The sequence below is a fragment of the Eptatretus burgeri genome, chromosome 8 (assembly GCF_056783735.1).
Source record: "Eptatretus burgeri isolate ZD-2024b chromosome 8, Ebu_testis_v1, whole genome shotgun sequence".
NCBI lineage: Eukaryota > Metazoa > Chordata > Myxini > Myxiniformes > Myxinidae > Eptatretus > Eptatretus burgeri.
Genome location: NC_140968.1, coordinates 65544635 through 65819634, shown reverse-complemented (window position 1 = coordinate 65819634; position 275000 = coordinate 65544635). Strand labels below are relative to the sequence as shown.

The 275000-nt window shown below is 44.5% G+C and overlaps 6 protein-coding genes and 1 long non-coding RNA gene across 19 annotated transcripts in view; 2 read left to right on the top strand and 5 right to left on the bottom strand.

The window, feature by feature from the left end:
* Positions 1-21189, bottom strand: part of LOC147021925 (calcitonin gene-related peptide type 1 receptor-like) — a 71749-nt gene extending 50560 nt beyond the window's left edge. The window contains exons 1-9 of the mRNA XM_085892353.1: positions 21075-21189; positions 18653-18797; positions 18328-18388; positions 10743-10830; positions 10508-10621; positions 8442-8554; positions 8091-8182; positions 3407-3533; positions 584-737 (exon numbers count right to left, since the gene is read on the bottom strand). Coding sequence (XP_085748479.1) covers positions 584-737; positions 3407-3533; positions 8091-8182; positions 8442-8554; positions 10508-10621; positions 10743-10830; positions 18328-18387 — 748 coding nt within the window. The 5' untranslated portion in view covers position 18388; positions 18653-18797; positions 21075-21189. The remainder of the gene's footprint in view (positions 1-583; positions 738-3406; positions 3534-8090; positions 8183-8441; positions 8555-10507; positions 10622-10742; positions 10831-18327; positions 18389-18652; positions 18798-21074) is intronic.
* Positions 21190-31877: 10688 nt separating this feature from the next.
* On the top strand, positions 31878-73186 carry STX17 (syntaxin 17). Its single transcript, XM_085892349.1, has 8 exons — positions 31878-31929; positions 45551-45677; positions 46470-46535; positions 50285-50516; positions 64736-64860; positions 67349-67399; positions 67616-67702; positions 72369-73186. The coding sequence occupies exons 2-8, from the start codon at positions 45555-45557 to the stop codon at positions 72606-72608; spliced, it is 924 nt and encodes a 307-aa protein (XP_085748475.1). The 5' UTR covers positions 31878-31929; positions 45551-45554; the 3' UTR covers positions 72609-73186.
* Positions 73187-81228: 8042 nt separating this feature from the next.
* Positions 81229-95127, bottom strand: SEC61B (SEC61 translocon subunit beta). Its single transcript, XM_085892348.1, has 4 exons — positions 94972-95127; positions 91843-91937; positions 83368-83460; positions 81229-82131 (listed from the first exon to the last, which is right to left on the bottom strand). The coding sequence occupies exons 1-4, from the start codon at positions 94972-94974 to the stop codon at positions 82041-82043; spliced, it is 282 nt and encodes a 93-aa protein (XP_085748474.1). The 5' UTR covers positions 94975-95127; the 3' UTR covers positions 81229-82040.
* Positions 95128-95159: 32 nt separating this feature from the next.
* Positions 95160-173325, top strand: LMLN (leishmanolysin like peptidase). 7 transcript variants are annotated; one of them, XM_085892347.1, is made up of 20 exons: positions 109958-110095; positions 113404-113512; positions 113960-114063; positions 122091-122121; positions 122583-122677; positions 126381-126463; positions 127202-127319; positions 145067-145242; positions 145367-145466; positions 145572-145666; positions 151617-151731; positions 151934-152041; positions 153575-153651; positions 165698-165808; positions 165919-166051; positions 166437-166590; positions 170260-170384; positions 170539-170761; positions 171333-171456; positions 172668-173325. In XM_085892347.1, exons 6-20 carry the CDS (start codon positions 126402-126404, stop codon positions 172807-172809), a joined length of 1863 nt encoding a protein of 620 aa, XP_085748473.1. In that variant the 5' UTR covers positions 109958-110095; positions 113404-113512; positions 113960-114063; positions 122091-122121; positions 122583-122677; positions 126381-126401; the 3' UTR covers positions 172810-173325. The 7 variants fall into 7 exon arrangements, with proteins under 7 accessions (XP_085748466.1, XP_085748469.1, XP_085748468.1 ...); XM_085892340.1 differs by lacking the exons at positions 113404-113512; positions 122583-122677 and adding an exon at positions 95160-95261 and having other exon boundaries at positions 109956-110095; XM_085892342.1 differs by lacking the exons at positions 113404-113512; positions 122583-122677 and adding an exon at positions 95161-95220 and having other exon boundaries at positions 109956-110095.
* On the bottom strand, positions 172946-248281 carry STT3B (STT3 oligosaccharyltransferase complex catalytic subunit B). 5 transcript variants are annotated; one of them, XM_085892336.1, is made up of 17 exons: positions 247958-248275; positions 210207-210279; positions 205075-205183; positions 197605-197892; positions 195174-195239; positions 192623-192722; positions 192339-192437; positions 187313-187459; positions 187153-187201; positions 186703-186857; positions 185623-185837; positions 185151-185338; positions 184676-184847; positions 184137-184310; positions 180655-180768; positions 174133-174336; positions 172946-174001 (listed from the first exon to the last, which is right to left on the bottom strand). In XM_085892336.1, the coding sequence occupies exons 2-17, from the start codon at positions 210254-210256 to the stop codon at positions 173927-173929; spliced, it is 2205 nt and encodes a 734-aa protein (XP_085748462.1). In that variant the 5' UTR covers positions 210257-210279; positions 247958-248275; the 3' UTR covers positions 172946-173926. The 5 variants fall into 5 exon arrangements, with proteins under 5 accessions (XP_085748462.1, XP_085748464.1, XP_085748461.1 ...); XM_085892338.1 differs by lacking the exons at positions 210207-210279; positions 247958-248275 and adding exons at positions 201151-201264; positions 234809-234946; XM_085892335.1 differs by lacking the exon at positions 210207-210279 and having other exon boundaries at positions 247958-248281.
* Positions 248282-252890: 4609 nt separating this feature from the next.
* MRPL32 (mitochondrial ribosomal protein L32) lies at positions 252891-260976 on the bottom strand. Its single transcript, XM_085892334.1, has 3 exons — positions 260698-260976; positions 258127-258308; positions 252891-253610 (listed from the first exon to the last, which is right to left on the bottom strand). The coding sequence occupies exons 1-3, from the start codon at positions 260792-260794 to the stop codon at positions 253359-253361; spliced, it is 531 nt and encodes a 176-aa protein (XP_085748460.1). The 5' UTR covers positions 260795-260976; the 3' UTR covers positions 252891-253358.
* A 7634-nt stretch (positions 260977-268610) lies between these two features.
* LOC147021919 (uncharacterized) lies at positions 268611-273355 on the bottom strand. Of its 3 annotated transcripts, none has more exons than XR_015060992.1 (3): positions 272905-273355; positions 271894-272126; positions 268611-268754 (listed from the first exon to the last, which is right to left on the bottom strand). It is a non-coding gene; the product is annotated as an uncharacterized LOC147021919 (long non-coding RNA). The 3 variants fall into 3 exon arrangements; XR_015060991.1 differs by lacking the exon at positions 268611-268754 and adding an exon at positions 269280-269423 and having other exon boundaries at positions 272905-273352; XR_015060990.1 differs by lacking the exon at positions 268611-268754 and adding an exon at positions 269456-271533 and having other exon boundaries at positions 272905-273349.
* Between the last annotated feature and the right edge of the window lie 1645 nt (positions 273356-275000).

Sequence of the window (275000 nt, the reverse complement as noted above, 5' to 3'; positions counted from 1 at the left end):
TGTTTGGGACGAATTCAGACAAAGTACTGTTAAACAGCAACTATGTTTTCCTATTCATATTCAAAATATAACGTTCAATTTAAATATGTTATTCCTCAATCATAAACTGACTTTTGCAGATAGATAGACAGACAGGCCGACAGATGGACGGACATGAACTATTGCTTTACCACACTTTTCGCTTTGCGTGTGCGGGCTCATAACCACAAAAATCTATATTATAAAAAGAGCATCTGTCTGTCTGTTTGTTTGTCGTGTTATAACGTGAGAACAGATTAACAGATTTCAATAAATCCAACAACGGTGGATTTAGGGAACTCCCTGAAAGGTTTGTGATGAATTTTTTTTTTATGGCTACATGGGCACACCTGGTGAAACTGTAAACACCAACTTGTGACGTTGGTTATCCCCACACTCCCAGGAATCCTTTTTCTTCTTTCCCAATTAATTAGCCATCAGAGCAAAGATTGGTATTTCCTTCAGTGAAGTGACGGGTCTTATACTCTAATAAACCCCAAAATAAGAAAGCTCGGAGGGATACAAATACAATGTGCGGCAGTAAATAGCGAACAGTGAGACTTACCCCAACCGAGGAGATAATACCAGAGGAGCTGTTGCTCTTCCGCAAAAACGGCAACAACAATGAGTGTGTGCAGGTGTATCCCCTCACACAGCATCCAAAAATAGTTACTACCCCGAAGGTAGTGCAGCGCAAACTGGAGGACTTTGCAGCCCACCTGGGATTGAGGCAAGGTGGGAGATTCAGGCAAAGCATGCAGCATCAGCAACAGCCATTAGGCATACATCTCACTCGTGAAAGAAAAGTGTGAAGACCTTTAAGAGTTTCGATGAGGAGCATGTTTAAAAGGCAACTTCAGTTTTGTGTCGAATTAAATTGCCTTCATAAAATGTTACTTATTTTAAAGACTGGCTCAGTGAGATGGTGGTCATGGCCAAACTCCATTTTCCTTGTGTCGAAGAAGTACAACACGACCACCCTGCCTCATTAAAAAAAATTCTGTCCTTTCATTACCGAGTCCTCTTACTGATTGATGGCCACTACTTTCGGTCTCAATATTTTCATAGCACGCTAAGGCTTAAATATCACATTCTCATGAATTCCCGACAAGACTGCAAGAGGTTGGTTTAATCATTACTCATTGTGATGAAACAACACCCCAAAACAATGCATTGTCGTAGTCGTGTCACATGACTTTGCAAGGCTTTTATGACCACAACTTTGGACTGAATGGTTTATTATCCCGGTGTACACAAATGTCATACGACGTCCTGCGTGACAAGTTAATGTGCAAACGAAAAAGTAAACAGAAACTTTAATGAACTATTTTCAATATGTGGGATTCTTATTAAAAGGGTTTAATTTTCAAAGAACATTCACCTTATAAATTATTTCAAGTGTTTGCACGTTTCTTTGTTCCTCTTTCACGGCCGAACTGTAGCACCTTGTGGCCCCAAATTTGATTGTAGGTACTTCAGTATCTGGCCAAGGTTTTAAGCTTCCCCTTGTTGGCCTTGATGTCCGTTTTGAGGCCACCAAAGAAAGGCCGCTATGAAGTGAATATTTGGATGTGGGGTCAGGCAGTGCTGCCGCCAGTCCCCATTGCTTTTCAATGTCCAACACGCCCCGAAACCACCGCTGGGAAAAGCTCACCCAGCCGGGCAGCGCCAGCTACACCCTCACCCCCACCACCAGTACTTTAATATATAAAAGGATCTTCATGATCTTCATGGATATGCCTGTTTTAATTTAAGATTGTAATTTTCTTTCTTACCTTTTTCCTTTAATGGAACATATCTACTCGGTAAATGATTGGGAATCAAATGTCATCAATGTGCTCATTTTCATCAGTGGCTATCTGGCGACTTTTGGAATACCCCGTGTCATTATCCACATTGAACTGAAGTCACTTCGCAACAAATTCATAAAGAATATCAACCAAATAAACTCCAACTTTATGGACCTTTCTTAAAGGTGCCTGCCGAGTCTTCAGAAATCATGTCTGTGGCAAAACACGTTTCTTTCACAGAATGACACGTTACTCTTCCTCTCTTGATTCAGCCAATACTCCTTTGATCGGCCCAATGTTTTTGGTAGTGGTAACACCTTTGCCCAACGCTACCTTCCAAATGACATGAAGTACCTGTGGTGAAAACTTCCTTTTTTGTGCAATGTTGAATATTCGAGTGGTGACCATGACGTCTGGGTTTATTTTCTGCCAACATGAACCCTCTGCTTTCCATTCATCCAATCTTCCTGTTTATTATCTGTGATGACTTTGACTGTCATCAAATTGGCTGCCCAGGGGTTGGGACTCCGTCAAATAACATACTGTATTATTTTTCTCGTGGAAATTTCTGACCATCTGCTAATGAAGTCATCCATCTTTCTAGCTGATGTCTGCTTGTCTCTTTTGTGATGAAGAGTGTGGCAGTTATTTAACGGGACTGGGCTGTGTTCTTCCTCGTCTCACGTAAGTTGGTCAAACTTGTTTTCAATATCCAGACATTGATGGCACTTGCAGATTCTTCCAATCTGAGCTTTTCGATCTGTACCAATCACTGAACACCCAGTGGCACATGGTCAAGAGCTTTGTCCTCATCTCTTCTTTCCTTCACATATGATGGTATGGTTGGGATTCAGCCAATGATAAAACAAAGTGCCGAAACTCTATATTCATATCTAAAGCCAACTTTCTAATCCCGTCTCTCGATCTCTTGCCTCTTCTATGGGCTCTTATCTGAACAGTGTGAGCTTCAAAGTCTCTAAAGTGGTTGAGGTCTCATCGAGGCTTGACCTCGTCTGCAACAGCACCTGAGGTCATCAACACATCATCCTAAAATCTTTCTCCATGGAACTGGCCTCTCTATCTACAATTTTAAACAAATCATTCTTCTCACGTCATATCACCTCCACAATAAAGGTTGCCAAAGTCACACTGATTCACAAAGAGAAGAACAAAAATGACAAACTCATTTACAGACCATTCCATACTGCACATCCTCAGCAAAGTTTTGGAATCTGTCATTGCTGCAGATCTGCATGCCTTTTTGCAAATACCCTTTTTCTTCCACCCTCTTCTGCCATCACCCGCTCTCTGAGGGTATCTAACAACGAGCACACATGTCCCATACACTCCCAGATGAAGACCACTCGTGGTCGGAAAGTAAGAGCTGAGCCTTACCCGAGCAATTGCTCTTGTTAAGTCTTGCTTTTACTCAAATATGACATGACTCATTATCACACATCACAAAATGGCCACGGGTTGCTTCTCACTGCTTTCCAGCAGCTACAACGTATGTCAGCATTGGTGTCAACTTGAGCCGATGGCCTCGACAATATGATAAAGTATATTTACAATGCAGTGGGGGTGTGGAGAGCACTCACCGGATTGGAGGAAACGAGGGCCTCGTTATGTGCAACAGCGATGAGCTCCACAATGGTGGAAATGGAGGTTAGCAGGAAGGAAGAGAAAAGGTTCTTGTGCAGTGTGATTCTTTGGCAGCTCAAGTTCCTGCAACCATGATGGAGAGCATCTCAATTTGTAGGTGCCATGTATAACAATTCATACATGACAATCGACAATGATGTTGATGACCTGTAGCATTCATAATATTACTTTCTGTATGAATCAATGAGTGTATTACTGTAAATGTGTAATGGAGTTTTAGGAAGTCATAACAACCGTCTGGGTTTTGGAGTTTCGTTGTGGATTTGGTTGCTAACCTGATTGTTGATGCTTGATTTAGATCATTCCTTCATTCTGTAGAACTGTCATATTTATGTGAATGGCTGTTGGTTTAAGCTTTGATCATCACACCTGATTAATAAACAATCTTTTACATTTCCTCTCATTATGCAAGGTTGTAAAATACATTTATCCTTCCTGGACTTTTGTTTTTTTTGATCTTCTTTTTGTTGCTTCTTCTGCCTTTACTCAATTTGTCACTTTCTCTTTCTACTTTTTCTACCTTTGCTTCTTTCAAACTCTGTGAGAACGGTTTTGTAAATCCAGCAACCTTGTGTGTGTGTGTGTGTGTGTGTGTGTGTGTGTGTGTGTGTGTGTGTGTGTGTGTGTGTGTGTGTGTGTGTGTGTGTGTGTGTGTGTGTGTGTGTGTGTGTGTGTGTGTGTGTGTGTGTGTGTGTGTGTTTTGCATGTGTGCATTATCTGAACCATTCCAGCCAAAACTCCAGGGATTACATTTTTCAAAAATTACCCGATTTTTTGTCCTACAAGTCAATGAGGAGTAAAAGTGAAATTGGCTAATTTTCCCATTTTTCTTTCCTTCATTTATAAATAAGTCAATTTGGAGTACAAGATGAAGCTAAATCAACTGTGGTAGTTGGCAAAAACTGTCAGTCAGAACAATAGAGGTGTTAATTCCTCCCTGATGCTCACAATGCATCGCAAACTACGATACTTCCAGGGTCATGAATTTTAGTACAAGTTGTTTTGTGCATATTATTTGATTTACTTTGTGGATACATTAGTAATGTAAATAATTTTTCAATACGTTTGTTATCATATGGAGGTACAGTATTTAAAACAAGCTGCAGAATCATTATCAGCAATGGCTCAGAGCACATTACATTTTGTCATAGTTCACTACTAAAATCATAAAAATGAGCACCTGACACAGTGTAATACAAGCACTCAATGTTTGTCCACCTAGTTTTACAGCCGCCATGAGTTGCCTGTGTTTTCTCAACACAAAATTCATCTTCGCAAAAATATTAGTATTTCCCGCATTCTGATCGCACCATCTCACGACAACTCGGTGACGATTCTCCATTCCGGATTTGCCGTACAGTCCGCTCAGTCGTTCGATCGGAGATTTCTCGATTCCAGATTCACCGCGAGACTCACTCGAAATCCCGATCATGGCGAGGGAGCGCTGTATCACTCCAGGCTTACCTCCCTTTGGCTTCCCAGCCCACAAATTATCTGACTAGTCAATCCAAGACATGAAGGCAAGCCTCTCCTTCCCTATAACCCCTCAACTCTACACCAACACCTCTCCCATCCCACCAAACAATATTTGGCCTGACATTTTGCTGAGTACCCTTCCAACTGTTCAATTAATTGTCCATTTGTGTATTTTATTTTGTTCTTTTATAATTTGTTTATTTTTTGTCTCAAATATGCAGTTACGTGAGGCTAAAATTATGTTAGGGTGACCGAAAATGTGCCCTGGGAACGCAGCCCTCATTATAGCACGACGTCCATGGGAATATCTCGTCTGATTAACCTCGTTTTTGGTGATTAACCTGGTGGTTCCTTCCAGGAACGCATCCACAACGTTCAGTGGAAATTTGCTGTAGTGTGTTTTAAATTAACAATTATACAATTTATTTCAGAAAATATCACACTGCAAAAAAAATTTCATTTATGCAATTCAATGTCTTAAAACGTAGATAAGCCGATTCTGAGTACAAGTCGAGGCCTGGATTTCCGAGGGAAAAATGATACTGCTTTCGTAACTTCTTGCCATGTGGTGATCATAACTACAGACTTTGGTGAATTTCTATCCAACTGTTTATGAGGAGATAGTGTGACAGGTGGATGGACGGAGGGATGGACAGACAAAGCTGATTACAATCTCCCCCCCATTACAATATATATATATATATATATATATATATATATATATATATATATATATATATATATATATATATATATATATATATATATATATATATATATATATTGTTACGAATTTCGGTCCGCCCGGCGTGCGATCGGCCATGTAACTCAAATCGCGACCGCGTCGCCCACCGGAATGGACAATTCAGTCGTGACCCTCTTTGGAACTACCGCCAGGAGCTAGTCACGGGTGGGACTTTCGACCACACCACAATCGTGCCAATCGGCCACCCGCGCAGGATGGAGTTGTTCGCCAAACTCAACCTACCTAAGTACCTGCGCGAGTAGTTAACCAGGCGATCGTACCTCGCCGCTGGCTGGCCGAGGACACGAACCGCTTAAGCGGTCCGTTCCGTGCTTCAGTGATAACCGAGCGGTGTTATCGCCGGCCCCGACGGACGTGATTATTTATCGGGTGCTTACACCCTTCTACCAATTCCTTCCGTGATGCAAGATGGAACTTTCAAACAAGGGAAAGGACGCAACGAAACGGGGAACAGTTCAACAAGCACATTTATTGCACACTCAGAAAAGCACGTATTTTACAGCCATACAGTAAATCATGCACATACACAGTGAAAGCAAGCAAAGGCAGAGTTAATTCCGAATAAAGTGTCTTTATTTCACACGCAATTACTTAAACAGTTTTACTTACAAGACGGCGCCACTACATGCATTTACACAAAAAGCAAAGAAAAAGCCACCCTCCAAGACAAGGGTGGCAGACAGGTTCGTGGACCAAATGTGTGTGGAACCTGGATGAGCGGCCAGGTCCACGAGACTGAAGGGTCTTATCCCCGCCCTCGTGGTGCGATAGTGGGCAAGCCGCGATGTCAGCGTAGCTGCGCCTGGCTTCATGCCCCTGGCGTGGCCGGTGAGCTCTCTCCGGCGTTTTCCGCACAGGCACGTGTTTCACCATCAGCACCACGGTTGGGGAGGAGAACGGACGGGGTTACCGGTGCTTTCTTAGCGCGGAGCTCAGTAAGGGAGAGGGGAATTGCTGACGCTCCGAGCTCCTTGCTCTCCGTCGATCGGCCCCCGTCTGCCTTAAGACCAGCTCCGAGCTCCGTCTCCCGACTCTGCCCCACTGACACTGCCGCACCGACACTGCCGCCGTCTGCCTCTTCGAGCTCCGTCCTGTTCTCCGACTCCTCCAGACTGCCACTCTCCAGACCCGACTTGACTGCCTCGAGCTGCGCCGTGCTCGCGCTTATATAGGCTGGGGGAGCGCATATGCAAATTTGTGGATCCAGTGGGTTCGGAGGCGGGGCTACACCACCTGATGCTCAGCCATTGGATGGATGAAAAGTGGGCGTGAATCATTCCTGATCCGATTTCTCCTTCGAAAGGATCCCATTCACAACCCATGGCATGACGTTCGGTAGAAAGGCGAAGGTGGTGGGAGTTTGCTGTGGTGGTTTGGGAAGGGTGTTGGTGGTGGCGATTTGGTTGTTGGCGGGCATCGTTTGAGAGTGGGGGTGAGGCGATGTTTGCGGGGTGGGGTTGTGGAGGTGAAGGGGCCGAAGGTGGTGGTGGTTTGGTGTAGTTGTTTGGGGGCGTTGTTGGTGGTGGCAATTTGGTTGTTGGGGGATGATTGGTCCAAAATAACGACAGCAAAAGAAAAACGGCTATCTCAAAGGATCGTAGCCCTGTGAACACGGAAATCCCTCTAAACAACGGTGGGGAAATCTAACTACACATATACTTATCGTCATAACTGATCTAAGGTCCTTTATGGTGTATTGCGAATTTCCACAGCCGTAACTATATATATATATATATATATATATATATATATATATATATATATATATATATATATATATATATATATATATATATATATATATATATATATATATATATGGATAATCATGACATTCCTGGAAAGGGAACTCATGTTAATACAGGAGGTCATAACCCATTTAAAGCCTGTGCTATGGTGACCAACCTATGGTTGTTTATCCATGCTCTATCCTTTTTCAATGCTGCACAACAAGCAAGTAATTAACACTTCCCATTTTTTAAGTCTTTTGAATGACTTGGCCAGGATTTGAAGCATCAACGTCCCAGACTCGGAGCAAATGCTTTAACCATTACACCACCAAATCGGGTTAAGAATTTTATAAATGAAAAGTTGAAAACAAAAAAAAAGCAGTCATATGAATATATTTAATTGAAAAATGAAATAAACGTTGGTGCATCTTGGGTTATGTTGTTATATGTCTCTAGTTTGTATCCATTTGAAAGCTCCATATCGATATCATACATATGTGTTTATCTGTGTCCATCATCCCCTTCCTCGTATGCAAATCACAGGTATTCATGCTTGCAGAAGCCAAGCAGTTTGTCTACCTGTAATTATTTGTCCAAATTATCTATTCGTGTTTGTGTTGCATCTGGAATGCAAATGACAAAACTTACTTGAAGTAAAAAAATATGATGAGTGACAGAGTCAGGGATACAATGGAGATGCTGTTTCCAGCTATTGCCAGATAGTACATATTCAGGGTCATCTGTTGTGAGAATATGGGAATGGGGGGGGGGGGAAGCGGAGGGGGATGTGGATGTAATTGGACAAAAGCAATGAAACAAACATCTTTAATTTGTCTAATACACCTCAATAGTCATGCTGTGGAATGCTTTTTGAATACAACGGATCTAAAGGATTACAAATAGTCCAAGGCATGTATGCCTGCAGTCTGTGCTACGAGCAGCTATCATTTGTCTGCAGTTCCTTTACTATGCCATCGGCATAATGTAGGTCTGTGGTACCTGTTTCCTCTGTGCTGTAAAGTTGTTGCAGAATGTGTAGTTGGACCAAGTGCGGTTGCTCTCAGGGTGTCTGAACCAATGTCCATCTTTGTGACAGATCTTAGTCACCTTTTCTACAACGCCACAAGCAATAGATATGCATGGAGTTCAACAACAACAATAATGCTCATAGCCATTTAGCCTGGTAAATCTACAGCCAAACCATGGTACTTTGAAAACAAACTAGGATTTGAAGGTAATTAAGTAAAACTCGAGCGTTGGCCCTAACTCGGCCCTAAAGATGTTTGGAAGTAGGACGAATGTTTCCCAATTGTGTCACGTAACGTTTGCAACTTTGATTTGATTTGTTCAGCTCGTATTTCCAACGAAAATATATATACTTTGTCAGTGACTAGAATCTTAGGACTAACTTGGCTCGCATTTGATAATCTCAATGGCATCGTGTTTATACTTGAATGATAACACATAAGGAATATATACATTTAGCCCATCATGCTGCGCTGCACCAACACCACAAACCATCACCCATCCACACACAAGGTACCTACAAGTTATCAATATCTGCATAACATTCACGTACCTATATCCAATTCCAATTTAAACCTATCTACCCCTTCTACTACCACTACTTATCTATGGAGACCATTCCATGCATCAACTACTGTCTGACTGAAAGACTCTTGCCTTCTTACTGTCCTCACTCATCTACTTTACCCTCAAGCCTTGGCCCCTGGGCCAAACACTGTCCATTCTACTGAAAACTGCACTGCACCTATCCTGTCCACACCTTTCACTATCTTAAACATCTCTATCAGATCTCCTCTTAACCACCTTCTTTCCAATGTATAAAGTCCTGTCTCCTTCAGCCACTCCTCATAGTAGTCTCGCTAGCCCTGGAATCGATCTCATAGCTCGACGCTGTACATCAATAAACTTGGTGATGAACAACAATATAAAAAAATGGTGCACAAAAGCTTTTGTGTTAAATGTCCAAGTAAAGGACAAAGGTTTCAAAATCTCCTTCATACATTGTGCTATATTTGAAATGAAGAGCAACAGCAGTACATCTGAAAACGTCAACCATGAAGAAAAACATCGCTCAGAACTGGCTAGGCCAAGCGCTTTCATGACAAGCAAACTGTGCGTCGCCTTTAATGCTCCAATAAAGCAATCACACAAGCTGAATCAAACCAGCCTGAAAGCGTTTCCATGTGAAACAGTCTTTTGATTCTGGGAACTCTCTATTTCAAATCCCACACACTATATGTATGTCCATTGTCTCCTAATGTCCTTGGAATTCATGTTAAAGTACACTGATGCCTCATACCGTCTTTGTTCTGCATGTGATCGATGTACAAAAGAGTGTAAGATCAATGTAAAATGTATGTGAATGTGAAAAAGTCGAATTATAATGTGACCCACCAAACACGGTTTGGAGACGCAAACTGTAAGGCAATCCAAATTGACTGAGAAACATATGACAGAGCTACAATGAAGACACATGAACATAAACCTAAGATCTCTCTATCTCTCTGATTCCCCTCTCGTGCTGTCAGGCAATTGGGCTGCCGAGGCAGTTCCATTGGCTCGTGAGCACGCTCCTAGCTGGGTAGCCACTCAAACGCAGGAAGTCAGAGCAGGAATTTGGAATTTGTTCAGAGTGCTGGCAATAGCTCATCGACACTTTGCGAAGGACACCGTGGGACCTTTAATATCCACCAACTGATGCAGAGAGACGGAACGCCCGTTTGACGTCCATCCTAGGGACGGCACATACGTTGATGAATCGCCCTGCCTGTGAACCCCAGGGTGGCAGTTTATAACTGGGCTGAGATTCAAACCCAGGCGAGACAGCTTAGAGGTGAGTAGCATACCTCCAAGCTATCCTGCCAGCCCAAACCTAAGATGGAGAACAAAATATTAGCTAGACTTTGGTCAAGGTTGTAATATTATATTAGACGTTCCATTTAAACGAACCTGCAAAATTCTTATTTGCATTGTTATTAACCAAGGCATGAAGAGCAGAATTTTAAGGTTATATTAAATAATTTTGTTTTAAGACCGACCAGCAGTATCAAAGTCCACAAAGTAGTCTGGGCAGTTTTGCGAGGCAATCACACCAGCCTCTGTATCTCCCCAGCACATCCACCCATCCCAGGTGCGTTTGCAAAAAGTATCACCTGCGGCGACGAAACAAAAGCTTCCCATAGAGCACGTGAAATCAAAACAGCTATTCACACTCTGATGAATTATGTAAATGAGGGTTTAAGAAAAAAAAGCATAAATATTAAAAATACTGACTGTTATTGCTGTGAGAAGACATCTGCATGATGTTCATGTAGCAGTCATATTGGGCCAGCAAGATCTTCATATTGGATGTTTGTCCTCCCTGCACAGGGTTAGGAGTCTTTATCAGGACAACCGAATGAATTACAAACAGATCTTCCTTGAACCTTTCATGAATCCTCATTCAAGAGAGAAAGACTTGTCCAGCAACAAAAGGTTTTAAGCTATTCCAAAAGCCTTTGCACTCAAACGTAATTCTCAGGTAGTTTTCCATTACTACATCCTTAATGGGCCCAATTATTCCCATCTTCTCTAGGGGTTGGCCGCAAAACGTTTTTGGTTTAAGTATTTAATGGACCGTCTGGCCAGACCTGACGTTCGACATAAGGTGAAGATTTGCAGTGGGTAATAGGCGAGTTATCATCAGCACTGAACAAATTACAAATTCAGGGTGCCGATGATAACTCACCGACTCTTTCATATCCACCAATGGCCAGTGCTTGCAGAAAGGATGAACCCTTTTAAGATGCTAAACATCCTTCTGATGGACAGCACCTCACCCTTGTTGCCTTTCCCTGCATGCACAACACGAGGGCAGAAATTTATAGCTGGGTCAAGATTCAAACCCAGGCCAGACAGCTGAAAGGTGAGTGCGCATATCTCCAGGTTATCCTGCCAGCATGGTTTTCAACTCTGCTTTTGAAATTCGTCCAAACTCATTACCAAGTGAACCATTTTCGTAAACGATGAGTTAATGTTGCTGCCCTTCCTTGCTTTCAAACTATAATGTTCTCGTATTGTTCAAGTAGATATACTGGATATCATATACTATGGATACTGTGAGCCCGGTGTGGCTTAGTGGTTAAGGCGGTGGTTTTGGGATCCTCGGGGTTCTGAGTTTGAGCCCCGCTGGCCACTGAGTTAGCATCAAGGGGGTTGACTCAGCCTGTCATCCTTCCGAAGGTTGGCGAAATGAGCACCAGTATACTGGTAATTATCCCTGCGTGTCGAAGGCGACGAAAGGGTTAGCGTCAGGAAGGGCATCTGGCCGTAAAAACATTGCCACAAGAAAGGGTACCATGATTGGAGCCCACAAAAAGCTGATCCCTGCTCAGGGATAAAGGCTTTCAAATGGTGTGATGATGATATACCATGGATGCTGTCTGAAAATTCTTCAGTAAACACCTCAAACACAGAGTTTTTTTTTCCTGAAGCTTTAGAGGGAGACAAATGCCCATTGCAAGGGATGGAAAGGAAGGGGTGTGGGTGGTGAGTTGCTTCGGAAGAGGAAATAAGTTTGGCAAAGACAAGATCAAGAACAATGGCATCGATTCCCATTAGCCTGAGGAATACGGATCCTCTGTAAGTGTTTCACTTTGTAACACACTTAGTCTGGGACAAATTTCCTCTTCAGTATTTAAGGTCACATGATGACACACTGACTACACCAAACATGGACTGTTGAGAAAGTTGCTGTCAACTCCACCACCATGGCTATCTAACCAAAGAAAGGTGATGAGATAAAAGGAAAAAAGAAAACAAGCAAAAAAGGAGAAGAGTAAACAAACAGTAAAGATGAAAACAAAACAAGCAATGGGAAGTATTACAAAGAAAAATGCTCAAGGCTGAAATAACAGGAGAAATTTAAAAACTGGGAAAGTCCTTGATACTGAGCTGGACCCTCGACAGGTTTGGAAATGGGATTTATTTTCATCAATCTCGTGGGGCTTCGGACGTAACCCTCACTGTCGTCAGTGAGCCATGTCAAGACTCCTTTGAAAAAAAAAACATGAGGATTGCATTAGATAATTATCGGTCCGCTTGGTTTAAAGCTTGGTGTTAGCTTCATGGTTAAGATGGCCGGCTTAACATCATAAGGTCCTGAGTCTCAAAGCTCCTGTTGTGCCATAAACATAATACCAGGTTGGTTCACTCAGCCCGTCATCCTTCTGAGGTCGGAAAAATCAATACCAGCTTACTCGGAGGAGTGAGCCATTCAAGTATCCCATGTCGGAGTGGTGACTTATTTGGGATTGTTCCCCTCAGACAATGAAAAACTGCTTTGGCAGCTCTATGTGTCTGAAGATGTGAAAGGATTGCTTCTTCTTCCTCTTCTTCTTCTTCTTGCTTTCTTTTCATGGCCAGAATTTGTTATCAAAATTTCTCGAAGGATCAGGTCACTAATTTCAACCAGACCACTGCAAACTGTCATTCGATGAAGCGGTCCTTTCGCTCATTGTTGGATCACCAGATAGGTATAGTGATGGGTGATGTCATGACAAATTTTGCCAATCATGTCAGCAGTCGTCGACTTTCAATCGTTGTTCTGACGGCTCGGATGAGCTTCTGCTGCCTGAGATCTGCCTGTACAACACCAAGATAGTGCCACTTAAGCAATTCAATTTGCAGCTGACCTCAAAGGGAAAGAAGTTATGACACGATATTTCTTCGGCTTCTGTGAACAATGAGGTTCAGGTCATGGTCCACAAGGGCAAGCATTGCTTGGGCATGCCTGGACCAAACTGTCTGGAGTCAATAACATGTTCCTTCAAACACCAAATGTAAGTTGTATTTATTTATTTATTGATAATTAAAAGCTCCCGGTGTGTACCCCGGTCAGAATAGGTACACCGTATCCCTGCGTGTCGTAAAAGGCGACTAAAAGGGTTGGCGTCAGGAAGGGCATCCGGCCATAAAAACATCGCCTCAAAAGGAAACCATGATGAGTACAACTGATGGGCAGGGTACAGCCCGAAGTACCACGTGGGGGTCCCCACCCCCTCTCGTTAAAACTCAAGGTGGGGAACCCGATCGAAGCAAGGGAGGAAATTTTTCCATTTATGATGACCAATCGTCTGATGCCCCACGTGGAGATCGGTTTCTGAGGTTTGGTACATGGAATGTAGGGACAATGACAGGGAGATCTGGAGAAGTGGTTGAAACATTGGTCAGAAGAAGAGTGGACATATGTTGTGTGCAGGAGACACGGTGGAAGGGAAGTGGTGTGAGAATGGTGAAGGGAAGTGGTGTGAGAATGGTGAAGGGAAGGCAGGGGCAGAAGTTCAAGTTTATGTGGCAAGGGTGCCCGGAAGGCATGCATGGTGTTGGTGTAATGTTTTCTGAGGAGTTTGTAGACAGTGTAGTGAGTGTGACGAGAGTGAGTGAAAGGTTGATGATGGTGAGAATTGTGATCGGAAATCTCTTGGTGAACGTCATCTCGGGATATGCCCCGCAGGTCGGTCGAAGCGATGAAGAGAAGAACATGTTCTGGTGTGCGATGGAGAAGTTGATGGAAAATGTGAAAGATGAGGAAGTTGTAGACAGTGTAGTGAGTGTGACTAGAGTGAGTGAAAGGTTGATGATGGTGAGAATTGTGATCGGAAATCTCTTGGTGAACGTCATCTCGGGATATGCCCCGCAGGTCGGTCGAAGCGATGAAGAGAAGAACATGTTCTGGTGTGCGATGGAGAAGTTGATGGAAAATGTGAAAGATGAGGAAGTTGTTGTGGTTGGAGGGGACTTGAATGGACATGTGGGAAGGAGTCCAGACGGTTTTGAGGAAGTCCATGGGGGTTATGGATATGGTGTGAGAAATGGAGAAGGTGAAAGGATCTTGAGTTTGCTGATGGAGCTGATTTGTTGCTCTGTAATACTCAATTCCAGAAAGCGAATAATAAGCTTATTACATACACGTCAGGTGGGTTGACGACAACCATTGACTACCTGATGGTGCGTCGGCGAGATAGGGGAAACCTTCGGGACACAAAGGTGATCCCAGGGGAGGAGACTGTTTCGCAGCACCACCTGGTTGTCTGCGATATAAGGGTGAAAGGTGCGCGGAGAATTCGGCGGGTGAAGTACCAACCGAGGATGAAGGTGTGGAGGTTGAAAGAGGCGACAGTGAAGGAAGCATTAAGAGAGAGGCTGAGTATGGTTGAAGATGATGTGGTTGAGCTTGAAAGTGGTTGGATGTCAATGAAAGCTAGTCTATTGGGAGCCATTGGTGAGGTATGTGGATGGACAAAAGGACCACTGAGGCACTCGGAAACATGGTGGTGGGATGATGAAGTTGGAAAGACGATTGAAGAGAAGAGGAAGAAGTTCAAGGAATGGCAAAAGGCAAAGGATACGGTGGAAGAAGAGGCTGCACATGAAAGTTATAAGGAAGCCAAGAAGGCTGCAAAGAAAGAGGTTGCAAAGGTGCAGGAGGCCCATTGGAAAATGTTTGGAGAACGCTTGGATTCGGAGGAGGGTAAGAGAGCGGTATTCAGGATTGCAAAGCAGATAGCGAGAGAGAGATTTGATGTGATGGGGTGAGTTGCTTGAAGGATGAAGTGGGACAAATTGTTGTGGATTCAGATGGAATTAAAGGAAGATGGAAGAGATATATGGAAAGGCTGTTGAATGTAGAAAATGAATGGGATAGAAACATCGAGAGTAACCCGGTTTTAGGAACATCAGAGAAGATAACTGAGAAGGAAGTTGAGGAAGCTATAAGAGCAATGAAGAGTAGAAAAGCAGGAGGGCCGACGGGAGTTGTGGGAGATATGTTGAAGGCAGCGGGAAGTTGGGGTGTGAAGAGAATGACAGAGATCTGTAATCTGGTGGTGAAAGAAGGCCGCATTCCAGTGGATTGGGAACTGAGTACCCTCGTCCCTCTGTACAAGGGGAAAGGTGACCCTCTGGACTGTGGCTCCTATAGAGCAATAAAGTTATTGGAGCATGGAATGAAGGTATTGGAAAGGGTGTTGGAGAAGAGGATAAGGAAGAAGGTAAAGATTGACGAAATGCAGTTTGGATTTATGCCAGGAAAAGGAACGACAGATGCAATTTTTATTGTAAGGCAGTTGCAGGAGAAGTACATGGAGAAGAGGAAGAAGTTGTTTTTTGGGTTTGTTGATCTGGAGAAAACATTTGATAGGGTCCCACACGAAGTAATGGCATGGGCATTGAGGAAGTTAGGAGTGGAGGAATGGTTGATCAGAGTAGTGATGGCCATGTACGAGAGAGCACGCACAGCTGTAAGGACGAAGGATGGGAACAGTGGTGAGTTTGAGGTGAGGGTAGGAGTGCACCAGGGGTCGGTACTAAGTCCACTTCTATTTGTAGTTGTGATGGAGGTGCTGGCTCGGAGGGTAAAGGAGGGTTTACCGTGGGAGCTGCTGTATGCAGATGATCTGGTGTTGATTGTAGAGAGTCTGGATGGACTGAAGGAGAAGATGAACAAGTGGAAGGAATGTATGGAGGCAAAAGGTTTGAAGGTGAATATCGGAAAGTCGAAGGTGATGGCAAGTGGTAAAGCATGTGGTGAGGTGGAAAGGACTGGGAAGTGGCCGTGTGCTGTGTGCAGGAAGGGTGTCGGAGTGAACTCCATTCAGTGTACAATGTGTGCTGAATGGGTTCATCGAAAATGTAGTGGGGTGAGAGGGTCATTAACCAGTGTGGCAGCTACATTCAAGTGTAAGGTGTGCATCGAGGGAGCAGCAGATGAAGGAATTGTTGAGTTGGATCTTGGAGATGGTGTGAAGCTGGAAGGGGTGAAAACATTGTGCTATCTCGGAGACATGCTGAATGGAGAAGGTGGATCAGACTCTTCGACGGTTGCTGGAGTGAGATGTGCATGGAAGAAGTTTCGGGAACTGAGTGGCGTGCTGACGAAGAGGGGAGTGTCGTTGAAGCTGAAGGGAAAGGTGTATGCTTCATGTGTGAGGAGTACGATGATTTATGGGTATTGAACATGGAGCAGCAACAAAGGCTGGAAAGGGTGGAAATGCGAATGGTTCGGTGGATGTATGGAGTATCGTTGAGAGAGAGGAAGACAAATGATGACTTGCGGAAGATGATGGGAATAGAGTCTGTGATGGAGGTTGTGAAGAGAAACAGGTTGAGATGGTTGGGTCATGTGTTGAGGAAGGATGAAAGTGACTGGGTGAGAGGAGTGTTGGAAATGAGTGTAGTCGGAAGTAGAGGATGGGGAAGACCGAGAAAAACTTGGCTAAATGTGGTGGAAGAGGAAATGTAGGCAAGGGGATTAAGAAGGGGAGATGCAGAAAACAGGGTAAAGTGGAGAAGATTGTCATGGGGCCCGCAAGGCTAACCCCCGCTTTAGCGGGGAAAATGGCCTTTAAATGCTTGTGTGTGTGTGTGTGTGTGTGTGATAATTAAAAGCAAAACAATCGATTTTATCAGCAGGAAGGCGATAAGAGGTTGTTAACCACCGTAGAAAAATGAGGTACGGCTGAAGTTTTGAGCGTAAGCCGACAAACCCTTCATTGCAGCAAAATGGCTTCCACAGACATGATTCCGTTGTTTTTAATTCTTGCCTCCTATAAAAGAGTATAATGATCGAATGAAAAATTCCTTGTAACTCTAAAGTTACCGGATGTGGTCAATTGATCAGTTACTCTTGGGATGCCTGGACCTGCACATTGGTTTGGATGCCTTGGGATGCCTGGACCTGCACATTGGTTTGGATGCCTTGGGATGCCTGGACCTGCACATTGGTTTGGATGCCTTGGGATGCCTGGACCTGCACATTGGTTTGGATGCCTTGGGATGCCTGGACCTGCACATTGGTTTGGATTCCTCGGGATGCCTGGACCTGCACATTGGTTTGGATGCCTTGGGATGCCTGGACCTGCACATTGGTTTGGATGCCTTGGGATGCCTGGACCTGCACATTGGTTTGGATGCCTTGGGATGCCTGGACCTGCACATTAGTTTGGATGCCTTGGGATGCCTGGACCTGCACATTGGTTTGGATGCCTTGGGATGCCTGGACCTGCACATTGGTTTGGATGCCTTGGGATGCCTGGACCTGCACATTAGTTTGGATGCCTTGGGATGCCTGAACCTGCACATTGGTTTGGATGCCTTGGGATGCCTGGACCTGCACATTGGTTTGGATGCCTTGGGATGCCTGGACCTGCGCATTAGTTTGGATGCCTTGGGATGCCTGGACCTGCACATTGGTTTGGATGCCTTGGGATGCCTGGACCTGCACATTGGCTTGGATGTCTTTGGATGCCTGGACCTGCACATTGGTTTGGATGCCTTGGGATGCCTGGACCTGCACATTAACTGAGATGTCTGGATGCCTTGGGATGCCTGGACGTGTACATTGGCTTGGATGCCTTGGGATGCCTGGACCTGCACATTGGCTTGGATGCCTTGGGATGCCTGGACCTGCACATTGGCTTGGATGTCTGGATGCCTTGGGATGCTTGGATGTGTACATATTTTCGCTGCTCTGTTACAATGATCAATGTACAGGACAGTACTTTCTGCCTCTGTGCTTGTTTTTTGTTTAGTCCTCCACGTTGATCCAGCTTTATTTTAAAAATGAATGTAATACGTTTTGAGAAACAAAGATCCTGACAGCATAAAAGGTAGCGAGTTCAGGGTGTGTTAAGAGAGGTGAGTACTGTTGGCTTTACACAGGGATGTGACTCAACAGAGGGAACTACCAATACCAAATGTGTGCTCGTCATGTCGGGTTAGGGAGGGCTTGTCATGACATGGACTACACCACTGAATACCAAACTGGCTATTGTGTGAGACTTTATGAGCTGTTGTTGAATAAGGGCATGGAAGTTCTCACCTGTATACAAACTATTTGCAGCATGGCGAAAAGAGAGGCAAACAAGAGCAAAGGCGCCATTCTGTAAAAAGATCACACAGTTCTTACAACGGTGCACATTCCATGTTCGGAACAAAACCTCCCATCGAAATAAAGAAAGCAGAGTCCTTAATTCACAAGCAGGGCAAGTGGAAAATACATATTTTAATAAAGACTTAAAAGCAGAATGAAACATGAAAAACACACACACACACACACACACACACACACACACACACACACACACACACACACACACACACACACACACACACACACACACACACACACACACACACACACACACCTCGTGGGAGAATCTTGTTGGTTGTGTGGCGTCGACCTCTTGTTCTTTAACGGCCAAAATTACTTGCACGTTCTTGTGCAGTTGGCTGGGGTAAGCTTGGTCCAAGACTTTCACGAACCGGCTGATCAGGTGTATGCCGTCGACCCTAAACGTGGAAATGTTAAATGGTCCACAATGATTCGCTCACATTGCTGGAGGAATTCCAAAGAAGTTTGAGTACTGCGCCTCCCGTTCACAGCCTTCACTCAACGATTCAAGTCATTCGGTGCCAGTTTCATGCTGCCAAGTTAAGTGTCCGTTCCGTCCAGCACGGGCTCAAACTGATCAATACTATTGATTTTAAGGCAATCATGTATTCACAAGAACATGACAAAGAAACGCTATTCCTGGAACAGGATGTGGATAACACGCATGTTTACGGTGCAACAATCCGATACAACCGCATTGGTGTGCACCAAGGATAGTACAACCGCATTGGTGTGCACCAAGGATGATACAACCGCATTGGTGTGCACCAAGGATGGTACAACCGCATTGGTGTGCACCAATGATGGTACAACATCATTGGTGTGCACCAAGGATTATACAACCGCATTGGTGTGCACCAAGGATTATACAACCGCATTGGTGTGCACCAAGGATGGTACAACCGCATTGGTGTGCACCAAGGATGGTACAACCGCATTGGTGTGCACCAAGGATGGTACAACCGCATTGGTGTGCACCAAGGATGATGCAACCGCATTCGTGTGCACCAAGGATTATACAACTGCATTGGTGTGCACCAAGGATGGTACAACCGCATTGGTGTGCACCAAGGATGATACAACCGTATTGGTGTGCACCAAGCATGATAAAACCGTATTGGTGTCCACCTAGGATGGTACAACCGCATTGGTGTGCACCAATGATGGTACAACAGCATTGGTGTGCACCAAGGATGATACAACCGCATTGGTGTGCACCAAGGATGGTACAACCGCATTGGTGTGCACCAAGGATAGTACAACCGCATTGGTGTGCACCAAGGATATTACAACCGCATTGGTGTGCACCAAGGATGGTACAACCGCATTGGTGTGCACCAAGGATGGTACAACCGCATTGGTGTGCACCAATGATGGTACAACAGCATTGGTGTGCACCGAGGATGATACAACTGCATTGGTGTGCACCAAGGATGGTACAACCGCATTGGTGTGCACCAAGGATAGTACAACCGCATTGGTGTGCACCAAGGATAGTACAACCGCATTGGTGTGCACCAAGGATAGTACAACCGCATTGGTGTGCACCAAGGATGGTACAACCGCATTGGTGTGCATCAAGGATGGTACAACAGCATTTGTGTGCACCAAGGATGATACAACCGCATTGGTGTGCACCAAGGATGATACAACCGCATTGGTGTGCACCAAGGATGATACAACCGCATTGGTGTGCACCAAGGATGGTACAACCGCATTGGTGTGCACCAAGGATGGTACAACAGCATTTGTGTGCACCAAGGATGATACAACCGCATTGGTGTGCACCAAGGATGATACAACCGTATTGGTGTGCAGCAAGGATGGTACAACCGCATTGGTGTGCACCAAGGATAGTACAACCGCATTGGTGTGCACCAAGGATAGTACAACCGCATTGGTGTGCACCAAGGATAGTACAACCGCATTGGTGTGCACCAAGGATGGTACAACCGCATTGGTGTGCACCAAGGATGGTACAACAGCATTTGTGTGCACCAAGGATGATACAACCGCATTGGTGTGCACCAAGGATGATACAACCGCATTGGTGTGCACCAAGGATGGTACAACCGCATTGGTGTGCACCAAGGATGGTACAACAGCATTTGTGTGCACCAAGGATGATACAACCGCATTGGTGTGCACCAAGGATGATACAACCGCATTGGTGTGCAGCAAGGATGGTACAACCGCATTGGTGTGCACCAAGGATAGTACAACTGCATTGGTGTGCACCAAGGATAGTACAACCGCATTGGTGTGCACCAAGGATAGTACAACCAGATTGTTCTCATATTATTTGAAGACATCCGACTGCACCGTATCACGACATCGTGCGATGTGTGTTCACCATGTTTGAATCTCTTTAATAACACAAACTCGGTCATTACAAGATACGTTCAAGTTAATGAATAACAAAGTAATTATGTCGATGAATGAAAAAGCTTATAATTTACATCCTTTTTAAACACTTTAATCACAAATACCACGAGAACTCCTAAAAATGACTGTTTCCAAATATCGCGCCTTGCACGAGGGATGTTCATGTTCAGAAAGATACAAAATGATTAAAGTTCTCAAGAAAATGCCGAAACGAGTACATGTAATTACTCATCCATCAAACTCTAAATTCTCCTCAGATGTCGCGTCCCAGTTAATACGTTTGTACTTACGGTGCGCGGCTTCACTCTGGGAGAACTGTGGTTCTTTCCCGCGTGAGTCGCGCTTTACACACTCTGCCCTCATCGCACCCGCCGTCGCTCCGCCCCATCCCGCCGTCGCTCCTCCCATTCGCATCCCGCCGTCGCTCCGCCCCATCCCGCCGTCACTCCGCCCCATCCCGCCGTCACTCCGCCCCATCCCGTGGACGCTCCGCCCCATCCCGCCGTCGCTCCGCCCCATTCCACCGTCGCTCCGCCCCATCCCGCCGTCACTCCGCCCCATCCCGTGGACGCTCCGCCCCATTCCACCGTCGCTCCGCCCCATCCCGCCGTCACTCCGCCCCATCCCGTGGACGCTCCGCCCCATCCCGCCGTCGCTCCGCCCCATTCCGCCGTCATCAGAAGCCAATAAAAATCCACACTCACTGCAGTCAAACGCCACCATCCCACTTCTGAATGAATTTACGAATCAAACAAAACGGATCCACTTCACAATAATTTGGCGCCACACTGTAAAAAATCGCGCTTGTACTGTATTGTAAATATAATGTTTCATCACATCGAAAGTTATCCAAGAATCTAACGCCGTCCGATCAACTGAAGAAGAAACCAATGAACATTCTGAAAGGTTATCCGTTACGCCCTTTTAACCCTTCATCATGAACGTTGGCTTTCCCCCAACATTTGCAGGATCGTTTAATTCAAATTTGTCCCGTTCGTCATGACTCGAACTTTGTTGGAGGCTCAGATCAGCAGATGGTAAAACAAATTGCTCTCAAGTCATTAAATGTGGATGAAAGCCAAATCATAAATTATTAACATGACAAGAAAATCTGATTCCTTATTCCTGGGAATACATGTCCTCTTGGCTCACACACAACTACCCATTGAGGAAGATGCAAACATCCCTTAAAACTGGTGTTCCTGTTGGAAATCGAATTGGAGAAATCTAACCACGAACAATAGAACACACGTGAACCTTCGTGGTTGGTTTATTCGTTACTAACAGGAGAGCCCAGGGAGTGGTCGAGTTTGTATTTGATTATTATTATTACAAAGCAATGATATGGTAACACTGATCACATGCTTGTGAAAATTTGACATTTCACTCAAGCAGATTGGCAGGGACTGCAAGCAGCCATCTCTCTTCAGGACTTGTCTTCCATATCTACTGCCTCTGATGTTGACTCACCCTGGGAAATTCTTCCACAGAAACCTGCTCCATATCATCCATAGATTCATCCCACCTCGTCTTCAATTATCCAACTCTTCTTCCCACCCATGGTGCACTGAATCCTTTGGTGAGGCAGTTGCTCTGTTACAACTTACCTTCTCTTCCAGGAAGGCAAATCCGACCAAAGGCAATCTCAGCGCATTCCAAAACGTCCGCAACAAGTGCGTGTCCACTCTCAGGAGAGCCAGGAAACAACATCTGTCCAACCTCAAGTTTGAACTTTCAAACCAGTCTCCCTCCTTTAAAACCTGCTGGAGCCCAGTTAAGTCTGTCTCTGGTGCATCCATCCATCCATCGGGACCATACTCTATGCAGAGCGTTGGTGCTGCCCAAGCAGTCTCCTTGGCTATTGGGTACAATCCTGGACGGGTCGCCACTCCGACACAGGATACCAGCAAGCTAGCACTCATTTTGCCAACCTCAGAAGGATGACAGGCTGAGTCAACCCCACCTGGTATTGATTCAACATCCGACGAGGATTCGAACTCATGATCCTCGGATCCCAAGCCTAACTGGTGTATGCTCCCTTTTCATTACTTTCCTCTCTTAAAATGGCACCACAGCCGACTTCGCTCGTGGGAAGGCCGAATGCCTCACTTCTGTTTGTTTTAAAATCTTGTGTCCCCAACCCCTCACTTTCAGTACCCATCCTTCCCTGTCAGGATTAAGAGTTTGTGGGACCCATAGCTATTTTAAATGTTCAAGGCCATATCCGACGATATATTTGTCTATTCAAATTCAGTCAAGTAGAAATTGGCAAAGGCTTCATCCCGAAGTCTGGGGTGTGGGGCCTTTTCAAGTGTGGAGTCCTGGGCGATGGTGTCGGGAGTATACACACCTTGGGGGTTTCTTTCCCTCTGGTGTATGTCCATGAATGCTATGTCCAACAACGTTTGCGTTGTTTCCGCCCAGTGTCTCTGACCTGCCAGCTCAACGAACGCGTGTTCAACTTGTCCACCAGGGCTGTTGAACGATTGAGTCTTGTTGCATCGTTCTCTCTCGTGTGCTGTCCCATCCAGGATGATTGAAGAGCTCAAAGGAATTCTTTCAAAGGAACGGGGAGCCTGGAGGTAGTGTTGTAGGGCGTCCCAAGTCCTGTAACCAGGGACCTGTTAGCATGAAGTTGTCCTTTTCTCATGTATGCCATGAGAGTCGGTAAAATTGACATAGGGATTACACAGGAAGGTGTAATACGTACTTACCCTATCTGTAAATCAGGCAACGCACCAGGCAAGGTGAGGACAGGGTGGGACTAGAATGGATTTGGCTATATCTGCATCCTGTGTGTGGTTTTAAAAATGGCCTGCAATAGTTCAAGGGGCGCCATGACGCCACCCTGCCGGCGTAGTTGCACCGCAGTGGCAACTGCTTGCCACTTGATTGGCAATCTGTGAGCAAGGGATGGTTGGTTGCTGTGGGCAAGGCCATTGGAGAGGTGATAAAATCGTCTACACACGGGGGCAGTGAGGCAGTTGGAGAAATATAAGGCAGTCCGTTGGAGTTGGGACAGTAATCTGGGGGCTTGCTCTCTCTTTGAAAGTCCAGGCAGCTGTGGTGTTTCTTTGGTGCTGTGGGACTGGCCCATGCCTTCAGTGCTGCTAGTTCTGGAGACCTGCCCACCTGTATCCTCTGGAAGACCTTGCCTGCCTCCTCCCTCTCCCTCTCCCGCTGTGAGATTACTGAGTGTATTTATTTATTTATATTAATTTGTGTCAGTTTATCTTTCATCCTGGGATTCTCCATCCGTGTTGTCTCATATCTATACATAACTAAAACTCTCATCTTGATATATGTTTGTATGTATGTATGTATGTATGTATGTATGTATGTATGTATGTATGTATTGTTATGGTTCTAGGAACTGTATGCATACAAGACATACAGTTCTCCCGAAGTTAGTTATGCCATTAAGTATATGTGCAGATAGAACCCCTCCTTGTGTGTAGTGGGAAAGCAAAAGGGGATGCATTGCGATTTTTTTAGTTAGATTAATAAATCTTTATATCCCCTCCATCACGATCCACGGTCTACCTGCACCTCCGGAGCCTCGTTTTTCCGAGGCAGAATCGTCATGTCCGCAGTTCCTTTTCGGCTTCCCCAAACGTCCCAATTCAATCTTGGTAGTACCACCGTCCACCTTCCTCAAACACGCGTGGAGTGGGCGGGCTTTCCCGTCCTGGCCGAAATCCCGCCCAGAAAGGGAGGACCCCATGAAGGCCCTGTCCAATCGGGGTGGACGGTGACGTCAGCTTCGCCAAGGCCCCTCCCCGACCTTGGGGATCTATAAATTAAGACACCATCCTCAGGGTAGAGTGAGAGAGTTCGATGGGTTCGTTGGCTGGTTGCAAAGAAAGAAGGAAGATTGTTGGTTGAGTTGGTCCCTTGGTTGTTGGTTGAAGAAGGAAGGTCGTGATCACGGAGGGCCTGCCCACGTCTCGCCTCGGCGGCCCGTCTGTTGTGTTGGTCCGAGTACACCTGACCTTGACCGGGTCTCTCGTTGGGTCCTGTCTGCTGCCCCGTTCTATCTTGGACTCCGCGCTCTCCAGCCGGGCTCCTTCGCAGACACTGTCTCCACACATGCGGCTGTGGGCCGAACTGCACGACCTTTGTCGGGTGCCGCACCACGGAGCATCCCTTCCCTCGGAATGTTCGGGTGCAATAGAACTGTGACCTCAGCTCCCTCCCTCCCTGGCTGCAAAAGTCCTTTGCCATTCAACTTGGTTTATTTTGTCTCAGTGTGCGTCTGAGCGTGTGGTGCCTGTCCTTAAAGTAGAATTGTATGTTTTTTTGATCATTGTAATTCTTGCCTGTATTATTCTCGTGACAAGCCTGCTCCGTGTCCTCTTTTGTGAGTTGTTGTAAAATTGTCGCACTACATCTCTCTTCTGTCCCCTGCATAATACACCAATTAACCTGTTCCTGTACCACATGAATTTCCCCGCTTAGTGTAAATAAATTATTGTAGAAATGTTCCCAGCTCGTTTTTGTCTTTTCCTTCATTGGTCCAGCATGTTTCGGATCTAAGTTTAGCTGGGTCTTTATCCCCGATAATCTGTTCATTCTAGCTGGTACGTCCTTGGCAGTTCTGCTCGGCTGCAGCCGATCCCGAGTTGGTAGTTGGTACTCTACCGTAGTTAGTAGCGTAACCTGGTTCGGGCAAGGCATACTGAGGGCGTGGTTCCCCGGTAGTCGAAACCACGTGGTTAATTAGGTAAACTGATTACACCTGGCAGGAAGACCCTACGCTACGCGGTGGAGGTATTGGCATCCACAGTCGGTTAAGCGACTCGCCGTGTTACGGAATTATCCATGAGCGACGGCCTACAATTCCGGTAGTCTGATGGGAGACGACGTAACTTCCCCCACCTAGTGGTCGTTCTCGCCACCGGACCCCGGCCCACTACAGTATGTATGTATGTATGTATGTATGTATGTATGTATGTATGTGTGTATATATATATATATATATATATATATATATATATATATATATATATATGTATATATATATATATATATATATATATATATATATATATATGTTCCCGAAATACAGCCAAAACGGTACACGATAGCATAAAAATTTTAGGGCCACTTTACTCACCATTATCCTGCGGTGTGCAGTATCAAGTTTCATTCAAATCGGGCAATGAAAAAAAATATTAAAAAATCAATTCCCGATTCAGTCAAGTACTCTTCTGGAGAATTTGATCAATGCATACAACCTCAGCGGTATACTTCGCTGGAGCTATCTTTTTTCTTTTTTTTTCTTGAAATGATTGGTTTCATCAACCGCTGTCACAACGGGAACCCAACAGATTCATGGGTCGTCTAGTATCAAATAAACCTCTTATTACCTCTGCCACCGAAGGTGAAGGAGGTGATGTTTTTACTCCTTTCTGTCTGTTTGTTAATTGCCGGAATCCTTCGGATATCGGTGGCGAGCACGACCGTCAGAGGGAGCAGTAGAGTCGGCTCCACCGAACATACTGGAATTGAGGTCGTGCCTTTTGGATAAGTTTGAAAGGCACGGGTCCCTTACTGGATCATGAATCGCCAATAATTTGACCGTGTGGGGTAGGGTCAATTGCCAAACTTCAATATACCTAATTACCCATGTGGACAAAGCTACCGGGGAATTCACACCCTCGACGGACCTCGAGCGGAACGAGCTGTTACCGAGCCCAAACCGTGTGTAACCCGAGTGGAGATTACTAAGGCCCGTCGGACCAAATGAACAATTTACCGGCCTGAACGGCCTCGCTATTTCTCAATACACACCATGCCAAGTCAATGAAAGAAACACAGAAACGAGCTGGAACATTTAAGAAAAGGGATATTTATTTATAATGGGGCAGGGGAGCATGCAAGATGGCAGAGTTAACTGAATAATGAAGAATAGCAATTTATGTACAAGCACTTATGCAGCTTTACTTAATAGACTGGTGCCACAAACACACACACAGGTACACGCAAAAAGAAACGGACCCATCAGGTCTTTATCGGAGGCCCCCGACTCGAGGAAAGGCGAGCTGGAGGTCAGAGCCTATTCTTGGACCTTTCCGCCTCGTGCGGTCTTCGCGGATCAGGTGTGGCAGGACTCGAACCCGCCACACAATGCCGCTCCAAGCCCAGGCAGGCGATCCTCATGGGACAGGCTCACAGGCACACAGGCCACAATAGATGACGCTCTGTTGGCGGGTCCCCAGGAAGGCGACGACTGGCTTCAGAAGACCACCAGATGTCCGAAGACCAGAAGACAATTCCTCCGAAGACCAGAAGACAACTCCTTTTTGAAGACCAGAAGACAACCACTCTACCTTTGGCCCATGCGCGCTTCTCTTATACCACGCTCACACTCCCTCATTGGGCAGAGAGGGAACGCTCTATTCCCATATTTAGAGCCAAGGCAGAACGAAACGCTTGTGCCCATATTTGGGGCAAAGCCAGAGTGCAATGTTTGTGCCCATATTTGGGGCGAAGCCAGGGCGTGACGCTTGTGCCCATATTTGGGGCGAAGCCAGCACACCAACGTCCAGAGAAACCCTGCCTAGCACACTGGACTCCGCCATGTGCGTGCTGACACGCACGTGTGCAATGGTGCCGGTGGATGATGGTGGAAGGAAGCGAGGACAGGTGTCGTTGTTGTTGTTGGTAATTTAAATCCTAACTATCAAAATAACTCACAGCGCACGTATTAATCACCCATTAAACATAGGACTGGAGCCTAACTAGAAACATATACTTACCGATATAGCTGATCTATAGGACCTGACTTTTGTGTGCAGTAAGCTTCCAAATTCGCAACAGTATCATCCTTGGTGCGCACTAATGTGGTTGTATCATCCTTGGTGCACACCAATGAGGTTGTATCATCCTTGGTGCGTACCAATGCGGTTGTATCATCCTTGGTGTGCACCAATGTAGTTGTATCATCCTTGATCCAAACTAATGTGGTTGTATCATCCTTGATCCAAACCAATGTAGTTGTATCATCCTTGATCCAAACCAATGTGGTTGTATCATCCTTGATCCAAACCAATGTGGTTGTATCATCCTTGGTGCACACCAATGTGGTTGTATCATCCTTGATCCAAACCAATGTGGTTGTATCATCCTTGGTGCGCACCAATGTGGTTGTATCATCCTTGGTGCGCACCAATGCGGTTGTATCATCCTTGGTGCGTACCAATGCGGTTGTATCATCCTTGGTGTGCACCAATGTAGTTGTATCATCCTTGATCCAAACCAATGTGGTTGTATCATCCTTGATCCAAACCAATGTAGTTGTATCATCCTTGATCCAAACCAATGTGGTTGTATCATCCTTGATCCAAACCAATGTGGTTGTATCATCCTTGGTGCACACCAATGTGGTTGTATCATCCTTGATCCAAACCAATGTGGTTGTATCATCCTTGGTGCACACCAATGTGGTTGTATCATCCTTGATCCAAACCAATGTGGTTGTATCATCCTTGGTGTGCACCAATGTGGTTGTATCATCCTTGGTGTGCACCAATGTGGTTGTATCATCCTTGATCCAAACCAATGTCGTTGAAGAGAGAGATACTATTCCAAGTCATACCTACTCATAGAAAGCATCCTAAAATGCAAAGCCCATCTGCATCCGCTGTGTACTCGAACTAAACTTGACGAAAACCACACCAAAAAAAAACCATGAAAAATTTATTAATTGGTGTTCTCCATATTATTCTTATGAAATAGGTTTGTTGAAAATTTTATGACAAAAGCTCAAACGGTTGTAGTCTGGACAGAGAGACAGACGCACGCACACACTGCACAACCCCGTCTCCCACTGCAAGGGTGGATGGGCTAATAAAATATACCAGTTATTTTCATCAGTCATAGACCTCAGACAAGTGGGTGAATAGAAGGAACATGAACACACAAAACACACACACACACACACACACACACACACACACACACACACACACACACACACACACACACACACACACACACACACACACACACACACACACACACACACACACACACACACATCTCTGATCATCAGAAGTGGAGAACATTGTTCTGTGAATTCACAGCTCGACTTTTGATCGCACCGACTTTTGACATCAGGGTCTTTTGGGTGTTTTCAACCCCAATGATCCAAAAGACCCAAAAGTCCCTGAGAACCCAAAAGACCCAGAGGACCCAAAAGTCCCACAAGACACCTAAGACCCTGTAGATCCTGTAGACCCTTTAAGACTCAACTATAAATGGATGAGGTGTGTGAGTGAGTGCTTGTGCGTGTGTGTGTGCGTGTGCATGTGAGTTGTGAGTGTGTGTGTGTGTGTGTGTGTGTGTGTGTGTGTGTGTGTGTGTGTGTGTGTGTGTGTGTATGTGTGTGTGTGTGTGTGAGGCATGTTTTTTTTGTGACGCTCTACAAAAACGTTTTGATGTGGAATGTGATACACCACAAATGATCACCATGACCTCCTGAGTTGAATAAGCTAATTAAGCTAATTAACAATAAATTCAACACACTTTATATTAAGGTATATAAAGCAGCTTAATATGTCCTTCTACCATGGTATGGCATTCTAATTACAAAATAAATAACAAAAACAATTATAACATTGTAACAAAGCATATATTAATAATAATAATAATTATAATAATATTTATAAAAATAATAAAAAATAGTTGTATCACATGGCAATAATAATAACGAACATATATACAAGCCAGGAGGCGGCCATGGGTCGCCAAGCATCCGATGACCTTTGACCCCTGATCTGAGTTAATCAAGTACTAAGTACTTACGAAATTGCAATCGAATCGGTTAACCCGTGTCTGAGCAAGGGGGCTTTGAATGGACATTTTGCCTGAACCATGCACTCATTGACCTTTGACCCCTGACTTAGCCGAGATAGGTCAATATGTCCTGAAGCAAAGTTGTAGTACCCATTGAGTACTATGGACCTATGAACTTTCATTCGTATCGGTTAACCCGTGTAAGAGCAAGGGGGATTTGAATGGTCATTTTGCCTGAAAATGCACTCATTGACCTTTGACCCCTGACCTAGCCGAGATAGGACAATATGTCCTGATGCAAAGTTGTAGTACCCATTGAGTTACTCTGTACCTATGAACTTTCATTCGTATCGGTTAACCCGTGTAGGAGCAAGGGGGTTTTGAATGGTCATTTTGCCTGAAAAATGCACTCATTGACCTTTGACCCCTGACCTAGCCGAGATAGGACAATATGTCCTGATGCAAAGTTGTAGTACCCATTAAGTTACTCTGTACCTATGAACTTTCATTCGTATCGGTTAACCCGTGTAGGAGCAAGGAGGTTTTGAATGGTCATTTTGCCTGAAAAATGCACTCATTGACCTTTGACCCCTGACTGAGCCGAGATAGGACAATATGTCCTGAAGCAAAGTTGTAGTACTAATTGAGTACTATGTACCTATAAACTTTCATTCGTATCGGTTAATCAGTGTAGGAGCAAGGGTGCCTTGAATGGTAATTTCACCGGAAAAATGCACTTATTGACCTGACCGACTCGAGATAGGTCATTATGCAAATGAGCAAAGTTGTAGTACTTATGACGGTCTATAAGCATGTAAATATTCATTCGATTCGGTTCAACCATCTTGGAGCTAGTGTACTTTGAATTTTCAGCGGGAGTGCTCAATGGCCCTCGGACACCCAAGTTGAGAGGGTTGCCATTTGGAAAATATAAGATATAGAAAAAAAATGGATGTCATATAGTGGATAGAGAATCACCTTAAGATTATGCATACCAAATGTCATGGAGTTCCATCTACTGATAACTACTCGGTATCAATTTGAATGAAAAGTACCGAAAATGCAGTTTGAAATCGGAAATCCCCAAAGTTCGAGGGGGTGCTGTGAGTGAACAAAGATCTAAATCGAAAATCTGGCTCCATCGTTTGTGCACAATGTATTCCAGACGATTAGTGTGAATTTTCATGACCATCCGACCATAACCCTAGGAGGAGTAGCATTTGGCACGAAGGCACCTCCAGCTCTCGCATATTATCGATTTTTGCACTAATTGACCTTTGACCCCTGACCTAAGCGAAATCGGTCAATGTCATGAGGCAAAGTTGAGTACTCTTTGAGTACCATGAACCTGCAAAGTTTCATCCGTATCGATGCACTCACCTGGTCGCTAGGGGGCCTTCAATTGTCGCGCATACCCGAATTGTCGGGGGCGCTGCGGGTAAAGCTTTCCATATATCACAAAAACCGGAATATATTTGATAGAGCATCACCTGGAGATCATTCGTGCCAAATTTCATAACCCTACGTGGGATAATGGATTTCGGAATTGATTTCGCGTGAACGGTACCGATTTTGAAGGTTGCTAGGGAACCAAAGCGTCCCTAGCAACCATCACAATTTCCAAAGCACGAGGTCATAAGATGTACCTACCACCCGAGTTTGGTCAAAATCCGCCCACGTTTACTACCAATTATGCTGATGACAAACGAACAAACATCCAAACAAACAGCCAAACAAACGGACAGAATTACTGACAATGAGGGTCACCTATTTCGGCGACCCAACACCTATTTCGGCGACCCAATAATGCACGTCTGGGTTTGGTGAAAGGCAAGCTAATGCTCAAGCAGTCTAGTCGGCGGGTATGCAGAAAAGACCATGAAGACCAATGAAAACTTGGTCCATCGGACCAACGGGCCCACTCGTGTGTGGAAAACGCTTCCGTGTGATCGAGGCACACAAGACCGTTTTGTATGAATGTTTCTTGAGTAAAATGTGTTTTATTGAGTACACACGCTAAAACAGACACTATTTGATGAAAAGCACGTGTTTCTGAATTGGAATGGTGATTTTGAACAAAAAACGGCGTCAGGAACGAGCTATATTATTAAAATAAGTGTGTTAAAAGCAAAAGCTGAAGAAAAAAAATCCACAGCTAATATTGCCAAGTGCTGTTGAATATCGTCCAATGATATGGAATACCTTTGGAATCCTGTCCATTATTGTCGGTAAAGGGATGTTTCATGTATTTATTCTAGTTGTACAGTATTAATTTCGTTCGGTGTCTGGCGGCCATGGCGGTGTAGATTGTGTTAGATATGCCTGGGTTTCCGCGGTCGATCAAAGGTTTTTTTTTTTTTTCCTTTTAACTTCATATAGAAATAGAACGGTATCCTTATTTATTCCGAGCGCTTTCTCGTTTATAAATACAGTTAATCTGATGACGTGGTCACATTTAAAGCAAGCAAGAACGATGGGAAGTAAGTTAGTCAAGAAGTAGTGCGGTTTGTTTTGCGCACAGTCATTGGTCAGTGGTCTGTCAGTATTTTGTTTTTGCAGTTTTTGTTCACAGACTTTTCGTTTTCACAGTTCCTTGAGAGCCCATATCATTACGCTTTATATTTTATGAAGAAAAGAGGAAGTGTTTATTTGGAACAGTGGTCGAGTTGTAGAAAAGAGTGAAAGATCGATGTTGACGGGCCTTTCACTTCCACCTCAGCATTTCGGTCGATGTTCCACATTATTTTTTCGGTGAAATATACATCAAGACGGTCGCTGGTGGAAGGCTTCTTCATCGACTGCGGTAAATTATAATGTTAAACTTCTTTTTTTTTACATTATGTTTCCGGGTCGTCCGTCCGTCCGTCCGTCCGTCCGTCCGTCCGTCCGTCCGTCCGTCCGTCCCTCCGTCCCTCCGTCCGTCCCTCCGTCCGTCCCTCCGTCCCTCCGTCCGTCCCTCCGTCCGTCCCTCCGTCCGTCCGTCCGTATTTTCGTTTACGCGATAACTCAAGAAGCAAATTATAGAATTTCATCAAACTTGGTGAAAAGGTAAAGTGAGACAGGGCAATTAAGTGATTAGATTTTGGGCCAGATGTGATAAAGGTCAAGGTCAAACTTTGAAATGTTACTGTTTACGCCCTAACTCAAATATTGGACAGAACTTCATAAAACTTGGTACAAAGGTAAAGTCAGACAGGGCAATTAACCGATTGGATTTTGGGCCAGATGTAATAAAGGTCAAGGGTCAAATATGTCAATACTCAAGTGTTTGTGCGGGAGAGCGGAGGCATTCCCGTCGACTGCGCGCCGTCAAATTACTCTCGTTTTTTTCATAGTTTTTAAACCCCTAAATCACGAATTATTTTTCGAGTAATACCTAACTTCTTCACTTATTTCGTGTTAAAAAAAAAGAAGAAAAAAAATCCTGCGATCTTGTCGTCCGTTCCAATGTGCATGTCCGTTTCTGGAGCGTTGGTGCTGCTGAATCGGTCTCTGGGCAGAGAATGTTGTTCTTATTCTGGGTAGTCTGGGAAGGAAGTCCACTCTCTTCGTGAGCAGGACAGCAGGCTTAATGACCCGCTGAAAGGCGGTATACACTCGTAATCATTGATGCCTTGCCGATGGGAACAACAATACCTCGTGTCCACCCGATTTTGGTGAAGATCTGGATCCGATTACTAGAATTTTAAAAAGTGATTCTTCACCATTGAGAGATAGGGCCAAAAACGATTTATAGCACGACATTTCAAAAAGTTTTAGACTGATTCGGGCAAAACTTGGTGGGCGGGTTGGTTGTGTGGCAAGGACAAATTAGTTCAACTTTAGTGAAGATTTGAATCCAGATCTGGATATGAGAATTATTTAATTTTTAAAAGGATTCTTCATCATTGAGAGATGGGGCCAAAAAAAAAAAACGGCAAGAATCTAAAAAATGTATTGGGGGGGGTCATTCCATGCCAACTCACCTAAATTTCAAAAACCTCCCCAGGTCACCTCTTCAGATTTTGCTGGAAAAATTCTTAAATGTAGAGCTATATGGTTCTACCCACCATGCAAAAGATTAGCTTTCAATTCCTCATAGTTAAAAAAAAAATCTATCTCAAGAGACCTTTCAAATTTGGCCCTAAAATTGCCAAATGTGAAAACGCATTTTTTTTTCAACTTCAGGGGCTTATAATTTTATAATGAACTCCTCTAGAAAGTTAATATTGCAAATATTTACTAATTGTCATCCAAATTTTTCAATTATGGCATCAGATAGCCTCTGGGATGCATATTTCTCACTCTATAGGAAGCTAAAAATGGCTTTTTGGCCAAAACGAGCTAAAATAAGGTGAAACTATAGGAGCCCTCCTGAAAATATGGAACAACTTAGAATTTTTTTTCCTCATAACACAGTGATTATAGGGTCATTATCTATCCATAGATACATTTTTGTTGGGATAATACAGTTAGGTGATGAATGATAAAAGTTTTACCATGAGCCCTTGCCTCCGAGGGCTCCAAAATGGACCAATTTTGTCCCCTGGTTTGACCATGTGGCTAGGGGTTTAGGATCTTCAGTTTTTTTTCTGAAGATTGCCTCATATAAGATGTGTCTACTGACCGAATAATTTTATCTAACACCCATGGCTTCATATTAAAATAAATTTTTATTTACATGCACGTTTTTTTATAATTATTCACTTTTTTCATATTCATGAGCTTATTGACTCAGCCTGTCATCCTACCTAGGTCGGTAAAATGAGTGCCAGCTTGCTGGTATCCTGTGTCGGAGTGGCGACCCGTCCAGGATTGTACGTAATAGCCAAGGAGACTGCCTAAGCAGCACCAACGCTCTGCACAGAGTATGGTCTCAATGGATGGATGGATGCACACATTCAAGGCACCCCGTGTCAGAGGCAGCACAGCAACCCCAAAACATCATTGAACCTCCTCCATGTTTGACTGTAGGGAAGGTGTTCTTTTCTTTGAAGGCTTCATTTTGTTTTTTGTAAATATAGAGATGATGTGCTTTACAAAAAACCTATAATTTGGTCCCATCTGTCCACAGGACATTCTCCAAAAAGGATTTTAGCTTGTTCAGGTGTGTTTTGGCAAACTCCAGCCGGGCTTTCTTATGTCTCTCTCAGCAGTAGGGTCCTCCTGGGTCTCCTACCATGGAACCCCCTTTCATTGAGTTTGTGATGGATGGTGCGAATTGAAACTGTCGTACTTGGTGTCTGAAGGTCAGCTTGAATCTGTTCAGCAGTTGGTCGAGGTGATTTCTCCACTATTCGAACAATCCTTCGCTGCAATCTTCGATCAAGTTTTCTTTTGTGGCCACGTTCAGGGAGGTTGGCTGCAGTACAGTACCATGGCCTTTAAACTTCCTGATAACATTGCGTACGGTGAACACAGGAACATTGAGGTCTTTGCAGATGGACTTGTAGCCTTGAGATTGTCGATGCTTGGCTTCAGCCTTCTCTGCCCTCAGACAATTCTCTGGTTTTCTTTCTTTTCTCCATGTTCATTGCGGTACACACAGTGACACAAAACAGCAGAATGACTCCTTTTCTCCATTCAAACTGGTTGAATGAGTGATTTTTATATTGCAGGCACCTTCAATTCCAAACGAAATGAGAATCACCTGCTTGAAATCTAATTATTTCTAGCGACTTCTAAAAGGTGCCAGTAATATTGTCCGGACCATTTTTCGGATTTCTGTTTGGGAAAAGCTGAGATTTAGGAGTTTTTTTTTTTCAGCTTTTTTTGTATTGTTCCACTTCAAACCAAAGAAATATGTGGATAACAAAATATTTTTTAATTTCAACAATTCTTCTGGAAGAAATGGTGCATTATTTGAAAAATGTGCAAGGGTGCCAATATTTTTGGCCACGACTGTATCTACTGGACACAATGCAAGAAAACGTTCTTAAAATGGAGATTTTTTTCCTGCATTTTTGCGTTTTCAAATTTTGGTAAATTTACTCCAGTATTTTATTGAAGCCTTCCAAGGTAGTAACCAAACTACCCGATCGGGATATCAGAATTTGCGCCAATCAAGGTGCCTCATTGCAAAGTTAAAACAATTGGAATATCCGGTCATGTAACTGAACAATAGCTAAAAATAATACCTCACCCCTAATTCTCAGGAAATTTGTTAAATTTGTGTTTTTCATGAAACACATCAGTGCTTCTCACAGAAAAGCTATAAAACTTCATGTAACGTTATCGAGCTTTTTGTATGCAATAAACTCAAATGTAGTAAGTAGTAAATTTATATTTCAAAGTATTGCTGTGGCTTGCACTAGCAGGGTTACCCAGCATTGCCTGGGTGGGGTGGTGGGGGTTGCGGGGGGTACTGAGAAGTGGGAGAAGCAGGAGAGCCCCTCAGGAGAGAAGCAGGAGAGATGGAAGCCGTGAAGGCAGCAGAAAGCATGAACAATTGTAAAGTTCCATTTCTCAAACCAAATCGATCCTTTACAGAGTTATACGACGCTATTTTTTAAACTATACATCTTCAAGGGATGGGCATGGCGTGGCGATTGCGAATAGGAATGTACTGTACACCACTAACCGTAGCAGATAGTCTTGCCTTACCGCAGCACGAAAACGGTGAACGCATTATTTATTTAGTTGGGTTCCAATTGTGTGTGGAGTCAGGCCAGCTGTGCAATGGGCCAATGGGTGGAAGACACAGCTCGAGTAATTAGGTGTGCTCGCCTTTGCCGTGTTATATGTCACGTGATATCTGTCAACCAATAAGATTGCATATAAATGTAAAAGCCAGAATAGTGATCTTAAAAGGCTCAGGTGGTGGATGAAAATACCCTTAGGACAATCCCAGGATGGGACTTGGGCTGTGTGCCAAATTTGGTGGTTGTCAGTCCAGCAGTCCATGCAAAAAAACGTGAACAGACAGAGATGGACAGACATCCAATGAATCTTATTTATTGGATTTCTCAGTAAATTTGTGACATGATGGATGAATCCCGAGATCCAGTTGCCTTTTGGTGAAGCCAAAATGTCGGTGAATGCCACAGTCCATAAACTGGAAGTTGTGCAGTTTCTGTCAGGTATACAGTTGAAATCCCTCATCTAAAGGAGAGGTGCAGGGTATTACCCAGGTACAGGAGGCTTTTGCTAAGTAACTGCATCATAGAGATGCAAAAATACGAGTTCTCTGGAACCTAATGTTGAAGACCTTCCATCATCACTATTCTTCTTCAAAATACTTTTTCAATTTGACCTTTCCTTCATTCAGGGTCAAGAAAGTCTGACTGTTGCAACGTTTCTTTTCTCCATTCTCTTAGTTCTCCTTTATTGCATCCTTCCCGTAACATCTTTAAACGTATCTGACTTAAAAACAAAATTTAAATCCCATTTTGCAATGCATGTTCATATTCCATCAATTCTTTTTTTCCAACTTCACTGCCAATTTACCCCACCTCTTTAAATCTATCTCCTCCTCACTCCTCAGCTGTTATACCCTCTCCTTACCCCTCCCATTTTGCCCCTCATTCTACCTCCTCTCTTGGCACCTCTTTACTATCAGCTCCTCCTCTGGTGTCCCAAACTGTGTGGTGTTCTACCATCTGTGGGCTCCGTTCTAACCTTACTGATATCTTGCTCTCCCAATCAGTGCACTCCTCAACATCTCAAACATGTCCTTTCTTTCCTCTTATCACCCCTCCCCCTTTTCCGAACCCCTCAAATATTGTGCCTCCTCCTGCCTGCTCCCTTCTTTACCAAATCTCGACCATGTCTCATCCTTCTCCTCTCCCCACCTCTCCACTCGCCCTCCTGCCCCATGGCCATGCTTGCTCTCATTGTCTCCTCTCCCTCTCAAAGCTTCATTTTCACTCCTTCCTCTCAATGCAACCTTCACTCTTTTCCCTCTCCGATCTTCGCTCTCACCTTTCTCAAAAACTCCCCCCTCAACCTTCTGCCTCAACTCTCCCCTCTCACCCTTCTCCCTACAGTCTCCCCCTCACTCCTCCTTCTCAAATTCCCCCCCGTCCTCACATCCACAAAGTTTCCTCCTTCACCCACCCTCTCTCTTCCAACTCATTTCTCCATCTCCTTTAATCTTTGATTTCCCTCTGCCCCCTCTCTTATTAATCCCCAATGTGCCTCATTCCATCACCACTGAGCTTTTTGTTGCCCTCCTCCTCCTCCTCATCCTCCTCCTACTCATCCGGCCCTCTCCCCTCGCTCTTTCTGCAATCCCCCACACTTTGTCAACAACTCTCCCTTCCTCTCCCCCTCCTCCCTTGTTCTACCCTCCCCCTCCCCTGCATCCAAAGCCTCCTCCCCTTAACAGTGTGTACCTCAAACATCCAGGGCCTTTGCTCTAACCTGACTCCACACAGGTTACCACTGACTAACCAGACATAATCTGCTTAATAGAAACTTTCCTCCTTCAAGACGTCTCTGACTCCCTTGTGTCTCTCCTTGGTTACTCCCTCCTCCGGTCTGACAGACCTGAGCCTCGTCCTGACGGAGTTGCTCTCTTCATCAAAAACTCGATCCTCACTTTCCATGCACTGCCCTCACTCCCCCTCACCCCCAGGAATTCCACTGGCAGAGTTCAGTTTGTGTGCCTTTTTTATGCATAGTGGTAATGTTTGCTGATTTCCAAGCAGAAGATGGATAACCTTGAGTAAATGAGAGGGTGAGCAAGAGCAGCAGAGCAGGTTTTTAGGACATGAGGGCTGATGCCATCTGGAAAGGTTACATAATCTGAGTCGAGGTTTGACAGCAAGCTCGCCACCTTGTCAGGAGAAAAGGACAGTCGAGGAACAGCTGGGTATGACTGGTTAAGGTGGGTACAGAAAGCGATGGTTTTGGGACACAAGATTTAGAAGCAAACACAGTTTAGGCATTCAGCCTTTTCACGTGCAGCCATTTGAGGTAAGGGAAGGGAAGAAGGGGGAACATGGACCATACACCAGAAACGGACTTAACCAGATGCCACCAGGATTTCAAGGAGGGTGACAGGTTTGAGAGTTCAGACTTGAGATTGGAAAGATGTTTCCTGGCTCTCCTAAGGGTAAATACACACCTGTTCCGAGCCTTGTGGAAGGAACTGAGATTGCCTTCAGTAGGATTTGCTTTCCATGAGGCGAAGGTAAGTTGTTTCAGGATACCAGCCTTGCCACAAGCTTCAGTGTAGCATGGGTGGGAGGAAGTGTAGGACAACTGAAGACGACATTGGATATATCTGTGCATGAGAGAGAGCAAATGTCTTTGAAAAAATTCCCAGGATGAGTTGATGTCGGTGAGGGTATAAATGGGAGACCAGTCGAGAATTTGATGGCTGCTTGAAGACCCTGCCAGTCGGCCAGAATGAAATTCCAGACTCTTCGGCACTGAGATAGTTCTCCAATAACAGCCAGAGAGATGACTGATTTAACAAGCATATGGTCAGATGAACCGATTGGAGCAGACCAACAGAATCTCACTGTAAGCTGGTTGATGGAAGAAAAAAGTGATGCCACCTCTCTGAGAAGAGGAAGAAGACAAACAAGAGGGAGGAAGAAGAGGCTGCAGCATGAAAATAGGTTGTCCATCTTTAAATGTAAAAAAGTGAAATGTTTTTTTTGTTTGTAACCTTACTGATTTGAGCTCCCAAAGTTAATTTGTGACAACTTTCTACGGTCAGATTTTTAACCATGATGCACATAAATAGGTGTTTTAAAGTCATGAGGAGGTCATTTGGCTCACTACTGTTGTGTTGTACTCCAGAGTTAATTTATTTCCTAACATGAGGTAATTTCTTTACGAGAGCTTCACTCATTTGCACCCTGTATGGCCTGTGGACCCCATTGGACCCATTAATGCCCATTTAGACCCTGTTAAGAACTTTTCGACCCCTTCACACCCATTTCGACTCTTTTGAGACATATAGACCTTCTTTCTTCAATATTTTTCAGACTTATAAACCGTTTAAGATGCTTTGGACAATTTCATACCATTTGGACCCCTTTTGACATTTAGATCAATTTTAAGACCCTTAGATCCTTTAAATACTTTAGGCCCCTTTTTGACCTTTTAAGACCCTTAAGCCACTCTAGGCCCCTCTACAACCCTTAGAAAATCTAAAAAAATTCCACCAAAAATCGTTTTTGATGATCTTATTCATGCACCATTTGCGTTGCATCACAAGTTGCAATGATGAATCAAAACTGATATCCCAAAGTGAAGCTTTTCTACTATGAATCATCGAATGGGAGTATATTGCAATAAATTGCCAAAAAGCAAAGCAGTGGGGAGTATAGAGAGAGAGGGGGCAGGTTAGGACTGGATAAGGGATGTAGGTGGTCGGTTGGCATGGAAATAACTTTGGTGATCTTTCATCAGGTGGTAGGCCCAAAACTTGCCAAAATTAGTTTTCTAGCGAGCTTTCACATCGCCCTCACTCCCAAGCAGTACTTCGGAAGAACAACAAGCATGGATTGGAAATCTTTGCTGGTGGAATGGAGTGAGGTTGCCAAAGTTACTAGCCCCACCCACTGTGATAGCTGCACACTGAATACTTGCACTAAATTCCTGTTTCTACCAATACATGCTCATTTGAGGTGAGACATTGACGAATCCATCAGTGACGGCTACCCTACGTGTGTGTGTGTGTGTGTGTGTGTGTGTGTGTGTGTGTGTGTGTGTGTGTGTGTGTGTGTGTGTGTGTGTGTGTGTGTGTGTGTGTGTGTGTGTGTGTGTGTGTGTGTGTGTGTGTGTGTGTGTGTGTGTGTGTGTGTGTGTGTGTGTGTTTATATTGTTGTTATAGATTTCCCGCCCGTCGGCGTGCGAACGACCGCGTCAAACCAATAGCGGTCGCTTCGCCCACCGAACGGACAATCCAGTCGCGGCTTTCCGGGTCAACGCCGGAAACCAGCCACGGGTGTGTTTTCAACCACTCCACAACCTTGTCCGCACTCTACCCGCGCTACAGGGTCCGATCGCCAAATCTTCGATTTACCTAATTATTCACGCTGGTAGGTGACCGAGAGATTGTACCTCAACGGGACCGCTTGGAAACTAGCCGCTTCACCAGCTCGCTTCCTTTTGGGATAACCGAGCGGGGTATTATCGCGCAGTCCCGTTTGACCCGATCACTTTACCGGCTATTTAAAAACCAACTATATTCCGAGTGCAAGATGGGGCAGTTCAATGAGGGAATGGACGCAACGAACAGGTTTACATTCACACCAGGACATTTATTATAATAAAGCACGTATGCAATTAAACAAGGCAAAACATGTATGCAATTATACAAGCAACAAAAGCACAACAAAAGAACTACAACTGTCTACTTATTATGTACAGTCACTTGCACTTAACAGCAGTTCCTACTTATTAGACGGGCCCACGGACACACGTACGCACACACACACACACACACACACACACACACACACACACACACACACACACACACACACACACACACACACACACACACACACACACACACACACACACACACACCCCCAATAAATGGTGGCAGAGGCCTTTAATAACGAGCTCCAGCTCGGAGGACAGGTGAGCTGAAACTCAGAACCTATCTCGAACCTCTCCACCTCGTGTGGTCTTCAAGTTGTTCGGACCCGGGCTCCAGCGAGAGCGAGCTGGATCCAATCGCCGAGCCGCGATCCTTCCCGAGCTCCCGCGAATCCTCCCGCGCTTCTCAACACGTGCTGGTGAGACGAGGCGCCGATCCTTCCTGTCGATGCGTTGCTTCCCCGAGGAAACACCTCCAATAAGAGGTCGATGAGTCGCACCACGCCGGGAACCAAAATGGAGAACAAAGAGCTCCACAAACCAAGAAGAAGAAGCCACCATTCACAGCTCGAGCCGAGCAACTAGCTCAACTTCCTTCCAAAACAAAGCAGCTTGAAGCCAAAAGCTCTCCCGAGTCAGGCCTCAGCCGAAGCTCACTGAGCCAGCCGAAGCAAAAAGCTTCCGAAGGCCTCAACCCTAACGCAAGCCAAGCAGGACCTGACGGTCTGCTGAACAACTCCCCTCAACTCCCTTCTTCAACTCTGCCCCTCCAACTCTGCTCATGAACAAAAGAAAAGATCTCCTCTTATCCTTCTCCCAGCGTGACTCATGACTCGTGCCCTCGTGCTCCATCCCCCGCTCAGCCACGGGTGGGAGGGAGTTGTTGACATCATGAGTCACGGGACGGCAGGATTCTTCTTCCTCTTCGCAGAAGAGGGGGAGGGATGTCTCCATTGTTCGTTCCCTAACTATTAAATCGATCCGCAGCGCATCTAATCGATTTCTGAACATTTAAACAATGAAAGGTGAGCTATCTAGGGAACAAGCACTTATCGACATAGCTGACTAAAGGAACCTGAATGTTGTGTGCAATCGAATTCCAAATTCGTAACAATATGTGTGTATATATATATGTATATATATATATGTATATATATATATGTATGTATATATATATATATATATATATATATATATATATATATATATATATATATGTGTATATATGTATATATGTATATATGTATATATGTGTGTGTGTATATATATATATATATATATATACACACACACACACACACACACACACACACACACACACACACACACACACACACACACACACACACACACACACACACACACACACACACACACACACACACACACACACACACTTGAATATAAGACCTGACGCTTTGCTGACGGAAATACCAATCTTTGCTGTGATGGCTAGTCCATGGTGAAAGAAGAGAAAGGATTCCTGGGAGTGTGAGGATAACCAGTGTTGCAAGTTGGCATTTGCAGTTTTGCCATGTGTGCCCATGTACCCATAAAAAAATTGTTTTTTTAATCGTTTTTTTTTCGTCAAACACCTTCCCTGGAGTTTCCTGAATACACCGTAGTTGGATTTATTGAAATCTGTTAATCCGTTCTCAAGTCATAACATGACAGACAAACAGACCAAAATATATATAAGATATATAGCGGCGGTCATCGCCTCTGGATAATCCAAAAAGGATGGTTGGTGTCAAAGACCACAAACGGCTGTCCATGCTGCTCATCTCTGGTCGTGTTCCCGTTACAGTGAGATTATCGTTACGGATAGAGTATCGTGCCAGCAGTTACATAACCGATGTTAATTGGCCGAGCGGAACCAAGGTTATACACCGCTTAGGCCTAAGTCACGTTTGCTCTATGGCGAGGATACGGCGGCCGTACACCCTCTGAATTGACAAACGTGCGGCGGCCGCAGAGTTTCTGCGGTGGCCTCAGGGTGGCCCTACGCCGTTTGGCTATCTTTTACAGGCCGTAGGGGTTGCCGTGTAATTATAGCACGGAGTTATAACTTTTTTCATTTCTATGTTCGCCGTAGCAATTCGACAAGCCGAAACAAAAAAACTGGTAAAAAAAAAAATAAAACCCACTCGTTACCGTCCGTCTGGCTGCACGTTCGCCTTAAGGCCCCCCTGCGGTCACCTTGCATCTGTCTTAAATTATATGGCCGCCGCAGGAACGCCCTAAGGTGACCGTACGGCACCCCCACGTTTTCAGTCTCCACAATTTATAAATATGCCGTGCGGCTACCCGAAAAATAAAAACGTATGTGACTGCTACATTGTGTGACTGTGGAAATACTGCGGCCACCGTATAATTGCTAGTGGCCGTAGATTTTGGAGACCCCACGGCCGCCGTGGCAAATGTGACTTAGGCCTTACTGCGATCCATAATCTAATTAATTTGGGCAATAAACCCAGAGCTGCCTTCGGTTACAATCGGAATGGACAGAAGTCAGGACACATTCTTTCTGAAATGAATTCATCAAACGCGTATTTACAAAGAAGGCAATTTACAAGGCACATATACAGTACACTCCCCTTATCCCCAATGCAAATATTCCCTCCATCGGATGCCTTAGAATGCTTAGACAGTCACTTATCACCTTTACAATATTGGCACCAATCTTACATCCGACAATGGAAGGAGAGAGATGAGAAGAAGAAGAAGAGCGTGTCGCTGAGCCACCATGTCTCTCCGCACTCCCGGGAATGGTGGCATTTGCAGCATGGAGTCGCTGTGGGTTTTGGCAGGAACGCACGGTCAATGACAAAGCGACTGCTTTAAAGTGGAGCGAAAGCTCAAGGTCACAGAGGTGAGAGGAGTCTGAATGGAAACGAGAAGAAGAACTGCCAAAGTCTGTGACAGACCCAAAGATTCTCAAAGACCGTGACGAGATAACCCAAGTTTGCGAAGCAGACTCTAGCAGATTCAAGACAACACTTAGTCGACCAAAGCAGACAGCAGCCTCATCTACCCAGACGACTCGTGTGCTCCCCTTTTTATTATGATCTCACCCTCCGCCTTCGTGCCCCCCCCACCCCTGTCATTAGTGGAGTCTCGGCCTCTTCTCTGCTCATGATTGGTGTATTTATCCCAATCCTAGTGGCAATTCGGGGTTGGCTTTGCAGATCAGGGCATGAAGCATTGTTGGGAATGGTTTTGGCGCATTGTCAGTCTTGATGATGATCGATGGGCCACCTGGTGTGGTCTTCTTTAGTGGAAATGCAAGAAGCTGGATCAAGTCGGCTTGAGATATTTTTTTTTTTTGTTAAGAGATTTAGACTAGAGAGAAAAGCATTCTGCTTTGAGTTTTAGTGGAGAAAAATGCTGGAAAATGTGTTTGTGCTGTGAGGTGCGAGAAATATCTGTAAATTAGAATGTAGAAGTTGGAAAATATGTATTCGACATCTGTCTATACCAGCGTTTCTCAACCTTTTTACCCTTGTGGAACCCTTGAAATAGTTTTCATGTCTCAGGGAACCCCTGCATAAAAATTATTATATACCATTATTAATATCGAACTCTTTTATATTTTTATCGTAGTTCACGTGGTAAATATAATATTTTTTTTTTTTTCGGATACCTGGTTTAAGGAAAAAATGACCCCCTTTTTGTCAAATTTATTGCCAATGAAAAAAAAAACATACTGCTCGTTTATGAGACCACACACCGAGGTTTTAATTCACAAAAAAAACCTTTTTTAAATAAAAAAAAAACCACCTCATGTAACTTTATCAACAAAATTTAAACAAATAAAGCTGAAGCAATTAATGTAAACAGAAGAACTAACCTTGAGAGAGAGAGAGACTTCGCGCTAGGAAGCAAAGAGAAGATAGATGGACACCGTGCCTGTGTCCCGTACTTGAGTCAGTCACTCAATGATGCACGAATCCGCCGCGTACAGGACTCTACTAACCAGTGAGGGCGGTTTCACACTGGCGCCATATAGACATCGTTAAATACATTCCCTATGGTTGTTATAATTGTAAATAATATGAGGTTGAAGCCTCTATTATAATAATCAAGGAGTTTCCAACAATATTCCGTACGTGTATAGTAAAATTACGAATATTAAATCAAACAAAAACTACTCAAAAATACATTAGCCTATTTATTACTGTTTCTCGCGGAACCACGAGCGACCTCTTGCGGAACCCTAGGGTTCCGGGGAACCCCGGTTGAGAAACACTGGTCTATACACACACACAATATCTGCTTACATGAAAACAGTATACTTAGCGAAACAAAATACTATGAAATAACTGGAGTTGTACAATGACAGTGTCTCTCTTACCCCCATAGAAGCCAGAACCGTTACAATATTATGTGACCAAGAAAGCTCCAAGTGTCACCAACGTCTGCTATTAAGAGAACAAACACAGTAGGGGTAGTGAATGAGTTGGACAAATACTTTGCAGGTCATGTTTTATATTCGTATTCATCTCGGTATTTTGTTTAATGGCTTTTCAAACTATAAAATGAGTATCTTGATCGGACTACCACAAGAAAAGCATTGATAATAATAGGAACCTTTTTATTTTGCATGTACATCTCATTGTTTCATTGTAAGACATATTGAGTAATTAATTTTGAAGGCAACTCGTTTACGAAAGTTTTCTGGAATTGATCTGTTTGACGTGAGCAGAAACATGCAGGACAACACCAATGTTTTATCGCTTCATCGGCTCGAGCCTGTGGTGAACAAGTTCATCAAGGTGGCCATTCCCACGGACCTTGAACGACTGGATAAGCACCGGATGAACATGGAGAAGGTGCCTTGAGTATCAAAAGACGGAAAAGGGTCGAAGCTTGATGTGTTTGGTTCTATGATTTGTTGGGCAGTAGGGACTTAGGTTTTACTTTGTAAAAGGAGGAGAAATGGAGTCGTTTTGTGAATTAAGGATTTTATAATTAAGAAACGAGAACTGCTGTGATTGTGAGTTTATGACGAAGGCTTGTAGGATAGCTCAAAGGTAGCAAGCTCACCAATGAAATGCCTACTTTAGGTTCAATTCCCAACCTAACTATATTCTGGTGTTTTTGCAGGCAGGGGGTTTGTTGCCTCAATTAGTGTGCTATCTGTTGGATGGGACATTATCCTGGAAACATGTCTGCTGGCATTGCCTGATGGCCATTAAATATCCCATGGTGTTTTTCATAAGAGTCTGTGATTGTTTGCTCGAGCTATGGCCAAATTCCAAATTCTTTTCCTGCCCTGTCACCTGTGACTTTGGCGGGATCACCGGAATCATGTGCAGATGTTGCTACAATGACCTTCTTTACCCAACAATTTTGGCAATGACGAGACTTGAGTATTTAGTGGGAACGCACTGTTTTCAAGGGAGAAAGTTTTGCTAATCCAAGAGCCAGTATTGCTCCAACAATTTACAACTACAGTTTGCAATGTTTTCGTATTACTTATTGACATATCCTTAAAAGAAAAAAAAAAAAAATATATATATATATATATATATATATATATATATATATATATATATATATATATATATATATATATATATATATATATATATATTGTTGCTTAAATTCCCATTTTTTTGCAGTCCAGACAGCTGCAGGATTGGAAGAGTGTTAATCGTGAACAAATCAATGCCAGCCGCACTGTGCAGGTGTGTGTCTTTGTTGTCCTCTTTGTATTTATTTTATGCTTTTTTTTTCCTGTTTTTGCTTATATGGCAAACATGAGATGAGACAAGCAAAACAAAAAACATAGGGGCAATACCCCTGGGTGCTCACCTAGTAGTGGCTGGATAAGATAACCAGGGAACCACTGGTAGGCATGGATGACCCACAAAATATGTAATGGAAAAGAAAGTAAATACACATGGATATATATTTTTTTAATGCTGTGAACAAATCTTGGTACATCATGGGTGACAAAGGTTGTGGTCAAGTTTCATCGGATTTTGTGTAGTTTCTGAGAAAAAACAAATACCTCTTTTTGTGGGCAACCTCCCCGTAAGACCCCTTTCAACCCTGGTTTTATTTATTTTTTTAATGCCATGAACAATCTTTGGCACATCATGGGTGATGAAAGTTGGGGTGAAGTTTCAATGCAATTGTGTGTGTGGTTTCGGAGAAGAAAGCAAATGCATATTTTGAGGAGCAACTCCCCTTCATCCCCTCCCGAGCCCAATTTGTTTTCTAATGTCATGAACAAACTTTGATACACCATTGGTGATGAATTTTGTTGAGTATCATCGGAATTGTGTCGTTTCTGAGAAGAAAGAAAATATCTCTGGGGGGTGGTGCAACCCTCCCCCCCCATAAATTCCCTCTGTAGACTCCCTCAGACCCCGATTGTTTTTTTTGTTTGTTTGTTTTTTTTCAATGCCGTGAACAAATTTTGGTACGTCATGGGTGATGTAGGTTGTAGTCAAGTTTCATCAGAATTGCATTTCTGAGAAGTCAGATTCCTATTTTGGGGAGCAACCCCCACGTAGAACCCCTAAGACCCCAATCCTTTTTTTAATGGTGTGAACAATCTTTCGTACATCACGGGTGATGAAGGTTGGGGTAAAGTTTCATCGGAATTGTATTTGCAGTTTCTGAGAAGAAAGCAAATACCTCTTTTGGGGGGAGACCCGCCCTCTGTAGATGCCCTCAGACCCCAATTTTTTTTTTGTTGTTTTAATGCCATGAACAATCTTTGGCATATCATGGGTGATAAAGGTTGGGGTCAAATTTCAGCAGAATTGCATGTGGAGTTTCTGAGAAGACATCAAATACCTATTTTTGGAGTCCACTCCTGTGGACCCCCTTTGAGCCCAAGTTGTTAATTAATTTTTTTAAATGCCATGAGCAAACTTTGGTACATACATGCTGATGAGCATTGTGGTAAGTTTCATCAAAATCATATGTGTAGTTTCAGAGAAAAAGTTGAAAGTATTTGTGTACGGATGTACCAACTAACTGATGGACGCGATGCGCCATCCCATAAGCTCCCCAGAACTACATTCCAGGTGAGCTAACAATGGACGTGATGGCACAGTTGCAACATTAAAGAACCCTGGGGAGCAAACATTTCCCATCACATTCTGGTAATACTCATTGAGGGAAAGCCAGCTTCCAAAGTAGTTAAATAATGGTTCTTTGTTTTTGAAATTGCTTTTATTGTTTTGTAGTTAATTTATGATCATCTATTTATAATTCCAGCAGTGTGTGTGTGTGTGTGTGTGTGTGTGTGTGTGTGTGTGTGTGTGTGTGTGTGTGTGTGTGTGTGTGTGTGTGTGTGTGTGTGTGTGTGTGTGTGTGTGTGTGTGTGTGTGTCTGTGTGTCTGTGTCTGTGACCGCTGTTTCTCGACAACTGCTGGTCCGATCTAATTGAAACTTTCCAGATATATTGCTGGGGCCCTGTGGATGTGCCTTTTCAAGGTTTGATATTAATCGGACAAGTGGTTCCCAAGTTATGGCCATTTATTTACCAACCAATGACAGGAACCGTTGCTGCGGCCATTTTTATCAACCAATGACAGGAAGCGTTGCTGCGTAGTCGTGGTCGATGGGGAAGAGAAACTCAGCCGCGTTCGCCATTACGGGTTCTTATCTCCCTCTCCTCTCCTCTCCTCTCCTCTCCTCTCCTCTCCTCTCCTCTCCTCTCCTCTCCTCTCCTCTCCTCTCCTCTCCTCTCCTCTCCTCTCCTCTCCTCTCCTCTCCTCTCCTCTCCTCTCCTCTCCTCTCCTCTCCTCTCTTCTCTTTTCTCTTCGTGTTTTTCCTTGGGAAAAGGCAAAATACGTTGGCGCTAATTGAATAATTGGCCATTAAAAGCCTCCGTATTCTTGTCCTGGACGAGGAAACGAAGAAGCGCCGTTTCCTCAGCGATGTTGCTTATGAAGAGGTTCTAACGAGATAAAGGTGTGTACAATGTACATGGAGACGATTTTTATTATTTAATTATTGAAGAAAAATTGTTCCAAAAATAATTTATCAAAAAAATTGCATAACTTTTTTTTGTTTCCAATTGTCAAAACGCTGTGGCCTTTGAAAGTGTTAAGGAATTCAGCTCTACTCGACATGCTTGCCAACGAAATACATCTCAATTTGGTGGTAAAAACGATTCACAACGACGGGCTTCCTTACTCATTGCTCTGCAGTCTGCATTCAACCCCTTCATTTGTCATCTCATTGACCTCATTTCATCTATCTATAATTCCAGCTGTGTGTGTGTGTGTGTGTGTGTGTGTGTGTGTGTGTGTGTGTGTGTGTGTGTGTGTGTGTGTGTGTGTGTGTGTGTGTGTGTGTGTGTGTGTGTGCGTGCGTTTGTGACCGCTGTTTCCTGACAACCATTGGTCCGATCTAATTGAAACTTGCCAGATATATTGCTGGGGACCTGAGTATGTGCCTTTTCAAGATTTGATATTAATCGGACAAGTGATTCCCAAGTTATGGCCATTTATTTACCAACCAATGACAAGACACGTGCTGCATAGGCGTGGCTGCCTAGGCCGGTGCACGGCCGGCCGACGATGAAGACCGCGTGCCGTGCTGGTTACGATGGGGATCGATCGGTGCCTTAGTTACCATGGGGTAGGAGTGCCAATGGTAAATGGCAGCGAATGTCATGGCAAGCAAAGACAGGGAGGTAAACTTGATTTTAATTAACTCTGTGTGTAAGTATCACAGCAGTTGTTACTTCAATGCAAGCGATAATTCGTGGAATGATGTGAACATTCCGTACGGGCACGCACTACTTTTGGATAGTGATGACTTTCTGTATTCTAATAATTTCTCGATTTCTTATCCGCATTTATAGATAAATGCAATGCCCCAATTCAGTCGTTTATGAGAGCGAAGGAATGGCCTGTGTGGTTTGAAAGTTTTTTTTTTTTTTTTTTTAAATTTTTTTTTGCATGTACGGCCACGCACATATGGGCACGCGAGAGCGAAGGAACGGCCTGTGTGGTTGTTTCTGGCACGCGGTTTGAAAGTTTTTTTTTTTTTTTTTTTTTTTTTTTTTTTTTTGTATGTACGGACACGCACATACGGCCACACAAGAGCGAAGGAATGGCCTGTGTGGTTGTTTCTGGCAAGCGGTTTTAAAGTATATATATGTATATATATATATATATATATATATATATATATATATATATATATATATATATATATATTGTTTTTTTTTTGCGCGTGAAAGCGAAGGAACGGCTTGTGTGGTTGTTGTTTCTGGCACGCGGTTTGAGTTTTTTTGCGGGGGGGAGGGGGGGGAGGGTTTGCACATACGGCCACGCATCTACGGGCATGCACTAGAATAATGAAAGGAAAATGGGATTAAAAATATTTACTAAGGCTATCTCAGATTAAATATTTGATAATTTTTGACATTTTCTTATTCTTCCAACTTCTTTTTCCATGCTGACAGCAACTCCAGCACAATTTGAGAGAACTAGAAAGCCTACGGATACGACTGAGAGCCATTGATCAGCCCACTTTTGATGACCGTGTGAGACTGACTCAGGACCGAGCTGCTACAGTTGTCCAGGACTTCTTAGCCCTTCATAAAGCTATGCAACAAGCACCTGGCTGCCCCAATCTGGAAACCTCTGAGGAGACCATGTTGAAATCTGACAAAGCCAATGTTGTTTTGGATGATGGTAAGACTCTTACAATTTACAGATGTATGTGGATTATGTCAAATCTAGTAATCACCTATACACAGTGAAAGGGAAAAGGGAGGTGAGTTTTGGGCATAATAGCATATATAATAATCCTGGATGTAAACGAGTAACACGAGAATGTAAGACCCTTCGTTTCCAGAGAAAATAAATAAAAATTGACTTTCACTTTTTAAAAATCATGCAAATAAATTATTGAAATATCAGCTGCTTTTTTTTGTTCGTATCCTTTTCTCATCTGTGTTGCAAGTGAAGTGACTTGCTTTGTGATGCTTTTAAAGGCGGATTATAATCCGACATGATATTTCCGGTGATCGGTGATATCGGTTTATAATCAGTACTTTTTATTTCTCTCCAACATTTCCATTTTATTCATATCACCGAATATAGCTTGCATTTAATCAATATGAGACCCACCATTATTATGTGAAGAAGATGGAGGAGGAAGAGTTTTTGTTTAAATGTAAATTGAAACTGGCCCAACTATCCTCACCTTACTTGACTATATCATACTGTTTTCAGATTGGGCTTGATTAGTGGTATCCCATATAGGACAATTGTTGACAGGGAGGGAGGGATGGATGGATGGATGCAGGCATGCCAATATCAAGCTTTTTTATATTGTAGATTTAAAACAAATTGTCAGTTCATTGATTAAACCCTATCTCGTATTGTAATGGGCATGCACCTCTCTGTTGTCTGGATTTAATTACATGAACATTCAGGTGAAATAAGAAAAATTCTTCCCCATATATTGTTGTGGGCTGGGGTTCGGCCACGATAAACGACCATTAGGGGGAGCAGTGGAGTAGTCTCCCACCGAACACCCGGAATTTATGTCGTGACTCTCGGACAACTCCGAAAAGGTCACGGGTCACTTGGAGGACCATGGTCGCCAATATTTCGATGGCATGAGGTAGGGTCCACTTGTCTAATTCCAATTTACCGAAGTACTCACGCCGTCCAACTACCGGGGAAGCCACACCCTCGGCCGACTTTGTCCGAATCGAGTCACTATCACCGACTCTGATCTGGCGTAACCGAGCGGAAGTTACCAAAGCCGCGCCGGACCAAATGAACAACTTACGGCACGAACGGCCTCGCTAATTCTCAAGTCTGAACCATGGTGGGTCAATCAAAGAAAGGACAGAAACGAATTGGATCATTTAACACGGGGGGTGGGGGGGGGGGTTTAGTTTAGTTCGGTAGAGCCGGGCCAGGATACCTGTCCTGCCTCGTGCGGTCACACCGACTCCAAAAACCACCACGGTGGGACTCGAACCCACGATCCAAAGTCCACGGCCCTGGCTGCTCGAGCACCACCCCACTGTTCGGTCACCACCACCACGGTGAGCCACCGCAAAGGACCGCTTGACCACCACCACAGACCGCAGACCGCAATCGCCACCAAGACCGCAGACCGCAATCGCCACCAAGACCGCAGACCGCAATCGCCACAATTCTGCAGAACACACTCTTGTCTGCCCAACCCCTCATCCTGACAACCACTCTGCTCTCTTTGAGGTGGGAGGGGTTTCTTTCCTCGCCACTCGCCTCCTGATTGGACGAGGGGTTGCCGGACGACTCGTGGTCAGCCTCCCGATTGGCTGGGACACGCGTGTGGTGCTCGCCATTCGCTGGAGGAAACGTCCATGCCCTGCCTTGGGGCGGAGCCTCGATCTGAGGCGATGGAGGCTCCGCCCACACCTTCAACCAAAAACACATGGGCAATGGCGACTGGGTGGAGTGCGGGACGGTGGCGTTGTAGTTGTAGTTGTTGTAAAAGATGTAATAAACCTAACCAAAAAATAACACAGTGCACACACGAAATTCCCATTAGACAGAAGGAAGGATTCTAACTATAAACGCATACTTATCGAAATAATTAAGCTATGGGGACTGCTGTCTGCTTGTGTGCAAAAGGCTTCCAGATTCGTAACAATATCACTTTCATTTGCATAGATCTTTTTTGTTACAATATGGACAGGATCACCCTCAAAAGGCATATTTTGACATCAATTTTTGAAAATTTTATGGGGGAGCATACCCCCTGGACCCCTCCAGGAAATCCCATTTTCCCTTTTTTGAAAAGTTCTGCAGTTTTAACCATGGGAAAAGTTGGTGGTTTTGTCTGGCTCCACATGTTAATTATTGTGCAATTACCCCTCCTCCTCTTCCTCCTCCTTTTCGGCTTCTCCAATTTTTACTTTGTCGCCACAATGCTGGTTGATCACCTTTCTCCATCTTCTCCTGTCAGTCACCTATTCTTCTTCTAAAGCGCTCGTTACCACATCCTTCCATCTGGCTTTTGGCCTTCCTCTTCTCCTTCCCGGCAGTCCCATCTCCATCACTTACCTCACCACATTCTCTCTCTCTCTCTCTCTCTCTCTCTCTCTCTCCTCTCTCTCCTCTCTCTCCTCTCTCTCCTCTCTCTCCTCTCTCTCCTCTCTCTCCTCTCTCTCCTCTCTCTCCTCTCTCTCCTCTCTCTCCTCTCTCTCCTCTCTCTCCTCTCTCTCCTCTCTCTCCTCTCTCTCCTCTCTCTCCTCTCTCTCCTCTCTCTCTCTCTCTCCTCTCTCTCTCTCTCTCTCTCTCTCTCTCCTCTCTCTCCTCTCTCTCCTCTCTCTCCTCTCTCTCCCCTCTCTCCTCTCTCTCCTCTCTCTCCTCTCTCTCCTGTCTCTCCTCTCTCTCCTCTCTCTCCTCTCTCTCCTCTCTCTCCTCTCTCTCATCACATGAGCAAACCAATTCAAACTCTCCTCAGCTACTTTCTTCGATGCTTCCACAATCCTCGCGAATCCCTGATATACTCGTTCCGAATATTGCCCTTTCTTGTCACTCCACACATCCATCTCATTTACGTCCAGTTTATGTTCCTCTTTCTTTGATGTTGCCCAAGATATAACAAAGCCAGTATCACAACGATCTTGTAAATTCTTCCTTTCAGTTTCAGCGGTACTTTTCAATCACACAACACTCCACTGCACTTCCTCCAATTGTTCCAACCAGAACTAAAGGGAATTTGTGGTGCTTCTTGAATCTGGGCATGGATTTGCATTATTTCTCTCAATCTCTGATCTATAATTCTCTCCGATATCTTAAAGGTATGTGGTAGGAGTTTAATTCCTCAATTGTTTTTGCATTCTTAGATGTCCCTATTTCATTTGAATATTGCTACGAGAATATTTCGCTTCTACGACCTTGATATTTCCTCTCGTCATAACACAGATGAATAGTTTGTTCAGGACCTGGACCCCATATTCACCAAGGCAGGTCGATACTTCCATTGGTATCTCATTAGGTCCCACTGCTTTGCCATTTTTCATTCTTTACAATGCTGTTCTGATCTCTTCCAAATTGATGCTTGTTGTCATTCCTTGATTTATATATCTACCTCTTCTGTCTTTTTTTTTCTCTCTTGGGTTTTTCTTCATTCATAAGCCAGTTAAAGTATTGGCCCCACCTCACTTTGATTTAATTGTCTTTCACCAGAGTTACGCCATCTGCATCCTTAATTGAACAGATATTTTCCACATCTTTGATTGATCTATCCCGAGCAGCTGAAGATGTCGTTTTTGTCCCTCTTTGGGAACAATACTTTCACATATTTTCCATTACAAAGGATCTTTCTTCACCAATTACTTTCTTTACATTTATTTTTTACCTCTTTGTGCTGTTCTTTATCTTCTTCAAGCCCTGAATGTTTCCACTTCTTTAACAGGACCTTCTTTTCTCCAACTACACTTTGTGTTTTCGTTCCACCACCAACTTTCTTTTCCAGCCTTTCTCCTCCCTGATGATCTTCAACATACTTCACCAGTTTTCCTAACCCTATCTCTGCCACCAAGTTCCACCAGTCTTGTCTGTTATCACTTCTTTCTTTGTCTGTCCATCTGCTTTCTAAATTTCTCTTTCACTTCCAGATCTTTGAGCTTCTTCCATCACCTGATGTTTCAAAAGCCTGGTGTTGGCTTAATGGTTCGGGTGGCTGGCTTGGCATCATAGGGTCCTGAGTTCGAGCTACGTTGGCCATTGAACTAACTCCAGGTGGGTTGACTCAGCCTGTCATCCTTCCGAGGTCGGCGAAATGAGTACCATTGTACTGGTATAGAGGCACAGAATCAGCGGCATAGTCGTGCCCGAACAAAATGATAGATACCCGGCAGCCAAACTGCCATACGCAAGAATAATAAGAAGACGACCTGATGTTCTGTCTACATCTTGTCATCTGCTATTTTAATTTCCTTAGCATCAGCTGTGCCATCAGCAGTCAATGTTGGGTGGTCAGTGCCTAACTTGGGAAGACTTTTCAATTCTTTGCTTTCTTTTCATATGTTTTCCGAACCTTGACTTACTCCAAATGTGTTTCTCAACCACCACTGCTGAAAATTATAAGGTGCTTCCTGTATTTTTGATCCCAAATGTTGTGTATTATCAGTTGGTATGACACAGCGAACTCTAAGATCTTGGCTCCTCCTTCATTTACTCCTCCAAGACTGTGTCCACCATGGATATCCTCATATCCCACTCTTTCTCCCTTAGGCTATTGTGCATAGGGGTATAAGTCCCTCAAATACAGTTTCTGTGCAACAAGGATGTGGATTATTTGAAATCCATTTACATGAGTTCCAAAAAAGTATCCGAGTCAGAATTGCCTTATCCCCACATGCACTTTTTGCTCATAAATTTTTAACAAGCAGTTCATGAAAACCCATCGACAAAACAAATGCGAAATGGCCTTTCCAAGTATGGAAGCCATACTTGTTACAAAATGTTTACGTTGAATTGGTAAATTGCTGCGTAAGTCGTCGTAAGTGCTTTTGCACTTTATGACATAACCTCGCCAAAATTTAAACATTTATTTACCATAATTTTCCAATTATATGCCACATTTCCTAAGTACTGATATTTTTTTTAAAAGAAGTTCCTGTGTAAACCACACTCGAATATAATCCGAAGCTATAAAAGACCTGTTCCTAATTTTTTGTTGACTTGTGGCAATTTGGCCTGTCAGAGCAATGCAACTATAGACAATCTAGATTGTCAAAGATGTTTTGTTAGCAAGGATTCCATTGTAACATGGTGGAGGAAGAGAACAGGAACAAATTAGTACCACCAGGTGAAGTATAAGCTGCACTCATGTATTAGCCACACTGGATGGTGTTGACGACATCCATGAATACACCACGGTTTATATATTGGAAAATTACAGTGGAATGACCAAAATGTTTTTTTTGTTTTTTTTTCGAAAACAGGATGGATATGAAAATATTTCGTTTGATAGAGTGTAAGAACCGGATTAGGCTTGAATGCAAATTCAATTAAGCCTCTTTAAGGTGGGAATATATAGCCTGAACGTTGTTAAATGTTTTTCTATTTAAAGGGTGATCAAATTCCATATTAGAACAAGTAAAAAAGACATAAAATGTCATGGCCCCCATTGTTTTAGTAATTTTGCTGTACGGAGTTCAAGGGCTAGCCCATATTTTTGTACAACTAAAATGGCTGCCAGTCTACCAGTAGGCTATCTTTGATCAGATCACAAAATAAAGTGAGGCAGGCGCACATGTCTGTTATCACGTACAGTGCTGGCTGCTCGAGCACCACCACACTGTTCGGTCACCAGCACCACGGTGAGCCAGCGCAAAGGACCGCAATCGCCACCAAGACCGCAGACCGCAATCGCCACCAAGACCACAGACTGCAATCGCCATGATCCTGCAGAATACACTCTTCTCTGCCCAACCCCTCGTCCTGACAACCACTCTGCTCTTTTTGAGGTGGGAGGGGTTTCTTTCCTCGCCACTCGCCTCCTGATTAGACGAGGGGTTGCCGGACGACTCGTGGTCAGCCTCCCGATTGGCTGGGACACGCGTGTGGTGCTCGTCCTTCGCTCATTCACTGGAGGAAACGTCCATGCCCTGCCTTGGGGTGGAGCCTCGATCTGAGGCGATAGAGGCTCCGCCCACGCCTTCAGCCAAAAACACGTGGGCAATGGCGACTGGGTGGAGTGCGGTACGGTGGCGTTGTAGTTGTAGTTGTAGTAGTTTTAGTTGTAGTTGTAAAAGATGTAATAAACCTGACTAAAAAAATAACTCGCAGTGCACACACGAAATTCCCATGAGACAGAAGGAGGGATTCTAACGATAAACACATACTTATCGAAATAACTCAGCTACGGGGACTGCTGTCTGCTTGTGTGCAAAAAGGCTTCCGGATTCGTAACAATATCACTTTCATTTGCATAGATCTTTTTTGTTCCAATATGGACAGGATCATCCTCAAAAGGCATATTTGGACATCAATTTTTCAAAATTTTATGGGGGAGCATACCCCTGGACCCCTCCAGGAAATCCCATTTTTCCTTTTTTGAAAAGTTCTGCAGTTTCACCCATGGGAAGAGTTGGAAGTTTTGGCTGGCTCCACATGTTAAAATTGTGCAATTACCCCTACTCCTCTTCCTCCTTTTCAGCTTCTCCAATTTTTACTTTGTCGCCACAATGCTGGTTGATCACCTTTCTCCATCTTCTCCTGTCAGTCACCTATTCTTCTTCTAAAGCTCTCGTTCCCACATCCTTCCATATGGCTTTTGGCCTTCCTCTTCTCTTTCCCGGCAGTCCCATCTCCATCACTTACCTCACCACATTCTCTCTCTCCGTCTCTGTCTCCGTCTCTCCTCATCACATGAGCAAACCAATTCAAACTCTCCTCAGCTACTTTCTTCGATGCTTCTACAATCCTCGCGAACCCCTGATATACTCGTTCCGAATATTGCCCTTTCTTGTCACTCCACACATCCATCTCATTTACGTCCAGTTTATGTTCCTCTTTCTTTGATGTTGCCCAAGTTTCCGCACGATATAACAAAGCCGGTATCACAACGATCTTGTAAATTCTTCCTTTCAGTTTCAGCGGTACTTTTCTATCACACAACACTCCACTGCACTTCCTCCAATTGTTCCAACCAGAACTAAAGGGAATTTGTGGTGCTTCTTGAATCTGGGCATGGATTTGCTTTATTTCTTTCAATCTCTGATCTTTAATTCTCTCCCATATCTTAAAGGTATGTGGTAGGAGTTGAATTGTTCGGTAGTTTTTGCATTCTTTGATGTCCCTCTTTCATTTCAATATTGCTACGAGAATATTTTGCTTCTACGACCTTGGAATTTCCTCATCATAACACAGATGAACAGTTTAAGGACCTGGACCCCATATTCACCAAGGCAGGTCGATACTTCCATTGGTATCTCATTAGGTCCCACTGCTTTGCCATTTTTCATTCCTTACAATGCTGTTCTGATCTCTTCCAAATTGATGCTTGTTGTCATTCTTTGATTTATAACTACCTCTTCTGTTTTTTTTTTCTCTCTTGGGTTTTTCTTCATTCATAAGCCAGTTAAAGTATTGGCCCCACCTCACTTTGATTTAATTGTCTTTCACCAGAGTTACGCCATCTGCATCCTTAATTGAACGGATATTTTCCACATCTTTGATTGATCTTAATTTTTGATTGATTTGAGAATTAACTATATCGCTCATTTTATGGTTCGCTCGTGTCCAAAATATAAGCTGAGAAAATGTTTTCTGTACCAGAAGCCATTTCTTCAGGTTTTATGCTTGATATGGAGCATTGATGCCTTCCACTTGCTTAATTGTTCATGTGAAGAGCTTGTTGAGTCTGGCTAATGCAAGAATCTCCTTTTTACCTTGTAATCATACTCTGATGATGTCATCACAAGTTTTGGTATGCATCCATGTATCCTGTCTGGATTGGTGTCAACAGCTTGGCAAGCTTGCGAAGAAATCCTGTGTACTCATTGCAGCGCTCGTGGTGGTACTGTAACTCAAGGATAATCAAATCTTCACCGTCTATCTGTGGAAGCAAAATGGGGTCCTCTTTTTGCTGAGCCACTTGCAGAAGTTGACCTCCGTAAATCTGTTCACATTTCACCAACCTTACCAGTGACCTCTTTCTGGAATTGAGATCTTGTTTGTACTTGTTGGAATGGCATTGTACACATTCATCTCGAAACGTGTGCCATCTGTTACAAGTTCTTGCACCATTTACTCTTCCAGATTGAAGCACTTGTATACTGTGGGGCCTCTCTGTTGCTTGTTCTCTGCTGCTCGGCTTGGGTGACGCTGCTCTCAGTGCCGGGCAAGGTCTTTGCTCGGATAATACTTGATAGGGTTCGCCACCATCTGCTTGAGCACCAGCGTCCAGAGCAAACAGCGGAGGAACTCCTTTTGAGCCAAGGGCCATCCATATCTAGTGCCCAACTGTGTCTGCGGACGTCCTGCAGTTGGGTTACTTCTTATTAGGAGGTTGGTGGCAGGATTTGCACTCTGGCCACCGTAAAACCCTTCATTACACAAAAAACAAAAACGCAAAGAAATCTGAAACCCACTCCGTGGGAGTACCTCCTTCCCTTCGCAGGGCAGCTCACCGGATGATGGGATTGGGGCAAAGCCTTCGGGACCCCGAATCTTTGATGATAGGAGGGAAACCACAGGGTAACATCCCCGGATCAGATTGCGGGAGAGTGTGTCGGGGTGGTGCTGAGGTGTCGTCCACCAGACGGCGTTCTCCTTGGGTTAACCTGAGGCGGTCCCTTCAGGTGGGTGCCTGGAATGTCCTATCCATAAAAAAGGATGATCACCTGTCTCTGTTTCCTCTGAGCTCAAATGTTTGACATCGGTATTGCAGCACTCTCTGAGATTCGGAGACCGGATTGCGGCGAGATCATGGCGGGTGGTGATTGGTCTGGTCGCTCTGATGGTTCCCATGCCCAAGGAGTTGCTGTAGCTGTGTCCATTAAGCTGACTCCAATGATAATTGAGATAACAACAGTAAATGTGCGTATTATAAGTCGAAGGATTCATCACTTCTGGGGTGTCATTCGCTGGTCTCGGGATATGCTCTGACTGAGGCAAGTGATTTCACTGTGAAGCACGCATTCTACGCCAGGCTCAAGTCTGTGGTTGATCAGTGCCCCAGACGAGATACACTTCCAGTCTTGGGGAATTTCAATGCATCGATTAGAACTGATAGGGATGGTTATGAGACATGTGTTGGTCCACATGGGTCTGGAACTGAGAACCTGATTAGCACCAAGTTCCTTGACTTTGCAAGAAGTCACGGACTTAGGGTGGCTGATTCATGGTTTCAGCGCCCTCAAGTTCATCGCTGGACTTGGTATTCCAATGCTGGTGGTATGGCAAAGGAGATTGACCATGTGCTCGTTGACGATCATTGGAGGATGATCCAGAACTGCAGGGTCTACCGGAGTGCTCAGTTCCTCAATACTGACCACCGGCTTGTTGTAGCAACTCTGAAGTTGCACCTTAAATCCATGAGAATGGTACCATCCCAGCCTCGGCTGGATGTTGGCAAGCTCAAGGATGAGAGGGTAGCTGAGGAGTTTGCGAACAGGATGAGTGGAGATTTGAGAAGTCTGGGTGCTTTGGGAGGTCCTGAAGAGTTGTGGAGTGCCTTCAAGACCACCGTCCTTGATGTTGCCGGTGGATGTCTTGGAACTCACCAGTCGGGCGAAGAAGAATTTTGTCTCTCAAGGGACACTGACTACCATTGACCAGAGTCGCAGAGCTGAGCTGTTCAAGGAGCTGAGGTGTAAAACTGTACGTGCGCCAAGGGTGGACAAGGGGGCCTATGTGCGAGGAATCTGTGAGGGGGTAGAGCATCACCTGTGGCCAAGGGATTCTCGTCCTGTTTACAGGGGAATTCGCGCATTGTGTTTATTCAAGCCTATCCCTCGGTGTACTACAGTTAGAGCAGAGGGTGGTCGGCTCTTGACAGAGGAGTCCGAAGTGAAGGCCCGCTGGGCCGGTTACTTTGAGCGGTTGTAGCAGGCTGATCCACCAGCTGTCAAATTGGACGTCAGGGGTGTTACAATCTCTGTTGCTGACCATCCAATCAACTGTGGTCGACCTTCGCTTGTGAAGGTGAACCGGTTGAAATGGAGTAAAGCCCCAGGGATCTGTGGCATCCATGCTGAACTTCTCAAGGCTGGTGGAAATGCTGCACTCATTACGTTGCATGCAGTTCTGTGATCTGCTTGGAATAGAGGTATCATCCCAACTGACTGGAAGAGGGACCTTGTTGTCCCTCTCTGGAAAGGGAAGGGCCGATCGCCAAGACTGCAACAACTACCGAGGGGTAATGCTACTTTCAGTGCTGGTCAAGGTCTATGCTCATAATATTCTTGATTGGGTTTGCCACCATCTGCTTGAGCACCAGCATCCAGAGCAGTCAGACTTCACACCAAAGAGGTCAACGATTGACAGTGTCCTTGCTCTTCGGGTTCTCACCAAACATAGACGAGAGTTTCGGCAGGGGCTGCTTGCAGCCTATGTTGAACTCTGTAAAGCGTTCAATTTAGTGAATCGGGATGCCCTCTGGAGGATTCGTGGTCTTTGTGGGGTGCCACCAAAACTGATTGATGTGATGTCTGAACTCTACTCTGGAACTGAGAGTGTTGTGAGATGTGGTGGTACCAACTCTGACTTATTTCCAGTTGTTACTGGAGTTCGTCAGGGGTGTGTACTGGCCCACACACTTTTCAGCACTTGTATGGACTGGATTATAGGGAGGATGTCGGAGAGATCAAGCTGCGGTGCATTGTTTGGCAATGTCAAGATCTCTGACCTTGATTTCGCAGACGATGCAGTCATCTTTGCAGAGACTTTAAATGTCCTTTTGGGGGCCCTTGAGGTGCTGAATGAGGAGTCGGAGCCGCTGGGATTACGGGTTTCCTGAGTCAAAACTAAGATCCAGGCTTTCAATGACATATTGGATGCTGCTGTCATGTCTGTGCCTGTTTGTGGTGAGGATGTTGAGGTCGTGGAGAGATTCACTTACCTTGGCAGTGATATTCATGTCTCTGCCGGCTGTGAGTCAGAGGTCAATAGACGTCTGGGTCGGGCCTGGGGAGTCATGGATTTACTGGATAATGGAGTGTGGCGCTGCCGGTACCTGTGCGGGAGGACGAAAGTCCAAGTCTTCAGGTCCTTGGTGCTTCCAGTCTTGCTCTATGGATGCGAGACTTGGAATCTGACCAAGGATCTGAGACGGAGACTTAATTCCTTTGGTACCAGGTCTCTTCGGAGAATCCTTGGCTATCGCTGGTCGGACTTTGTGTCCAATGAGCGGTTGCTGAGAGAGACTCAGATGAGATTTGTTACCTGCATAGTCCATGAGCGTCAGCTGCGGCTGTATGGACATGTGGCTCGTTTTCCTGATGCTGATCCTGCTCACCAGATTCTCTCAGCGAGGGAGTCTCGTGAGTGGAGGAGGCGAATGGGCCGACCACATGCCTCGTGGTTGCAGCAGGTTGATCGGCATCTCAAGGAGATGGGGATGGGCCAGGCATCTGCCTGGGGGATGGCCAGACGAAGGTCCCTGGAGTACCGGCGGAAAGTGGATGCAGCGACGCGCTGCTCTGGTGCATGCTCCCATACCTGACCTGACCTATCATATTTATTTATTTATGTGGAAAAACAAAACAAAACATGTCGATGCGTTGATTAGAGGCACACATGCAGGCCTTGTGGATGCTGAAGCTACATGTAGTCAGTGATGAACACTACACTATTCTGACAATGGAAACTCGACCAAATGTGTTTGTCAACTCCCTCATCTAACCCCAGCTTGGTAAAGTTGTGTTTATTTTCTCTCATGCTTTGAAAATGACCAATATGCACAATTGTTCACAATCCAAAAAACAAACTCAGTTTGCAACACAAAATGAATGCAATTGTTTCTATCCACTACCAATTTATCTTGCTTTGTTTCCTGAACACATGATTTGTATTATTTTCCTCACCATCAGGTCAGTTACTTCACGACTTCTTTCTGTCAAGCTACCAATGTTTAGCCCTGCTCTTTTAAATTTGGTCACCTTTTCACCTCTTCTTCTAACGTTCTTCTTTGGCCATCCTTGTCCACTGGATGGTAGCACATTATTATTTTTTTTTCTTACAAGGTTTGGGTAAACACCTTCCATGTCACTTTGTGGATGCCATAGCATGGGTAGCATTCCCATTCATATCAACCATCGTTTGGATTCGGGAGGTGGTTTTACAGTAGGATGCCTTTCATGTTGTTAACCCTCCCCATTTATCCGGGCTTGGGACCTGCTCTGATACCGATACAGACCATCTTGCCTGCACCAGTGGCAACATAACACATTGTATGCAATATGTAAATGGCCCTTTAGTGTTGGTGACCATCCACGAGGACCCCTGGGCACTTCCATTAAAAGTTCTACCAACTTGTGAATAAAGGTGAACTTATTTCTTTCCATTTCATTTCTTAATTATCCTTCATGAACACTGTCAAACATTGGAGGATATAACACGCATCCTTTGTACCACGTTGTGTGAACCGAGTTGTGTTATTCGTTCGTTCAACCATCGGAGGATAATAAAATATTACATTTTACGAGCAACATGCAAGAATTCTCCATGGTAAAATGATAAAATGGGAGCTGTTTAGGGTTGATATCAGAATGTGATTGGAAGGTGGACGGTTTCAAATTTGAAAAATCAAGGTTTGTAGATTTGGAAGTTGGTTTGAGTATTGTTTTGGAAAACTGCAGACATCTGGTCTCAAACTACCAACCTTGGCCTATTTTCACATTGAACTTGCTGATACTTCATCATTTATCTGTTCCCTTTCATGAGATTTGATGGACATGTGTTTGGATTATTTTGGGCTCCTGATTCCATTTTATTTGTCTCATAAGTTGAAAGTGTTGTTTTCAAAATCTGCATAATTTTAAGCCGAATTCATCATCCTTTTTCACTTTAATTTGCAAAAAACAACAACCTTTTTTATGTGAAGCCAATGGGTAAAATGCGAGAAGTGGTTCTCCACGGTTGTTGGCAAAAAGCATGCAATTCATACTTGAGTTATTCCCTTGGTTTCTTGATTTAATAATCTTCTTGTTCTCTTTTATGCAAACATTCTGCAATCATTAAATTGATTTTTTCATCGGGGGAATATTTTCAGTTCAGACAGGCTTGTGAAATATAAACTTCTTAATAACAGTGTGGTTTTTAATATATTTCTGATCATTCAAACCTCTTTTTTTTTTCCTTCAAACCACTCTGATCTGTGTGTCGAAAAACTTGTACACACACCTTTCTCAACTCATCAACCTTTCCCAGGCTCGAGCAACAATTAAAATAATGATCAAAATAAAAATTGTGTGCAAAACGCACCTTTGTTAAAATGAACTTTATAATCTCATTATTACCTCCACCACCAAAGGTGGACGGAGGTTGTTTTCATCCCTGTCTGTCTGTCTTTGTTTGTCTGTTAGCAGGATATCAAAAAGTTGTGGATGGATTCGGACTAAATTTGGTGGACATGTTGGGTGTGTGACAAAGGACGAATTGATTAGATGTTGGGGAAAATCTGAATCTGGTTTGGGACTCAATAATTTTTTTTTAATGAAGTGATTCTTCAACAATGAGAGATGGGGCCACAAACGATATGAGGTGCCGCGAGGAAGAGTGATGTAAGCGACACATCGGCCATTTTGGAGTTGATGCCATACAGCACTATTTTAACCCTTACCCTATCATCCGAGCCTATCATCATCATCATATCATTAAAAAATGTTGCTTACATCACTCCTCCTCGCGGGGCTTCATATATAACATGATATTTCAAAAAGTTGTCGACAAGTTATGACAAAACTTGGTGAATGAGTTGGTTTGGTGAGGAGAACAATCCATTTCGAGTTCGGTTCAGGTCCAGATCCAGATCCTGCCTCTCAGTGGGATGTAAAACATAAACTCTTCAGCCTGGCAGAGGTATGCGCTCTCCCGAATACTGTTCTAGTTTTAAGTATAGATTACTATTACTAATTTTGATACCTGATAGATTCTTATACATATTGGAGTAACTGTTCATAACTTAAAATTTGAATAAAAATAGTGGTTTAAAAAAGGTTTATAATAAAGTCTGGTGAATGAATTGGTTGTTACACCAGACTTATAATTGTATGAGGTAGATGACCAAATTATCACTTTCTAATAATTTCATTAACATTAGGCCAGGTATTTAAATTTTCTTGACAGTTGCTGGAAATTTTGTGAACTTGGAGAATAATGAAAGGAAAGATAATGTAATGTTGGCTTTACTACATGCCCAAAGTGAAAACTTCTCTTCCTTATAGCTACAGATGCTGCACCTTGTGGGGCTGGAGCTTATATAACCGAGTGCGCTTATCAGGAAGCACAGCAGGTACAACTGCAGGTCCAACAGCAGCAAATTGAGGAGTCCTGGGAGCATTTGGCAAAGGTGGGCTATAAAACCTATTGCAACTGCCACATGTCAGGAAATAATAATAACCATTACATGGGGATTTTGTAAAGTGCACTGCTGCTTCATCAATAAGGGAAAATGCCATTTAAGCCTCCCACATAGCGTAGGGAGAAGGCTTATTGCCGTTGTAGGGTTTGTTTCTCCAATTGGCGCCCCCAATTTTTATTGGTACCACAGAGTTTATTTGACACATACGAGTACTAAACCACCGTTTAGAATTTTTTTCTTTCTTTCTTTCTCCACTCTCAACACTTCCAATTTCCAAACTATCATTTTCGGAGCTGTATCTCAGAGCCGGCTGGGACTTTCGGAATTAAATTTTGCATCAATAATGGGAATAAAAAAGTATGTGAGGTTGACGTTTTTTGACATTTATCTAATTTTAAGGTCATGATTCAATTATGAACATGTTAATATTTTTCACCAAAGCTTGACTAAGGTTTATCTGATCAGAACGAAATTTTCCGCTCGAGATAAATTGGAGCAAGGCACATTTACATCATACCCCTCGGAGTTAAAGGTCAAGGTCAAATGGCGGTCTGAGAAAAATAACACTTTGTTTTCATCACTCAATTTTGCCACGTTTTTTGCCATGAATCTCAAATACCATTTGACCGTTGAAGATGTTCTTTCATCATAATAATGGACCTGCGCTGAAGTTGTGCACCTGATATTTGTTTTGCGTCCTTAACCTACTTTTTGACCGACTTTTTTTGGATTGTGACCTAATTAACAAAAAACACCTTTTTGTTCAAAACTTGAATAATTTTCCTCTGATTTTCATGATGTTGCCCTTTTTTTTGGATAGGTTGTATATGGGAACACATTTTCTTTATTTACATTCTATCCCTTAATGTTTAAGTTCAAGGTCATATGGTAGTCCAAAAAAAAAAAAGCCATGATTACATCACGGGCCAAGGATAAGTTTCCCCAAATCTGGGGAGGCTTACCTTTGGCAATCGCTTTGTGATTGCAGATATCTATTTTTTTTATTGCTACTTTCTTGTTTTGGAGAGACAGCACATGTTTCTTATTTGAATTGTCACACATTTGTGGTAACTGAGCAGTATCATTATTATGTATAAAGATGCTCCTTGCTGTGATGATCATGACCACAACAACTCCTACTACAAATACTTCAATTATTCCCATCTTCGTTGCGGGCAACAAGGGAACATTTTTGTGCCCCCCACTTCTTTCACAAATGGGTTGGCCAGGCCTGATGTTCTACTTGAGGTTCCAGGAATTGATAACTTCGCCATAACTCACCTACTCCATGAAGAACACCATGTGGTTTAATGCCAGCACACTGATTTTAACATTTATCAAGGAACGGTGCTCACATTGATGCATGCATGCGGAACACCAGGTTGGCAGTTTATAGTTCGGTCAAGATTCAAACCCCGGTTAGATAGCTCAGAGGTGTGTGCACATACCTCGAAGCTATTCTTCCAGCCTATTAAATTAAGGATGCCACTTGCAAATTTGCAAGATATTGTGTGATTGGGATCAGATAGTAATTAATTCGAAGCATAAAGTAATTGATTTTAATCATGTAATAATTGATGTAGAATTATTTCGATGTGAAGTAGTGACTTTATTACCTCTGCCACTGAAGGCGAACGAAGGTTGTTTTCACCAGTCTGTCAGTTTGTCTGTGGGCAGGATATCTCAAAAGGTTATGGACGGATTTGGACGAAACGTGGCGGACAGGTTGGGTGTATGACAAGGACGAATCGATTCAATTTTGGTGATCTGGATCGGGATACGAGAATTCTTTAATTACCTCCACCACCGAAGGTCTGAAGGAGGTTGTTTTCACCCCTTTCTGTCTGTGTTTGTTTGTGTGGAGGATATCTCAAAAAGCTGTGGACGGATCTAGATGAAATTCTGTGGACAGGTTGGGTGTGTGACAAGGGCGAACTGATTAGATTTTGGTGAAGATCTGGATCCGGATCTGACTTCTTGAATTTTTAAAGTGATTCTTCACCATTGGGAGATAAGGCTAAACTAATATATAGCACGATATCTCAAAAAGTTGTGTATGGATTTGGATGAAACTTGGTGGACGGGTTGGGTGTGTTGCAAGGACAAATTGATTCGATTTTGGTGAAGATCCAAATGCGGATCTGGATACGAGAATTATTTAATTTCAAAGTGTTTCTTCACCATTCACACCATCGGGTAATGGGCCCGATGTGTTCTCGTGGATCCGGCATTACGTGGCGGAGGTATGCACTCAATCAAGTACCCTTGTTTTTCAAGTGATTCTTCACCATGGAGAGATGGGGCAAAATACGATATATAACATGATGTCTCAAACAGTTACGTAAACTGTTCATCCTGGCAGAAGTATGCGCTCGACCGTTCTAATTAAAAACTGTTTTTTTTTTTTTTTAAGATTATTTCCTTGCAAGATTTTAAGTTCAGACTACTTTTGTTCTTTGGGTTTTCTTGTTTGCAGGACCTTCATGAATTGGACAACTTGGTGACTGAATTTTCTCAGTTGGTCTACGTAAGTGTTGTTTCTGTAAAATGTTCTTCATTTTGTTGGATAGAAAAATACAGAATCCTTCATGTACAGCCCATCATCTGATCATCTGTCATGTGCCTTATATAACATATATTTGGGTGCAGTTGAGTATGATGCAACTGAAGCCAAGTATTGAAAGAATGCAGATGCAGCAGATGTTTTTTTTTTTTTAAAGTGTCGGTCTTTATTGTTTAACAGGTACAGCAGGAGACGATGGACAGCATCACGGAGAATGTGGAACGAGCATCAGATAATGTGGCTGAAGGCACACAACAGCTTGGAAAGGTAACAGTCTATCATGAGTCATCCAACCTCTGGATTTGCTTTATAAAGGAAATGTGATACAGGTCAGGTCAGATATGGGAGCATGCGCCGGATCAGCGTGTCGCGGCATCCTCCGCCAGTACTCCAGGGACCGCCGTCTGGCCATCCTCCAGGCAGATGCCTGGCCCGTCCCCATCTCCTTGAGATTCTGATCAACCTGCTGCAACCACGAGGAACGTGGTCAGCCCATTGGCCTCCTCCACTCTCGGGGCTCGCTCACTGAGAGAATCTGGTGAGCAGGATCAGCGTCAGGAAAACGAGCCATATGTCCATACCACCGCAGCTGATGCTCACGGACTATGCAGGTAATAAATCTCATTTGAGTCTCAGCAACCACTCGTTGGACACAAAGTCCGACCAGCGAGAGCCAAGGATTCTCCGAAGAGACCTGGTACCAAAGGAATTAAGTTTCCGTCTCAGATCCCTGGTCAGAGTTCAAATCTCTCATCCAAAGAGCAAGACTGGAAGCACCAAGCACCTGAAAACTCGGACTTTCGTCGTCCTGCACAGGTACCGACAGTGCCACACCCCATGATCCAGTGAATTCATGACTCCCCAGGCCCAACCCAGAGACGTCCATTGACCTCTGGCTCACAGTCAGCAGACGCATGAATATCACTGCCAAGGTAAGTGAATCTCTCCTTGACCTCAACATCCTCAACACAAATGGGTACAGACAAGATAGCAGCATCCAAGATGTCATTGAGAGCCTGGATCTTAGTTTCGACCCATAATCTCAGTGGCTCCGACTCCTCGTTCAACACCTTGAGGACCCCCAAAAGGATATCCAGAGTCTCCACAAAGATGATTGCATCATCTGCGAAATCAAGGTCAGAGATCTTGACATTCCCAAACGATGCATCACAGCTTGATCTCTCCGACGTCTTCCCCAGAATCCAGTCCATACAAGCGCTGAAAAGTGTGGGGGCCAGTACACACCCTGACGAACTCCAGTAACAACTATAAATAAGTTGGCAATATCACATCACCACATCGCACTGCACTCAGTACCAGAATATAGTTCATATGTAAGATTGATCGGTTTTGCTGGCATCCCATGAAGACCAAGAATCCTCCAGAGGGCACCTTAATTCACTGAATCAAATGCTTTGCAGAGATCAACGTCGGCTGCAAGCAGCCCCTGCTGAAATGCTCGTCTGCGTTTGGCGAGGACCCGAAGGGCAAGGATACGGTCAGTCGTTGACGTCTTTGGTGCAAAGCCTGACTGCTCTGGACGCTGGTGCTCAAGCAGATAGTGGTGAACCCTATCACGAATAATCTGGCGATCACCCTTCCCTTTTCAGAGAGTGATAACAAGGCCCCTCTTCCAATCAAGTTGGGATGATGCTTGTGTTCGAGACAAAGCACAGGATTGCATGCAACGACATGAGTGCAGCATTTCCACCAGCCTTGAGAAGTTCATCATAGATGCCATAAATCCCAGGAGCTTTACCCCATTTGAACTAGTTCACCGCAGCCTGTGTTTCCACAAATGAAGATGGCTCACAGTTGATTAGAGGGTCAGCAATTGGGATCGTGACACCCCTGACATCCAACTCAACAGCTGGTGAATCATTTTGGTACAGCTGCTCAAAGTAACAGGCCCAGCGGGCCTTTACTTTGGACTCCTCTGTCAAGAGCCCACCACCCTCTGTTCTAACTGCAATACAACGAGGGACGGACTTGGATGAACACAATGGTCGAATTCCCCTATATGCAGGACGAGGATCACTTGGCCACAGGTGATGCTCTACCCCCTCACAGATTCCTCGCACATAGGCCTCCTTGTCCACCCTCAGTGCATGTACAGTTTCACGCCGCAACTCCCTGAACAGCTCAGTTCTGCCATTCAGCCTAGCCATGTGACTCTTCACTGGTATCCAGTGTCCCTTGAAAGACAAAATTCGTCTTCGCCCGACAGTGCGTTCCAAGACATCCAACGGCAACATCAAGGATGGTGGTCTTGAAGGCACTTCACAACTCTTCAGGATTCCCCAAAGCACCCAGACCCCCCCTCCCCCCTAAATCCCCACTCAGCCTGTTCGCCAACTCCTCAGCTACCCTCTAATCCTGGAACTTGCCAACATCCAGCCAAGGCTGGGATGGTACCATTCTCCCAGATTTAAGCTGCAACTTCATAGTTGCTACCACAAGCCTCTGGTTGGTATTGAGGAACTGAGCACTCCGGTCGACCCTGCAGTTCTTGATCATCCTCCAGCAACTATCATTGAACACATGGCCATTCTCCTTTCCCACAACACCAGCGTTGGAATACCAAGTCCAGCGATGAGCCTGTGCGTGCTGAAACCATGAACCAGCCACCCTAAGTCCATGATTTCTTGCAAAGTCAAGGAATTTGGTGCTTCTCTGGTTCACAGTTCTGGACGCATGGGGACGAACACATGTCTCATAACCATCACTATCAGTTCCAGTTGATGCATTGAAATCCCCAAGACTAGGAGAGTATCTCGCCTGGGGCACTGATCAACCACAGACTCGAGTGTGGCATATAATGTGTCCTTCAGTGTGATCACTCGCCTCAATTGGAGCATATACAGAGACGAAGGAAATGACACCCAAGGAGTGACGAATCCTTTGCCATATATATGTATATGTATATGTATATGTATATGTATATATATGTATATATATGTATATATATGTATATATATATATATATATACACACACACACACACACACACACACACATCTTCTTCTCCTTTCGGCTGCTCCCATTAGAGGTCGCCACAGCGGATCATCCGTTATGATCTGCATAATGATTTGGCACAGGTTTTACGCCGGATGCCCTTCCTGACACAACCCTGGTCACCTCTTACGACACAGGGATATGGTACACCTATTCTAACCGGGGAATACACTGGTACTCACTTCGCCGACCTCGGAAGGATGACAGGCTGAGTCAACCTCCTGGTGTGTATTAATTCAAGCGGCCAATGGGGTTTGAACTCAGGACCTTTTGGATCCCAAGCCGCTACCCTAATATAACCACTACGCCAACACCAGGATATATATATATATATATATATATATATATATATATATATATATATATATATATATATATATATATATATATATATATATATATATATATATATATATATATATATATATATATATATATATATATATATATATATATATATATACATATACACACAGTCCCCAAAAAAGTACAGTTTGTCTCGGCAGAAAATCGTCGAATCGATTTTTTTGGACTCTGAACGACCGCCTGTCTCACCATTTCCACATTTTCTTCACTACGACCTGTCCTCTTCCGACCACTGTGACCCTTGTGAAGGTCACAGATGGTTCCCACATTGGTAAACTTTGCGATGGTACACTTTATTGTCCGAAAATTTGGTGCATGGCGCAAGTCGATACCGAAATGTCTCGAGTAAAGACGTTGCACCTGCATGACACTTTTCGTCTGGTGCCAAAGTTCAACAATTCTCGTCCGTTGTTGTACGGTCAGTCTTGGCATTTTTCTGGTGCTTGCTTGGTATCAAAATAAACTTCAGGGTCTCTGCAACAAGAAATGAAGCATTAGTGATAAAATTACTGCTTTTTTAGGATCAAACGAAGAATTTTAGAAGTTGTATATTTTTTTGGGACACCATATATATATATATATATATATATATATGCTCGTTGACCAGTGTTTCCTCAGTTATCATTGGAGTCAGCTTATTGGACACAGCTACATAAACCCTTGGCATGTTAACCATTGGAGCGACCAGACCAATAGTAGGTGTAACCACCCGCCATGATCTCGCCAATATCTGGTCTCTGAACCTCAGAGATTGCTGCAATACCAATGTTCAAGCGCTTGAGCTCAGATGATAACAGAGGCAGATGATTATCCTCTCTTCGGGATAGGATATTCCAGGCACCCAATGAAAAGGACCGCCTCAAGTTAACCAAAGGAGACTGCCGTCTGGTGGATGACACCTCAGCACCACCCCGACACACACTACCACAATCTGACCTGGGAACGTTACCCTGTGGTGTTCCTCCTATTAAGGAGTGGGGGGTCCCGAAGGCTATGGTCAAATCCGTCATCCAGTGAACTGCCCTGCAGAAGGAAGCTGCACAGGAGATATTCCAATGTAGTGGGTTTTCAGATTTCTTTGCTTTTTTTGTGTTTAGCAGAGTGAAGTGTTTTACGGTGGCCAGAGTGCAAATCCTGCCACCAACCTCCGAAAAAAAAAAAAAAAAAAGTAACCCAACTGCAGGAGGACGTCCGCAGACACTGTTTGGCACTCAATATGGATGGCCGTTGGCTCACAAGGAGCTCCTCCACCCTTTGACATGTTTTGTTTTCAATCCTGCTTGGTGTCCATGTCATACATCCTCCTCACCAGGAAACCTGTTCGGAGAGACGGTTTTGACGCCGCCAACCCAACCATGAAACAGGTTAGTACAGGTTTACATAGTACTTGTATCAAGTCACTAATCTAATCTGGCCTGACCTGACAATAATACAATATCGGTTAATTTATTTTCAGTCAGCTTTTTTTTATTTGTTAATTTGGTGGATACATTTTAATTTCAATATTGTGTGTGTGTGTGTCAGTTAATTCCATGCATGTTCATGTGTGTAGGCAGTGCAGGGTGCTGCAGCAGTGCTGCCTGTTGCTGGTGCTGTACTCGGTGGTGCCGTTGCTGGGCCATTAGGACTGCTCGCTGGCCTCAAGGTTGGGGGGCTTATAGCTGCATTCGGTGGGGGGCTTCTCGGTTTCACCGGAGGGCGTGTCATTCAGAAACACCGGCAAAAACAAGCTAACCAAGAGCTGCAGAAGCTTTCGTCATCAAATGCTTCTTCATTTTCTTCTCCATCGTAACACTTTCATTCATATCACTCTGCCTGGAAGCTTTTATAGATGAGACTGTGTTTTAATGACTTATCATATTCTGCCACCATTCTCCTCTTAAAGGTAGGTCATCTGTGATCATCTGGATTGGTAGGCAGACCGTGGCATGGAAACATGAGCCATTTGTATTGTTTGACAGTTCTGTGTGTTTTTTTTGTTGTTGGTGTTATAATTGCCAAAAGCGTTTTTTTTTTTTTTTTAATTGTATTTTGCACTCTGTAGTACACATCACTGTGTCTGTGACACATCTTGAAAGTGTGGAATTCAAAACCACTCGCAAGTTTGTCATATCATGCCGTTTTAAGACTTAGAAATGTTTACCCCTTATTTTCCTCTGAAATTGAAGTCATTCATATTTTACAAGGAAACGTTGTTTCTGAACAATGTTACTTTTTGACACACTGAGAGTATGATCAAGCGTGCAATATTTGTGGCTAAGCATATTTTAGCTTGTGTGAGGCTAATTATATTCTCTTGGTGGAAGATGTAATTGTCATGACAATCTTATTTGTCTTTATAAGCTTTTACAATAAAAAAAATGAACATGATGATAGAATTACTGAATCTAACTTTTTTGTTTTGTTCAGTGAGAGCTCAGGGGAGCTGTTGCACAAATCATATAGACACCAGACAACACCAAGAATTAAGACAAACAAAGCTTGGGGGAAGTGACGTAACTTACGAAAGTACTACGGCTGTCAGTCACGCCATCTTGTGGAATCACTTTTCTCTCCCTCATCAGTGGAGCAATGAGGGAGAAATCTAGCTGGCACTATTGTTAATTTTGATTTTGATAATTGTTTCATTAAAGCACAAGTGATTGCAGGATAATAAAATGAAAAAGGGCAGAAAAAATTGCAACGAAGATTTAAACCGATGGACAAAGATGCATCATTTTGTGGGGTCGCATTTGACTAGCTGATGTTTTCTCAATCTCGTCATAAAACATAAAAAGCATTCTACTGGATTCTGAGGGGTCTTAAGAGTCTTCAAAGGTCGAAGGGGTCTCAGCAGTCTAAAGGGTCAAAAGGTACATTTCAATAGTATGCAAGTAATTATTTGACACAAAAAGTTACACACACACACACACACACCATTTATAGTATATTCGCTTGTTCTGACCCTGTGTTTTGTTCCAAATCACTATTGTAATGGAGAAACACGTGTTTTTCATCAAATAGTTTGTATTTTATCTTGTACAAAGCAAAACACATTTTTACACAAGAAACCTTAATCATGCAAAAACGGTCTCATTCACCGAACACAAACGTTTTTCAAACAAAAACACATTATGTTGTTCTCGCACCGATTTTTATTAGAAATCACGATGCTGATGCAGAAATGTGTATTTCATCAAATAGTGTGTAATTTAGCTTGTACCAAGTCAAAGAAAATATTTCACACCAGAAATATGATTCATGCTAAAACGGTCCTCTGTTTTTGTTTTTTTTGTAACACTCGATCGCATGAGAGCTAACACACATAGACACACAACACAGGAGATAAGAGGGGTGGGAGAGGGAAGAAAAAAACAGTGGGAACAGAGACATGAGATATTGTTACGAATCTGGAAGCCATTTGCACACAAATAAACAGCAGTCCCGAAGCTTAGTTATTTTGATAAGTATGAGTTTATAGTTGGAATCCTTCCTTGTGTCTAACGGGAATTTCGTGTGTGCGCGCTACGAGTTATTTTTTAGTTAGGTTTTGTTTTTTTACAACAACAGCGGCACCGTCCCTCACTCAACCCCGACTCCATTGCCCACGTGTTTTTTTGGCTGAAGGCGAGGGCGGAGCCTCCATTTGCTTCAGATCCAGGCTCCGCTCCGAAGAAGGGCATGGAGCATTTCCTACAGCCAATGGGCAAAGGGTGAACAGGGCCGAGGCGCTCCGGCCAATAGGAAGCTGGAGTGCTGAAAGCAACAGAGCCTTTTCAGGGGGTAGGCCTCAGAGATGCCTCGACACACCCCCCGAGACGCCTCGTCCAATCAGGAGGCTGACCACCTCAGGGGCCAGCCAGATGGGATGTTCGCCCCTCGTCCAATCCGGAGGCGAGTTCCCCAGAGCAGTACCCTCGACCCGCGGGGGAGGAAGAGGATTGGAGAAGGTTTGCCCCGTCGTGAACAAAAATGGAAGAAGGAAAAAGAAAAGAAGCCTCGTCGCCTGCTCGCGTTCTCGTCTTGCCTGCTGGCGTTCTCGTCTACCCGCGGGTGCTCGTCTTGTCTGGTCCGTTCCCGTGCTGGCTGGTGTCCGTTGCATCGTTCCTGGTCCCTGGTGCTTGGTGCTGCGTTGTGGCGGCAGGTTCGAGTCCTGCCACCGGACAACCTCGACCAGACCGCACGAGGCGGACAGGTGCAAGAATAGGCTCCTGCCCTTAGCTCACCTTCCCTCCCGAGCTGAAGGGCAAAATAAAGGCCGTGACCACCGTGTGTGTGTGTGTGTGTGTGTGTGTGTGTGTGTGTGTGTGTGTGTGTGTGTGTGTGTGTGTGTGTGTGTGTGTGTGTGTGTGTGTGTGTGTGTGTGTGTGTGTGTGTGTGTGTGTTGCCAGTCTTAAGTAGAACTGTTAAGTGCTTTTCACTCACTGTAGATTGCCTGCATGTCTTTTATTCGGATAACTCTGCTCTTTGTGTGCTCCCCTCCCTGATTATTGTTTATAAATAAACCCCCGTGTTAAATGTTTCAGTTCGTTGTCCATGTTTTCTTTCATTGGCCTCGCATGGTTCGGGCTTGAGAAATAGTAAGGCCGTTGGTGCCGTAAGTTGTCATTGGGACCAGCGCGGCTCTGGTAACTCCGCTCGGTTACACCGGATCCGAGTCGGTACCTGTGACTTGGTTCGGACAGAGTCGGCCAAGGGTGTGACTTCCCCGGTAATTTGACGACGTGGGTACTAAGGTATATTGAAATTTGGCTATTGACCCTACCCCACGCCGTCAAAGAATTGGCGATCACGGTCTTTAAGTGACCCGTGACCTTTCGGAGTTGTCTGAGAGTCACGACCTAAATTCCGGGTGTTCGGTGGGAGACTGCTCTACTGCTCCACCTAGTGGTCGTTTATCGCCACCAAACCCCGGCCCACACCAATATGTGATGGAGTTAGGGATGGAGTGGGGTACATGGTAAACAAGAATACACCTCAGGGACTTTCAGGAAGGAAAGCAGGGAATTTGAAAGATGTGTTTGGGGTGGATTAACAGGGGTAGAAAAGATCATGGTTTTGGATGGAGGAAGACCGAGATGGTGCAAAACAGCTATTTTGAAGACCTAGGGGGAAGAGTAGGATTGAAGTGAGTGTAGTACTTTGTTCCAAAGGCAGGAAAAAAAGAGGAATGAAAGGGTGAGGTGAGCAGTGATTCTTGACTTTGGTAGTTTTACCAGAAGGAGGTTGCTGGTGGATCTCTTTAGCATCCTGTGGAAATGAGGGGGAGGGGGGGCATACATCAGACAGAGCAGGGGTGGGGGGTGGGGGGTGAGGCTGGAGAAGAGATGGCAGAAGAGACAGACAGACCACCGACCTGCCTGTGGTAAGTGAGCGAGAGACCCAAAGACTCAACCTCATCGCGGGAGATAACAATGATCCTCAATGTCTTGGTTTCCGCAGCGTGAAGCCGAGAAAGGTGAGAGGCAGGAGCACCAGCCCAGAGGGGAGACCAGTACGCAATCAGACTGTGGACAAAAGCTTTGTATGTGTGGTCAGGAAGATTGTATGTGGTCATTGAGGATCTCCATTCAGGAGTGCCAAGGAAGCATTTGCATGACAGAGGATGCTCAGTCGGTGACTGGCTTTGGAGGCCAGTTTGGAAATGTGGCTTTCCCAGGAAAGAACATGGCAGATAGTGAGACCCAGAAGCTGAAACGAAATGAACGGACTTCATCAAGGGGACTGTGGAGAAAGTAGATTGGGGGGGGGGAGGGGGTGGGTTCCAGAAGGTCCTTTCGGAGTTTCGGAGAAACAGTGAGAATGTGAGATTTGTCAGGATTGAAAGACATGTTCCACTACACATGTTGTATCAGTTTGTGATTTTTATCCAGATCTGCAGTGAGCGTAGAGGGTGCTGCTTGCTGATCTGAGGGATGACAGATGGTATGGCAGAGGGTTGAGTCATCAGCAAAGAGATAAAGAGGATATTCCAGAGTTGGAGAGATCATTGATGAAAACCAGAAAAAGCCCAGGGCCCAGAATGCTGCCTTGAGGAACTCCAGCTTGGACAGGAAGAGGGGATGAGAGAACTCCATAAAGGGCCACATGTTGGCTGTGACAGGGGAGGAAGTCTGTGAGCCTTGAGTGGAGATGTCCTTGTATACCATAGGAAGATATTTGGTGAGCAGGGCAGGGTGCCAGACTGTATCAAAGGCACATATGTCCAGGGAGATGGCTCTGATTTGATGTCTGGCATTGAGGATCTCCATCCATTGTTGGCAGAGCAGAAGCAGAATATCCAGGGTTGAGTGACCTGGTCTGAAACCAAATTGATGATCAGAAATCAAGCCATTGGAGAAGAGGAATGATTTGATGATCAGAAATCAAGCCATTGGAGAAGAGGAATGATTTGATGTCTGAAGTGATGATGGATTCCATGACCTTGCTGATGATTGGGAGAAGGCTGATTGATCTGTAGTTACAGGGATCTGTTTTTGCACCTTTTTATGCAGAGTGGTAATGTTTGTTGATTTCCAAGCAGATGGCAGATGACTTTCAGCAAATGAGAGGGTGAATATAGAACAGAGAGAGGGTGAGCAAGAGCAGCAGAGCAGGTTTTTCGGGCACGTGGGCTGATGTCGTCTGGACTGGTTGCAGAATCTGAGTCGAGGTTTTACAGCAAGCGCTCCCCCTTGTTAGAAGAAAAGGACACAAAGTCCAGGAACAGCTGGGTATGATAGGGTGAGGTGAGTTCAGAAAGCGATGGGTTTGGGACACAAGATTTCGAAGCAAACATGTTGAGGCATTTAGCCTTTTCACGTGCAGTGTCAGCTGTGTGGCCATTTGAGGGAAGGAAGGGGATGGAGGGAGAACATACACCAGAAACAGACTTAACTGGATGCTACCAGAATTTAGAGGAGGGAGACAGGTTTGAGAGTTCAGACTTGACATTAGAAAGATGTTGTTTTCTGGCTCTCCTGAGGGTAGACAAACTTGTAACGAGCTGTGGAAGGAACTGAGATTGCCTTCAGTTGGATTTGTCTTCCATGAGGCGAAGGCAAGTTGTTTCAGGACAACTGCCTCGCCACAATCTTCAGTGAACCATGGGCTGGAGGAAGGGTAGGACAACTGAAGACGAACACTGAAGAGATGGGATAAATCTGTGCATGAGAGAGAGCAACTTTCTATGAAAGAATTCCCAGAACGAGTTGATGTCGGAGGAAGTCGTGATGGTGGGAGACCAGTCCAGAAGTTTTCTGGCTGCTTGAAGTCCCTATCAGTCTGCCTGCGTGAAATGCCAGACTCGACAGAGCTGAGGTGGTTCTCTAATAACAGCCAGAGAGATCTCCACTTTGACAAGCACGTGGTCAGATGAACTGATTGGAGCGGAGGAAGAACAGCAGATATTTTCAGGGGAATTTGGTCAAAATCAGATCCAGAAGAGATGGAGTACCATTGGTTGGGAAGTTGACAGTTTGAGTCAGTCCCAATGAGTCACGGTTTTTTTTTTGCTGAAGTGCCCTGGCAGGTGAGCGAGGTACCCACACCCAGCCAACTGGTGACAATTGAAGTCACCATATGAGGAAGAGAGAGTTGGGATGAGAGGATAGAAGTTGGTCCATGTTTTCGGACAGAGAGATGTAAATGGAGTCATCACTGTTTGGTCGACGGTACAGCACACATATAAACATGATGAGGTGGGAGTGGAGGGAAGCCGTAGCCAGAGGTATTCCTGGGGATGTGGGGGAGAGAAGACGGTGCAGGGTGAGTGAGAAATACAGTCTTTGATGAAGAGAGCAACTCCACCGCCAGGGCGAGGCTCAGGTCTGTCATACGAGACGAGGGAGTAACCAGAGAGAGATACTAAGCAGTCAGTGGTCTTGAAGGAGGAAAGTTTCTGGAAAGCAGATTATATCTGGTTTGTCATTGGTAACCTGTATGGAGAGATCAATCAGGTTAGAGTGAAGGCCCTGGATGTTTGAGTTCCATACTCTGAAGGAAGAGGGAGGGGAAGAGGTTTTGGGTGCAGGGAAGGTGAGGATAGGACAAGGGAGGAGTGGGGGAGGTGAGGAGAGTTGTTGAAAGAGTGTGGGGGATTGCAGAAGAGGGCCAGATGAGGAGGAGAAAAGGCTCGGTGGTGATGGGTTGAGGTAACAGTGGGGAGTAACAAGAGAGGGGGTAGAGCGCAGTTGAAGATTGGAGGAGGTGGAAGAGAGGGGGAGGGGGAACGAGGCACCTTTGTGCATACGAGTCGGGGGAGGAAACTTTGGGAATGGGGAGTGATGGGGAAGATTGGAGGCAGAAGGGTGAGGGGGGAGGGGGGGGAGTTTTTGAGAAAAGTGAGAGGGAAGCTTGGAGCTAATCCAAGCATTCAACACATTAGCTGCTTCTGAACCCATTTTTTGTTCCAAATCACAGGTGTCATGCAGAAACGTGTGTTTTTCAGTGTGTATTTTAGGTTGTACTGAGCAAAACCACATTTTACACAAGAAACTTTATTCATGCAAAAATGGTCTTATTTGCCGAACACAAGCGTTTTTCACAACATGCTGTCATGGCCAAAAATATTGGCACCCTTGCACTTTTTTTCAAATAATGTACCGTTTCTTCCAAAAAATTGTTTAAATTAAAATATATTTTGTTATCCACAGTCTTAACTTATGCTATGGCAGGTGCCAACACACACACACACCTGAGGAAAATTTAGAGATAGCCCAGAGAGACAGAAACAGTTGAGTGTTAACGAGCTCTCAATACCTGGCATGGCCAGCAGACCTGCGCAGCCCAGAAAGCTTAGGAAAGGGGAAGAGGAAGAAATACTGAGGGTGTCTCGGGTGCGTGTTTGAGAGGTGCGAGTGTAATGAGATGTGGGGTGCAGCGTAGTGTAAGAGGAAGAATGTGAAGTGCAAGTCAGTTCGGTTCACTCTTGGTTTTGCTGTGGAAAGAACAGTTGGCCGGGCTTGCACACGTTGATTGCTTTTTTGCATCCCCAGTAGATGAGAGAAAGATGTGTGAGAAAAGATCCTATCGAAAATCGTGTAAGGATCTGTATGTGCAAGTGTCGCTGCAGGATGCACCCTCAATGAGCAACGTTGAAATGGAAGCAGTCCTGGCTCGCAGCAACAACAGGTGACCCCATGCTTGGTCACACTGACTCCGACGTTTCTTTGGGCCGTCTGTCTCCCTGGCGAGGTCTGATGTCTGGCAAGCTCTGGCATCTTCTGCTCTGCTCTGTCTCCGGCGATCTCTCCAGCTCTCTCCGTGGTGATACTGCTGCTCAGAATTAGCCACGTACACTCTTTATGAGCTCTGGACGAGGGGAGGAGCCAAACATCAGATCAAAAGAGCCTCTCAGCAAAACTGAGCCTCCCCATTTGTCCATAGCGGTGGTCGTAACGCCTCACCAGGCCCAGAGTGCGAAATCCATCTGTCGCTTGCTAACAGTGGCAAGCACAAGAGCTCCGACTTTTACATGGGGCAGTGGTTTCTGTGGATGCTCTCTGGACCCAAACGTGAGATTTTAGGGAAATCCCTGCACTGCCTGTAGGTCCTTAAACAAGTTCCAGCACACGTTCGCGCTTCAAGTTATGCCCCAAAATAATCCAACCTTTGTCTCCTCCACTTCCCTCAAGGCTTTGAGTATGGATGACCATTTGGTAGTTGCAGCAGTTGTAGTGTAATCGGAACACATTGCGGCATTTGTAGTGAGGTGGGATTGTAATGTAGCATTGCAGGCAAGAGGTTGAAGTTCCTTGTAACGATGTTGTGAATAATGGTCGCGTTTGCAATGGAAAATGTAAGCGTGGGTTGTTGCGGGGATTTTTAGTAGTCGTATGAAGTGGTTGTGGTGAGCAGAATGAAGGTGTGAGGTGAAATGGCAGTTGGAAGTTGGCATGAAAATACATAGCCACCACTCGCTGTGCTGCTCACTTGGATCCTATTGGTTTCGTCTTTATGGATTTGTGTGCCTGCTTGCATGTTTCAAGTGAGTGAAAGGCGGTGGAAGAGCGTAAAGATTGAAGGTTAAGGAGGTCTAACTGAAAGAGTCCCACGCAAGGAATTTTTTTCCCATTTACCCATAGACATATGGAAAGGACCAAGTAAGACGCATACTATTGAAACAACTGCCTTGGGATTGCTGTATGTTGTGTGCCATTACCTTGGAGGCATGCGGTTTTACAGAACCACAATATTTTATACCCTCGTTAACACACCACATTTCCAATTTTCCTTCCTTGGAGTTGTATCCATCTTGTCCACCCCAAGCATCATCTCCTGCCCCCATTGTTTGTCCAAGTCTCCCTCTACCTTGGTCTTAAACTCTGCTGTTGGTGTTTCCCCCTCCCTCGACTGTTCCCTTTGCATCCTGTTTTTGTCTGCTATGTCCTGATCTATTGAGTGTACTGTTCTTCCATGAGCTCGACTATGTATACAAAAAAACCTGAGACAGATTTTGTACAGAGGAGCCGATACATTTAATGCAAGATGTTGAAAATACAGTACTGGCTCAGTTTAACCAGGAATGTTTGCAAGTGGGGAAGGAATGAGGCACATCAGTGACATCACCCATTGACAAATGATAACAAAGCATCAGAAAAACCATGGTCAACCCAGGAGTTGAAGATTTCAGGGATAATGGCTTGAGTAAACACCACAAATGGAGCTTTTTTTTTTCTTCCCTCCATTGAAGTCACATAACATCTTGCCTTTGCATCAGGATATATCATAAACAGTTACAAAGGAAGCAGTTCTAATCAGCATACTACTTTTGATAGCAAGCAGTATGATCCTGAAGGCAAGGATGATTTTAACGATGTAAAGGATTTTAATGTTGACCTCAAGTACTTTGGATGGCAACTTTTTTTTTTATCACCACCAAATGAGGCTTTTTAAAAAAAAAAAAATTTTTCTTAAAGATAGATCTTCAGAAATGACATCTGCAATAATTTTGAGTGCGACCTCATCCATCATGCTGAAAGTTTTCCTCTCTCGAATGCCAAACAAAATTTCAAAAGCACTATGGATTATGGGTTTCTGTAATACAAGTATCCCCCAAGTAGCAAGTGCTTTAAAATTGAGAGCAAGAAGCAATGCATTTTGGTTGTAATCATAAAGGGTCTTCATTCCAACCCTTGCTGCATATTCTACACACTGGCTAACACATCCTTGATATTAGCCAAATTTAACAATGTTATAGCCACCTGTACCATGTGAAAATTTCATAATTAGTCTCATATTCCTGCCTCCTTCCCATTGTGTCCAGTTAGGAGTTCCGGGTGTATTTTCCCCAGATGTGCAGCAGGAACACAGAGGCGATAAACAAGAGGCTCATGACGAGCACCGGCACAGGACCCCTGAAAGCAAACGGGTGACGTGGTGATAACAAACGTGAGTTTAAAGGTGTGTTCAAGCTCAATGCTTAACTGAGTTACATAATGTATCCAAAACTGATCGAAAAACACAAGTAATATGGTTTATTGGAACTCGGACAATCTTAAATGGTTTGTAACCACAACGATCTTGAACATGCGTCTGCTCTCACTTGAATGACTTGGAGGGTTGAGTGAACAAACAAATTAACCACAAAATAACCTGCGCATGATATTTAATAGTAGATTGAAAAAAAAGTTGGAACTGGGAATTATTTCAACTTTGTACAATGCTTCTGTATCCAATATCTATCTTGTCCACCTTGTGTGTCCTTGCCAACCCCATATTCCTCCCCACTGTTCCTTTTGTTCTAATCCGTTCAGTGTTCTAGATCTTACACCTTATACAGTGTTCAACCTTATACAGTTCACCTCTGCTATCCACATCAACTTTATTTTGTAATGTGCTGAAGCATGAGCTCATCTTTATCTTGACAATGTACTAAAAACAAACAAAAGCTGTTACAGCAAGTAAATTAAAATAATAATTAAAAACAACCCACTGAACTTTTACACACGAACAAAGTACCACCAATATACTAAACACGTCGTTCTACACGAAAGGGGGATTCTGAGAATGTAAGACATTACAGACCTCCCCCAACCCTCCCTTGAACTCCACCCCACTCCATTTAATATACATATTGGGGCCGCAATTTAAAATAAAGCCATGATCTTTCTGGACAACTCAGTACGAGCACTATTGCATTGGATAACCGAACCTGCTTTCTTCAAACCAATGCCAAAAAATAATAATGTGGAACATTACAATTCTGTGTTAAATTGAATTATTGTTGGACATGCTCTTTCCACAGCCTCACAACCTTTATATCCACCCCTCCACTACTTCCCATTCAATGGATGGCCTCTCCTCACCACATACGTCCATGACGTAGAACCCCAGCCCCTCCCTGCCCCCCACAGAGAGTGTACAGTCATTGAAGCTCGATTTAAACATTCCCAAATTCTCATCATTGGACATGAAAAAGCTGGTTCAATAATTCAGACTTGTCAATATATTGCACATACAAAAAAAAAAAAAAAAAAAAATAAAAGACGAGCTGTGAATGCAACCAAATCATGATAGCCACGGCACACAGTTCCCTGATCAAACAATTGTCTATCAAGATGAATGGGCAGCACAGACAGCATCATACTAACACTTTTAGGCCGGGGGAGTCCTCAGTATAAAAACGCCAAACTCCGCCAGAGGTGCCTCCTGTTGTCCGTGGTGTAGTAGTTGTAGTCGTCTTCCTGAAGTTAGGCATGACAGACAAATACTGATGAACTTGGTTTGGCATATTTAGCTTTCCCACCTGAATCCATGCTCATGGATGCTTTGAGTCCAGGTTCAAATCCCATTTTCTATTTCAATTTTATCATTGTCTACCAATATCCTTGTAATTCATGTTAAAATACAGCAATGTCTGCTAACATATTTGTCCTGCATGCGATTCAAGTACACACGACAACAAGCCTGATATCAATGTTAAATAAATAAATATACATACATTTTAAAAGGTTGAAAGTCAATATCATGAGGTTTTGATGCAAAATAATTGGATCATTCATAAACCTTGGGACTTAATACTGTCACGTGCACTGTCCACCAAGCAGTAGGGTTAACAGGCAAGCAGGCGGACCTGTGCACGTAGTGATCCACAAGTCTTATGGACGATCGATTTACACAGCAAATTTATATTGCGATCTGACGTGAGCCAATGCTGAAACACTTTATAAGCGTGGCAAGATGCAAGACAAGGCAGGCATGTGGTCTTATGAAATATAAAGAGAGAGATATTCTTACAGGACAACAAATACAGAGAATCTCAACAAAGGCAAAGACGTACGATAAATGGGAACAATACTTAACTAGACAGAGATAGATATAAATGTCTCGGAGGCACATGGAGAACACCTACTCGCTCAAAACTGGGCCGGGTTTTTATGGGTATCGTTTACTGAATGGTGGACAAGACACTGCTGGTGCAAAGTTTGGGATCCCATGAGACACTGTCAAGGTTTGCTAGCACATGTTCCAACCGAGTAAGAAGGATAGCTAAGGCAATGAGGATGAGCAGGGAGGGAGATTATATATATATATATATATATGGAGAGCGAAAGACGGAGAGCCAGAGGCCGAGAGCGAAAGACGGAGAGCCAGAGGCCGAGAGCGAAAGACGGAGAGCCAGAGGCCGAGAGCGAAAGACGGAGAGCCAGAGGCCGAGAGCGAAAGACGGAGAGCCAGAGGCCGAGAGCGAAAGACGGAGAGCCAGAGGCCGAGAGCGAAAGACGGAGAGCCAGAGGCCGAGAGCGAAAGACGGAGAGCCAGAGGCCGAGAGCGAAAGACGGAGAGCCAGAGGCCGAGAGCGAAAGACGGAGAGCCAGAGGCCGAGAGCGAAAGACTGAGAGCCAGAGGCCGAGAGCGAAAGACTGAGAGCCAGAGGCCGAGAGCGAAAGACGGAGAGCCAGAGGCCGAGAGCGAAAGACGGAGAGCCAGAGGCCGAGAGCGAAAGACGGAGAGCCAGAGGCCGAGAGCGAAAGACGGAGAGCCAGAGGCCGAGAGCGAAAGACGGAGAGCCAGAGGCCGAGAGCGAAGACGGAGAGCCAGAGGCCGAGAGCGAAAGACGGAGAGCCAGAGGCCGAGAGCGAACGACGGAGAGCCACAGGCCGAGAGCGAAAGACGGAGAGCCAGAGGCCGAGAGCGAAGACGGAGAGCCAGAGGCCGAGAGCGAAAGACGGAGAGCCAGAGGCCGAGAGCGAAAGACGGAGAGCCAGAGGCCGAGAGCGAAAGACGGAGAGCCAGAGGCCGAGAGCGAAAGACGGAGAGCCAGAGGCCGAGAGCGAAAGACGGAGAGCCAGAGGCCGAGAGCGAAGACGGAGAGCCAGAGGCCGAGAGCGAAAGACGGAGAGCCAGAGGCCGAGAGCGAAAGACGGAGAGCCAGAGGCCGAGAGCGAAAGACGGAGAGCCAGAGGCCGAGAGCGAAGACGGAGAGCCAGAGGCCGAGAGCGAAAGACGGAGAGCCAGAGGCCGAGAGCGAAAGACGGAGAGCCAGAGGCCGAGAGCGAAGACGGAGAGCCAGAGGCCGAGAGCGAAAGACGGAGAGCCAGAGGCCGAGAGCGAAAGACGGAGAGCCAGAGGCCGAGAGCGAAGACGGAGAGCCAGAGGCCGAGAGCGAAAGACGGAGAGCCAGAGGCCGAGAGCGAAGACGGAGAGCCAGAGGCCGAGAGCGAAAGACGGAGAGCCAGAGGCCGAGAGCGAAAGACGGAGAGCCAGAGGCCGAGAGCGAAAGACGGAGAGCCAGAGGCCGAGAGCGAAGACGGAGAGCCAGAGGCCGAGAGCGAAGACGGAGAGCCAGAGGCCGAGAGCGAAAGACGGAGAGCCAGAGGCCGAGAGCGAAAGACGGAGAGCCAGAGGCCGAGAGCGAAGACGGAGAGCCAGAGGCCGAGAGCGAAAGACGGAGAGCCAGAGGCCGAGAGCGAAAGACGGAGAGCCAGAGGCCGAGAGCGAAAGACGGAGAGCCAGAGGCCGAGAGCGAAAGACGGAGAGCCAGAGGCCGAGAGCGAAAGACGGAGAGCCAGAGGCCGAGAGCGAAAGACGGAGAGCCAGAGGCCGAGAGCGAAAGACGGAGAGCCAGAGGCCGAGAGCGAAAGACGGAGAGCCAGAGGCCGAGAGCGAAAGACGGAGAGCCAGAGGCCGAGAGCGAAAGACGGAGAGCCAGAGGCCGAGAGCGAAAGACGGAGAGCCAGAGGCCGAGAGGGAGAGACGGAGAGCCAGAGGCCGAGAGCGAAAGACGGAGAGCCAGAGGCCGAGAGCGAAAGACGGAGAGCCAGAGGCCGAGAGCGAAAGACGGAGAGCCAGAGGCCGAGAGCGAAAGACGGAGAGCCAGAGGCCGAGAGCGAAAGACGGAGAGCCAGAGGCCGAGAGCGAAAGACGGAGAGCCAGAGGCCGAGAGCGAAAGACGGAGAGCCAGAGGCCGAGAGCGAAAGACGGAGAGCCAGAGGCCGAGAGCGAAAGACGGAGAGCCAGAGGCCGAGAGCGAAAGACGGAGAGCCAGAGGCCGAGAGCGAAAGACGGAGAGCCAGAGGCCGAGAGCGAAAGACGGAGAGCCAGAGGCCGAGAGCGAAAGACGGAGAGCCAGAGGCCGAGAGCGAAAGACGGAGAGCCAGAGGCCGAGAGCGAAAGACGGAGAGCCAGAGGCCGAGAGCGAAAGACGGAGAGCCAGAGGCCGAGAGCGAAAGACGGAGAGCCAGAGGCCGAGAGCGAAAGACGGAGAGCCAGAGGCCGAGAGCGAAAGACGGAGAGCCAGAGGCCGAGAGCGAAAGACGGAGAGCCAGAGGCCGAGAGCGAAAGACGGAGAGCCAGAGGCCGAGAGCGAAGACGGAGAGCCAGAGGCCGAGAGCGAAAGGCGGAGAGCCAGAGGCCGAGAGCGAAAGACGGAGAGCCAGAGGCCGAGAGCGAAGACGGAGAGCCAGAGGCCGAGAGCGAAAGACGGAGAGCCAGAGGCCGAGAGCGAAAGACGGAGAGCCAGAGGCCGAGAGCGAAAGACGGAGAGCCAGAGGCCGAGAGCGAAAGACGGAGAGCCAGAGGCCGAGAGCGAAAGACGGAGAGCCAGAGGCCGAGAGCGAAAGACGGAGAGCCAGAGGCCGAGAGCGAAAGACGGAGAGCCAGAGGCCGAGAGCGAAGCACGGAGAGCCAGAGGCCGAGAGCGAAAGACGGAGAGCCAGAGGCCGAGAGCGAAAGACGGAGAGCCAGAGGCCGAGAGCGAAAGACGGAGAGCCAGAGGCCGAGAGCGAAAGACGGAGAGCCAGAGGCCGAGAGCGAAAGACGGAGAGCCAGAGGCCGAGAGCGAAAGACGGAGAGCCAGAGGCCGAGAGCGAAAGACGGAGAGCCAGAGGCCGAGAGCGAAAGACGGAGAGCCAGAGGCCGAGAGCGAAAGACGGAGAGCCAGAGGCCGAGAGCGAAAGACGGAGAGCCAGAGGCCGAGAGCGAAAGACGGAGAGCCAGAGGCCGAGAGCGAAAGACGGAGAGCCAGAGGCCGAGAGCGAAAGACGGAGAGCCAGAGGCCGAGAGCGAAAGACGGAGAGCCAGAGGCCGAGAGCGAAAGACGGAGAGCCAGAGGCCGAGAGCGAAAGACGGAGAGCCAGAGGCCGAGAGCGAAAGACGGAGAGCCAGAGGCCGAGAGCGAAAGACGGAGAGCCAGAGGCCGAGAGCGAAAGACGGAGAGCCAGAGGCCGAGAGCGAAAGACGGAGAGCCAGAGGCCGAGAGCGAAAGACGGAGAGCCAGAGGCCGAGAGCGAAAGACGGAGAGCCAGAGGCCGAGAGCGAAAGACGGAGAGCCAGAGGCCGAGAGCGAAGACGGAGAGCCAGAGGCCGAGAGCGAAAGACGGAGAGCCAGAGGCCGAGAGCGAAAGACGGAGAGCCAGAGGCCGAGAGCGAAAGACGGAGAGCCAGAGGCCGAGAGCGAAGACGGAGAGCCAGAGGCCGAGAGCGAAAGACGGAGAGCCAGAGGCCGAGAGCGAAAGACGGAGAGCCAGAGGCCGAGAGCGAAAGACGGAGAGCCAGAGGCCGAGAGCGAAAGACGGAGAGCCAGAGGCCGAGAGCGAAAGACGGAGAGCCAGAGGCCGAGAGCGAAAGACGGAGAGCCAGAGGCCGAGAGCGAAAGACGGAGAGGCAGAGGCCGAGAGCGAAAGACGGAGAACCAGAGGCCGAGAGCGAAAGACGGAGAGCCAGAGGCCGAGAGCGAAAGACGGAGAGCCAGAGGCCGAGAGCGAAGACGGAGAGCCAGAGGCCGAGAGCGAAAGACGGAGAGCCAGAGGCCGAGAGCGAAAGACGGAGAGCCAGAGGCCGAGAGCGAAAGACGGAGAGCCAGAGGCCGAGAGCGAAAGACGGAGAGCCAGAGGCCGAGAGCGAAAGACGGAGAGCCAGAGGCCGAGAGGGAAAGACGGAGAGCCAGAGGCCGAGAGGGAAAGACGGAGAGCCAGAGGCCGAGAGGGAAAGACGGAGAGCCAGAGGCCGAGAGGGAAAGACGGAGAGCCAGAGGCCGAGAGGGAAAGACGGAGAGCCAGAGGCCGAGAGGGAAAGACGGAGAGCCAGAGGCCGAGAGGGAAAGACGGAGAGCCAGAGGCCGAGAGGGAAAGACGGAGAGCCAGAGGCCGAGAGGGAAAGACGGAGAGCCAGAGGCCGAGAGGGAAAGACGGAGAGCCAGAGGCCGAGAGGGAAAGACGGAGAGCCAGAGGCCGAGAGGGAGACGGAGAGCCAGAGGCCGAGAGGGAGACGGAGAGCCAGAGGCCGAGAGGGAGACGGAGAGCCAGAGGCCGAGAGGGAGACGGAGAGCCAGAGGCCGAGAGGGAGACGGAGAGCCATAGGCCGAGAGGGAGCCAGGTGGTGCGTGGGAGCCGAGAGTGAGGTGGTGCGTGGGAGGGAGGGGGGAGGGTGAGAGTGATGCTGAGCCCAGATTATGCATGCAAAGTCTGGGGCCACGACTTTTCATGATTTTGGAATTATGAAGGAGACACTCTGACACTTATTACCCTCACGAGAGGAGAGGTTATTGCATGTACGTACGTACGTACATACGTCCGTCCGTCCACACACGAGAGTATAGTTTTTCTGTGCAACCGCATGTCGGATTGACGCAATTTTCACCATAGGAGCGACCACTCATGTGGAATGTTTTAATGATAATGTCATGGGTCACATGTTGTGGCAGCCATGTTGGAAAAAAGTAGACAAAAAAAAAAAAATAAAAAAAATAAAAAAAACTTTGCACCTCTATTTCCGAAACCACACGTGGGAAAAAAATGAAACTTGGCACACGGCAAGTTTTGCACATGGGGAATAAGTGTGATTTTTATGCCTCCGCTGACGAAGTCACCGGTGGCATTACGTTTTCGGGTTGTCAGTCCGTCCATCCATGCTAATTTTCTCTGCAACCACTTCTCCAATTGACACAATTTTCACCATAGGTGCGACTACTCATTTAGAATGTTTTAATAATAATTATGACGTCGAAGATCACGTGGGGTGGCAGCCATGCTGGGAAAAGCAAAAAAAAACAAACACACAAAAAAAAACTTTGGACCTCTATCTTCAAAACTACTCGATGGGAAAAATTGAAACTTGGCACATGTGAAGTACTCCATGGGAAACTAGTACGATTTTTTTGATGATGTCATAGGTGGTTTTGTGATGGCATCATAATTGCATGTGTCGAACACTTTATCCGATCAGTATGAAAATTTTTGAGGATCATCTCAGGCTAAATTGTATGGGGGAATAAATATTGATGACATCATCAGTCACGTGGCTCGGTAGGCATATTGGTTTTTTTTAAATCATAAAAACCTTCAAAATCTTCTCCGAAACAGCTGAACAGATTGAGGCGAAACTTTACAGGTATGATCACCTATGCATGAAGAACAAAAAGTTCTCCAACTATGATGTCAAAGGTCACATGGTTTGGTAGCCATTTTGAATTTATCCTCGATCCTCTAAAAATCATCTTTTCCACAACGGCTTGACAGATCGAGGGGAAACTTCACCCACATGTTCCCCAAGCTTTGCAGATAATTAATAAGTTTCATGGTCTGGCAGCCTTATTGGATTGAACGAAAATCTTTCCCTTCTCTTGAACTGCTTCATCAATCGACATGAAATGTCAAAATTATGATCCCGTAGTCATGGGGAATATGTGTTTTAAATTTCAACTTGACCACACATATAATCTGGCAGCCAGAATTATTTAATATTTTAAATCTGGGTTCAGGGATTTAAAGCAAACTTGTTTGGTGATGTCATAGGTGGCTTTATTATCACGTCATATTTGCATCGGTCAAACGCCTCATCCGACCAGTATGAAAATTTCTGAGGGTCATCTATGGCTAAATTGTATTGTGGGGGAAGGGGAGGCTGGAGGGGGGGGGGAGGGAAATGATGAAAGAATCAGTCAAGTGGTTTGGCAGCCATATTGTTTTTAACAAAAACCTTCAAAAATTCTTCCCCGAAATGGTTGAACAGATCGAGTTGAAACTTTACAGGTATGATCACCTATGCATGAGGAACAAAAAGTTGGTTAGCAACGATGACCGTTTTGAAGAATAAACCTTTAAAAATCGTCCCCAGAACGGCTTGACAGAGAGGGAAAAATTCACCCAAATGTTCCCCAAGCTTTGGGGATACCAGGATGTTTACAAATAATTGATAGGTCACATGTTCTGCCAGTCATATTGGATTGAATGAAAATCTTAAAGAAATGATTTTGCTTGAACCGCTTCATAGATCGACGTGAAACTTCACAATTATGATCTAGTAGTGATGGGGAATACGTTTTAAATTTCAGCCTGATCGGACGCATGGCCTGGCAGCCAGAATTTTTATTTTGTATTTTTAAATCTGGGTTATTTTTGATTTTATTTTTTCGAATAAGGCTCACTTGGCTTCGCCTGGATGTGTTTGAGGGTAGTGGAGTCGTGGCCGAAACCCAAATCCTAACCAAGTTTCTCCTGATGACTTCATCTTTGCTTTTTTCCTTGTTCGGGCTCTTTTTGCCGACTCCAATGCAGGACTGCATATACAGTATTTGGTCTTTTATTTGACTTGAAATTAATTTATTTTAATCTCCTGCTGAATTCAATTGAATAGTAACAATAATGATAATAATAATAATAATTAACGTCAAGGCTGTGTGTCGAATGTCCTATAAAAGTGGGGTTGCATCAAAGCAGGGCATTTTGGTACCCGGTCATCACAGCCAGCGGTTATAAAATGGTAATTCCAGTTATGTTTATTATTAATTATGTAACACACCAGTACAAAAACACCACACAAAACTACATAAAACAAGTCCTGGCGAGGGTCTGCAATCTCCGATTGCTCTTTTACTTGTTATACATGCCTTACTTTTCCCTTTTTTGTTAATTATCCCACCATTTTTCACTGAAATTGCTCTTTGTACAATAAAGTGCATGGAAGTTTTTTATACAGTGTCTTGACTTATCTTGTTAAGCCAAGTGTTGGGTTAGTGGTTAGGGTGGCTGGCTTGGGATCTTAGGGTCCTGAGTTCAAGCCCCGTTGGGCTGCTGAATCAACACCAGGTGGGGTTGACTCAGACTGTTATCTTATGAGGTCGGTGAAATGAGTACCAGGGTATTGTTGGAGGGGCACAGCATCAGCGGCACAGCCACACTTCTAAGAAATGATAGCTACCTGGTAGCCAAGCTGCCATATGCAAGAACAGAACTTATTTTGCTCGGGTTTAGATTGAGATAGCGCTTCTGAGAATAGTAGCTCAAATAACCAATAGGTTCATTCATTAACAACAGTGCGATGCATAGCAAAGGTTCGCTTGGCCAATTAGTAGCCTCATGTGCGGTTTCTCATCTGCTTTGTTCATCTCACAAGTATGGTACACCAACAATGGGTGTTAAGATCCGGCCAGTGGTAAGGGTTGTAGATCTTTAATGTCCATGGTCTTTCTATAGACTTGTCGGGTTCGTAGATATCCACAAATTACTTTGTTGCTTGGCCCACAAAATGTTAATCTGGCCCCTGTTTGTAGTGAACAAAAGTGTGGCAGCAGTCCAGTCATTACCAAATAGAAATAAAAAATATCCAGATTCAATAATCGATCATACCGTTGTCGGACAGTGCCTCCTGTTGAACGAGAACCCCCAGACTTTGCAGGAGAACGGCTTGCACCCACATTAGTCGCGCTTGCTGCTGGGCCTGGCTGGTATTGAAAGAAAAACGACGTTTTAACATCTTAAAACCAAAATGTGCATAAATTGTCAATCAAGAAGGGCAATTTTACATCGCAAGAAAAGAATAAGCACACTCATAATATTAAACGAACATTTCTAAAGGATGTGCAGCTTCTCTCCCCGGAGATGAACACAGTTCAAGATCACCGATATGCTCATGTTGATGTTCCTACAACTGGTTGTTGAACCAGAGGCAGCTTGTGCAGTTCAGGACTAGGAACTGATGAGGTGCAACAGCTTAAATGGTTACCATTCAAACACCCAAATTTCAGCAGTTGTGTTACAGTGGTGCTAAGGTGACATAGCTGTGACATTGTGGTGTCCGAGCTGAAGCTGCACCAAAAACACAGTTTTTTTTTTTTTGTATACCTTGGTCGAGGCTCGTATGAGAGCTAACACACAACTCACAGCAAGGAGGCATGAGACAAGAGGGGCGGGAGTGGAAGGGACAAAACAGTGGGGAACAGACACATTCGGTGAACTGTGGAAGGGAAAGGGATGGGGATGGGACGGGGAACATGGCGAAGAGAAGATGGACATTTTAGGGACTTTCAGGAAGGAAAGCAGGAGAAATGAAGGAAGTGGGCTTGGGTGGATTATCAGGGGGAGAAAAGATCAAGGATTTGGATGGGGGAAGATAAGAGGTGGTGGTGAACAGCTGTTTTGAAAACAGTTAAATATTTCAATCGTATTTAAGGACCATCCTATTAGGCATAGATTTTTGGATGGGATAAACTGTGCAAGCCTCCCAGTAGTTTCATGGCTTACAGATGGCAAGGGATGGTAACACAGACTACAAGAGATGAAATATAATTACAAAAAAGTGAAAAGAAAAAGGAACCTCCAAATCATATTAAGATACAGCAATGAAAACAGAGAATATCAAGACGAGTTAAGCATTCTTTTTCTTCTTGGGTTTATGTGCGTTTGTTTGTTTGACTTCTATGAACTGTACTGTTGAAAAGCACACTCATAGTATGTGTCGGGTACATGATTTGTCAGGTACGAAAAGCTGGCAGCCATTTTGAAAAAAAACAACTATACTAATAAATGTTAATGTGTCAGTGTCCGTCTGTGTCTGCGTGCGTGTTTCAGTGTGTGTGTGTGCGTGTGCGTGTGCGTGTGCGTGTGCGTGTGCGTGTGTGTCAGTCTCAGTGTGTGTGTGCGTGTGCGTGTCAGTCTCAGTGTGTGTGTGCGTGTGCGTGTCAGTCTCAGTGTGTGTGTGCGTGTGCGTGTCAGTCTCAGTGTGTGTGTGCGTGTGCGTGTCAGTCTCAGTGTGTGTGTGCGTGTGCGTGTCAGTCTCAGTGTGTGTGTGCGTGTGCGTGTCAGTCTCAGTGTGTGTGTGCGTGTGCGTGTCAGTCTCAGTGTGTGTGTGCGTGTGCGTGTCAGTCTCAGTGTGTGTGTGCGTGTGCGTGTCAGTCTCAGTGTGTGTGTGCGTGTGCGTGTCAGTCTCAGTGTGTGTGTGCGTGTGCGTGTCAGTCTCAGTGTGTGTGTGCGTGTGCGTGTCAGTCTCAGTGTGTGTGTGCGTGTGCGTGTCAGTCTCAGTGTGTGTGTGCGTGTGCGTGTCAGTCTCAGTGTGTGTGTGCGTGTGCGTGTCAGTCTCAGTGTGTGTGTGCGTGTGCGTGTCAGTCTCAGTGTGTGTGTGCGTGTGCGTGTCAGTCTCAGTGTGTGTGTGCGTGTGCGTGTCAGTCTCAGTGTGTGTGTGCGTGCGTGTCAGTCTCAGTGTGTGTGTGCGTGCGTGTCAGTCTCAGTGTGTGTGTGCGTGCGTGTCAGTCTCAGTGTGTGTGTGCGTGCGTGTCAGTCTCAGTGTGTGTGTGCGTGCGTGTCAGTCTCAGTGTGTGTGTGCGTGCGTGTCAGTCTCAGTGTGTGTGTGCGTGCGTGTCAGTCTCAGTGTGTGTGTGCGTGCGTGTCAGTCTCAGTGTGTGTGTGCGTGCGTGTCAGTCTCAGTGTGTGTGTGCGTGCGTGTCAGTGCGTGTGTGTGTGTGCCAGTCTCAGTCTCAGTCTCAGTCTCAGTCTCAGTCTCAGTCTCAGTCTCAGTCTCAGTCTCAGTCTCAGTCTCAGTCTCAGTCTCAGTCTCAGTCTCAGTCTCAGTCTCAGTCTGTCAGTGTGTCAGTGTGTCAGTGTGTCAGTGTGTCAGTGTGTCAGTGTGTCAGTGTGTCAGTGTGTCAGTGTGTCAGTGTGTCAGTGTGTCAGTGTGTCAGTGTGTCAGTGTGTGTGTGTGTGTGTGTGTGTGTGTGTGTCAGTCTCTCCCTTAAGACCCCAGTCAGTGAAGCGACAGGTTGTATTTACTCGTAACAAATAAAAAGGACCTCCTCCTTCCTTTAAACAATAAAAAAGGACGATCAACTGGTATTTTATTCAATTATTACTATTTGGTCTAATAAGAATAATAACTTTGTATTGGACAGACACGGTGGGCCGAGATGACAGACACACACAGACTCCGAGGAGGTCTTTGTCCACAATTTTGTTTACCAAACATGTTTGAATTCGAAGACCTTTGGCAAATCAGGAAGTCTTTTGCCAGAAACAATTATCCATTAATTGCGGATTGAAAACGACCTTTTAGTTCACGAACCAATTTGTAATCCAACAATTAATTGCTGGACTCGGACCTTAAAACAACAAACACCCGGGATCTGTTCCAGCACCAATCACCTTGTGCAGCGCTCGCCAAGCGGATTAAGCACTCCATTGAAATGGCCGATAAGGAACGGCTAGCTTGGCAAGCGACAGCAAGCCGATTAGTAATGGAACACATCCCTCGGCTTTCAAGTTCCCAACGTCACATGTATTTGGAACAAATCACTTCAGGATTTGTGAAAGTACATTTTAGTAAACAAAAAGAAAAACGAGCAAACCGTCGGTCAAGTTTTTCAACCAACAGCGTCTGTAGTCACTTAGAAAATGTAAATGGAACGTCAATGGAAACAAACAACGATTTAAAAACAACCCAAAAACCCCCCACGTATTTACGGGAACGCTGCGTGAGGAACCACGTACCATGACTGAAATCGGGACTCAAACTCACAAGGAGAAAATTTGTAGCCTTCTCAATTCGTACACGTCACCGCTAACATCCGGAAATACGTCACCGCTAATATACGGAAATACGTCACCGCTAACAACCGGAAATACGTCACCGCTAATATACGGAAAAACGTCACCGCCAACAGCCGGAAATACGTCACCGCTAACATACGGAAATACGTCACGGAAGCGGCTCCCGGAAATTCGCGCTCGCAGCTTCCGGTTGGTGTGCTTAAATTTAACTTTCATTCGCAAACGAAAAGGTAAAATTCTTTATTTTTTGCTAAAAGATGCAAATAATGCATTATTGTGACGTTTGATAACTCCGATTTTCGGCCATCGGTGATAGGTTGTTCGAATAATTTCCTTCGTGAATAATGCTTCCCAATGTTTGAGAGAATTCCCATTTTGTTTTGTTGTTCGTTTACTGACTGGATTCCGTGTGTAATTTCATTCGTTTTGTTGATAAACGGTGAGATATCGCGTGATTGATCGATGTTTAAATGAAAACCAAACAAAATCTAATTTATCATATTACCTTCCTCGTGTTATTTATTTTTCATTGACGTGGTTTTTTTCCCCCGCAATGTTTCCTTTATCTCATTGGCAGATACACGAATTTATTTACCTCAAAATGGCAATGTTCGGGTTACGTTTTATATCCAAGACTCCCAAACGCTCCCATCTTGTGATAAAGCATTTACTGGTTTAAACAAACTCAAATGAGCTAAGATCCTCGTCCTCAATGATGACGTCATAAAAACGAATATGACATTGTGATGCATCAGGTTTACGATAAATTATCTGTGCTAATGCCGGCTTGATTCCCGCAAACAAAATTCAAACAGCTTACCTAGTTTCGGAGATAATGGTCTCGGCGATTTCCATTAGCGGCGATAATATGGAATAGGCAAAGCCGAGAAGCGAACGTAGAATTCTTCTTACATTCGCTTCTGACTTTACCTATTACCTTAACATTACCTTCACAACATCAACAACACCGCCTAGAACAGGATCTCATCTGCAAAAATAAATATTACCTCAACATTACCTTCACAACAACAACTACACCGCCTAGAACAGGATCTCATCTGCAAAAATAAATATTACCTCAACATTACCTTCACAACAACAACTACACCGCCTAGAACAGGATCTCATCTGAAAAAATAAATATTACCTCAACATTACCTTCACAACAACAACTACACCGCCTAGAACAGGATCTCATCTGCAAAAATAAATATTACCTCAACATTACCTTCACGACAACTACACCACCTAGAACAGGATCTCATCTGCAAAAATAAATATTACCTCAACATTACCTTCACGACAACTACACCACCTAGAACAGGATCTCATCTGCAAAAATAAATATTACCTCAACATTACCTTCACAACAACAACTACACCGCCTAGAACAGGATCTCATCTGCAAAAATAAATATTACCTCAACATTACCTTCACAACAACAACTACACCGCCTAGAACAGGATCTCATCTGCAAAAATAAATATTACCTCAACATTACCTTCACAACAACAACTACACCGCCTAGAACAGGATCTCATCTGAAAAAATAAATATTACCTCAACATTACCTTCACAACAACAACTACACCGCCTAGAACAGGATCTCATCTGCAAAAATAAATATTACCTCAACATTACCTTCACGACAACTACACCACCTAGAACAGGATCTCATCTGCAAAAATAAATATTACCTCAACATTACCTTCACGACAACTACACCACCTAGAACAGGATCTCATCTGCAAAAATAAATATTACCTCAACATTACCTTCACAACAACAACTACACCGCCTAGAACAGGATCTCATCTGCAAAAATAAATATTACCTCAACATTACCTTCACGACAACTACACCACCTAGAACAGGATCTCATCTGCAAAAATAAATATTACCTCAACATTACCTTCACAACAACAACTACACCGCCTAGAACAGGATCTCATCTGCAAAAATAAATATTACCTCAACATTACCTTCACAACAACAACTACACCGCCTAGAACAGGATCTCATCTGCAAAAATAAATATTACCTCAACATTACCTTCACGACAACTACACCACCTAGAACAGGATCTCATCTACAAAAATAAATATTACCTCAACATTACCTTCACAACAACAACTACACCGCCTAGAACAGGATCTCATCTGAAAAAATTAATATCACCTCTGTGGTGTAGTGGCCTGCGGGGGCAGGGCACGATGCGGGGAGCGTGGTGGAGGCGTGGAGGAGTGGTTTTGGAGTGGTCACGTGCCTGCACGGGATATAGGAGTTTGCGCCGCCTGAGGCGTTGTTCTGGTCTGTGTAGTCTGTGGAGCCTGTGTAGTCTGTGTAGTGTGCATCCGGGCGGGCAATAAACAGTGTTCAGCAATCCTCACGAATGTCCGAGTCCTACTGCCCTCCGGACATTACAGTGGCGACGAGGCTGTTTCGGATCGGCGTGTGCAAAGTGCCTGGGGTTACGTCGGTATTGACTTGGAGTCTTTGGCCGGGGCGATTGGATCGCTGCAGCGAGTAACTCAGCGCACCTCGCGCGGTTCGAGTTCACACCTGGAGAGGGTCCCAGGGAAGCGCATCGCGAGTTTCGCTCGCACGGGGTCGAGTCTTGCAGCCTGATGTCCCGCCGGCGCCTGCGAGTCACGTTGAGGGGACGACGGCCACGCTCGGAGTTCGTTTTATTTCTGCTTTGCAAGCCTCGGAAATGGTTTCTGCGATGCCATGGCTAAAGGACGAGGACATGAAGTTCAGCTCAGACGCGGCGTCGGCTGTCTCACGAGCTCTGAGGAATGTCCGGGGTCTCGAGGGTCGGTGCACAGCAGATGATTCGGAGGTCAGTGCGATGTTCCAGGCGCGCACAGCCGCACGCACGGTCTTCGGCGCGGGTCGGGACCGAGCGTTGCAACGCAGTCAATCGGACGGCGGTCTGAGCACTCGGGGACGTCTACGCGGTGTGTGCCGAGAGTCATTGCCCATCATAGCGGTCATGGATGGCGGTGTGCGAAGCGACCCCGACGTCTCTGGTCGAGACCTAGTGCCGGTACAGTGTTTTGTGCATGGCGTACACTTTTACGCCCCGGGTCGAGTCTTGCAGCCTGGGTATAGAGATCCCGGCGACCCGGAGCGGGAGATTCTGCCGATGTTGAACCTGTTTTCAATTGGTCCAGAGGTGACAAGATCAATGACAGTGGAGGTCGAGATGATCGGGGCACTGATGCTGCCGATGCTGAACCTGTTTTCAATTGGTCCGACGGTGACAGGACCAATGCCAGTGGAGGTCGAGATGATCGGGGCACTGATCGGGTGTCGAGTTGAGTCCGCTCGTGCTACCCTCGCATTGCACACGTATGCCGGTGAAGCGCTTCCGGCGGTTGGCAGGGCACACGTCTTGGTTGCCCATCAGGGTCAGCAGGTTGCGCTCCCGCGGTTCGTGGTGCGAGGGGAGGGGCTCGCAGTTCCTGTTTCGGAGTTCATACCTCCAGGTGCACCTGTGCCTCCTTCGGGGCACGTACCTCCGTTTGGGCCCGGGCCTCCCTCGGGACGCGAGGGCGAGGTTCCAGCGACGGGGGCCGCGACGATGCAACGTGGGCTGCCGTTCATTGCTTCCTGCGACGATGATGTACGGTTCTGGAGCAACGGGAGCCATGCCAGCTGCGATGAGCTCTCGCGCTTCGGCTGCGCTCATGATACAGGGCACACCCGTGTCGTTCAGGCGATTGGAGCGAGCCAGTCGTGTTCAAGAAGTTCGCGGATCGCGACCTTCGACGACAAGCAGGTCATCGCAACGTCGCGACGACAACCGAGAGACGGACAAGTGATGTGATTCATGGGTTGCTGTTTGTTGCGTATTTGATTTTCATTGCACGAGTGATGCAATTTAACCTTGTTAAAGTAAATGCCAACAGTTCGCGTATGAGCATAATATGTTTGGCTGGGATCAATCGATGGGATGTCCGATGTGATCGATGTGATGTGAAGGCCTTGGGGGCGATCGTGGCAAATAAAGAGGTCTGGCTGATCTCCAGCTGCGAGGGCAGCCCACGATTCGCTACCCTGTCATGTGTGGGATTTATGCTGGGGGGACGCGCTGTACGTGAGGGGAAGGTTGCATTGAAACAGGCAATGTTTTTGTTGTTGAATGACACTGATATGTCTCCAGGCTGCACTGACCATCCGTGTGGACGTGCATGGTTTTCTCGGTTGGGTTGGATGCGCGATTTTGGTGTGGGGATCAGGGATCGGCTCAGAGCCGGGGCTGGTTCGCTGTTCAGCGTTACCCCCACTCCTGGTTTCGCCAAGGTCAGACGTGCCTGGCGCCCAGGAGCGCAACTCTCTGTTCTCGCCAAAGCCGTTTGGACGTGCGTTGGGATCTCGGCTGATTGAGTTACGTGGGTTTGTTATGGGATTGATGGTGCGCCCAGCCGGCGTCGCTGTCTGACTGTCGTCTGACCACCCAAGGTCAGACGGGCTTGGCGCCGGGCGGCACAAACCTCTGTTCTTGCCAAGGTCGGCTGCGCTGGCACCACGGGGCTTCCAGACAACGGGCTTCCAGGTGCGGAATGTTTATCTGATTCGGGTCTGTCTGGGGGAGATGTGCCGCCTTGTCAGCCGGGGGCGTTTGATGGTGCTGGGGGAGGTTTGCTCGGGAGGTCGTCGCGACCTCGCCGGAGGGCGTGTAAGCATGAGCCGCCTGGGGGCGCTTCTGCTGCGTAGTGATGCTGTGCTTCCCGCCTTGCTTCTTGATATCTGTAACGCGGTCAGGGTTTTTGTGGGTTCGTCGTGCAACTCAGTTTTCGAGCACCTGTCCGTTGAAGTACAACTCGCTCACATCGACACGTTATATGGTGTGATGTGCCTGTGCTTTTTGGTTATTATCGTTTTTGTACCTCTCTGCTTTTATATCATGGTATTCTGTGCCGATTGTGCTTATTATTATGATGGTCATTTTATGATCATGGTTTTAGGAGGGAGGAGTGTGGTGTAGTGGCCTGCGGGGAGCGTGGTGGAGGCGTGGAGGAGTGGTATTGGAGTGGTCACGTGCCGGCACGGGATATAGGAGTTCGCGCCGCCTGAGGCGTTGTTGTAGTCTGTGGAGCCTGTGTTGTCTGTGTAGTGGTGTGCATCCGGGCGGGCAATAAACAGTGTTCAGCAATCCTCACGACTGTCCGAGTCCCGCTGCCCTCCGGACATTACAACCTCAACATTACTATGGTGTACGAGGTGCAGCGGAACACGAGAAGCAAGAGTGTTAGCATCAACTCCGCTTTATTGCGCGTCCGGATGTACATTCCTGCCACCCCAAGCGGGCGAGTCATGATATACGAAAACCCAATCACGTGATATAGCACACTCCTCCCCTCGTCAAATGATGAAAGGACAATCATAACATGACCAACCGAAACCGATCAACACTCATAATCCTCCAAGTACCGCGGCCGCACCCTGACCCGCCTCGGACGGGCAGCGCCGCCAGACAGCCCAGGCTCAGACGCCTCCCGGCTCGGTCGAGGTGACACCCGCGCCGGACTCGCGCCATCCGCAATAACAACCGCCCCCGGCCGACCAGCCTGCCAGAACGTCCCCGGGTAGGACAGACTCAGGCGAAGACCCCCTGGGCGTCGGCACATCCGGCCCTGGCGATACAACGTCTGGCCACGGCGACATTACAGGTGCGGGTCCCACATCGTTCGTCCCGGGGGGGGAGGGTTTGGGGGAGGTGACGCTGAACAGCGATCATGCATTTGGTCCACGTGCCGCTTCCACACCTCCCCACCATCAGTCCGCACCATGCAATTCGCCGGCCCCAGTACCACCGAGACCACAGCCGGCACCCATTTGGAACTGTGGAAATAATCGTGCACCATTACCCGCTGCCCCACATCGAAACCGCGCAGCAGCGTCGGAGGCGACACCGCCCCACTCCCCGACCCTCCAGGTCGCAGCAAATCCAGTCTGGACCGCAATGCCCATCCATAGAGACGAATGGCAGGCGAATCACCCGTGACAGGATGAATCGCGTTCCTGTAATGGAGTAAAAAGACATCGACCAACGTCTGCACAGTTGCAACACCCCCCCCCCCCCCTGCGCAAAGCCCGTTTCAACATCTTAACAAACGACTCAGCCTGCTCATTCGTCTCAGGATGATACGGTGCGGACCTTAGATGTCGAATACCATTTTGACGCATAAACTCATCAAATACACCTGCGATGAACTGCGGACCGTGATCAGAGACCAGGATCTCCGGTAATCCTTTATTAGCAAAGATCGTCCGCAGTTTCTCTACCGTAATGTTTGCTGATGTATGCTGCATTACTACAACCTCCGGCCATTTAGAGAATGCATCGATCACAATCAAAAACATTTTGCCATGAACCGGCCCCGCAAAATCTACATGGACCCTCTGCCAGGCTCGGTCTGGCACAGGCCAGAGACCCGAAGCTCGACGCGGGTTATCAGCATCTGCTTGGCACGTGGCGCAACGCTTAACCAACTGCTCAATGTCTTTGTCCAACCCCGGCCACCACAACAGGCTACGAGCAAGACTCTTGGTCTTCACGACGCCAAGGTGACTGACATGCAGTTCTTCCAAACACCGCTGCCTGAACTTCGGTAGAATCACCGTCCTCATTCCCCACATAACGCACCGATGGACCAACGACAGCTCCGATGCGCGCGACGTAAAAGGTTGAAATGCCGATGTCGAAGGTAGATCGCTCCAATTCCCCGTAGAAATCGCCTGGACGACACGGGCGAGCACCGGATCACGAGCCGATTCCACCGCGACCTGTCTGGCCGTGATCGGCCCGCTTTGGACCTGGCCCAGCGCGAACACATCGACCCGTCGGCTGACTCAGACGCAGCTGGACCCTCCGCACACGGCAAGCGTGAGAGCCCGTCGCAGTTAGCATGCTTCTCGGTGCTTCGGAACTGAATATCATAATCGTAAGCACCAAGAAACAGACACCACCGCTGTATTCACGCGGCCGCTACCACCGGCACCCCGCGTTCGGGTCTCAGGATGAATTGAAGCGGTTTGTGATCCGTCTTCAAAGTGAAATGCCGCCCCAGCAGGTATTGATGAAACTTCCGCACACCCCAGACGAGGCTGAGAGCCTCGCGCTCGATCTGGGAATATTCCCGCTCTACTGCGGACAGGGTCCGGGATGCAAAACAAACAGGCCGCTCGGAACTATCGTCCATCCTGTGCGAGAGCACTGCCCCGATGCCATATGCAGAGCTGTCACATGCCAATAAGAGCGGACGCGCAGGCTCGTAGTGCACGAGAACCGTATCCTCTGTGAGCAGCCACTTGACGCGGTCGAACGACGCCTGGAGTGCAGGCCCTCAAGCCCAGCGCTCGTCCTTCCTGAGCAACAGTGTTACCGGCACAAGTTGTGAGCTGAGCCCGCGCACGAACCTTTGGTAATACTGGGCCATACCAATGAACGAGCGCAGCTGCGTCTTGTCGCGAGGCGGTGGCATGTGTTGAATCGCCTCCACCTTCCGAGGACCTTTCAGCAGCCCCTCCGGCGTGATGATGTGCCCGAGGTATTCCAAGCGCTGCTTGAAGAACGCGCACTTGTCCCTGTTCAAGCGCAGGCCGCACGCTTCTAGCTTTGTCAGCACTTGGGCAATGTTCGCAAGGTGCTCGTCCGCCGTTTTCCCCGCAATGAGCACATCGTCCAGGTAGGTCTGAGCGGGCAGGCCAATGCAAACCTGATCCATGGCTTTCTGCCACAAGGCTGGGGCCGAAGCAATCCCAAAACAGAGTCGGGTATATCGATAGAGCCCTTGACACGTGTTGATTGTTAAAAGCTCGCTACTCCTGGGATCCATCGCCAGGTGAAAATATGCATCACGCAGGTCTAGCTTCGTGAAGTATTGACTCCCCGCCAATCGCGCATATATTTCATCTATTGACGGCAGTGGATATTGCTCCAGGCTGAGCCCCGGGTTAACCGTGGATTTGAAGTCCCCGCACAATCGGACGTCTCCATTCCGTTTCAGCACCGTGACCACCGGGGTGGCCCAATCTGAGTACGACACCCGTTCGATCACTCCACAGGCCTCCAGCCTATCCAGTTCACCCTTGACCTTGTCCCGCAGGGCATACGGCACCGGACGTGGTTTACAAAAACGAGGAACCACCCCCTCCTTCAGGAAGAGCTTTGTCTCCATGCCCTTGAGTTTCCCAAGGTGGTCGCACAACAAACCTTGATGTCTTTGAAGAATCTTCTCCAACTGATCCTCCTACCGGCTCGGCACGGGTTGCACAAGGTGAACTGCGGCCCAGTCTAGCCTGATGCGGGACAGCCAATCTTGGCCGAGGAGAGACGGTCCCCTCCCCCACACGACATACAACGGAAGCGTGGCGACCTGGCCTTGGTGCCGCACAGACACGTCTGCCATCCTGACTGGTGTTATCTTCTCGCGGGTGTACGTAAACAGCGTGAGGTTTGACCTGATAAGCTTCAGGCCGTTGATTCTACGTGCGGTCTGTTCGCCGATGATCGACACAGCCGCTCCCGTATCGACCTGAAACGTGATCGGCGTTTTTTTCAATTCGATTTCCACCTTCATCGGGCGCGCCGCCGCAGGGCCAATTGAAAACAGGCTCAACAACGGCCGTCGGTTCCGCCCCGGGTCGCCTCGCACATCGCCGTCCCTGACCTTAACGGTAGCCGGCGCCCCACGGCACACACACTTCAGATGACCCACCTTGTGACAATTTAAACACACGGTGCCTTTATACGGGCACGCACGGTGCAGGTGTCGACCTCCGCATCCCAAACACGTCCGCAGGGTCACCTCGTCGCTCGTGCGGCCGCGCGGCGACGTCCGACCCACACTGCAGGTCGTGCATGCGTCCCAGGGTGCTCGTTCGTGCCATCATCGGCCACGCGGGGTCACATCTGCTCGACCCGAACTGCTCGACCGCTGTAGCCGTGCTGACCGCCGAGTCGAATGTAATGGCTTCACCCTTCAGCCGTAGAACCGCCGAAACCATCTTTGCATCTTGTAAACCAGCAATAAAACTATCTCTGAGCCGAGCTGGACACTCCCCTGCCGTGAACTTGCAGGCCACGGAAGAATGCTTAATCCGCGCCACAAAATCAGCGACGCGCTCCCCTGTACCTTTCGAGAGGCGATTGAACTGGTATCGAGCGAGCTGTAATGACTTCTCCGGCGCTATGTGTGATTTCATCTTCTGCACAATGTCCCGAAACGACAGCCCGTCATCACGGGGCTTGTCCGGCGCCACCAAATCACTCAGTAGTCGATAATGCTCCGCCGAAAGCGAAGCGAGCAAGATCGACTTCTGTTTGCTCTCGTAGACCACATCATTTGCGTGGAAATAGCATCCCAATTGCTCGGCAAACAATTCGAAGTCGTCTCCGACGAAAACGGGCACATGTCCGTTTTCAAACATCCTCGTCGCCAACTATAGTGTACGAGGTGCAGTGGAACACGAGAAGCAAGAGTGTTAGCATCAACTCCGCTTTATTGCACGTCCGGATGTACATTCCTGCCACCCCTAGCGGGTGAGTCATGATATACGAAAACCCAATCACGTGATACAGCACAATTACCTTCACAACAACAACTACACCGCCGAGAACAGGATCTCATCTGAAAAAAAAAATCGTCAACATTACTCTCACAACGACAACAACACCCCCTAGAACAGGATCTCATCGAAAAAAATTCATATCACCTCAACATTACCTTCACAACAACAACTCCACTGCCGAGAACAGGATCTCATCTGAAAAAAAAAAATCCTCAACATTACTTTCACAACGACAACTACACCGCCTAGAACAGGATCTCATCTAAAAAAAATTAATATTACCTCAACATTACTTTCACGACAACTACACCGCCTAGAACAGGATCTCATCGAAAAAAAATTAATATTACCTCAACATTACCTTCACAACGACAACTACACCACCTAGAACAGGATCTCATCTAAAAAAAAATACTAGATTGAACATAGAATTCTTCTTACATTCGCCTCTGACTTTACCTATAACTTGTTCACAACTGTATACGCAATTTCCGGTTACTTCAGCCTGGATTCGGGATCAGCGATGAAATAATGTATATGACGATTAAAAATGATTTTTTGATGATGTGGGAGATATCTTTATTAAAATCAGTGGAGGAAATATACACCATGTCTGATATTTGGGTCTTTCATGTCTCTGATGATGCCTTTATCTCCAGGCATGCATCATTCTCCATGACAAAAACCGGAAACAAAAAAAAAACCAGAAGCAAAAAAAAAAAAAACCCAAAGCAAGAGGGTCGTAGCCAACCACACGGATTCCAAATTGCCAGGGTATTGTGTTGTTGTTGTTGTTGTTTCCTATTCTCTCATGTGCACGCGTTAAGTAATATTCACAAGATAGAAATAAAACCCTATTGTGTTTATACACCGCACAGCGTTTATAAAGAACCGGAAGCAAGAGGGTCATAGCCAACGACAAGGATTCCAAATTGCCTGGGGTATTGTGTTGTTGTTGTTGTTTCCTATTCTTTCATGTGCACGCGTTAAGTCTGAAGCTCACTGCGTTCGCTAATATGGAATAGACAAAGCCGAGAAGCGAAGTTAGAATTCTTCTTACATTCGCTTCTTAAATATATCAAATTAAAGTCTTTTTGCTATGAAGAAATAAATATTACCTTAACATTACCTTCACAACAACAACTACACCGCCTAGAACAGGATCTCATCTGCAAAAATAAATATTACCTCAACATTACCTTCACGACAACTACACCACCTAGAACAGGATCTCATCGAAAAAAATAAATGTTACCTCAACATTATACCTCAACATTACCTTCACACCAACAACTACACCGCCTATAACAGAATCTCATCGAAAAAATATTAATATTACCTCAACATTACCTTCACAACGACAACTACACCGCCTAGAACAGGATCTCATCTAACAAAACTAGAGGGGGAGCACTCGGTAGAGTGCAAAACCTCCGCGCCAATACTGCGAGGTCACTCAAGTGAACCTGATATTCTATTCATTCAATTTGATGTCAACAGTGCTCACAGAGTTATAGTTTGCAACTTTCCCTTTTACTTTTAACTTTTACATACTCAATTCATTCGTCATAACTCGATTCCTTGAGACAGAAATTGATTTTACGTGGGTATATCCACCTGAAATTCCAAAATCAGCTGCAATTATAATTTTGGCATGTTTTTTTGATGGAAATCACTTATAACATGTAGAAATGCAAAAAAAAAAAATCGAAATTTTGTTGAAAAAAAAGTTGCAAATTTTTTTTTTCCTCTAACAATTTTTTTTTGGAGTGGGGGGGGGGGGTGGAGGGTTGGAAATCACTTAAAACATGTAGAAATGCAAAAAAAAAAAAAATTCAAATATTTTTTCAAAATGGCCGCCATAGCGGCCATATTGGATTTTGGACCGAGTCCAAAATCTAATGGCATGATCCTTGGACCATACCTAATCCCCCCACCAAGTTTCGTCGAAATCCGTCGAGGAGTTTTTTCCGTAATACTGTTCACAAACAAACAAACAAACAGAAAGGGGTGAAAACAGTAACCTCCGATCTTCAATGGCGGAGGTTAATAAATACTTGAAGCGAACGTAGAATTCTTCTGACATTCGCTTCTGACTTTACCTATAACTTGTTCACAACTGTATACGCAATTTCCGGTTACTTCGGCCTGGATTCGGGATCAGCAATCAAATAATGCAAATCACGATTAAAAATTAATTTTTGATGATGCGGGAGATATCTTTATTAAAATCAGTGGAGGAAATGTACACCATGTCTGCTATTTGGGTCTTTCATGTCTCTGACGATGCTTTTATCTCCAGGCATGCATCATTCCCCACGACAAAAACCGGAAACAAGGAAAAACCAGAAGCAAAAAAAAAACGGAAGCAAAAGGGTCATAGCCAACCACACGGATTCCAAATTGCCAGGGGTATTGTGTTGTTGTTGTTGTTGTTGTTGTTTCCTATTCTCTCATGTGCACGCGTTAAGTATGAAGCTCACTGCGTTCGCTATTATGACGTCAACTTTTTTTCTCAGAAGAATTTCCAAAATCTGAGATGGTTACTGCCTGCGCGTGGGCTCTCTGCATATACATGGCAAATTTCACGAAGATCCGATGAAAACTCGGTTGTGAAACAAAAAATGTCAAAAAATAGGAATGACGTCATAAAAATTGATATGACGTCATAGTGATGTATCATATGTGCGGTAATTCATCTCTGCTAATGCCCTGTCCGATTCCCGCAAACAGGATTCAAAAAGCTTGCCGAGTTTCGGAGATAATTTTTTAGACTATTTCCATTAGTGGAGATATTTTGACGTCATAACTTTTTTTCTCAGAGGAATTTTCAAAATCGGAGATGGTTACTGTCTGTGCAGGGTATTTTTACATATATATGCCAAGTTTCAGGAGGTTTCGATGAAAACTGTAGGTTGTGAAACAAAAAAGTCCACAAGAAGAAGATTAAGAACAACAACGTGAGTAACACTTATTGATCCTCCACGAGGATCTAAAAAAGAAGGGAAAATGAACTATTTATTTATTTATTTACAAAACTGGATGGCTTAAACGTATGCACACTCACCTCTCAGCTGTCTCGCCTGGGTTCGAATCCCAACCCAGCTATAAACTGTTGTCCACAGTTCCACAGACAGTTGTGTTGTATCCCTCGGATGGATGTTTGACTGGGTTGGTCTGCCAGCATGAGTTGGTAGATGTTAAAGATCCCATGATGTCCTTCGTGTTGTCTGGAGAGTATGCAAGCCATCACGAGCGCCCTGAACAAATGACAGATTCCTGCCATGACCACTACTGGAAAGGCAATGGCAAACCACCCAGTGTAACCCTCACCAAGAAACTGCTTCAGCAGCATCGACGCTCTGTAACAGAGTGGAACATCAGAATTTATTTGCATTACCAATTTTAATATGTATGTGTGGGGAAAAAATACACACCCAGACCAGGAATCCGAATTGGGTTCCTTGTCTGGGCGTGTATTTTTCCCACACATACATATTTAGTTTGTCTGTTGCGAATCTGGAAACCATGAGCACACAACATACAGGTCCTATCGAGAAGTTATATCAGTACGTATGTGTTTCTCGAATTTTCAAAATCGGAGTTGGTTACTGTCTGCGCAGGGTATTTTTACATATATATGCCAAGTTTCAGGAAGTTTCGATGAAAACTGTAGGCTGTGAAATAAATAAGTCCACAAGATGAAGAACAACAACGTGAGTAAGACTTAGAGATCCTCCACGAGGATCTAAAAACTAAAAGAGTAAAGTCCATAAGATCATAATCTCAGCTACTCAAATTTAAATTAGCAGTCTTATAGTACCTATGAATGAAACTCATTTATACAATAGTTCTCAAAATATAGGACCATAAACAGACCAACTGGTTCTAAGAATAACAATTTTGGTTGAATGTTTATTTGGGAAGCCTTCTGATGGAAATAGATCAGATCATGAACCAGGCTCTGAAGCAGTTTTTATTGCGAGGGTTCCAATCTTGAATGGGTTCAGTCAAAATAAAAATACTGGCTGGAGTCATGACTGGGCCGTCTGTCTGTCCGTGCTAATTTTCTCTCTTTATCTCTGCAAATGTTTATCCGATTGACACAAAATTTGCACCATTGGTGCACCTACTTATGTATAATGTTTTAATGATAATCATGACGTCTTAGGTCACGTGGTGTGGCAGCCATGCTGGAAAAAAGGAAACACTTTGGACCTCTATCTCTGAAACTGCTCCAAGGAAAAAATTGAAACTTGGCACATGTGAAGTACTCCCCCATGGGAAACAAGTTTATTTCTTTTTGATGACATCATAATTGCATATGTCAAACACTTTATCCAATCAGTATGAAAAATTTTGAGGTCATCATCTAGTGATAAATTGTATGGTGGGGAGGGGGGGGGGAGCTGATGATGTCATCGGTGATGTAGTTCGGCAGCCATATTTTTTTTTTGACATAAAAACCTTCAAAAATCTTCTCTGAAATGGCTGAACAGATCAAAGTGAAGCTTTACAGGTATGACCGCCGATCCATGAAGAACAAAAAGTTTCTCACCTAAGATATCATAGGTCACATGGTTTGGCAGCTATAATTTTTTTGAAGAATATAGCTTTAAAATCTTCTCCAGAACGGCTTGAAAGATTGAGGGGGAAACTTCACCCACATGTTCCCCAAGCCTTGGGGATTCCAGGGTGTTCACAAATAATGAACCGCTCACACGGTTTGGCAGCCATATTGGATTGAACGTAAATCTTAAAAAAAAAATTGTTTCTCTTGAACCGCTTCATCAATCTATGTGAAACGTCACAATTGTGATCTAGCAATCATGGGGAATTTATGTTTTAAATTTCAACCTAATCGGGCGCATGGTTTGACAGCCATAATTATTTAATATTTTGAATCTGGGTTCAGGAATTTAAATCCAACTTGATAAAAATATGTAAAATGATGTAATAATGTGGGCAGAGGTATGTCTGTCTGGTGATGTCGCAACATCAAAGAATGCCCTTCTAGTTTTTTCAACAGTTTGGTTTTGAGCGATGCCTTGACTAAAATAATTTCCTTGATGGATTACTGACTGACTTTAGAGAAAGTGGGTGGGGGTGGGGGACTAATAGTGAGGGACTAATTACTCAAATTTGGAAGGGTGTTAATTTAGCTCTTTTACAATAATGTCGAGAGAAGATGCTGGTATAAATGTTGTATAAACTATGTTGCTTAGAAAGTAATCAAGTGGGACATAAACTTGAAGGTAAAACCTGTTTTAAAGTGGATTAAAATTTATCCTCTATACTATTTGTTAAATTTTGATTTGCACCTGGCCCTGATCTTGTTTAGATATGTATTCGTAGCCTGTCTCAAGGCAGCAGGAGGACATGGTTGGTCTCTTCCTTATGCTTGGCTCAGCCTTCACCACCTTCCTGCTTTTCTCCATCTTCTGCAGGGGCAGCAAGCACTGGGTCCCACAACCTCAGGAAGTAAAACCTCTTTCTGTTTATTTTCTTTTCTTCCAATAGAATGTCCCATGTTTGTCATAGTTTTACTTTCGATCCATTGCTTCGATCCTTGAAAATAGTTGGATGTCCTACAAAGTGATATACAGTTGTACATAATTGGTTTTCCTCAGAAAGCTTTGTGTTGAGTTTAAAATAATAAACTGGCCGAGTCAAGTACTTGTTTTTCCATGAATGTAAACTGTTGGGCCAAAATATGTGCACCGTTGTATGTGTATTATTGTAATGAGAAGGGGCAGGATGCTGGGGAAGCAGGGGGGGGTGCCGGTGAAGCGGAGAGGGGGGAGCAGGATGCCAGTGAAGCGGAGGGGGGTGGGTCACCGATGAAGGGGAGGGGGGCGGGACGCCGGAGAAGGGGAGGGGGCGGGACGCCGGAGAAGGGGAGGGGGGCGGGACGCCGGAGAAGGGGAGGGGGGCGGGACGCCGGAGAAGGGGAGGGGGGCGGGACGCCGGAGAAGGGGAGGGGGGCGGGACGCCGGTGAAGCGGACGGGGGGCGGGACGCCGGTGAAGCGGACGGGGGGCGGGACGCCGGTGAAGCGGACGGGGGGCGGGACGCCGGTGAAGCGGACGGGGAGGGGCGGGACGTCGGTGAAGCGGAGGGGGGCGGGACGCCGGTGAAGCGGAGGGGGCGGGACGCCGGTGAAGCGGAGGGGGGCGGGACGCCGGTGAAGCGGAGGGGGGCGGGACGCCGGTGAAGCGGAGGGGGGGCGGGACGCCGGTGAAGCGGAGGGGGGCGGGACGCCGGTGAAGCGGAGGGGGCGGGACGCCGGTGAAGCGGAGGGGGGCGGGACGCCGGTGAAGCGGAGGGGGGCGGGACGCCGGTGAAGCGGAGGGGGGCGGGACGCCGGTGAAGCGGAGGGGGCGGGACGCCGGTGAAGCGGAGGGGGGCGGGACGCCGGTGAAGCGGAGGGGGGCGGGTCACCGATGAAGGGGAGGGGGCGGGACGCCGGAGAAGGGGAGGGGGGCGGGACGCCGGAGAAGGGGAGGGGGGCGGGACGCCGGAGAAGGGGGAGGGGGGCGGGACGCCGGAGAAGGGGGAGGGGGGCGGGACGCCGGAGAAGGGGAGGGGGGCGGGACGCCGGTGAAGCGGAGGGGGGCGGGACGCCGGTGAAGCGGACGGGGGGGCGGGACGCCGGTGAAGCGGACGGGGGCGGGACGCCGGTGAAGCGGACGGGGGGCGGGACGCCGGTGAAGCGGACGGGGGGGGCGGGACGCCGGTGAAGCGGACGGGGGGCGGGACGCCGGTGAAGCGGACGGGGGGGGCGGGACGCCGGTGAAGCGGACGGGGGGCGGGACGTCGGTGAAGCGGACGGGGGGGGACGTCGGTGAAGCGGAGGGGGGCGGGACGTCGGTGAAGCGGAGGGGGGCGGGACGTCGGTGAAGCGGAGGGGGGCGGGACGTCGGTGAAGCGGAGGGGGGCGGGACGTCGGTGAAGCGGAGGGGGGCGGGACGCCGGTGAAGCGGAGGGGGGCGGGACGCCGGTGAAGCGGAGGGGGGCGGGACGCCGGTGAAGCGGAGGGGGGCGGGACGCCGGTGAAGCGGAGGGGGGCGGGACGCCGGTGAAGCGGAGGGGGGCGGGACGCCGGTGAAGCGGAGGGGGGCGGGACGCCGGTGAAGCGGGAGGGGGGCGGGACGCCGGTGAAGCGGGAGAGGGGGGCGGGACGCCGGTGAAGCGGAGAGGGGGGCGGGACGCCGGTGAAGCGGGAGAGGGGGCGGGACGCCGGTGAAGCGGGAGAGGGGGCGGGACGCCGGTGAAGCGGAGAGGGGGGCGGGACGCCGGTGAAGCGGAGAGGGGGGCGGGACGCCGGTGAAGCGGAGAGGGGGCGGGACGCCGGTGAAGCGGAGAGGGGGCGGGACGCCGGTGAAGCGGGAGAGGGGGCGGGACGCCGGTGAAGCGGAGAGAGGGGGCGGGACGCCGGTGAAGCGGAGAGGGGGGCGGGACGCCGGTGAAGCGGAGAGGGGGGCGGGACGCCGGTGAAGCGGAGAGGGGGGCGGGACGCCGGTGAAGCGGAGAGGGGGGCGGGACGCCGGTGAAGCGGGAGAGGGGGGCGGGACGCCGGTGAAGCGGGAGAGGGGGCGGGACGCCGGTGAAGCGGAGAGGGGGGCGGGACGCCGGTGAAGCGGGAGAGGGGGGGCGGGACGCCGGTGAAGCGGGAGAGGGGGGCGGGACGCCGGTGAAGCGGGAGAGGGGGGCGGGACGCCGGTGAAGCGGAGAGGGGGGCGGGACGCCGGTGAAGCGGAGGGGGGGGCGGGATTCCCGGGAAGCGGAGAGGGGGGGATGCCGGTGAAGCAGAGAGGGGGGGCGGGACGCCAGTAAATCGGAGTGGTGGGCGGGACGGCGGTGAAGCAAAGGAGAGAGGGCGGCAGTTTACTGTGCGACGGTTTGATTTTGGTGAAGAGCCGGATCTGGATACTGCAATTTTTTTACGTGATTCGTCACCATTCAGAGATGGCGGGCAAAAGCGATATACAGTATAGCATAATATTTCAAAAAATCGTGGACAAGTTGTGACAAAACTTGGTGGATGACGTTTTTGAGGTGACAATTACAAGCCGATTCGATTCTGGTTTAGGTCCGGATCCAGATCGGCCTATCAGTGGGATACAAAATGTAAACTCTTCAGGCGGGCGGAGGTATGTGCTCTTCCTAGTGCTGTTATAGTTTTTACATGTTAATACGATCCATAGAATAAAAGTAATTTGTAATTATCTTGCCAAAACGAAGTTTTTGCAAGATATGTTAGTCGGCTTGTATATATTTTTTTATTTTATTTTATTTTTTTTGTTTGTCTGTAATCACGTTTAAAAAAATTCTGCAGAGCACAGTTATCATTGGAAATTTTTGTAACTTCGCATATCAGAGACCTATAGAGGTCCCTTTCAGCGCATAAAATTTTGAAGGTCAAGGTCACTTTGTCGCAAATCAGGGGAGTCGATAAAACCCTTATTTTTTGAGTAATTTTGATCGGATCGTCTTCAAACTTCATGGGAATATAGTTCATGGTCTGGCGCTCAGCTGATTAATTTTTGGTGGCGATTGGCCTTGGCCTTCATGGTTAACGCCTTAGGTCAAACATATTTGACCCCAAGGTCAAATTTTCAAGTTTTAGGAACCATATCGTGTAGTACCTCAAATTGAACACCTCGATGAGTGCTTTCTAGATATCTCAAGCTTGAGACATTATGACGTCATTTGGTGACATTATGAGGCAAACACATATTTTCATGGTTACTCTGTCAAACGATTCTCATCGGAATCTCTCGTCGGCAGATATTCCTCAAGGAGTCGCTCCTGGTGGATAGCAGCTCTGTTCACCTCAGTGTGACCTTAAAGAAGTCACACGTGGTCACCTTTTGGCAAGATACGGGTCACCCTGCGGGTGACATTGGTTTATTTATTTGTCCAGTGCATTGAGTGCAGCACTAAATGAATCAATGTGATTTGTTAATTTGTTTTGCACCGTGCTGTTAAACTAATGAAGATGAAGATGAAGTGTTGATGAGTGTTTGAAAATTGAAAGTGTTATTGATGCTGCATTTTATGGTATTTGTTTCACTGTTCTTTTTGTTTGTTTTACATCAACTAACTTATTGGCTTAAATTTTTAATCTCATTCATCCTGAGATACACACATCATGTTTTACTAACCCTTGTGGTACTTATAGAGTGTCCTCACATTCCTACTTTGTGTTTTTGAAAACAAGTTTGTTACCATCTTCCTCAGGCTTGTTGGTAGCAGATTCAGCTGTGTGGAGTGATTGTGCCAGACTTCATGAAAACAATCTGCCCATCTGTCTGTTTGTAATGTGTGACTTACATACACTCAGGTGGTGTTGGGAGTTCCAGTGCAGTTGTCGCTTGGGCCAACCAAGCGGCATGAGGCACGCAATGGACTACGAGTCAAGCCCATTTTCCACTCGAGCTTACACAGGTAAGTTGTCACTATTGGCCCTTTTTTACCAACTGCTTCACATCATGCAGTATCTTTAGGTTTTTATTCTGACACAGTACATAAGGCAAATGAAGGAACTTAGGTATTCATTATTTAAAACAAAGATGTCATGTTAAGGCAGAAGGATGTCTTTTTCCAGGGAATGCATATGGGACCAGGATTAAATTGCAACTTCAGCCTGCTGGTTGCATAATATGAGGTGTGGTTGTGCCTCTGATGCAGTGGCCTTGCACATTAGTGCAGGAATTTGTAATTTCTCTGAAGTGTCAGCACACAGCCTACTGTTTTTTCAAGGTATCTTGCAATCTTTAATATCTACCAGAACACAGCACATCTAATTTAATGTACTGGTAGTGGACAAAAAAAGGAAACACCAACAGAATGTCAGCGTAGGGTGTTGGGCCACCACGTGCATCCAGGATGGCATCGATATGACGTAGCATGGACTCAACAAGGGTCTGGAACTGTTCATGGAAGATGGCCTGGAATTGCAGGAATGTGGCACTATTCTTCCACAAGGAATTCCTCCAATTCACTTCAGTTTGATGGGGGTGGAACCCGCCATCTGAGCCACCTCGCTGGACAGTTCCACAATTTCTCTATGGGATTGAGGTTTGGCGACTGTGAGGGCCATGAATATGGGTAACTTTGTCCCTGTGCTCCTCAAACCACCTGGTGACCACATGTGCCCTGTGGACTGGAGCATTGTCATCCTGAAAGACACCCCTCCCAGCAGGAAAGAATGCTGCATCATGGGATTCAGATGATTGCTCAGGATGGTAATGCAGCACACTGCATCAACCCTGCCTTCTCATGGAATGAGTGGACCCAGGTCTTGCCAGGAAAATGCACCCCACACTATTTTGGAACCAGGCGCTTGAGGCTGTAGAGCTTCCTGGGCTGTTGCCACATATGCAAACATCCATTCTTTGAGAACATGGTGCAGGATGACTCATCAGACCATATCACATTCCTCCAATGCTTGCAGTCTGTTGTCTACGCTCCTTGCACCACTGAACCCGCAAACAGACATTTCCAGGTGTGTTGAGCAGTTTGTGCATAGCAAACCGGCTATGGTATGTTGCCCACGACCCACGATTAACTCTGCACACAATTTGGTTTGTCCGCTATTGCTCTCCTGTTTCACCTTGCAATCCGGACTGTTGCCAGTGCATCACACATGTTGAGTATATCCTTTTGCCCACTGTTTAGTCTGGCAGCCATTGGCTAAAGTGTGTTTTGGAGTACATACACAATTTTATTGCAGATTCTGGTAACATAGACTATACTAAACTCAAATCCGAGTGATGCCACTTTTTCACGCTTGAGCAATTTTTTTTTAGGAGCAAAATTCAAAATGGCCACCATCAAAACCGTTTTTTGGCCGCAACTCGGCCAAAAATTGTGATATGAACCCGATTTCAGTGGCAAGCCCTATGTTTTGGGGGTCAAGGAATACACTGATATGTTTAAATAAACCATATCATCCATATAGATAGTCCATATTGCAATATTGGTATATCAGATACCATATTTTGACTAAAATTGTAATAAATTATTGACCAATTGTTGAAGTTTAGACCTATAAAGCTTGAGCCAAATAATATCAAGGGTACATACGATGAAGACACTGAAAGGTTGCTGATGTGCTTTTATTGCGCTTTTTATTGTGTTTATATATAGCTGTAGCACGGTTCCAATTCAGTTTCATGGTATAGCGAGAAAAGTGTTAAAAAATAATTTTTCACAGAGCAGTTTTTCCCCAGTACAATTGTGACAAAAAAATGGGTGCCATGAAGATCAATGAACTGTGTCAACAGATGTATTGACCAGATGTGTGTGCCCTGTGCCACATGTATTGACCCTCTACAACCAGAGAATCACCCGGATGGGCTTGTGAACATTGTAACTGGAAGAATGAGTCCAAACGTTGTCAACACTGACATTTCTGTTGGCATAGGAGTCAAGCAGATGAAGGAGTATGAGGAGCAATGGCCAGACAGCTTCAACAAGCCGCTCAGCAAACAAGTAGTCACGATGGCAGTGTCCCGAAAGCAGATAAAGGTCGGACAAACACCTGTATATGACACGGGGCTCATATATTCAAGAGTGTTGGGCCTTCAGGCAGTGAGGGACATCAACCTGAAAGATATCCTGAAGTTTGAGCTCGCCCCAGTACCACCTTCTATGTTTGAAGATAACGGTGACATGCGAATCACAAAATCGAAAGCAGTCTTGAAGCAGAAATTGCAGGTAGAGGTGTCTGACAGAATGTTTCCAGCTGATGGAGCAATCATTGTAGATGGTTGTGCTATGCTGTGGGTGATTCAATGGCCATCGAAAGGAACAGTAGAGGACTATGTGCAGAATCTTCTTTCTTATTTGAGAGATAAGCTGAAGATATGTGATACGTATTTGGTCTTTGACCGGTATTATGACAACAGCATCAAGAATATCACGCGAACCGTTCGTGCAGGCAAAGATGCCAGTCGACGACACCAGCTGAATCTGACGACACCACTCCCTGCACAAAAGATCGTTTTGACAGTGACAGAGAACAAAGTCCAGTTAATAAATATGATTTGCAGCTAGATAAAAGACAATCCTGAAGCATTTTCTACCAACACAAAGCTCATATTAACTGGACCTAACCCAATACTGTACTGTACTGAAATGGGAGATGCTTAGCAGGCAGACACGAGCGGAAGGACAGTCGAGCCGAGCCGTGTTGTACAAATGCGAGCGCGGGCGTACTCTGCCCGGCGGCTCCCCTTTATTCCATATTCGGCACACTCACGAGCCGGGCGACTCCAGTATTACTACGACGCCTCAGACGGCGCGCACACCCTATATCCCTTGCAGATACGATAACCACCACGACCACTCCTCCAATCATCACGCCCATCATGCATCATCATCATGCCCCTCCCCGTAGGCCCGCAGACTACACCACACTCCTCCCTCCTAAAAGTATGATTATTAAATGACCACCAATATAAGAAGCATTATAAGGACTTCGGTATAATAATCATGAAAATAAAATGACCAATAGCGAAGTATAATAGCACACCACATCATATAATGTGTCGATGCGAGCGAGTGGAGCAGCAAAGGCCAGGTTCCAAAGACGGAGGTGCACAAAGCACCCACCAAATTCTGACCGCGTTACCGATATGAAGCAGCAAAATGAGAAGCACAGCAGCACTGCACAGCAAAAACGCACCCAGGCGGCCCATGCTGACATGGCCCTCGCCAAGGTCGTGACGACCTTTCGAGCCAACCTCCCCCGGCACCATCAAACGCCTCCGGCCCACTCCCCCCAGGCAGACCCGACGTAGATAAACATTCCGAGGCCGGAAGCCCGCCGTCTGGAAGCCGTGGCGCCAGCCTTGATCGACCTTGGCCGGGGGCGCTGAACAGCGCCGCTGGCTGTACGCATTTAATGCTCCAAAACAACTCACGCACCACAATCAGTTGAGACGCCAACGCCCGTCCAAACGGCCTTGAGCGAACACAGAGAGCTGCGCTCGCAACCAGAGGTGGGGGTAACGCCGACCAGGGCACCAATCTTGGTCCTGAGTCGACCTCCGAGACCCACACGGCCGCTAGACGGGAGCAACTCCACTGAAACCACACTGCAATCATAGGCTCGTTATAAATCACTACGAACATTATTCGAAGTATTGCAAACTCATTTTTCCATACAGCGCGCTTTTTTGATAAAATCCCAGCACATGACAAAGCAATTACCTGCGGCCTGGGGCAACTGGAGGCCAATAAACCTTCTTTATTCGCCCCCACATCACATTGATCATAACACCAACTCCATTGACTGATCCCCGCCAAATCTACTTTCACACGAGAACTGCTGGCATTTATTTCAACAACGTTAAACTGCATCACTAGAGCAAGGAAAAACATATATGCCCTGAACAACAACCCACAACCCACATCACGAGTCCGTTTCTTGGTTGCCGACTTGATGTTGCGACTCGCGACTCCCTTTAACGCCACGGGCTCACCGCCACCTGTTGAAGCTGCCTGAACAACACCGATGCGCATTGCCTCACGAACCCTGCCGAAGCGTGGGAACTCATCGCGAACGAAGCGCAGGAACTCATCGCGAGAGCTGATATGGCTCTCGCCGCTCCTGGAGCGCACATCACCGCCGCAGGCAGCAACGAACGGTGGCTCCCGCTGCATCGACGCGGCCCCCGCCGCCAGAGCCTCGCCCTCGGTACTCGACGAAGGTCTCGAAGAGAGCACTGGCACATCTGGAGGTACGAACCGGGACCCGTTCCGACCCAAAAGGGTCCGGCTCGCCGGGTCCGGCTCCTGCTCCGGCTCGCCGGCATCGTCATGCCCCGGCTGCAGGCTGATCTCCAGGTCACTGGGGTCCTGCTGCGGTGCCCCTTCGCTCCCGGTGCGACCGTGCTGCGGTGCCCCTTCGCTCTCGGTGCGACCGTGCTGCGGTGCGCGCCCTCGTCCCGCACCGCTAGGCGCGCGAGCACCCTGCGGCACTTGTGCCATCGCGCGGACTCCGGGCTGCGCAACCTGCGGCACTTGCGCGGTCACCGCGTGGCCCTCGGGATTAGCCGCCATGCTCCAGCTGGAGCTACTCATTACATCCTGGCCAGCAACGGCGCGGACATCCGTGAGTGTCTGCTCGACAGATGAAGCAGTCGCGACCGCCGAGTCGAATGTGATGTCGGTCAACCATAGGATGGCTGCTCGCAGACCAGAAATAAAACGATCTCTGAACCGTGCCGCACGCTCCTCTGTTGTGAATTTGCACGGCACAGCCGAATGCGATGCGCGGCCAGCACGAGTGGACTCAATTCGACACCCGATCCGTGCCTCGCTCACTTCCCCCCCCCCCTGCCACTGATCTTGTCATCTCCGGATCAATTGCAAGCAGGTTTCGACCCGGGACGGAAGGATCGCCTCGCACACCGCCATCTATGACCGTAACAATGGGCGATGACCCTCGGCCCACACACCGTAGACGACCTCGAGAGCTCAGACCGCCGTCCGAGGGATTGCATTGTCACGCTCGCCCACGACCCGCGCCGCAGACCGTGCGCATGGCCGTGCGTGCCTGGCCCATCGCGATGACCCCTAGACCATCTGCTGTGCCCCGACCATCGAGACCTCGGACATTCTCCAGAGCTTGCGCGACGTCCCACGCCGCGTTCGAGCCGAAACGCGTGTCCTCGACAAAACGAACAGGAAAATGAACCAAACGAACGAACGTTGCCCACTTGACGTGGCCGAAGTCGATTCCGACGAAGGCGGGCACGCGTACGTTTGCCGTGCACCGACCCTCTGCCATGTTCGCGCTGGCGAGACCTTTGGCTCCGTAGCTTGGAACCGCACGGGTCATTTGCCGCCCTTACACACGCCGATCCGAAGATCCTCGTTGCCAACTGTACTGTACTGAAATGGGAGATGCTTAGCAGGCAGACACGAGCGGAAGGACAGTCGAGCCGAGCCGTGTTGTACAAATGCGAGCGCGGGCGTACTCTGCCCGGCGGCTCCCCTTTATTCCGTATTCGGCACACTCACGAGCCGGGCGACTCCAGTATTACTACGACGCCTCAGACGGCGCGCACACCCTATATCCCTTGCAGATACGATAACCACCACGACCACTCCTCCAATCATCACGCCCATCATGCATCATCATCATGCCCCTCCCCGTAGGCCCGCAGACTACACCACAAATACCTCTGGAAATTGCAGAATACCAAGTAGTAGAGAGGCCTGACCAAAGAACCACTCACGAAGAAGCCATATTATTATGGTACAACAAATGGTCCTTCTAGCCTCATCAGGGGTTCCGAGTATCCGGGTAATTTCAGACGACACAGATGTATTCATATTGCTGTTGCATTTTTACCAACTCAAGGAACTGGCATGCAACCTTGTGATGGCTGATACAAGTCGTGACAGATCATCTGTTGACATCAAGGCGACAGTGCAGAAGCATGCACATATTATCACCCAAGTTCTGGCAGCACATGTGGTGTCTGGATGTGACACAGTTGCCTACCTGTGGGGTATCGGAAAAGGCACAATTGTGAAACACCTCAAAGATGGTCGTCAATTAAATTATCTTGGTGATCTTGATGCAGAATTACCAGATGTCATATCTGAAGCAACTGCCTTCTTTGCTGCTTGCTATGGATCCCAGGAAACAGAAGACATGTCAGCTATTCGATTTGATGTCTGGTCTTCAAAGATGGCTAACAAGAAGCTGATATCAGCACCAGAGTTAAAAACTCTACCACCAACCAACCACTGTGGCTTTCATCCAACACGTTCTCAGGGTGCACTTGCAAGCAGCAATATGGCGGGCTGCATTAGATCCAGACCCACCATTGATCGATCCAACGAGTCATGGATGGTCACATGAAGAAGTGTCGAGCATGTTGCTCCCTGTGTCTCTGCCTCCGGATGTCATCAGAGCTCCTGATAAGGTTCTCAAGATGATCAGGTGTGGATGCAGCTCAGTGCGACCCTGTGCAACGAATAGATGTAGTTGCTCTGCCACCAGGTTCTCCTGTTCATTGTTTTGTGGCTGCCATGGTATGGAGGAATGTCAGAACGACCAAACAAAGTCTGTATCAGCAAGCGAAGCTGTGGAACTTGAGTGAACACTAGTTATTTGATTTATGCAGCTGTCTTGTATGAGATTGAGTGAAAGAAAGATTGAGTGAAAGCAGATTGAAAGAAGTTCATCAGCAACCAATCAGTGTATTCATATTGATAGCATGTACAGACCCCTTTTTGGATTTGAATTTGTGTAAAATTTGTGTAAACCTTGCTTATTACGTTTATTTGGTTATGTGTTAATATAATTCATTATAGTTTGTAGTTACCTAATCATTGTATTACTCAACTGTACTGTTGGAAATAAATATATACAATACAATACAATACAATATACTGTTTACCACTTAAATCAGGTTCATATAGATTTTGGGCATAGTTATGGCTGAAAATAGTTCGGTCGATATTTTTTCAGTCAAAATATTATATCTAAATAGAAAAATTGCAATATAGACTATTATTATGAGTTGTATGGTTTATTTAAACATATCAGTGTATTCCTTGACCCCCAAAACATAGGGTTTGCCACTGAAATCGGGTTCATATCTCGATTTTTGGCCGAGTTATGGCCAAAAAACGGTTTTGATGGCGGCCATTTTGAATTTTGCTCCTAAAAAAATTGCTCAAGCGTGACAAATTGGCATCACTCGGATTTGAGTTTAGTATAGTCTATGTTACCAGAATCTGCAATAAAATTGTGTATGTACTCCAAAACACACCTAGGGTAAAATTCCAGTTCTGCATCCAGACTAGTTGCCCTTCAATGATGATGTCTTTCCTTCTTTTTCCGAGGCTGACGTAACTTTTGAGGCAGTTACTCATGATACGTTACCAATTTCCACAGCCCTTTCTCACCGACGCACCTGCCCCGTTACACCCCGTTCAAAGTCAGAGATCTCCTCTTGTGGCCATGCTGGCCCTTAATACCGGACCCGAGCCACAGCCTCGTTATATATTCATGACGAGTGGCGTGCCAGGAAGAGATATGCATTTTTTACTCACCTGTTACGTACGTGTGGTGGCCCCATATCTTGTATTTATGTTGTATGGCCCATTTTCCCCGATTTTCCATTTTATTTGTCCACGATCTGTACTTCCAATTGACAACTTAACAATAATTTCTTTATGATCTACGTAAAATAAGGCCTAATTATTATTTTGAGCAATTTCAAAGTGGGTTTACTTGTCTTGTTTTATTTACTTGCATTGCTTGTGGGATGTTGAGGGGTGGGGTTAATATAAGGTCACAAATGATGAGGGTCACTTCAAAAAAATAGGATGTAAATGGTGAAATGAAAAACTTTTGTGAGCACATTTCACTTCCAAGGATAAGCAATTCTTCTTACAAGTTGCCATTCTGATGATCATTATTGTTTCTTTGTTTTATTCTGCAGTCTACCTGACAGACAGCGAGATCAGATCATGGTAAGGTAATCTTATGCCTTTTCAAGTAAGATTATTGTTGCTTATGTGCCATCTACATCAATATGTGTGCAAGGGTGGAAGGATGCCAGGGTGGGGGAAGGAGTGGTGGTTTGGTGGGTGGGGGGGAGGGGAGGGGAAGATGAGATATTTGTCGAAAAATGCATTTGATTAAAGGAAGGAAAATCATGAAAAAAGTGTCAAGACGGAAGGTGTAGGAGAGTTGGGTAGGCTCAGGGAGAAAAGTAGAAAGGGGAGAATAAATAAGTTCAGAGGGGAGTGTTATGTATGGGGCATGACAGAGGGAAGGAGAGGGAGTTAGGGTCAATAATTCATATGTACATTATTTTTCTTTCTTGAAATATTTTCTTTATTTCTTCAACTTTCCAAAGTGTTCACCTTGTTTTCAAGTGTTGAACTAGTTTCTGTGACTTGCATCCAACCAACCTGTTTTCATTGTTTAGAGTTGAGACCAAAGACAGGAGCATTTTCTTCCCTCAATTGCTGCAATAAAAGGAGTGAAGAGACTCCCATTTTCTCATATCTGCCTGGCTGACAGGTCGGGGTGTTGCAATGTTGAATCACGACACGTTGCCAGCTGGCCACTGTTCCATGGATGTTCCTGATTTAATAGATTCAGCAGATTTTACATGAGCAACAACAGCATGTATCACCTTGATTGAGCAAGCCTTTATGGCATGCTTACAATTATCCAAACACAAAGTGAAAATGTTATGAATGAGTGTCAATGCTCAGAGTGTGGCATGCTTGGAGAAATACAGTATACAGTCTGATGAGGTTGAGTCCTTGTCCTGCATTCCTATACATGGTATATGTACAAGGACCTCCATAAACCATAGAGAATTGTAAAAATTTTTTTTTATGAAAACAAATTGATATTGTGCAATCACAGTTAAGACTAATATTTGTTCATAAAAGTGCTGCTGTATCCATTTGCATGAATGAGGGTGTACTTTACATGTAAAAACAATGTTTTTTTTTTCATTCAACCATGATGGACTTGATTGTATTGTATCATGCATATTGGGCCAAGAGTTGTGTATGACTTCTGCCCACAAGGTGCATCATTTATAGTGGGGGGGGCTTCTCCCCACAAGGAGCATCATTTCTAGTGGGGGGGGGGGGTTTATGATACCACTGTGATGCAGTGCCCCCTGTCATAGGTTAGTGCAGGAGTTGTGAATTTGGCCAGGAAGCTAATGATAACTCACCTACTCTTTGTCCAAAGACGCAATGGGCTCTTTTAATTTAACGTCCACCAACTAATGCTAACAGATGGGACACCCAGTTTAACACCCATTCGAAGGATGGTGCACTTGTTGATGCCTCGCCTTGCTTCCGATGAACCACCAAAAGCATACAGTGCCTTCACAAAGTATTCACACCTCTCGGGTTTTGTCACATTTTGTTGTGTTTCAGCCTGAATTTAAAATTGATTAAATCTGAATTTTTTTTGTCACCGATCCACACAAAACACCCCATAATGACAAAGTGAAAACACGCTTTTAGAAATTTTTACAAATCAATTAAAAATAAAAAGCTGAAATGTCTTGCGTCAGTAAGTATTAGCAGCGTCATTCCATGTCAAATCAACAAATTTTCAGAAAAGTTCCAGGTCGACCATCTCAGATTTTCATGATTTTTTTTGGTGTGGGTTGGACAAATATTGAACAGAAAAAATGTCAAATATTAGTTCTGTATTCCAAGGAGTTTTTGAGATATGACCGCTAGAGCATGTCAAGGTTGGTTGAAGAAAAACGACCCCCTAATTTTCCTTCAATTTCCGCAACCCATTTCTTGGCATCCGTTTGAGATAAAACAATGAATTTTTTTTTTCCTAATGCAACTCTTATGGTATTTTAAAGAAAAAATAAAGCCGGATACATTACAGAAAAAATGAGGCCTGCAGCCACCCTCAAAATGGTAAAAATCAAAATAGCATGAGTGAAACGGGCAACTTTGACCCATGTAAAAGTACCTTTCATTTATTGTGTCACCCATGTATTTTTTTGTGTGAAAAATATACTAAAATGTCGACCAAAGTATGAATTACCAGGTGTCTACTGCATTTATTTTTTATTTTCGGCCCTTTCAAAAAGGGAAAAATATGAAATTTCATGATTTTCAGGTCAAAAAAAATCACATGTGGCCTACCTTCAAAATATACTTGCTTGGTATCAAATGAAAGCTCCTTTCATGTATTATAACTGTACCAAATATCATTAGTTTTATAGCAATCCTTCAATCTATTTATAGCACACAGTACAAAACACCTTACAAAAACGCAACACAATGCAATGTCAGTGTGGCCAGGCCATTAGTCAAATTAACTGTTAATTTCCACTTGAAAGCTTCAAAGTTGATCCCTTCAAATGACCGATACATCACATATTACTGAAGTTATTCAGGCACTGATAATATTGTGCAAGTTTTGTTTAGAATCCAATGACATCATAGTAATGCACACATTAGCTCAACTACTGATTCATAAAATAAAGACAGTATAATTTAGAAAGAATCAGACATGCATTTGAAAATTGCCCTTTGTATGCATTTATTGTATTAGTAATAACTATAAAAACCTTACCTGCAATAGGTTGTTTTATGACATTCTGTTTCTTCTTGAAGAATAGAAACAACAGTACAAGTTTTTTTATTGTTTTCTGCAGACCAGAGGTCCATCTTGTTAGTGTGCTTCCAAATTAAAACTTTCAGAAACTTTTGCACACCACCCCAAGTTTAAAAATAAGCCATCCCAAGAACTAGACTATGCTAAAAATAGATCCTGAGTCAGCTTCAGATTAAAGACTCTAGTACTTTAAATCTTTATGCTTAAAGGTGAAACACATTATTGTTCAATGTTAAAAGTTTTTAAATATTAAAGCAAACAAACAAAACCATTTCCTCTGGAAGTGTATTTTTACTCATTAGCATTACTGGGTACTTACAGATGGGTCAATTATTCACCATGTTAGAGATGTGTATTGAAAAAAAATCACCTTAATAGACATGTGAGAATTGGTTTGTGCATTCATATTTTGGTATTTAATGCCTAAAAATTTTTATTTAAGTGAGACAGAAATTAATTGACTTAACAGCTCACAAATGACATTGCCAATAATGAGTCAAATTCGTTTTGGGGCTTTATTGATGGGGTTGGTAGGGCATGAAGGATTGTTATAAAACTAATGAGATTTGGTACAGTTATAGTACATGAAAGGAACTTTCATTTGATACCAAGCATGTATATTTTGAAGGTAGGCCACATGTATTTTTTTTGACCTGAAAATCATGAAATTTCATATTTTTCCCCTTTTTGAAAGGGCCTAAAATAAAAAATAAATGCAGTAGACACCTGGTAATTCATATTTTGGTAAACAATTTAGTATGTTTTTCACACAAAAAATTACATGGGTGACACAATAAATGAAAGGTACTTTAACATGGGTCAAAGTTGCCTGTTTCAGTTGTGCTCTTGATTTTTACCATTTTTGAGGGTGGCTGCAGGCCTCATTTTTTTCTTCAATGTATCCGGCTTTATTTTTTTCTTTAAAATACCATAAAAGTTGCATTAGGAAAAAAAAATTCATTGCTTTATCTCAAACGGATGCCAAGAAATGGGTTGCTGAAATTGAAGGATAATTCAGGGGTCGTTTTTCTTCAACCAACCTTGACACGCTCTAGCGGTCATATCTAAAAAACTCCTTGGAATACAGAACTAATATTTGACATTTTTTCTGTTCAATATTTGTCCAACCCACACAAAAAAATCATGAAAATCTGAGATGGTCGACCTGGAGGCATTTGTTGATTTGACAAGGAATGACCCAGCATCAATGGCGGTAAACTTTGGAATTTTTTTTTTCCTACAACCCTGAAAATCTTTACTTCATTTCAATTGAATTATATACTTCAACACTGGAGAACACAATTATCCTTTTTGGAACTTTCAAAAACCTCTCGTTTAGCAGTATTTGGACAAAATATTCCAGCATTTTACATCATCTCGACCAACCAAATTTGCTGCTCGTATATCCCTAGTTTTTCATCCTGCACAAAACACTCATGACATGTAAGATTGTGGAATTATTTTTCAATCAAATATACTGAAAAAATATGCGTGTGCATGACTAATTTTGTCATTGCATGCATATATTGCTGTAAGCACAATATTAATTGATATAATGAATACGTACTGTAGTACAGTATTGGACAAAGTGAATGTGCACGTGCAATAACAGAATGTTCTACTGCCTGATGCCATGGGACTGGTAGCTCGTGCTCTTCGCGTGAGAAAATCTGTTGCTAAGCTACGACTGGCCAGGTAACGCTATCTATACATTGCTTCAACATGCACTACATGGAATTTTTTTCAATGCAATTAGCTGATTCGTGCTTTCAATAAAGTTACTCAAATTATTAATTGTAAAGCAAATGTTACTTAGCTTGTTTGTTTACTTTATCCCTAAAAAAACAAATTTTTGAAGTAGAGGAAGTTATCGATAAAGAAGCATCATTCCTGGTCCAAATTTACTTATACAGCACATAAAATGAAGTATATTTAAAAACGAGTTTAATTTGACTTCTTACTATCATGGGCTAGACGACGTCATTGCTCTCTTCCACGTTGGTCTGCACCACCTTGGAACCCTTGGTCTGCAAGCAAACTTCACATCGTGAAAGTGATTATTTTTACAGTTCATATGATTCTTAGTGTCAATGTTGAGAGAGCATAATGGGTTGCCATTACAAGTCATTTGTCAATTTACACTATTTACTTTAGTATGACTGATGTGAATGGAATCGGTTAAATCTGCCAAGAGGATTTTCCAGAAGCTTTCACATATCTGGTTAGTTATACTGCAGACATATTTGGGTTGTCTTGGCCAAAGGTGGTCAGACGGTCCGTGTAAAGTTGGGTGCAGTTGAAGAGTGCTTTATTCGTTTTTTTTTTTGTTTTTTTTTTTAATTTGTTCATTTCTCCTGCTTGAAGTTACTAGCTTTACTAGTTGACACAAGACTCTTGTAAATTGTGATGTTGACACTCTGCCTTTTCCACCAGACAATGTGCTACACGAAAGGTGTTTTTTAGGCCTGGAGATACTCGGCACTACTGCCAAAGCACTTGTGCTAATGTCACTTATTGTGGGCCAGTGCCTGTCCCAGAAGAACACCTTCAGGTTGGTTAAGTGTTATAAAGGGAAGATTTTGGAACCGTGCTTGGGGAGTAAGAGGAGAGAAAGGGTAGATGTTTAAATCATTGGTTTTCACCAATATGAATGTATATATATATATATATATATATATATATATATATATATATATATATATATATATATATATATATATATATATATATATATATATATATATACGTAGTTGTATTTTCTGTCGGTCTGTCTGTCCATCGATAGAATCGGTATTTTCTGTTGGTCTGTCTGCACCTGGAGTAACCCCCTCATCTTGAATACTGTTGGAATCCTCTTGGCAAATGGAGATGGAAGAAAACATTTTCAAACCTACAGGGTATATGGTTCAGAGTGGTGGGAAAAATTAAAAATGATTATTTTTCCAAAAATCCCAATTCTCTCGATGTAAATATGTATCGTATAGTACCACACGGTGGTAGGCAGGATGACAAATCATTTTCTTATCTATATTGCCAAGCTCACAATTCTGGCACCCAACAACCAGACTCACAACGTTGTCTATCCAGTGGCACTGCAGTAGTCAATATTGTGTAGCATTGCCTTATTATATCGTATTAGTGCCTGTTTTGCTTGTTATTCTATAATAAATATTGTATTAGTTGATTTGCTCTAAATTCCTTCCGCACAAGGTGTGGGTACCTCTGATAGTACTGTATATGAGGGTGCTTCAACTTTGACCTGGACATGAGGTTATGATAACTTAAAATCATGAAAGTACTTCATGTTAATCCTTTTTGATGGAATTTGTCATCATTACCTATGATCATGTGTTTCTTCCTCGAATGCATGTGTTAGTAAGGTAAGATTGCAGTTAGTGAGGTAAGAGGGTGGAACAGCAAAACAATAATTATTTATGGTCAATGAAAGCATGAAGTCTGTTGAAATTTGCATGCTGTTGGCTACACCATATGGTGATGACTGCTTGTCAAGGATATCGGTATTTAATTTGTGTAAAACACTAAAATATGGATATAAAGGGCACATGATGAACCAGTCACCTCAATCAACAAGGTAAACAACAAGCGAGTTCAGGATGTTATTTTGACTGATCAAAGGTGTGCAAAGCCGGACAATGCTTTGAAAAGTAAAGGAAGTATCACTTTTGAAACTGAGTTTTAAGCAAAAGCCCAAGTCAAGTCAAAAGTTATAAAGCATCCTCACAATTGTCACTAGCTCCCTATCTTACCTGTGAAGGTTTATCCACTACACTTATCACAAGGGAATAACCGCTTTCTCCCTGGTCAGGTCAGGTATGGGAGCATGCGCCGGAGCAGCGCGTCGCTGCGTCCACTTTCCGCCAGTACTCCAGGGGCCTCCGTCTGGCCATCCCCCAGGCAGATGCCTAGCCCGTCCCCATTTCCTTGAGATGCCGATCTGCTTACTCCCAGTGGAGACAATATGGAACTTTTGAAATGATGTTTGAATGATAAATGAGGCCTTTTGCACATGAGTTGAGTGTTTGTTTGCACTGATTCTCATGTTTGGCATTTAGGACTTCCATTAATTGTTGGGAAAGCAGAAGCAGCATGTCCAGGGTAGAGTGACCTGGTCTAAATCCAAATTGATGGTCGGAAATCAGGCCATTGGAGAAGAGGAAGGATTTGATGTCTGAAGCAATGATGGATTCCATAACTTTGCTGATGATTGGGAGAAGGCTGATTGGTCTGTAGTTGCAGGGATCTGTTTTTGCACCTCTTTTTATGCAGCGTGGTAATGTTGTGGATTTGCAAGCAGATGGCTGATGACCTTGAGCAAATGAGATGGTGAATAGAACAGAGAGAGTGGGTGAGCAAGAGCAGAGGAGCAGGTTTTTAGGACATGAGGGCTGATGCCGTCTGGACTGGTTTCAGAATCAGAGTCTAGGTTTGACAGCAAGCTCTCCACCTTGTCAGGAGAAAAGGACACAGAGTTCAGGAACAGCTCGGTGCAACTGGATAAGGTGAGTACAGAAAGTAATGGGTTTTAGACACAAGATTTAGAAGAAAACAAAACAGGCATTCAGAGTTTAGGCATTCAGCCTTTTCATGTGTGTCAGCTGTGCAGCCATTTGAGGTAAAGGAAGGGATGGAGGGGCAGCACACATCAGAAACAGACTTAACTAGAAGGGCACTCGGTAGAGCGCATACCTCCGCCATGTAATGCTTGATCCACGAGAACATATCTGGCCCAATACGTTTTTGAAATGTCATGCTATATATCACTTTTGAACCCTATCTCTCAATGGTGAAGAATCACTTTTGAACCCTATCTCTCAATGATGAAGAATCACTTTAAAATTTTGTCGTAGTCGGATCCGGATCCGGATCTTCACCAAAATCGAAACAGTTCGTCCTTGTCACACACCGAATCTGTCCACAAAATTTCACCCGAATCCGTCCACAACTTTTTGAGATATCATGCTATGTATCGTTTTTGGCCCCATCTCTCAATGGTGAAGTATCATTTAAAAATTCTCGTCGTCAGATCTGGATCTTCACCAAAATCTAATCAGTTCGTCCTTGTCACACAATTTTTTGAGGTATCTTGTACACAGGCAAACAACAAACTAACAGAAAGGGATGAAAAGATGACCTCTTTCACCTTCGGTGGCAGAGGTCACTAGATGCCACCAGCATTTGGAGGAGGGAGACAGGTTTGAGAGTTCAGACTTGAGATTGGAAAGATGTTGTTTCCTGTCTCTCCTGATGCCAGACTCATCCGCAGTAGTTCTATAATCACAACCAGAGAGATGACCGCTTTAACAAGAATATGGCCAGATGAACTGATTTGATCAGAAGAACAGCAGCAGACATTTTCTGGGAAATTGGTTAAAATCAAATCTATAAGAAATGGAGTATCGTTGGCTGAGATCCGGGTCGGGAAGTTGACAGATTGTCAGTCCCAATGAGTCGCAGAAATCCTTTGCTGAAGTGCCACGGCAGTTAAGAGAGGTACCCACACCCAGCCAACTGGCGTGATGGCAATTGAAGTCACCACAATTGAGGAAGAGAGAGTTTAGATGAGAGGATAGAAGTTGGTCCATGTTTTTGTCGAGCTAGATGTAAGTGGAGTCATCACAGTTTGGTGGATGGTACAACACACATATAAACATGAGGTGGGAGTGGAGGGGAAGCCATAGCCAGAGGTATTCCTGGGGGTGTGGAGGAGTGAGGGCAGTACATGGAGTGTGAGGAATAGAGCTTTTGATAAAGAGAGCAACTCCGCCACCAAGACGAGGCTCAGGTGTATCATACCAGAGGAGGGAGTAACTAGGGAAAGAAACTAAGGAGTCAGAGACATCTTGAAGGAGGAAAGATTCTGTTAAGCAGACTTTGTCTGGTTTGCCAATGGCGACTTGTATGGAGAGACCAGTCAGGTGAGAGTGAAGGCCACGGATGTTTGAGGTCCACACTGTTAAGGAAGAGGGAGGAGCGTGGAGGTGGAGGGTAGAATGAGGGAGGAGAGGAGAGGTTGGAGGTAGGGAGAGTTGTTGACAGCGTGTGGGAGATTGCAGAAGAGTTGAGGGAGAGTCGGATGGGGAGGAGGACAAAGGGCTATATGGTGAAGGGATGAGTCTTAGTGGGGAGTAATGAGAGAGGGGACCAAGGGAAGTGTGAGATTTGAGGAGGTGGAGGAATGAGATGGAAGAGAGAGGGTGGGAGAAGGAGGCAGCTTTGTGCATGTGAAAGGTGGGGGGGGCAGCTTTGAGAAGGTGGAGCGAGGGGGGAGAATTGAGGGAGAAGGGTGTGTGAGGAGCTTTTGAGAAAAGTGAGGCGAAGCTTTTTTTTTTTTTTTTTTTTTTTTTTTTGTATACCTTGGTCGAGGCTCGTATGAGAGCTAACACACAACTCACAGCAAGGAGGCATGAGACAAGAGGGGCGGGAGTGGAAGGGACAAAACATTGGGGAACAGACACAGGTGAACTGTGGAAGGGAGAGGGATGGGGATGGGACGGGGAACATGGCGAGGGGAAGATGGACATTAAAGGGGCTTTCAGGAAGGAAAGCAGGAGAATTGAAGGAAGTGGGCTTGGGTGGATTATCGGGGTAAGAAAGATCGAGGATTTGGATGGGGGAAGATAAGAGGTGGTGGTGAACAGCTGTTTTGAAAGCCTGAAGGGAAGAATGGGAAAGAATAGAGTGAGGAAGTTTATTCCAAAGGCGGGAAAAAAGAGGAATGAAAGAGTGAAGATGAGCAGTGATTCGTGATTTTGGTAGTTTTACCAGAAGGGGGTTGTTGGCGGACCTTGAGCGCCCTGTGGAAATGTGGTTGGGACAAATCGCAGAGAGAGCAGGGGGGCAAGGCTGGAGAGGAGTCGGTAGAAGACAGAAAGACCACCGACCAACCTGCGGTGATTGAGTGAGAGGCCCAAAGACTCAGCTTCATTGCGGGAGATGCCAATGATCTTAAAAGCCCTGGTTTCGACAGCGTGAAGTCGAGAAAGGTGGGAGGCAGGAGCACCAGCCCAGAGGGGAGAGCAGTACTCCATCAGGCTACGGACAAAAGCTTTGTAAGTGGTCAGGAGCTCAAGAGGGCCGAGGAAGGACTTTGCACGACGGAGGATTCCCAGTCGGCGACTGGCTTTTGAGGCAAGGTTGGAAATGTGACTTTCCCAGGAAAGGTCATGGCAGATAGTGAGACCCAGAAGCTTGAAAGAAAAGACTTCTTCCAGAGGATTGTTGAGAAAGTGGATGGGGGGGTTTTGTAAACGGTCCTTTCGAAGAGACATAGTGAGAGTGTGAGATTTGTCTGGATTGAAAGACATGTTCCACGTGTTGGACCAGTTTGTGATTTTATCCAGATCTGCAGTGAGCGAAGCTTGGAGGGGGAAGAGAGAGAAGTTTGCTTTGAAGAGGTAGGAGGTGGTTGCTTTGCGAGGGAAGGTTGAGAGGGAAGCTTTGAGGGAGAGGGGAGACAATGAGAGCAGGCACAGCCATGGGGGAGGAGGGAGAAGGGAAGGATGATACTGGGTCGTGGTATTGTGAAGATAGGAGTGGTTAGGGGGGAGTACAAAAATTGAAGGGGTTGGAAGAGGGGGAGGAAGTTTTGAGAAGGAGGAGTGAGAGGGGAGATTTGAAGGGGAGGGGTGAGGGGGGAGATTTTGGGGATTGGGGTGAGATGGGAGAATTTAGGGAGAAGGGTGGGGTGGGGCGGGGAGAATTGAGCGAGAAGGGTGAGGGGGACAAATTGAGGGAGAAATGTGTGGGGGGAGCCTTTGAGAAAAGTGAGGCGAAGCTTGGGGGGTGAGAGAGTGAAGTTTGCTTTGAAGAGAGAGGGAGGAAGCAGCTCAATTGAGAGGAGGAGGGGAAATGATGAGAGCAGGCATGGTCATCTCCCCATGCCGTGGGGGAGGAGGGAGAAGGGAGGAAGAGGGGAGAGGGGAAGGAGGAGACTGGTTAGTGGTATGGTAAAGATGGGAGTGGGCAGGGGGAGGAACAAGATTTGAGGGTGTGGGAAGAGGGGTACAAAATAAGGGAAGGGAAGATTCACCAGCGGAGGGATACGACGGTGGGTAGTGGTGGGGACAAAAGGGGGGAACACAGAATCAATAATAAATAATTATATACAATGAGAAATAAAACCTATAGAAATCTAAGGCGCCATACACCAGATTTAATCACCGACGAGAAAGGGACAAAACCGGGGGACTCGGCTCTGGTGGTAGCAGGTGGAAAGATGGGCACGGGGCAGCCACAAGCAGGTGATGAGGCGGAGACTGGCAGAATGATGAAAACAGGCAGAGGCAGGCAGGACGACCTCTCCTCAGAACTCCATCCTTTCTGTCCTCGTTCTCCCCAACAGTATTTTTCTCCTGTTTTTCCTCAGAACTCCTCCGATCCTCTGATGTTCCCGACTGTCCGATTAGGCTCCTCCCTTTTCTCCCGGGCAACGCTCCGCCTCTTCAAGGCAATCCATAGCTCTGCCTATTTTGCTCTTGCACCGTCTCCCAGCACCCCAGGTAGATGTTTACTGTTTACACATGGAGGTTATACGTACAAATTCCTTTCCCATAATCCCTAATTAATTATTACCACGCATCACCCCCTGTATGGTGCACAAACAAAACAATGCTTAAGCTAATGTGTCCCTACTTACTACATCGAAGTTGGCCAACTACTCATACATGGACCATAGTCTGGGAGCCCACTGAGGTTTAATCATAATTTTTGGTGCAAAAGGTTTGGGGTGCGGGATGTACCCATGGGACCCGTGGGAGTCTGGGAAGGCGATTCTTAAGTGTCGCATATGGTGCGTTTGGTTGTCAGCACCACCTGTATGAGCAGAAAAATCACTTTTAATCATAATTTCGAGTGCAAGCGCAATTAAAGCATGGATCGACAGATAATTATGTACTGATTATAAATCAGCAATTTAAAAACAAAATCCATGGTGCATATCCAATTAAGATTTTAGCACTTTCAATCATAATTTTCAGTCCAAGGTTAAAACAAGTGCCAAAGTGTAGAGCACAGTGCCGCTAAACACAATCAAGTGCTTAAGAACGATTATTATGGTGCGTTCCATGCTTAAGAACGGGTCAAAGGTCACCGGGTCAATGTGCACCTCCCTGTGTGAACGATGCTTCGGGAAATTTCAGCACACGCATGAATGGGTTCTGGTGTTTTCTTGGAAGTCATGCATAAGAATGAACGCATGTCTGTCAGCATGCTGTGTTCTCTGTAGGTACCTCGGCAACCGTTGCTGCGCTGCCTATCTATGACATATAACGCTAATGCTAGCGCAGGCCAGAACGGGACCACACGTCGTGCCGGCCGGGTATGCATCATCATGTCCAACAAAAAGATGGTAAGTTTTCTGTATTTCTCGTTGGGTTCTTGTAGGGTTTTCTGTATTTCTCGTCAAAAATCATTTTTGGGCGATAGCTGGAGATATCTACTAAGTTAGTCCTAGTCAAATCTGGACAGGGGGTCTGGAGGGGGTTGGGGTCAAAATAACACTGAAGTAGAGCGGGCGCTTTTATGAATGGCGTCTGCTCTGTCCCCATACAGCCATGTCATGGACCTGATCTCAATCCTTGTCTCTGTGAACTTCTATTGATGAATTATCCATGTGTCATTGATTTTGATGTTAGGATGCCACGGCCCAACCGTCCTCGGCTGTCAGGTGAATCTGGATTCGAGCATTTGTGGCTCCGCCCCACACCCTTGCTATGAATGCCACCCTGTGTGTATCCATTTTGATCTCAGATTTGCATGGGGGAAGGCTGCTCCCGTCTATGCCAGCCAGCTCGTGAAGCAGATTCGTGGAGTTTACCTTTGGTCCGAAGGCCTTCTCGAACTTTTGGTAGCGGAAGTCGCAGAGGGCCACTCTTCCTGGCACCATAGAGCTCGCATGTAAAGTCTTGCAGCGTTTTACATGGAGACGTGCTCACACATGGACATTCGGCGAGTTGACGAAACTCCCCCTGGTACTCCTGATTCTTCTCAAGTATTGCCTGTGGCCTCACTTTACCTTTCCTCACGAATGCGGATGTAAAGTCGCTACCCGTGAAGGCATGCAGGCCAGGCAGTGCAGCACACATGTCCCGTCCCAGAGAGGCAGCTAGGGTAGTGATCGCTACATACCGACGTTTGTTCCCGGTTCCTGTGTCCATCCAGATCCTTGCTCCGAACTTTGCGCTGTGGAAGAGGAGAATGATGGCAACGTTGGTATCTGATGCCTGGATGACAATGTGATTGGTTCCGTCGGTGTCGATCGATTTGACATGCAGGGCAATATGCGTGGCCGCCTCGTCGTGGTTGGCGGCCAATTCATTGACTTCTCCGTCAATTCATTGAGTTCCCTGTTGACTTCTCCGTCTCTCACAAGGAAGCGGACACATTCCTGCTGATGGCCAAGGTAGATATCGCGGTTGCCGATGATACGTGCATACCTGGGGTTTCGCCATTCAGTGGCGAGGAACGACGGAAGCTGCTGCTTGAAGGATGTCGACTGAAGCGCTTCATTCATGTTTGGACGCCATTGATCCGCTCCTGTAATGATGTATTCTCTGTTTGTCGCGCCTCTGCGACACTGTTCATGGCACTTGATCGAAGGTGTTGTGTACGCATCAAAGACGAGGTCGACGCGTTGTGGGGAGAGTGAAACTGCTTGAGTGAGGATCGAAGCAGCAAGTCCCCCGTAGGTGGCTGGCAAGTTCGGTGGGAGGGTGTGAAGTAGATAGTTCCCATCTACGACAGCTGCACTTACACTTTCAGGCGAGGACTTGTCAACTCTCAATTCCAGACTCTGCAGCAGCATACATTTGGACGTTTTTGCCATTGTACCATCACCTTCACAAAATGATAGTGGGATCGGTGTTAGCGGGTAGGAAAAGACATGCTTGAGGTCCATTTTCTTTCTCGATGCGACCACAGCCAGACGACCAGTGAGGTTTCGTGTGCATTTCAGGGCAGCGATTTTCTTGTCAGAAGCCCGCTTGTTCTTTGTGCATGTCTCTTTGAATGAGCTGACTTTCACCCTCGATTGGTTGTTCAAATCGCTTGGGGTCACTCTGGCATGCATCGACAAACTCCCTGTGTAGTTGTTGGCCTCGGCGAGGAACACTGAGTAAGCACTCTCGCACGGCGTCATCAGCAGCTTTCCCAGTGAAAATGTTGTACAGTGTTGGGGAGGTACTAGCGGTGGATGGTTCGAACGGATTGCACGTATCTCTGATCTGTTGTATGACCTTACATAGGTCGCCACAATCTCGTTTCATGCGTGCAGATTTCAACTCAGCTGTTGCATCTTCGTGAACTGTAATTCCAACCATTTCCCGAACTGTGGCGATACATGCAGCCTGGGCCGACTTCGTTATCATCCACCACAACCTGGCACTGAAGTTGTTGGTGGCGGATGATAACCCCATCATCCGCGATGCAGCGTCGGCGTTAACAGTCTGTTTGAGGGTTAGGTCCACCGGACATCGACTGTATGGATGGTCAAGTCCTTCTCACAGTGAAGGCGCCTGCCTTCAGGATGTCACGAAGCCCGGGATGCGTCTCATCAATGTTGAGCAGGTCCAGTTTTAATTTGGAGAGTCAACGGGAGTAATTGACATGATTTGTCACGAAGAATAATGCTATGACTTCCATGAGTGTGTAAGTGAACAGATCGATGTCGTTACTCCTGATTGCACGTTCAAGGTCATGGTAAGCCTGTATGTATGCGACACACATCAGCCAGAACTGCGCGGTGGCACCATGCGCTCCCAGTCACATCTGTTCAGTGAAGCGGCCATACGACTTCGCACAATCTTTGAACAGACCGGACAATTCAATTTCCTGGGATATATTCGCTCCTGGGGTGAACTCAAATTCTTGCAACATGTCCCTGATCTCATCTTTGGACTCGTATGTGGCCAGGAATGCGTTGAAGTGTTGCGTTTCGAACGCGAGGGCGAGGATCGGATGTAGGTGCTTGCACCTATTCAAGTGTTTTCCGTCTAAGAATCCTCTCAACGATCCTGGTGCGAGTACACCGCATTCTGTTAGCATCTTTGGTCTGCTGGATTCTGCAATGAGCTTGCCAATTGCCTTGAAAAATGCCATCTCAATGTGGAAAGCACCCGGCATAATGAATATGTCGTCGTACTGGGGACTTTCCGTTACCTGTATCTGGAGAGCCAGTTTGGCTGCATTCAGGTCATACGTGAGGACGGCGTGTTTCTGATTGCATTCGTGGGCACATTTCTGAGCTCTTTTCATGGTCTCCCGTAAAACTGCCAGGGCAGTGATCGGCTCCTGGATGCTCCCCATGTATAGTACCACCCGTTTTGGAAGGTTGTCGACATAGAATTGGAGTTGAAACCAACCCACATTGGAATATTCTCAATTTGCAGCGTGTGATGCATGAGCCAAAGAATATCCAACTTCCGTCCTTTCCTGATTACGTCTTGCTGATTCCATATTTCCGCGACGTTGTAGCTGAAGACCGACATCTTCGGTATCTTCCGGTATGGCTCAAGTAACACCTGGCTGACGTCTAGTTTTCTCTTTCGTGATTTGCACTGTCGTGATGATGGTTGTGAAGACGGCTGTGTTGCGCATTGCGGATTATCAGGTGTTGCATTACATGATGCGCTGCGTTCAACCTGGTACAATAAATATTCCCATCGTGTCATGTAAGGTGTCTGCCCCGGACAACGTGTTTGACAGTTCATCGAAGTTATCAAACGCTACTCCCATAGGCAGGTTCGGGACGGTGCCGTCGGGACATGTCTGTTCTTCTTCATGGATGGCGTATACTACAGCTGTTTCCAGTTCTTCGACAGCTGAGTAGTTCAGACAGTGCCCAAATCTATTGAGCATGGTAACGAGCTGTTTCACAGTGATACTTTCTCATTGACTTCACAGTGATACCAAGAGCGATGTGCTTTTTTGGCACCACGTTTCCTCTTCCCACCACAAACAGCGCATCTTGACTTGTTGACTCGGAGCATCGTCCAACTCTCTCCGTGTGATAATCTAGATTTGGTCCACCATATAGTACGCTGAAGAATGTTGACTAATTCGGGTGGAATTGCTGCACATGAGTGTAGATCATTCAACGTTAGAGAATCAGGAAACTCTGTGTTTGGCACATTCTTGATGAGCTTCCGAAGGATTAATGCTACTTTTGTCACCGTACCTTCTGGTGTGGCCACGAAGTCGTACACGACACAGACAGCATCATCGGCCATGTCGGCGCTGTACAAAATTACGCCGGACTTCTTACCTACTGGGCACTGCGCCTTTAAACATTCGCCGAATTTCGTCATGATCACCTCCATCAGGTATTGCGCGGTCTGTAGTGGCTTCTCATCGACGTCAACACACATATCCACATACCAAGCATATATAGACGTCAGCAATTCTGGTCGTTTGTTTTGGATTACGGACTGCTCAATATGGAAACTAATTGTATCAATACCCATGCTATTACGTTGATTATGTTCACTCTTCGAAGCTGTCTTGGACGCTGCAGCCAATAAATCCTTCCTGCAGCTATGATGGTAACGAACCTCCTTTGCTACGAAGTCTACATCAGAGAATTTAACGACTAGCTGTTCATCTCCTAAGATCTGTGCGGCTTCCTTGATTTTAGTTTCAGCGCATTTGGTGAGACACGCACCGGTTACCTCAATTTGACCCTTTCTATTCTTACGCTCTTTGTTGCACAATACCCACTCTTTCAGAAATATTCCTGATGTAGACGCCATTGGCGAAGGAGGTTCAACAGCAGACCACAAAAGAGGTTTGGAGGCCAGATTGGTGGGTGGCATCACCACAGTCCTCTGAGGAACTGCAGTGAAGTTATTGGATTCGCTATATACGAGATATCCCTTATTGTCGGGTTTTCCGGCTGTCTGTCTGTGTGTGTATGTGTGTCTGCAACGCGAGGCTCCACAGCACGAACCAGCCAACCGATTTCGATGAAACTTTGCCAAGAGGTGGAATATATACTGGGAATGTGCGCGTTTGAATTTCGTTGCCGAGCAACCACCCGTTGCTGTGTAGCGGCCGAAAAACCGTGTACAGTATTTTCAATACTTGTCCTTCAGTTTTGAATGTAGAGAAACGAGACTTCGGAATTAAACACTTCGACATATTTAGAAAATTTTAATCGAGCCGATTTTTGATTGAGGTTTTATTTTTCAAATGGTAGTCCTTCAAAAATCGGGTGTCTATTTACCGTCATTTAAGGTGTGTATAGAGTGTTTGTAAGGAACTACACCGTCATTCCACCTTCGATCTCTCCTCGATCCAAACGTTATTGACCAAAGTGAAAAGGATCCAAAATAAATGGAATCACTGGTATTTCTTTGTGGATTTCTAATAATATAATATGTTTATTTATTTACCGAAAACGATTCCACGACCCACACACCACCTTCAATTACTTATTTATTTACTGAAAACGATTCCACGACCCACACCACCTCCAATTATTTATTTATTTACCGAAAACGATTCCCCACCCACACACCACCTTCAATTATTTATTTATTTGCCGAAAACGATTCCACGACTCACACACCACCTCCAATTATTTATTTACCGAAAACGATTCCACGACCCACACACCCCATCCAATTATTTATTATTTAAAGTGGGAGTGGCGTAGGAAAGTGGGCGTGGCTTATGAAAAATATTGTGTGGCTCAGGAGGTGTGGTCAAACAAGAGCATTGAGAGAAGTTTATCGTGTTTTCCGTGTGTGTGTGTGTGTGTGTGTGTGTGTGTGTGTGTGTGTGTGTGTGTGTGTGTGTGTGCGCACGTGCACACGCACGCAACGCGAGGCTCCACAGCACAAACCAGCAAACGGATTATTTTTCAAATGGTAGTCCTTCAAAAATCGGGTGTCTATTTACCGTCATTTTTTATGAGGAGTGCCAGTTGGCAAAATACGCAATAGGAAAAATCTTGCCAGGCAGAGGAACAATTGTATGTGAATCAATACGTCTTGGCAATGAATATTCGTCGGTGGATCGGTCAGAATGAAAAGCATCGTATCCAGCGCTTCAATCCTAGTGAATCCCTCGTCACCTACTGGCTTGTTGTAACATTGACTGTGGTAACCATCAGTTTCTGTGGGTTCACTTGGTAGTGATTTGATTACTTTACAATACCGAGATGTGGAAAAGTTCTTCTTTTCTCCACGGATAATGGATGTTCTCTGTACTACGGTCCACTGATCAGCGTTGAACGACAGTATGCCTTCACTTGATGCCTTGCCTTTCTAATCGATATGCAGGATGCAGCGTTTTGCAGTATTCGTGTCTGATGTGTCTGCAACAAAAAGCACGACTTCTCACTAATCTCAGCTCAACAATTATATTAAGTGACAATAGGTAGCGTGAGAGACGGATGAACGTTAACAGTTGAAGCCGCATCATAATGGGTAGTCGAAGCAATTGTGTGGAAGTTATAGACGAAGTATACACGAGTTCACATGAGTCGATTTTCATTGAGGATCCAGAATATGTAACTGAGATTGTATATAAAGTGTCATCTGCTTACCACGTGGCGTCTCATTCTGGATGTCGGGCGTAACGGCCATATGGTGGGGTGTAACAGCCGACTCGTGTGATGTATCGGCCGTATGGTGGGGCGTATCGGCCGGGTGATCTGGTGTTCTGGCAGAACCAGAAAATGCCGGGTGCTTTCCACATTGAGATGGCATTTTTCAAGGCAATTGGCAAGCTCATTGCAGAATCCAGCAGACCAAAGATGCTGACAGAATGCGGTGTACTCGCACCAGGATCGTTGAGAGGATTCTTAGACGGAAAACACTTGAATAGGTGCAAGCACCTACATCCGATCCTCGCCCTCGCGTTCGAAACGCAACACTTCAACGCATTCCTGGCCACATACGAGTCCAAAGATGAGATCAGGGACATGTTGCAAGAATTTGAGTTCACCCCAGGAGCGAATATATTCCAGGAAATTGAATTGTCCGGTCTGTTCAAAGATTGTGCGAAGTCGTATGGCCGCTTCACTGAACAGATGTGACTGGGAGCGCATGGTGCCACCGCGCAGTTCTGGCTGATGTGTGTCGCATACATACAGGCTTACCATGACCTTGAACGTGCAATCAGGAGTAACGACATCGATCTGTTCACTTACACACTCATGGAAGTCATAGCATTATTCTTCGTGACAAATCATGTCAATTACTCCCGTTGACTCTCCAAATTAAAACTGGACCTGCTCAACATTGATGAGACGCATCCCGGGCTTCGTGACATCCTGAAGGCAGGCGCCTTCACTGTGAGAAGGACTTGACCATCCATACAGTCGATGTCCGGTGGACCTAACCCTCAAACAGACTGTTAACGCCGACGCTGCATCGCGGATGATGGGGTTATCATCCGCCACCAACAACTTCAGTGACAGGTTGTGGTGGATGATAACGAAGTCGGCCCAGGCTGCATGTATCGCCACAGTTCGGGAAATGGTTGGAATTACAGTTCACGAAGATGCAACAGCTGAGTTGAAATCTGCACGCATGAAACGAGATTGTGGCGACCTATGTAAGGTCATACAACAGATCACAGATACGTGCAATCCGTTCGAACCATCCACCGCTAGTACCTCCCCAACACTGTACAACATTTTCACTGGGAAAGCTGCTGATGACGCCGTGCGAGAGTGCTTACTCAGTGTTCCTCGCCGAGGCCAACAACTACACAGGGAGTTTGTCGATGCATGCCAGAGTGACCCCAAGCGATTTGAACAACCAATCAAGAGGGTGAAAGTCAGCTCATTCAAAGAGAAATGCACAAAGAACAAGCGGGCTTCCAACAAGAAAATCGCTTCCCTGAAATGCACACGAAACCTCACTGGTCGTCTGGCTGTGGTCGCATCGAGAAAGAAAATGGACCTCAAGCATGTCTTTTCCTACCCGCTAACACCGATCCCACTATCATTTTGTGAAGGTGATGGTACAATGGCAAAAACGTCCAAATGTATGCTGCTGCAGAGTCTGGAATTGAGAGTTGACAAGTCCTCGCCTGAAAGTGTAAGTGCAGCTGTCGTAGATGGGAACTATCTACTTCACACCCTCCCACCGAACTTGCCAGCCACCTACGGGGGACTTGCTGCTTCGATCCTCACTCAAGCAGTTTCACTCTCCCCACAACGCGTCGACCTCGTCTTTGATGCGTACACAACACCTTCTATCAAGTGCCATGAACAGTGTCGCAGAGGCGCGACAAACAGAGAATACATCATTACAGGAGCGGATCAATGGCGTCCAAACATGAATGAAGCGCTTCAGTCGACATCCTTCAAGCAGCAGCTTCCGTCGTTCCTCGCCACTGAATGGCGAAACCCCAGGTATGCACGTATCATCGGCAACCGCGATATCTACCTTGGCCATCAGCAGGAATGTTTCCGCTTCCTTGTGAGAGACGGAGAAGTCAACAGGGAACTCAATGAATTGACAGAGAAGTCAATGAATTGGCTGCCAACCACGACGAGGCGGCCACGCATATTGCCCTGCATGTCAAATCGATCGACACCGACGGAACCAATCACATTGTCATCCGGGCATCAGATACCAACGTTGCCATCATTCTCCTCTTCCACAGCGCAAAGTTCGGAGCAAGGATCTAGATGGACACAGGAACCGGGAACAAACGTCGGTATGTAGCGATCACTACCCTAGCTGCCTCTCTGGGACGGGACATGTGTGCTGCACTGCCTGGCCTGCATGCCTTCACGGGTAGCGACTTTACATCTGCATTCGTGAGGAAAGGTAAAGTGAGGCCACAGGCAATACTTGAGAAGAATCAGGAGTACCAGGGGGAGTTTCGTCAACTCGCCGAATGTCCATGTGTGAGCATGTCTCCATGTAAAACGCTGCAAGACTTTACATGCGAGCTCTATGGTGCCAGGAAGAGTGGCCCTCTGCGACTTCCGCTACCAAAAGTTCGAGAAGGCCTTCGGACCAAAGGTGAACTCCACGAATCTGCTTCACGAGCTGGCTGGCATAGACGGGAGCAGCCTTCCCCCATGCAAATCTGAGATCAAAATGGATACACACAGGGCGGCATTCATAGCAAGGGTGTGGGGCGGAGCCACAAATGCTCGAATCCAGATTCACCTGACAGCCGAGGACGGTTGGGCAGTGGCAGACGACGGGCATTCCTACGATGTCGTGGTTTGAAGGGCCACAGATGCCAGACGCGTTGGTGGCCGATGTGGACGTCGAGAGCGACGACGAGACGGATGATCTGGTGCCGTCGTCAGACGACGAGATGATGTTCGATGATGAACACGACATGACGTAATAAACAGGACGAACAGGACATGAGGTACTAAAACATGACGAACACGACATGACTTAATAAACATGACGCACACGACATGACATAATAAATATGACGCACACGACATGACGTAGTAAAACATGACAAACACAACATGACGGAATAAACATGACTAACACGATATGACGTACTAAAACATGACACACACGACATGACGTAATAAACATGACGAACACGACATGATGTAATTTGGGCCACACCTGAGGTTTGGTTAGATGACTTTGTAGATTGCTGGGGTTAGGAGTTCGGAGGAAATGAAGGAAGAGTTAGGAGGAAACGAAGGAGTTTGGAGGAAACAAGTTTGTCGAGTTTAAATTGTTGCTCAGTTAATACAAATATGATCTGATATGCTATGTGTTTTGTTAATGTCTCGCCTGCTGTGGAATCCCTCCCTAGGCAATTCGCCGACCGATTGACCACAAAAGACCCCTGGAGGAAAAAAACCCCTTAGGTAACTGACAAGCAACGATTTCAAACACTAGAACGTCAATGTTTGTGACCCCACGGTGACCTTTTAACCCGTTCTTAAGCAAGGAGCGCACCATAAGAATCGTTCTTAAGCACTTGATTGTGTTTAGTGGCACTGTGCTCTCCACTTTGGCACTTGTTTTAACCTTGCACTGAAAATTATGATTGAAAGTGCGAATTGACGCTAATTAATTGTGTTCTTAATTGGATATGCACCATGGATTTTGTTCTTAAGTTGCTGATTTATAATCAGTACATAATTATCTGTCGATTTATGCTTGAATTGCGCTTGCACTCGAAATTATGATTAAAAGTGATTTTTCTGCTCATCCAGGTGGTGCTGACAACCAAACGCACCATACGCGACACTTAAGAATCGCCTTCCCAGACTCCCACGGGTCCCATGCGCACATCCCGCACCCCAAACCTTTTGCACCAAAAATTATGATTAAACCTCAGTGGGCTCCCGGACTAATGCTACTCCATACATTCCTTTCTGTTCTAAGGTGATATCTACCCCCCCCCCCACCCCACAAACATAACAGTGTTTATAATGGCACTCACAGTCCATACAACTCCCACTCCCAAACATGATTAACACTAAATATCATCATTTTGGCTGACAGGATGGCCGAGAGGTCCACACACTTGTCTCCAAGCTGTATAGCCTGGGTTTGAATCCCGACCCAGCTATAAAGTGACATTCCGGTGTTTCACAGCAGCAGAGTGATTGAGCAATGTATGCGCCATCGCTTAGATGGACGATAAATGGGCGTACTGTCTGCCAGCATTCAGTGGTGGACGTTAAAGATCCTACAGTAAGTATCCTTCGGGAAGAATAGGCGAGCTATCGCCGACACCATGGCCACATTCCTGCCCAAAACCAGCAGAAGACGTTACATCAGTGGCACGGCTGTAACGTCAGCCAGTGATGCCACCCCGCAGCCTTGTGCTGCATACGAACGAAGAATAAATCATCATTTTAAACTTACCCTGTGCATCGACAAGCCCCATATAAGACCTTCCCATTGGTGTTGAGAAGCACTCACATTTGGGTGAAACGTGCCCATCTTCGAACCTTCGAACCTTTCACGGGCCCGTATCGTCAGGAGTTTTTACAGTATAGATTGCAAGATATCAAGTTTTTGGACGAGTGTAGCAGGAAGTTCTCCAAATGATTAGTTGTGCAGTGGCACACCCCTTTCTCACACCTACGTTTATAATTATTTTCGGCTTCTTTCAAAGTATTTTTAGTCGTTTCATCCGACAATCTTTATCTGATGGGTATGAAATATGTCCAGGCCGCCTTGATTGACTTCATGACTCGGAGTTTGTGTGCACGTGCAATCTGCAATCTGGGGTGGATTACGTCAATTTGAAAGAGCCATGTTACCTCTCTTTTGTGGACAAAGCTTGTTCTTCTGATTTTTGAAATGCTCCGGTGTGTGTCTGCAGCGATGTCAGCGATGCTCAGAACTGGGACAGAATTGTGGGCCAGTCAGCCTGCAAGATGGACGTGGTGAGGCTCACGTAGACTTCTTGCTGTACGTGTCCGCCAAGAACACAGTTCGGTGTCAGGGAGGTTCAACAGTAGCTTATGCTGCACATTGTCAGCAGGGTCAGGATGACAGGTAAGCCTGAATTTGAACACAAGGACTGACTCAGAAGGTAAATTCTAGTCAGTGTGACATACCAAATATACCAAATGTAGCCTCACCTGCGGAGCATTGTACTTTTGTTGTCTGTTTTGTTAAGACCCATTGCAGGATATGCCAACGTGTGTCCTGAGGCTCTGGCAGTGAAGCACGGCAAGCTCACCGTCACGGCATTGCTTCACGAGATCCTGCATGCCTTGGTGAAGAACGAGCACGGTTGAGTTTAAGACTTATTTGACCGTGTGCCATCAAATGCGGTTGCCATGATGTTGGGTTGCCGTAATAAATATGGACGTGTTTTGCAGGGTTTTTCGGCCAGCCTGTTTGCATTCTACCGTGATAATAATGGACAGCCATTGACGCCTCGTCGTAGCAACGGTCTCCCGGCTTTCAATGCAAGGTGAAGTGTGTACATTTGTTTGAACAGACGGTTGGTTGGTGCAAATGGAATGTGCGGAGACCACATTTAGGTGGTGATGATTTGTGTGCACTAAATGTGATGGGTGATCATGAGTCTGCACCTTGTTATAAGAACTTAATGACAGATTCTGAAACTTGTTTTGTATGTCGTTGTTTTGTAGTTTTTCTCCAAATGTTTTATTTATTTTTTTACGAGCAGATAACCCGGTTTCGCCGGGCTGTTGTAAGGGAATTAGTTTCCAATAGTGTGTGGAATATTTAAGGAGTTTGCCGTGGAATGCCCTTTGACAGCATAATAACAGGGACCCATGGAAATTCCGCATAATGTAAAATGTGCCTTCAAGTCCTCTGTGCCTTTCTTCTTCAAGTCCTCAACCCATCCCTTCCCGCAGCCGCAAGTCTTTAAGCCCACTCCCCACCCCAAGTCCTCAAACCCCCTCTCTCAGCTCTCTGTCCTCTGTCTGCCCTCAAACCCCAACTCTCTGTCCTCTCTTCCCCATTTCTTGAAGTCATGAGTACCCCCCCCCCCCAACCTCAAGTCTGTCAGCCCCCTTCCAACCCCATGTCCTCAACCCCCTCCACAAAGCCTCAATTCCCCTTTCCCAACACTGTTCCTTTCTCTACCCCCCCTCCACTCCAACTCTGTCCTCCACTCCCCCTTTCTTCTTCAAGTCCTCAACCTCCTCCCTCCCAACTCCAGCTCCCCCTTTCACTTCAAGTCCTCAAACACCAAATCCGCATAATAGTCACTAACTGTTAAAACTGCTGAGGTTTCTCAGTTATGTAAATCGACCAAAAGGAAATTATTAGTTGGATGGAATTGACTGAATAGTTTGTTGTTATATACATCCATCCATCAGGACCATACTCTGCAGAGCGTTGGTGCTGCCTAAGCAGACTCCTTGGCTATTGGACACAATCCTGGATGGGTCGCCACTCTGACACAGTATACCAGCAAGCTGGCACTCATTTCACTGACCTCGGAAGGATAATAGGCAGAGTCAGCCCCACCTGGTATTAATTCAACAGCCAAGTGGGATTCAAACTCAGGATCCTAGGATCCCAAGCTCACAACCCTAACCATGAAGACAACACCAGGCATATATATTGTTACGAATTTCGGTCCGCTCGGCATGCGATCGGCCACGTAACTCAAATCGCGACCGCGTCGCCCACCGGAACAGACAATTCAGTCATGACCCTCCTTGGCACTATCGCCAGGAGCTAGTCACGGGTGGGTCTTTCGACCCCACCACAATCGTGCCAATCGGCCACCCGCACAGGATAGGGTTGTTCGCCAAACTCGACCTACCTAAGTACCTGTGCGAGTAGTTAACCGGGCGATCGTACCTCGCCGCTGGCCGGCCAAGGACACGAACCGCTTAAGCGGTCCGTTGCGTGCTTCAGTGATAACCGAGCGGTGTTATCGCCGGCCCCGAAGAACGTGATTATTTACCGGGTGCTTACACCCCTCCTACCAATTCCTTCCATGATGCAAGATGGAACTTTCGAACAAGGGAAAGGACGCAACGAAACGGGGAACAGTTCAACAAGCACATTTATTGCACACTCAGACAAGGCACGTATTTTACAGCCATACAGTAATTCAGGCACATACACAGCGAAAGCAAGCAAAAGCAGAGTTACAACCGAATACGAGCAATGAGAATGTACATGCACAGTCACTTACACAGGTCTACTTTACAAGACGGCACCAACACATGCACTTACACAAAAGCAAAGGAAAAAGCCACCCTCAAAGGCAAGGGTGGCAGACAGGTTCGTGGACCAAATGTGCGTGGAACCTGGATGAGCGGCCAGGTCCACGAGACCGAAGGGTCTTACCCGCGCCCTCGTGGCGCGATGGCGGGCAAGCCGCGATGTCAGCGTAGCTGCGCCTGGCTTCGTGCCCCTGGCGTGGCCGGTGAGCTCTCTCCGGCGTTCGGCCCCCGTCTGCCTTAAGACTTCAGCTCCGAGCTCCGTCTCCCGACTCTGCCCCACCGACACTGCCGCCGTCTGCCTCTTCGCGCTCCGTCCGGTTCTCCGACCCCTCCAGACTGCCACTCTCCAGACCCGACTTGACTGCCGACACTGCTCTCGACTTTACTGCCCCGTCTCCCGACTCCAGACTGCCACTCCACCGACTCCAGACTTGTATAAAAATAGCACATACAATTATGTACACTACAGAACATAATACCTCATAATGATGATAAACAACGACAGTGTGGCCCTGTTATAATGCCATCGTTGAGGTCCATAAAATGTCATCGCTAAAAAAATCAGGGTCGTGCTAAATCGGGATTCAAGGAAATCGGCTTTCAAACTGAACCAATGTTTCCACGTTTACCTTCTAGCAAGTAAATTATCTTTGAATTGAAGAATTCCACGAATAAATTGTTGTTGTTCGTCAATCAAAACACAAATTTATTTTTCGCGAAGTTTTTATGTTGTTAAAACAATCGCACTGTTCCGAAAATATATCACAATTGACAGGTGCTCGTTTATTCATTTGTAAATTATAACATTGATGCAATGATTACGGATTTATAAAATCCAAACGCTATTTATTCACCTTTCTATAATCGATACGAGAGGAGGTTGTAAGCTGCTGCTAACAACACCGATGGCCGTCATGAACTGCACAAAGGTAAATCTAACGTGTCTTCCGTCTCTTGGATGTGTGTTACAATAGCCGACAGTATTCAGTACAGTAACATGCTGTACAGGTTTGTATCCGAGGAGCAATAGGCTACACCATATAGCTTAGGTGTCCAGGTTTGTGTAAGTACGATGTTCGAAAACGAAAATGAAAAAAAAAAATGATGTTCGCACAACGCTGACATCGCTTAACGACGCGTTTCTCAGAACGAAACCCCGTCATTAAGTGGCGCATGACTGTATATGTATATGTATATATATATATATATATATATATATGTATATATATGTATATATATATATATATATATGTATATATATATATGTATATATATATATATATATGTATATATATGTATATATATATATATATATATATATATATATATATATATATATATATATATATATATATATATATATATATATATATGAAGCCCCGCGAGGAGGAGTGATATAAGCGACATTTTAAAATGATAGGCTCGGATGATAGGGGAAGGGTTAAAATAGTGCTATATGGCATTAACTCCAAAATGGCCGATGTGTCCCGAACATCACTCCTCCTCACGGCGCCTTGTGTATATATCGTCGACCGAGAATTAACAGGGTCTATCTGACATTTCATTCAAATTTAGAAGAAGTCCATGTAGAAGGGCAACAGAGGAAACTAAGTAAGATTATTTTATGTAACCTTTATATGTACCTGTTATGTAGCACACGATATGAAAATAAAATGTTATGAGATAGCGGCAATTCCACTTTGAATTTTTGATTTCATTTTTCTCAAACTTTAAAAAAGTGTAGTTGGACCCTGTTAATTCTCGGTCGACGATATATATATATATATATATATATATATATATATATATATATATATATATATATATATATATATATATATATATATATATATATATATATATATATATATATATATTACTTCCAGTAGGTGTATGAACCAGCAACTCTAAACCGATACACCACCAGTGTGCACAACAAAAATGTACACAACTCAAAATCGCATGAATATCGATATTTTAAACCTCCGCATGCACAGTCCAGACCAAAGAGCTCTTAAATGAGATATCATCCAGCATCATACGTGCTGTGGTTACGACGTTTACCCCATTCAGACATAATCATGCAACTTGCATTTATATTTCTCTCGATAGATAGATATCATTTGCCATCGAGTTTTTATCATTATGCCATCAAGTCAACTACATTAGGTGGTGAAATGGCTGGTGTATTGAATCTGAGTCGGGGAGATTGGTGGTTCAAACTAGACCCCGGCCGAGTCATACCAAAAACTATAAAGATGGTACGTGCTGCTTCCTTGCTTGATGCCCAGCATTTAAAAGGATAGAGCATGCATGGACAATCCCCCTAAGTTGGCATCCATTGGGAAGGAGGCAATTCCTTATTTGGCTTGCTGAATGCGGAGAGAAAAATGACATCATAAAGATGGCATTGCTGGTACCCAGATTACTCTGGAAGTGATGTCACTTCCCCAAAGCTCAGTGGCTGTGTTTGGCTGAAGTCAAGTCTCGTGTTATCTCTTGTATTTACCTTATATATGTGCACAATTTGTTGCAACTCCTCCATGACCCTGACACCACATAAAAATAAGTAAATAGAAAAAAACATTACTTTTTATCTTTTGTGAAGAGAGGCATAACTTCCACCAAGCATTTTAGCAAACATTCTGTAACTTGCTTGTTTGGAGCATGTGTATAAACTATCTGAGTTAAGGGTATTCGTATCATATTCATCTATTTTTGAGGCACTAATGAGGTAGAATTTGGTGCTACTGCTTGTTAATATGGCATTCTAGTATTGTCCATTATTACCCTGCAAACATAGCACAAAGTGGAATTAAGCAATTGGTTAATTCTTTCTGTCTGTCTACAGACGTCGGTCTGATCGAGGAACTATTTAATTTCAATTGAATTTTATATCGGAACATGAATTGGAACACAAACCTGTAGTTTAGCATTACTTTGGCTCTGAATTTGGCAAATTGTACGGAGTCTCGTCCGAAGCACGCATGTGCACTCATGGTAAAGCAATTGCTTCATTCTGTCGAGCAGTCAAACAAAATTTTAAAAAATCATTCTAACCAGGAAACTTACTGTTTTGGGGGATTTCATAAAGGACACAAACAACAAGCACAAATAATTAATTTAACAAGCACGTACTGAAGTTTTATATGCCGGGTGTTGGCTTAATGGTTAGGGTGGTGGGCTTGGGATCTCAGGATCCTGAGTTCAAATCCTGCTCAGCTGTTGAATAAAAAACCAGGTGGGGTTGACTGCCTGTCATTCTTCCGAGGTCGGAAAAATAAGTGCCAGCTTGCTGGTATTCTGTGTCGGAGTGGTGCCCCGTCCAGGATTGTGCCCAATAGCCCAGGAGGCTGCTGAGGCAGCACCAACACTCTGCACAGAGTATGGTCCCAATGGATGGATGGACTGAAGTTGTACACCTGATATTTGTTTTGTTCCCTTGACTGACTATTTCCGGATTGTGACCTGATTAACAAAAAATATCTTTTTGTTCAAAACTTGAATAATTTCCCTCAGATTTTCATGATGTTGAGTTTAATGGATAGATTGTAGATGGGACACATTTTCTTTATTTACAGTCTATCCATAAATGTTGAAGGTGAAGGTCATATGGTGGTCTGAAGAAAAATATGGCCAAGGGTAAGTCACGGGCGATTGTCAAGGGTAAGCCTTACCGATCAATCTGACAGTTAGTCAGGCAAGAATCAAACCCAGAATAGACAGCTCAAGTGTGAGTGCAGTTATTCTGCACCATCTTGTTGGAACCCAGATGAACCGAACTCTTACTCCCATTATGCCAAAAGTCATTGCTGCAAGACAAACAGATATTGGTATAGCATGGTTGTATCAAAATAGCAGTGAACTAGATAGACAATGACCACCAACTTTTTGTAAAAACAAAAACATCACGAAGAAAACATTTTCTGTGCAGTATTTTATGGTAAGCCAAATTATTTTTTTGTGATGGAGGTGTGTGTGTGTGTATGTCTGTTTAAAAATTTTATTTTTAAATCCGTCTGGTCCACGCATTATAACTCATTTGGACTTGTTGGCCTTCACTGTTGGGAGATTGTGTCAGTTGTCAATTGGATAACATTACGTGTGGAGTACGTGACGGCAATGTAAGTACTTGAAGAATACATTTCATTGTGTGAACAACTTGTGATATATAAAGGAAACTTACGTGTGTATATTTTGTGGAAGCAGCTTAGGGCTATACCAGTGGAGCGAAAAGGTGGTGCGTCACGTGGAACGACGATGGTTGCAGCGAGACGGGCACATAAATCACAAGGTTTCGCTTCTCATCACGCCCCACGTCACGGTTCGTGTCCTTGTGGAAAGCCTCCATTTGGGTGTTCAGTATATGGGTATGGGTGCTCCTGATATGATTAAATAGCAGTGCTTGGTACTGTAGGGTAGAAATACATTTCTTACCCTTTCATCGTACTCAAAATGCATAAATCAGAACATTTGTACAACAAATATGGTGGTTCTTGGTCATTTGTGTGCATGCGTTTTATTAGGCTGAAGGGCGCAAGCACTTTGGCTGTCCAAGCTTGGAGGGGGTGGAGCTGGAGAATCAAGGTGGAGTTGGGACCGAATTGAACCACTGGGAGATGAGACTTCTGGGGGTATGTGGAACCCATTTGCCAGTATTTTTTTTTACCTCCACCACCGAAGGTGGATGGAAGTTATGTTTTCACCCTTGTCTGTCTGTTACTAGCGAAAATCGAAGATTTTTCAAGTATATTCGTTGGTCTTGTGCGTTATTCTGTCTGTGTTTGTTGATATGTCAATCGTCTACAGGTCACAATTTTGAACAGATCTTAATGAAACTTCACTACCTGGTAGAGTTTATCATAAGCAAGAAGCCTATTGTTTTTGAGGTCAAAAAGTCAAAACGTTAACGTTGGCCAAGTTTCTAAAATTGTCAATTTTCATCCGATTGACTTGAAATTTGAAGAGGAGTTGCATATTTGGTCATTGAATTCAACCACCAATTATTTTTGAGGTCAGCAACTTAGTTGAAAGTTTCTAAAATCCTCAATTTTTATCTCGTCTTGAAATTTGAACAGGATTTGCATTTATGGTCACTGAATTCAACCACAAATTATTTTTAAGGTCAAATTTGTTTGATGGATTTTGCAAGTATCGTGCTATACATGATATCTTTCTTGTTTGTTTGTCTGAACAAAATATCTCAAAACGTTGTGGACAAATTTGGACAAAATTTGGTGGAGAGCTTGGGTATGTGACACCGACGAAATGATTAGATTTTGGTGAAGATCTGGATTTGGATCCAAGAATCGTTAAAGTGATTTTTCACCATTGAGAGATACGGCCAAAAACGACATATATCATGGTCTCAAAAAGTTGTGGATGTATTCAGACGAAACTTGGTGTGTATGTTGAGTATGTAACAAGGAAGAAGTGTTTTAATTTTGGTGAGGATCCGATAATTTTAAGTGATTCTTCACCATTGAGAGATACGGCCAAAAACGACATATAGCACGATATCTCAAAAAGTTATGGACGGTTTCGGACGAAATTTGGGGGACGAGTTGGTTAGGTGACGAGAACAAGCTGATAAAATTTTAGTTCATGTCCGAATCCAGATCTGGCCTGTCAGTGGGATACAAAACGTAAACTAATCAGCTTGGTGGAGTTATGCAGTCTTCCGAGTGCCCTTCTAGTCTTTTTATACGCCCGATATATATATATATATATATATATATATATATATATATATATATATATATATATATATATATATATATATATATCGGGGCGTATTATGTGATACCGGTCGTCCGTCTGTCCATCCGTTCCTTTCCGCACTTAACTCCCAAAGTTTTCAACTTTCACGTTTCATATTTGGTACATAGGTACAGACTGTGGAGACGGTGTGTCGTGACATACGTTCGTCATCTAAAATGGTTGCCATGGCAACCAGGATGCTGTTTTCCATGTAGTAGCACAATTCTGTATATACCTTCTTGTTCGGGCGTATATTGTGCTCACTTGAGCTCTTGTTTGTTATGAAACTGTAGCATCTGAAGTTTGGTGTCCAGGTTTTTGGATGAATTAGTGTAAAGTTTGGAGTAGTTTTAAACATCATGATGGATGCAGATTGTCGATGTTTAAATTCAATTTCTATTCTTCAGAATGAGGTGATGACAGGTGCACACATAACTTCAGGACCGCTCTCCCGCCTCACCTTGGCACTCATGGAGGATACCGGGTAGGGTTTATACACAGTGAATGTTCATTTTTCAAGTTTCTGTGGTGCTTGATAGCTTAGCAACAACGTACTAGCCTTGGAGTTATCATGACCTGGTTCAATTCTTGACGAAATAAGAGCTAACAGCGAACTTCTTTTTCTGGTGCTTCACACAAATATTACATCATAGATCATAATCATTGTTCTATCGAGGCATTAAGCTACCCTATCTGAGAGCACTCACTTTCTGATGGTAAAATATTCCACACTACCCAATTGCCACATTCCAAAACCCGAACCATCTCATTCTCTGGCTATAGAAAGCTGGACCTGACCTTAACACATTGAACCCTGAGCTCCTTGAACCTTCGGCTCCCTGGAGAAATATCCAGCTGCTCGGGTGTATGGAGGTTTGAATAGCGGCTGGTGCTAAGGTTCAAATGGTTAATGGATCTACCACACACACATAAGATCTGATTAGCAATAACTACAAATACTAGAATCCTCCAAGCTATGAATACTACTTGAATAATTATCTTCGGATTGTGACACCCACAAGGCATCGAAAATTATGAAAAACACAATGCAAAATAATTTGTACTATTCACTCCCAGGTTGATAAGTGTCTGGGAGGAGGAGTCAAAACCATAACCAAGATGGCATCACTTGTGATTTAAGTGAAATCGGTAACCGTGGTGACAAAACCTTGCGTTTATTACAAAACAACTGTGCAGAGAAAAGTGCTATAAAGCAAGGGAAGAAGACCAGGAAGCATTAATGGTAGTTTTCTTTTTCCACAAGTGGTCGTCATAGATATAATTATGTTTCATGAAGACAAAGGGATGATAGTTTTATACAAAGCAACAGATGGTTATTGCTTCCCAGTGAAAAAAAAATGAAACCCAGAGTTTAGTTTTTGCGGATAATACCCTTGAAAATATTCCTACCACGTTGCTCTATTCATACTGTTACGGCTGTGGAAATTTGCAGAACACCATATAGGTCCTCAGTCAGTTATATTGCTAAGTGTGTGTTCAGTTAGGTTTCCCCACTATTGTTTAATGGGATTTATTCATGTTATCAGGGCTGTGATCTTTGAGTTAGCCTTTATTCTTTTCTATCGTTATTTTGGACCAACCACTTCACACCAACCACCACCACCACCATCACTCTCAACAACCGCTTCCCACAACCCTCATAACCACACCACCGCGTTTCCACCTCGGCACATGGTTGCCAGAGGCATTGCCTTCGTCAAGGGAAAGCAGGCGGCCCCCGTTCCCCCCTCCCCCGGACGAATGGCGTCTCCACGGTGAATTCCACCCTGCTGTGGAAGAAGACAAATGCAGCGGCGAGGGAGTGTCCCCGATTTGGCGGGAAAACGCTCCCGTCGAGAAGGTTCCCGCATGTTCTGGAAGTTTCCCGCATGTTCTGGAAGTTTCCCGCATGTTCTGGAAGGAGGGCGGGGCGAGAGCGGAGGGGCAGAGCGTGAGTAATAAAAAGGACGCACGGAGCTTTCGTTCTCTCTCTCTGGGGTTGCTGCCGCTCTCTCGCTGTCGTTGCTGAAGCTCTCTCGGTCATCGCTGAATCTCTATCTCTCTATCTCTCTATATCTCTATCTCTATCTCTATCTCTATCTCTATCTCTATCTCTATCTCTATCTCTATCTCTATCTCTATCTCTATCTCTATCTCTATCTCTATCTCTATCTCTATCTCTATCTCTATCTCTATCTCTATCTCTATCTCTATCTCTATCTCTATCTCTATCTCTATCTCTATCTCTATCTCTCTCTCTATCTCTATCTCTATCTCTATCTCTATCTCTCTCTCTCGTTGCTGGACGCCGCGGAAGGAGCTGTGCTGCTTCTGCCGGAGCCGCGTAAAGATCTGGGCTCGTGTCCGAGTCAGGAGCTTGGAGCGGTCGATCGGTGGAGACGCGGGCTGGAGGCGCAGCCCTGCTGTGTCGCGCGAACCTGCGCGTGCATGTGGAGAGAGCCGGAGAGAGCTCGCCAACCGCTCGCCTACCGCTTGGCAAGGCCTGTGCGCAACCGCGGCTACGCTAGCTGCCGTGGGGACGGGACGTCGCGACTCGCCCCATCAAAGCACCACGAGGGTGCAGGTAACCTGCAACGGTCTCGTGGGACTCTTTCGGTCTGCCAAGTCCCACGCCACAAAGACCCAAGAGGTCCAGTCTGACTGCCTTGTCTGTGAGGGGGTCTTTTCCTTGTTCTTCTTTGAATGAATGTTGTGGCGCCGAGTCCCGTAAGTAAAACCTGTTAAGTAAATGTACATAATAACCAGTCAGTTGTAGTGTTGTCGCCTTGCCCGTGTCTTTGTCCCCGTCCCACAGTCTTCAACAAACAACTGCATGCGTGTTTTTCCATCATTGCTTACCTGCATGATTGTTTGTATATGTGCTTATTTAAATGTACCCCGTTCGTCGTGTCATTTCCCCCCATTGAACCGCCGTATTGTTTTTCGGAGTACGAGTTGGTTTTTGAATACCGATAAATAGAATTGGGTCTGGCGATAATACCCGCTCGGTTATCCCAGAACGGAACGAACCGCCTAAGCGGTTCGTGTCCAAACAGGCCTGTGCCGAGGTACGGCCCCTCGGTAGGTTACCCACGCGAATACTTAGGTATATCGATATTCGGCGATTGACCCTGTCGCGCGCGGATAGAATACGGACTGGGCCGTGGTGTGCTTTGACGGCACACCCGTGACTGGTTCTCGGCGTTGTTCTGGGAAGTCACGACTGAATTGTCCATCCGGTGGGCGAGCGGCCGTTATTAGTTAACGCGGTCACTCGCACGCCGGCGGGCGCAAATTCGTAACTATGTATATATATATATATATATATATATATATATATATATATATATATGTATATATATATATATATATATGTATATATATATATATATATATATATATATATATATGTATATATATATATATATATATATATATATATATGTATATATATATATATGTATATGTATATGTATATGTATATGTATATATATGTATATGTATATATATATATATATATATGTATATATATATATATGTATATGTATATATATATATATGTATATGTATATATACATATACATATATATATATACATATACATATACATATATATATATATATATGTATATATATATATATATATATATATATATATATATATATATATATATGTATATATATATATATGTATATATATATATATATGTATATATATATATATGTATATATATATATATGTATATATATATATATGTATATATATATATATATATATGTATATATATATATATGTATATATATATATGTATATATATATATATGTATATATATATATATGTATATATATATATATATGTATATATATATATATGTATATATATATATATGTATATATATATATATGTATATATATATATATGTATATATATATATATATGTATATGTATATATATATATATATGTATATATATATATATATGTATATATATATATATGTATATATATATATATGTATATATATATGTATATGTATATATATATGTATATGTATATATATATATGTATATGTATATGTATATATATATATATATATATATATATATATATATATATATATATATATATATATATATATATTCTTTCGGCTGATCCCGCTATGGGTCGCCACAGCGGATCAACCGTCTCCATTTCGCTCTATCCTCTACATCTTCCATTGACACTCCAACCACCCGCATGTCCGCCCTCACCGTATCCATGAACCTCTTCTTTGGCCTTCCTCTTCTCCTCCTGCCTGGCGGCTCCATCTTCAGCATCCTTCTCCCGATATACTCCACTTCCCTCCTGTGCACATGTCCAAACCATCTCAATCTCGCCTCTCTCACTTTGTCTCCAAACTGTCCTACCTGCGCTGTCCCTCTAATATACTCATTCCTTATCCTGTCCATCCTCGTCACTCCCAACGAGAATCGCAGCATCTTTAACTCTGCCACCTCCAGCTCCGCTTCCTGTCTTTTTGTTAGCGCCACCGCCTCCAAACCATACAACATAGCTGGTCTCACTACCGTCTTGTATACTTTCCCCTGAACTCTTGCAGCTACCCTTCTGTCACAAATCACTCCTGCAACTCTTCTCCACCCACTCCATCCTGCCTGCACTTGGACAGTGCAGGCAGGATGGTGAGAGTTCGAACTCTGAATGTTGGGACGATGACTGGCAAAGGGCGAGAGTTGGCTGATATGATGGAGTGACGAAAGGTGGACATACTGTGTGTACAAGAGACCAAGTGGATGGGGAGTAAGACGAGGAGCATTGGAGGTGTTTTCAAACTGTTCTACCATGGTGTGGATGGGAGGAGAAATGGTGTCGGGGTAATCCTGAAAGAAGATTATGTCAAGAGGGTATTGGAGGTGAGGAGAGTGTCTAACCGAGTGATGAGGGTGAAGTTGGAAATGGAAGGGGTGATGATGAATGTCATCAGTGCATATGCCCCACATATGGGGTGTGAGATGGAGTATAAAGAAGATTTCTGGAGTGAGTTAGATGAAGTGGTGGAGAGTGTATCCAAGGATGAAAGAGTGGTGATTGGAGCAGATTTCAATGGGCATGTTGGGGAAGGGAATAAAGAGGATGAGGAGGTGATGGGTAGGTATGATCTCAACAAGAGAAATGTGGAAGGGCAACTGGTGGTAGAGTTTGCAAAAAGAATGGAAATGGCAGTGGTAAATACGTATTTCAAGACTAAGGAACACAGGGTGACGTACAAGAGTGGAGGAAAGTGCACACAGGTGGATAACATCTTAAGCAGGAGATGCAGCCTGAAAGAGATTAGAGATTGTAAGGTTGTGGCAGGGGAGAGTGTAGCTTGACAGCATCGATTGGTGGTCTGTAGGATGATTGTGGAGGTGAGGTTGAGGAAGAGAGTGAGGGCTGAACCAAGGACCAGATGGTGGAAGCTGAAGGAGGAAGACTGTTGCGTGAAATTTAGGGAGGAGGTGAGACAGGCGTTGGATGGTGGTAAAGATGGGTGGGATGATTGGGCAACGACAGCAGAAGTGGTGAGGGAGATAGCTAGGAAGGTACTTGGTGTGACATCTGGACAGAGGAAGGAAGATAAGCAGACTTGGTGGTGGAACGAGGAAGTACAGGAAAGTACAAGGAAGAAGGGGTTGGCGAAAAAGAAGTGGGATAGTCAGAGAGATGAAGAAAGTAGGCAGGAGTACAAGGAGTGGCGGCGAAAGGCAAAGAGAGGTGGCAAAGGCTAAGAAAAAGGCATATGACGAGCTGTATGAGAAGTTGGATACAAAAGAAGGGGAAAAGGATTTATACCGATTGGCAAGACAGAGGGACCGATCTGGGAAGGATGTGCTGCAGGTAAGGGTGATAAAGGACGTAAATGGGAATGTGCTGACGAGAGAGAAGGTTGGAAGAGGTGGAGATAGTGAATCAGGAAGTGGGGTGGATCAGTACGGATGAAGTGAGGACTGCTATGAAGAGGATAAAAAGTGGAAAGGCGGTTGGCCCAGATGACATACCAGTGGAGGCATGGAAGTGCTTTGGAGAGATGGCAGTGGGGTTGTTAACCAGATTGTTTAATAAAATCTTGGAAAGTGAGAGGATGCCGGAGGAGTGGAAATCAAGTGTACTGGTTCCGATTTTCAAGAACAAGGGTGATGTGCAGAGCTGTGGAAATTACAGAGGGATAAAGTTGTTAAGCCACACCATGAAGTTGTGGGAAAGAGTCGTGGAAGCGAGGTTGAGAGGAGAGGTAACGATCTGTGAGCAGCAATATGGGTTTATGCCAGGAAAGAGCACCACTGATGCGATGTTTGCTTTGAGACTGTTGATGGAGAAGTATAGGGAAGGCCAGAAGGAGTTACATTGTGTGTTTGTGGATTTAGAGAAAGCTTATGATAGGGTGCCAAGAGAGGAGTTGTGGCATTGTATGAGGAAGTCCGGAGTGGTGGAGAAGTATGTGAGGATTGTGCAGGATATGTATGAGGACAGTGTGACAGCGGTGAGGTGTGCGGTAGGAATGACGGAACGGTTTAAGGTAAAAGTGGGATTGCACCAAGGATCGACTCTGAGCCCTTTCCTGTTTGCAATGGTGATGGACAGGTTGACGGACGAGGTCAGACTGGAGTCTCCATGGATGGAGAGAGTCTCCATGTATGGATGAACTATGATGTTCGCGGATGACATCATGATCTGTAGGGAGCAGGCTGAGGCGAGCCTTGAGAGGTGGAGGTACGCACTGGAGAGAAGGGGAATGATAGTCAGTAGGAGTAAGATGGAGTACATGTGCGTAAATGAGAGGGAGGGTGGTGGTATGGTGCGGTTGCAAGGAGTTGAGGTGGGGAAGGTGAATGGGTTTAAATACTTGGGATCAACTGTCCAAAGTAACGGAGAGTGTGGGAGAGAAGTGAAAAAGAGAGTGCAGGCAGGATGGAGTGGGTGGAGAAGAATTGCAGGAGGGAACCACCCTTCCCCCTCTCCCACTGCCTCCAGACGCCTTCCCTGTCTCCTTCTCCTCCTTCGCCCAGCAGTAGCACAATTTCCACTGGTACCCTGCTGACCACCGGTGGCGGTCGTTGGGTTGGTAACCCGGGCCTCGACCGATCCGGTATGGAAATTCGTTTTGTTGTCCGCATAATGATTTGGCATAGGTTTTTACCCCGGATGCCCTTCCCGACGCAACCCTGGTCGCCTCTTACGACACACAGGGATATGGTACACCTATTCCAACCGGGGCATACACCGGGCCCAGTTACACTGGTACTCATTTCGCCGACCTCAGAAGGATGACAGGCTGAGTCAACCCCCTGGTGTTATACGACTTGGTATATATATATATATATATATATATATATATATATATATATATATATATATATATATATATATATATATATATATATATATATATATATATATATATATAAAATTCAGTGGCCCAATGGGGCTTGAACTCAGGACCTCTTGGGTCCCAAGCCACTGCCCTAACCACTGCGCCAACACCAGGCTTAGTTATATATATATATATTTTTTATATATATATTTATATATCTTCTTCTTCTCTCGGCTGCTCCGGTTTGGGGTTGCCACAGCGGATCATCCGTTATGATCCGCATAATGATTTGGCATAGGTTTTACGCCGGATGCCCTTCCCAACGCAACACTGGTCGCCTCTTACGACACACAGGGATATGGTACACTGATTCTAACCAGGGCATACACCAGGCCCAGTTACACTGGTACTCATTTCGCCGACCTCGGAAGGATGACAGGCTGAGTCAACCCCCTGGTGTTATACGACTTGGTATATACATATACATATATATATATATATTTTTTTTTTCAGTGGCCCAACGGGGCTTTAACTCACGACCTTTTGTGTCCCAAGCCACTGCCCTAACCACTGCGCCAACACCAGGCTATATATATATATATATATTGTTGTGGTTACCAAATTCGCAAACCACCATTCAGGTCCCTTAGGTGAGGTATCTCGGCAAGTACATGTGTAGTTAGGTCCAAACCCGTTGTCTAGTGGGAATAAATGTTATTCATGTGTGCTGCGACTCTTCAGGATAGCCGTTTTTCTTTTACTATCTTTATTTTGGACCAACCGCCATGATTACCACCACAACCACAACATCAACCACCAACCACAACGCCGCTTCACCACAACCGCCACGACCTTCACGTCACACCTCGCAACCGTAGCATCGCCACCGTTCTTGCCCCGCTGTGGGTACCGGTGTTGGACTCGTGCAGGGCGCACGTCGAACAGCGTGTACAAAATCACGGATTTTGTGCTTCAAAAACGGATCAAAAACGACACACGCCCACTTTTTGCCGTCCAATCGGTGAGCGAGGGGCGATTTGGCCCCGCCTCCAGAACGATCGATATATGCAAATTTGTGGATCAAAATGCCTTCATGCCCACTTTTTCTCGGGCCAATGGGGAGCGAGGTGAAAGGTCAAAGGGAGGGGGTCAAAGGCGAAGCTACGGGGGGATAAAAGGACCGTGTTCGTCAGTCAGAGCTTTGTGGAAGTCTGGAGCCCGAAGCCTGCAGTAGCTGGAGAAGCTGAAGAGAGTCGAACGAGGAGAGCCCAAAGAAGAGTCCAGGGTGGAGAGTCCAGAGGCGGAGAGGCGGCAGCGGCGAAGGCAGACGAGGGGGTGCTCGCGACGGTGCCGGGAGCTGCACGCCCGAGGAAGGCCGGCAGCGCGACCTGGCCGAGGTGGAGACGCACACCAGGGATAATAAAGATCCTCTATACCCCGAGCATCAGCAACCCCCTCCTGTTTCCCCCCGCGCTGAGATAGTGCGACCAAGGGGGCCCCTTTCCCACCCCCTGCCAGACACTGTCCGCGAGGCCCGCGGAGTGAGGCGCCATCGCCGCTCCGCGTCTCATCACCAGACGGGTAGGCGCGACCCGGTCTCGGCCTCAGGCCCGCCTCATCCTTGGGGGTATTTCTTTTCCTTGGTTTTGGGTATGTGTTGTCGGCGCCGTCTGTGAAGTAGAATTGTATAAGTGTTGCCGTGTGCTCGGTAGTCGGTATTAGCTCTGCACTGTGTTTTCACTTTTATATTTGCTTTTTGTGTAAATGGAATTGTGTTTTCTTTTTTTTGTGTGCATTTGGTGGAATTGTATTTGTGTGCTTCCCGTGTGCCGCGAATAAATGTGCTTTTGTGTTGAACTGTTTCCCGCTTCGCTTCGTCTTTTCCTCCATTGAATCCCCATCTTGCTTCACGTAAAGGGTTGGTAGTGGGCTGAATACGCCCGATAATTAATCGAACCGTCGAGGTCGACGATAACACCGCTCGGTTATTCTGATAGTACGGAACGGGTCGCTTAAGTGGCCCGTGTCCGAAGTCGACCTGCGGCGAGGTGCGATCGCCCGGTCTACCCTCCGCGTGGGTACTTAGGTAGGTCGAATTTGGCGAGCAACCCTATCCCACGCGGGGGCTGATTGGCTCGATCGCGGTGAGACCGAAGGGTCCACCCGTGACTGGTTCCCGGCGTTAGTCCGAGAGGGTCACGACTGGATTGTCCGTCCGGTGGGCGACGTGCCGCGATTCGAGTTACGTGGCCGTCAGCACGCCGGCGGGCGCGAATACCGCAACAGTGTATATATATATATATATATATATATATATATATATATATATATATATATATATATATATATATATATATATTTCAGCTGCTCCCGTTAGGGGTCGCCACAGCGGATCATCCGTTATGATCCACATACTGATTTGGCACAGGTTTTACCCTGGATGCCCTTCCTGACGCAACCCTGGTCGCCTCTTACGACACAGAGATAAGGATTGGGTTTCACTATGATTCCGGGCTGCCCTACACCCTCTCATAGCGCGGCCCAGTGCAGAGCCCTGGTTATCAAGCGATCCTCCAACCCAAGCCTTCGAGTAGCCGGATTACATATATATCAATATGTCTCGTGGGTTCGGTCACAGACACAAGCGTAGAATCTGTGCAATGAATGCGCATGGTTCGGCCGATTGGAGTCAATAAGACGATTAAGAAAGCTTTTCCTCTTAAAAATGACTTTTGACAAACTGTTTTTCATATTAAGGCAGGCAAGAGCAAGATCACTGGCTCATCCAATATAGGTTTTGTTGCATCACAAAAACAGGTTAATTTGACTCGAGTTTCTCAAAATTACAGAAACAGCCTGAGCTGTAAATAATAATTTTGTTAAAAGAGAAAAGCACTTCAAATGGGAAATCATTATTTCATATGCAGCTTGTGGCTGCTGGATGCATCATTGCTGGCAGCGTGGCTGGGCCGCTGATGCAGTGCCCGTTTCCAGCAAGTTGGTACTCATTTTGCCGGCCTCGGAAAGATAACAGGCTGAAACATCCCACCTGCTGTTATTTAATTGGACTACAGGGGCTCAAACTCAAGACCCTAATATATTGTTGCGGATTCGCGCCCGCCGGCGTGCGGACGGCCACGTAACTCGAATCGCGGCACGTCGCCCACCGGACGGACAATCCAGTCGTGACCCTCAAGGACTAACGCCGGGAACCAGTCACGGGTGGACCTTTCGGTCTCACCGCGATCGAGCCAATCGGCCCCCGCGTGGGATAGGGTTGCTCGCCAAATTCGACCTACCTAAGTACCCACACGGAGGGTAGACCGGGCGATCGCACCTCGCCGCAGGACGACTTCGGACACGGGCCACTTAAGCGACCCGTTCCGTACTATCGGGATAACCGAGCGGTGTTATCGTCGGCCTCGACGGTTCGATTAATTATCGGGCGTATTCAGCCCACTACCAACCCTTTACGTGAAGCAAGATGAGGATTCAATGAAAGAAATGACGAAGCGAAGCGGGAAACAGTTCAACACAAAGCACATTTATTCGCGATGAACGGAAAGCACACATATTCAATTCCACCAAAAGCACACAGAAAAGGAAAAGAAACACAATGCAATTTTACACAAAAAGCAAATGCGACAATGCAGATCTAATACCGATTACGCGAGCACACGGCAACACTTATACAATTTTACTTCACAGACGGCGCCGACAACACACACACTCAAAGCAAAGGAAAAGAACACCCTCAAAGATGAGGCGGGCCTGAGACCGAGACCGGGTCGGGCCTACCCGTCTGGTGATGAGACGCGGAGCGGCGATGGTGCCTCAACTCCGCGGGCCTCGCGGGCAGTGTCTGGTAGGGGGTGGGAAAGGGGCCCCCTTGGTCGCACTATCTCAGCGCGGGGGGAAACAGGAGGGGGTTGCTGATGCTCGGGGTATAGAGGATTTCCACTCTGCCTCGAGTCCCGCGACGAGCGTCTCCACCTCGGCCAGGTCGCGCCGTCGGCCTCCCTGATGTGCAGCTCCCTGCACGACGCGAGCACCCCTCGTCTGCCCTCGCCGCCTCTCCACAGCTCCGTCCCCTTTTGCTCCGACTCCAACGCACACGACGACGACCAACTCCTTCTTGCTTCTTCTTCCCAACTCCACCGCCCGCGAAGTCTTAACTCTCTCTTTATTTGACTGACGAACGCGGTCGCTTATATCAGCCCCGTGGCTTCGCTCTCTCATCTTTGACCCCCTCCCTTCGACCTTTCACCTCGCTCCCCATTGGCCCGAGAAAAAGTGGGCGTGAATGCTTTTTGATCCATAAATTTGCATATATCGATCGCCCTCCAACGCCCTGGGGGCGGGGCCAAATCGCCCCTCGCTCACCGATTGGACGGAACAAAAGTGGGCGTGTGTCGTTTTTGATCAGTTTTTGAAGTGGAAAATCCGTGGTTTTGTACACGCTGTTCGGCGCGCGCCCTGCACGAGTCCAACACCGGTACCCACAAGCGGCGCAAGAACGGTGGCGATGCGACGGTTGCGAGGTGTGACGTGAAGCGGCGCCGCGGTGGGTGGTTGATGTGGTGGTTGGTGGTGGTAACAATGGCGGTTGGTCCAAATTAAAGATAGTAAAAGAAAAACGGCTATCCTGAAGAGTCGCAGCACGCATAAATGACATGTATTCCCACTAGACAACGGGTTTGGGCCTAACTACACATATACTTGCCGAGATATCTCACCTAAGGGACCTGAATGGTGGTTTGCGAATTTGGTAACCACAACAATATTAAGTCAGCCACCTTAATCATGACACCAACACCAGGCTTATAATAGGAAATGGTCGTTTATAACAACACAAGTGATGGATGATGGTATTTGTGAGGTTGTTCTTGTTTTTGTTCTTTCCAAAGGATTTTCTATCCATTTGGAAATAATTAATTTAATGTTTCCATTGCGTTATCTGGAATTTGAAGGTTGGTAATTAGTCGGATGTTGGGTCTGTATTCTGGCACCAATAAGGTCAAATTGTAATTTTGAGGTGATGTGTGTGGTGGTTGATGTTGTGAATGCTGATATTGAACGTTGTAGTCATAAGTACTTTAATGGTGGTGATTATGTTAGTATTGGAGGCAATGCTGAGCAAACAGTGCTAAATCATGGTGCTTATGGTATGTTATCCTCCCAGCTGGTACTGGGCAGACTACAGCATGGCACAAAAGCTAAGCTGGGGATTCCAATTGGGCTGCTTGTTTGCACAAGGAAGCTGCCTGGAGTGGGTGAAAGATAGACATCACCGGTAAGAATATGTCAGAACTTACATTCGAAGCTGGTTAAAGATGTAACATGAAGGTAAAAGTACAAAAGGATCAGTCTCATCACTTTAGATGCCGAATTTGTGTTTGCCAGTGGGTTGGATGCATGGCCATTCTGCATCTCTCCACATGTCTCCTCTCGTCAGCTCACATGCGGCGCTCATCATGCAAGTGTAACCCGATGCAATCTCCGCCGCCATCCAGCGCCCCTACCGCACGAGTACCAGGTAAAACTGACCTCATCAGTAAACGCATTGCTAAGAAGAGGGACAAAGAAAATAGGGCTATTAAGCTAAATTGCATTGCAACCAACTACTACATGGACCAGTTGAGTTGGTTTAGGATGTTAAGCTTATGCCATCTCAAGAAAAAAGGAACTGAGCTTCTTTATTCTTCTTTCCTGAGACAAAACCAATGAAGTAATCTTTCTGAACTCTCCCTACACTCACCTTGTATTCCTCATATTTTACTCCTACCTCTGCGAATGCACTCTTAACTTTAACCACAAGAGGAATGCACCCATAGGGACATTGTCAAGGAATATAACATCAGGCAATATGAAAGACTGCACAGCAGATGTCCTTTGTTTCTCTCCAAATGGCCCTTACCCAGTATTTTGAAGTCATGCCGTGGCTGTCAGCAGAAAATGCTGCGAGAGTTGGTGGTGGAGTGGAACTTGCCGATTTTTGTCCGTTTGGCCAGGAGATCCATGAGGACACCGAGAAGCAGCACGAGATAGACTGCACCAATGTGGAGAACCAGCCTGGTAAGGGTTACAAAAAACTAGAACAGCACTTGGTAGAGCGCATACCTCCACCAGGCTGAACAGTTTACGTTTTGTATCCCAGTAATAGGCCGGATCTGCATCCGGACCTGAACCAACATCGAATTGGCTTGTTCTTGTCACCTACCCAACTCGTCCACCAAGTTTTGTCAGAACCCATCCACAACTTTTTGAAATATCGTGCTGTATATTGTCATGGATCCGGGGTTCGAGGCCTGCCACGAGGGGGAGCACTCGAGTCCCTCCCGAACGCCCGGTCTTGAGGTCGCCGGGCACAGATAACTCTGCGCACTGGCAGGTTGCTGGGCAACCACGAACGCCGATTGGCACGGCCAATCCGGGAAGGGTTACACTACTTCGCGTGACACCTTACCTGTGGACGGCCAGTACAATTTCCCGTCTCACTATGTCGGACCAATAAAGACAACCGAGACAGATTGGAAATAACAACAAATAATTTTATATTACAAACATACAAGCAATCATTTAAAAGCAAGTATTTATAAGCAAGAAAGCAAAGAGGCACATAAGAGCAGACTTAACCAAACCATGTATTCTTATTAAATCTTACACAAAAGACTGAGCCATCATTCACTCAGGGGAGAAGAATAAAACAAGGACTTGAAAATAAAATAAAAGTAATGTATGGAGAAAAGAAAAAGCAGCCTTTTCCTCTCTCCCTCACCTCACACAGCCCAAATATACACGAGAATGCAGAGGAAAATGTATGGGGACATGCAGCCACGTCCATTAGGTGCCCAGACTCAGTCGGCGAGTTCTCTCCAGCACCCTAGATATGCGAGCTATATGGGTGACTCGCCCTCCTCTGCCTCAGATTCTTCCACCTCAGGCCCTGTCGATGAGGTTGCTGCTGTTCTCCCTCGTTGTCCTTTGTGGCTGACATGATCGAGAGGGTAGTATGACGCTCGTGGAAGGAGCGTTCTTTTTCCACAGAAGCTCGACACCAACTGCTCGTGAAACCTTCCTTTATTTTCTCTCTCACACTTTTGTTCCTTCCCTGACGAGCTTTGTCATTCTTTGAGTCTTCTGCTTATGCGAGCTTGTCCCGTTCACTCCTGCCTTTCTGCTTCTCTCAGCCATTTCTGTTCTGAGCCATCTGCTCAGGAGCTCTTTTTGTCCCTGTTCGTGTGAGCCTGTCTTCATTCACTTCTGCCTTCTGCTTCTCTCACGATCATAAACCTCCTTCAAGGCACGGATGTTCGCTGGTCGGCAAATGGTGGTGATGGTGGTGGTCGTATGGCAGCTTGGCTGCTGGGGTAGCTATCATTTCTTGAAGCGCGACTGTCGCTGATGCAGTGCCCCTCTACCAGTACACACACTGGAAGTGGTACTCATTTTGCTGACCTCAGAAGGATGACAGGCTGAATAAACCCCCTGGTGTATTAATTCAGCAGCCGACGGGGCTTGAACTCAGGACCCTCCGATCCCAAGCCGCCACCCTAACCACTGAGCCAACACCAGGCTGGTAGGCAAATTATGTTGCTTTTCGTTATGGCCTCTCCTTCCTCACATCAGCTCTTCCCTCCTCCCACAAGCCTCCTCTCTCACCCATTGGTCCACAGCCAATGGGGCGGGTCCACGACGTCACTTGCAGAAATTGCCACACATTCTGTGGGAACTTTCAATGAAGCCCCCAGCCCGACCATTTACCCGGCCAAAGCCTCGACGGAAGCCACCAGCACCCCTCACCCCGCCACACATGCAAAACGCCCACTCATACAGCCCTGCAATGCACCACGTGGAGAAGCGTCGCAGGCCACGACGAGCAACAAGCATCATGAACATGCATCTGAGAGTACCCGATAGGTTAACCAATTAAGCAATGTGCGAATGGAGGGAACACGGAGAGGAATTCCGCTGGACTGAGGGACAACTGAACAGCCGCGGGGCCGAAGGCAAGACTGATGGGATGAAGGAGGGACTGGACTGTTGAAATGAGCAGAGGAGGGGGGTAACGGACTGATGGGGAAAAGGATGATTGAAAGTAACGGGGGGGGGGGGGAGACATTACACCTGAAAAATACAGTCTATCCGACGCATGCCCCCGAACAGCCCGTTGACAAGGACTCTCTATACAAAGACTAATGAAACAAGTCTGAAGGCGACAATGGTTCACGAGCTGTATTTGACGATGTAGGTTGTTTCAGAAGTCAAGGATGAGACAATGTGATCATGTTTGACCAAGTTATAAAAATGATCAACATGATGCGGTACGGGTGACGGGTTATTAGCTGCAAAATGTCGAAAACCCGGTTTCGTTCAACAACTTTCAAAATTTGACCTTTGCACAACCTTTAAAGGTCATAAAACAATGTTGTGGACATTAAAATAAGGAAACAGGATATGTGCTATAGCTTATTGGAGTTAGTTCATCGAAGAAGGTCAAAAACCCGGTTCGATTCCCACAACTTTGAAAATTTGACCTTTAAAGTTCAAAGGTCAAGGATTATGACCTTTGGTGCAAAACTTCCTCTGGAACATTCCAGGAACAATATAACGTCATATAGGCTATATGGCATTTCACACTCCTCGGATTATTATTCATACTTTGATGAAATCAGCGTAAAAACAAACTTGAAGGGGACGCCACAGGCAAGGTGTTCGAGATAGAGCAAAATGGTTTCAAGACTTTAGGTGGGGAATGACCTCAAGGTTATGCATAAAAAATATTGTCATCCGAGCTCTCAAATTTTGGCCAGTCGTATGATTTTTATGTCAAAATTCGCAATTTTCTAAGTTTTTGACCTTGTGACCTTGACACGAAAATGAAAACTCTGACAAGTTTTAGATAATTAATTTTGCTATTCAAATACCGAAGAACCCATTCCATTCAATCAATTCCCTCGGAGAAGATAGATTTTTAATCCGACTACCCCATAAAAATGGCTATTTTTTTGGGCGTGGCTCCACCCACAATGGGCGTAACACACCCTCATCCAGGAGAATACAACTAGACATTGATATCGAACACATAACCAAGTTTCATAAAGATCGGATCAAAGTGCACACAGTTATGCTCTGGTCAGAGACACACAGACACACAGAGATAACGAATATAGTGGTCACTCTGGCTGGTGCTCGTGAACCAATAATTAATCGATCCTCAGGTCACCTCCGTGTCCATATATGCTCTCCCCATGTGGTTAGTTTTCCAAAACCATAACAATATCATTTTTGGCCCCATCTCTCAATGGTGAAAAATCACGTAAAAATTCTCGTATCTGGATCTTCACCAAAGTTGAATCAATTCGTCCTTGTCACACACTCTATTGTCAACCAAGTTTCATCCAAATTCGTCCATTACTTTGAGATATCCTGCTCACAGACAGACAGATAGATAGGAGAAAAGGGGGTGAAAAACCTAACCTCCATCCACCTTTGGTGGCAGAGGTAACTATTTTAAATTGGATTTATTGTGAAAAAAAAAGAAGAGTTCACATGAATGGAAAGGAAAATTGGATTTGGATTAGTGAGGGTAAAAAAAAAAACAATAAACTGTGGTTCCGATGGTGGATATTAAGGAGAAATACTGAGTTAGGAAGAGTGAATGATCGGAAAAGTGAAAAGGGCAAGTAAGCCTGCTGTAAAAACCGAGTTTATATCACCTTGCTAAAATCTTCTCGAATGCAGATTCATCACAGAACGAGGTACACAAAGAGTATGGAAATGGATATTTTTGCCTGAGGCAGGAGGCTCCACCTGGGAGGTGTTGGACCAGCTCTCAACAAGCTCTTTGGGGGGTTGGCTGCTACCAGGTACATAATAGTACAAGCTTGTACAGCCACACTAATGTACACAAACATACACCCGGTAAAACAAAATTGTAGATGCTGTTGATTTTTGCCCATCACAACTCATCACTCCTCAACAAGGTCGATTATAAGGACACTGCACATTTGTCTTCGTCAGGTGTCATGTTCTCCTGAGGGACTTGCAATCTGGTTGGGTGGCCATTCCTACCCCTGCCACTATGATGGGCAGCGTGTGGCAGTGAACTTGGGGACTGGTGCTGCATCAAGGAGTGGATCTCTTATATGCCCTCTTTGCGATGCAATTTGCTCTAACTGTCCATCAGAACCCAACGTCAACAATTGGAATAGCACATCTTTTGCGCTCCATCCATGGGATGCAGGTTAGTGTCCAACATGATAAAGAATGGTTCATTCTCTTTGAAAGCAAACTATGAATGCTGAATAAACATCGCATATGGCTTTATTTTAGACCTACTTCAACCATAACAGCAACGTGAGGACAGTGGGAATGTCAATTTTGCCAGTTTGCATCGTGCTGCTTTCGTACTCGCATTGTTATGAAAAGTTAATGCAATTAACTGCCTGTAGTCGATTGACATTTGATTCACAGTTTTAAGAGAAATGAGACTTTTATCAATGCCATTTCCTTAGTTGCAAATGATAAAGGCATTGTGTTGTGGAATGATGGAATAATTTTTTATTGGGACTCATCTCCAAATGTAATGACCCATTGTTATTTTTCTGATTATTATTATTATTCCAATGAATTTTGTCATCTGTACCAGGAAAACAATTAATCCCACAGTTACAAAATTTAGTTGAGAGAGAGAGATAATGGTCTATGGCTGGCAGAAAAGCTTAGAGGCATGTGCACTCATTTACCTTTGAGCAGTTTAGCTTGGGTTTGAATCTCAACCCAGCTATAAATTCTTGTATTTGTTTCACATGCAGGGCGGTACGTCAATGTATGTGGTATCGTCCATCAGATGGCCATCAAGCCGGAGGACCTATCCACCAACACTTGGGGTGTTGGTGCACGTGAAAAAAAATCCATGGTGTCTTTCATGAAGAATGGGTGAGTTATCACCAGCATCTTGGTCAAATTCCAAATTCCTGGCATTTATTTGCACAGGCATCTTTTGCCGGACATCACCTTGGCACAGTTGCTCCACATGGTGGTCACTCCCACATAAGGACAAGCTTTTAGGGACTGTCCGTCAAATCTTCTGGCTTGGCATCAAGACTAAATCTTTAGGCTTGGCACCAAGCCTACGTGCAAGATATACCTACCCCCAGTGGTAAAGTTCGTCAAATGTGTCATCTTAGTGATGACATGCATGAATGGAAGGCCAACTGTCTACTATCTCATAAAACAACTGTGAAGTGAGTGAGCTTGGAATATAGATAGATAACGGCCTTAAGTCGATCCCAATGATCTTCATTTTTGACATCGACCTTTAAGGTTTGCATCCCAGTTTAAAAAAAAAAATTGGTTTCAAATATTTTACAGTTCAACATAAAAACATACTTCCGGGTGTTGTTCTACATTTTCACTGAAACAATCGCACTCTTATTCTTGGGAAATTCTCGTATTATGATGATACAAAAGGTAAGACAGTACAGTACAGTAAATTGTCCAAATATATATATTTTATGGAACAATGGGCTAGGCAGCGAATATATGCGTTTTTTTTTTCTTCTTTTAGATCTATTTTTTGACCCCAGCTATAAATTTACAATTTGCTTCATGCTTGTTGGGGAAATACCAAAATGTCAGTTCTATAAAATGAAATTTCTGTGACTAGTGGGTAATGGATGAACCCCAAAATCCTTAAATTCAAATCACAGTCCATTTTGATATGCCTGTAACTTTAATGGCAAAAGATAAAGTTCTGAGGGCATAATTCTGAAAGGTTGGGTTAAAGTTAGCCAGGGTTAAAAGTGTCTATTCAAAACCTTTATCAAGTGGCAAGATATGAGCCTCCCATAATAAACGTAAATTCCAATATGTATTGTCATTTTATATATATATTTTTTTATTTCATCAAAATCTGAGATTGTCACCTGGGGACCCCAATATGAATCAGCATGTTACAACCCACGTGATTGTATAAGATTAACTCAGAGCCTTCTACAGATTTGAATAGAAATGGGGGGAAAAAAAAATATTTCATTGAACACTTATTTTAATGACTGGATGGTTCATATCGAATGATGTTTTACCTCTTATGAAAGTATGGAACACAAAGCACCTCATAACTGGTAAAACTTTCATTCTTTCCACAGAGCCATGCTCAGGAAGCCCAGCAATGCAGGTAACCATTCACAGTGTAACGTTCAAAGCTCTGCAAAGGATCTTTCTTTTCGTGCTGCTGCTTTGGGCAGGGGGCTAATGCCAGGCCAACACTGGAGGTGCTGCTGCAAATGAACCAGTTTCAGGCACGAAAAAGCAAGGACTCTTGTAAACCTTTATAAAATCACTTACTATGAGACTGCTTTTTCAAACTTTGTCCTTAATTTATTTATGATTTAAAGTGGATGGTAAATGAATGTTTGACAACTCGTAACAAGAAGCACTTTATTTTTATTTTTTTTTACATCACTTTTCCAAGTTTACAGGCTTTATCTAAACCTCCCCAACCCCATTTCCCCCACAAAAATTAAACTCCTGGCAGTTTTTGCCTGCCAAAAATTCAAGTCCTCAACAGGACCTTAAGCGCAGCAGCAATGCCACAAGGCAGCATGAATCATTCATCATTCCGATCTCAAATTACCATTTCACTCCATGAAATGTCATGCAAGTTAAAACTAAATTGTGCTTTGACATTTATCTCCTATTACCCTATTCCAATTTTAGACGAGCACAGGGTCGAAAAGTGTAACAAACCAATCAAATTATTTGCAAACAATGGTCATTTTGCACAACTGATTTGTTTCCTTATTTTTTTTTTTTAAAAAAAACAAGGAAAATGGTCTTTCAAACTGAAGAATGCAAAGCATTTCTTATAAACCTCAAAGTCAGTAAAGTTACACCCAGGATCATAGTCAAGACTGCCAAAGGTCGATTTATGTTAAGGATGAATTCCTGAAACTTAATTTCAAGTTTTATTTTTCATTAGGACAGCTGTTTCGCTGTGTTCACCTTTCACATGAGTGTAAAAAGTTTCAAGTGAAACTAGACATTATTTTTTATTTTTATCTTAGATCTAAAACAAACAAAAAAAAATGCCCAGTCTCACATCCAGCAGATTCCCACACAACTAAGGTGCAACAGTTGCTCTAAGCAGATGCCATGGAGTTTAAAAAAAAATGTTAGGGTTTGCAAATGAGTCCTTCAATAACAAGTGCATGTCCAGGGAATGATTTGCACCATTATCTTAGGAGAAAAATAAAATAGAATTAAAAAAAAAAGTATCCAAATCTCAGACATATCCACTTCCCAAACCATTGTGACCCAAAATTTCCTTCTTTTCAGCCAACACGCAGAGTCAAGTCCATCCTTTTTTTTTTGATTTTTGGCATTTGTGCAAACAGTACTTATACCGTTAGCTCTTTTGCCGCTTTTTTCCTTTCTTCATGATCAGCTTGTTCTTTATTTGACCCCTCTTCCGCTTGATTGTCTGCCAGAACAAAAAAAATAAAATGTTAAAATCAACTTCCATGTTAGTTAAATTTTTTTCTCCAAAGGGAAAGTTTACATCTCAACACTCACATTGTAATACAAAAAAAAAGTGATCTCAGTGATGTTAACCTTGCTGGATGAGCGCGGCTGCTGGGCAGGAATGATTCCTGGTCGGGAAAGACCCTGCCGGTTTCCTGGACGCCGTACGCGGTATATTCGCACAAGCCAGTGCTCTGACGTAAAGGCCTCCTCTAAGTGACTCAGTCGGATGTCCTTGTTCCCGATCTCGGCATTCCGTGTCCGATCAAAGCCAGGGGGAGTTCTGAAGTCCAGCTGTAATGGTACAACTTCAATTAAAGGGAGTGACGACTTATGACATGACCAAATTTGTCACGCAGCACAAAGATGGCACCTCCAATCATCACTTTCCAACACATCGGTAAAAAAAAACATTCTTTAAGCAATAATAAAATCCGCATCATAGGATCACACGCACACGTGAAATTTGATGTTATTTTCCAACAGATTTTGTGCCGACTACATGAGACTAACAGATACTGAAAAACAAAATTTGTATCAAGTATGTTATTCTTGAATTTATTCAATCTCTTGAGCAACTTCCACCTTCTTCACTGAATTGCTGTTATCTCTTGGAAGGCTACCAATAAATCAAAACATTCCTTCAGTGGCAGAGCTAAATATGTGGTGTACACCAACTTTGAAAATAGAGACATCCAACGTCTGAGCATCAACTACAAATATATGTAAATCCATCCATTGGGATCATACTCCGTGCAGAGCGTTGGTGCTGCTACTTAAGCAGTCTCCTTGGCTATTGGGCACAATCCTGGATGGGTCGCCACTCTGACAAAGTATACCAGCATGCTGGCACTCATTTTGCTGACCTCAGAAGGATGACAGGCAGAATCAACCTCACCTGGTATTAACTTGATAGCAAAGTGGGATTGGAACTCAGAACCCTAGGATTACAGGCCTATCACCCAAACCATTAAGCCAACACCAGGTGCATGCACGCACGTACGCACACATTTAAAAAGATTGATACAACTGACTTCCTGCCATTTCTTTGTTTTTTGACCGATTTCGTTTTCCTTTTCAGGGTTTGGTGGTGTTACCGTGGTATTTGTTGCCTGAGATTTCTAGCTCCATAGCTCATCTATGCCATTGCCAGTGAAGCAGAAGACAAAGGTGGTGGCTCTTTGGTATGAGATTAAATCATATGTAGACACCTGCCAGAAAATGTTGTTGATGGCACTGTTCAAGTGGAAATGGGCTTCATCACTGAACCAGATCAGGTTGATCCAATTTGAGTACTGCTCCATCCTATTACTGAGCCAATTGCACATATCAAGTCTCCTCATGTCTCCCATCCAAAGGCAAAACCTAGTAACTCATTTTTTGATAAAAACTGAGCTAATACTAATTTTGGAGTTACTAGGTTATAGGCTTCATGTTAGTGTATAAGTTATTGTAATTTGTTCCCTACGCAAGCTTGTACGCTCATGGCAGGACCTAGCAACTCCTACAGAATTCGGTAAATACCACAAAAAACCTAGTATCTCAATGGACCCATCTGATGCCACGCTTTAGTCACATGACATCGAAATGGCAGCGCTCTAACTTCTGTAAAGGAATAATCAAATCTTCTCGAATGGATACGGCTTTAATATATATAAAAGCAGTTTTTCTTTGTTTTCTCAAAATCAATTAGAAGTGAGTTACTAGGTTCTGCCTTTGGACGAGAGATGTCATCTTGACACAGTTTATGCCTAATAGAGATGATTTATGGGAAAAGCTTCAGTTCCTTTGTGAGGATATGCCAGACTGATGTTAGTTTGATGCCGAGCTCCCGGGACTTCTTGAGACTGTCCACTGCAGAATCCCGCATGGCATCGATGTTGGCTTGGCTCTTGGTTACTGATGGTGGCCTGTCACTGGTACCCTTGGTCTGGTTGTACACTGTACCCTTGTGCTCAAAATGTTTCACAATACGTTGAATGGCACAATTTGTGGGTCCATCACGTGTTCTGAGGTCATATTCCCGGCAGAACCTCTAGCGGGTGTCAACATATGATTTAGTCTCATACCAGAGCCACCACTTTTGTCTTCTGCTTCACTGTCATTGGCATACAGTCGTGGCCAAAAATATTGGCACCTTTGCACTTTGTTTCAAATAACTTATAATTTTCTCCAAAAATAAATTGAAATTAATAAAAGTACTTTGTCTCCACAATTCTTTATTTCTCTGTTAATACAACAGAACTTTTGTTTTTGATTCAGAACTTAATATATCCTTTTAAATCAGGAGATAGACAGAAATGGTATTGACAAAATTATTGACACCCGAGACTTAATATTTGGTAGCACAGCCTTTGGACAAAATAACTACAGTTAAGCGCTTCCTATTGCCATGAATGAGCTTCCTACACCTCTCTACTAGCAGGTTGGCCCACTCTTCTTTTGTGCCAACTGCTCCAGTTCTCACAGATTTGAAGGGTGCCTTCTCCCAACTGCTGCTTTCAGATCTCGCCACAGGTATTCAATGGCATTTAGATCTGGACTCATTGCTGGCCACTTCAGAACAGTCCAGTGTTTTGTCTTGAACCATTCCTGGGTGATTTTTGAAGTGTGTTTGGGATCATTGTCCTGCTGCAAGACCCATGACCTTCAACAGAGAACCAGCTTTATGACACTGGGTTGAACATATATAGATATAGAATTTGGTCTCATCTGTCCACAGGACAGTCTCCTTGAAGGATTTTTGCTTGTTCAGGTGTGTTTTGGCAAACGAGTCGGGATTTCTTATGTCTCTTCACAGTGGGGTCCTCCTGGGTCTCCTACCATAGAATCCCCTTTCATCGAGTTGGCAACAGATGGTGCGAGTTGAAACTGTCATACCTTGTGTCTGAAGGTCAGCTTGAATCTGTTTAGCAGTTCATCGAGGTGCTTTCTCTACCATTCGAACAATCCTTCACTGCAATCTTCGATCAAGTTTTCTCTTGTGGCCACGTCCAGGGAGGTTGGTTGCAGTACCATGGGCCTTAAACTTCCTGATAACATTGCGTATAGTGGACACAGGAACATCAATGTCTCTGGAGATGGACTTGTAGCCTTGAGATTGTCCATGCTTGGCTGCAATCTTCCTTGACCTCCTCAGACAATTCTCCATGCTCATTGTGGTGCACAGTGACACAAGCACAGCAGAATGACTCCTTTTTAGTGGGGCAGATAACAGCAATTTTTGAGAGGAATCGTGCAAATGATGATACAAGCATCAAATTTGGCACATTTGTTCTCCAGGGGATTCTAATAAAATCTGCCTGATTGGCCATTTGAAAATCCAAGATGGCCGCCAAGTTAGCCTCCCGAAGTTGACTTCCCGAAGCAAACACATACAGGCCAACGTAGACTGCAAAAGGTGTCTCACGGTCCTTGGAATGCCTGTGGACATCCTTTCCTTCCTTGTACTTGGCAAAGCAGTTGTACTGCAGGAGCTGTGATATAGAAAGGTCAGATTTCGATGCTCCATGCTGGAGTTGGGACTTGATGTCTGCGCCATGTTCGACCATGCATACAAATTGCAGAAGTGATGGTGGTACAGCCTGTTCTTAGTCTGTGTCATGAAACGTGCTGCTGAAATGCGACTTTTGATGGAGCATGTCTCGTCTTATTATCCCAGCAGCTTTCGCTAGATGGATCGCTTCACCGTACTTGGATGCTTGTGTGAGGATTGAGCCGACATCATTCTCAAAAGCCAGCAGAACATCTCGTCCTTGGCGATGAGCTTGTAGCTTGGGGATGTGAAAAAGCAGCTGGTCCTTAAGTCGAGTGGGATGAACATCAGGCGATTCAACACCAAGCTGCTCCAGCCTCTGCTTGTAAAGCATGGTCATATCAGCAAGCCTGAAAATGGGTGGATCTGTACTCTCACTGGCAGTTTTCATCTCACTAATGTCGGTGACCAGTTCGGAGAAAGCAATTGGATATGCTTCCTTCCAGTGCTCCTGTGCTTTCTCTTGCTCCTGCGCCTTCAGGTAGTCTCGTTCTCGATTATACAGTGCCACCAAGCAGGCAGGGTAATATTTCAGTTCTTGTGCTACGACATCTCCTACACTTAGTTTGGCAAGGAGTTTTCTATCACTGAGTGTTTTTGCACATTTGTTTATTCACTTATTCAATTTCATTGTCATTGCTTCTCGAAGTTCACCCCCTTGGGTTTCGCAAAGAAAACATTCTTGTGTTTTAGCTTCTTGGACCTTTCGTGGGAGCCTACTTTGACTGCCCTCATCACAAGCACCTGCAAGGATTGATGTTTTTTCAGCTCTGTGTAACTTTGTGTTGTTAAATAGAAACCTGCAACTCTCATGATATCGTGCCTTGTTTTGTCTCAAGGTTTCCTCTATCCCACCACCTTCGTCAAGTCTTGCAGGGTCGAGCTTGATTGGATGTGCATTTAGTGAGTGAAACAGAGGAATATTCCTTGCCAAGTTCACATACCCATCATCTCCTCTTTTGGCAGGATTGGCCTGGGGGGGGGGGGGACTTTTGATCTTCTTTCTTAACCTCCTGACATAGGCAACACTTGGTCCAGACAGTGTTCCATGATTTACCAGTAGAACTCGCGTCCATGGCCAGTATGACGTTCAGGGTCAAGGGTTTATTCTTTTACCACCCTGTACATGTATAATGGACACTTTCCTGTATGGGATACAACTAGGTTTATGCATCTGCCCTACACCTAGTCCAATCGTTCATCCAGTGTCATAAGTCCTGTGCGATCTGTACACCATCCAGATAACTAAAACCCCGTTATCCTTGGCTCGGCTCTCCCATGCTGGCACGTCCTGTCGATTCAGGTGCGGCTGCCTAACTGATCCGGGGTTGATGAGGCAATATTTGGGACACTAGTAAAATGTTGCAGTATGATGCCAACAATGATGCCAACATACAATTCCTACTTAGCTGACACTGAACCCCATGCTGAGTTTCACAGCAGTGATGTCACCAATGTGCCTTGGTAGTGCCCGACAATCACTCCTTCAAGAAATTCTTTCTTGGCGATGAACTGGAAATGTTGATGAAAGGACTGGTACGTGGCCTGGATTCAATCAGCACATCTGTTTCATCAATTTCGTGCACTTCGAAAATTTGGAGCTAGATGTACTCCATCACATGCAGAGACCTTCTGTGTGCTACCCTCATCTAGTTTAGCCCGCGAGCCAACGCGGTTTACCCTCATCTAGTTTAGCTCGCGAGCCAACGTGGTTTACCAGGGTGTGGCCGATGCCGTGCACTAGCAACTTCTTGGAGCCATAGATGAGAGTTGGGCCAGTGATGAGGACCAGTGCCAGTAGTCCATCCAAGGGATGTGGCTGACTGCTGAAACAAAGGTACTACCTCTAACACTACACCCCTACACCCCATGCATAAGTAGCTACTACTACATACATGTTAAGTCATGCAAACGTATGAAAATCATAAACAAATGTGAAAAATCAGAAAAAGTGTGTGTCAGGGGCTTTAAAGACAGGAAAATCCACTCCAGCAGGTTTGAAAACATAGGAATCCACACTTAGATCATGCAAATCGGACAACTACAAATACTTCTAAGCAAAAAGTCAACTTTGGGAGGCTAACTTGGAGGCCATCTTGAAAAATGGCTGCCATCTTGGATTTTCAAATGGCCAATCAGGCAGATTTGATCAGAAAGCCCTGCAGAACAGAAATGCCAAATTTGATGCTTGTATCATAATTTGCACGATTTTTCTACTATCTACTACACTAAATTCTGGGGAGTTTGGTGGGAGCCGAGATAGCTTACCCCACCTAGGCCAAAAAAACCCCAAACATTTGTTTCCTATTGCATGGCCAAAAAAAAATTGGGTAGGTAGGTCGGGAATTTTTTTTTGACAATTTTTTTTTCCATGAATACATACATTCATATAACTCGATTTAAAATGTTTATTTTCCTTGGTGGTAGTGGTGGTGCACTCGACTTGCTGAAATGCACTATATATATATATATATATATATATATATATATATATATATATATATATATATATATATATATATATATATATATATATATATACGTATATATTAAAAGTTTAACAGCAAGTCTAGTGCATTTTTGCAAGTCTATTGCACCACCACTACACCACCACCACTATTACCACCGTCACCATCACCACTGTCACCATCACCAACACAATAGGTGAAACTAACCGTGAAAAGAGCGATCCACAAAGCAGTCCTCGTGCGCGTTTGACTCAGGCGCCACCATTTTGAAACTCTCACTGACGTAACACGCGGGATTCAAAATGGCGGCGCCCGAGTCAAATGCGCCCGAGTCCAAATTGTCAATAAAAATCGTAGGGTTGCATATAAAAGTAATGGGTCGGTAGGAAACCGGAAACAAACTCCTTTTTTTGTTTGGCCCAAGTGGTCTTCTCACCCGACCCGCAACAATGCATATATATATATATATATATATATATATATATATATATATATATATATATATATATATATATATATATATATATATATATATGTTATGAAAGGAAGTAATGGAGGTGTTTGTGATGGATGAGATGATAAAGTATTCAAACAGTACGTTTCACCAACCTGCATCTCCCCAAAACGGTAATAGGACATTTTGTACATGAGACAATTCAGAAGCACAGGAGAGCCACCACGATCTACACGAAACTCTCCCTGTGGAGTGAAGTAGTCACTTTCCTGGGGAAGCAACATGATAGGGTGGGTTTGAGTTAAATTGCTCCCAAAATGAAGTTATGCATTTGCAATTTCATGAGATCAATTATAGAGCAAACCGTGCAATAATCATCAATCATATTGGGTACTGGCAACCCACCAACAAGCAATATGGAAGGGCTTCTGAAAGCTCAAATACCGAATGTTCAAATGCACACAAACACCTCACAAAAATATTTTACACTATGACTACATTTTGTTTTAATCTTCATATTTCATACAGGAGATAGAGGATGATAAAGTCCCTGTTTATCTTTCCCAAGCAAGCTTGCAGGCATTTAATAAATAAAAAATTACCTCGCATTGTTCCATCTCAAGGGGCTCTCTGACAATCCATTATCAAAAATCTATTTGTAGTCTTCAGTTTCATACAAAATACATGACTAAAGCGTTTGGATCAATAATTGAAAAAACGACTTTTGAACATTCATTCGTTTTGGAATGAAAATTACAAATTTATTTTTGGTAGAAACCGTAATAAATTTTGTATAAAAATAAATATTGTATTCTGAGTTCGTGCCCTCAGTTTCTGTCCTTACAAGGATACAGTTCAGTCCACCTATTTGTTGTAAAACAGGAATTCAACCCCCTCCCGTTATGGGAGCGTCATGTACATGTATCGAAACATTTTACTAAGCTATGGCTTGTTGAAAACAAAATAATTTAGTAAATGGCAAGTTAAAAAATAAAAACCCGATCACAGGCCAAAGAGGTCAAAAAATGTTTACTGATATTAGTGGTTAGTTTCACAAGATTTCACCTTCTATATTTACAAAATTACAATGCATTAGACAATTATCTAAAATAAATGTTAAAAACAAGCGGTTGCACCATCTCGGGGAACTTTTGGGCTATCTTGTACTTGGTTTGATGTTTTGTTCTTAAAACAGAATAAAAATGTGATGCAACCAGCATTAAACCCTGTTTTTTTTTTTTGAGGTTCAAACTACTTTGTCTTTTTGTACCATCCCCTGACCCCCTCCCCCCCCCTCAAAAAAAATCTTCTAAAACGGGACGATTGAGCTGTTTTGGTGTATTTTTAAAAGACACAGAAAACAAGCTCAGAAACCTGAAAATTGAATAAAACTGTAAAAATGAAGAGTTGTATAAAATAGTGCAAGAATACTTGGCAGTACTGGTGTATTGTTTTCATGTGCTGTTTTGATTGCCCCTGCATTCTGCGATGTGTAATGTTATGCCTTTTGTCCCCTCCGTTACATCAATATTAACTTTGCACTTTGTTTAAATTAATGTTTCAATTTCATTTATTTTGTTATTTTAAACTGAATGGATATTACGTGGAATCTGTCAACACAAAGTAGGTTTTCGCTGTTCACAGATTTAAATGCAGCATCGTACCTTTTTATTGCAATCTCAATGTATACATTTGTATCTGCACTGCACATTAAAATGCTCAATGTGTCATGGATGGGTGTCATGTACCATGCCACGTGGTAACAACGATAAAGCTTTTGGATTCTCGTATTCACCGGATATCAGTATATTTGTGGCTCAAACAAAAAAGGGATAACTTAAAAAGTTGGAAGAAAAATAAATAATAGTAATCATAAAAAAAACAAGAACAATGGAATTTCATTTTCATATAGTTGAGGAAATTTAGGGAAGGAGCTACTTGTGTCACTGCTGCATGGGAATAAGGAGGGTGAGGGGAAAGGAGGAAGACCTTGTGATTCAGCAAAAACTTTTGAACAATAAAAATGCCATTAAAATAATCCAAACAAATTCTTATGATTCAAGTAAATAGAAATAGAATCAAACTACAAGGGCACTCGGTAGAGTGCATACCTCCGCCGCGTAATGCCTGATCCACGAGAACATATCAGGCCCATTACATTTTTGAAATATCATGCTATACATTACGATATCGTTTTTGGTCCCATCTCTCCATGGTAAAGAATCACTTAAAATAAAATAAAAATTCTCGTATCAAGATCCGAATTCGGATCTTCACCAAAATCAAATCAATTCGTCGTGGTCACACACCCAACGCGTTCACCAAGTTTCATCCGAATCCGTCCAACTTTGTGAGATATCGTGCTATATTTTAGTCTTGCTCTATATCTCAATGGTGAAGAATCACTTAAAAAATTCTCATATCCGTATGCAGATTCGGATCTTCACCAAAATCTAATCAATTCCTCCTTGCCACACACCCAACCTGAACACCAAATTTCATCTGAATCTGTCAACTTTTTGAGATATCCTGCACACAAACAAACAAATGAACGAGAAGGGCACTCGGAAGAGTGCATACCCCTGCCAGGTAATGCCTGATCCACGAGAACATATCGGGCCCAATACATTTATGAAATATCATGCAAGATATCATTTTTGGCCCTATTTCTCAATGTGAAAAGAATTATTTGAAAAATTAAATAATTATTCTATCAAGATCCGGATTCGGATCTTCACAAAATCGAATCAATTCATCGTGGTCACCACAGCCAACCTGCCCACCAAGTTTTATCCGAATCCGTCCACAACTTTTTGAGACATCGTGCAATGTATTAATTTAGCCCTATCAAGGGTGAAGAATCACTTTAAAAATCATCAGATCCGGATCTTCACCAAAATTGAATCATTTCTTCCTTGTCACACACCCAACATGTCCACAACTTTTTGAGATATCGTGCTATATATCGGTTTAGCACGATCCCTCAAGGGTGAAGAATCACTGAAAAATTATCAGATCTGGATCCAGATTCGCATCTTCACCAAAGTTCATCAATTTTTCCTTGTAACACACCCAACATGTCCACCAAGTTTCATCCGAATCCGTCCACAAGTTTTTGATATATCGTGCTATGTATCGTTTTTTGCCCCACCTCTCAATGGTGAAGAATCAATTAAAAAATTATAGTAGCCGGATCCGGATTCAGATCTTCACCAAAATTGAATCAATTAATCCTTTTCACACACCCAACCTGTCCACAAAGTTTCTTTACAGCTGTATTCGCTCGACATATGTTCCTCAGAGCTACCAGTCCAAATGAAAAATTGGTTACCTTTAGGCCCATTTAAATGTTAGATTAGAGTGACGATAATTGCGAAGAATTTTATACCTGAAGTATGGTCAGTGTACTTTTCCAGTTTCTTCAAATTGAACTGCAGCCATTACCCAGTAAAATAATTTCAAAATACCCAAGCATTCATGAACTAAAACATGATAAATGTCGGGTAAAAACTTTTGCATATCGTATAAACCTGTTCCCTGAAATATTAGTGAATGCGATAAAAACCCAATACTCATCTCCCTAAGCATAGCCATCTCGCGTTTATCTACCTTAAAATCATTCCACAACACTTCTCACCCGGATGTCCCTTGGGTGTTCCCCCTCGGCAATTCGAACCATCCACAGGAACTTGTTTATATCGTCTCCCGAGTAACCGATGACCCCACCGAAGATGATAAGCACGTAGTCCACGTCCAGGCTGCGCATTATGGCGTAAGCTGCCGTCTCATTGGAGGACATTGCTTTTCCCACCTGCCAATGCCATATTTACACAATCACGTTTGCAAGCCATTTTGTATTTGAGACAAATCACTATCCATCAATTATAAGTTTGGCTCAGTGCTTATTGAACATATCCAAGGCCAAAATAAAAGACAGGAACCCAGCCACATATGCTCTCATGTCTAACCTGTTTCACAATACAAAAAAAAGATGACTGTTGCCCTGTCACAAACCCATCGTAAGAAGGTACGATTCCACTGAAGAAAAACAAACCAATACCCATCCCAATAAATGTGGATCCTTAAACAACAGTGAAAAAGAAAGAACCAAGAAGTAAAACAACAACACCACTGCTAGTAACCAAGACGAACACTGCAGGGTGAGGTGAGACACACCAATGCAATGTGGCTGTTGTTCCAGGTGTTGTTATCAACCAGGGTGGTGCGGTTGGCCATGCCCGCAATTTGGTAGCCGTAGTCCCACCAAGACATTACACGTGCGTGCTCTCCTGTGTTTTGGCGCAGCCAATAATAGGCCTCACGGAAATCGTCCAGGATGGTGCGAGAACTGTGGGAAGGGAAATAAAAGTGGATCTATATCATTTGACAGGTCTTGTAAAGTATAACATGTTTAAGACCTATCAACCAATCAAGGTTGTACAACAGACATGCTAATTTTTTAAAATTTCTTTTCTTGAAATGGCCTGCCTGGTAAATTTATTCACCTTGGCAAAATTAAAAGACTTAGAAACCGATTATCAAAAGCAAAAAAGAGAATTTAATGTAATTATGCAATGGTGTGCTCAAAGTTCCCCTTCAAATGTGCTTTGCATTTGAAGCAAATTTGTCTTCAGATGACATCCATACTTGCCCATCATTGTTGTAGGAAGCGAGGACAACGCTGGGACTCGAGTAGGCATTACTGGTGACCCAAGTGCAGTGTACAGCAAACATCATGAGCATCATTAGGAGTAGCATCACAACTATGCTCTTGACGTTAGGCCCGAGACCTTCTTCGGTCTTCTCCTGCTCAGAGGGGTGTCTCCGTAGCTTTCCAGCCTATGGCAAAAAAACCCATCTTTGTGGGAGCAGGATACCGAACAGAAAGACCAGAGTTTAAGTCTCGGACTTTTGTATCGGAGACACCTATGAATGCAGTAATAAGCGCGTCTCGTCTTATCACAACGAAAGCAGAGATTTCAGCGTGATAGTCATTGCACCATTATTGCTCGCAAGTGTGACACGGCAAAACACCACAAACAAAACAACGAACTATGGAGAAAGTGGAGTTGTGATTCACATTAGTGGCCAACAGTGGAAGGACATGCACATCATAACGCTACCTTGTCGTAGAGAGCACTGGTACTCGTACGGCTGTCGTCATCATCACTGTCATCTCCGGAGCTTGTTCGCGTTGGCTGAGACTCGTCTGCAAGGTAGCGCTGGAAGGCGCTGGAAAATGCCACGGCAGCAAGGACACACACCACTGGAGTGAGTGTCAGCATCAGGCGCACCATGACACCAGCAAAGTATGTTGCGCTGATGGCATATAGAATGACTGTGCAAGACAGATGGAGGTGATGGAGACAAGAGATTTGACATTAGACATTTGAGGAAACAAAATATTAGAGGAGGAAATGGGGGGGGGGGGGGTGTTCAAACTTCAAACCAATTATCATTTTTTCTGAATCACGTTGAAGATGATTATCCAGAAATGACAAAACACGAGCCCTTGAACGGGCGGTCTTAATGCGATTTATCATGCAACTGCAATGCTTAACCTCCACGTAATGTGAGAGGGGCACTTCCTGTGGTTTGACAGTACGATCGGCCAGTATGTCTGCAGTGAAATAGTTGCATGGAGTACTTTGAAGAAAGATAATCAAAAATGTATCCACCACACCCTATCCTCAAAATGGTGAGGATGCTACCTCATCAACCAAAAACATTCTCATCTTTCATTTAATGAAGACAAACCAAATATTAAACTTTGTAAACAGGTGGAGCTTATGCTTTTGCCCCCCAAAAAAACAAACAAACACCAAAACAAAAGACAGCAGGAGTGGAAAGGCTTAATTGTATGTGGGTGTTCTCAATCCTCCTAAAAATAAGTGAAGCTTTGTATCATGCACAAAAACACAAGATAAAATCAGAACCTTTAAAAATATTAATGTCGACGCTCATGGAACAACAGGACAACAGAGATCGAAGGATCAATAGATGGGGTGAAGGGTAAACAGCTGGATACAAATGCAAAGATGCGCCACAACAAAAGGAGTTGCGGGTGAAAAGGGGATGGTTATTCACACTTACAATTAAAAATAAATGAGCAGCAACCAAACAAGCCAAACATTTACTGCAACATTTCAATTTATGCATTCTTCATAACCATGTGTATTGGAGGCATGAGCTGGAAGACTCACTGAAAACTCTTTCATCATTAACGTTCTTGATGCAGAGCCAGAGGCCTGCGGGGAAGATGCACACGAGGATGTGCAGGTCAAAGAAAAATGAGACCCACGTGGTTGGCTGGTGCTCAGACACGGAAGCAATAATCGGGATGTGGATCTTGGCATAGCTGATCAAGCGAGGGTTATGACATCAGAATCAAGTCAGCAAACTCCCACCTTGCCCACCCCACACAAGCAGGATGAATGAACAATATTAATATACAGAATGAATGAATGTACAAAAATGGAACTAGTCACTTATGCATTTCAGGACTGACTTTTTCTTTCTTTCATTTATTCATCCAAAGTATAATGTTAGAGATATCTCTGCCTTCTGAGGAGAGGTGCCCCTGATCAGACCGATTTGGATACAAGTGAGAGCTCGAGTGATGACTAAAGCATAGCCCGGATCGGGAAACTCACCCAGTGTCCCAGAGCGAGTAGAACCGTCCACTCCATGGCGCGATGTAGCCTGCAAGGTACCAAAGCTTTGCATACAATTTTTTTTCTTGAACGCAAAATTACATCCATTTAATGAGTGAAGCAACAAACAAGACAGGCAGAAGAGGGTTGGGAAGCTCACCTGTGTAAGTAAAGTAAATAACAGCGAGAAAGACCAGCGTGGCCATGGCCAGCACGCCCACAAAGAAGATGGTCTTGAACTCCTGTCGCGTGAGACAATCGCGCAGGTACTGCAAGAACGCATAGGCTTGCAGCAGTGCAAACACACCTGTATGCAGGCCATATGGTATGGGCAGGTAAAATCAACCACTTGAATCTCAATGTGAAGCAATGGTTGAAAACATGCATGGTTGTGCAATAACTTTAAGCCACTTTACAATTACATCTGCCTGTTTAGTTGTTGAAGATGCTGCAGAAGCAGCACTTTAAAAGAGTCAGTGTTTGTTTTTAAAAACCTGGACCCCATTTCTCAGGGCTATCATGGTAATGTCAATGGAGTATTCAATCAGTATATGTCTGCTGTTGGCTTAATGGTTAAGGTGGTAGGCTTGGGATCTGAGGATCCTGAGTTCAAATCACATTCGCTGTTGAATTAATACGAGGTGGGGTTGACTCTGCCTGTCATCCTTCCAAGGTCGGCAAAACGAGTGCCAGCTTGCCGGTATCCTGTGTCGGAGTGGCGACCCGTCCAGGATTGTGTCCAATTGCCAAGGAGACTGCTAAGGCAACACCAATGCTCTGCACAGAGTATGGTCCCAATGGATGGATGGATGGATTCAATCAGTGGTGGTGGTGGTTATATATATCGTTGTGGTTCTGCGAAGCTGGCACTCCCCCAAGACTAAGGCAGTTGTTTCATCAGTATTCGTTTTTGGTAGCCCTTCCCTCATGTCTAGTGGGTATATGGGACAAAATGGATTGTGAGGGCTTTAAATACAGTAGGTCTATATTCTATCGACTTTGCTGCACACAGTCTTCTCTGCACACAGGCATGTATGCCACAGCCACATATTACCATTAGTACGTTCCGCAAAAACCTCATTCGAACTTAGCGTAATTCCCGAACAAACCATCGCCTCAGATCTTCTCCAGCCTCGAACCACAACACTGCATCATTCCGATAACCATCACAACGTCCTTATTAAAAATCCCAACATCCATTCAAGCTTGCTCACCTCACCATAACCGCTACAACGCCACGCTCGTCTCACCAAAACCGCTACAATACTTCAACCACCTCCCTACAACCGCTATGAATGCCGCAACCGCAGTCACCACCTCAGATGCCCACCACTGTCCTTTGAAGATATTGGGGAACCATGGAAGCTACCTACCATAACAGATGCTTGTTACCTTCGCATTCTGCGAAAGGTTATGTTTTGGTCGCTGTGTATTTATTTATTTGTGAATATGTGTGTTTGTTTGTTATTCGCATAACTCAAAGTATTAAACCGAATTGCATGAAATTTGGTGGGATGATTCGTGATTATCCAAGGACGATTTGATTAGATTTTGGGAGCGATCGGGTCAAAGGTCAAGGTCATGAAAAGGTCAAAAACACTCTTTTGAGCATAACTTCCTTCATAATACAGCTATCGACATGCAACCACCGCCATATTGTTCCATGACGAGATACCTTTCAGATATGTAGTGTCGGAGTTGATGTAACGTCACCGGAAGTGCGTCTAAATGACGTCACAAGATGACGTAAATTTTCAATTTTCGATCTCATCAGTTTTGATCATACCATTTTGTAGGACTTACCTTAAGGACGTCACACACCAAATTTGACTTCGATTGGACTGACCGTTATGATGTCATTGATGTTTGAACATGACGTTTTTCAATTGTGGCTAAAATGTCCTGATATTTTACATTCAAATATCTATATAATTTATAAAGCAAAGTCTCCCAAATCCAGGCATTAGGATCAGCACCAAAATATCTGTTTATTGATGTACAGGTTTTGCCAATTAACTCTGTAGTCAAGGTCAAGGTCACACTCAAGGTCAAAATATACTTGTCGGCATAGCTTCAGATCTAATAGAGCTATTGACATGAAACCAACGTTAAAACATTCAGTGAACTACGAGCTTTCAGAATGGTAGTCCCCGATTGGACGTGACGTCCCCGGAAGTGCGTCAAAATGATGTCAAAAGATGACGTCATTTTTCAACTTTTTCATTTTTCAGTGTTTATCATTCCATTTTGTTGGACTGCCTTCAAGGAGGTTATACAACAAATTTGACGTCAATCGGACTGACAGTTGTGACGTAATGGACGTTTTAAAATGACGTTTTTCAAATGTGCCCGGAAAAAAAGTTGCGGCGGCGAAGGTATGCGCTCTCCCGAGTGCCCGTTCTAGTATTCGGAATGTTTTGGCGTGTAGCTTGAAGCACAAGTATGTGCTGGAATCTGTTCAACATCACCTGAATAGCCCTGGCGCTCTGCTCAATCACGACCACCAATTGGTGTCCGGCACACGTTCAGGGCCAGAAAGCACCCCCAGAAATCCGCGCCCCGTGTTAATCTCGGAGCTTCGTCGCGTGACCAAGTTGGGGGGCAAATGAGGCCATTTTCGGCATCAAGCAGGGGTGGGGCTAATACTTATAAAAGTGTCCATGCACCAATGGGAGCACTGGAGAACGCCTACCAACCACCCTGATCCAACTTTGGGCTCCTCCCTCACCAGACGTCAATAAAATGGACTGAAGTCACTTCTGGACGGGCGCTTGGCGGGATTTCGTTTTCATGAATAAGACATTCCTTTTCAAGGGATAAATAGATCTTTATTGTTTGAAAAGAGAAACCGACTCATTCACCGAGTGATTAACCAAGTAGAGGAGAAAGGTTGGCCTCACAGTCGTTCAGACTGACCTCCTGTGATGAGGGAAGGGAAGAAGAGTGAACAACAGAGAGTGGACTTTCATCGTCGACCAGACCAGTGTGGACGTGGAGTATCCCAGGCTCCCCGATGAAGACCACTCATGATGCACCCCACTGCAACAGATTCCAGTCTTGACCCCTTACAGCGGAACCTTGACCTGAAATTATCCAAGATCCTTTCTTCTTTGCAGAATGAGGATTTTAATGTCTGGTAAGGTAACTATTGTGTTCAGTCACATCCTGTTGCTGCTTCTGCCACAGCCACCGCCAGCACTGTTCCTGCATGGACAACCCACTAGCGAGTGCTTTGTCCTTGACCAACTCCTGCAACTTCTGGCGATCATTCTCGAGATCGGCGTCCAGGTCAATGATAAGATGCACCGGCAGTTGCGTCTCGTGCCTGATCCATCCGGGCTGTTCGGCGCTTTTCCGGGAGGGTGCAGGGCCTGTTGTTGGCGGAGTGGGGCCTGGAGATGTAGACGTTTTTGGTAGCCCCACAGAAGTGTCCTTTCTAGTTGTTTTGGATGAGGGGTTAACTTAGAGCACCCATATAAAGAAGCTGGCCTTCAAATGTGCTGAGGACTGAATTCAATCTGAAACTTCTCTCGTATATCCTGGGGAGCTCACCAGAAAAGTCTTATTCTTATGTACAAAGCCCATATCCGTTCCCATCTCATCTATGGTTGTCGGGTGTTTTCAGACATGTCATAAACCAACCACAGAAAACTAGAAGTCATTCCAGCTAAAGCCCTCCGAGTCCGTTTGGGTGCTTTTGCCAGCATGCCAGTCTCATCCCTGTTGGTGGAGGCCGGTGAGATTCCCCTGTCCCTCCACTGGGAAGTACTTTGGCTGAAAATCTGGGCCAAAACAATATCTTCTGGGGCCAAATCTGTCTGGACTTCATTCCCGTAAACCCCGTCAAAGCTGTTCCAATTTGGCGGGGGGGGGGGAATGCAATGCGGGCGTGTTCAGACTGAATCCCCGAGGTGAATTCCTTACCGAATATGGGCATAAAAACAGCCAGCGGGGAGAATGGAATGCGGCAGCCCCCACTGAGACAGCGGATGAGTCACGCGGGAAGCAAGGCGAGCCCTTCAGAAATAAAAAGGGAAGAGAAGGACGGAAACAGAGCTCTTTTTTAACCAGCTTAGCTTACACCAGCTTCTTCTACCAGCTTCTTCGAGCTTCTCCGAGCTTTTTGTCGGTTCTCCGGGCATGGTCCTCCTGTCGTCCTTCGCGGCTGGTTCTCCTGGTCGTGCAGGAGTTCTGGAAAGTGCGCACGGAGGGTCTTCTCCCGCCAGCCTTCGCCCTGCCGACTTCGCTCGCTTGGACCATCTGGATCGTGCGGGGGGTCCAGTAGGCCCCGGGGACCTGGTCCTCGAAGACTGCATGAGGTGGGCAGGTCCGAGATAGGTCTTAATAAAGACCAGCTGGTCCGATCATGTGTGTGTGTGTGTGTGTGTGTGTGTGTGTGTGTGTGTGTGTGTGTGTGTGTGTGTGTGTGTGTGTGTGTGTGTGTGTGTGTGTGTGTGTTCGTGGTGCCAGTCCAATAAGTAGTGAATTGCATAAGTGTCTGTATATACTTGCATTTCTTATACCTGGCTGTAGGTCTTTTGCTCGTGTCTTGTCCCCATCCCCCCATTGACTGCTTACGTGCTGAGTGTGGAAATAAATGCCCCCATTGTTGAACGTGAACCGGCTCGTTGCGTCACTTTCTGCCATTGACTGCCATGGTGCGCTCGGGATATTAACTGGCTATAAAGGCCGATAAAAGTGATCATTTGGTCTGACGGGATTTGGCGATTTAAAACCGCTCGACTTCGCATACGGAACGAGCCGCTCAAGCGGCTCGTTTTCATGCAGGTCCCGTCGAGGTATAAACTACCGGTATTTCTGTCTGCGCGAATAATTAGGTACATCGATGATTCGGCGATCGACCCTGTAGCGCATGGACAGAAGAATTGGCTAGTTTATGATGTGTTAAGGCATCCGTGACTGGATTTTGGGGTTGGTCCGGAAAGTCACGACTGGATTGCGGCCTTCGGTAGGCGTGTGACCGCGATTTGGCAAGAACGGTCGTCCGCACGCTGAACGCGGCGGAAACGACAACAATATATATGTATATATATTTCACTCAATAAGTTACTCGGCTGAAAGACCACAATTTCCATCTCAACTAAAGTTTCTCCTTTACGTCAAAATTGTATCCCATTTTCACCAAAACACATTCCTACTCAGCAAATGTGGTGCTCAAACCTAACCTGCAGCAGCCATGTGCTCACTCGTACGGATTGGCTGGAAACCGACGAAAGGAACCTGCATGGCCAGGATGAGTCCGAGAATGTAGAAGGTGCTGTAAGCTGTGCAGAAGGGGTCCACATGTGCACAGAGCCACACATTATCTTGGAATCTCACTCACTACCAATTTCATTTCGTTTCACCATTCTCAGCTTAAAACAAGAAGCAAGTGTCAAAGAACTTTTCAAATATGCCATGAAAATCCTTGCATCACTGATATATTGGGTTGGCTGCATGCGATACATACCTACGTAAAGCCTCCTGCTGTACCTCTGCATCAACAGCAGCACGAGTACATGTAGTGGAATGAGATTGATGATAAACACATATCCACCCCAGGCTGACACCTGCATAGGACACAGTATTGCGTTAGTTTAGTTCTTCCCCCACCCCCCATTATACACTTGAGTTCGCCATTTTCTACTATTCTTATTTAAAGCCACTTCATTTGGTGCACGACCTCTGTAAATACAAACATCTGCCAAGTATTTTGAAGAAATAAAAATCTCCATTAATAAAAATAAAGTGAAGTTGATGGTGCGCCATTGCAAATCCCCACACTTCCCACCTAAAGCAAAGTTGAAAGATGGCAAAAGGTTGTGACCTTTTAACCCCTGTGACCCCCAAGTCCCCACCCACTGGGGGCATTATTTGGGGGGATCAAATCTCCCCCAAAAAATCGTTATATATTTGACGAGTCTCCCAATGTTGATTGCATACACAAAGTTTCATTTGAAAACGTGCCCGTAATTGCATTGCTTGGAACAGCATTTGATCTTTTGACCCTGCCCCAGGAGGCAGGACCAAAAATGATACTGCTCTCACACCTTCATGCCATGTGGTGATCATACCTACCAAGTTTGGTGGTGAATTTCTGCACAACCGTTGAGGAGATAGACGGACACAGACCGAGAGACAGAGACAGAGCTCGGAGATGATTACAATATCCCCCCGTTTTTTTTTTTTTTCAAAAGGCGTGGGGATAATGGAGCACAATGTAACACAAAATATTCAGCACCCAAATCCTCATTCCGAGGCACAGACGTATTACGAGTGCAAAAAGGAGTGGGAAATGTATTTTCAGTTGACGACGGTGACTCAAAAGCACCGAGTGAAATTTATGGATGGAAGACATCAATGTAACTTCGGGTCTTGTTCGCAACATGCTCGCCCCCCGATCTCGACGCGGTCCTGGATTATTCCTGTGGAATTGAATAAGACGACAACTAGTCATCCTGGTTTGGTGACAACAGGGGGTGCTGCATCTTAGAGCACCATTCTGCAGATGAGGAAACGGGTCAATCTTAATTTGGGAACATAAAGATCTCTGCTTTTCATTCCTTTCTAAGAGAGTATGCCATTGTGTGTCAGTCCTTTGATCAAGGTTCTTAATTAAAAATTAAAGGATACAAGGAAATGGAAGTAGGCCATTTGGCACATTTGCCGATGGAGCATTCACATTCCAGAACTCTCACCTAATGCAGGTAATGCGAATTGTACAAATAACTACAAGGAGGGCACCATGGTTAGAGTACAAGCACACAATGGCCTACTCTTTTTAAACATACCAGTGGTAAATTTAACACCCACAACTTAAATGCAGACAAAACAGCTGGCTCTGCATTCCCCATCTGAAGGACAGCGTGATGAAGGACATATTTGCAGTTCCACTTGACAAAACAAGATGAAACTTAAGATAGTTTATTTTCAAGAAACAAAATAAATCAGTAAAGCACAGTTGTTTTTTGTATACAGTGTCGAGGCTCATGAAAGAGTTAGAATGCAAAACATATCAGGATGCAACATAACAAAAGGAACAGGAGAGGAGAGGAGAGGAGAGGAGAGGAGAGGAGAGGAGAGGAGAGGAGAGGAGAGGAGAGGAGAGGAGAGGAGAGGAGAGGAGAGGAGAGGAGAGGAGAGAAGAGGAGAGGAGAGGAGAGGAGGGGAGAGGAGAGGAGAGGAGAGGAGAGGAGAGGAGAGGAGAGGAGAGAGGAGAGGAGAGGAGAGGAGAGGAGAGGAGAGGAGAGGAGAGAGATGGGAGAGAGGGAGGTGGGAGAGAGAGGGAGAGAGGGAGAGAGGCCAACGGTAGGGTTGAGGGACAAAATAGATGGAGACGGAAAAACAAGGGATGCGGGTAACGATGAGGGGTAGAGGAGAATGCAAGGGGTGGACGAGATGGATACGGAAGCAAACCAGAACGGCATTCGGTAGAGCGCATACCTCCACCAGGCTGAACAGTTTATGTTATGTATTCAACTGATAAGCCAGATCTGCATCTCAACCTCCACAATCTGATCGGCTTGTTCTTGTCACCTTCCCAACTCGTTCACCAAGTTTCGTCCAAATCCGTCCACAACCTTTTGTGACATCGTGCTATGTATTGTTTTTGGCCTCATCTCTCAATGGTGAAGAATCACTTGAAAAATTCTGGTCGTCATTTCCGGATCCAGAACTTCACCAAAATGGAATCAATTCGTCCTTTTCAAACACCCAATCTGTCCACCAAATTTTGTCTGAATCCATCCACAACCTTTTGAGATATCCTGTTCATAGACTGGAATGAAAACATAACCTTCGGTGGTGGAGGTAAAACATTTTGGGGGTGTGTGGGGAGTGTGGAAATTGATGGAGTTCCATCATTTATATGTGGGATGGCCAACACCACTTTCATACAAGATTCAATGGGATTCAAGTTCATATGGAAGGAATGACAAAGTGCAACAAGTTTTTGTAGGAAAGAAATATTCAGAAAAAAAAAAATTAAAATGAGAATTCCAATGTGTAATACCAACACCTACCATGTAAAAGTAGGACAGGCAACAGCATACGGACCAAAAAAGGGAACCGGTCTTAACCGACTTGATCTGCACAAGGAACAACACAAACCATTAATGAAGGAACAGTACAACTTGTTAAAAAGGTTTGAGAGAGCAGAGAAAGAGAAAAACCGAAGGAGATGGCGGCAGACAATGGAGAGGGCACTGACCTGCTTGTGATATGAGAGCAACAGACCTTGTGCTTCGCCTCATCGTGGGAGATTCCAATCATGTTGAGACGCCTCATCATGGGAGATGCCCAATCCGCGGCTGATTTTGGAGGCCAGCTTTGCTAAATGTTCAGCCAAGGTGATGTCATGGCTGATGGTGAGGTCAAGAAGTTCAAGAGACTAAACCTCTTCCAATAGCTGACAATGTATACATAGATAGGTCAGGTGGGTTCTTCTGAAAATCTTTCCGGAGCAACAAGGCGAGACAGTGAGATTTTCCAGGATTGAAGGACATGTCCCATTTTTCAGAACAGCATTTAATCATTTGCAGTTCAGCAGAGAGCAACGCAGCTATTATCTTCCCATCAGGGGTATGTCGAGTCATGTAAAAAAAAGGAACAGGGGGTTTTGCGAAGCATTAGAGATGTCAGTTATGCAGATATGGACAAAGACTGGGCAAAATCCATCACCTTGGGGCACTCGAGCCTCCACTGGGAGAGGAGAGGAGAGGGTTTGTATTGGCTGCACAGGTGGAGGAAATCAGAAATCCAGGAAAAAGTGGCCACGGAAGCTGCAGGCAAAGAGCTTGGCAACCAAAGCAGGGAGTCAGACTGTCAAATGCCCGAGATATGTCCAAGGAGACGGTCTTGACATCCTTTGAGATTTAGGGCCTACAACCATTGCTGAATGAGTAGCAGCAGCTTTCAGGTCAGGAAATCACAGAAACGCTTGCATTTTCTACTGCTGATGTTTTCTCACATTTTGCACTTGTACGTTTTTGTTTTCACATTCACGACAAAAATTGTGTAAATGAATCGATTTTGATTGAAAGACAATTACAGAAATTACAAGCAAAAAACAACATTCCAGTCCTCCAATGCATTCTTCATTTCTGTTTACCGGACGAAAGGTAAAAAACAAAAACAGTCAAAATAAACCAATGTAGAAAGCAATCTAATTTCTTGGCTCCAATAAAATCCAGGACAAGATGGATACAAGAGATTTCAAATCCAGACATCCCTTACCATTACTATATTTCTCTGCCTAATCATGAATAACAACTCCAGAGCCTCGAGCTCAAAACAGAATTTTTATTGTCTACATAATCTAGGCTCGTGCAAGAGCGATCAGGAAGAGCGATGTTACTTGATCAGGAAGTAACAGAACAAAAGGAACAGCAGAGACAGGGAGGAAACACCAACAGCAGGGTAGAAGATCAAGATATAGGCAGACTTGGACAAACAATGGGCAAGTGGAGGAATGGGGGGGGGGGGCAAGAGAGGATGCATGGGTGGACAAGATGGATAAAGGAGGAAACTCTCTTGAAGGAAAAGTGGAAATTTTGAAGGAGGAGGGATTGAGGTGGGGTGGGGGTTGTGGGTTAACTGGGGTAGAAAAGATCATGGTTTTGGATTGGGGCTGATCTGAGATGGTGAGGAACAGTTGTCTTGAAGACATGGAGGGAGGAATGCAATTGAAGGCAATGGGGAAGTTGGTTCCACCGGCAGGAAAAACAGAGGAACGAATGAGTGGAGGTGAGCAGTGATCCTGGATTTCGGTAATTACACCAGAAGGGGGCCGATGGTGGATGACGTGTGCCCTGCAGAAACTTGGGGGATGGGGATAAAGCACAGAAAGAGCAGAGGGTGCAAGACCAGAAAGGAAGTGGTGGAAGACAGAGACCACCAACCTCTCTACGATGGGAAAATGAAACTCCCATCGACTCAGCTTCATCGCGGAAGTTCCAATATTCTTGAAGGTATTTCTTTTCCATAGCCTCAAACTGAGCAAAATGTGAGGAGGGTGTGCCGGCCCAGAGGGGAGAGCAGTACTCCGTCAAGCTGTGGATGAAGTCTTGTCGGTGGAGAGTAGTTCAGGTGTGCCAAGGAAGGACTTTATACGACGGAGGATGACCAGTCGGCGGCTGGCTTTGGAGGCAAACTTCAAAACGTTGTTTGCCGAAGAAGGATCATGGCTGATAGCGAGACCCAGGAGTTTGAATGACTGAACTCCCTCAATAGGATTCTGAAGAAAGTAGATGGAGAGGGGGGTGTTGCCAGATGGCCCTTTTGGAGAGAGATATTGGGAGTGTGAGATTTGTCAGGATTGAAAGACATATTCCAAATATTTGACTATGTTGTGATTTTTGGAAAAAATTTGAAGAGAGGGAAGAGAAGTTACAGCTTACAAATAGAGATATCTATTTCACACATCTGTTAACATTGACTAGTCACTTCACTCACCCAAAGGTAATAAGTGAGCTGCAGTGCAAAGATGGCGACACCCTCATTATCATAGGAGCCGGCTACCGAACGAGAGATGTATCCAGGGACCACGGCAATAAAACATGCTGCAAAGAGGCCTGCTCCTGCAGACCACAGCTCTCGCGTCAGGAGGTAGGTGGCAAACGCTGTGAGGCCACTGAACACAGGAGCCAGGAACACGCACACGTCGCGGATATGCACGGTAACATTCAGCATGTTCAGAAGCCAGTGAACGCTGCCTGCCGTCACCATAAGACCTGGGTACACCTATGGGGTGGGTTAGATGAGATGGTGATCGCAGCATTTTCATATTTGTGTACAATTTATTCAGTAAAGCCATCAATATTACTTTGCTGTTGTAAAAAAAAATGTCAAATGACCTACTGTATTACGTTCATAATATGTTGTGGGGAAGAAAAAAACAACGATGTGCGAATAAATCATAACATTATTCAGATACAGTACCTCAACCAACCACGTGTTAAGGCCCTGTCACACCTTGATGATTTAGCCAGTGGATGAAGAATTTGTCTAAAACGCTGGCACACGTCGAATACGCATGAGCAAGTTTTGTATACGTTAAGAGCACGCTGGCATACATCGTAGTACGCTGGCATACGTCGTAGTACGCTGGCATACGTCATAGTACGCTGGCATACGTCGTAGTACGCTGGCATACGTCGTAGTATGCCGAGCTGTTAGACAAATTTTCCATGCTTGAAATTTTTCTACGTATGCCAGCGTATGACTCACACGTTCCGTATAACGCTGGCCATAAGTTGTAGGCACGTTACACGATCGTTGACACACGTCGACACACGTTAGTTGTAAGTTACTCATAAGTCAAAACACGTCGAGGTAATGGTTAGCATCAGTGTTCCAGACTCCCTGTTTTTTTTTTTCTTTTTTTCTTCGGCATGACGGTGATGTTGACACTTCGATTTCTAGTGTGGTTATAATATAATATAATATAATTAATAGGCTGCCGCTCAACGATTTAAATCATAACCGCACCAGAAATCAAAGTGTCAACATCACCGTCATACCGAAGAAAAATAAAAAAAAAATAAAAAAAAACCAGGGAGTCTGGAACACTGACGGTAACCATCACCTCGATGTGTTTCGACTTATGAGTAACTTACAAGTAACGCGTGTCGACGTGTGTCAACGATCACGTAACGTGCCTACAACTTATGGCCAGCATATGCGGAACGTGTGTCATACGTCGAGAAATTTTCAACACGCTGAAAATTTGTCGGCGTACTACGACATATGCCAGCGTGCTCTTAACATATACAAAACTTACCCATAACGTATTCGACGTGTGCCAGCATTTTAGACAATTTTTTTATCCATCGGCATACGCTGGCTAAATCGTCAAGGTATCACAGCGGCTTGACACTTCGATGTCTAGTGCGGTTATGATTTGAATCGTCGAGCCACAGCCTTTTAATAGGCTACGCCACGTGATCGTCGGCGATACGCTGCCGCGCTATGCACAAGTTAGACTATCGTTGGGCATAGGTTGTGAACGTCGACAACACGCTCAGCATTCGTTGGTATAAGTTATCTATATGTGATTGAAACGTTCTGTGTACGTTACTAATACGTTATGCATACGTCCAACTCGTTATGAATACGTCCAAAACTGGAAAAAAACATCAATAGTTCAGCGTACGCCAGCGTTTTACATACATTTTGATACCTTGCCATACACTGGCTAAAACGTCAAGGTGTGACAGCGGCTTTAGTGGGGTGAGCACCACACAATTGTCATCCTTGCAGAAACACCATCTTGCTTAAGTTGTTTAAAGATAATTCTAGTACTTCTACAAAATAGAGTTTAGCTCTCCGTAATGAGTACCCAATCATGAGTCTTACGTTGAACAAATTACAACCTTCTTCAGCAAGATTTGTACCCAACCTCGGGAATGGCAGCGCAGTCTCCTGAGCATGATGCCCCCACCGTATTAATTTGTTTCTTTTTCTTACATCTTACTGGTCCTTATTTCTCTCTCCCAATTTATGTTACCTTAAATAGCCAGATCGTTTTAACGAGCTCTTGTCATTGAGCAGACTTTGTCGGTTTTGCCAGCAAGACGACTACTCACTCACATTCACTAGGACTTGTTGCAACCACACTGGACTTGCAAATACAAGTTACGATATCATACGTGCATCCTATCATCATCACTTCCTGTTACTTGGAGCTTAAATGTAATGGCTCCAACAGTACCATCTCCATTATTCTATGAGGGGCAATCAATAAGTAACATTAAAATGGCGATATAAATTCGAGAATGTAATGTGTGTAGTTAAAGACGACATATGTTATATGGGTAAGAGTCACGTTTTGCCTGTTTTAGATCTGGCAACATTGAGTGTGTGATGGCAGTAGAGCAGTTCCAAGATGGCGGCTCCCTCGGAAGCATGCACCAGGGAGGACCAACGTTCTGTCATCCGTTTCTTGGGAAGTGAGGGTGTGAATCCCAGAGAAATCCATCGCAGAATGAAAATGCAATGTGGTGACGCGTGTTTATCGCTGCAGCAGGTGTACGACTGGGACAGGAAGTTTAAAAGTGGAGTTCTTTCAGTTCGGGTGCGAGTTGTCTAGGCACCCACTTTGCGGAACTCCAGCACATTGTGAATGATGTGGTGTGCTGAACCATGACTAATGTTCAATTCAAAGACCACTTCATCCAGCATAATGTGATGTTTTTCCCTTCGCACGGTCTTAACTACTGCAACCCTTTTTGGTGAGTCGGCTGTGTGATGCCGGCCCGAGCGAGCAGCGTCTGCCACACTGGACACTCCACTTTTAAACTAGTTTCTGCCACACTGGACACTCCACTTCTTCAACTTACACACATTACATTCTCGAATTTATATCGCCATTTAAAGGTAACTTATTGAGTGCCCCTCGTACAATGGCAGGAACAGTTGAAAATATACAGTGTGTTCCAAAAAGACCTGGACAACTTTGGTTGTTCATATATTTAGAACCACAAATGATATGATACCCTTTGCTTTGTACGATACAGAAACTCATAAAGTTTGTGCACACCATCAATACACTTCAATGTGAGCTCCGTTTGTCGTGCAGAGGACATCACGGCGGTACATGATTTCTTGTCATGTTCGGCTCAGCATGTGTCCACCACACATCCACCATGCAAGGCCACACCACACATTGACCTTTGAACTGTCGTGCATGTGTTCAATGACCACATGGGGGTTTTAAGAGGCCCGAAACCTCACATCGTGCCAGTTGACCTTCCCCGATACATGAAAGCAAGCCTCATCTGTGAACATGACCTATTTCAGGTAATCTTCGTCATCCTCTATGCGACTGAGCATATCCAAGGCAAACTGAGCATTTCCAAGTAATTTGGTTTGAGTCTCTCAACGTCTGCTGCACTTGTGGCTTGGTCGACCGGCACTTTTCTGTTTCTAACAATTTCCAGTCTCCTTAAACATCTTGTACTACTCTTTGATACAAGTCCACGATGGCGGATCCTTCCATACCTTGTACATAAATTACGCTGAACTTGCATGTCAGATCTCGTCTCGTTGAACCATTCCACGCACTGACCTTTCTCATGTGGGGTCACAATTTTCTTTTACATTAAACCACCAGACCTGAAAATGAAGAAAACTTTATGAGTTTCTGCATCATATAAAACAAAGGGTATCGTTGTATCATTTGTGGTACTAAATACAATAACAACCAAAGTTGTCCAGGTCTTTTTGGAACACCCTTACCAAGACAAAAGCAGAAGGAACACACAATGATATATAGTTATACTTCTTGAAGCAACAGAAAAATATATAATCGTACATGAAAGGAGCACGCAAAGAAAACAAAACACACCAAGAAAGAGCATTTGGAGATCGCAGACCCTTGCCAGGACTTATTTTGTGGGGTGTATTTTGTGTGGAAAATAAATGGAAGGATGTATTAAATGAAAGGTCTAAATGGCCGAGTTATAAAGGTCAAAGGTCTGAATGTCTAAAGGTTGAAAGGTTTGAAAATGCCTAAATGGGTCTCGAGTCAAAAGGATCGAAACCTTAAATGGTATGAAAAGCTCGAAGGGGTCTAAAGGGTCTTAAAAAGGGTCTAAAGGTCAAAGACATCTACAACGCATTAAAAAGGTCTGAAAGCTGTGAAGGTCTAAAGGATAGAAAGGAGTCTCAGGGTCTTCAGGATTCTAAAGGATCTTTGAAGTTTGAAGGTTCTCAAGGGTGTAATGGGATCTATAGGGTCTAAAAAGGTCTTTGGGGGGGGCCTTTTGGTGTCCTCTGGATCCTTTGGGTCCTCGGGGTCTTTATGGGGCCTGGGGTTGTAGAGTGTTTTAGGTGTAATAAAGGGTCTAATGTAATTCATACACATACATTCTGTGCAGACAAACAGACAAAAAACAGAGAAACAGATGGACCCAAATAAACTAAGCTCTCCTCCAACAAGGGTAATCATGCAAAGATCAGCACAGCGACGGGTCTTATATGCTGGTGCTAACTAAACAGGATGAACCTACACTACACCCTCAACACATGAAAATAGTACTTTGAATAAAAGGTAAAATGGAAAAGTAAATCAGCTTTAAGTTCCAGTTTAAACAGTGTTGTGGTTATGGAAAAGGCCCAGGGGAATTATATCCAACACATAAAAGGACCCTGGAGTTTATATATTGTGATAGTGATTGTTTAGTTAGGTTACCCATCCTCTCGTATCAGGGGAAAGAAAGAAGGATACGTTATGATTATAATCATATATAATTATAATCATATATATGATTATAATCATATATAATGATACCTATAATTATAGGTAGAACTTTCCCCAATGTTCTCTTCCTCATTTCCAAACCTTCATTTTCCAACTCTATATTTGAACCGCCATTCTCAAACACCCATTCGCAAATCCTTAGCTTCCGACAACCGGAATCGAACTGCCGTTCTCCGGCTTCCTTCCAAACACATATCCTCAAACAATGTCATCTCACCAGTATTTCGGCCAGGTAATCAGCATTTCAGCAGTGTAATGGACGTGGTCCTTTGCAATTCTAGCAATGGATCAAAAGAGGCTCTGCTTGAAACGCCCCGCCCCCCACGCTCCAGTAACCAATCCCAGCTGTGGATCACAGCGTGCCTCAGCCAATCCAGTGGACTGCCGAAAGTCCGAAAGTGGACATAATCGGCGACACCGTGCAGGGAACAATAAGAACATGGCACGGAGTGCTTGGAGTCGAGTTGATGTTCAGATTGGGCACAGTATGAGCCCAAGCAGAGAGCAGCCCAGAAACTGAGGGAGTTTTCCTCCAATCCGTGGGTGAATGCCAGAGCGCTACCGAGCGGGACGAAGGCTACCAAGCAGAACATGGGGGTGCTTCCCAATGCTACGAGCAGAACGCCAAGCACCAAGCTAGGAGAGTGCTCCCGAATGGAATACAAAAGGTGCGACAGGCAACGTTCCTCAAACTGCCAGGTGGCATGGGCATTCCGCACATCCTGGATATGCAAAAGGCATGACAGGCGGCACGGGCATTGATCAAGTCGGTACAACTGATTTCTTACACGTCTTTCACACACACACACACACACACACACACACACACACACACACACACACACACACACACACACACACACACACACACACACACACACACCTCAGGGATTGCCTGTTGTGGAGCATCAACGAACAACACGAGACCCACCCCCCTCGCCCCCCTCCCAAACAGTTCTTTTTAGAGCTAAGCAACACACAATACCGCATGCCATTGCACCTCCCACCTGCTCCTTTTACTCATCTGCATTGGCACCTCGTTGAGACCTAAAGGGGCCAAGCCTGCTCACTTATGGGTGAGGATGGGGTCAGCAACACATCCTGACTTCTTTCTTTCTGTCTAACCCTTGTCTGTTTAATTTCTCCAAATTAATGTGGCACCTGTCTGTATTAAAGCCAGTTATGCAAGGGGTTTCTTTGAGAGCTGGGGGTAAGACTGTTTCTTATGTGATAATGCATTTCTATAAATACCCGAATCTTTGTAAATATGTGCCTGTTTTATACATGTTTAATATGTTGTTTCCAAACCTGCTTGATTGTCTCTTTCCTTCATTGGTTAAACATAGCATACAAAATAAATAGATGGGAAGTTGTACCGCACTGATTCGCTCCATTAGAATAGCCAATGCCTCACCTACAGTTTCACTCAGCCATACCACAATAAGTAGAGGAGGTGGGACATTCAGTGTGGTTCCCCACCTGGGTGGGGTCAATCAACAGTAAGGTAATGTGAGCCTTGGAGTGGGGACCCTGCCAGACTTGGCCTTCTCAAACGGTATCCATGGTTGCTCAGCAACCCATCGGGGCTGTAGAGTAATCTGTGGCTTGTGGCCTCGGGATCGGATGATGAGTCGCAGCCCAAGCAACCCCCTCATGAAACTCACCCCGGAAACCCCTAACAATATTAACACTAGCAAAAGGATCCATCCCCGGTGATGGGAAAAGTTAATCTGTCCAATTAAAGTTAATCTGTCAATTTAAATTATTTAATGGACTTTAAAATGTGAATTATGTCACACTCTTGGTTTTACTCAGATTTATACCACCCATTGTGAAATGGTGGTGCAACATCAGGCAGTGGAGGTAAAAATTTGTCTGAAAAAGAGGGCAAAATGTAGCTATTTTAAATCTTGCGTTACTCCATGAAGATCTGTGTTGAATCTAATTTAATCTAGATGTTCATGTTGATTTTAAAGATTACTGGAAGGGACAATAAAGTGACTGACCATCTTGCATTAAGAGAAGTGAAATTAAAATGCAAGATAACCAATCAGCAGCTTTTCCAACGCAGTGCGGGAAGCCGCTGCTGTAAATGGGAGACAGATGAATGTACGGACAGACACCATGGCTCGCATTACAGATAAGATAATGATAATTTTCTTTTTTACTTTACCTTCACATAAAAACAAAACAAAACAAGAATCACTTTATTGCATTTATATCCACCTCCAAATTACACAAAAAATATCAGAACTTGTGCCTGCTTCCCATAATGCCGCTCTCAACATTATTTTTCTTGCCAAATGTGACTCAATTAATGACAATTTTTGTCTGACTTTTTCAAATCCAACTGCACACGAGCTACAAATTTTGGAGTGTGCCCATACAAAAGCAATTGATGTGTCCATATGAGTATCATTATGGTTAGATACTTTCCTTGGTACAAATACCAGTACGTTTTATGAAACTTTATTCTTCACAATTCAAGCTGGAGAACAAGCTTTCATTCTATAATCCACATCTCAGCTGCCTCAATCATGTTTTAATATTCACAGGTGCCAGTTTGCAGCGACAAAGCAAAATAAGAGCTGTAGTGAGAAACAAGTTTATAACGACATAAACGAAGAACAAATAAACAAACATCCAATGAAAACGTTCATTACCGTGCCACCAACAATTCTGCCCAAGGGGTACCATGCTCGATCATCAAACCAGTTGAAGAAGTCATAGAAGCTGTGCGATGTCAGATAATGGGTTGCACGATAGTTGAACCTGCAATGAAAGTGTAGACAGTCAGCGACAACCATCCAATCAAACAGCACCTGATGGATACAGAGGGACAGCTTACAAAATATGAGCAACGATAATGAGCAGAAAAAAGATAGAGGTTATTGCACTATGACGTAGAGCAGACATTAAGCACACTAAACTACATAAAAGATGTGTCAAAGACCTCGGAGTCTATCATAGGCCATATAGACAACAGATGACTATTCTACAGGCAAACAATTTTGTACTGCACAGACTGATGCTTCATTCGTTATCAGGATTCAAAGTTTAAAAAATGTCCATGAGGACTCTTTTTGTGGAAAAAAAATGTCCCCGTTAAATAGTTCACAGGGGCAATTTTGGGCTTGGCAGGGGCTCCTTGTATTTTATGCATAAAATGCATTCGACTTCTTTTGAAAGATATACACGGTCTCAAATTATGTATTATTGTACACGGTCACCCACCATCCAAGTTAAAATCCAATTTCCACGAAGCTAATGCATGTTCACTGGACTCAAAACTTCTTCTTCTTCCCCTTCTACTCATTACTTTCATGTTCTGATTCACCTAAAGTGAGAGTTTTTCTTATCAGCACACTTTTTGAAAAATAACACGGGAAGTATTGTAATCGGCTCCGTCTGTCTGTATGTCTATCCTGCTATTTCCTCCTAACTGTTTATTTTTTTTTTTTTAATCCATGGTCTTGGCTTGTGGAAGAGCTAGGACACAGAACAAACCAGGACACAACATAAAAAATTACCCCCGTGTGGGGGTGACGGTCCTCTCTATGTTTTTTACTATCATAATCGATGAACCGTTGCCAGATATCTCCTAAAATGACAGACTACATAGGTTTTGAAAATGGCGACTTTCACAACTTTCATGACCTCGTGACCTTGACCCTGACCTCGAATCCGGGAAAAAAAATATGTCGTTGGGTATCACTCATCGACCTCTACCCACATACCAAATTTCATCAAGATCGGAAGTAAAAAGTTTTCTTTTTACGGGGAGGTGTTTTTGACCAGGTTACGTGGCGGCCAAACAGGACAGAAATTCAAAAATCTGTCTGGTTAGATTCAACATAATATTTTTTACTATCATAATCAATAAACAGTTGCCGAATACAGTGGTACCTCTACTTACGAATGTCTCTACATACGAATGTTTCAGGTTACGAAGCGCCTGAACGGGAAAATACTGCCTCGAGTTACGAAGGCGTTTCAGGATACGAAGTCAAAAATACAGTACAGTACGCGCTGCTTTTCGCTGCTCCCAGAGTTTCCCGAACGTAAACAAACTTGAAGCTGCTCTGCCATTGGCTATCGCCTAAAATCTGCCTGGCAACCCTTTGCGTATGCGTGTATCCCAGCATGTTCTTCGTGTCCCCGTCCCGCTCTGTAAATATAGTTATACTGTAGACAGTCTATGGTCCCGCTACGAAGTGCTCGGACAGTGTTACAGTACAGTACGCGTGTGGATTACAGTAACTTTTATTCACAATGGATCCCAAGAAAGCAATGAAGAAAAGTGGACAAGGAGAAAAGAAGAAGAAGAGAGTTTTTCTGGCCATACAAACAAAGCAAGAGATAATAGAAAGGTATGAAAAGGGGATGCGTTTGATTGATCTCGCAAAAGAATATGGCCGTAATATATCTACGATCGGCACGATAATAAAACAAAAGGAAGCCCTAAAAGCTACGGCTCCTTCCAAAGGCCTCTCTGTCATTTCCAAGAGGAGGTCGACAGTGAACGATGAGATGGAGAGGTTGTTACTCGTGTGGATAAAGGAGAAAGAGATCGCTGGTGACACAGTGACAGAGGCCATAATTTGCGCAAAGGCAACCGCCATCTTCACTGACCTCGTGAAGGAGGATACAGGCGAGGGAAATTCGGCGCAAGGACTACACCAGGAGTTCAAGGCATCGCGTGGGTGGTTCGAGAAGTTTAAAAGGAGGACTGGACTTCACTCTGTTCTTCGCCATGGCGAAATTATTTCGCTGGGAAAGGGCATGGGTCTTGAGGTGGATGACGAGGACATCAACGAGCTGATTCAGGAGCACAACGAGGAGCTTTCGACGAAGGAGCTGCAGGAATTGGAGGTGATGCAACACACCGCGGTGCAGGAGGAGTTCAAAGAGGACGAGGAGGAGGAGGAGGCAGCCATTATTCCATCAGCCCAAATCAGACATTTTAGGAAAATTCCATGAAGTCTCGGAATTTGTTGAAAAGAATCACCCGGAAAAAGTGTTCACAAGTCGGGCTATCGCGCACTATGACGATGTCTGCCTCGCGCATTTCCGACGGATTGTTAAAAGCCGGCAAAAGCAGACGTCATTGGATCAATTCTTCACGAAACGCGAGGCAAAAAACACTGCTGATAAGGACCAGTAAACAAAGAGGCCAAAAAGTAACGAGAATAGCAGTTAAAAGGTAAATGAATATTTTTATTATTTCCTTTATTCTTTGTTTTTTACATTATGTGCCTCTCGTTTTATGTTTATTGTGCGGTAATCTAATTTTAACATGTATTTGTTTCATGTTCTGATGCATTTTTATGATTTATTAAAAAAAAAAATGTCCGAATTTTGCGGGGCTTGGAACGGATTAGCGCATTTACATTCAAAAGGCGTCTCTACTTACGAAGGTTCCAGGTTACGAAACTACTCCCAGAACGAATTAAATTCGTAAGTAGAGGTACTACTATGCCTGGTGTTGGCTTAATGGTTAAGGTAGTGGGCTTGGGATCCTAGGGTCCTGAGTTCAAATCCCGCTCAGCAGTTGAATTAACACCAGGTGGGGTTGACTCTGCCTGTCATCCTTCCGAGGTCGGCAAAATGAGTGCCAGCATGCTGGTATACTGTGTCGGAGTGGCGAACCCGTCCAGGATTGTTCCCAATAGCCAAGGAGACTGCTTCGGCGGCACAAACGCTCTGCACAGAGTATGGTCCTAATGGATGGATGGTACTACTGTATCTTGTTGAATGTCAGACGAGATAGGTTTTGAAAATGGCGATTTTTATAACTTACGTGACCTCGTGACCTCGTCCCTGACCTTGAACCCGGACAAAAGCTATATCGTTGTGCAACACTCATCGACCTCTACCCACATACTAAGTTTCATCAAGATCGGAAAGAAAAATTGTTGACGGACGTACATTTGGTACGGCTTTATTAGGTCATCTCGGTAGAGATGACCTAAAAAAAGGGAACAACAGGAGAAAGTGGAAATGACAAATGCATGCCAGGAAGGAAGGAGGACAAACAATGGATGCAGGTTCGGATGAGGGTTAGAGGAGAATGCAAGGGGTGGACAAGATGGATACAATAGGTAAACACCATTTTGGGAGGGGTGGGATGGTTTGACAGGTGTAGATGGTTTTGGATGGGGGATGACTGGAGATGGTGGTCAACAGCTGTCTTAAAGACCTGGAGGGAAAAACGAGATCGAAGAGAGTGTGGAGGGTGGTTCCACGGGTGGGAAAAGAGAGGAATAAATGAGTGGAGGTGAGTAGTGGTTCTGGATCAAGGCAGTTTCATGAGGAGGGGGTGGCTGGTGGACCATGTGCATCCTGCAGATACTTGGGGGAGGAAGGGGGGAAGCACGGAGAGGGCAGAGGGTGCAAGACCAGAAATGAGGCAGAAGACAGAGACCACAGATCTGTCGACGATGGTGAAGTGATTGGCTCATAGACTCAGCGTCATCGCGAGAGATGCCAATGAACTTGAAGACCTTGGATTCCAAGGCATCAAGCTGAGCAAGATGCGAGGCAGGGAGCCAGCACAGAGGAGAGAGCAGTACTACTCCATCAAGCTGTGGATGAAAGCCTTGTAGGTGGATAGTTCAGGTATGCCAAGGGAGGACTTTTCACGACAGAGGAATTTTTTTTCGTCTCAATCCCACAACAAACAAAACACACAATAAATCTACAACTATGTCTTAAATAAACTTCTTCATGCAAATGTTACTATTTCCACCAATAAAAAAAATGTCAAAAGATGTTGTGATGTCAATCTGTAAAAGGATTGTGGTGTCATTCCTTCCTACCTTGTTTGGTTGTTTTTTTGGGGATTCCATCCCAACATGCTCATTCATTTTTATAAAATGTTATTTTTTTCTGACTTGTAGGACATTTTCATAACAACTGTTAATCTGTACGTTTTCAAACAGCGATATAAAGCTCATGGAGGAACATGTACATATTGAGGGAGTACTTCAGCGAGGGACAGACAGACAGACAGTCCTGCTATGTTATATAGATTCTTAAACAAGAGAAAATTAATTTTTTTATCAATACAAAAAAAAAAAGACTCAAGAAAATGCGTTGTTCACCAAAGGTGATTTGTAACACCATTCCGAAGTGCATGTCCTGAGCTTTGTTATAGTTTTTTGGTTTAACCTTTTCTTATGAAAAAGTATCCTCTCCACTGAAGTTAACAGCCAGTGAGTGGTCCACAAACAAAGAATGTTTATCGTATCACCATTCATGTTGGCCCTGTGGGCAAGGATGCATGCATTTGTATAACCATGAGCTTTGGACTGTATTTTGATAAGTTCTTTTTGACCATATGCTCTAGTGTTAGGGCTGAAGTACACGTGCTTGGCTTTATTATGCAATGTATTGTTTATATTTTCTTCTGTTTTTTTTTTTAAACCTTCATTTTTCTCGATAAAAAGGCAGGCATTGTGACTTAACTTTCATGTGTGATGTAATAATTGAATTGTTAACAAAATAGCCATGTCTGGGTTTTCATAGCATCCCACCCTAGGTTAATGGAAGTAAAAAGGTATTGTTTTTTTTGAGCTACTGCCATCCAAAGATTGTGAAAGGCTTCTTTGAAAAAGGCATCATCCAAGAGCCTGATGTTAAAAATTTCCAACAAGCACTTTAACACTTGAGTTGGAGGAAGAATAAGTCCATGGTGAGCATGTGGTGGTCAGAAAAATAGAGGGAAATATATTTGAGGAGGCTACATTTCTAAAATGTGGAGTAATGTACCATCGGTCAAGATTACTAAAGATACCTGACAATTGTAGCACCAACACCATGTATACTGCAGGTCAGTTGGTGCATCAAATGTCATGCATCAAGGAAACCTACGACAGAAAAGAAATGGGAAGGTTACCATGAGCTTAGGGATGTGGTTCTGGTGAGTTCATAGCTATCATAGGTTCAAAAGTGCAATTGAAGTCAGACCTTGTGTCCAATCCGGTTGAAATTTAAAATACACATTCCCCATCACTACTAGATCATAATTGTGTTGTTTCACATTGATTGATGAAGTGGTTCAAGAGAAAGAATTTTTCAAAGAATTTTGTTCAATCCAATATGGCTGCCGGACGATGTGAATTATTAATTATTCATAAACAAGCTGGTATCCACAAGGCTTTGGGAAAATGTGGGTGAAGTTTCCCCTCTATCTGTCAAGCTGCTCTGGAGAAGGTGATTTTTAAAGATTTGAGGGTAAATCCAAGATGGCTGCAAAACTATGTGACATGTGACATCATAATTTGGAGAACTTTTTGTTCCTCGTGGATAGGTGATCATACCTGTAACGTTTCGCCTCAATCTGTTCAGCCATTTCGGAGAAGAATATTTTTTAAGGTTTTATGTTAAAAAAAAAAATAATATGGCTGCCAAACCTGATGGCTGAATAAAAATAAGACTGATGAGTTCATCAAATTGTTTTCCCACTTACAATTTAGCCCTGGATGGCCCTCAAAAAATTCACACTGATCGGATAAAATGTTCGACGTATGCAATTATGACATCAAAAATCACACTCGTTTCCCATGGAGATTACTTCACATGTGACAAGTTTCAATTTTTTCCATGGAGCGCTTTCAGAGATACAAAGGTCCAAAGTTTTTCCTTTTTTCCAACATGGATGCCTCAGCATGTGACCTATGACGTCATAATTATCATTGAAGCATTCTACATGAAAATGGTTGCACGTATGGTGAAAAAAGTGTCACTTGGATAAGCAGTTGCACAGGAAACAGAGAAAATTAGCATGGACGTACGTACGTATGGACAGACAACTCAAAAACATAATGCTACCGGCGACTTCGTGAGCAGAGGCATAAAAACGTTGTCATGAATAGATATATTTAAAATAAAATAGGACGAATCAGGATTTATTAAAAGACAAAGTAAGGGCTTCATCCGATTAACAATTATGATATAATCTGCACAAAATAAAGATTCTGTCAATGTTACAATGATTGCAATTATATAATGAACCCTGTAAATCTCCTTCCTTAGTGAAAAGGCACACAATAGCATGGCGACAACAAGGTAATAGTTTCCTGCACACGAAACATTTAAACACTTCATTAAACAGGCCCAAGCAAATCCCAGAATGCTTTATAAAACTGCACAGGTAAACCATCAAAACAAGGCACTCTGTGATCATCAAGACTGTTAAGAGCTTCTTTGAGTTCATCAAGAGAGCTTTCTCAAAAGAACCCTGCTGTAACTCATCTAAATGAGGAAGGTGTTGAGTACAATCACACCAGTAGGGTAAGAATACTGATTCTGGCTCACTTTTCCCCATGTAAATGAATGGGGGATTTTCAGCGATTCCCTTTTTTTTTCCCTAAAAATAAACCCCCTTTTTATCCCAAGGTATATTTATTTGTCTCCCCTTTTAACCTGGAGGTTGAACCTCATTGAATTGAACACCTGGGGGTTGAACAGCTCACTCATTGAACCTATAAAGATTTGTTCATTCTCAAATTCCTTCAATAGTTTAATTTTCTTTGCACAATAATCCCCATCTAAAATATTGACAAACAAAACATTTGAATCTTTATATTTTTTAAGATACCCCTTTTGTGCCATTACGAAATGATAAACTTCTCTTAATGCTCTTGTTTGACCACCTCCTGAGCCACAGGTTATTTTTTTGTTAAGCCCCGCCCACTTTTCTTTAAGCCCCGCCCACTTTTGCTAAGCTCCACCCACTTTTTGTGAGGTATTTTTTCTAAGCCCCGCCCACTTTGCTAAGCTCCGTCCACTTTTCATGAGGTATTTTTCTAAGCCACGCCCACTTTTCTAAGCCCCCCCCACTTTTGCTAAGCTCCGCCCACTTTCATGAGGTTTTTTCTAAGCCACGCCCACTTTTCCTAAGCCCCGCCCACTTTTGCTAAGCTCCACCCACTTTTCGTGAGGTATTTTTCTAAGCCACGCCCACTTTTGCTAAGCTCCGCCCACTTTTCATAAGGTATTTTTTTCTAAGCCACGCCCACTTTTCCTAAGCCCCGCCTACTTTTGCTAAGCCCCGCCCACTCTTACATCATTTCCAGTTCATCTCTGACTCACAAAGAAATCACTAGAAAATTACAGGATGTTATGGTTTTGAAAAATTTCCTAATGAAGGCTTGCCTAGGCTTGCCCAGGGAATTTCCAAAGGAAACCACACCCACCAGTCTTTCTCTATAAAAGCTTCAAGCCCAGGCTCCATTTTAAACATTTGTTTTTGCTGGCAATGGTGTGCTGTGTGCTTGCCTGGAACTCTCTGTCTTGTATGGAACTAAACCTTCAAGTTGATGAACTGGATTCAAACCTCTTATCTGTTGAGGTAAGATTTTTATTTTCCTATTTTCAAACTTTGATTGAAGCATACTCATTTAATAATTAAATAACTTAATTAATACATTATTATTTTCTCTCACAGGAAATTGTATCTGAAATACAAAATGAAAATACTGCTTTTGCTACAACTTGGAGCGAAATTGTTGACTTGGTTGAAGACCTTGTGAGCGACCAAGACCTACAGAACGAGCAAGACCTTGAGTGGGATGACTTTGGTGTTCCTTGGAACTCTCTGTCTTGTATGGAACTAAACCTTCAAGTTGATGAACTGGATTCAAACCTCTTATCTGTTGAGGTAAGGTTTTTATTTTCCTATTTTCAAACTTTGATTGAAGCATACTCATTTAATAATTAAATAACTTAATTAATACATTATTATTTTCTCTCACAGGAAATTGTGTCTGAAATACGAAATGAAAATACTGCTTTTGCTACAACTTGGGGCGAAATTGTTGGCTTGGTTGAAGACCTTATGAGCGACCAAGACCCACAGAACGAGTTCGTCCTTGATGACCCAACCAAAGAGTTATACCTTGGAGACCAGCAAAATCCTGAAAAAGAGTTTTACAGCAATATTACTCATTGTGAGTTATCAAGACAATACCCACTGAACAAGTTATACGTTGATGAGCCAGAATACAAGTTTTACCTTGGAGACTCACAAATTTTGAAAAAAAATCAGTAAATGAGTTCTGCCTTGATGGTTTAAATAACTACCTTGGAGACTCAGGAAAAGGGTTCTGCCAAGATGGTTCTAAATATGGGAACTACCTTGGAGACTCACAAATTTTGAAAAAATCAGTAAATGAGTTCTGCCTTGATGGTTTAAATAACTACCTTGGAGACTTGGAAAGTTGGGGTTATTTTGAAGACTTGAAATGCTACCACTCTTTGGGATTTAAACGTATCAAGAAAGTTCTTACTCCCTCTTTCTATGTCATCAAACCTGAAAGCCTTAAAAGACAGAATTGGAAGAAGAGAAAAAAAAAAAAAACGTAAAATATATATATATATAGGTGGAAATCTCATTTTGAAAAAGACTGTGTTGGGTGAGGATTGAGTTGGGGTTGAGATTTTGAATGTGAGGGTTAGGGTTGAGATTTTGAATGTGAGGGTTGGGACACACACACACACACACACACACATACACATCAACAAACAAAAGTTAAGCCTTGACTATTCAGTTGAGGATTCTGTGTTTGGGGTTCACAGATCTAAGAACGTCCACCCCTTGACACACATTATATACTTGTACACCTCGGACTTGGCCCTCGAGTGTCCACAAAGGTGTATTATCTGCTTAGTTTTGTCTTTTGTAATTCCTGTGAATAAAATGAACCTAAAATCTCTTCCCCTTCCAAATCATATATTTTATAAGTCCAAGGAACTGTATCTATTACATCAACAATTTTAAAAAGTTCTTTCGTCCATCGTTCAGTAAAACCCTTTTCAAAATGAGATTTCCACCTATATATTCTTACGATATCACCAACTTTGAACTTAGGTTTTCTGACATTAATCTCTTTTTCATATTTTAATTTTGTAAATGTTTCTGATGGTTTCATATTTGTTGACGTGTGAATCGTGTCATTATACTTATCCACAATATCCTGAATAAAAGATGACCATTGTTGTGAACCGAGTTGTGTGAATTTTTTATATAGTCTCTCTTTTAAGGTACGATTAAAACGTTCAACAACAACTGCCTTCCCTTCATTAAAGGTACTGTATAATGTAATACTGTTATTTTTTAGAAAATTCATAAATGTCTTGTTATAAAACTCTCTACCCTCATCAGTCCACAATTTTTTAGGTTTTCTCTTACTTTTATTAAATATCTGTTGAAAAGCTAACATAAGAGTATTACCTGTTTTGTTTTTTAAAGGGACAACCCACGCATATCTACTCCTCAAATCAATAACGGTTAAAGCATACTTGTACCCCTTATCATTATTGAGTTCAATCAAATCAGCAGACCAGATATAATCAACTTCCTTGGAATAAACTTTCCTTCTCTGAAACTTTGTGAATATTGGTTTATGTAATTCATCAGCTAATTGCTCTTCAGTCTTAATGGCATCATTAGAGCCTATAAGTTTTTTGAATTTCCAAGTCCAAGTTTCAATTTAGCACTAATCATCTTCTTCACGATGAACCTATCAACTTTTTCTCTCAAGGTTGGATTTTGTATCAGAGACAAATTATACAACATTTCTCTATCGGCTTCATGCTTTTCTTCCAACGTTGAGGTATTCCCATAATCAATATCGTGTCTCATGCACACTTCATCAACTCTATTGATTGGTTTACTCCAGGATTTAGGATTGTCTGCCTCATGTAATCTTTTATCCAAGTTTGTGCCTGGACCACAGAAAGAATACCCTGGAAGATGTAATTCCCCTGGTATTCCAGTAGTTGTAAATTTACTTCCTGATAAAACCACACACCGAACCACACACCGAACATATACCTTTTTGTATAACCCTGTTATTTTTACTTTTAATATATGAAATATTTTTAGTATTAGTTTTCTTTTTACATTTGAGACAATAACTCATTTATTTATGAGAAAAATTCCTGCAGAGTGCAAAAACCTTTTTAGTTTCCAACATGCACATTTGAATCTTAATTTTTAAAACATAAAGAATCCTTAGAAATGCCTTCACTCTCTCCTCCATTTATTTAAGAAAAAAAAATGAAAAACTTGAATTAAAATCCATATCTTGTCGATGCTAATAGTCTTGTCGAAAGTATTGCAAATAGACTTGTCAATTCTTTGTTTTCCTCCTCGGTGGGTTGAGTTATTTTCTGTAATACCACCAATCTTTTTTAATCTCACTGGTTTCCATATTTTGATATTTATTTTGTCTCGCTCTTTCCTCACTCTCCTTCTCCCTCTCCTTCTCTCTCTCCTCCTTCTCTTTCTTCTCCCTCTCCTCCTTCTCTCTCTTCTCCTTTTCCTCCTTCTCTTTCTTCTGCCTCTCCTCCTTCTCTTTCTTCTCCCTCTCTCTCTTCTCTCTTTCCTCCCTCTCTCTATTCTCTCTTTCCTCCTTCTCTCTCTTCTCCTTTTCCTCCTTCTCTTTCTTCTCCCTCTCCTCCTTCTCCTTTTCCTCCTCTTCCCTCTCTTCTTCAACTCCTTCCTCATCCCTTACTATCCTTGAATCGTTTACACCCCATAGAATATTATACATATATTCATCAGGATTTCTTGTTATTCCTGTATCCAAAATAATTTTTTACAACAGGAAACCAATAAAATTTCTTTTGAATTTCTAAAAGAGCCTTACCTTTTCTTAACCTTATAATTTTTTCATTATTTAACATTCTAATTAAATCTAAAGTTGTCGGTTTATCAACATCAGCATAATGCCAATCTTTTATTGAAAATACCTCATTCTTATGTTGTAGAACATATTTATTAAAATAACGAATACCCTTTTCTTGAAGGTATGCTTGGACACAGAAATGATAATTTTCTTGAAGCCTTCTTGCTGTCATTTATGTATTAGAAATATATGTTAGAATAATATTATGGCACGAAACACCTCCCCATCTTCCCATAGTTAAATCATTTTGTATTTCCTTACTTATTATATATAATCCTGTTTTTTCTGTTTTCATGAGATAAACAAGGGCAAAACCATTATTATATTTACCCTTATTAAATTCTTTTATTTGTTGTTTACTAATCGTGGCTCCACAAAACTCATTCTCGATACCAAGTGCATAATATTCTTCCTTACGAGACTGATTTAATTGTTCCAGGTCTTCGAGGTTAATTTTAAATGACCAATTATACCCTAAATCATTCATATCATACCCCCATTGTTCTATTCTCATACAAACGATACGCCCTTCTTTATAAAAATTTATTTTAATTCGAACTGTGAATTCTGTATGACCTGGAGATAATATCAACACTTCTGTATCTTTGGAATACACAGCCGTTTTATTTAAGTATATATATTATGATAAATCGCTTAATCTCACCAAGTCATTCGCGTCAGTCGGGCTTGGATAATTTTTTAATTTATAAGCATTTTTCATGTTAATATTTTTGTTTATATTATATTTATGTCGTTCAGCCTGTGCCTTTGTATAATAATTTGATAAATCAATATCCAGTTCTTGAGATACACCAAAGATAGAACCATCTTTACCAACATAAGTCATTTATATTAGATTAAAAATAATATCATAAAATTTTTTATTTTTGTTGAGTTGAAATAACACATATAGACATAATTGACCACAACACTTGGAATTTAATTCTTGGACTTGAAATGTTTGATAAATACCATTCTGTAAGAATTTTATGACTTCAACAGGTGGTGGAAGACCAAAACTATCAAAATAATATTTGTCTTGACTATTAAAAATACAAACCCAATGAGTACCGTTCCCATCATTATCTTCTAAGTTCATAATAATATTCTTTGTATGTTTCGGCACATTTGTTAATTCATCTCTCATACAAATAACCACATTATGAATTTTTAATTTCTTACAATATTTGGCAAGTTGTAAATTTGATGTTGTATTCTTTCCAAATTCTTTCAACCACTCATCAATGCTCATTTATTTATTAGTAAGATATAATCCATTACCTCTTTTTGTTAATTTTACACCTGCTTGTGCTATAGAAGAAAGCATATCTCCAACTAACAATCTCGCTTTATCAGGCAGACCTTCAAGTTTTTCAGCAAAATCTACAATTACACCACTTCCACTAATTTGTTTCTCCAACTCTTTGTTATGTCTTTCCAATTCTTTTTGAGCCTGGAGTTGAGCCTTCCTTTCGTTGGCAGTTTTCACCGCTGTTGAAATACCACCCGTCAATGCTCCAACCGCACTTAAACCAGCAAATAAAGGAATTAGAAATGGGAGAAATCCTCCACTCGTCTCTCTTATTGAATATTTTTTCAACATTGGTTTTGTCATTTTAATTTTAAGTGAGCCAGTGTCATTCAAGATTTTAACCTGTTCTCTTGTGAGCAAAACATCAATTCTTACTGCTCCTTTTCTCTGAATTATATTAACGTTAATCGTACAAGGCTTTTGATTTTGAACACAAGATGATAGTTTATGAAGATTGATTTGATTAACATATACCCCAGTTGGTACTTTGCCACTCATTTATTTAACAAAAAATTATGTGAGACTAATCATCACACCATTATCTGTATTAATCTGCAATTCTGTTTCTTCCAAAAGCAAACAATATGTATCAACTTCTTCACTCTCTCCTCTTTCAATGTATAGGGAAGTATCCACTCGATTAGACTTTATAGTTTCCTTTTGAGTGCTCAGGTCAAACGCATAGATTGTATACAAACTTTTAAATGCTGTCATATCTAAAATAGGTTCTTTATTTCCATTACTTTCACACACCTTTTGGTAAGACTTGTATGCTTCAGCAAAATCATTTTTTCCCAATTAATTTCCAATCTATCTCGTGGATAAAATGTTCCATCTAGAGAAACGCGAAGTTGTTTCACCTTAGCATTATCACTCAATGCATTATTCTTATCAGTCGCAGTATCACCATCTGGCTTTTTAAAAATCATCCACAGATATCGTGGCTTTCCTTCCAGAACACCCAAATTCCACGTGTAAGTAGTTTGATTGAGTTTAACGTGTTGACATCTTCTTTTGAGGTATGATACACTGAGTGGTTTCTTTGAGTTAAGTCTTCGATTCAACATCTCTTCTGTTTTAAGATTAGGAGTATATTCACTGATATACCAACTCATCTCCTCAATTACAAATTTATTCTGTTCACCAAAAGCACTACCAACACCAAAAAGCAATCTATTTTCATTATCATTCCTTTGTAGTTGAAATCTAATTTTAAGACCATACAGAACTTTATCATAATCACAAAATCCAAATATACCTTTAAGAGGAACTGCCACAGTAAAACTATTTTCTACTTTTGTATCATCATTATACATTCCTTTCCTTTGAATATATCCAGGGTCTGTGTTTGTTCCCGTTGACATATCAGGAATAAAACCTTCGACAGACCCCTTTCCCATTCTATCACTGAATGTATAGAGTGTAAATTTCATCATTTCAGATACAGCAGAGACATAATCAACCGCTTCAACTTCTTGTGTTCCAATATACAATCGCACACTATCAAACATTTTCCAGAAGAAATCATTTACAAGTGTAGCGTTTGTGTTATTCCCAGCCTTAGTGAATTTAAATTTACACAACAAGAAACTTTCGGAGAGATTCAAATAGGTTTGTTGATTATTTATTTCAAAACTTTTTGTACCATTTGTATTCCAGTCTGTTCCAGTTATTGCATTTACCTTGAAGTAATCTTCTTTTTAGTGGAGTTTGAGATAATAATAGTATCATCCAAATCATAGATACTATCAATTGCTTCCATACTTGTATTTATTTAGGAAAAAAGATGTTAAAACTTTTGAAACCCTGATCCAAGTATTTGAATTATTTTCTGTTGTTCTTGGGGGGACAACTGAGTTTTACCTTTCTTAATTTCTTTTATTGCTTGTAATTTATGAGATTCCTTCTGAGCATCTTTTATACTCTTTACAGCACCTACTACATTTCCCACAGCAGAAGCAGTTGAACCAATTAGGTCTTTATGTTTAAGAATAGTTGAACCAATACCCATGAGAGTATCAATTATCCCATCTCCTCTAAATTGATGTCCGACACCCCTTTGTCTCTTAGGTTTATAGTATCCTCTACCAAGATACATACCTTCACCCTTGTAGTACGGGGAAAGGAACATCCCATCCCCTGTAATTATTTTATATTTTCCCAACTCGTGTTTCCTCACAATAACCATCGTATTTATTTATTGGAAAACTTCACGTAGGTGAATTCTGATGGATATAACTTCTCCATTAAAAGAAATCACACGATTATCTTGGTCGGTTATCCTAAAATTTACTCTGTGTATGGTTTTTCCTGACACAGGTAGATAAACCAAATTTTTAGGTTCCATATTGAATTTATAACCAATTGGGGTTGAGTATGCGCTGAATGAAAATATTGTATTTGTTTTTTTTCCATCATTATAAGCACCATCAATCAAATCACAGTGAATTAACACCGAATTTATTCCTGAGGATATTTGAATGACATTATCACTGTAAAACATCCCATTAGTTTCAATTTTTTTTGAGGAGAAACCCAATAACTCTCTAAATGAATTATCAATTGTGAAATCAACCTTGTAGTTATTTTTAACTTTAATCGTTGATTTTGAAGTATGTTTTTGAATGTTTATAACAATATTTTTTGGTTCATCACCCTGTTCTTTCATAAGACGAGCAATTTCGGAAGATATTTGAGAAATCTCGTATGCTCAGTGAGACTGTTATCGTTTTGTATCCACTTCCCGGATTATAACTAAACTTGTCATTTTTCTCGGTTATATTAAATAAGGTATTATAAGTTTCCATGGACAATAAAGATGCCTCATATTCTTTTGTTGTGTCAAGTTGTAGTGGGTATGGGAATGAAGATGTGTGGTCGCTTGTTGTGAAATTAAAACTCAGGATTGTGCTTCTCATCTTATTTAATATGAGATAAAATGTCTTTATAGTGAGATTTATTAATTATTTTCATGTTCATCAACTGGTCTAAAATGGCTGATGCTTCATTAAAACAATTGTTATTTCCAGCCTTCTTACTGCCTAACAACAATAACAGTCTATTAACTAATTGCGATGGGTCATTTGGAAGAAAACTAATACCTGAACCAAGGATACTTAAAGCCTGAATAATGTGTTTCTCCTTCTCATTCTTCCTACTTTTACCAGAAAGAATAACCTTATAATTTAGAGTGTTCAGCAAATCAATATATACTCTATCATCATTATTTTCCATATCCAATGGTTTATCAATATACTTTGATTCATCCCTCACAGTTGAACCTTGTCTTCCATCTTTTGTGAGAAGAAACATTAATCTCGGAGTTAGTTTAACAGGGGGTTGAGCAGAACTTAAGAACCTTAATTCATCATTAAATATCAATACCTTTTCTTGAACAAGATAAAATATTGCTGGTTGTTCTGTTGGAATGAGTCCTGCTTTGGTTTTTGAATCCGCTGAATATTCATTGTTTTGAATAGCATTCACAATATAATCAGGGGGTTGATTAATCTCTTCCAGTTGTTGAAATAAACCTTCATCATCATATTCTAATTCTCCTAAATGCTCTAATTCTTCCTCCGTCATTTGACTGAAATCTTTTAACATTTGAAGCTTTCTGGGAGTATATTCTACTGTGGGAACTGTGGAAACATCTTTCATTTTTTCTTGGGAAGTTTTTAAAAGTGGTTTAAAAAATTTCTCTTGTTTTCTTTCAAATGCTTCTTCGCCCGTTAGTTTCTGTCTGCGTTTCTTCTTTATGTCTTCCTGTTGTTTTACAACTTTTGAAACCAACTCTTGATGTTCCTTAAATCTTCTTGCTCTTTCTTTTGTATCCATTTATTTATTGTAAAATATCATTTAATGAATTGTAAAGATTAACAGGGAAATTTTCCTTTTCTTCATCATTCAAGTAGATGTGTTCAAATAAATCCTTTTCTTTAAATATTTCATCAAATTTTTTATTAACATTAATGCGAGTTGTAATTTCTTCTTCACTAATACTTGCATCTCTGCTTTTCATACGTTTGCGTTGAGTTTCTTCATCAACATCAAAACCGAATGATAAAATCTTCACTCCGCTCAGATATTTAATAATTTGTCTCGTTCCTTCTGGGTTAGTTTCTAATATCCCAACACCACCAGATTTTAGTTTCCTTAACTCACTCTTACAATGTGAATATTTTGTTGTACCAAGAGAAACCTCCTCAAATATTTGTCCTTCATTCCTCAATCGCATATGTTCCTCTGCTGAAATATAGTGATAATCTTCACCTTTTATTTCTCCAGGTCTTATTGCTCTAGTTGTTGTTGATACAATGCGTATCACGGGGTGTTTTTTAAGTAAATTTACAATATTCTCATTTGTACTACACAAGAACCTTGATTTATGAAAGTTTTTTTCCAGAAGCAGATTTACCCACAAGATTTATAATAATAGTTGTCATTTATATATGTAATTGTTTATAAAACAAAAAATATATCCCTTAATATCTCATCTTGTTTCACAACAATATATTTATATTTTTCAGTCGTGTGCTTCATGTAATCCTCAAATTTCTTTTTACTACATAATGTAGAACAATTATCTCTCCAAAAATTATTGATATCTATTGAATTTAACTTGAATAAAATAAAAGTATTAGCATTGTTTCTGATGGAACGACGAGGAAGTTGAAAGTACGATTGACTAAGATAAATACAATTACAAGAAGAATGTCTCCCTCTTGTGTAGTAGCTGTCCATTACCGTTTGGTTTCTCTCATTAACACAATCAACAAAGATTACGAGGTTCTTTTTTGATTTATCCAAATCTTGGGGAGACGGTATATCATCCGTATTATCACTAAGAATACAAGTTATAGGATTTGATTTCTTTTTACATCTCTGTGTATCACAAAATAGTTGAATTATATCTTCAATGTTATAATCATTTAGGTTTTTTTGACGTTTAAATAAACCGATTATATCTTCTTTTTGAAGACCAGCATTAAAACCTTGTGAGAGTAGTTGATACTCTGGTTGAAAACTCGACTTTGTGAAAATTATTAAATTATCATAATCTAAAAAGTTGGGAGTGAGGAGCATTTTTAAAAGTAAGCAGGTTTTTCCACATCCACTTGAACCAACTATGAGACATCTTAATGAATTTGGGAGATTTTTATGGTTGTTAAATTTTACCTTATTTTCCCAAATAGGTAAAAAATCATTCATTTATATATTTGAAAAACAGGTTATTTAATTTATTATTGGCTTTTTTGGAAACTCTATATTTTATCCGAAGTTCAGGTTTAATTTCAAGATAATCCATTATTTTATTTATACAATATCTTGTGTTGATATTTCCCTGAAAATTACATCCATGAATAATATACAACAACAATCCTTTGAACATTTCTCTTATACGTTCAGTTTCTTCCCTTGTAAGGAAAGGTGTGTTATCACCCTCATACTTTACATTCATTTCTCTAATCAATCTTGTAAAGTAATTCATTTTTGGTGTAAATCTAAAAGAATTATTTTCCTTTTTATATTTTTTATTATCATTAATTAGAAGATAATCACAGAATATACATTGTTTATAGGCTTTTGACTCTGTGTTTAATCCCCGTCTTTCACACGCAGGACAATTCTCAAATTTGTCATATGGAGAATCAGGAAAGTCTAGCATATTTATAAAGTAAAACTTTACTAAAACTGAAATTCATCTATACTTTCAGTTGTATATTACCATCAATATCGATATACTTTTTTTCATTATCAGATTCAACGACAACATTTTTTATATTAAAGGTAATTTTAAAATTATCGTTAACTACTATTGAACGAAATGTCATTTCACCTGATATATTAACATCCTTTATTTCATCAGGATTTACATCTTTAGGGTTGTTGAAAAAAATACAAATTTCTCCTTGCATATTACAGATGGTCTTATCTTTTCTTTCTAAAGCTTCATCCATAAGGTTTTTGTTCTTTGATACTTTTTCTTGTTTCATTGCTTTTTCTAGTTTTGAATATATTACTAGAAGGAGAGGAGAAACTTTTGTTAGAGATACTTTAATTGATGTTCTTCCACGTATACTGAAAGCCCTTCCACTGAAGGAAATTGAAGAACTCATATTATTTACCATAATAGTTTTTATCCAATAGTTTTTATATTTATCTTTGTTCAATTTTACATCCTTGACATATTTCTCAGTATCTTTAACAGATGAAGAGATTGATTGAAACTTGTCTTTTGTGTCTTGAAACATTGTATTTATTAAGTGAAAAAGTTGGAGGATAAAATGTTTTTAAGCACAGATTCACCTATAAATTAAGCGAAATTTTCATCAAGAAAATTTTAGTTTAAGCAAAGTTTTATTCTATAAATATGGTGAATACAACGTACTGCGATGTTTGTAATCACGAATATAAACATTATAGAAAACACCTCCGAACCAACAAACACACATTTAATCTATTTCATCAAATATCTCCTCTTGAGTTGGAAAGAAAACATTGTGATATCTGTTCAAAGGATGTTTTGAAGAGTAGTTATAATAAACATCTTCAATCACAAAAACACAAGAAAAATGAGTTTAAAGTAAAGGGAGACTATTATATTGAAAACACTGATGGGGCATTTAAAGGGCATATAAAAATAAGGATTTTTCAATTTGGAGAACCCGGTCCATCATCAATAGCTGAATCAATTGAAATAGTGAAACCCGATGTTGAAAAATTTATTAAAAAGACATTAAAAGAAATGAAAACTTTAAAGTTTTATATGGGAGTGAAAATGAATATGAAAAGACAAGATGAAGAACATACTCCTTATATGAGAACAGGTCTTCATTTTATAACATCATTTCAAGATTTTTTGAATAGTGGGGTTTATGAAGAACTATCAAGACAAGAGGAGGATGTTGATAATACAGTGGTAGGAAGTGGATTCAATATTAAAAAATCATCTTTTTAGATATACACATTCTAAAATCAAACCCTCTTAAAGCTTCTTCTTACATTGAATTACCAAAAGAAATAAAACTAAAGAAGGCAGTTGTTAATATTAAGAACAATGATAATAAATGTTTTCTCTGGTCTGTTCTTGCTCACTTTCATCCACCAAAATGTAATTCAGAAAGAGTAAAACAATATATGAAATATGAGAATACCTTGGACATTAAAGATTTTAAATTCCCAATGCCACTAACAGATATTCCTAAATTTGAGAAAAAGAATAATCTTTCTATTAATATATATGGATTAACGGATACAAACAAAGTTCAAATATTAAAAATTTCAAACAACTATAAAAATGAAGAAACACACATTGACCTTTTATATTTTAGTGTTGGAAAGAATTCACATTACACATACATCAATAATTTATCAAGATTAATCTCTTCTCAGGTATTCAGAACAGCAAACAAAACATATCCTTGTAAGCGATGTCTTAATTCATTTCATACAAAAGAACGATTAGAACAACATTCAAAATATTGTAGTAATCATAAATCAGCTGTAATTACAATGCCTAAACCTGGTGAAAAGATTTCTTTTGAAGATTATAATAAATCTATCATGCACCCATTTGTGATATACGCTGATTTTGAATGTATCCTTAAAAAGATAAATACTGCTTCTCCTAATCCAAAAGAACCATATACAAATAAATATCAAAAACATATTCCTTGTGGTTTCTGTTATTATATCAAATCATCTGTTGGAGAAAAGTATAACAAACTTGAACATTATCGTGGAAAAAATGCTTCACAAGAGTTTGTAAAACGATTAGAAAAGGATTGTATAAGACTCACTAAATTAATGAAAGAAACAAATGAACCGATGAAATTAACCAAAGAAGAAAAATTAGAATTTAGAATGAACAATATCTGTCATATTTGTGAGGGGGAAATTAAGGAGTCTAAAGTTAGAGACCATTGTCATCTTACTGGTAAATATAGAGGTCCCGCTCATTCCTGTTGTAATCTTAATTATAAATTACCTTCTTTTATTCCAGTCTTTCTTCACAACAGCGCCAACTATGATACACATCTATTTATAAATGAACTTTCAAAAACACCAGGGAATATTTCTGTCATAACAAACACAAGTCAAAAGTATATTTCATTTTCAAAAATGATATTCACAAAACCTTTAACTCGTATTAGGTTTCTAGATTCTTACAAGTTTATGGGAACACCACTAGCCTACCTCGCATCAAATCTAAGCTCCACGGACTCTTTTCCAAATCTTAATTCATTCTTTCCAAAAGAGGAAATTCTCACTAAAGAGGAAATTCAGATTAAAGAGAGAATTCAAAGTAAAGAGGAAACTCTAATTAATGAAGAAATTCTAACTGAAGATGAAATTCTAATTATAAAGAAAATTCGAACTAAAGAGGAAATTCAGATTAAAGATGAAATTCTGATTAAAGAAGGAATTCTTACGAGAGAGGAAATTCAAACAAGGAATGAAATTCAAAGTAAAGAGAAAATTCTTACAAGTAAGGGAATTTATCCTTATGATTATATGGATTCATTTATGAGATTTAAAGAAACACAACTTCCTTCAAAAGAAAGTTTCTATAATAACCTTTATGAAGAAGAGATAAGTGATAAGGAATATAAACACGCACAAGAAATATGGAAAATATTTAAGATAAAGAACCTTGGAGAATATCATGATTTATATCTAAAAACAGATGTTTTATTGTTAGCTGATGTGTTTGAGGCTTTTAGAACACTCTGTCATAATAAAAATTGTTATGGATTAGACCCTGCCCACTATTTCACAGCTCCTGGTTTAGCTTGGAGTGCAATGTTGAAAATGACAAAACAAGATATAGATTTAATCAGTGATGTTGATATGCTTTTGATGATTGAGAAGTCCAAGAGAGGTGGAATATCACAAGTATGTTCAAAAAGATATGCGAAAGCAAATAATAAATATCTCCCAAATTATGATAGTGAAAAAGATAGTAATTATTTGATGTATTTTGATGCTAATAATTTGTATGGATGGGCAATGTCTCAATCTCTACCTTATGGTAAATTAGAGTGGGTGGAAGAAAAGGATTATGAAAAGGCTTTGATGAATATTGTTATTTCTTCTCAAGAGGAATTGAATGACGAAGAAGAAGGTTATTATTTTGAAGTTGATTTGAGGTACCCGAGTGTTCTTCATAATAAGCATAAAGACCTTCCTTTTGCATGTGAGAAAGAAACCCCAAAGAAAGAATGGTTCAGTGATTATCATAAAAGTTTTAATATTAAAGGCAAATCAACAGAAAAGTTATTAACAACATTCTATGATAAAGAGGGATATGTTTTACATCAGAGAAGCTTAAAACAGTTTTTGAGAGAAGGATTGAGAGTAGCTAAAATTCATAGAGTTTTAAAATTTAAACAAAGTCCTTGGGTGAAAAAGTATATTCAATTCAATACAGATATGAGAGCAAATACAAAAGTAAAATTTGAAGGGGACTTTTATAAATTAATGAATAATGCTGTATTTGGAAAGACTATGGAAAATGTTAGAAACAGGCAAAACATTAGATTCGCAACATCTTGGAAAGAAGCTTCGAGATTGATAAATAAACCAAGTTTTGAGAGAGAAGAGGTTTTTTCAGAGAACTTTTCTGCAATTCATATGAAAAAGGAAAGTATTGTAATGGATAAACCAATTTATATTGGAACAGCAGTTCTTGATTTATCAAAGATATTGATGTATGATTATTTGTATAATGACTTAAAGAAAGAGTATGGTGAAAATGTTTCATTGTTGTATATGGACACTGATAGTTTTATCCTAGATATAAAAACTGATGATGTTTATGAAGATATGAAGAAAAATATTGGAGTATATGATACAAGTAATTTCAGCAAGAAGAGTGAGTTATTTTCTAAAAAGAATGAAAAGGTTATTGGTAAGTTTAAGGATGAGTTGGGTGGAAAAGTAATGAGTGAGTTTATTGGATTGAGAGCAAAGGCATATGCTTATAAGTATGGTGAACAGATTGATAAGAGGTTAAAGGGAATAAAGAAATATGTAATAAAGAAATCAATAACTTTTAGAAATTATTATAATTGTTTGATGAATAAGAAAGAAGAATATAGGAAAATGAATACAATAAGAAGTTATAAACATAACATATATAGTGAAGAAGTAAATAAAAAGGCATTAGGAGCCTTTGATGATAAGAGATTTATTTTAGATAATGGAATAGATTGTGTTCCATATGGATATTGTATGATAGAGTGTATAAAATAGATTATGTTTTAACGATGGGAAGATGGGTTAGGGTTTTTTAAGGGCTACCGCCGCGTTTTTTCACAATATATAAATGGTTAAACCAAGTATTAATCAAACTAAAGAGTGGAGAAAATCTCAGTCTTGGTATATAAATGGAAAACATAATGAATGTGAAAAATATCAAATAAGTCTTATTGAAAAAATAACTAAAACAAAGGTAAATAAAACAAATAAGCGAATTAATTTAAAAACTAGTAAGTTAGAGGATGTAAAGAAAAAAATGAATATCCTTGAATGGACTGAAAACTTTGATGGTTATCAATTGAACAATGAAAAAACAATTTACTATAATCTCAAAATGATATGTGGCTCAGGAGGTGGCCAGATGAGAGCATTAAGAGAAGTTTATCATTTCGTAATGGCACAAAAGGGGTATCTTAAAAAATATAAAGATTCAAATGTTTTGTTTGTCAATATTTTAGATGGGGATTATTGTGCAAAGAAAATTAAACTATTGAAGGAATTTGAGAATGAACAAATCTTTATAGGTTCAATGAGTGAGCTGTTCAACCCCCAGGTGTTCAATTCAATGAGGTTCAACCTCCAGGTTAAAAGGGGAGACAAATAAATATACCTTGGGATAAAAAGGGGGTTTATTTTTAGGGAAAAAAAAAGGGAATCGCTGAAAATCCCCCATTCATTTACATGGGGAAAAGTGAGCCAGAATCAGTATTCTTACCATACTCACACCTTTGCACACACATTGTTCTTTTTTGGCAGAAAACATATTCCTTCAAAACAAAATCTCATAAAACACTTCAACTGAGCATTGCAAGGAATTACAAGAAACTTCACTGCAGGAGGAGGCATTAAGTCCATCAAGCCTGTGCAATATCTTCAATTCCCAAAAATAAAACAGTCTTTGCAGCAAGTTTCCGAAGCAGCTGTGCCAGACCTCCAAGGGAATCTTCCTTCGTTAAGCTCTTTAATAAAGCACATTTCTCATACAGCCGTCAGCTTCGCTCACTCCCATCAATATTGACTGTGTTGCTTTGTAAATGAAGAATCTCCTTTTTAACTAAACATACGGTAGCCTGTATATTAGGGTGTTTCATATTGCAACGTTTTTGCGCGAGTCAAGTTGGCTAACCGTCGGAGCTTTCCAATATGGATAAAAATCCCACTCGCCGATTTTTAGAATTTTCCTCCCAAAAATGGCCGCCGGCGGCTATTTTTTCCAAAATGGCGGCCTTTTTTCATGTTTTGACACAGAAATCGACTCCTACACCTGCTAAAATATGTTAATGTTACTTGATATGTGTATGTTTGTAGATGATTATGATTGCTGTCTGCTAGCAGTTGGGGACTAGACATTAGGCATCCAATATGGCGGAAAAATCCAAAATGGCGTCCAAGATTGCCGATTTTTGGCCACTGGAAAGTTGTTCCCTCCGATGTGGGTTCTAATATGTCTAGTTAAAGGTTTTTGGGTGTCCTGAATTCGTTTTTATGCTCTAAAATGCAGTATATCTGTCACAGAGATGTCTGCGGGGGTCATGCTCTCGCGTTAAGAAGTAGTTCTTGCAAGTCCGAAGAAGAATTTTGAATATTCTCACCCTCATTGATAACAGAAAATAACAATTAAATATTCGAAGGTCAAACATGTATTTACTTAACATGTACAGTATGTCATGTACATGTACAGTAGTATACTAATGCCATAATGAATGTTCTAATATGAATTCATGGATGTGTGCCTATCAGCCTCGATAATCAATAATATTGGCCATGGCATGGCATACATGGCTGTAGCGACATTTCAAATTAAAATTTCCATCGTTCAAAAACATCAATGTTCACACTTCGCTTCATATAGTCATCTACATTTTCTGAAGAGTGGATTTCGTGTATCCAGAATAATTCTGCCTGTGCCACTCAACCACTTGAAGCAAAGCTTGCCTTTGCTGTTCATCCCTCGTTTTGTCTATAAAATCTGAAATCAACTTAATTCCACACTCTGCAAGGTCGTTAACTCCGTGAACATTGTGCACAGTTTGCGAATTTTTGGTAACCATCACTTTCTGGGCATGTGCTTGCAGGCTCACACATCCATTCTACATCTAGTGCATCATATAGTTCAAGAAGATTGAATAACCGCCACGAGTCGTCATCTATGAAACTGCTGAGACACAGGTCACTACTCTCATTCTCATCCACGGCCGGAAATTTTGGCTTTCCTGAGCTGAGTTGATCATGAGGTAGTCTAGGTGTCTGATGAAACAGTTTTGCCATAGTTTCTCGCTCATCTGTGGGCACGTTGGAATCGGCAAGAGTGAAAATTACCAATTGCGGTGTCAATTACCAATGGCATTAGTATACTAGTAATTCGTGTTTTTACTGTACATGTTAAATAAATACATGTTTGAACTTCGAATATTTAATTGTTATTTTCTGATATCAATGAGGGCGAGAATATTCAAAATTCTTCTTCGGACTTGCAAGAACTACTTCTTAACGCGAGAGCATGACCCCCACAGACGTCTCTGTGACAGATATAATGCATTTTAGAGCATAAAAACGAATTCAGCACACCAAAAACCTATAACTAGACATATTAGAACCCACATCGGAGGGAACAACTTACCAGTGGCCAAAATCGGCCATCTTGGATTTTTCCGCCATATTGGATGCCTAATGTCTAGTCCCCGACTGCTAGCAGACATAGCAATCATAATCATCTACAAACACACATATCAATTAACATTAACGTATTTTAGCAGGTGTAGGAGTCGATTTATGTGTCAAAACGCGAAAAAAGGTCGCCATTTTGGAAAAAAAGGCTGCCGGCGGCCATTTTTGGGAGGAAAATTCTAAAAATCGGCGAGTGGGGTTTTTATCCATATTGGAAAGCTATGACGGGTAGCCAACTTGACTAGCGCAAAAAAGTTGCAATATGAAACACCAACTGAAAATCATTACAAGAAATATTCCTGTACTGCTGGCAAAATACACAAATTTGCAATTTCACATCTTCCCACCATAGGGATAAGGATATCAATCATTCTGTAAATGTAAAATACAAAAAAATATAATTTTAGAAAAGGAAAAAAAAAATTAAAAAAAAAAGACATAATGTCCCCCCCCCCCATATTTCCGCAGGGTGCTCAAGGTCCACCAGCAACCCCCTTCTGGTAAAACTAGCAAAATCACGAATCACTGCTCACCTTCACTCTTTCATTCCTCATTTTTCCCGCCTTTGGAATGAACTCCCCCACTCTATTCAATCCCATCCTTCCCTCCAGGCCTTCAAAACAGCTGTTCACCACCACCTCTTATCATCTCCCATCCAAAACCTCGATTTTTTTCTACCCCCGTTAATCCACCCCAAACCCACCTCCTTCAAATTCCCTGCTTTCCTTCCTGAAAGTCCCTGTAATGTCCATCTTCTTGAAAGTCCCCATGTTCCCCGCTCCATCCCTCTCACTTCCACAGATCTCCTAATGTCTCTGTTCCCCACCGTTTTGTCCTTCCCACTCCCGCCCCTCGTCTCATGCCCCCCTTGCTGTACCTTGTGTGTTAGCTCTCATACGACCCTCGACAAGGTATACAAAAAAAATCAAGTCAATACTGATGATTGCCAGTAACCCGGAGACACGCTTGTGAATGGATTTGCCTGTAGGCAATTCCATGTCTTTCTCAATTGCAACGAAAGTTGGAATTCATATCCTGGAGTAGGGGTGGGAGGGGGAGGGAGAGATCATGTTATTATCCTTATTATTAGTCCCTGCTAGACTTAGTCCGAAATGGGGGCTTATGGATTTGGTCTCGATTTTCGTGTCTGTGTGTACGTGTGTGTGTGCATCTGCAACCATATCTCGGACATGTATGGACCAATTTTATTCGTACTTGGCACAAAGGCAACAAATGATGGTGTACATGTGCACCTCATTTTTTTTTCAACATCAGATTCAAGATGGCCGACTGGTGGCTATTTTGTTACTTAAATATGTCCCTAACCATTTCTCAGACATGCATGGTCTGATTTTGTTCAATCTTGGCAAAAGTACAGTCCATTATGGCATACAGATGCCCCTCACTATATTTTGTGATCTGATCAAAAATGGTGGACTGGTAGACTGGCAGCCATTTTAGTTATACATAAATATGGGCTAGCCCTTTAACTCGCTCCAAACAGAAAAATTACTAAAACAACAGGGACGATGACCTTTTATGTCTTTTTTACTTGTTATTACTATTATAATTATTAAAAGTGGCCTTTGATAAACGCTACGATAACATGCAAGGACCCTTAAAGCTGCCACATATACATCATAACATTGCATATTTCCATGGCTGAAATAGGCAAAAAAAATCAAGGAATTCCTCAGGATTATTTGCCGTTTTTGCAGGGAGTTAAAAGCAACATAGGCTAAGAGACCGTGAAAATAAGGCGAAGGCCTCTTACTCGTAATACCCACTCACACTTATTCGAAAATGACCAGCTCATTTGCATCGATTCATGATCTGTTTATCCTTTCAGTGGGTTCAATCGATCTCCTCAAAGGAGGTTGAAGAACAGCTAAGAGAGCTAAAATACAATGACATTGGCTGAAGTACTATTTGGCACCTCCTCTATCCCAAACTCAGCTTTCAATTGAGCAAGACTTCAGAGCTTTCTACAACCTCCCTGAAAATGCCACTGCCTTTCGTTTTTCAATATAGTGGTGTGAAGTTGTTTTTCCAGACCTTTTCACATTGAAGAGGATAAAACACAGAAATTGGGTAAACAAAACGACGGCCTACAACTCTGTCTTTCGAACATAAAGTCTTCCATTCATCGCTTCCGTCATACTCAAATCTCCCACACACTCATATTAGCAGCAGTACTACAGACAGAGTTGTTTATATTTCAACAATAATTCACTTGCATTTTGATTTAACTGGCCTGGTATTTCCTGATGAAACATAATAAGGAATGTGATGTGGCCGTTTCCTTCCATTATTGTATGAAAATGAGGTGAGAGCACCAAGTAAAAAAGAATTGCTCTTGGACAGGTGTGGGGGTGGAGGAAGTCGTCACTGAAAATAATAATAAAATGAGATAACATTATATATATATATATATATATATATATATATATATATATATATATATATATATATATATATATATATATATATATATAGTTACGAATTTGGAATTTGATTGCACACAACATACAGGTTCCTTGAGTCAGCTATGTCGATAAGTGCAAGTTCCCTAGATAGCTCACCTTCCATTATTTAAATGTTTAGAAATCGATTAGATGCGCTGCAGATCGATTTAATAGTTAAGGTGCGAACAATGGAGACGTCCCTCCCCCTCTTCTGCGAAGAGGAAGAAGAGCCCTTCCGTCCTGTGATTCATGACATCAACAACTCCCTCCCACCCGTGGTTGAGCGGGGGATGGATCACGAGGGCACGAGTCACGCCGGGGAGGGGGCGGAGAAGGATAAGAGGAGATCCTTTCTTTGTTCGTGTTCGAAGGGAGTTGAGGGCTGCGTCGATCAGCAGACCTTCGGGTCCTGTTTGGCTTTGGTTAGGGTTGAGGCCTTCGGAAGCTTTTTCCTTCTGCAGAGGAGTTGTTCAACAGAGCTTCGGGTCCTACTTGGCTCGGTAGGCTTTTTGGAGAGCTGCTTTGTTTGGAAGAAAGTTGAGCCGGTTGTTCGGCTCGAGCTGCGAATGGTGGCTTCTTCTTCTTCTTGGTTCATGGAGCTCTTTGTTCTCCGTTTGGTTCCTGGCTTGGTGCGACTCATCAACCTCATCTTGGAGGTGGTTCCTCGGGGAAGCAACGCATCGACGGGAAGGATCGGTGCCTCGTCTCACCAGCACGTGTCGAGAAGCGCGGGAGGATTCGCTGGAGCTCGGGAAGGATCGCGGCTCACGGCGATTGGATCCAGCTCGCTCTCGCTGGAGAGGTTCAAGATAGGCTCTGGGTTTCAGCTCACCTGTCCTCCGAGCTGGAGTCCGTTATTAAAGGCCCCAGCCACCATTTCTTGTGTGTGTGTGTGTGTGTGTGTGTGTGTGTGTGTGTGTGTGTGTGTGTGTGTGTGTGTGTGTGTGTGTGTGTGTGTGTGTGTGTGTGTGTGTGTGTGTGGGTGTGGGTGTGGGTGTGGGTGTGGGTGTGTCCGTGGGCCCCCGTCTAATAAGTAGAAAATTGTTAAGTGCTTTGTGTGCTGTAAATCTTTGCATTGCATTTCGTATAGTCGGTATAGTTCTGCTCTTACGTGCTTCCAGAGTTCCCCATTATTATTAATAAATACCCCAATTGTTAATGTTTTCAGCTCGTCACGTCGATTCTTTCATTGACTGAGCATTTCGTGTGTTGGGAGTTAGAAAGCCGTTGGTTTGCCGTAAAAGGGGGACATTTGGACCGACGGTTCTCGGTGATTAAGCCGCTCGGAATCGCGCACGGGACAGGCTCGCCTCGGCGGTTTGTTCCGTACGAGATCCGGCAAGGGTGGAATAGCCCCGTTAGTTGGATCACGTGGGTATTTAGGTACATTGAAGATTGGCAATCGACCCTACCCCACGTGATCTGCCGATTGGCGTATTTCGGTTCTTGTACAAGGACCCGTCACTCAGAGTTATCCGGGCGGCGATCTATATTCCGGGCGATTGGTCGGGCCGACTCGACTTGCGGCTCCGGTCAAAGCGGTCGGTTGGCGGCCGACCCCCGGCGACATCCTTCAATACAGCGCGTGTGGTGAAGCTAATGAGTACACTAATGTTAAAATATTCAATTCATGCTTTTTCAGTTGAAAAACAATTAAAAAGCATAATTAATATTTGAAATGTAAAAATCTTGTTATTGTGATAAGCACCTTTATAAATAACACAAGGAATGAAATCGTTTGATACAGCGTGGCAGGGCCAGGTGGGCGCAAAAGAATGATGTAAAACCAGGACAGCCGTGCACAGTGAGATCACATTCCCACGGAAATTAAATTTTCACAAATATCTATGAAGACTCGCGGATGAAGAAAATGTCGAAAGGCGTCACTAAAGCTTTTTAACGTTGATCAAAAAAAGAAAATCGTACAAATTAAAATAAGGAGAAAAATATTATTATTAATGACGCAGTGAAGTGATTCGGGTTATGAAACAGATACCTGTGTGTTGCAAGTGGATCCGAGGAGAAGAATTCCTTCCGTTCCTCCACGTTTCAACCAATCAAAACGACGCATCGCCTTTCCTCCTTGGTCATTACCATCCGTCAGAGGTTATCGTCGCCTCTCCACTACTTTGACCAATCAAAGCTCACTCTGATCCAGAGCTTGTCAGAATGCAGCACGAGGTACATCGCCGAACATGATTGGTCCAATGGTATCACGTGCCGCCGAGGATTGGCGATGCAGCATGAGGTACATAACGAGAATGATTGGTCTCGGCCTGTTTGCTGGAATCTTCGTGCATAACACCGCCCACACAATGCACGTGGTGTCCTTTGACCAATCAGGAGCAGTGCAGTTACAGTATCGTTTCCTTCAGCTCGATTTGTCTTGTCCTGCTCGTGTGTTTTCGGTTTTTTTTTTCGTTGTTGAATCTGAGGAGATTATTTTTTCGATCTTGTTAAACTCCGCCATCGAAGATGGACGGAGGTTACTGTTTTCACCCCTGTCTGTTTGTTTGTGAACAGTATTACGGAAAAAACTCCTGGACGGATTTCGACGAAACTTGGTGGAGGATTAGGTATGGTCCAAGGATCATGCCATGAGATTTTGGACTTGGTCCAAAGTCCAACATGGCTGCTATGGCGGCCATTTTGAAAAAAAAATTGAATTTTTGTTTTTTGCATTTCTACATGTTTTAAGTGAATTCCAACCCAAAAAAAAATTGTTAGAGAAAAAAAAAAATTTTGCAACTTTTTTTCAAAATTTCGATTTTATTTGAAAAATATTTGAATTTTTTTTTTGCATTTCTACATGTTTTAAGTGAATTCCAACCCCCAAAAAAATTTGTTAGAGAAAAAAAAACAAAAATTTTGATTTTTTTTGGCATTTCTACATGCGCGTCGATCTCGTTTAGTTTATTCAATCATGGTTCAGGAGAGTCTGATCCGTTTTGACCTTCAATGAATAGGATATCATGTTCACTTAAGTGACCCAGCAGTATTGGCGGCGGAGGTTTTGCACTCTACCGAGTGCTCCCCCTCGAGTTGAATCTGTGAGGAGATTATTTTTTCGTTCTTGTTGTGAGTAAATTTCAACTACTAATGCATGACGAAACACTTGATTATGGCCAATATTAAAGAGAATGATTCGATAAAAAGAACAGCTTTCAGCGTTCGGCGCGAAATGCCATGGTGGGCGGAAATGACGTCTTTCGTTCGTTCGTACATGAGAGGGGAGCGTTTCTTGTTTTTTTTTCCATCAAGCAATAAATTCAATGGTTTTCACATATACAACACATTAGTTTCACAAATTTCCATTGAAATACTCGGGTATTTCTGTCAATTGTCGCCATTTCCATGTCGGTTACACACTGCCATCTACCGGAGGCCGTCATTGGCTGTCTTGAGGCAGGGGGGGGGGGGGAGGGGGAGAACACCAGAGACGTGGTAGACAGCGGGGACATTTGAAACTGTGCAATTGTATACAGCGCACGCGCTGTAAAAAGGACAGCAGCACAAGGGGAGGGAAAGGCAGCACGAGGGGAGGAAGCGAGGGGGAGGACGAGGGAGCGGGGGGAGGACGAGTGAGCGGGGGGGGGGGAGGGGAGGACGAGTGAGCGGGGGGGGGAGGGGAGGACGAGTGAGCGGGGGGGGGGGAGGAGGACGAGTGAGCGGGGGGGAGTGGAGGACGAGTGAGCGGGGGGAGGGGAGGACGAGTGAGCGGGGGGGGAGGGAGGACGAGTGAGCGGGGGGAGGGGAGGACGAGTGAGCGGGGGGGGAGGGAGGACGAGTGAGCGGGGGGGGAGGGGAGGACGAGTGAGCGGGGGGGGAGGGGAGGACGAGTGAGCGGGGGGGGAGGGGAGGACGAGTGAGCGGGGGGAGGGGAGGACGAGTGAGCGGGGGGAGGGGAGGACGAGTGAGCGGGGGGAGGGGAGGACGAGTGAGCGGGGGGGGGGAGGGAGGACGAGTGAGCGGGGGGGGGGGGGGGAGGGGAGGACGAGTGAGCGGGGGGGGAGGGGAGGGGAGGACGAGTGAGCGGGGGGAGGGGAGGACGAGTGAACGGGGGGGGAGGGAGGACGAGTGAACGGGGGGGAGGGAGGACGAGTGAACGGGGGGAGGGGAGGACGAGTGAACGGGGGGAGGGGAGGACGAGTGAACGGGGGGGAGGGGAGGACGAGTGAGCGGGGGGAGGGGAGGACGAGTGAGCGGGGGGAGGGGAGGACGAGTGAGCGGGGGGGAGGGGAGGACGAGTGAGCGGGGGGAGGGGAGGACGAGTGAGCGGGGGGAGGGGAGGACGAGTGAGCGAGGGGGAGGGGAGGACGAGTGAGCGGGGGGGGGGAGGAGGACGAGTGAGCGGGGGGAGGGGAGGACGAGTGAGCGGGGGGAGGGGAGGACGAGTGAGCGGGGGGAGGGAGGACGAGTGAGCGGGGGGGGAGGGGAGGACGAGTGAGCGGGGGGAGGGGAGGACGAGTGAGCGGGGGGGAGGACGAGTGAGCGGGGGGGAGGGACGAGTGAGCGGGGGGGAGGACGAGTGAGCGGGGGGGAGGACGAGTGAGCGGGGGGAGGGGAGGACGAGTGAGCGGGGGGAGGGGAGGACGAGTGAGCGGGGGGAGGGGAGGACGAGTGAGCGGGGGGGAGGGGAGGACGAGTGAGGGGGGGAGGGGAGGACGAGTGAGGGGGAGGGGAGGACGAGTGAGCGGGGGGAGGGGAGGACGAGTGAGCGGGGGGGAGGGGAGGACGAGTGAGCGGGGGGAGGACGAGGGAGCGGGGGGAGGGGCGAGGGAGCGGGCGGGCGAGGGAGCGGGCGGGCGAGGGAGCGGGAGGGCGAGGGAGCGGGCGGGCGAGGGAGCGGGCGGGCGAGGGAGCGGGCGGGCGAGGGAGCGGGAGGGGGCGAGGGAGCGGGAGGGGGCGAGGGAGGGGCAAGGGAGAGGGAGCGGGAGGGGCGAGGGAGCGGGAGGGGTGAGGAGCGGGAGGGCGAGGGAGAACCGAGGGAGCGGGAGGGGCGAGGGAGCGGGAGGGGCGAGGGAGAGGGAGGGGCGAGGAAGAGGGAGGGGCGAGGAAGAGGGAGGGGCGAGGAAGAGGGAGGGGGCGAGCAAGAGGGAGGGGGCGAGGAAGCGGGAGGGGCGAGGAAGCGGGAGGGGGTGCGAGGAAGCAAAGCAGCACGAAGAGAGGGGAAGGCAGCACGAAGAGAGGGGAAGGCAGCACGAAGAGAGGGGAACGCAGCACGAAGAGAGGGGAAGGCAGCACGAAGAGAGGGGAAGGCAGCACGAAGAGAGGGGAAGGCAGCACGAAGAGAGGGGAAGGCAGCACGAAGAGAGGGGAAGGCAGCACGAAGAGGGGAAAGCAGCACGAAGAGGGGAAGGCAGCACGAAGAGGGGAAGGCAGCACGAAGAGGGGAAGGCAGCACGAGGAGAGGGGAAGGCAGCACGAGGAGAGGGGAAGGCAGGGGTGGGCGAGCGAGGAGGGGTGGGCGAGCGAGGAGGGGTGGGCGAGCGAGGAGGGGTGGGCGAGCGAGGAGGGGTGGGCGAGCGAGGCGGGGTGGGCGAGCGAGGCGGGGTGGGCGAGCGAGGTGGTGTGGGGGAGCGAGGAGGGGTGGGCGAGCGAGGAGGGGTGGGCGAGCGAGGAGGGGTGGGCGAGCGAGGCGGGGTGGGCGAGCGAGGCGGGGTGGGGGAGCGAGGCGGGGTGGGGGAGCGAGGAGGGGTGGGCGAGCGAGGAGGGGTGGGCGAGCGAGGTGGTGTGAGCGAGCGAGGTGGTGTGGGGGAGCGAGGTGGTGTGGGAGCGAGGTGGTGTGGGGAGCGAGGTGGTGTGGGGGAGGGCGGAGCGAGGAATGGAGGAGGGGCGAGGAGGCAGGAGGGGGAGTGAGGAAGCGGGGAAGGGGGAGCGAGGAAGCGGGGAGGGGGAGCGAGGAAGCGGGGAGGGGGAGCGAGGAAGTGGGGAGGGGAGCGAGGAGGTGGGGGAAGCGAGGTGGGGGAGCGAAGAGGCGGGGGAAGCGAGGAGGGGGGAAGCGAGGAGGCGGGGAGGAGCGAGGGGCGGGGAGGCGAGGGGCGGGGAGCGAGGGGCGGGGGAGCGATGGGCGGGGGAGCGAGGGGCGGGGGAGCGAGGAGGCGGGGGGAGCGAGGAGGCGGGGAGCGAGGTGGCGGGGGAGCGAGGTGGCGGGGGAGTGAGGAGGCGGGGGGAGCGAGGAGGGGGGCTCGGAAGCGGGGGGGTGCGAGGAAGCAGGGGGGAGAGAGGAAGCAGGGAGGGAGCTATGCCTCACCAAACGTTTCTATACACTGTGGGAGGGAGAGGCGTGGGGAGAGGCATGAGGAGGAGGTGAGGAGGTGAGGTTGTGGAGAGAGAGAGGAGGGTGAGGATTGGAGATGGGATTACCAAAGACGGTGATACATTATGCTTTATGACCGAACGAACACACACACACACACACACACACACACACACACACACACACACACACACACACACACACACACACACACACACACACACACACACACACACACACACACACACACACACACACCAGAGTTTGTGAAGTTATCCACTGGCACATCAGCAAAAACTGATATACCAGTTCCAGAAAATTTGTGGGAACATGAACCAAAAGCAATCACTGAAAACATTGAAATGCCTACTGCTCACGTACGACCGAATGATCCCATTGAAACCAAACCGTTGCGACCAGATAACATACTTTGGTACAAAAAAAAGAGAAGGCATTGCTGATTGAGGTGTTCATACCAGTGATTTTGGACTAAACGTTGCAGAAATCAAGAAAATTAACACCAAGACTTCAAGAATGAAGTGAGAAGAACCTGCAAGCTGAAGAATGCCAAAGTTGGACCAGTGATGGCTGCACCGACAGGTATGATGATAAATAACCTTTCAGAGATATAAAACATCGGGTAATACCCCTGGGCGCTCACCTGGTAGCAGCAAGATAAGAAAACCAGGCAACCACTGGTAGGTTGACTACTTAAGCAGCACCAACGCTCTTCACAGAGTATGGTCCCAATCTCCTCCTCCACTGGTAGGCATGGATGACCCACAAAAATTATAACAGAGAAGAAAGTAAATAGCTCTGGATTTTTTTTGTAATGCAATGAACAAACCTTGGAACATCATGGGTGATAAAGGTTGTGGTCAAGTTTCATCGAAATTGTGTGTGGTTTCAGAAAAGAAAGCAAATACATATTTTGGGAAGCAACCCCCCCCCACCCCACTCGCCCCGTAGAACCGCTTAGACCCCAATTCTTTTTAATGTTGTGAACAAACTTTAGTACATGACAGGTGATGACGATGGTGATCAAGTTTCATTGGAATTGCATGTGTCGTTTCTGAGAAGAAAGCAAATGCATATTTTGGGGGGAAACCCTCCTTAAAACCCCTTTGGGCCCGAATTTTCAAATGTCATGAACAAACTTTGGTACACCATTGGTAATGAAGGTTGTCGTGAAGTTTCATCGGAATTGTGTATCGCTTCTAAGAAGAAGGCAAATACCTCTTTGGGGGGAAAGCCCCCCCCCCCCATAAGCTCTCTCTGTCGACCCCTTCAGACCCCGTTTTTTAATGCCATCATAGGTGATGAAGGTTGTGGTTAAATTTCATTGAAATCGTATGTGTCGTTTGAGAAGTTGCAAGTATTTGTGGATGGACGGACAACGAGCCTTCCCAGAAGCTTCCCGGAACTACTTTGCAGGTGAGCAAAAAACCATCCCTGGGAATATTATAACAAACGAACTGCACTTGGAAGCCGTCTGGGCTCAGCGAAGATCCTGAAGAGAGCCCTCGGCCAGAAACTTTGAGAACAGGAAACTTCACAGCTTGGTCTATGAATCGTGACACCTTACTGAAATGAAGGTGGATGCTTTGAGCCTGCCCTGGGAGGACTCCATTCCACATTCTGAACCCACATACGTAGATACCAACGACACACGCACGCACGCACGCACGCACGCACGCACGCACGCACGCACGCACACACACACGAGTTTGTGAAGTTATCCACTGGCACATCTGCAAAAACTGATATACCAGTTCCAGAAAATTTGTGGGAACATGAACCAAAAGCAATCACTGAAAACATTGAAATGCCTACTGCTCACGTACGACCGAATGATCCCATTGAAACCAAACCGTTGTGACCAAATATCACACTTAGGTACAACAAAAGAGAAGGCATTGCTGATTGAGGTGTTCATACCAGTGATTTTGGACTTAACGATGCAGAAATCAAGAAAATGAAGAAACACCAAGACCTCAAGAATGAAGTGAGAAGATCCTGGAAGCTGAAGAATGCCAAAGTTGTACCAGTGATAGGTGCACCTACAGGTATCATGATAACCTCACAGAGATATAAAACATAGGGTAATACCCCTGGGTGCTCACCTGGTCGCGGCTGGATAAGATAACCAGGCAACCAGTGGTAGGTTGACTGCTTAAGCAGCACCAACGCTCTGCACACAGTATGGTCGCAATCTCTTCCTCCACTGGTAGGCATGGCTGATCCACAAAATATATATCAGAGAAGAAAGTAAATACCGATGGATTTTTTTTTTGTAATGCCATGAACAAACCTTGGTACATCACGGTGATGAAGGTTGTGGTCAAATTTCATTGGAAGCGGGGGGGGGGCAACGAGGAAGCGGGGGGCGAGGAAGCGGGGGCGAGGAAGCGGGAGGGGGCGAGGAAGCGCGAGGGGGCGAGGAAGCGCGAGGGGGCGAGGAAGCGCGAGGGGGCGAGGAAGCGGGGGGCGAGGAAGCGGGGGAGCGAGGAAGCGGGGGAGCGAGGAAGCGGGGGGCGAGGAAGCGGGGGGCGAGGAAGCGGGGGGAGCGAGGAAGCGGGGGGAGCGAGGAAGCAAGGCAGCACGAGGAGAGGGGAAGGCAGCACGAGGAGAGGTGAAGGCAGCACGAGGAGAGGAGACAGAACAAGGATAGGGGAAGGCAGCATGAGTGGAATGGAAATGGCAGTGTGAGGAAATTCAAGGTAAGGCAGTGAGGAGAGGATTCGTCACGAGACAACCACGTTCCGGACAGTTAAACTAAAAGGGGGGGGGAGGAAGGGGGAGCGACGCGACGTGGCGTGGGGGAGCGACGCGACGTGGCGTGGGGGGAGCGACGCGACGTGGCGTGGGGGAGCGACGCGACGTGGCGTGGGGGGAGCGACGCGACGTGGCGTGGGGGGAGCGACGCGACGTGGCGTGGGGGGAGCGACGCGACGTGGAGTGGGGGGGAGCGACGCGACGTGGCGTGGGGGGAGCGACGCGGCGTGGCGTGGGGGGAGCGACGCGACGTGGCGTGGGGGGAGCGACGCGACGTGGCGTGGGGGGGAGCGACGCGACGTGGGGGGAGCGACGCGACGTGGCGTGGGGGGGGGAGCGACGCGACGTGGCGTGGGGGGAGCGACGCGACGTGGCGTGGGGGAGCGACGCGACGTGGCGTGGGGGAGCGACGCGACGTGGCGTGGGGGAGCGACGCGACGTGGCGTGGGGGGAGCGACGCGACGTGGCGTGGGGGGAGCGACGCGACGTGGCGTGGGGGAGCGACGCGACGTGGCGTGGGGGAGCGACGCGACGTGGCGTGGGGAGCGACGCGACGTGGCGTGGGGGGCGACGCGACGTGGCGTGGGGGGCGACGCGACGTGGCGTGGGGGGCGACGCGACGTGGCGTGGGGGGCGACGCGACGTGGCGTGGGGGCCGACGCGACGTGGCGTGGGGGCGACGCGACGTGGCGTGGGGGCGACGCGACGTGGCGTGGGGGGCGACGCGACGTGGCGTGGGGGGCGACGCGGCGTGGCGTGGGGGCGACGCGACGTGGCGTGGGGGGCGACGCGACGTGGCGTGGGGCGACGCGACGTGGCGTGGGGGCGACGCGACGTGGCGTGGGGGCGACGCGACGCCGACGTGGCGTGGGGGCGACGCGACGTGGCGTGGGGCGACGCGACGTGAGTGGGGGCGACGCGACGTGGGGGGGCGACGCGACGTGGCGTGGGGTGGGGGGCCGACGCGACGTGGCGTGGGGGCGACGCGACGTGGCGTGGGGGCGACGCGACGTGGCGTGGGGGGCGACGCGACGTGGCGTGGGGGGCCACGCGGCGTGGCGTGGGGGCGACGCGGCGTGGCGTGGGGGGACGCGCGTGGCGTGGCGTGGGGGAGCGACGCGACGTGGCGTGGGGGAGCGACGCGACGTGGCGTGGGGGAGCGACGCGACGTGGCGTGGGGGGGGGAGCGGACGCGACGTGGTGTGGGGGGAGCGACGCGACGTGGTGTGGGGGAGCGACGCGACGTGGTGTGGGGGAGCGACGCGACGTGGTGTGGGGGAGCGACGCGACGTGGTGTGGGGGAGCGACGCGGCGTGGTGTGGGGGGGAGCGACGCGGACGTGGTGTGGGGGAGCGACGCGACGTGGTGTGGGGGGAGCGACGCGGACGTGGTGTGGGGGAGCGACGCGACGTGGTGTGGGGGAGCGACGCGACGTGGTGTGGGGGGAGCGACGCGACGTGGTGTGGGGGGAGCGACGCGACGTGGTGTGGGGGGGAGCGACGCGACGTGGTGTGGGGGAGCGACGCGACGTGGTGTGGGGGGGGGAGCGACGCGGCGTGGTGTGGGGGGAGCGACGCGACGTGGTGTGGGGGGGAGCGACGCGACGTGGTGTGGGGGAGCGACGCGGCGTGGTGTGGGGGAGCGACGCGGCGTGGTGTGGGGGGAGCGACGCGGCGTGGTGTGGGGGGAGCGACGCGGCGTGGTGTGGGGGAGCGACGCGGCGTGGTGTGGGGAGCGACGCGACGTGGTGTGGGGAGGCGACGGACGTGGTGTGGGGGAGCGACGCGACGTGGTGTGGGGGCGACGCGGCGTGGTGTGGGGGAGCGACGCGGCGTGGTGTGGGGGGAAGCGACGCGGCGTGGTGTGGGGGGAGCGACGCGACGTGGTGTGGGGGAGCGGGCGACGTGGTGTGGGGGGGGCGGCGGCGTGGTGTGGGGGGGGCGACGCGACGTGGTGTGGGGGGCGACGCGGCGTGGTGTGGGGCGACGCGGCGTGGTGTGGGCGGCGGCGTGGTGGTGTGAAGCGGCGGCGTGGTGTGGGGGCGACGCGACGTGGTGTGGGGCGACGCGGCGTGGTGTGAAGCGGCGCGACGTGGTGTGGGGGCGACGCGGCGTGGTGTGAAGCGGCGGCGTGGTGTGGGGGCGACGCGGCGTGGTGTGGGGGCGACGCGACGTGGTGTGGGGCGACGCGACGTGGTGTGGGGGGCGACGCGACGTGGTGTGGGGGCGCGACGCGGTGTGGGGGCGACGCGGCATGGTGTGGGGGGCGACGTGGTGTGGGGGCGGCGTGGTGTGGGGGCGACGGGACGTGGTGTGGGGGGCGACGCGACGTGGTGTGGGGGCGACGCGACGTGGTGGGGGCGACGCGACGTGGTGTGGGGGAGCGACGCGACGTGGTGTGGGGGAGCGACGCGATGTGGTGTGGGGGGAGCGACGCGACGTGGTGTGGGAGGGGAGCGACGCGACGTGGTGTGGGAGGGGAGCGACGCGACGTGGTGTGGGGGGAGCGACACGACGTGGTGTGGTGGGGAGCGACGCGACGTGGTGTGGTGGGGGAGCGACGCGACGTGGTGTGGGGGAGCGACGCGACGCGATGTGGTGCGGGAGCGACGCGGCGTGGTGTAGGGGGGCGACGCGGCGTGGTGTGGGGGGGCGACGCGGCGTGGGGGGGGCGACGCGGCGTGGTGTGGGGAGCGACGTTTGTTTGTGAACAAACTTTAGTACATGACAGGTGATGACGATGGTGATCAAGTTTCATTGGAATTGCATGTGTCGTTTCTGAGAAGAAAGCAAATGCATATTTTGGGGGGAAACCCTCCTTGAAACCCCTTTGAGCCCGATTTTTCAAATGTCATGAACAAAATTTGGTACACCATGGGTAATGAAGGTTGTCGTGAAGTTTCATCGGAATTGTGTATCGTTTCTGAGAAGAGGGCAAATACCTCTTTGGGGGGCAAGCCCCCCCCTATAAACTCTCTCTGTCGACCCATTCAGACCCCGTTTTTTTAATGCCATCATAGGCGATGAAGGTTGTGGTTAAATTTCATTGAAATCGTATGTGTATTTTCAGAAGTTGCAAGTATTTGTGGATGGACGGACAACGAGCCTTCCCAGAAGCTTCCCGGAACTACTTTGCAGGTGAGCGAAAAACCATCCCTGGGAATATTACAACAAACGAACTGCACTTGGAAGCCGTCTGGGCTCAGCGACGATTCTGAAGAGAGCCCTCGGCCAGAAACTTTGAGAACAGGAAACTTCACAGCTTGGTCTATGAATCGTGACACCTTACTGAAATGAAGGTGAATGCTTTGAGCCTGCCCTGGGAGGACTCCATTCCACATTCTGAACCCACATATGTAGATACCAACCAACGACACCACACACACAGACACAGACACAGACACAGACACAGACACAGACACAGACACAGACACAGACACAGACACAGACACAGACACAGACACAGACACAGACACAGACACAGACACAGACACAGACACAGACACAGACACACACACACACACACACACACCAGAGTTTGTGAAGTTATCCGCTGGTACATCTGCAAAAACTGATATACCAGTTCCAGAAAATTTGTGGGAACATGAACCAAAAGCAATCACTGAAAACATTGAAATGCCTACTGCTCACGTACGACCGAATGATCCCATTGAAACCAAACCGTTGCGACCAGATATCATACTTTAGTAGAAAAATAGAGAAAGCATTGCTGATTGAGGTGTTCATACCAGTGATTTTGGACTAAACGATGCAGAAATCAAGAAAATGAACAAACACCAAGACCTCAAGAATGAAGTGAGAAGATCCTGGAAGCTGAAGAATGCCAAAGTTGTACCAGTGATAGGTGGACCTGCAGGTATGATGATAAATAACCTCACAGAGATATAAAACATAGGGTAATACCTCTGGGCGCTCACCTGGTAGCAGCTGGATAAGATAACCAGGCAACCACTGGTAGGTTGACTGCTTAAGCAGCACCAACGCTCTGCACAGAGTATGGTCCCAATCTCCTCCTCCACTGGTAGGCATGGATGACCCACAAAATATATAACAGAGAAGAAAGTAAATACCGATGGATTTTTTTTGTAATGCCATGAACAAACCTTGGAACATCACGGGTGATAAAGGTTGTGGTCAAATTTCATTGAAATCGTATGTGTAGTTTGAGAAGTTGCAAGTATTTGTGGATGGATGGACGGATGGACGGACGATGCGCCATCCCATAAGCTTCCCGGAACTACTTTGCAGGTGAGCCAAAAACCATCCCTGGGAATATTACAACAAACGAACCACTTGGAAGCTGTCCGGGGCTCAGCGACGATCCTGAAGAGAGCTATTGGCACAAAACTTTGAGAACAGGAAACTTCACAGCTTGGTCCATGAATTGTGACCCCTTACCGAAATGAAGGTGGATGCTTTGAGCCTGCCCTGGGAGGACTCCATTCCACATTCTGAACCCACATATGTAGATACCAATCAACGACACAAGACACACACACCATTTATTAGTATAGCTTAAGCTGCTAAAACATCCTTGACCATGATTGATGTTAAAAATGTTTCAACGGCACAAATTCGTAAATAAGAGTGGACAAAATAACTCGTGGCATGCCATTTCTGAAAGGTTGCTGACCCCTGCTTTTAGCAGTCCTGCCAGCCCCGATTTATCGAATCGAGTCCAGTAAACAAACCTGAAAAGAGGAGTTTGTATTCTCAAGCGGAGTGAAAAGTACAGTATTGTTCATTCCGTTTGGTTTAAAGTGACCATTTTGACAAGCTTGCCACTTGAAGTGTTGCATCGTGTTTTTTTATTATTAACAAATCCACATGCAATTTGAACATGAGGTTTCCAACATTATTGGAAGTTCCCACGTCAGAGCAAATCCATGCTTATTGGGCACCGACACATCGGACGATGAGCAGGATTTGTTCTTCAATGTCCAGTAATCGTAGTGGGAATCATAGATGTGGGATCTGAGAATGCAGCAAATCATTAATCGTTTAAACCTCTTGGCGGTTCTTGGACAAATGGCCATCGATTAAACGTCATCTCGTTCGGAGAACATTTTGAACGGAACATGAACACGTGCACGTCCGTTCGTCCAGGCAAAGCTCAGGATTGCTGCAGGAGAACGAGGAATTAGTGTTGCACTGATTGAAGGCAGTGTCAATCTGTGTCGGTGGATGGGTGTAGATCGATGGATCAAAAGAAGACATCCATTGGGGGTACTAGTGCGTGCCCATATGTGCGTGCTCGTACATGCGTGCCCCTACGTGTGTGGCCGTATGTGCAAAAAACACTTGGGAAACAGCTGAGGGAAGAACGATATCAAACCTTGAAAAGGCACATACTCAGGTCCGCAGCGTCAATTGTGACGTCATATCAAACGAGGAAGAAAAAGAATTGTGACGTCATAGCACCGTGTCCCGTCATCGGTTTGGTAAATAAATGGCCATAACTTGGGAACCGCTTGTCCGATTAATATCAAACCTTGAAAAGGCACATCTACAGGGCCCCAGCAATATTCCTGGCAAGTTTTAATTAGATCGGACGAGTGGTTGTCGAGAAACGGCGGTCACAGACAGACAGACAGACACACACACACACACAGATCGATGCCATCACTACCATGGGACCGCAAGAAGCTCACGTTTCGGACGTGAACCATTCATCAGGCAAAAATCAATTTCGAATCTTTCCAAAAGCTCGAAACCAGCTTGATGAACACGTGACCTCCATTATTTATCTTAAATACAAGAAGCATTGAATGACGTTTAAAGTCCCATGACAGGCCAGTGGAAACGCTTAGGGCCGGACCCGGACCCGGGACCCGGACTTGGAGACACAACGGTACCTCGACTTATTGCAGAGACCCGTGACCTCCATTCTCACCAGTCACCAACACTCGTACCTACTACCGCTTCGCTTCCAAGTCTACCAACACGAACAACGAGCAACAACCGCACCACGGATCGACGCCCGTCGGCAACGTGCGCTGTAAATCCAGGGATTGTGCAACAAGCCAACGATACGAGGGTCTCGGGCTATGGGAGCTTGAGGGCCGAGTGAGGCGGAGGCCGTGGCACTCACCACGGATCAAACTCGTGGATAATGCTCTCGAAGCGGATCACGGCAAAAAGGCGCGAAGAGAATCCGGCGAGGCTGGCGAGGAACAGGATGGTGAAGGTGAGTAGCGACTGCAGGCCTGCTGGACGGAGCACCGGCCCACGAAGCTCAGCAGCATCCGCCATTACCGCCTGTCAAAGCCACCCAACGGCCGCACGTTTTACTACACCTTCCGGAAAAAAATCGTCCCGTCCTGTCCTTTACCTCTTCAGCAGTTTTCATTTCCTCCTCGTCGAATGTTAAATATCATATTAATGTGCCGTGCTATATTTAACCGAGAAGCTCTGAAAGCCTTGTGAATTCCTCCTCATGAAGCCCCCAACCGAAACTTCCGTTCATATAATCTGTTTTTGAAAAAATTGGAAAAATCGACATCGTTTTCAGATCTCAGCACGGACGTCAAAAAGACGTGAATGCGATTTAAAAAATTCAAAAAAATAATGCCGATTATTCAGGTGTGTTCAAACGGCGTTCATTCGTACACAGGTAACACAATTCAGCATGCACGGATGACCCTGCTACTGGTGCGCTTCATACCGTCATGGTTTCGAACACAGGTTAAAATTTGTTCATCTCCAAAACGCACAATTACTCAGTAATATATTCACGCGAGTGGACTTTCAGTGCTCTTTGATGCAACAAGTGGTATTTAAAAAATATATATATATAATTCCCGCAATCAAAAATAAATGTTTCGTCGTATTATTTGTACCCGAGTGGTCATTGTCTGTTTTTAACAATGAAATTCGCTTTTGCAACATTGTGTCACGTGACCTTTCTAAATGATGTCCGATTGCGTAATAATGATATTCCCATTTAGTCGTGGAATATTTTGCCGAGAAATACCGGGGTCCTTAAAACTTGACTTCTCCATTAAACTGAAGGTTATATAAGCAGGCGATTCTCGATTTCGGTCGTAATAAATTAAATTCCCCAAAATGGACGATAGTCTTGAACATTCCATCCATTTCACCAAAGCTAAAAGACAGTCAGTACCATGCATTGCGTTTTTAATTTTCATCCGTGCTCACGTTCGATTTGCTGACTAACCAACCAATCATAAGTCAGGACCAAGCCGCGCTGTACGTGCAGCGCTCTCATTGGCTGCTTTGTTCCGCGCATCGCTCTCATTGGCTAAACTCTGCGTGCGCGCGCAGAACTATCATTTGGCTTCATATTTACGCACGTGTCGCAGAAAAATGTGGAACCAAAGTATAACATCGCTGGATGATGGATATCTCGAGGGTAGCGAACAACAATCCCATTAGCCAGTTGTCACCCACGGTGCTTTGCGGGCAGGTTGTCACATTAACTTGATTAATGAGTGCCCCGTCCTTTGGAAGGATGTTAAGATGGGTCTCCCTCCTGTCATCCCACGGTGGTCCCTTTTCAAAAAGAGTAGGCACCGTGTACTCGTAACCTCGCCCGAACAGTTACTACTTGCAAGATGTGCGTTCGTCTCGTGTCTGTTAAAAGTACCACCGACGCCCAACAAAGCACGTCCATGGAAAACAAACGAAACATGCTAATTGTTCGGAAGAATGCGAGGTAGCCTAGGTATAGATCGGTGATTGTGATGTCTGTGAAAGGGTCTCGTAAAAAGTTGAATGTGCTGTCTGTGTTGTTCAGTCCTCAACCTACACTCGTGTTCACCTCCTCCCTCCCCACAAAAAAAATCGTAATTTTAATTATTTTTTTGTCATGTTATATAATCACACCCTCATGATGTGGGGTCTGTGCTACCCCAACTCCTCCACCCTCCCTTCCAGTGATTTAAAGTTGATAAACTGATATATTGGATTATGGTCTAGGTGTAGTGCAGTCTTGATGGGCCGAATGATATCCTGCATCCAAGTTCCTTGTTGTATTGTCTTCTTTAATGGTCACAATTATTATTCCCACGTTCTTATGAGGATAGCTGATGGAAGGCTAGAATTCTTTCACGAACAAGCCGGCCAGGCTTGATGTTGGACGAAGGTTACAGCAGGGATTTGTCATTTGTTCATGGTGCCGGTGATGGCTCGTCTAGTCTTCGCGAAGGATTCTACTAATGCTGGCTGATTATTATCGTCCATCCAAGGAACACATTGATGAATCACCCTGCCTGGGAAACACCAGGATGACAGTTTGCAGTTGGGCTGGGATTCAAACCCAGGCCTTTTTGGCGAGTGTGTCATTTTGACAACCCTTCCTCTTGTTATTGTTTTAAACAAAAATTAGCAATTCTTTGGGGGGGGAGGTGGAGTCTCCCCTCTTTGGGGGGAGACCATTCTTACTCCAGATTTCATTCATGTCATTCCTGATTGGTTAATCAAAACTATAATGTACACTGCACAGTCATATTTGTAAAGAAATTCAAACGGATTAGAGGGGTTATTTATATATGTGCATTCGATAAGGGGAAGCATTATTACTACAATGGGAATCAAAAATATTTTTCCTTTTAAAGAGTGTTAAAAACACTTCTATTCCAATGGCATTTGGAAACCCCCACTCCTGTAAAAATATGAAAATGGCTGGTAGTGGTAACTGCAGCGAAAAGAGCTCACATCTGTGGTCTTTCCTTATGCAGGACATGAGCAAAAAGTCAGTTCTCCAACCTGAGCATCACCAACAGTGAACTCTTACTATGGCCCCAAATGAGCACCTGCAGTGTTGTATTAAAGCCATGATGGCAGGAGGAGCACAGATATGAACATTTCACCATGGTGGAAATTCATCAGCACACCATCTGTCGTAGCTTATTGTCAAAAGTACCTCAGCCCCCTATGCATAGTAAGTTATACCATAGACCGAGTCCCATCACAGCAATCACCTTATATTATGTCGAGCGTGGCTCGGCACAGGCATTCACCAGTGTGTGTGTGTGTGTGTGTGTGCGCGCGCGCGCGCTATCCCTCCGATAGATGTTAAACTGGGCGTCTCGTCTACTGACACTTGGTAGACATTAAAGATCGCCACAGTGTCCTTCGTGAAGAGTAGACGAGCTATCGCCGGCACCGTGGCCAAATTCCTGCCCTAACTATTGCTGGGAAGGCAATGACAAACCACTCAGTATAACCTTTGCTCAGGAACCTGCTTCAGCAGTACTGACACTCTGTGACAGAGGATGATTATCACAAAGTGGAACAAAGCATGTCAGCATTGTCAACAGGAGTCTATTCTGAAAGACTTTCAACAAAGGTTGAAGTGCAAGGCAATTATTTAATTAGAGAACAAGTGAGAAATGACCACACTGGTCACAACCTGCGGTACAAAAAAAAAAACCCAGGCAGCGTATAGTCAGCAAAAAAAAACTACAGGCCGAATGTGTTCAGCCTACCAGAAAACCAAGATGGCAGCCATATTTTCACCTGGGTGTCGTGGTGGATAGAGTCATGCGAGGGATGTAGGTGTGGTCCGGCAGCTGCCCGACCAATGGGTGCACATTTTAAAATTTGACCCCCAACAACAGCAATGCAAAGCTCTTGTAGACCTGCGACATGTTACAGGGAAAAACCTCCTCCATTTAGCAGTGACCTAAAAACGTTTCATACTAAACTACAAAGAGCTCCAAAATAAGCTTAAATTTAATTATCGGCGACTCGATGATGCAATTCATAAAGAGTCGAGGAGTTTGACGTTTGAACCCCCAGCCAAATAAGGAGTTATAGTTAAGGCTAAATGTAGTGTGTTGCTTCCTTGATTGACACTAAATAACGTTGAAAAGAATAGAGCACAGAGAGGGTGGAAGACAGGTAAGTTGACCGAGTAAGGGGCTCCTATGGTTCTGATTAGGTTTTCTATTGTGACACTGCTTGTCTTGTACCTACTGTACATGCTTTTTACTGATAAACAACTCCTTTTCCAAACGGTTTGATTGTCAGATGCTATTGATTAAACAGCATATTGAAAACACTGTTCCATTCCTGCTGTTCCGTTATGGGTAGTTGGTAGCCAGTATCCACCTACGGTAATGCTCAATTGTATCTTCCTCTCGGTGGCACATGAGAAGCACAGTTCCCCATCTGTGGTGTTGAATTTACAGGGGAGGTAAAATGGGATTTGGACGCCACTTAGATCAAGCGTCTCAGAAAGCGCCTGTGGTAACGCCACAGATTTATCCTTCAGGACCACGATCAGGGAATCGATTGTAAGAGCTCCCCTTATGGTTCTGTAACTATCTATCGAAATAAAATGGTACAGGGCTCATTGGAGGTTATGCAACCCATTGCATATACATTAGGATATATCAGCAAACCATTATTTTTTTTTAAACATGAACTACAAGGACATTAATAGACAATGAACAAGTAAACATATTTGCAATCTAAACCTGGGATCACATCAAGAATCATGGGCTCAAATGGGTATGCCAAACAGACCAAACTGAATTCAAGTATCGTAAGTGTGGGCTCAGAAGGGAATTTTAACCAAATGTATTAAAAGGTTCAATTGTGATCCTTTCCACAGCATGATCCTCTTTTTTTTGTAGTAAACAAATAGTTGGCATTGCTGTGAGGGTAGCCCAGAGGTACACACACTCACCTTTGAGCTCTTTAATCTATGCTCGAATCTCGAACCAGCAAACTGTCACCTTCTCGTTTAACATGTATGAACCTATATGCCTTCTATCAGAGGGACGTTAATCTGGAGGACCCGTCTGCCAACATTGGTCGGTGGTGGATGTTAAATATTCCACGGTGTCCTTCGCCAAGAGCAGGTGAGTAATCACCAGGACACTGAACAAATTACAAACATCATGCCTGGTCCAGAGTTGGTGAAAGACTTGGACAAAAAAAATTCCCAAGTTGACCCCTATAAGAGGTTGAGAAAAGTTGGTTGTCGGAGAGGAATTTGAATTGCATTAATGAAAAAAAAAAACCCACTTCTTCAATGAATAAGGGAAGCAAAACAATCTACTTTGAGTTTTATCACTTTTTTGGGTTGGTAAAATTGACAATCGATTTGTTGCAGGTAACATTCAAAAATGGCAGGTGCTAAAGTGACTGATCTTAAGTTCCGAAAAATTAAGTGAAATAAAACACCAAAAAGCAATTTGTACTTTTTTCAGAAACATTTAAATATGGAAGAAAGGTTTAGTATCCTTAGACAGTAATGCTTGATTAGATTAGAGCAATTTATTAAACTGTACTTGTTATTCCATTAACTTCAACTTGTTTTCCCCATATTCAAGCTTTCTCTTGGATACTCTTGCAAAGATTTCGACTGCTGGACAATCGACGACTCACCACATTTGAAAAGGCATCAACTCAGAACTTGAACCTTCCTAAGATTCAATTCAAAAATCGTTTTGCTTTCTAAAGGCTTTTGCTTCCTGCAGATAAAACAATCAACTCTAAAAAACACGACTTCTGCACAGTAATCAAGCAGCTGGAAACCAGTGGGGTCGCTTCCGTTTCTGCTCGACAATCCTCTTCCCCAAATTGGTCACTGGCGCATCATCATTGTAGTGAACAACTGTCTCCATGGCTGGGGTTCGCAGGGGGCCCCCTTCAAGCCAAGCAATCTTCTGACGGATATTTTTCGTTTCAAAAGCAACATAGGAGTAACAGTTGCCACAGAGCCTGTGCTTAAGCTTGGGTTCACTACAGTTGGGACACAGCTCAATGTCCCTCTAGAGGGAGAGAGGGAGAGAGAGAAAAAAAAATAAACAAGATGGTTACAAACTCGATGAAGAGACAAGGGATGCTGTCAACAAAAGACACCACCTTCAGATTTAATGCAATCAATAGTCCCATGAAGTCCTGGTGCAACTTTGAACTTTTATAACTGGATTTACACAAGATAGAAACAATCTGTCAATGGAATATAAAAGCATCATGAATCTAGTTTTGTTAATCTTTATGTTGTCATTACCTCCACCACTGAAGATGGATGGAGGTTTTCACCCATTTGTCTGCAAACGGGACGAAACATGATGGATAGGTTGGATGCGCGACATGGACGAATTGAGATTTTGATGAAGATCCGGATAAAATAATAATTTAAGCAATTCTTCGCCATTGTGAAATAGGGCCAAAAACGATCTCAAAAAGTTATGGACAGATTCAGACAAAACTTGGCAGATGAGTGGGTCGGTGACAAGAACAAGTGGATTTGATTTTGGTTCAAGTCCAGATGCAAATATAGCCCCATCAGTGGGATACAAAAATTAAACCATTCAGCCTGGTGAAGGTATGTGCTCCACTGAGTGCTGTTCGAGTGTTATTAATGTTGTTGTCAAATTCACAATCCCCTTGGTTTTCTCGACGAGTTGATATTTTCTGACAAGGCAACTTCTACAATCAGTGGTAATGTCAACCATCACAATTACCGCATTTGGATCCCCAACTAGGACGATTAAATCTTTTACATATCACCTTGTACTTACTTGCAAGACTCCGATCTCTGCCACTTTGCTTTGAATGACATCTTCCCAAACAAGGGGTTCGGTAGTCATGGACCAATTGCTTGGCCACTGATTGCCTGGCCTGTCCCCATATGTATTTCTTTGGTTTACGGTGGAACAAAACAAAGAAAGAAAATGCTGAAAAAATTACTAAATCTTAGCTTATTCCAAAAAGAAATCCTAAAATGGCCTGGACAATATTATTGGCACCTTTTAGAAGTCGTTAGAAATCATGAGATTTCAAGCAGGTGATTCTCCTTTACTTTGGAATTGAACTCACTTGTGGTGAGTTGAAGGTGCCTGCAATATAAAATAAAATAAAAATCTCTCATTCAACCAGTTTGAATGGAGAAAAGGAATCATTCTGCTGTTTTGTGTCACTGTGTGTACCGCAATGAACATGGAGAAAAGAAAAAAATACCAGAGAATTGTCTGAGGAGGGCAGAGAAGACTGAAGCCAAGCATCGACAATCTCAAGGCTACAAGTCCATCTACAGAGACCTTGATGTTCCTGCGTCCGCCATACGCAATGTTACAGGAAGCTTAAGGCCCGTGACACTGAAGCCAACCTCTCTGGACATGGCCACAAGAGAAAAACTTGATCGAAGATTGAAGCGAAGGATTATTCCAATGGTCGAGAAAGCACCTCGATCAACTGTCAAACACATTCAAGTTGACCTTCAGACACAAGGTATGACAGTTTCAACTCACACCATCCGTCACCAACTCAATGAAAAGGGGTTCTATGGTAGGAGACCCAGGAGGACCCCACTGCTGAGAGCATATAAGAAAGCCTGACTGGAGTTTGCCAAAACACCAGAAGAAGCCAAAATCCTTCAGGGAGAATGCCCTGTAAACCAAATTAAAACTTTTTGGTGAAGCACATCATCTCTTTTTACAGAAAACAAAATTAAGCCTTCAAAAAGAACACCTTCCCTACAGTCAAACAAGGAGGAGGTTCCGTGATGTTTGGGGTTGCTGTGCTGCCTCTGGCACTGGGTGCCTTGAACGTATGCATGGCATCATCAAAATCAGGAGATTACCGAAGCATTTGGAGCGCAATGTTCAACCCATTGTCAGAAAGCTGGGTCTCCATCAAAGGTCATGGGTCTTGCAGCAAGACAATGACCCCAAACACACTTCAAAAACTACCCAGGAATGGTTCAAGACAAAACACTGGACTGTTCTGACGTGGCCAGCAACGAGTCCAGATCTAAATCCCATTGAACACCTGTGGGGAGATCTGAAAACAGCAGTTTTGGGAGAAGACACCCATCAAATCTGGGAGAATTGGAGCAGTTTGCACAAGAAGAGTGGGCCAAACTGTCAGTAGAGAGGTGTAGGAATCTCATTCATGGCTATAAGAAGTGCTTGACTGCAGTCATTTTGTTCAAAGACTGTGCTACCAAATAATAAGTCTTGGATGTCAATAATTTTGTAAATGCCATTTCTTTTTATTTTCTGATTTAAAAGGATATATTAAGTTCTGAATTAAAAACAAAGGTTATGTTATATTAACAGTGAAATAAATAATTGTGGAGACAAAATACTTCCGTCAATGCCAACTTTTTTTTTCGAGAAAAATTGTGAGTTATTTGAAAAAAAAACTAAAAATGCAAGGGTGCTAATATTTTTGGCCACGACTGTTCAACTCTTGTTTACTCCTCAAAAACACATTCTTTGGATTAACTTAGGGCTATAATCACAAATACAATTCATTAAATTACTCAGCAGCAACTAGAGAGTGTTTTCAACAAGTTAGAAAATTGGATTGAACGATGTATTCCGAAATATGGTGGTTATGTTGAAGTTTAAAAACGTGAACTGTATTGAGTAAATACTTTATGAATTATGCTTTCATGCACCATTTATAGTTTGTTTCTATATTGTGCAAACAGAAAGTTATAAAAGTTAAGTTGCACAAGGACTTTATGGACACTGTTTATGTCTGCAATTCTCTTAATATTAACCAATTTGTACAGAATTTATGTCCAATAGAGAAGAAATTTTGTCGGTATTAAGATATCACATCTAACATTAATACCGGGTCTTCTCATTGCACTCATTCATCAAATGCAACATTATAACATAATCACAATAAAACAAAAATAAAATTACCGATCATCCGTATAATAAATTCAAGATTAAAGCTGTTAAAATGAGAATAGGACAATTCACAAAAAAAGAAGTGTTAGCCATAAAGTATTAGTAATGCAAGCAAGATTTAGTTGACATTAGGAACATGATTAAAAACAAAACAATTAAGTGTGCAAAAACAGAGGAATGAATGACGGGAGTAAATAAAATGCTTGATCAACAATAAACCTTCCATTGTAGTGCAAAGCTGATGAGACAATGTATGTAATTCGATATGATGTACGAGTGTTACAGAGCCTCGGTTCTGCCCAAACAGTTTATTGGCAAGGGTTGTACTGAATGGTTTGTCATTGCCTTCCCAGCAGTAGTTAGGGCAAGAATTTGGAATTTGTTCAGGGTGCCAGCGACAGCTTGCCGACTCTTCATGAAGGACACCGTGGGATCTTTCATATACACCAACGAATGCTGGCAAACGAGATGCCCAATTTAACGTCCATCCAAAAGGATGGCACACACATTGGGGAAATCTCCCTGCCTATGAAACACTTGGGATGACAGTTTGTTTTTAGCCGAATTAGGAATTTGAACACAGGCTTGATGGCTCTCGGCCATTCTTTCAGCTACAATGTATATAATAATCACCTCGATCCATCATCCGTAGGTTTGGCAGAATTCGATTTTTTTAACAACTTAAACTGATGAAATAGATGTTTATATTTGACCATTTATTTCGAATTAAATTTTCAGGCTTATGTAATTGCAATGCGCAATACCTCGGGTATTATTGCTGTTTTGCAAGCCCGATGTTGGCTTAGCGGCTAGGGAGGCTGGCTTCGGATCCTAGGCTCCTGCGTGAGCCCTGTTGGCTGCTGAATTAACACCAGGTGGGGTCGACTCATTTTGCCGACTTCGGAAGGATGACAAGCTGAGTACCAGTGTACAGGTAAAGGGGCAGCATCAGCGGCACAGCCACGCTTCAAATAAATGATAGCCACCTGGCAGCCAAGCTGCCATACGCAAGAACAGAAGATTGCTGTTTAACCACCCACAACAAAGGCAACTGTGTATGCTCTCACCTTTAAAAAGGCGCACGCACGCACGCACGCTCCACCACAGAGATGTAAATATACCTGCTGCACTTGTTTGAATTGTTCACACATTAATGGAACTACTGCATAACCAAGTTATTAACCATCATTTAATTACCTCACTCTTCCATAAATTTCGCCAATTAACGATGGAATTTTTTTTTCTTCAGTCTGCGAATGTGATCTGAAAGACGTTTAATCGACATTTACTGAAATCAAAGAAACAAATAAAATTTCAATCCTACGAAGCCCAATCAATCGTTATCGTACATTTTCCTCTTTGCATACCATGCACATTTCCTGCAATTGAAATAGCTATGCTCACTTCCCATTAAGCTTTGAGAACAACCTCATGCTTTAAAGTAGTAATGCATGGTACATGAATGAGAATATAAATAAATAATCATGACCTGAAAGAAAAGCAGATAATCATAACAATAAAGTCATGTAGAAAAATAATCATTTATTTACAGCCTTAAATCAAGCTAAGGATCCTCTCTCTTCCAAAGTCGTCATCTCAACTCTTCGCTTCTCTGCGATAAATGTCAAACACACACCCGAGGTTTCAGCAACTTCCTATCAGCGCGGCGTCGAGTGCGGTTGACTTCAATTGTGCGCCGATTTTTAGGTGCAGCCATCCATAAGACAGCCTCATCCAGGATAGATGGAACTTTGAAATCATCAGACTTTGAAGCCCGAGAGAAGGTGTGAGGGTAATGAGGAAACGCCAACAAAGGAACTGGAAATACACACAACAAAAAGAGTGAGATGGTATTTAATAAGAATGGCATAAAAGCACAAACTTACAACACACCAAGAAGAAAGTTACGACGTCCCGTAGTACTTACACAAATATTAACATGTGAATTGTACAGCCTTAAAATGAAGTCTGCGTTTGATTCCCAGCCTGACTATCGTCAGATTTTTTTTTTTTTTGCAGGCATGACATTGCATCGCAAATTATGTCGTCCCTCGAATGGATGTTAAAGACCATCCATCCATTCCATCCATTAGGACCATACTCTGTGCAGAGCGTTGGTGCTGCTGAAGCAGTCTCCTTGGCTATTGGGAACAATCCTGGACGGGTCGCCACTCCGACACAGTATACCAGCATGCTGGCACTCATTTTGCCGACCTCGGAAGGATGACAGGCAGAGTCAACCCCACCTGGTGTTAATTCAACAGCTGAGCAGGATTTGAACTCAGGACCCTAGGATCCCAAGCCCACTACCTTAACCATTAAGCCAACACCAGGCATGTTAAAGACCCCACGCGGTATTTTATGGAGAGTGGGCAGGTTATCGCCAGTACCCTGAACAAACAAAGCAACTTCAGTGAGTGTGTGCAAGCAAGATTTAGTACAGAGTACGGTACATGATAGGCCCAACAAAGCACCTTCAGCTGAACGTCAGGCCTGACCAGCCCTCTCGTGAAGGGCTTAGAGCAAAAATCTTTCTCTGGCTGATCCCACAAGGTGGTCGGAATAATTGAAGCTCTTAAATTAGTCGTGGTAGTAATAGAGGTAATAGTAACGAAGGGTCCCTGTGTGAAAGTATTTTTTTTTAAACAAACTGAATAGCCCATGAAAATAAAGTTTCAAACAAGTATTCTTCGACCAGACATCAACACATTCCTTTTTTTTTGGTATACAGTCAAGGCTCATAGAAGACCCAATTAGTACTAATACACTGAACATACAAGGATGTATCAGGACACAAAAACAACAGCAGAGAGAGGGGGAAACACCAACAGCAGAGTTGAAGGCCAGGATAGAGACAGTTGGCTTAATGGTTGCCTAGTGTTTACTTAATGGTTAGGGTGGCAGGCTTGGGATCCTAGGGTCCCAAGTGGAAATCCCACTCAGCCATTTAATTAGTACCAGATGGGGTTGACTCAGCCTGTCATCCTTCCGAGGTCAGCAAAATGAGTACCAGCTTTCTGGGATGATTGAGCCATTCGAGTATCCTGCGTCGGAGTGGCGACCCGTCCAGGATTGTGCCGAATATAACCAGGAAACTGCATTGACAGCACCGATGCTATGCACAGAGTGTGGTCCCAATGGATGGATGGAGGCAGACTTGGACAATCAATGTGTGTGAGGAGGAATGAGGGGCACGAGGAGATGCATACATTGGGCAAAATGGATACAGAAGGAAACTTTCAGGAGGGAAAACTGAAAATTTGGGAGGCTGGATGGATTGGGGTTGGGAGGGGAGGGGGGGGGAGAGGGTTAACGAAGGGAGAAAAAGAGCACGGTTTTGGATTGGGGACAATATGAGATGGTGGTGAACAGCAGTCTTGAAGACCTGGAGTGAAGAATGATATTGAAGAGAATGTGGAAGTGGGAGAAAAGAAAAACAAAATGAGTGGAGGTGAGCAGCGATTCTGGATTTAGGTGGTTTCACCAGAAAGGGGTTGATGGTGGACTGTGTGAGCCCTCCAGAAACCTGGGGGGGGGGGGGGGAAGACAGCACGAACTTGATCTCCTCTTCCACCCAACCTATTCTGGCAGGTAACACACATCATCTTTCTGCACCTCCTCATTTGTCCTATTAATCCACCATACTTCATTTTCCTTCTTTCTCCCGTCATTGGGTCTCTCAAACTCCCAACTGCACCCTCAATCACCAGGTGAATGAACACAAGGCCTTTAATTGACTTTCCTTTTTGTCTCCAGTCAAGGCTCATGGAAGAGGTGGAACAGCAGAGGTAGAGAAGGGATGTTAGGGTAGCGATAATGGGGAGGTGCAGGCACGCAAGGGGAGGATAACAATGGATACAGAAGTAAAATCTTGGAGGAAGGGGACAGGGGGTCAGGAGCTTCGAAAGGATCATAGTTCATCTTTATGTAATTACGACTTTCCTTTCATTATATATCTATCTATCTATCTATCTATCTCTCTCTCTCTCTCTCTCTCTCTCTCTCTCTCTCTCTCTCTCTCTCTCTCTCTCTCTCTCTCTCTCTCTCTCTCTCTCTCTCTCTCTCTCTCTCTCTCTCTCTCTCTCTCTCTCTCTCTCTCTCTCTCTCTCTCTCTCTCTCTCTCTCTCTCTCTCTCTCTCTCTCTCTCTCTCTCTCTCTCTCTCTCTCTCTCTCTCTCTCTCTCTCTCTCTCTCTCTCTCTCTCTCACCGAGCTGTTCATTTCCCGCCAATAGGCCTCGCAATCCGCGCTCCAAATCCGACAAAACCGCTGCCGTCACTCTCCGAATTAACTGCCAAGCTGCCATTTTTATATTTACCGTGAAATTGGCACTTTCATGCCCAACTGTGACTTTCTTAACTCTCCAACTGAAAACCTTAACTTATCTGAGCTAAACCATTGAAGGTTAACTGAAGGTACCTCGACAAAATGATACCTTAAAAACGGGACAACCTTGTGGAAGGTCTCGCGATATTTCGGTTAACAATACTGTACAGTGTACTGTACTTACAGGTTTTTTTATTTCCTCCCTCATGGATTGTTGTAAAATGGAATACGTGTTTTCAGTATGTGATCTCTGTAATTAACATAAAAATAATGACAATAACAACAATATCTTGTGCATACGAAGTGTTACTAAATGTCACCTAACTAATACACTGCCCAACACAAATGTATTTTATTGCGTGGAAAAATGCAAACAAACAAAAACAACAAAAAAATACAAACAAACAAAATCGGCTCACCATTGAAACCAACCCATATATATATATATATATATATATATATATATATATTTATATATATATATATATATATATATATATATATATATATATATATATATATCTATATCTATATATCTATATATCTATATATCTCACTCTCTCACTCTCTCACTCTCTCACTCTCTCACTCTCTCACTCTGTCACGCTCTCCCTCTCTCCCTCTCTCCCTCTCTCCCCTCTCCCCCTCTTCCCCTCTCCCCTCTCCCCCTCTCCCCCTCTCCCCCTCTCCCCCATCCTCCTCCCCTCTCCCTCCTCCTCTCCCTCTCCCTCGCCTCTCCACCCCTATCTCTCCCTCTCCACCTCTCTCTCTCCCTCTCCACCACTCTCTCCCTCTCCACTCCTCTCCACCCCTCTCTCTCCCTCTCCACCCCTATTTCTCCCTCTCTCCACCCCTATCTCTCCCTCTCTCCACCCCTATCCCTCCCTCTCTCCTGCTCCACCCCTATCTCTCCCTCTCTCCCTCTCTCTGTCTCTCCCTCTCCACTCCTCTCCACCCCTCTCTCCCTCCTCTCTCTCTCTCTCTCTCCCTCTCCACTCCACCTCTCTCTCTCCCTCTCCACTCCTCTCCACCCCTATCTCTCCCTCTCCACCCCTCTCTCCCCTCTCTCTCCCTCTCCACTCCTCTCCACCCCTATCTCTCCCTCTCTCCCTCTCCACCCCTCTCTCTCTGACCACTTTCTCCCCCTCTCTCTCTCTCTCTCTCTCTCTCTCTCTCTCTCTCTCTCTCTCTCTCTCTCTCTCTCTCTCTCTCTCTCTCTCTCTCTCTCTCTCTCTCTCTCTCTCTCTCTCTCTCTCTCTCTCTCTCTCTCTCTCTCTCTCTCTCTCTCTCTCTCCCCTCCATCCTCTCTCCCTCCTGTCTCCATCTCTGCCACTCCTCCTCACTTCCTCCTCTTTCCTTCTTCTATCCTCTATCCTTCCCCCTATATCCCGTCTCCTACCTCTCCCTCTTTCTTCCCCCAAATTCAAAACCAGACAGTCAGTCCCTAACAGTCCCCTTAAAGGGGATGAAGAGCAGGGGGAAAGAGAGAGGAGAGAGGGAGAGAGAGAGAGAGGGAGAGAGAGAGAGAGAGAGAGAGAGAGAGAGAGAGAGAGAGAGAGAGAGAGAGAGAGAGAGAGAGAGAGAGAGAGAGAGAGAGAGAGAGAGAGAGAGAGAGAGAGAGAGAGAGAGAGAGACACAGAGACAGAGAGAGAGACAGAGAGAGAGAGAGAGAGAGAGAGAGAGAGAGAGAGACAGAGAGAGAGACAGAGAGAGAGAGAGAGAGAGAGAGAGAGAGAGAGAGAGAGAGAGAGAGAGAGAGAGAGAGAACGATGGAGAGGAATGAGAGAGGGAGAGGAGGGGAGAGAGGGACGACCCAGCTATAAGCTGTCATCCCAGTGTTTCACAAGCAGCGTGAATCATCAATGTGTGTGTGCCATCTCTCAGATGGACGTTAAACTGGGAGTCACATCAACTGAATCCTCCTCTCTCCTCTCCCTCCTCCTTCTCCTCCTCCCCTCTTACTCCCCTACTATCTCTGTCCCACCTCCCTTCCCTAGAGTACCTATATATAGAGAGTAGCGACATAGGGGGACCAGAATTTGATGGTCACGTGACACATGGGCGCCATTTTGTTTCACACTCTAGCGCCAAGCTACGCATCGAATCCAGATCTTCACCGAGTGAGCTCGGAGAGACCGAGTTTGAAACTGAGTAAAACTTTATTAGTCAAAATGACGGGTTGTTGCGCCTTTGGGTGCAGCAACAAATCTGAGAAGGGGTACAGGATGTATAGGTTTCGTTTTCAATTTCTGCATTTAAGCTTTTAGCCGTCGACAGTGCCTTTAGGCACGGCTCCCGGTATTGGAAGCATGTCATCATGTGACCCATATAAACTTTCAAGGACATCTAAGCTTTTAGAAGTTGTTATCTATGGAAAGAAGAGAAAATTCGTTGTTTTGATAAGTAATTTGATGAACAATTTTGGTATTTGTCTATTTCTTATGTTGACCAAAAACCAGTCAAGTTTTAGACTAAAAAAAGGGCAAAATAATGTACACATATGGACATTGACATGTATGGTATATAAGTCTTACTGTATATGCGTTGAATGTGTTACCATGGTAAAGATTATTGTAATAAGAATTATATCAATCATAGCAGCAATTGATATTATTATTGATTTATTTGATTCATAGCCTGTATGATTAAATTGGAACAAAAAATTACCTATAGAACCACTGCCCCCACGCCTGCCCCAAAAATGAAATGCTTTAAATTTGGGGGCCCTCTTTATGCATGCCGTTGATCTTATTTATTATCATAACCCCAGTAAGGATCAATGGTAGTCTGGGATGTTGGCATCTAGAAAGCTAACAATATGGGCAATCATTATTTAGCAACCCAATTAATTTACATATTTATCACTTAATTGCACATTCTTATGAAAATACACAATTTGTAATGAATTGTCTGTTTATTTGGTTACCATGGCAACACATTAGATGGGGTTTCATTAAAAAAAATCTAGCCTACAATCTCTGACCTTCATACTTTCATTTGGTGTATTTCCATTTTTGTTCAGAATCATCAATCATGTAGTATTGTCTTGAAAACTTGCTGTCAAGTTGTTAATATTTCACCAAAATTAATTTTTCTGTAAACACTAATATATAACTAATCATGATATTACATATTTATACACTTGAATTTGAAAATGCCTGCAGTGTATGAACAATACAGGTAACTCTGCATGCATGTAAGTCAGCCTTATTAAGTCGAATAATCGCACAAGTTTAAACAAATTTTGAAACCGTATTATGCAAGACGTGTTATTTACCTTCTGTGAGGCAGATTTGTTCTACGTCGAACAGATTTCTGTGGTCCCAAGAGATTCAAGTTAAGCAGAGTTACCTGTACTTATAATTTGTAGCATTTCTTTATCGTTCATCATCTTGCAAATTGATGGAACACTGTTGACAGAAATAAAATAGCAAGTCAAACCTACTGCGATTTTTCATGGACTGTTTCTTCACAAGATTGTACCAGTTGAATACTTAACATAAGCATTTTGACATGAACGTGCTTCATAGATTCATCCAATAATTGCATAGCAGGCCTGTGCAATTAACTATTCTTTGCCCATAAAAAGGGTCATTTCAATTGTTAAGATATTTTTGAAATCTGATACAATCATTTTGGCATAGTCACTTTTTGGTGTGTTTGAGAGCGTGTTGGGTGGTAACTATGATGATAAATTACATGTAGGTATCGGTGTTTGTTGTTTTCGTTTGTTATGGGTGAGATGATAATGTGGTGAGATGAAAAAAGTAAAGATGGGTGAGGTGGGGAGGGATGGGTAGGGGCAGGTATGGATCAAATTGAGGCCCCAACTTAGGTCTATGGACTCGAGATTTTTATTTGGCTCGACTTCATGTCATAAGCCTACACAGGCCGAGTTTCTCCCAAATGTCTCGTTCTCTGGCAAACTTACTCTGAGTTTCCCGTGTAATGAGTACATGCATTTTAACATTTTATCACTTTCAACCCCATTGATTCTATAATCAAGATCTTTGGCCGAGTAAAACATGAGAATAAATATATATGTCCAGTGATGTATCCCACCCTCCTGATGTATTGCTTCATTCATGCATGCTGCTACGGCGGTAGCGCACGCACCGCGCGTTATCCAGAGTGAAACAAAATGGCACCTATAGCTGAGTTGTCGCTACTCTCTATATATAGGTACTCTACCCTTCCTCTCTCACCCCTATCCCACCCCTCTTTCTGTCTCCCACCCCATCCCTCTATTTCCTAACCCTCTCCCTCTCACCCCATCTCTCTCTCTCCCACCCCACTGTATCTCTCCTTCTCTCCCTCTCCCTCTTACCTCCTTCGTTTATCCTTCCCCTCTCTCCTCTCTCCCACCCCACTGTCTCTCCCCCTCTCCCCTCCTTCGTTAATCATTCCCCTCTCTCCTCTCTCCCTCCTTTGTCTCTCCCCCTCAATAGTACTAATGGGTTGTATTTGCTCGGATAAAATATATTTGAAAAGATAACTCTTAATTCACCCTTTTTTTGGCCTGCTCAACAATTCCTTGACTTGGAACAGGCCGCAACGGTTTCTTAATGATAATTTTTTTTTCTTCACTTTCTTCACTCAAACCTGATTTACATGTCTGAACATCCTTCATTGTTCCTGTATGCACACCTCCCCTACAAAAATATTCTACATTTCATACCATTAGTATAAATCGGTAGTTCAGTGGGGATTTTTTTTTGAGAAATTTCCTTTTTTGTGATGTCTGAGTCTCTGTCCTCATCCCTAGGACCTTGAGTGAAAGTTGGCAAGTCATTTTGGAGTAGCCTCTTCCATTAATATTGTGGAAGAAAAATAATTATATTAATGTACTCTCAATTATAATTGTTGCTGGTACTTGAGGCTCAGGTTGAGACCACATCTGTGGTGATGTCCTTCTCCAACCTTACCCTTCCCCATAAAGTGTTCCTTGGTTGCCAAGCTTTGCCTGTTCGGGAATACATCCCTCCTTCCTTGAGATGTTATAGATGGCAAAAGTTCAGGCATACTGCATCATCCTGTCGGGGTAAATAACACTGCAGCAAGTGTAATGGGGATCATGTGCTGTGCCAATTGTGGTGGTGAACATAGTGCTGCCTACAGAGGTTGTCTGGAATTTCAAAGAGCTGCCAATACCAATCAAGGAAGCCAATTTGATCACCATGACTCCAGTCCAGACCAAAGTACAAACGTGTTTGGTGGGTTGTCAAAATGAGACAATAGATCAAGAATGCCAAACCGAGGCTGCTCGTGGTAAAGCGGATATGAATTTTTCCAAAATGGGGTTCATTGGGTTTATTACCGAGGTCATAAACTGTGCAGCTCCAGTGTCTAGGTCTCTAGGATGTCCATGAAAATCAATATAATCTCTGCTGCAGCCAGTAAACATCTGGGTTGGGAGGGCTTTTCCTCTAAAGAGATCAACAAGATAGTTAACAGGACAGGTAACAAACATAGCAATGCTCAGGCCAAACAGTCTCAGGACTCTTCAATGGAATGATGTCAATAGTTCAATGGAATGCTGAAAGCCTTGTGGCTCATGGACCAGAATTTAAAAGTTTTATTTCTGAATTGTCGACTAAAGCTGACATAATATGTTTACAAGAAACATGGCTGAAAAGTTATAATAGATTCTAGATTCCGGGGTATACACTCATATGTAGAGCTAGATTAAGTGGGAATGGGGGTGGATGTGGGGTTCTTATTGAGCTTGATATTCCCTTCGTGGTAACTGAATGCATTGCTGAATTTGAGGCTGTTATTATTAATATTCATGATTCAAGGGGAGAGTTTACAATCATAAATTTCTACAATCCTTGCCAACAGTTGATAAAAAGTCGCCGCAGGAGGTTTTTAGAAGGAATGTTGGGATGATCCTTCTGTGTGGTGACTTTAATAGTCATCACATCCTCTGGGGATCTACAACTACGGATAGTAATGGTGGGGTATTGAGGAATTAATGGATGAATTTCATTTGGTGTTGTTAAACCATGGAGGGGGGACTTGTATTAATCTGTCTACGGGGGAAGATGTCCTCTTTGGATCTCACCTTCATTTCATCCCCGGGAGCAGCGGAATGTGAATGAAGAGTTCTTGATGACAATCACTTTCCAGTGATCACTAACTTTAAATTACAAAGGGATTCTGTGGAATCAGAAGGACCGGCTTATTGGAACTTTTCCAAGGCAAACTGGGGTCTTTCTGTTTGCATCATAAATAATACTGCGGGGGATTCTATCCCTATCTCCAGAAGTCCTGTCGGCAAAAGAATTGAAGTCCGCTAGTGGAATGAGGTTTGCAAACAGACGATCCAGGAATGGAGAGCCGCTCTTAAAAAAATTAAGAACCCTTAAGATGAAGGATGCCATCGAATATAATAGGAAAAGGGCATATGCTCATTGGAATATTAAACTAGCCAAGACAGCCTCCTGGCATTCATTTTGTACATTGATCAATCCAGGTACTCCTCTTAAGGTCATATGGAAGAGAGTTAAAAGTAAGCAGGGAATCCAAATCAGCTGGAAGTCCATTCCGGCACTTATCTTCCAGAACAAATCTTTTTGTTCCAATTCAGACAAGGTTGAGGCCCTTGGTCATCTTTTTTTCTGGTGGTTTTGGTGACACTAATGGGGATAATGAGTTTATAGCCCACAAGCTCCAATTTGTAGAGCAACACAAGAACATCATCAATGATAGTCAGCCTCTAAACTCCCCCCTCTTAATCTGGATTTTACTCTGTGGGAACTTAAGCAGGTCAATCCAAAAGTTAAGAATAGTGCCCCAGGTCCTGATTGGTTAAGCTATCTCATGATCAAGCACTTGGAAGACAGGGTGTTGAGAGTGTTCCTTACATTATATATAAGGTTTGAGAGTTAGGGAAACTCCCAAGTGACTGGAAACACTCGATTGTAATCCCTATCCTTAAAGATGGGAAAGATGGCACAGCCGCATCCTCATATCGTCGGATTTCCCTCAACTTGGTTGTTTTTTTAAATTGATGGAGAGGATGGTAAATAATTGTATGATCTACTTCCTAGAAAAAAAAACACAACCTCATGTATAAATTTCAGGATGCATTTAGAAAAGGATGGTCCACTGTTGGCCATGTCACTTCTCTGGCAAATGAGGCCAGGGAAGCTCTAAATAATCAGGAGTTGCTTCTGGGGGTGTACCTTGATATTCACAAGGCATATGACTCCGTATGGAAAGATGGCCTTCTCCATAAGTTACACAACCTTGGGATTAATAGGAAAATGTTTGGTGGATTAGGGATTTCTTACCAAATAGATCCTTCCAGGTGAGAGATGGTTTGATCCTCTCCTCGGCGTTTCAGATGGATAAGGGGATTCCCAGGGTAGCAGCCTGAGTCCAACGTCTCTTTCTTAAATAAAAAGCCTTGATCTGCTCTCTTCTTTTATTTTTGTCAGGCCTTTGGGGGTATGTTGATGAGCAATCACAAAAAAATGGAGACTATCCAGTATAAATCTCTCTGTGTCTGTATGGGGGCTTTTATTAGCTCTCCGGTGTCAGCTCTCCTGGTGGAAGCGGGTGAAATTCCCTTGCCTCTGTATTGGGAAATCTTTCAAATGAAATACTGGGCTAAAACCAATTCATCTGGGGATAACCACCCTGGTAAAGACGAATTTGATGACCGTTGGGAATACCAAAAGCTTGTTAAGAACTTCACTTCTTCTTCTCTAGGAATGGCATGTGTAACTGTGGCGGATCTAGAGGGGGTTTGGGGGGTTGGGGGGTTGCAACCCCCCCTCTAGATCCGCCACTGTGTAAGAAGGCTGTGAAGGACTTGGGGCTGGATTCCTTTCCTGTAAACCCCTTCCATAAAGTAGCGATTTGGCCTCCTTGGACTCTTGAACCCCAACCCCGTCTCCGCCTGGATCTCTCGGGAAGAACTGACAGGGCAAATCCTGTGGAAACATACAACCAGGCAATTTAATTTGTTAACTTGAATTGGAGTCAATCCTTGCATGTTTATACAGACAGGTCTAAAGACCCTGCTATTGGGAGATCAGCTACCGCAGTATGCATCCCAGACCTCAGGGTGGTTTGATCAGTTTGGCTTAGTAACCATCTCTCAGTTTTCTCCACTGAACTATTTGGTATAGTTGTGGCCCTTGAATGGATCATTGAGTTTAACCCTCTCAGTGCGGTCATCCTCTCCGACTCACTTGCTGCGTTAAAGGCGTTGGAATCCCTTAAGGATGGTGACAGGTATGATGTGGTTCTTGAAATTCTCCATTTGGTTAGCACTGTGATTTGAGTAACACCGTGTAGTGGTTAAACTGTGGGCATTGGTGGGAATGAGGCCTTTGATCAGGCAGTGATGCAAGCCCTTAAAATCGAAAATGTGACCCAAATCCCTGTTGGGCCATTGGAAATTATTAGTTCAGTGAAGGACCTGATTGTGAAAAAAAAGGCAATTTCAGTGGGAGACCAGCACGAACAGAAGATTTATTACAAGGTGCATCCAGGTGTGGTACCTCCAGTGAAGCTTCTCAGGTTTGCTCTCTGTAGGTTGAGACTCGGACACTGTCGCCTTCATGCCGACCATCACAAAACGAAGATGAAAAGTCCACCTAAATTAACATCTTTGTGAATTCCAAACAATAACATTTGTATCGCAAGCTCATCATATATGGTGTTTCATTCTTTTTCAACCTGGACGTCTTCCTTGAGCTGTATTTTTACAAGCTTCTTCACGTCCACTAATATGTTACGACAATATAGCAAGATGAGCGTTCTTTGATATATATCACGCACTTTATTGAGTAAGTTCACAAGATTTCACATGGAAACTCCTTTTTGCAAAGCAAAGGGACATCGGCCTCCAGAGGTTCTTCAGAATAGACTTGGCTTTCGTTGATGAGCATTAAAGATCCCACGGTGTCTTTTGCAGAGTATCAAAACTATCACCGGCAACCTGAACGAATATTCCAAACTGTAAATTATTGCTATAACCTCCTACAGGGGGCACTGCATCAGCAGCACAGGTGCGCTGAAACCCAAAGTTGATCCAAAATTGTGTGCAATACAGAAGACGGACCAACACAACCAAGTGGCTTAACCGCTCAAGCAAGCACTGCAACAAAACGCTCGATAAGGAACGGCTGGCTTGGCAAGCGACGGCAATCCGATTGGTGATGGAACACACCGCAGGTTTAAATCCAAGGCAATGTACAAAAAGTGATACATCACGTGCGTTGCCAATTGATTTTAACCACGTGTCGACTCATTACCATCATTTTTGGGAAAAGTAATTATTTTGTCTCATATTTCCGATTACAGTGCTTGGGATGATGCTTTCTGAACAAACCGGTGAACATGTGACGGCGATATTTGATATTATAATCAGATGTAAAATGAAACTCCATCACAGCACCAAATACCATGGGTGTTGGAGGATGAACAACAAGAAGTATAAATCAAGTGCATGGAATCATTTTTTTTTAAACCATTTTTTTTTAAATTAAGGCTTTCTGTATGCCTCAACTATTTTGTTCTCGTTTTCTCCCGATTGTGGAACCGCCTTGCTGAAGCTGTTCTATCCCACTGGTCCTTCCAAAGCTTCAAGCAAGCGGTGCACCATCTTTCCATTCCCCATCCTTATACCCGTCATCTTTTTTGCACCCATTAACCCCAGCTATCACAACTCTCTTACATGCAGCTTACCGTGTTTCCTCTTTGAGCTCCTCTCTCTTTTCTCCTTCCCTATCCGTTGATTCCCTTGATTGTTACCCCCTCTCAGTTGGTTTTCTTTTTGCCCTGTTATCTCGGTCTTCCATGAGCCTAGATTTTTTTTTAATGGAAGTAATAGATAAATTAACAAGTACATTGTATTAGTCCCCTTCCGGTTTCACTGGAGGGAAGAACAGGTTTACTCTCCGTCTGTCTGTCTGTCTGTCCATCCGTCCCACCTGTGGTTTTTCAGAATTTTTTCCCCATACCCTTTAACATATACGTATAACTGAAACTTGGTACATGGCTTTATCATGATGAGTTACAGAACAAGTTCGAGTTTAAGGGAGTTTCTGCAATTTTTCAGAGTTATGCCCTTTTTGGACTTAGAAAATATCACATTTGTCGGGGACATGTATTGCAAAATAATTCTCGCTCTTGTTATGACATCCCTTGCCTACGGCACACACCACTTTTCACTGAGCCTACTACTGCTGACAATTAAAACATATCTTGTTTTGCAAGTTTCAAAGACCCTTACAATGGCTGTGAACCCTCTTATGTTATTCATAAAATGTTACACAGTTGTGGTGACGTGAAGACCAAATATCCTTTTCAATGCTCAGCCCACCGGCATGCTGGAGGATCATATTGAAGTCAAACGACGGGTAATAAGTGTTTGTACCCCAGTCTCCTTGCTGTGATCCTCACCCTCCCCAGGCTTGCTTCAGCTGCCTGTGTGGCTGGAAGCACAGGCAAGTCAAAACAAGCCGGGGGGCGGGCGGGTTGTTCTGTGAGCCCGTGGGGTGTAAAAAAGGCGTTTAGTCTTTTTGGATGGCAAGTGAAGCGCAGTGGAAAGTTGCAGTTTATTGTCAGGTAGACGTAAGCTTCTTAAATCATGACAGTTTGCCAGATTTCTTGCAGTAGTCAGAGTTGATTGTCGAAATTGCTCTTTAAACACACTTTTAGTGACATCTGGTTTGGTGCAAAGTTCCAGCAGTGAATGAAAATCTGAAAATTATAATTGCATCTTAATCAGGATACATCCCAAACAACTTTGTTTTTCGTCTTCAGGTGATGGTAAATTAAATAATTACGAGATAATATTAGGTTTGAGTGTATTTTGTCTCAACAATGACAGAACCTAGGGTAATTCTGTCAGGGAAAGGGTGCAGGTCACTTTGTCTACAATTGCTGTAACCTAAGTTTGGTCCTGTCGTCAAGAAATTCACATCCAACAATGTAACAAACGATATTTATATTAATTATTTATCATTACATCTACAATACAATCCACTGTGCATGAAAAATATATACGAGCGTCATTAATATGACAGTGACCAAATATAAAGTAATAATGGAAGCCCGTACTCTTGATGCATCATGGCAGGATCACCACTCCATGGCAGGATACTCGACTGAAAGTGCAGGAATTTGTTTAGGGTACCGGTCATAACTTTCCTCCTCTTCGCAGAAAGACACCGTCGTATCTTTTATGTCCATCAACAACCAGTGCTGGGAGATCGGTCCTCTGGCTCAACATCCATTCGATGGAAGGCGCGCACACACCGATGCTTCGCCCTGCATGTGAAACATCATGAGGCCTGAGGGTGACAGTTTATAGCTTAGTTGAGATTCAAATCCAGGTTGAATAAATGCACATAGCTCTTAGCAATCCTGCCAGCCCAAGAATATAAAGTAAATTAATCAAACAAGGACAAATGTTCCAAATTTTGATAAAGAGTCGTAAAACGTTTATGCTGAAATAATGATTTTTTGTTAATCTCAGCAATTCCCTTTTCTGTAATTTCACAGGCTTATCGATGACCCCTCTATTATAGATAATAAAGATGTGGCAGAGAGTGTAAGAATGAAACAGAAGAAGAGATTGATTTTTGTTTTTTTGACTTCGAAGTATATTTTGAACGAGTTTAATCAAAGGTTGCAAAGAAGAGAAAATGAGGGCAGAATGTACTCAGGGGATTGTTGAAAGGGGAAATGCAAAAAGGAGTTTATAAAACATTTATTTTTGCACCACTCTTTCACAGATACTCTTTAGAGATATGATGAAGTTCAATTCGATGGAACAGAGGTTTCAGAAGTTTCTTATGAAGGTTATATGGAGAGTAGAAGCAGGAAAGCAGAAAGGTAGATAAGCTAAAAGGAGATGGAGACCCTTTTAAAAAGTATGACCTTTGCAAAGAGTTTACAAAAGGGTTGGGGGAAGTTTAACAAGAGTTTGTAGAAAAATCTTATACAAGTTTGAAAATGTACCTTAAAAGGGTGAAGAAAAGAAACAGTGAAGATAAGGTATGCTATTGTTTGAAAAGATAAATAAGATTACATACAAAAGCGTTTGAAACAAAAGGTGAGTGTACTTGCCAGCAGCAAAGGAGTGCAGGGAATACGTGTTCAGATACTGCAGGTACAAAAGGTGTGTAGGAAGGAGGAGGGTTGTGAGAATTAAAGGCAAGAGGGTGTGGAAAGGGATGGCCATAAAAGCAAAATGAATGATGATGTGGAGGTGACGTGATGTTTGGAACAAGAGAAGTAAACAGGAGGAGCAGGGTTGAGGAGGATGTGGATGGATGTGGTTGGTGGTTAGAGGTTGTGTTGGGCTGAATTTACATGTAAATCAAAACTGATCGAGCCATGCTGTTTGTTTAATATTTTTCAAAAAGCCTGGTGTTGACTTAACGGTTAAGGTGGCTGGCTTAAGATCTCAGGGTCTTAAGTTTGAGTCCCTGTTCTTCACCATTGAAATAATACCAGATGGGTTGATTCACCGTGTCATCTTTCCCAGGTCAGCAAAATGAGTACCAGCAATTACTGGTAACAGGGGCACTGCATCAGCAGTACAGCTACGTTTCCAGAAACAACAATATTTTTCAAAGGGTTGCCTTTACATTACAAAATCAAAAAGGTGCAGTTTGTGTTCCCCCCTCCCCCCCCCTAACTGGATCACTTTCAAGATTTCTTCAAACTCTCTCCTTCACCGCCATCCCATTTAGCCTGTCGTCTTCCCTTCTTTTCGTTTTCTGATTTCACACACACACACACACACACACACACACACACACACACACACACACACACACACACACACACACACACACACACACACACACACACACACACACACACACACACACACACACACACACACACACACACATACACGCACGCACACACACACACACACACACACACACACACACACACGCACGCACACACACACACATACCAAAACATCAGACTTACCGCTGCATAGTGACACCAGTTTCAGGAATCAGTTCATTACAAATGGGTGTGTAAAACAATGGCGTTTAAAAATATTAATCTTAACACCATGTGTGTGATGATCAGACCAGCATACGGGGAAGAGTGCCAGGTTTAATGAACTTCATAGACAAGAAGTGACTCACAGAAATCACGTAATACTAGATCGACAAGATCTAGTAAACGTGCACACAACAGTGTGGGTGTATAAAAAAGCCTCATGGCCTTTTTCGGCTTCGTGCTCCACCCCAACTTTTATCATTGACTTCAAGGCTTAATCCGTGCAGAATCATCCACCTTTAGATGTCCCAGGCTGGTGCACCAGGCAGCGACTACTTGTCCTTTGAAATAAACATAACTAAAATAACAAAACAACTAAAATGAAGGGAAAGCACGAATAAGAAGAGAAAATTACAAAGAGGGTTGTTTGGGGATGACTGAAGACGAACACATGCCTTTTGGCCTTCCCGATACGGGGTTACGTGACTCTTACACGAAGCACATGATACACCCAACTTCACACGAAGATTGCTACCCCGAAGTCCCCTATTGACTTAACTTATCATCACAATACCGTAATATATATATATATATATATATATATATATATATATATATATATATATATATATATATATATATATATATATATATATATATTGTTACGGTTGTGGAAATTCACAGAACACCATTCAGGTTCCCTAGAGGTCAGTTATTTCTGTAAGTGTGTGTTCCAGGTTAGAATTCCCACCGATGTATAAAGGGAATTGTTCGTGTACCGGGCTGTGAACCTTTGAGTTAGCCGTTTTTCTTTTCTATCTTTTATTTCAAACAAACAGCATCTCTTCAATGACGCCACTACAACCACGCCACCTCCACCACCACAACGACATCTCAACAACCACGCCACCTCCACCACCACAATGACATCTCAACAACCACGCCATCCCCACCACAGCGCCAACCACACTGCAACCACGACATCTCAACAACCTTGTCAATCTCCACAACACAGCGACCCTCCTCTACAAACAAAAGCACACTCCCAGAAAGCCACCCGAAGAAGAGAACAAAAGTGACGGTTAAAAAACCAAATTCTCTGAGGAGAGACCGACGATGACTCCTGGGATTTTCCCCCGCACGCCGGGAAGGGAGGTGCGAACGCCGCGGAGGCGATAAAAAGCCACGGTCGCTGGCCG

Coding starts and splice junctions, on each gene's coding strand:
- STX17 (XM_085892349.1), top strand. CDS start 45,555: ATGCAGGACAACACCAATGTTTTATCGCTTCATCGGCTCGAGCCTGTG. Junction 46,536..50,284: donor ATGCCAGCCGCACTGTGCAG/GTGTGTGTCTTT, acceptor CCATGCTGACAG/CAACTCCAGCACAATTTGAG. Junction 64,861..67,348: donor CCTGGGAGCATTTGGCAAAG/GTGGGCTATAAA, acceptor TCTTGTTTGCAG/GACCTTCATGAATTGGACAA.
- SEC61B (XM_085892348.1), bottom strand. Junction 83,461..91,842: donor GGAGGCACTGTCCGACAACG/GTATGATCGATT, acceptor GCCTAACTTCAG/GAAGACGACTACAACTACTA. Junction 82,132..83,367: donor GACTCCCCCGGCCTAAAAGT/GTTAGTATGATG, acceptor GTTTGCTTTCAG/GGGTCCTGTGCCGGTGCTCG.
- LMLN (XM_085892340.1), top strand. CDS start 109,994: ATGGTTGGTCTCTTCCTTATGCTTGGCTCAGCCTTCACCACCTTCCTG. Junction 165,809..165,918: donor GTGAAAGATAGACATCACCG/GTAAGAATATGT, acceptor TGTGTTTGCCAG/TGGGTTGGATGCATGGCCAT. Junction 166,591..170,259: donor CAATGTGGAGAACCAGCCTG/GTAAGGGTTACA, acceptor TCTCGAATGCAG/ATTCATCACAGAACGAGGTA.
- STT3B (XM_085892335.1), bottom strand. CDS start 248,118: ATGGCGGATGCTGCTGAGCTTCGTGGGCCGGTGCTCCGTCCAGCAGGC. Junction 192,723..195,173: donor GCCTGTCCTACTTTTACATG/GTAGGTGTTGGT, acceptor TGTCCTATGCAG/GTGTCAGCCTGGGGTGGATA. Junction 174,002..174,132: donor AGCCGCGCTCATCCAGCAAG/GTTAACATCACT, acceptor TTGTTCTGGCAG/ACAATCAAGCGGAAGAGGGG.
- MRPL32 (XM_085892334.1), bottom strand. CDS start 260,794: ATGGCAGCTTGGCAGTTAATTCGGAGAGTGACGGCAGCGGTTTTGTCG. Junction 258,309..260,697: donor GGCGGGAAATGAACAGCTCG/GTGAGAGAGAGA, acceptor GTGTATTTCCAG/TTCCTTTGTTGGCGTTTCCT. Junction 253,611..258,126: donor GGAAGTTGCTGAAACCTCGG/GTGTGTGTTTGA, acceptor CTCTCCCTCTAG/AGGGACATTGAGCTGTGTCC.